Genomic DNA, 288,358 nt, shown 5'->3' on the forward strand with positions numbered 1-288,358 from the left:
AAAAAGAAAAAGAAAAACACATACCCACAAGAGGAAGATGCCCAGTAATTATAACTCATCAATTACAATACATTTCCTGTGTTGAAGCACCATCTTTAACAAGCATTGGAAATGCAATAGGTCTCGCATTAGGAAAGTTTGAGCGATTGGTATTGTAAATGACACTTTTTTATTTATGTGTTGGTTTTGAAAATAGCAAAATTAATAGCTTTGTCAGTTACAATGTCAATAGTTTTAACTTTCGCAAATGTGACACCTATAGCATTTGTAATGCAATGTGTGTTGTATTTACGTGACTTAGATGTATTGATATTCCAAATAACAATGGCTTTTAATTTTGTAAATAATTAATACTTAAATAAAAGTTATTGTAATTTATAATGTTAATACCTTAAACGTTTGTGAATAACTTTTGTGAAGATTATGTTCACTGTATTTTATTGTGACGAAAATCCAAGAACATTGCATTTGCACCTACACACACACAGAGCCACACACACACACATATAGATGTGGTGGTGGTGGATCTGGGGGATATGGTGGTGGTGGTGGATGTGGTGGTGGATGCGGTGGTGGATGTGCTGGTGGTCATGGATGTGGTGTTGGTGGATGCAGTGGTGGTGGATGCGGTGGTGGATGTGGTGGTGGTGGATGCGGTGGTGGATGTGGTGGTGGTGGACGCGGTGGTGGTGGAAGTGTTGGTGGATGTGTTGGTGAATGTGTGGTGGATGTGGTGGTGGTGGGTGTGGTGAAAGTGGTGGTGGATGTGGTGGTGGATGTGGTGGTGTATGTGGTGGTGGTGGATGCCGTGGTGGATGTGGTGGTGGTGGTGGATGTGGTGTTGGTGGATGTGGTGGTGGTGGTGAATGGGGTGGTGGTGGATGCGGTGGTGGATGTGGTGGTGGTGGTGGATGCGGTGGTGGTGGAGGTGGTGCTGGATGTGTTAGATGTGGAGGTGGATGTGGTGGTGGATGTGGTGGTGGTGGGTGTGGTGGTGGATGTGGTGGTGGATGTGGTGGTGGTGGATGTGGTGGTAGTGGATGCGGTGGATGTGGATGTGGTGGTGGTGCATGCAGTGGATGTGGATGTGGTGGATGTGGTGGTGGATGTCATGGTGGATGTGGAGGTGATAGTGGATGTGGTGGTGGATGTGGTGGTGGATGTGGTGGTGGATGTGGTGGTGATGGTGGATGTGGTGGTGGATGAGGTGGATGTGGTGGTGGTGGAGGCCTCTGGTGGTGGTGGATGCAGTGGTGGTGGTGGATGGGGTGGTGGTGGTGGTGGATGGGGTGGTGGATGTAGTGGTGGTGGGTGTGGTGGATGTGGCGGTGGATGTGGATATGGCGGTGGATGTGGCAGTGGATGTGATGGTGGATGTGGTGGTGCATGTGGAGGTGGATTTGGGGTTGATGGTGGATGTGGTGGTGGATGTGGTGGTGGATGTGGTGATGGTGGATGCGGTGGTGGTGGTGGATGTGGTGGTGGTGGATGGGGTGGTGGTGGATGAGGTGGTGGATGTAGTGGTGGTGGGTGTGGTGGATGTGGTGGTGGTGGGTGTGGTGGATGTGGTGGTGGATGTGGCTGTGGATGTGGCGGTGCATGTGGCGGTGGATGTGGCGGTGGATATGGATGTGATGGTGGATGTGGTGGTGGATGTGGTGGTGGATGTGGTGTTGGATGTGGTGGTGGAGGTGGATTTGGAGGTGATGGTGGATGGATGCACACATGGATGGATGCAAATGTGAATGGGTGGGTGAATGGATGCATGGATACGTTTATAGTTGAAGACTAAGCCAAGGCTGTGTCACTGAAAACTATCGAAGCCGAATTGTGACGAGCCCATCAGAAGCTATCAGATCATTTTCATCAACACCCGCCGCTCCCCACCTCCAACTGGGCAATGAGGGCGTGTTTGGTGATGCAAGCAGGAGGAAAAGGTTCAGCTACCTGCGGAACTGTAAACAACACCCATTTGAACAACAGACTAGACAGAGCCGAACACGAATCAAATACAGCCCACGAAGTCCATATATTACAGTAAAAACACAGTTGAAGGCAAGCAGACATGGGCTGCAGTCTCCAAGGTTGCTTACCCGTAGAATAAACACAGCTCTACACGGGGTAAAATTAGACATTCGGAATAATAAAAAGAAACAAGACGGAGGGCATTGCTGTGGGGAGGGGGAGGAGAAATGCGTCTCGGCTGCAGCAGGGGGCGGAGCAGGGAGAGCGGCCTTTGAAGTGCACTTTACACGGCCGGCCTCCAACTGGGCAATGAGGGCGTGTTTGGTGATGCAAGCAGGAGGAAAAGGTTCAGCTACCTGTGGAACCGTAAACAACACCCATTTGAACAACAGACTGTCATTATGGAGCACCACGCCACACTTCTTTTGAAATTAAAATGTTATCCGTTTGCGCTAGCAATACCTTTTTAGTAGAAATTTAAAAATGACGCAGAGAGTGGTAGATATTTGGAAAGTGCAGAAATGTGGCTGCAGAATAGCATAATTCCAGTCAAGCTTAACATTGCGTACCATAGCCTATACGCTATTGTCAATTCGCACTTGCAGCATAGCACTATTACTCTTTTCAAGTGTCTCATCTTTCTATAATATCCGACCCACTGAACATGAATATTAAAGAGACCCCGTCTCCCATTCACAAGGCATGCACTAGACATCTGCACCAGAATGAGAAGTACAGAGGCTAAGGACCATGTATTAAATGAAGAGCGGAAGGTGCATATCTGAAAGGGTGCAGTGGCACAACAGAGGAGAACAACATGCTGCTCTGTGTTTTCTTTCGGCGCTCAGCAGCACCCAACAGTGATCAGACTGGTCAATTTAAACGCAGATGGGGACATAGAGACCAATTATTTTCTAAATAGTACTAAATAAATAAATAAACCTGTGCAAACTGGACAATGTATCCAAGGACAGTAGCGGTTGGTGGTGGCAGTAGCTGCCGGGCGGTGACGTGCGGAGGGGAAGGGTGGGGGGTAGTAATTATGGATTACGGAGGATTACAGGTAAGTAAACATATCAATAAATACAACGAATTTCTTTGCGTGCACTGCATCGCATTTGGGGATGCAGTGTGCGCAACGAAATTCGTTTTATTTATGTATATGTTTACTTACATGTAAACCTCCATAATCCATAGATTTCTACCCCCCACCCTGCCCCTCCCCACATCACCGCCCGGTAGCTACTCCCACCACCGACCGCCACTGACCGAGGATAAGAGATGAAGATTTTGGTATGCTCTGGGCTGGGACTGCAGAATTGAAAATACTGCAAGTCAGTATATTGCATTGCCAGTGAACATGGCCAGTGTTGAAAACTATCAATGACTCATTTTCACGATAGGTGGGATTCACATGAACACAAAGCGGTACAATAAGTATGTAAAATGTATCAGCTGGTTTGACAAGAACGTTGTTACTTATGAAAAATCAATTTAGGACATGATTTCCCAACACTTGCAGCTCAAATCCAGAATGATAAAGGGAAAGGAGACAAATTTTTCCAATCATGCAGAAAAAAAAATAACATAGAAACTGAAGTTCTTTATTATCTGAAATAAGGCACAGCAACATCGAACAGAAAAACTCGGACGCATGTCTTATTTCCCAAGGTGCCCTATTAGAAGTATATTTTTCAGAGAGCGTGAGTCTATGCTGTCAGGAACACAATAATGTATCTGCCCAGCATGTGGAGGCTCAAAACTAATCAATGTGCGGGTCTTAAACCTGTTCAAAGATTGCACACAGGCTTTGTGAAAAAACGAGCAAAGTGAAAAACGAATAATAATAAATAATCAATGAGTGGAAAAAAAATCATTTGGCTATTTCTTAGGGAATTTACTGGACTTTCTCAATATGTGGATGAAATGCATTTTTCAGTTGATACTATCATAATTTGCAGGCAAAACAGAGTTATGTGGTAATAAAATCTGAGATAAGAATGGGTGCTCTAGATTTTTCGAACAAATGCCCACTATTTTCTGTAAATACACGGAGTATGGAGAGAAAAATTGGTTAGCTTCAGAGGTCAAAATAGGTGAGCTCTGTGTGAAAAGATGTTTCACATGCTTTGTTAATTTTATAAAAACAGCCCCCAAGAAATTTGTTTAAAAAAAAAGCCTCCTATAATAGTTAAAGCCGACCTTCAGGTGCGTCTGCCTTAAAGCAACAAGGTGGGGGGTCTTTGTGCTGTGAAGCCAAGCAAGGGTCAGAGTATTAAAAATGAAAAACAAGCAGTATAAAAATTGCAACAACAAACAAGGAAGAGGGAAAGAAAGGATGGAGGCTGATGGGCCAAAAGAAGGAAAGGAAAGAACGAAGGAAGAAAGGGAGCAGGGTGAACAGAGCACGCTGAAGGGCGAGGGAGGCGAGGGAGGGAGGAGAAATGCGAGAAACGTGTGAAGAAGGGGGCGGGGGTAGCGGATACCTTTGAAGTGAAGCTAAGCTTCACTTCAAAGGCTTGTTGGCACAGCGCACGCTGGGGGATGACTGTGGGAGGGGGGCTGGTGTCTGTGCACGCGCTTTTTATGGCAATGCGCATGCGCATTGAGCGAGCTTTCACGGGCACTGCAAGAAATCGCCTGGGAATCACCTGATCTCGGTAAGCTCTGTTTAAGCCACTTTATATCGAGCTCCCGCTCAATGCGCATGCGCATTGAGATAGGTCGCTCGACCTGAAAAGATTGCAAATCTCCCTGCGTGTGCTCATTTTCCAATAGCCAAGTGAAATAAAGGCTGATTGACATTGCCTCAACCCTAGGTTTTTTAAAAATTTAATTATCCACACTTTCCTTAGCTCATGATAAAATTTACAAAACAGGACTAAATGAATAGTAGATTTTTCAGAGCTTTTGTCACAAGGACAAGGTGGTAACACACGGGACCAGTCATTCAATTTTGGTAGTGAAACTAATCTGTGGACATTGCCCAATCTAATTCTAGTTAGGAGCAACCTATCAAAACCACCAGGTACAAAAAATGTATAAGGCACCATCCCTGAAGTAGTATGTAGTAACTGATGTTGCCTCACACTTATTTTTTAAATTTCCCTTGCCATTCAAATAGAATCTAGTAGTTGGAGGCCTTTTTATTTAAAATCTTTCTGGGAATCACCAGCATTGAACTTGAATTTAGAAAATATTCCAGGTGACCCAGATCGTTCATAAAGTCACGTACAAATCTAATCCAGTGAATCTTTAAAGCCCGTTCCAGCCTTAAACTGTCTTGCATGATCTTCCTATTTAGCTTAGTTTGCTCTTTGCACCAAATCCTTTGCCGCAGAAGTATTGGCTCTAATGTAATAGGATCAGCAATATAGGGGAGGCCCAGCTCCTCATGTCAAACGTAAGAGGAGGTGCTAGGTGGTGCAGATAGAATATACCTCAAAAAAGAATTTTCTACAATTTGTAGTGGGAGGGTATTTACAAAGCCCCACATCCCTGCCCCATATATCGCTATGGTGATACACTTGGCCATATATATTTGCAGGAGCTCTGTGGGTGGTTTCCTACCTAGCTTTTTAGCAAAAGTTACTAGGGCTGTGGTTGACCTGATGAATGTCAATTTCTTGGCAGAGATAGTTTGAGCCCATGAATCCTGCTGATTAAATTAAATGCCTAAGTAGGAAAAAAACATGTTGAGGCTAACTTCTTCTCATCAACAAACATTTTGCGTGTCCTCTGTGCCCCTTGACCACATCTCATGACAAAGGTCTTGGAGATGTTTATGTTGAGGCCCAAATCCTTCATAAAACTACATAAACTCTCCAGGACCCTCTGAAGACCATGTTGCGTGTGTCCGCTTATAAAAGTGCTGGTATAGGACGACCACCAGCTTGCGGAAAATCTTTACCCTTTAGAAGTAACGCTTCTCCCAGTCCATTAATGTAGAGATTAAAAAATAAGGGGGCCAGCACGCAGCCTTGCCTGACCCTTCTCCTAATGGGAAAAGCCTTAGTGCACTCCCCCCCAAACCATACTGCATGCTTGCAGTAGCACCACTATACAAACGTCGTAAAAAGGCAATAATATGGGGATCAATCCCAACTGCCTCAAGGACTGTCCACAGCCTATCGTGCCTTATGGAGTCAAAGGCCGCGGTGAGGTCCACTAATGCCAGCAACAAACTGCCTTTATTTACTCTTATATATTTGCATACAAGAATGGCTAAATTTAGGCGTTGTTCTATTGTGCCTAATCTAGCACGGAAACCATGCTGTAAGTCTGACAATACCAGAGTATCCTCTGCCCAATCTTGTAGGCATTCCAGGATTACCCGTCCGATCACTTTAACCAAGGAATCAAGCATGAAAATTGGTCTATAGCACCCCGGGTCATGGCGATCCCCCTTTTTAAAAATAGGAATGATGATTGATTCCACCCAAGTCTTAGGCAAAATTGACTTAACTCTAGTGTCAATGACTTGGGTTAATATGGGCCCCCATAAAAGGACGTTAGATTTGTACAAGTCAACTGGAACTCTATCAGGTCCAGGAGCCTTTGCGCCCAGACTAAGTGTTAAGGCTCTGTTCACCTCTTCCAAAGTGATTTGTAAATCATCCAAATCATTATTATTTAGTGAGGTATCAGCCAATTGCAACCCGGGGTTTCCTTGATCTTTGTACACCTTAGAAAAATGTTGGTCCATATTTCTTCTGAGATAGCTACCTCGATAGAGGGGCGCTCCACTAGATGATAAAAAAGGGGCCTTCAATGACTTCCAGAATGCAGTGCTATCTTTCAGCTGGACCGCACTGTGGAGAGAATCCCATGCTTCGTTTCTCAATATGCACTTCCTCTCGTTAATCGCCCGTCTATATGCCAATCTAGCCTGTCTAACTTTATTAGGGGATCTGGGCTGTTTATGCAATTCATTTTTCAAATTGGAGTAAGCCTCTGTGCATTTCTTATCAAACCACCCCAAATCTTTAATTTTGTTGCTGTGTTGAACCGTTAACAAATTCTTGACCTCCCTTGACATCTCGAGGAAGGAGTGCACAATACCAACATCAGATGCAGAATCCCTCAAGCAAATATCAAAAGCAGATTTACAGTTCTTAATCACCTATTTGGTCAATGCGTCGGGGTCCACATTAGCCCACCGTAAGGTGTAACCAGTAGTTTTATTCAAAGTAATATTCCCCAATACCTGGTTAGTTGAGTTGATCTGAGGTTCCGTGACAATCATAGTGGTGTTTTTGACTCGTTCGAATATGGACGAGTTTGGTATCTATGAACCGCAAATGACGAGTTTAGTGGGTGTACGCGTTCTCGCTACGCTGGCCTGAACCGTTCATCTTATTCGTGAGTTTCTTCGTCTGAACCCACGGGTTCCATTTTAGATACGGCATCCATTTTGTCTCTTGCCTTCAAGTAGCCAGCGAACGACAACTGTCCGCTTCGTGACCCTGGGATTCCCAAGCTCCTGCGGAAGACACGTGTTTCTTTGAGGGTGTCTTTATGACGAGGGGGATGACACTGCGAAGGCAGATGGCCCCGCTCGAGGCTCATCTTGCCGTGCTGGTCTATTGTTTCAGCCGTGCATGCATTAGGCACGAATCCTTTGATCCTGCAATCGTGTTTCCGATATTGCCCCTCTACACTCTTTCCGAATCTGTTGTCTTCCTTGCACCTGTTTCTGTCTCTTCCTTAAACTCGTTTACAACCGAAATGGAATGTACTTAATGGTGGGATAACATACTTTTATAGTTGGGAACTGGCGATGCTACTGTAATTATGTTCCGGGCTCATGAATGCATGAAAGCAACCCTTTTGAAGTTTACTGTGGGAACTGAGTTGTAACCTTTTGTTTGCCATGTTGTGCTATGACTAAAAATGGTATAAAAGGAGCGATCCACTGTTGCAATTTGAAGCAGTCTCCTAGAACCTACACATGCTGTACTTCTTGCAACTTCTGTATTCCCTGCAGTAAATAAAACTCGATCTTTGACGCCGAAGGAAGTGTCCTGTGTCTCTGTGATTTGTATACCGGAACAGGTAACCCACGAAGGTTTCAGGTGTTGTCCCCTGGCACCGCTGGGCCTTAGAATAACCCAGTCCTTCAGTTGGCGCCCAACGTGGGGCGACATCAGCGGTATCGGTCCAAAGCCCGACGATCGTGAGGAACTTCGTGTGAAATCTCTGAGGGAAGGTGCACCCCGCTTCATCGATCCTGTTGTCGAAATAAGTGGTCAGAAGACTTTTCCCGCGAAGATTCCCGCCTCCTGACGGCTGCGACGGACTGATGCCCTGACTGTCGACCTGTTTTGGCGCCTGGCGTAGTCCTTTGTACAGCGAGACGATAGACGGGCCTTCCTGGTGACGCCATTGCTCTTTCAGTTAAGTATTTGTGGGTCGCTCCGAGAGTCCTTGGTTGTTGTTGAAACTTGGTTGTTTGCATGGTTCCATTGCATTTGTGGTTCTTAGTTATTGGTTCTTAGTTGTTGGGTTTTATTTGACGATTGCAATTGCCAAAAACCGAGGGTCTTGCATTTTTGCGAGGACATCGTTATTCGATAACCCTTGAAGTTTGTAAACTCGGTTAGTGTGCACGATGCCTGGCCGTAGTACCTTGTTTAGTTGCTTTAAATGTTGCGGTGCGGATTCCCGATTGGAGGACTCATGTCCGATACCTCCAGTTGGAACTCCGATCTATGAGCTCTATAGTCGCCATGGAGTGGGTCCTATCGTGTATAATGATTATTGGATCCGCTACACTAAAGATGATGGCGTCCTTAGTTGGCCACCTCATGGTAGTTTTGAAACTGCAATTTTGGATAATCTCGAAGCTAAATTGTTCAAAAAGAAATCTAGGCCGTCCATGTTTGATTCCTTTCGGCTATAGCGAAAAGAGGCCAGGCAGAAAGAAATTAAACAGCTTAAGAAAAATAAGAGGGAAGGTATTGTTACGGTGATGAGAAATGCAGAGCAGTTCCAGCGAGATAAAGAAGAGAAGGAAAAAGAAGTTTTTGCTAGACTGCAACATATGGCGGTGGATAAGTGTTATCCCGTTTTACCGTCGAGTACTGATAAGAAGGGAGAGGAAGCGGTAGAGGACCCTTTGTTGTCCTATCTACTGAAGTCACCACCTCCATACGCACAGGATACTACAGCCCCTGTGGTTCCTCCTGTTCCTCAACCTGTTCCGGCAGCTGCTGGTCAGCCTGTCGCTGGTCCCGTTCTTCCGAATCCTCTTGTTCCTCAAGTCGTCCCTGTTCCCTTACCTGTCCTTCTTCCTACTGCTCCACTGCCTATACCTTCTCAGTCTGTTGTTCCCGCTACTTCTGCTCTTTTGGCTACTCCTACTGCTCCTACTGCTCCTGTGTTTAGTCCCCATGTTGTTGCCCCGGTACTTCTCTCCTCTTCTCCGTCTGTCCGTAGTCGCATACCTAATGCTGTTGCTAATCTTTACTCTCCATTTGGACCGATCATTGGGTCCGATGTTTCTGATGTCCCTCAAAGACGAAGTCAAATTCCTGGTGGTAGGGAGAGTGATACGTTAATAAAAATGGCGCGTAATTGGATTAGGTGTCCCATTAAATACACCCCGCGTATGGTTTTTGAGACGTTCTCTCAATTTAATGAGCCCACGCAGAGATTTGTGTTTGAGGAAATGTGTAAATCCTTGCGAGAGGTATGGGATACTGATGAGGTAGACAATGTGCCGTCTGAAATGACTGAACTCCAGAATCAGTTTTCGAACGGTATGATTGTGGGTAGTAATGTTCGACGTGCTGTAGAGCGTCTTTTATCTTTTCGATCTACCGTATTACCTCGAGCATTGTTTAAGGACGAAACTGAGGAGTGGATGGCAACACCTGGTCAGTATCTCATGCGAGAAGTTCCTCCAGTTTGGATGCCAGGTGATGCTACTGCCGTTCCTATTATTCCGCCACACTTCCAGAGAGTTTGGATACACCTCCAATGGAAATGATCGGAAATTTTGCAGGTGAAACAAACTTTGCCTGACCCCCGCAAAAATCCGGCAGGTTATTATAAGGAATTATCCCAATTAGTGGATGCTACTATTATGAATCTTGCCGATATCGATATGTTGTTCGGTAACGTAGTACCGCAACCAATTTGGGCAAAAAACCGTCAAGAAGATCACGTAGCCGAGTTAGGCGGTGATTGGGCAGCCCTTGCGGCGGCCGACGGACGACAAGTTGGTGGGGCTAAGCCTGAACAGATTATTGAGAATTTGCCTCAGAGGATAATTACACTTATGAAGACACTTATGCCAGCAATGAGAGTTAATTGGGATAAACTGTCTGCGTGCAAGCAAAAGAAGGACGAGAGTGTCTCTGATTTCTTTACGAGATTCGAGGAGGCATTCATCGATCACAGTGGTCAGGATATGAGCACTGAGGGAGGTCAGCGATTATTTGTAGATAAATTTGTATTGAATTTGTTGCCTGAACTCAGCAACAAATTGAAAAATTCCGAAAGTTCGTGGGCTGTTTCTACCTCTGCTCAGATATTAGCCACAGCTCAATATTACGAAAATAGAGAGAAGGAGGAAAATGATCGTGCGGATAAGAAAACAAAGGATCTCAAGACCAAAGTTCTGTTACAGCAAGCGTATCCTCCGCGCTCGAATCAAAATGACTCTCAACAGCAAAATAGATCGCAATCACAGTCTTCTAGGTCGCAGTCACGTAATGACTCTCCCACACCGAGATCTATGCTTGGCTATAATCAATGCGCATACTGTAGGGGCGAGGGCCATTTGAAGTTTAATTGTCCGGTTTTATGTGACCGAAACAATGGTGGTTCGGCTCGAGGAGGTCGTAGTGGTCCTCAACAGGCCTCACGAGGTAGAGGTCGTGGTGTTACTCAGAATCAGAATGAGCGTTCTAACACTTCAGCAGATTCGAACAATTGCTTTGATCAGCGTGGTTCATCGTCGGGTAGATCTGCACAGTATCATGTGAATGACTGTTACGTCGAGCATGATATTGATGATGGTAATTACTAGGACAGCTACAGACAAGGAGAGGGAGTAGTATCAGTTCCGGTTGATCAGAGAGGGCCTTACATCGCAGTTGCCACATCGGGCGTAGTTGAGCCTTTTCTGTTGGACACTGGTGCAGCGAAAAGTTCCATCATGCATTCGAAATTCCCTGGCGCACCTTTGTCTGGCTTAACAAATGTTTCCGTTGGATTCGCTGGAGCCCCCGTTAGCAATCCGGTTTCTAGCCCTTTGCCCCTCACAATTGGGCCTCGTGAGCTGGAAGCTCCTTTGATTCTGACTACTGGTTGTGGTGAGAATCTTTTGGGTCTGAATTTGCTGAAACGGTTGTATGCGACCCTGTACTGTTCTCCTGCGGGAGTGGAGCTTACATTGGGTCAGAGAGTGATCTCTCCTATGTATTTGTCAACTGATAAGCTCCCGCCGGAATTGAGTTCTCTTCCTAAGTCTTTGTGGGCAACAGGTCCCAATGATGTGGGCCTGCTGGATATCTCACCTTATGTTGTTCAATTGAAATCAAATGTGCGATTACCACGTATTCCCCAGTATTGTATCTCTCTTGATGGTGAACGAGCGCTGTTAGCAATCATCTATGACTTGATCAAGAAGGATGTTATCGAGGAAACTCGGGGAAATGTGTGTAATAGTCCTGTGTTACCTATTTTGAAACGAACTGATCCATCCAAGCCTCCTGTATACTGTTTTGTTATTGATTTACGGGAGGTGAATAAAATTGTGATTCCACAATTTCCTGTGGTGCCTGACATTACGGCTTTACTGACTCTGATTCCAGCCTCTGCCTCTTGGTTCTCAGTGATCGATTTGAAGAATGCTTTCTTTAGCATTCCGATTGCTGAGGAAAGCAGAGATCTATTCGGCTTCTCATTAGGTGGTCGCAGCTTTAGGTTTAAACGCGCTCCTCAGGGCTACTGTGAGAGTCCATCGATCTACAGCCAAGCCCTGAAGAGTCAACTTGATGCGTTTGTGTTACCGGCTGGTGCGGCCTTGATTCAGTATGTTGATGACTTGTTAGTGGCTGCTGACACTAAAGAGATCTGCAGAACTGCTACAGTATCGCTGTTACAGCATCTCTGTGACTTAGATCACAAGGTGTCACCTTCTAAGCTGCAATATTGTTGTCAAGAAGTAACCTATTCAGGTCACTTATTGTCAAAGGAGGGAAGAAGGTTGACCCCAGAGAGAATTGCAGCGATCGCTCGAATGACTGTGCCAACAACTCAGAGAGATGTGCGTGCCTTTCTAGGTATTACGTCATACTGCAGGCAATGGATTCCGAATTTTTCATTGCTAGCAAAGCCATTGGTAGCCCTCTTGTGCGAGGATGTTCCGACTCCTTTGCCATGGACTGAAGAGTGTCAGAAAAGTTTTTCTGAATTGCGTGATGCGTTGTGTTCGGCTCCTGTGTTAGGTACTCCTGATTACAGTAAGCCGTTTTCACTATACGTTCACGAGAGAGAGGGTTGTGCGTTGAGTGTCTTGACGCAACAATTTGGCGGTAAGCAGCGTCCATGTGCATATTTTTCCTCGACCTTGGACCCAGTAGCTAGAGCATTGCCGAGTTGTCTAAGAGCGACAGCGGCAGCTGCGGTGTCCATTCGACAGTCCGCAGGCCTGGTCATGGATAATATGCTTACGGTGATGGTTCCGCATGCAGTTGACACTCTCTTGAATCGTACAAAAACTCAACACTTGACGAGCGCAAGGTTGTCCGGTTATGAGTTGACGCTTTTGGCAAGTCATATACAAATAAAGCGCTGTAATGTACTGAACCCGGCGACATTGTTGCCGACTAATATGGAATCAGATGATGTACCACCACATGATTGCTATTTGCGAACTGAGGAAGAAACGAAGGGACGTGTTGACCTAAAAACCCCTCCATTGGCAGATCCCGATGGTACCTTGTATGTTGATGGTTCGTGTTTCAAGTTGCCGAATGGTGATGTGACGACCGCGTATGCTGTGGTGACGTTGAGTACGGTTGTGGAAACTGCGAGATTGAGTCAGAATTCTGCGCAGGCGGCAGAGTTGATTGCGTTGATGAGAGCGTGTGTTTTGTCTAAGGGAAAGCGAGTGAATGTGTTTACCAACAGTCAAAATGCATTTGGCGTTGCACGTAGTTTTGGTCATCTGTGGAGAGAAAGAGGATTTATGACATCGCATGGCACGAAGATCCAACACGGACAGCTCGTGAACGATCTTTTAGACGCACTTACATTGCCTAAGCAGGTGGCAATTATTAAATGCAGCGCGCACCGAAAAGTTACGGATGATGTTGGTCGTGTTAACGTGTTTGCGGATGAGATTGCTAAAGAGACAGCTAAGAATCTTGCAACCTGAATGTACGTTACGAGTTCAGTAAGGTGGCCGGCAGAGACTGGTATGTGTGAGGACACTGTTGAGAGCGTGAAAGCGATTCAGAATGAGGCCACCGAAACTGAAAAGACTAAGTGGAAAGAAAGCAAGGGAAAGTTAGATGCGCATGGATGTTGGATTGATTTGTCGGAATGTCAGAGGTGGATGTTACCGGATGCATATGTGCTAGCCGTTGTGACTATGGCTTGTCACATATTAGCGCGAAAGGTATATGCAAGTTGCTGTCCCCTGTATGGAAGAATGATGGTATCGCTAAGTGTGCTGAGAGGGTGGTTAAGAATTGTATGGTATGTATGATGTACAATCCCGGCAAAGGCACCCCCACTCCACCTGGCCATTTTGCTCCTCCTACCTGTCCCTTTGAGGTTATCCAACTGGACTTCATCCATATGGAGAGATGTAATAATCTGAAGTACGTGTTAGTTGTGGTTTGCGCGTTCTCCAGATGGATTGAGGCCTACCCTCTCAAAGATAATACTGCCCTGTCCACAGCGAAAGTCCTACTGAAGGAATACTTTCCTCGGTATGGAATGCCACGGATTGTATGGTCAGATAACGGAAGTGAGTTTGTGGGGAGTGTGATGAAGAGTGTGTGTAAGGGCCTTGGAATTCGACAAAAATTCCATAGTGCCAATCATCCCCCGTCAGCGGGTTTAGTTGAAGGGTATAATGGTACTCTGAAATTGAAACTTGCTAAGATTCAAGCTACGACTGGTCTGTCATGGCCTGATGCCTTGCCTCTGGCTCTCTTGTTGACCAGGGCGATTGTACACTCTCGAGTAGGGCTTAGCCCATATGAGATTGTGTTCGGCCGTCCTGCGAACGTTTGGGGAGTCCCTAGGCCTAAGGCCTTTGATAGTCTTGAGTACCCAATGTTAATTGATTATCTTCATGATCTGACTGCTAAACTGAGGTTAATTCATCAACAGGTCCTTGAAGCTCTACCGGCACAGACAGAGGGTCCTGGACATCGGCTCCAACCGGGTGACTGGGTAGTCACCCGCAACTTCGGCAGAAAGCGCAATTTGGAGCTGAGATTTGTGGGCCCGTTCCAAGTCCTCCTAGCTACAAGGACTGCAGTTCGTTTGGAGGGCAGAAAGAATTGGGTGCATGCCACCCACACCAAAAAGGTTCCTATTCCTTTGCCAGCAGACTCCTGGGTGAGGACCGGGATTGTCGCAACGGAAACGGAGACCCCAACAAAATTTGTGCCGTTTAGTGATGCTCAACCTGTAGGAGATACTTCATTGTAGTCAGATACATTTGTTGAACCATCAGCATTGGAGAACTCGAGGCTTGAACTGTCATCTGATCGATTGGACGCTGTTTCACAATCTGAACAATTATCTGAAGAACAGACTCGTCCTGGAAGAAACAGATATTTTCTTCGTTATCATAACAAAGACTAATATATGAAAACACTTTTTGTTTTTTTCCCCTTTTCCAATTCATATTACCCCTTTATTGTTGCCATGAACATTATGAACAATTGCATCCTCTATTAATTCTTGAGTTCTTTTCTACGTATGTTTTTTTCCACAGCTAAGAGATTTGCATTAAAATTGAATGTTTGATTAAAGAAAACCTTACATCCGGGTTGACCGTAGGGCTGTGCGGGTACTTCCTTCTGTTTAGCAGGTTTCTGACACTAGGTCGGTTACTTTTGTCGATTCCTGGGAACTCCTGGGAATTGATAATCGCTACTCAGAACGAAGTGCGTCAAGAACGTTGCGGACGGTTTTTAGAGGATGGAATTCTCTAAGTTGTCGGAAGTGGAGAGGATCTCAGCTCAAAGATCGACATTGTATAGGGTTGTACGAACAAAATGCTTTCTGTTTCAGGTATTCCTGCTGTTTCTGACTGTTTCCATGTTATTGGTGGGTGGAGTGTATTTTGGAATACAGTCATTATTGCCTTCTGTTTCACATACTTTTTCTTCTGAACCGAAATCTATTCCCACTATTTCTCCACATTCCTTTCATCCTCTGCCCCAACACGAACAGGTTAGACGTGCGGAATTCATGAATAATTACTTTGTCCAGCTTCTTCATCAACATCAGTTGGTGATGAATACTACTAACTGTTGAGTGTGCGGGTTAATCCCACATACCATGGATAGGGGTACTCCGTATCTGGTTCTTCCTTACAGCTCCCAGGGGTCAGCTCGAGCATTCCAAACTATGTTTCGTAGCGCACTCGATTCCTACCCCCATCGAGAACCACGCACTGCAGACCATGGTCCCGGCCCGTACCACAAGCCTTTGGCGAGAGCAATTGCTGACTTAGATAGAGATATTTTTGATGCATCGCTTATCCCAGAGGAAGAGGTGCGAGCATACAAGGATCTGAGTGAGGCTGAATATAGCATGTCAGTGGGTGATAGATAGCTTAAAAGCTCGTCTCTAATCTGGATCGTACCCCATCTCGGAAATTTCTGCTTGAAAGGCCTTGGCTGAAGCCCGCGAGCTCAGCTTGGGAGGAGTGCTTGCACTGAAACGTATGTTTTACCAACACTCTCTTCCCCTGTTCTTTTGACTGCCAAGGGTACATACTTTGTATGTTACGACCGCGCATATACATGGTTGCCTCGTGACTTCTCGGGCACCTGTTATATTGCGAATCTGTTGCCACCGACCTTCACAGTTGCCTCGGACTATCACAAGACTAGAGTTGTGAGAGGCGTTATTAGCGAAGAGGACACTGCCGGTCAAGAAGCAGGAGACTTCTTTAAGGGTTTCCTGCCGTTTTGGGGACCTATGATCAATAGTAGGAACCTGAGACAGTTGACTCGTGTGGTGGAATCGACTGCTAATATAACTGCAAGTGCTCTTGGTAATCTGACAGCAGAGCTTCAGGCGGATAGGCTTATGACGTTGCAAAACTGTATGGTTTTAGACGTTGTTCTTGCAGATAGAGGTGGTGTATGTAAGGTGATCCATTCGAGTTGCTGCATTTTCATCCCTGATAACGCTCAAACTGTCTATCAAGCCATCTCGAAATTGCATATGATCTCCGAGTCCATACACGTGGACGTAGGTGATTGGACGCTACTAGGATGGTTTTGGGGCCTGATGTCGACGTGGGGTTGGAAGATTCTGATGATCATTGGGGTTGCTGTAGCATTTCTGTTCACGTGTTGTCTTTGTGTGCAGTGTGGTCCTGCCTTATGTGGCCTCTGTGCTACAACGTGTATAAGACGGCCGTCTGTTACTAAGGAAGCATTGATGGATAGAATGATGTTGCAGCAACATCTGAATGATCTGATGAATATCGACATCGATTCTGATATCGACTAGTGCTTTCCTACATGAGGGCAAAAGGAGTGTCTGAGGTTCCGTGACAATCATAGTGGTGTTTTTGACTCATTCGAATATGGACGAGTTTGGTATCTATGAACCGCAAATGACGAGTTTAGTGGATGTACGCGTTTTCGCTATGCTGGCCTGAACCGTTCATCTTATTCGTGGGTTTCTTCGTCTGAACCCACGGGTTCCATTTTAGATACGGCATCCATTTTGTCTCTTGCCCTCAAGTAGCCAGCGAACGGACACTGTCCGCTTCGTGACCCTGGGATTCCCAAGCTCCTGCGGAAGACACGTGTTTCTTTGAGGGTGTCTTTATGACGAGGGGGATGACACTGCGAAGGCAGATGGCCCCGCTCGAGGCTCATCTTGCCGTGCCGGTCTATTGTTTCAGCCGTGCATGCATTAGGCACGAATCCTTTGATCCTGCAATCCTGTTTCCGATATTGCCCCTCTACACTCTTTCCGAATCTGTTGTCTTCCTTGCACCTGTTTCTGTCTCTTCCTTAAACTCGTTTACAGCCGAAATGGAATGTACTTAATGGTGGGATAACGTACTTTTACAGTTGGGAACTGGCGATGCTACTGTAATTATGTTCCGGGCTCCTGAATACATGAAAGCAACCCTTTTGAAGTTTACTGTGGGAACTGAGTTGTAACCTTTTGTTTGCCATGTTGTGCTATGACTAAAAATCGTATAAAAGGAGCGATCCACTGTTGCAATTTGAAGCAGTCTCCTAGAACCTACACATGCTGTACTTCTTGCGACTTCTGTATTCCCTGCAGTAAATAAAACTCGATCTTTGACGCCCAAGGAAGTGTCCCGTGTCTCTGTGATTTGTACGCCGGAACAGGTAACCCACGAAGGTTTCAGGTGTTGTCCCCTGGCACCGCTGGGCCTTAGAATAGCCCAGTCCTTCAGATCTTTTTGAATCTATGCGAAGGCAAATTAATCAATAGGCATAATGGAAAATAATCGCACAGCCGTAAAGGAACTATGTGCATACATGCGTGAAGCTAATATAAAGTCTATAGTAGATGCTAACCCTCTCCCATTAAAAGTATGGGGCATAAGTACTGGGGTGGCCAACATATTGTTCACAAAACCAAGTTCACTACCAAATGTCACGTCTGTAAGAGCACCTGTAACTACGTTTTAGAATCTTGTTAATTTGTATTTCTCGCCGCTTTTTAAAACACTTTGCTAGCCATTTACCTGCTTTCACTGCTAGCGCTCCTGCACTTCCGCCACACCCCGGTCCACCGCAGGTTTTACCTGATGTTGTGGAGGGTGTTGGCGCTCTCCTTACTTCCAGTTGGGGGCGGAGATAGGAGATCAGCGTGATAGGTGGGCAGTACTTAGGCAGCACACCAGGCCCACAGTACAGAGAATGCGCGCAGCAGAAGTCACGTCTGTAAGCGCACCTGTAACTACATTTTAGAATCTAGTTAATTTGTATTTCCCGCCGCTTTTTAAAATACTTTGCTAGCCATTTACCTGCTTTCACTGGTAGCGCTCCTGCACTTCCGCCGCACCCTGGTCCACCACAGGTTTTACCTGATTGTTGTGGAGGGTGTTAGCACTCTCCTTACTTCCAGTTGAGGGCGGAGACAGGAGATCAGCGTGATAGGTGGGCAGTACTTAGGCAGCATGCCAGTCGCTACGCGCAGCGGACGTGCGCAGTGGGCATGCCGCGGGCGCACCGAAGGTGCACCAAAGGCAAGCCCTTCTGCGCCTGTCCGCGCCCGACCGGGACCAGGGGCCAGGAACCCAGGCGGTTTGTCGAATGGTATTCTTACTTACAGTGCCCAGACATTGCGCGGCATGATAGGAGTTACCGGCATCAATTGCCGACATTCACTAGATCTGGCCAATAGCCCCTCTGGATTCACCCATTGTTATTTCAAGTTTCATCAAGACGGCAGCCATCCTTTAAAATTTTACTTACTGAACTGTCGCTCTCTCCCTAAACACTCAGTTGAACTTGTTCTCTTAATAGAAGACCTTAAACCTGATGTTTTATTTCTCACTGAGAAATGGCTCCAGGATGAAGCAGACCCAGCTGTCATTCAAACTATGCCACCTGGTTACCTGATACAAAGAGCGGATCGCAAAAATGGCAGAGGGGGAGGGCTAGCGATAATTTTCAGAGATCATTTCTGCTGCCGGACTTCTATCGAAGGATTGCCAGACTGAAAATATGAACTTTTCTTTAGAATTTTCACCTACTAGTACCTTCTCTGGCTTACTGCTTTATCGCTCCCCAGGACCCATAGGACAATATCTCAGTGCACTCCCGAGTCTTGTCGCTAACCTAGCTCTTTCCCCTGCCAATTACACGATTCTGGGGGATCTTAATATCCATCTGGATGACCCCTCGGACAACATGACTAAAGAACTTCTATCCTGCCTATCAGCTCTTCAAATTACTCAGAAAGGCTTCACACCCACACATATAAAAGGTCATCTTCTGGATCCTGTGCTTAGCAACTCTCCGAATCTTCTGGTTGATTCTCCTATTCCCCTCCCCTGGACCGACCATTCATTGATTCCTTAAAGCTGGGAAACTCCTGTTACCTTCCCTTCTGAGAGCGCCACTAGGATACAAGAAAGGAAATGGTCAAATCTTTCTGCTAGTCAATGGTCCAGTCTCCTGGAGAATACCACACCGCCCACTAGACCCGACCCAGAGAGGGCAAATAACAACTTTAACTTCTGGATTCAAAGCTCTTTGGACATGTTAGCTCCCAAAAGATTTCTAAATAAAAAATCCATTCCAAAAACAGCACCCTGGTTCTCCCTAAACTAAGGGAGCTCAAACAATCTTCTAGGAAATTAGAAAGGAGCTGGAGAGAGAACCCAATAGAAGAGAGGAAAACAGCCTATAGAAAGGCAATTAGGAACTACAAGTCAGAAATAAAAATGGCCCAGTCCTCCTTCTATGAGGAGAAGATCAGTGCAGCCGCAGACTCTCCAAAAGAGATTTTCTGTATCGCCAAATCCCTGGTCACTATACCTCAAAAAATCCCCAAACCAGAGGATGCTCCGGCTCGTTGCAACACCCTAGCAGAATATTTCTACCAAAAAATCCACCTGATTGGACAGTCCTTTTCTCCCTCTGAGACCGATGCTATCGAATTTAACATCACAAAGCTCTTCCCCTTCCCCTCTATGCTCTCTAGTAGAGTTCCCTTTGCTAGATGAGGTTTCCCTAAAAACACTTATTCCAAAAGTGATCTTGGGCTCTCCTTTAGACCCGGCCCCCGCAACACCTCTCCTTAGTTGCTGATGCTATATGCCCAGTAATCTTGGATATTTTAAATGCCTCCATCGCCTCGAACACGGTTCACCTTGCCTGGAAATGCGCACAGGTAAGGTCCCTCCTGAAAAAACCTAGTCTGGACCCTTCTAACCTGGCCAATTATCGTCCCATCTCTCTCCTCCCCTGGTTAAGCAAGCTGATAGAGAGACACATAAATTCCATACTAGGACAATATCTGGAATCTAACAACCTGCTACATGTCTCTCAAACAGGCTTTCGCCCTCGATTAGGGACAGAGACGGCCCTTCTGGCTGTAACCGAAGAGGCACGGAAGCTTTTAGATCGGGGCGGTTCGGCTGCTAATATTCTTTTAGCTCTCAGTACCGCTTTTGACACTGTTGATCATAACATCCTACTGAAACGACTAAAAAATCTTGGAGTGACCCATTCGGCACTCTCCTGGCTACAGTCCTTCCTCAAAGACCGTTTTTTCCAGGTCTTCGAGGGTACCGCCTCGTCCAACTGTTGGCCACTCAGCTGTAGGGTTCCTCATGGCTCTTCCCTGAGCCCCACACTCTTTAACACCTATATGGCGCCTTTAGCAGAGGTGGTCCTTCCATTCGGTATACAGATTATAACCTATGCAGATGACACCCAACTGGTGGTGTCTCTGAACCATCCAGAGGGTTCATCCAGCTCTCTAGGCAGTTGTCTGGAAGCAGTAGCCGAGTGGATGAATCTATCTTATCTTAAACTAAACGGCGACAAGACTGAGCTGATGTTTCTGGGAAAACCGCCATGTGCCCTACCGGCTCATCTATGGCCAACCTGCCTCAGCCCTATGCCTGCTCCAAAGCAGAAGATTAAGAGCCTCGGCATGTGGCTGGACAGCTCTCTCTGTTTTGGCTTTCAAACCGTCAAGCTCGCCGCCGCCTGCTTTGGTTTGCTGAGGATGTTAAGAAAGGTTCTTCCCCTGCTTCCCTTCAAGGCGAGAAGGATTATGGTGCAAGCTCTCATACTCTCCCGCCTTGATTACGGGAATGCGCTGTACCTGGGTGCCCCGCAGGCAACCATGCAAAAACTTAAAGTAATCCAGAACTGCGCGGCCCATCTACTGCTCCAAATACCCCGCAGACAATCTGCAAAATCTGCTCTGAGAACTCTGTACTGGCTCCCTATCCGGGCCAGGTTCCAATTCAAGGCCATGTGCCTGGCTCATAGAGCCATGTGGAAATCAGATTCGGTCATCTTACATTCCCTGGTTACCCCTTACCATCCCTCCAGAAATCTTCGTTCCAGCTCAGCCTTCCTCGCCATGTCCAGGAAAGTCCGTCGCTCCAAGTGGGGTGGACGCTCTTTCTCCCTGAATGCCTCAAACCTCTGGAACTCTCTCCCCTCCACTCTGCGCGGTGAACCTAACATACTGGCCTTTCGCAAGCTTCTGAAAACTCACCTGTTCAGTAATGTGCCCTAAACTGATGTGCTTTCTCTGTGCGGTCCATAAGCGCTACAAGGCCTCAGGGTAGCTACGCGCTATATAAATATAATTTCATTCATTCAATGTGAACTCATTAAACAAATCACAGGCAACCCCAGACAAGTTCAGACCAACTTAATTCTTGTCATTGAGGTCCTATGCATTATTTAGCTTAATTTGGCAGTAATGTCCCCTCAACAAACTACTAGACTTCTGCAAACCCCTTGTATTGGGCCCACTGTGGATTCATATCCAACTGCAAAGCCTGCATATGCCACCTGGCAAACTGGACAAGCAGGATGCATGAGGCCAACAGGTCAAGAAGCCTCAGAGCTGCTCTCAACAAGATTCAGGACTAGATGTGTCTTTCCAGTGCCAATGGCATTTGTCCCTTTAGGACCACTTGGGGGAAAACATGGACTCCACTGCCCCCCAGATGCCCTGCAAAACAGCTAGCAGGCCATTGGATCTTTGGAGGGAAAAGCATAGGATCAATTAGCTCATCGCAACGTGGGCCCCTTTAAGATCAGGCAGCTGACTGAAAATGCTGCAGGCAGCCAGCTCTCACGACCAGTAGTAAAACGAGCCTGAGATTGTGCATATCGACCGGAGATATTAATCTTAAAATATGTTGAATGTTTTGAGAAAATGAGTATGTGTACCTCCCCCCCACCGTATTTTTAAGATTTACTTCCAGGATGGGCCAGTGCTCTGGGGTTGATGCAAGTAACAATTTTCAGGAAGGGGGCGTACGTGATGCCCTCTCTTCAGACTCTCCTTCGGCCTCAGGGACTCCGATCCAGGGGCCCAGCACAATTAATGGATTTCCGCACCCCCTCTCCGAGTCAAAGGATGGACAAGGGTAGGGCTGGCACTGTAAAAGGGTGGTCTGAGACTCCATTTCCATGTATGTTGGGGAAAGGCGGATGCAGTCAGCTGTACCCTGCATTATTCTCCAAACAACATGGACTGCAGGCCGGAGAGAGAATGCTAGGTACTGCGCCGCGCAGGGTGCCAGGAGGACAGCACAGCAGTGGGCTCCCTGCACTGCCCCAACATCATAGGCAGCTGGGGTGCCACCCAATACACAACCAGGAAAACAAATGAAACTCTAAGAAGAAAGGGCACAAAGGCCACTAACAAATAATAAGGAGCTGTTCATAAAATATTTACTGCTCTATGATGGAAGCGCCCATAATGCCCTGCAAGGGCTTTATTTTGGCCCTATTCCTTCCTTGTGGTAGCACCACACTAGGCAGGGGCACCAAAAGTGGACATAAAAGTGTTTGCGACAGGGGGAGGGGTGCTGGCTGCAGGAGTTGCAGCAGCCTTTCCTAAAGGTGAATTACAAAAGTGTCCTAAGTTTAAGGGGTCCGGAAATTATGACACTCAGACAAAACAACTACGATTTAAAACACTCCTGAAGCAGGAGCTTTTGTTCTTCAACTCTGGAGTGCAGGAACACCTAGGGTCTGAATAAAATTCTGGTGGTCTGAGGACCACCAGACTCGTGGTGGCGCAGCGATCTAGCCACCCCGCACTGCAAGTCTGACTGCCCCATTAAGAGTTGGGCGGTTGGACAGCCCTGGGACTGCCAACGTCACCAGAGAACCGCAGTACCCTGAAGGTGGCGTGGCGGTCAGAGGCAGCAATATGCTTGGCGGGATCACCAAGCATATTAGGAGTTTCCTCTAATCCAGGGTTTACATGGCGGTTCCTCATCCATGTAAACCTTGGAGGAGAGGAAACCAAGTGGGCCCTACCAGACCCCCTGTTCTTCCGCCATGTGTGCAGGCACACAAGGGGGAATAACATGTGTACCTCTGTGTGCATGCCCAAAAGATCCTGCATGACATGGACTTTCAAGTCCATGCCGTGCAGGAACCTTGTGAGACCTTCCCATGCGGCACCGCCATGGGAACGCCACACGGCCCACCTGCTAGACTAAAAATTAGTTGTAATCTGGCAGGCAGGCAGGCAGAAGCGAGTCTAGGTCTTGCAAGGCCGTGGCAGTGGAGTACTGCCTGCCCCTGCTCCCCCGAAACTCTTAATCGGGTCCCTAGTGGTTACATTTTATGTGGCCTGAAGACGCAAAGGAGAGATAAATTGCTGACCATGATTTTTGGTGAACATGGCAATGGTTTTAATAATAAACACGGTTACTCATTCCATTGAGATGATTTTTAATATGAAATTATTATGTCCTATAATATGGTGATCGTTTGACAAATCCAAGAGGTTTGCATTATATTTTAATGGGGTGACCTCTCAACAAAGCCAAAAGGCGTGCCATGATATTTTAATAGCTTAACTCCTTGACAAAGCCAATAGGCTCTCTTTATATAATATTATGGAGACGTTTGACAAAGCCAATATGCTTACCTTGCATATTAAGGTGTTGACCCCTTGACAAAGCCAATAGACCTGATTTAGTTAAAATGACAACCTCCTATATAGTAATTTATATTAATGCATAGTATTTAGTAGTGTGTATGTCAAAGTCAAGTAAAAAAAAAACTTTATTCGATTGTTCATAGTAACAACCATAAAAGCACATTTCAGTAAACATACATTAACACATAAAATCCAGATATTGTTAAAAACGACATAGAATAGAGGACCTACAGCAGAATATACAATAAAAAAATTTTAGATATAAATAGTTATGTTAGTTAAAATATTTCTCTCAGCAACACAGTTACCCCTCCATGCTTTTCCTAAATTTAATTGTGAGTTTTAAAAAACTACATACAAATAAAGTGCAATCACAGCTTAAAAGTTGGAGGTAATAAAGTGCTGGTCTGATTTGTGCAAAATTCATTTGTTTGAGGCATGGTTTTAAATATAGCTTCTGTGGTACAAGATAGAAGGGACAGATGAATAGGAAGTGTGCCAGATCTTGCAGAGACTTTTCGTCGCAGCCGCAAGCTGGCAACACTTGGCCTCGATGGGCCCCCCTCGGTACGGCCAATAATAGATGGAATAAATCTAAGCGAAACCTTGTGAGCAGAAAGCGATCATAACCTGACAGGGGCCATGACAGGTACGGTTCCATGCGCAAAGAGGTTTTTAATAGCACATGTTTCCGAACACTGTCTTTCTTTAGTTCGACCTCCTCCCGAGCTAAATACCTAGATGCAATGAAGGTCTTCTTCACAAAAATAACATCAGATTTAGTGATAAACTCTGGGGTTGCAAAAAGATCGGGACGCCCTAGTTCAGAAAAACATTTACTGATATATTTAATCCAGGGGACTTTGAACCCGTTTTCCCATGTTAGTGCTTCTTTCAGGATTTGTTGGGTAAGGGGTATGTCAGTATTTATCCAACAGTTTAGCCAACAAAGTAAGGGATTTACGGCTATCCTATCGCATAAATAGGGCATGCCCAACTCTTCATGGGCAGAAAAGTTTGCTGTTCCCCTCGGGACCCTCAAAACCAGTTTTAAAAAACTATTTTCTGCAACCTCCAGGCCTCTAGAGGAGGTGTACCCCCATAGCTCACTTCCATAGCATGCAATAGCAGTGCTCTTAGCTTGATAAAGTTGGAGCAATGCGGCTACCGGACTATTACCCATTTTTCTTGCGAAGTCAAGTATTGCTGCGTTGGCTCTGGTTACCTCTCCCATTTTCCTCTGTACTGCGGGTCCCTAATTTAGCTGATGGTCAAAGAGGACACAGAGGTAGGAGAATGTTTTAGCAACAGGAATTTTTTCCCCGTTAACATTAAATGAGTTTGGCTTTTTTTTCTCTAGGCCTACCTTCATGACATAAGATTTTGAGTTGTTGATACTCAGGTCCCGGGACTTCATAAAAACATGGAAAGAATTTAGTAGGGCTTGTAGGCCAGTTGCAGTCCTGGATATCAGGACTGCGTCGTCCGCATAGAGCAGAACCGGCAGGCCTTTCCGGCCGACATAGGGGTAATCCACTCCTGTACTTAAAAGATGCTCTTTAGGTCATTGATGTATAGGTTGAAGAGGAATGGGGCTAGAATACACCCTTGGCGGACGCCCCGACGTATTCCAAAATCCCTCGTTACTTTTAAGTCTTGTGTATATCTGACATTTACTCTTCTGTCGGAGTGCATGTCGGCTAGTAAGTTAATCAGGTTCTGCTCTACACCCAATTTTGCCATGGCATCCCATAGCCTACCTCGGTCTACACAGTCGAAAGCCGACGATAGGTCCATGAATGCCATGTGAATTGTACCTTGTCGGGCCATGGTGTATTTTCCTATGATCATGTACAGGTTCAAACACTGGGTTACCGTTGAGTGTCCAGGCCTGAAGCCGTATTGAATTGGAGAAATTACATTATTTTCATCTGCCCATGCTACTAACCTGTTTAAAATCACACCCCCACTACTTTTACTACAGAGTTAATTAGAGATATTGGTCTGTAACAGAGTGGGCTACTGAGGTCTCCTTTATTAAATACGGGTACTATGGTGGAGAGCCCCCACAACTTTGGGCAACCAGAAGCTGCTGCTGCATTAACTACAGCGGTAAGAACAGGGGCCCATAGTGATGGACAAGATTTAAAAAGATCTGGGGGAAGGCCGTCAGGCCCTGGGGCCTTATTACAGGTTAGGCCTTGAATTCCTTTTTCAACCTCATTAATTGAAAAATGCAGAAGATTCTCCATAGGAGTGATAGAGTTATACTCAGCTTGTGACTTATTACTTTTAAAAATAGTACTGAAATGGGTGACCCACTCTTCCTCTGGGATATTTGTGCCAAGAACAGTGTTACTTGGATGATCAAACAGAGGTTTATTGATAATTTCCCAGAACTTGGCATGTTACCCAAAATTTTAGGATCTAAAAGGGACTCCCAGGTGCTTGCTTTTACCTCTTTTTTCCGTGTCGCAAGGGATTTATTATAGTTGGCGCGCATAACCTTGATACGTGCCGAATATCTGGGTCTAGCTTTTAGCGCCATCTTAAGGTCTCGGCTGGCTTTGGAGCAGGAATGATCAAACCATTTTGGGTTATTGCCAGCATGCCCATTTGCTGGCACCATCAACAAGGACCCTACTGTTGCTACGACCCCCTCAAATGCAGACAAAGTTTGTCCAGGAGATGATGTAGATGACACACAGATTGTAAGTTCGGAGCTACATAGATTAATGATTGAGGTATACAAATTATCACAATTCACCATTGTCCATTTAAGGCGGCGCTTTCCGTTTGTGCACTTTACGGTTCCCCGGCCTTCACAGCGTTTTCGCAGTTCAAAGATGCCTCCACCCAGTTTGATGGAGATGGGGTTATGATCGCTATGGATGTTCATTTGGATGCGAAAATCTGAGGCAAAGTTGGCAAGGTCGGTAGATAATAGGATATGGTCTATGTATGATCTGTTTGAATTACTTTTATATGTGGGAACATGGAAAAGTGTGTGCTCCGCCGTCTCAGACATAGCTGCAACTAAGTTGTTTTTATTCATCAAAATGTTAAGTTGAGTTCCACGCCGAGAGTGATCAAAGTGAAAGCCTTTCATGCTATTGCACCCTAGATATCCCATGGGCGTCACTCCTGTATTCCCACAGGGATGGGTATTAAAATCACCAGCAATCAGCAATTGGCTTGACAAGTTCCCCACATTGTCTCTCAGAAAGTCACACAGCTGCAGTAAATTGCATTCTCCATATTGGTTTACTGCATTATAAAAATTGATCAGGGTCAAGGTATGTTTACCCCTCTTTAGCTCTAACACTTGGATATTCCTATTGCCTGAATAACGGATGTTTTTATGACAGATAAGAGCCAAATTTATGTAAATTGCCAGACCCCCCTTTGCTCTTCCACTACTCGATGGTTTGGCTGGGGTGAGGAAGCTTTGATATCCCTCGATCTGAAAAAAAAATTCTGCCAGCCATGTTTCTTGGAGGCATATCACTGCGTATTGTTTGACAAAAGACAGCCAAGTAGGATTGCAAGCTTTATCGGCTAGGTCTGCCGTGTTCCAGGAGACCAGGCTTGTGCTGCATGATGGTGTTGTGTCTGCATCTGTCACTATATCTATGTTTACATTATTATATATATTTGGGTCAATAAACTCTGTTTGTGTAACTACCTGTTCTTCCATAGTATTATGGTTGTGTTCTGTATTAGTTAGGTCGTGGCTAAAGGCCTCTAAATAGTCTATGGAAGATCTTGACCGATTTTGTAGAAGCGAACTCTCTGATGAGGTTCTTGTTTCTGGGCCTGTCTGGTCAATTAATATTAATTTCTCAGGAATGGTAAGTTCATTCAGGCCCTTTGTATCAGCGTCTTTGTCAGGTGTTATATCATGGTTTACGTAATCATTTTGTACAGGGGGGATTTGCGTTATGGGTAGTCAGTCGACCCCCTCCAGGCCACACTGTTCATAAAAGGCATTAAACCTGTTTTAAATAGGAACATTGTACTGGTTATTCAAATAGGTTGAATAGGGATATTCGTGTTGGAGTACTTGGTATGATCCTTCCCTCCTCTCTGGGTACATTACAAGGTGATTTGTGGTTCTGTGATCCCTGGGTATGGCCCGACCTGAATAAAATAGGTTGTCTGGGGTGTAATGGCCATAATTACCTATAGTATCCCAGTTTTGGTGTTGGTTAGTGAGGGTATAAGGTCTCCCCTGTTCTGGTAGAAGATGTATGTGCTTGTTATTAGACCAGGGATCGTTTAAGGGATAGAAGTAGCTAAGGTCCATAGTGCGAATCAAACTATTTGTGGGGCCACCCAATCTACCCTCCTGACATGGGATATTTGCCCATTGAAATATGAGGGAAGCGGCCTATGTGTAGTTAGCCAATGGCTCACTTTGTTTTTTAGTTCCCCATATGTTTCTGTTTTCCCCTCACCCAGTTTCAGGACACCCATCATTACTATTGTGTAGGGGAGAGACTCAGGGGGAAGGTTGATGTGGATTGGCTTTTTAGGTGGTATCCGGTTTAAGGGTTTCACAGGGTGATCATTTGTGGGCCTATTTTGGGTTACTGTGGGCCTCAGAGGTCTGGGCTGGTCATTTTGTTTATCAGTACATAGACCCTCTGCCGCCCATTCGCTCTCATCATTTTCAGTTGGAGGGGGCTCAGAAGCTATATTGGGGTCTAGAACTACTACTGGTGCAGTATTTTTGCGACGTTTGGGGCTAATGCTGCAGATAGAGGGGTTAGTGTCTGTTTGATGTTACCGTTGTGAGGTGGATTCTTCGATCGTACGGTCTTATTATTAGTCGGTTTTGATGGACATTTAACCGACGTGGGGTTCTCTTTTGATGGCGGTGATCTGAGTATTTTTAACATTGTTGCAGTGTTTTTGTTTTGTGTAACTTCAAATTTCTCAACGGCTTAATAATTCTTTCTCGTATAGGCAACAGGAGGGACCTTATTAAATGTTCCAGTTGGGTCAAAAGTGTGTTATCACTTAAAGTTAATAAATCAGTCTGGCATGACTGGTCTATACTAACTATTATATTTTCTACCTGTGGCTCTTTTGGCTGTTGGGATGCCATCAGACTAGGTGGTAGTGGGGTCTGGTGGTTAGGTATATTACTTGTCAGTTTGGCCAATCTAAAATTGGACCAAAGGTCCTTCACTAAGAGCTTGTGTTTACAAAGGGGTTGGGAGATTATCCTCACATTTGATTTTAATTTTTTCCTATTCCGCCTTTTGGGCTTAGTTGTCGGGCTGCCTTTATCGCGGGCAGAGTTATTTATAGATGGTGGTTTCCCCGAGTATTCCTCATGTGGTGAATCTAAAGACATAGCTCTAGAAGGAGGAGGGCCTGAGTTGTCATGTGGGCTACAAGTCGGCAGCGGACTGCTTTCCACGCTGTTACAAATTAATGGTGTACTTGTGTCTGGTAATGAGGTATCTCTGACTTGGGTGTTAGGCAACCCTGTAAAGGATTGCATTAAAAGTGATTCCTGAGAATTTATAGTGATGTCAGAGGTATTAATGGTGGTGGTGTTATGTAGTGAAAGATTAGGGAAACACAAATTAGGAGTTAGCGAAAGACGCCTCTCTGTATTTTGGAAAGCGTCTGCCACAACGCCTATAGTTTTCTGCAGCATTATGTCAATAGCAGTGAGGGTAGGAAGAGGTGTAGTAGGGGCCACTTTATTCCTAGTGGAGGATCTTGTGGCGATGGGTGTTTTTTTGACTTTTATCATGTTATTGGTGATTGACGTTAATTATTAGAATCTGTCTGCTTTAATAGAGTTGCATCTACTTAGATTCATAAAAATAATCAAAATTAAAATACCACTATTCATTCAACCAAAAAGAGAGATATTTGTTTTTAGTGTACAGTCACCTTATGCCGTAGTTCACGTAGCTGGCTGAAAGGGGGGTGGCCCGTCCCCTCCTCCTTGGGCCACAGAGAGCCCGCCCTTTGCCCGGGCTTAGCCCCAGGTGCTCCCGCGACGTGGGAGTGACGCGGCCTTTATGCGCCACCTGGCACGATCTTCGATGCGTCTCCCGCCGCTAGGCAGGGCGGGAAACGTAGTCCAGAGCCCCCCTCCGCTTGGCGGCCACTGTGGATGTCGGTTGCGGCAGCAGGAGGGGGACAGAGGCAGGCACCAGGCTCTGCAAGCGACCAGGGTTTCAGGCAGTTGTAAATAACAGGTCCTGGGAGTAAAAGCAAAGGGAAAACGGCGTCACCCACTCCACCGGGGTGACGTGCCCTTTATGCGCCGCCTTCAGAAAAGGGGGGTGGTGATGAACAGAGTGTCTGAATTTGCATGTAGCCAGGTTCTGAGCTGGGATGGTACAGTGAGCTAAAAAACGGTGATGGATCAAGCCCTGATCTGTTGACTGGGTACGAGTGTTCTGTTTAATTTAGATACTCTGTCCATCACCACCCCCTTTTTTGAATCGTTTTGTCCACCATAAGCGTGGAAGGGTATACTCAGATGTGAGTCCCTTGCTCATTGCACCATCAGGATTCAAGCAAGCCGGGCCGAAGAAGAGCTGAAATGCCAGAAACCGGTCCCCGGAAGCTTGTTTCCTTCCCGGTATAAGAATTGGCTTGGTAGTTTGGTCTGCCCTGTTCCCATGATGCACTGGGCCAGGGACAGACCAATTTGCATATAGCCAGGTTCTGAGCTGGGATGGTGCAGTGAGCTAAAAAACGGTGATGGATCAAGCCCTGATCTGTTGACTGGGTATGAGTGTTCTGTTTAATTCAGATACTCTGTCCATCACCACCCTCTTTTCTGAATCGTTTTGTCCACCATAAGCGTGGAAGGGTATAATCAGATGTGAGTCCCTTGCTCATTGCACCATCAGGATTCAAGCAAGCCGGGCCGAAGACGGCTGAAATGCCAGAAACCGGTCCCCGGAAGCTTGTTTCCTTCCCGGTATAAGAATTGGCTTGGTAGTTTGGTCTGCCCTGTTCCCATGATGCACTGGGCCAGGGACAGACCAATTTGCATGTAGCCAGGTTCTGAGCTGGGATGGTGCAGTGAGCTAAAAAACGGTGATGGATCAAGCCCTGATCTGTTGACTGGGTACGAGTGTTCTGTTTAATTCAGATACTCGGTCCATCACCACCCCCTTTTCTGAATCGTTTTGTCCACCATAAGCTTGGAGGGGTATACTCAGATGTGATCCTTTGCTCATTGCACCATCTGGATTCAAGCAAGCCGGGCCGAAGACGGCTGAAATGCCAGAAACCGGTCCCCGGAAGCTTGTTTCCTTCCCGGTATAAGAATTGGCTTGGTAGTTTGGTCTGCCCTGTTCCCATGATGCACTGGGCCAGGGACAGACCAATTTGCATGTAGCCAGGTTCTGAGCTGGGATGGTGCAGTGAGCTAAAAAAAACGGTGATGGATCAAGCCCTGATCTGTTGACTGGGTACGAGTGTTGTGTTTAATTCAGATACTCTGTCCATCACCACCCCCTTTTCTGAATCGTTTTGTCTACCATAAGCGTGGAAGGGTATACTCAGATGTGAGTCCCTTGCTCATTGCACCATCAGGATTCAAGCAAGCCGGGCAGAAGACGGCTGAAATGCCAGAAACCGGTCCCCGGAAGCTTGTTTCCTTCCCGGTATAAGAATTGGCTTGGTAGTTTGGTCTGCCCTGTTCCCATGATGCACTGGGCCAGGGACAGACCAATTTGCATGTAGCCAGGTTCTGAGCTGGGATGGTGCAGTGAGCTAAAAAACGGTGATGGATCAAGCCCAGATCTGTTGACTGGGTACGAGTGTTCTGTTTAATTCAGATACTCTGTCCATCACCACCCCCTTTTCTGAATCGTTTTGTCCACCATAAGCGTGGAAGGGTATACTCAGATGTGAGTCCCTTGCTCATTGCACCATCAGGATTCAAGCAAGCCGGGCCGAAGACGGCTGAAATGCCAGAAACCGGTCCCCGGAAGCTTGTTTCCTTCCCGGTATAAGAATTGGCTTGGTAGTTTGGTCTGCCCTGTTCCCATGATGCACTGGGCCAGGGACAGACCAATTTCCATGTAGCCAGGTTCTGAGCTGGGATGGTGCAGTGAGCTAAAAAACGGTGATGGATCAAGCCCTGATCTTTTGACTGGGTATGAGTGTTCTGTTTAATTCAGATACTCTGTCCATCACCACCCCCTTTTCTGAATCATTTATGCGCCGCCTGGCGCGATCTTCGTTGCGTCTCCCGCCGCTAGGCAGGGCGGGAATCGTAGTCCAGAGCCCCCCTCTGTTCGGCGGCCGCTGTTATTGTCGGTTGCGGCGGCGGGAGGGGGACAGAGGCAGGCACCAGGTTCCGCAGGCGACCAGGGTTTCAGGCAGTTGTAAATAACAGGTCCTGGGAGTAACAGCAAAGAGAAAACAGTGTGTATGTAATTAATGTACTTTCCTCTTTTAAAAAGAAAAGGCACAGAGGAGGCAATAATTCATTGAGTATCGTTATTGCTAGCCAGCAAATGAGGATTACTAGCACTCACCACCTCCCCTGAGTAGACCTTGTACTGCTCTGCTTTGCTGCACTGAGAAGTTAAGTCAATGATGTGCTGGTTCCCAGTAAGGAGACAATTGTGGACATACTACTTATGCAGGCCTCTCATCCTGCACAAATAATACCTCAATTTCTTAAAGCATACTTGTCAGAATCCATGCAAACTTTATAAGCTCCTATCCACCTGTCAGCGTCAAGGTTGTGTGGGACACTAGAACTAAGTCCTCATCAAAAATGTGTAAAGGTCTATGTGACTCTGGTGACCATGCTCCAGCAGTTTTGTTCTTTTTACTACAGGAGGAACAGATCTACAATTGCTCATTAGCAAATTCCCTTCCATATTTTTCTGCAAAATGGCCATATGCTTTCTGGGATCCAAGCAAAGATTCCAGCAAGGGCCAGTCTTTGTTAGTGTATTTTTTCACCATTTATTTCTTTATCCTTGAAAACAGCCAAATCCATTGCTTCTATGAAACACGTCTCCAATAACTGACGTCACATCAATTTCTTCTTCCTGACTTATAGAATTATTGTAATCAACAACCAGGCGAAATATGCAATTGTTCTTCCCAGGAACGAAGTTTATTTTGAAAATGTACTGCTAAACTTTGAAACTCAACTAAGCACTTCTAGCAGTGCAACGTCTCCCACCTCCTGGAGAAAAGATGTCTAACAAAGGACTTGTGATGTGTGCAACTCATAAAAATGCTGTCCAAAATAAAGGGTCTAAAGTTGTTAATAGCCAATACACAACAAATGTTACCTTTCAATGACCATATATTTGTGTATTCAGCTGTATTGCTAATACAAGAGGCAAAAAGCAACATTGCATTATTGAACATGGTCAGACTGTGAAAGTACATCTCCCAGGTCAAATGAATTGGTGTCCACAGTGATAATGCAAGTCTTTCCTTGGTAGAATGGATTCAATCTAGGTGCAATGCACTTCTGATAGAGAAAATGTTTGTTTTTTATAGTTCCCCACAACATTACTTGAACTTTCTCTAAAGGTTCCAATTTCTTAACAAAATTGTGAAAGAAATGTGTTCCCTAATATTCACATGACCTAGCAATGGCAACAGTTTATCCTTTGTTTCTGGAGAAGAAACCTTATTTATAGCTTCAACTAAATTGAGTTTTGGAACAATGCCTCCAATAATCTGTTTTCAAAACAACGCACATTTGCCTGCACTTACAACTAACACTCTTAGCCATGTCAGTACATACTTCATTTGTGAGTTCCAGATAATCCTTTTCATTTTGTGAGAAAATGTATATCATCTTGGAAGACCTGGACACGAGTCCATGCCCCTAAATATATGATACATTGGCAACTGGTATACAGATGAGACAGACACTAGTTCGAAAGACATTATTTTAAAACAAAACAAAACAAATGGAGTGTAGATAGTAACAAGAATTCAGGAATCAGGCACAAGTTCGACCTAATAATCGGATTTTAATTACAATGTGTAAAACAAAAATGCCCCCTGCAATCATTTCACCTATGATGGGTATCACCTACTAAATTGTTATTCAACACCTTGAGATCTACACATAAACGAACACCAATGTCATCATTTTTGGTCAAAAGTATGGGAGAAACCCATTCAGCAGCTACCCTCTCTTTAATAGTTCTTATGTTCACCTTGTCTTCCAACATGATCTTTAATTCTTACCCTACTAACGTGAATTATTCTGGGCTTCTCTCAGACAAGGACAGTATTGTCGCTGAGACTCATTTTCTGTTGGAAAGCCAACAATTTGCCTATATATTTAGTAAATACCATAGGAAAATATGGAGTTAATGTGTTCAGAAGAGCAAGGGTGTCATGTTGTACAATTTCTGAATAGAGTCCTCCATCCAGGACACCAACTCCAATTTTTCCTTCACATATATTTAAGTCACATTATACACAAAGTATCCTACAAATATTATCTCATTAGACTTAAATGAAACTGATCTGATGTCAGGGTCTTGCAATTAGGAACAATATTCTACAAAACATTGTAAAAATACCCTTTGGATATATTGTTATATGGTAATCCAGAGGCTGCCATTAACCGAAGAGTTTTGCCTAATGCGTGAATGGATCAATCTAATGAAGTAGGGGGACAGGGAGCTAAAAAGAGGTCCAGTACCCTTGCTTCCATGAACAGATATGACACTACTATAGGGTAACTGTTCCTATTGTGATAAATCACAGGTTGGAGAAGTGGTAAGGTGGTTGAATGAGTACTTCCTCATTAAGAGGTGGTGCCCCCACACACCTGTGAGCGTGTCATGCTTCCTCATCAGGCTCTGCTCCTCCTGGGGTCGACGCTGCAATATCCCACGGGCCCAGTGAGAGGGCTCTTTGACTCAGATCTTTTTAGAGAAAGGTGTGATGGTGAATGCAGATGTGTGGCAAAAAGGGAGTGTGGTTCTGGTAGTGAATAAAATCTACCTGAGAGTTACCTCAATATTAAATTGTAATCCCATGTTCCTGTGGTATGGTTAAAAAGTGTATAGAGATTGTGAGCTTCTCATCATGGAAAAAGGCAATCTATCAGCGTGTGTGGATCTGGGTAGACATGTTTCACGCCTCAGTGGTCCAGGAGGGATCTGTGGCATTTCATCAGGACCAAAACAGGGGGAGAAACAATCACTGCCCTTAATTTGAGTAATGTGTGGGTATTCCGTGTATCGTATGGTATTCACTGACACCACCAAACAATTGTTAGTGGGTCACATGAGTACCTAGAGGTCAAATGACCAAATGGAATCTGGATTTCCAACCTGTAAGAAAAACACATAGCTCAAAACAGTGCTCAATTGTAGTTAATATTGCGTCCCCAGGTCACAGTCCTTGCGAGATACATCATCATAATGTTATTTTAAAATCATAATGGGCAAGGAGCAAACATAGTGAGGCTACTACATTACCATGTGTCACACATCCTGTATCAATTCAGGTGACTATCACAGACCATGATGTAAACAATAACCTAAACTGGCACACATATGTATCTAGAGATAGAGAGGATGGCACCAACTTAGGAGTAGGGATCTTCTCTTACCCTTCAATTTAGAAATAAAATGCACCTTGGTTCAAGGCAGAGAACCTAGACTGTGTTGCGGTTGAGATGCTGCTGGAGAGATAACATTTGCAAGAGAAACAGTTAGGGACTATTCGGTAGTTCTGGTGCAAACTGACGGAGGAAATCTAGAGCGATTTGTACTCGTGTGGAGTGTTGCGGTGTATGGCTCATAGACCTACCCATTATTCTGCCTGTCCAGAGGTAAATTTCAGCCAAGCACGACATCATTAAGTATCCCATGGCGGAAGCAGCGGCGCGCAATCGTCCCTGCGTGATCACGTACTGCAGAGTGCTGACGTGCCCATCAGCCTTTGTTGCTGTCACACGTGCATGTCTCAGGTCACCCGTTGTATCAACCGATACCCGGGCGGCCATGTTGGAATGTCGTATTGGGACCGGTATCCTCTCATGAGGATATTGCTAAAAGTACTTAGATGTATGTAAAATAGTGTTGAAGGTGGCAAGAACAATGTTTTCTTGATGAGATATAACAAATTTAATAAAAAAATATATTTGATGAGAATAGCTCAAAAAGAATTTCAGGAGGATTACGCTGTTCCATTCCTGTTGATGGCAGGAGTGTTTCAGAAAAGAGTTTCTTTTCGCAGGCCCATGAGGTGTGGTGGGGGTACAGTGGTGGTGGGCAAGATACGGGTCCCTGAAGAGTACCTAAAACAAGTCAAAAATAGTTTGTATATGTCCCAGCCCTCTCACTAAGCGTGCTATGTAGTCGCTAAAATCAGTATGCACTGGTGCAGCAATCCAGGAGGTGGTTCTGGTGAAAACAGACCCAGCCGATCTAGCGTGGTTTGTACTCATGTGGAGTGCTGCAGTGTGTTGCACGTAAACCAACTCTTCTGTGTGCCTGCCTGGAGGTAAATACTGGCCGAGCAGGCATGATTAAGTATTCCATGGCGGAAGCAGCAGGGAACAAACGTCTCCGATTGATCACTTACTGCTGAGCGTGAGGTGCCAGTCAGCCTCGGTTGCTGTCACATGCGCATGTCTCAGGTCACCCGTAGTATCAACAGATACCTTGGCAGCCATATTGGAATGTTGTACAGGGAGTGATATCCTCTCATGATGATAATCACAAAAAATACTTGAATGTATGTAAAATCGTGTTGGAGGTGGCAGGACCGATGCTTTTTTGATGAGATATAATAAATGTAATAAAAATGTATTTGTTGAGAATGAGAATAGCTCGAAAAGGTTGTCAGGAGGATTACTTTGTTCCATTCCTATTGATGACAAGAGTGTTTCAGAGAAGAGTCTCTATTTGCAGGCCCATGAGATGTGGTGGGTACAGTGGTGGTGGGCATGATATGGGTCCCTGCAGGATCCCCAAAACAATAGGAAAATAGTTTGTATATGCTGCAGCCTTCTAACCAAGCATGTTATGTAGCATCAGATGTAGTCTAAAATCAGTATACATTGGTGCAGTGATTTTGGAGATGGAAGTCTAGCAATAAACTCAGTACGTCATGGTGTGCCCCTACATAAGTGAATAAGTGGGGGGACCACAGACCCTCCACCTTGAAGTACTGGTGCCCAAGAGGTACTCAAGGTATCTCAGATGTATCAGTTCGACATCTGCTGCTAAATATAAATTGCATTTAAAATTAAACATATAATGGCTGACAGCTGTGATGTATAAATAATAATTGTGGGTTAATGTAAAGGAGTAGTTTTTCCTCTATTTGAGAGATTACATAGATATTGGGATTGTTGCTTATGTTTGAAAAAACGTATTTGATGTTGTTCATCAAGGAATGTGAGCATATCACAAACGTAACATATTATAATGATGATAAAACTGTGCATGAGGAAAAGGTGTTCTGTATAATTATGCAATGTTCTTATTACATGCACATTGAAGAATAGCATACAATCTGAAGATGGCTACTCAATTATGGTTTCTTATTACTGCCTGCACATCATATCCAAACGGCCAATAGATAGTGTTAAGTATGGGAGAACTAGCTGAAGAAAATGGATCCAGGCAAAAATGAGGCTTGACGCGTCGTGACGAACAAGTTACTTACCTTTGGTAACGATATATCTGTAAGAGACATATATTAGTTATGGATTCCACACCTTAGAATCACCCCCAGGCATCAGACTGGACGCAGAGAATTTTTCTTCATTAGTACCCCTGCGAATCGGTAGGTGGCATCTATCGACTCTGCGTTCGTCGTTGGCGTCGTGATCGCCGGGAATTACATTGTGGTATGTACTTAGACTCCGCCCCTTGTGCACTGACATCAGTTCTTTACACAACATTCCACGTCAGAAGCGCAGAGCCATGCAAGACACTGACCACCGGTGGACAAAACGAATGCCCTGAAAGTAAGTCCCTTACCCTAGATGGCAGTTCGCAGAACGGGGAGGATGGGTGGGGTAGTGAGGAATCCATACCTAATATATGTCTCTTACAGATATATCAGATACACAGCGTCTTTTTTTATAGTCCAGAATTTATTATTATTAAACAGTGAAATTATTCTCCAGACACCTCATATTTTAGCACAGCTTCTAAAAGGAGTTCATCTGGTACTTCTTCCAGATCATACTACTGATTTGCAATCTCAGAGTTTATAGCTTCCAGTAACTCTACGTCATCCAGTGCTTCCAAAAAATCAGCATCATTGCTTTCATTTTCAAATTCACAGGTGACATCTGCAGTACTGATGTCCTCTGAATCAGTCTTGCTGCCTGTTATAGATTCATTTTGTAGTTCAATTAAACTGTTGCTCATTTTTAATGTATCTTCTGTAATATTCCCCTCTTTATCCATAACAAATCTGTTATGTTCTAGGTCCTAGCACAAAAACAAACATCACTTCAACAGTTTTCTTAGTACATAATACAAAAGTAGGTTTATCAACTATTTTGGCCCAAAAAAAAGAATATGTAAATACAGTTGTCTAATAACATTCCAACTGTAGAATTTTAGTTGTTCATAAGGTTATATAAATATACTTGCTTATAAAGATATCCTCTTCTTAAGTTTTCGTAGAATTCGAAACCAGTCACTCCTTATGACTATGGAAAATGACTCAGGCTCTTGTACTAAAATGCAGAACTAAAAAATGTAGAATATGTCTATTCACCTTACCCTTTCCAAACTAGTAAATGTGTTTTAGTAAAACGCAAGGGATACTGTTGCTAGAATAATAGTGTGAATCTGTGTGTATTTAGATACCATTCTGATACTAGTTTTTGAATACTTCATGTGTTTTCACACACATCAATCTTCAAAGACCTATCCAGTACTCAACTTTTAACAAAATTAGAAACTAGTCATTGCTTATATATGTCCAAAATACTCACAGCAACAACTATAGAACGCCCCTTCAACACAAAGTATTGTGTATGATAAAGACATATTTACATAGAGAAGAAAAGCTACACACAGTCATTTATCCTGCCCTTGTAAATAGGAAAGAGTATTTGAAAACACACTCTGTGACGTATTTTATGTTGAGCAATTTGGTCTCTTTTAAACCTGAAAGTCCCTGGTCTCTACTAGCCAACCATGTCTTTCTATTGAATACCATACAGGTGCGTTGCAGAGAGCTGTTCTGAAGCCATATCCCATTTTATACATTTCTGTAATAAAACTCTGGCACTTTTTGAATATATCTTCTGATATCGTGGGTCCCCAGGCACACTCAGTATGCATATTAACTTTATCATATATCTTTAAAAGATACAAACCATCTTTGCACACATATGTACTCCATCTCTTGTTTCTTCAGCTGTATAGAAGCACAGCCCATTGACCATTTTTTATAGCTACTTATACTTACCTTAAGAGTAATAAATAATAAAAGAACTATATATTATAAAATTAGCATCTGTTTCTGGAGTGAAGCGGTCTTTATCTTTCTCTAGTTTTTTTAACTTACTCTGTTTAAGTGTTGCTTCGAAATCCGACATTTCTTGGTTCAATTCCTCAAGTCTTTTCTTTAGTTCAGTAGGTTTATGCAGGTTTTTAATTGAATCTCTATCTTTTGGATATCTATTTTTAGTTCCTGTGTGATTCGTTTTGCTGTCTTTATGATTAGGACTAACCAATCCCGTGTACAGTGCCACAAGATTAGTGACCACTCCTTTTTAAAGACTATGTCTGTCTGAAAAATGAAAGGTTTGTTCTTAACTAGAAGCCCCTGTGGCGCAATTTTGTTTCTCAGATATTCCGTCATTAGGAGACCATAAAGGGCTGCTCTTATCTGGGTTTTTCTGAGATCCATCATCTCGTCCCAGTCTGCCACACTTGGTCCTGGATCTGTATTGCTGAGGCCTTCAAAGGCGTTAGCTGCCGCCAGAATTTCATCAATTTCGTCCTCGCCAAATGTAAGTCCATGTTCCAACTCCATCGTGCTGTAAGTGTGTGTATACTTACGACCAATGTGTGTGTTAATAATGTAGTGTTGTCAGTGCTACTAGTGGGAAAAGGGGAACTCCCGCAGCTGCGCGCTGCCTAGGTATAATTAACAATCAGAGGGGGGAGAGAGAGAAATCAGAATGGATTAATTCTCCCTGGGCATATTTAAATAAACAGTTAGAATCCACTCCTTGAGATTAAGGGTGTCTCCTCCACAGTGGGGAACACCTTTATGTTTTTAGGTCCCCTCACACACCAACAGGCCCACATGAGCATCTACCAGACGAACCATAATATGCCCGGGGGTCTGCATCTTTCATTCATCCTTAGAATATATATCCACTCATCCTAGTAATATGTATTCTCTGCCCCTTGGCAAAAGAAAACAAGCAAACAATGAAACACAGTATTATGAACAAAGTGGGCGTTTTTTCCAACAAAACGCCATGCACATTGTGTCCGTTAGGAGGAAAAACATCATTCGTATTGCCATAACTAACCGATATGAGACAAGCACAGGATAGCGCATGTGCATAACAGGTAACAAAGACACCTATAACAGCGCATGCGCAGCTGGACAAAACACACCGCATGGACGCATGCGCGAAGGAAAGACGCGAGAAAACAATGACCGCGAGCAAGGAACCGACAATGACCATATATGGCCATAAGGAAACCACAATCATGCAATTAACTAACTAAAACCGACAATGACCATATATGGCCATAAGGAAACCACAATCATGCAATTAACTGAATAAAACCGACAATGACCATATATGGCCATAAGGAAACCTTAGTCATGCAATTAACTAATTAACTCCAACCCGGGAAAAGGTATAAAACCCCGGTTTCAAAATTCCTTCTGGCATTATCACCGGAGCCACGTAGGGATCAATCGGGAGGTATTTCCTCGTAGAAATCGTGAGTAGAAAGGTCTGATGATTGTGAGCACTGCCACCACTACATGAATGTAAGTTAAACCAAGACCTGAATATGCCTTTCTTTCTCAAACAGGTGCTGGTTAGCACACCAGATCCTGACGTTTTGGCTCATGAGGTTTATCTACAACTCCAAAACAGTATGTTGTAAATATGTAATGGCATGAAATTGACATTTTTCCTCCTCACTTTACAGGGATATAACACAAACTTTGTCCTTTCCCTCTTTACCAACAATAGTGTTACGACCAGGAAATGATTTGAAAACATCTGATCAAAAATTTCCTTATTAAGTGTGTGTGATCTATGTTGTGTGTCAGTGAGTCTAGTGTGTTTTTTGTAAAATATTTGTATACCACTATAAGCACTGGAATACAGCTATAGTATGTCACCTGTAACCACTGGACATTTTACCTATGGATATGGAGAGAGAGACCACCAGAAAAACATTTTTTGTCTTCTTTCCTTTACAGGTTGATCAATAGACAACGTCTTTTTTTGCTAGGTACATTACTTTTACCTGCACTGCAATTTTTCCTCAATTTTATTATTAAATTCTGGTATTAGTTAGAGAAACGTGAGTAAGATGGGGATTTTACGCACCCCGTCCTGAAGAAGGTGCTTCTGACACCGAAACATGTCAACACACACAAAAAGGAGGTAACGCACATTGTCAGCGTAGTGACCTCCCACCCTCATTTTTAACAGCACCAGCCCGGGGGCTTATTAAATAATTTTTAGTCACCCCACGAGCCAGGTTCTTTTTAACTATCACTATTTCCCAAACCCCACAATACACTCACATTTATTCAAAATACCCCCTCACCAACACCACACATAGTCTAACAAGAGCTCCCACGTCTCCGTAGGTCGCAGCACGCCGTACCCCGTAGAGGGGTACGATGACCCCGATGATGAAGCATGACACCAAGGGCCCTGTTGGTGTGTGAGGGGACCTAAAAACATAAAGGTGTTCCCCACTGTGGAGGAGACACACTTAATCTCAAGGAGTGGATTCTAACTGTTTATTTAAATATGCCCAGGGAGAATGAATCCATTCTGATTTCTCTCTCTCCCCCCTCCGATTGTTAATTATACATTTAAATTTTCCATGACGACGGTACCAGTACTCATTAGTACCAAGCTGATGATATTAATCAGCTGAGATTTCAAAACATTATCTTTCAATCAATCAATCAATCAGTGACACTTATAGAGCGCGCTACATACCCGTAGGGTCTCAAGGCGCTGGGGGGGGAGGGGGGGTGCCGCTACTGCTCGAACAGCCAGGTCTTCAGCTTTTTCCTGAAGGAGAGGTGGTCTTGGGTCAGGCGCAGGTCGGTCGGGAGGGAGTTCCAGGTCTTGGCGGCCAGGTAGGAGAAGGACCTTCCTCCTGTAGTCGCTCTTCGGATGCGGGGGACAGCGGCGCGGGCGTGGTTGGCTGATCGGAGGTGGCGTTTGGGAGCGTAGAAGTTGATCCGGCTGTTGAGGTAGCTCGGGCCTTGGTCGTGTAGGGCTTTGTGTGCATGGGTGAGGAGGCGGAAGGTGATTCTTTTGTTGACGGGGAGCCAGTGAAGGTCTCTCAGATGTCCGGTGATGTGGCTGGTTCGTGGGATGTCGAGGATGAGTCTGGCTGAGGCGTTCTGGATCCGCTGGAGTCTCTTCTGGAGCTTGGCGGTGGTACCGGCGTAGAGGGCGTTGCCGTAGTCCAGTCGGCTGGTGACGAGGGCCTGGGTGACGGTCTTCCTGGTCTCGGTGGGGATCCACCGGAAGATCTTCCGTAGCATGCGTAGGATGTTGAAGCACGCCGAGGAGACGTTGTTGACTTGCCTGGTCATGGAGAGGGAGGAGTCCAGGATGAAGCCCAGGTTGCGTGCATGGTCTGTCGGTTTGGGTGCGGTGCCCAGTGCGGGAGGCCACCAGGAGTCGTCCCAGGCGGAGGGGGAAGAGCCCAGGATGAGGACCTCCGTCTTGTCAGAGTTCAGTTTCAGGCGGCTGGTCGTCATCCACTCGGCTACCTCTTTCATCCCTTCGTGCAGGTTGGCTCTGGCGGAGGCGGGGTCGTTGGTCAGGGAGAGGATCAGCTGGGTGTCGTTGGCGTAAGAGATTATGCTGAGGTTGTGTTTGCGTACGATGGCCGCGAGGGGGCTCATGTAGACGTTGAAGAGGGTGGGGCTCAGAGATGATCCTTGAGGGACGCCGCAGATGACTTCGGGGGCCTCTGACTTGTACGGTGGTAGGCGGACTCTCTGTGTTCTTCCGTCGAGGAAGGAGATGATCCATTCCAGCGCCTTGTCCTGGATTCCGATGTTGCTGAGGCGCTGTACTAGGGTGCGGTGGCAGACCGTGTCGAATGCCGCGGAGAGGTCTAGGAGGATGAGGGCCGCTGTTTCTCCCTTGTCCATCAGGGCTCGGATGTCATCGGTGGCGGCGATGAGGGCGGGCTCGGTGCTGTGATTGGCTCGGAAGCCGGACTGTGAGGGGTCGAGGGATCCGTTTGTCTCGAGGAAGGCGGCCATCTGCTTGTTGACGGTCTTCTCGATGACTTTGGCTGGAAACGGGAGGAGCGAGATGGGGTGGTAGTTCTTGAGTTCGGTGGGGTCCGCTGTTGGTTTCTTGAGTAGAGCGCTGAGTTCGGCGTGTTTCCAGCTCTCAGGGAAGGTGGCGGTGTCGAAGGATGTCTTGATGATGTCTCGCAGGTGGGGTGCGATGACAGCGTCGGCCTAGTTGAAGACGTGGTGAGGGCAGGGGTCGGTCGGTGATCCGGAGTGGATGGAGTTCATCGTGCGGATGGTGTCTTCGGTGCTGATCGGGGTCCAGGCGTGGAGGGTGGTGGTGGGGGGTGATTGTTCGGTCTCAGGTGTACTTTATCCATGAATACCTTTGCCGAAACATTTTGCAGATGTACACCTACATAAGAAAGTCCAGACAAGCCACTTTCAAAGAAAAGATTAAACCTATACAAAATACATTGTTGAAAACTTGGACCTTCTGCATACAATCTTGATGTCCGGTATGCAGATGCAGGAATCTGCGCAAGTCGTTTATCATATCGTCCTCCTTTTCCTGTTGGAAAACAACTGAGGGAAACAATGAGCTTCCAAGCTTTCTTCCCATACACTCATGGTACTTCCCTATGCTTCCTTCATTTGGAATAAAACAATAGCATTTCCCCATCACTTCTTTGGAATGAAGCGGATAAACACTGTAATGTTCATAGATTTCTTCAGTTCTGGAGATATCCACTTTTTCAATTTGTCCAGTTAGCGAGTCAGTCTCTTCTTCTAAAGTTATTTTTTCTTCCCCCACATACACATATTATAGTACTGATTATTTTTTACCAGATACAATGTTGCCTTTTTCACTTTCCTAACATCCACTAATCCTTGCCAGATTTTCTTACTCTTAGTAGGAACGCCATTAACTAGAATAACTAGAGGATCATCTTCTACATTTTCTACACCAATTGTTTCAATATTTTTCTTTAAATCTAGAGGCAAATATACAACTCTTCCCTTTAATCCTCTCTGTAAATCTGAAGGAGGCAATTTCCCTGTCTTAGGATCCATACAAACAATAGCCTGAAATGGATGCACTCATTGAATAAGAATAAACTCATAGGTATTTAAATGATCAGTTCAGAAGGAATATTTACCAACTCAAGATTATTATGCACAGCTCAGCAGGCATTTTGTTTTCGTCTAATTTGTTATCACAATATTTACAAATACGTTGATCCGAACCCAAAATAATTCTCTACCAACAAATAAGTTGCAAATTCCTTCCACTCATTATTATTTTCCCCTTTCACTTTTTAAATACAGATCAATAGTCCTAATCTGATTTTTATAATGAGTTCGTCAACAACAAATACAAGAATAATTTGGCCTTTCACCTGAAATCACCATAAACTTCATAATTTGTTGCTCCAAATTTTTTGTACTAGAACGTTGTACATTTTCTTCAACATTTCCTTCTATTAATGTATCAGTTTCTGCACTGTCTTGCTCAGGACCAAAGTAACTAAACTCAATTTCTTCACAAACGTTCATTACATCTGATACTGATCCACGCAAAAGAGCATTGTTCAACTTTTTTAACATTAGTGCTGGATTTTTTGCATAATACAATGTTCTGACTAATTTCCTAATGATGTACTGCTAACATCCTGAAATGGTGAAAAACACTTTGACATACTTTTCTAGAAAGACAAGCCAGAGAATGACCTTGCAAATCAGTATTTTCTCTCACTCTGCAAGGGTCTAGTCCTATCAACATCTTAATCTTTTGTTTAACACTTTTCTTAGTATAGTTACATAAGAATTTGCAAAAAATCCAACAGATTCCTGCCGTATACTACAAATACTACTGCAATTTCAAGTGTACACTGGAGCTTTAGGAGTCTCCCTAAAACTTTCTCAGCTAACACCTCTTCTGCATTTCTGGGAACAATTTTCTCTTTCTCAATCGGACAACCATTTCTAACCTCATAAGCTCGACCACTAGTGTCAACTGCATGCAACAAATCATTACTCTGAAGATAACTCTCTTCATTAAAAAAGGCTCAGAACTTAAACTGTGTTTCCATACACCCAAAAAAAATCAGAAAAAAAAGTTCTGTTACTTAGTCTTCTCCACTTACTTTTCGCCTTCATTACATGGATTGGTTTATCTAGTGATCGAATTCTATTGATTATTAAAATAAATAATTTCTTTTTTAATTCAAAAGCCTTCTCAACAATACTTTCAATAGGTTTCTTCTTATAAAATGCTGATTTTCTTTTACATTTCTTCATATCCTTTAATAAGTTTAAGACAACTCTATAGTAAAACATTCTTTTTTTAAGTTCCTGAAATTTATTCTTCCTCCTTTTACTAGTGTTTCTTTAGAACATGATTTCTCATCATTTATATTTTTTCTCGTTTTTCTTTTTTGTTGCAGATACATTCTTTTTATTTTTCACATTCTCCACACTATTCCTGGTGTCTGATAGTTTTTTTTAGAAAATCCTTTGTTCTCTTACCAGGAGTTTTTTTCTTTTTCACCACACATTGTTGTTCAGGTAAATCTTGTGGATGACTTCTCTTGAAATGATAAGCTTTTTTATGTTCTCTCCTCTTTTCACTTTTTGAAGGCATGATGAATTTATTTTAGTGTTGATAAATGGAATCTGTTATAAATATATATATATAATGTTACAAAAATAAATCTATAAAATATACTTTTCTATCACTAAACAATTACAATCTACAATGACTAAGTATAAAAAACAAGTTTGTAACTAATAACAGAAGTGCATACATACTGCATAGGAGTTTCAAGAACTACATCTGCAAGAAGAGTACCTGAATGAATTTATAAGTGGTTGGATTTTGGAGCAGTGAATGGATTAGTACATGGTGCTGAATGCATCACTAGAGCAGTACAAGGAGAGACACAGAGTATTTGCTGCAACATCATGGATACTAACTGGGGAATTGAAGGTGTGAAAGCCAAGCGTGCATGTGGATAGAAGACTGCATGCATACAGCACAGTGATTTGAGAAAGTCCTTGTCCTAAGGCCTACTTCGCTACAAGAGTACTTGGGTACTGAGTGAATGATTACAGTACTGTAAGGAGAGTGTCTGAGTGAATCTATAAGTGCTTGAGTTTTAGCGCACTGAATGATTAGTACATACCGCTGAATGGGTCACTACAACAGTGCAAGGGCAATGACAGAGTGTTTGCTGGAAGTGTAAGGATACAGCCTGGGGATTTGAAGATGTGAAAGTGTGCAGGTGGATAGAAGACTGCATGCATAGTGTATAAGTGTTTGAAGCAGTCCATACCCTAAAGCCTGGCTCACTGCATGAGTACATGCATACTGACTTAATGATTACAGTACTATAAGGATAGACACTGGGTGAATTCATAATTGGTTGAGTTTTACTTTAGCGAATGGATTAGTACATGGTACTGAAAGAGTCACTATTGGATTGCAAGAGCAGTCACAGGGTGTTTGCTGGAGTGTATGGATACCGACTGGGGAATTATAGGCCTGAAACACAAGTGTGAAGATGGTTAGACCACTACATGCATAGGAGTTTGAAGCAGTCCATGCCCTAAAGTCTGTCTCACTGCATGAGTACATGCATACTGACTTAATGATTACAGTGCTATAAGGAGAGACACTGGGTGAATTCATAATTGGATGAGTTGTACTTTAGTGAATGGATTAGTACATGGTACAGAAAGATTCACTATTGGATTGCAAGAGCAGTCACAGAGTGTTTGCTGGAGTGTATGGATACTGATTGGGGAATTGTAGGCCTGAAACACAAGTGTGAAGGTGGTTAGACCACTACATACATAGTGCATAGGAGTTTGAAGCACTCTGTGCCCTAAAGCCTGGCTCACTTCATGAGTTCATGCATACAGACTGAATGAATATAGTACTATAATGAAAGACACTGGGTGAATTCATAATTGATTGAGTTTTACTTTAGTGAAAGCATTAGTATATGGTACTGAAAGAGTCACTGTGGGATTGCAAGAGCAGTCACAGGGTGTTTGCTGGAGTGTATGGATACTAAGTGGGGAATTGTAGGCCTGAAACACAAGTGTGAAGGTGCTTAAGACCACTACATGCATAGTGCATAGGAGTTTGAAGCACTCTGTGCCCTAAAGCCTGGCTCACTCCTTGAGTACATGCATACAGACTGAATGAATGATTACAGTACTATAAGGAGAGACAGTGGGTGAAGTCATAATTGGTTGAATTGTACTTTAGTGAATGGATTAGAACATGGAGCTGAAAGGGTCACTATAGGATTGCAAGAGGAGCCACATGGTGTTTGCTGGAGTATATGGATGCTGACTGGGAATTGAAGATTTGAAACACAGGTCTGATTCTAGACATGCAACACTATTAATTACTGTGGAAGGGCTAAAATGACTGCACACATTCCAGAAATGTAAATACTGCATTTTAGTGTACAACCACAACTCATTTTCCAAATACAAAAGCAATAACTGGCTTCTAATTCTACCAAAACCTGAAAAAAGGATAGGTTTTAAAAGCAGTTATGTGTCTACAAACACAAAATGTATAAAAATGCTTCTTTCAGAATGATTCCTAAATGCACACAGACTCGCAGTGTGATTCTAGACAAAAAATATTAGACCTTGCATTTTACAAAAACACATTTACTAGTCTAGAAACGGTAAAGTGACTGCACACATTCCATGTATATAACAACTACATTTCAGTGCACAACCCTGACACATTTTAAAAATACATAAGCAATTTGCTGCATTATTTGCGCCAACATTGCGTCAAAAAAGTGACGCAATTGCAGCACAAAGAGGCGCAAGGGGCTTGTAAATCTGCCCCAGAGAGTTTGCAGTAGTGTATGTATACTGACTAGAGAATTGTAGATTTGAAACACAAGTCTAATTCTAAACAAGCAACACTATTAACTACTCTAGAACTGTAAAAGTGACTGCACACATTTTTCATGTTTTAGTACTGCACTTTACTGTACAAAGCTGCCTCACCAAACACATCAACTTACCAAATGCTTTTATCACAATGATTATCCAAATGCAGACAAACTCAGAATGTGATTCTACACAAGTAAACTACTCCTTGCACTTTAGCAGGATAAACAAATTACTCTTATTAAAAACAAAATGCACCACATATATCCCCTTACAAGTTAACAACTCACCTTTCAAATTGATTTGTAGATTAAGAAGGTCAGTCACACACCATATTTTCTTATACAGAATCTCTGTACTTCACTGTTCTTAGCAAAACCAAAAAATGCCAACCTTTCCGGCTCAATCTACATATATATACATGTAAATACCAAATCAAACTGCTTCCCACAATAATTCAAAAGCAAACACACATTTCTATTGGTTGAACTTTGACCCCTACCCCAATTTGCTTTCTGCTGTTACCATAGTAACAGATCATGCAAAACTCAACTGACCACAGAGGTCAAAAGTTTCGCACACTGTAAAACACTCCTCCTCACCAACTTTAGACTCTGCATAGGTACTTACTTATAGGTACCAATAAACACAAAGGCTCTTTTTAGAACCAACCAACATCTAAACACATAAGCTTGATAGACATCTGAAAAATATATTTATACATTTTTTTCTTGCTTGGATACGCGTACACGATGCCTTAGAAATCGCGCAGCATACGTGGTAGGATACGTCTACACACCAGAGGTCGCGCTGAGCGCCGCGCTGGGTAGGCACATCCTAATTTTACTGTAAAAAAAAAAAGTCCCAGGTAGGTGGTGATCACTGGGGCTGGGGGGTCTGTCACAGACCCCCCTATTTAAAAATGTAGTGCCCCGGGGAGGTGGCAGTCTCCGGGGCGTGTGGGGGGGGGGCTCAAAACCCCCCACACAGGTTTTTTATTTTATATAAAAAAAGAAGCCTCTGCCCCCCCTCTACAATAAACACTTTGCCCCCGGGACTTGGACCCCCGATACATTTACATTTGCTGTGGGGGGCCGTAAGCCCCCTGCACATATTCAACCAAAGCCCGGAGGTGGCAGTTCCCAGGGCTGCGGGGGGGGCCCGTGAGGCTCCCCACATATATTTTTTAAAAAGCCCCAGGGGGTGGCGGTCCCTGGGGCTGGGGGGGCCCCTCTGCGTCCCCCATTATAATAAAGCACATTGCCCCCGGGACTTGCCCCCCCAGGGCTAATTAGCATTAAAGCGGGCTTAGAGTTTTTTTTATTCACGGGATATGCGTATCCTACGCGCATCCCGCGATTTCATATTTTAAAGAAAATGTTTTTTTGGGCCTTGGGGGTCCTTGTAGGACCCCCTGAGCAGGCGTAGGGGTCAGGAGGTCCTATGGCAAATAGCAAACTTTCCCTCTCAATCTACACACTCAATCTACACACATATACATGTAAATAACACATCACTTTTCTCCCCACATTAATTCAAAAGCAAACACACATTTCTATTGCTTGAATATTTGAACCCTTTCCAACTGACATAACTTTGAACCCTACCCCCAATTTGCTTTCTGCTGTTACCATAGTAACAGGCCATGCAACAGTCAACTGAAACACAGGTCAAAAGTTCACCACAGAATGTTACTAAACAAAACAGCAAGTGTGCTTGACATCTCAAAATACCACCTTATCCTATGGAATGTTCCTTTCAAACTGTTCTTCTTAACCAATAAGAAACATATTTTAAAAAAATAGAAACATGCACTCTACTTTTTAGTCTATAATGTTCTCAAACAACCAATCATTTCTCTCTTTTTTTTCAAAACTGCATCACACCCACCATCTTAGAAAAACCTTACTTCTCAAACTGCCATTTCATATACAGACACCTTCTGAGTGCACCCAGACCTTCCTTCAAGATGCTTAGTGTGTGGATTGTGGGACACAGCTATATTTTCTGGAGCCAAAGGTATGCAGAACAGAAAGGACTTCACAAAGACCTAGGTTTATCAAACGTAGACATTAAATATATTGGACAGAGAGAGTTAAAGTGGCACCAATTGATGCCATTGGTGAAATCCTTTTTACATCTCCAACACCCTGACCTCATAATTGTGCACTGTGGTGGCAATGACCTAGGCACTTTGACTGGGGTAGGTCTGGAAATGCTCCAAAAGTGTCCTTCATAAGAATTGATGTCACTATTACCCCAAACTGCCTTGGTTTATTCTAACATATGCCAAAGGCAGAAATGGAACTGGTCCAATCAATTTTGTCCACACATTGAGAAAGCTAGGAAACATGTGAATAAATCTGTTCCTGCGTTGCTCCGAGACTATAGAATGGGGTCCATATACCACAACAATCTGCGTTTCAATATGCAAGGCATCTATAGGAGAGATGGTGTACATTTTACAGATGAAGGAAACAGTCTTCCTCTTGAACTTTAGACATTGCATCGGTATTTACTTCTAGGTAGTAACATCTCTCAAACACAAGGGCTCTTTTTAGAGCCACCTTTCAACTTAACACATAAGTTTGATGTATATTTGAAATGTATTTTTCTTTTTCTGGCTTGGATACGCGCAGCATAAGTGGTAGGATACGCGTACCCAACGCATGCAAACCAGAGGTCGCGCTGAGCGCTGCATTGGGTACGCATATCCTAAGTTTACTGTCAAAAAAAATAAAATAATAATCTGCCCTTAATTTAAATATGTAGTGCCCCGGGGAGGTGGCGGACACCGGGGCTTGGGGGGGGGCTTTTAGCCGCCCCCACACATTTACATTTGCTGCAGGGGTCCGTGAGCCCCCGTACATATTCAACCAAAGCCCCGGGGGTGGCGGTCCCCAGGGCTGCGGGGGTGGCCGTGAGCCCCCCCACACATCTTTAAAAAATAAGCCCCAAGGGTGGCGGTCCCCGGGGGCCCCTCTGGGCCCCCCATTATAATAATGCATATTGCCCCCGGGACTTGGCCCCGTCATGGGGGTCATTTGCACTAAAGCGGTCTTCGGGTTTTTTTTATTCACGGGATACGCATATCCTGAGATTTCTTGAAAAAAAAAGAAGTTGGGCCTTGGTGGTCCTTGTAGGACCCCCTGAGCAGGCCTAGGGCGTCAGGGTGTTTCTACCCTACCCCATTTTTGTATTTTGCTCCTTTCTTTTTTTTTTCTTGTGCCATGGTTCTACCGAAACACAAGATGGCTGCCAACACTTCCTGGTTTGGAGTGTTGACACAGTTGACAGCCATTTAGCATGCAGCTCGTGCTCGTAAAGCTACGCGCATGCTCCGCGGAGGATACGCATACCCTACTTCGTCCAAAGATATATCTACGATTTTCTCAGGAACTACTGCACGGATTTACACCAATTATCAAAAAGCGTGATCTGTCAACCAAACTCTACCTTTTTGCCAAATTTGGTGTAATTCCGTTCAGCAGTTCGGGCTGTAGCCGCGGCTAAAGGTCCCTATGGAAAATTGCATGGGGAAAACACGTTTTGGGACTCCCTTTTTTCTCGGCCCCCGCTTGATAAATCACCTCAAATCTTTCAGGATAGGAGCGGGGCGGAGCGCCCCATCTTCTTGGAAAATTTCGCGAAGATTCGTCGACCAGCGCCAAAGTTATTCCAAATAGAATGATGCAGATTTCCTATGGAAACTAGGTCCTGACTAGAACTAACTACGGTGAGCGCCAGTAGGTAATAAGTGTTATATTATATATATATATATATATATATATATATATATATATATATATATATATATATGCAAAAAATAAGCAGAGAGCTCTGGGTAGTTCTCAGGTTTAGGTGGAAAGCAGCTCCAGTATAGAGCACTCAACACAAGCGACACTCTAGATCTGCTCACCTCAAATGTCTGTTTTTTAGGTCTTGCTGAGCCAGCGCATGTACTGCTCGGAGAGACATTTAGTAGGTGAGTTTCCAAAGTGCTACAGGCTGGCCTTGCGCTTGCGTTCACGCGTGCAGCCGCCATCTGTCTCCTCAGTCACGGGTCGTTAAGTTGCTCGTTTCTTTCTTTCATGGCTCATTAAGCCTCACAGCATGCTCCTCCACCCCCTTGCTCTCTGCCCTCACTACCCCCTTCCATGCAGCCCTCCTCTTCTGTAGCAACCCCCTTCCCTGCCTAGCCTTTCCTCACGACCAATGCATAAACACAAATACAACCACACACCCACAAACCACACACACAGAACCACAAACCACAACCACACACGTACAACCACCCAAATACACAACCCCACAACCACACCCACAAACCCACATACACAACCACACACATACACCCCACCACAACACACACAATCACAACCACAACCACAAACCCACACCCCCCACACCCACACATCCACAACCACACATGCAACCAACCACACCCACCCACACAACCAACCACACACACCAACACACACACACCCACACACAACACACACACACACCCACACACAACACACACACACAAACTACACACGCACACCCACACACCCACAACCACACAACCACACCCAACCACACACACAACCACACACACAACCACACACACAACCACACACACACAACCACAATCACACACACACACACCACCACACACACCCAACACCCATGACACCAACCCACAACCACACACCCGCAACCACACCCACACAACTACAACCACACACACACACACAATCACACATACACACCACACCCAAACACATACAACCACCGACACACAACCACCCACACCCAACCACACACACCCAACCACAACCATACACACCCAACCACAACTACACATACCCAACCACAGCTGCACATACCCAACCACAACTGCACATACCCAACCACAACTGCACATACCCAACCACAACTGCACATACCCAACCACAACTACACCCACCCACATATACACACCCACCCACATACACAACCACCCACATACACAACCACCCACATACAGTGCAGAGCAGACGAGAGTAGGTGAGCTCTCGAGTGAGTCGCTTCCTCCCGCACCGCGCCTGTCGGCACCCACCGAGCTCTGCTGGGAGCAGAGAGTGAGAAGCAAGCAGCGGCAGAGAGAGCGACCGGTGTACTGCGATTACCGGGAGCACTCGGATTACCGGGAGTAGCGTGCCCCAGTGAACCGCAGCAAGCTGCCACTACTGACGAGCCGCCATTACCGGGAGCTGATCCCAGCTGTATACTGTGCTGTCGGTGGCGTTGTCGGAATCTGCGACTGGTCCTTGAGAGGGGGGCCATTGCCTCCGCTCTGTTGGGACCCTGGGCACCGGCCTTTGTTTGTCTCCCTTGCTTGCTTTATCATTGACGAGAGCCAGGAGCCATGAGAAGCCCCACACATAGTGAGCGGACGTGAAAGCGGAGGTGGAAGCTCCATGCAGTGAAATCCGCGTTGTTGCATGGTGAGCCCTCCTCCAACACCCCACCCCCCGCTGCTGCTGCGCTTGTGTTGCGGGTCACTGCGGACTGCGTGGCAGGGTGAGACGTGGAAGGAAGAGTGGGTATGGGAGAGGGAAAGCGGTGTGAGGACTAAAGTGCACAAAGCAGAGTTTTGACCACTGCTTCCTCCCACCACTGCGTTTTAACTATCAATGACATTGTCTCAATAAAGGAGCAGTTTACCAGTCACTTTTCCTGGTGATTTTAGCAAATCTTTTCAACTTTCAGAACTGCAGTCATTTCATCTGGAGGAAGCACGCAGTCACACCAGGGTGGATACTGGTTTACGCGGATTCCAGTTCTGGGTTGGACCAGTTTTGACCTCGGACCAGCTCATAAATTGCTACCCCTCAATTCCTGTGGTCCTGCTCGTACCACCAGACATACTGGGATCATAGTTGGAAAACGGAGCCAACAGGTCTCAATAAGGCTGTTGCTTATTCCGCTTTGCTCGCCAGCCTCTAATATTGCTTTTCAGAGGGCCTGAAGGGTGCAAAATGAGGTCAGGACGGGTTTGAGGAGGTCCAACGAGCAAAGGAGGATTAAAAAAACGCAAACGAACGCCAAAGGCGCTTGACAAAACTAAAGAGGTCCGCTAGCTAAACTCAGGTCCACAACACAGAGCTCCCTAATCGACATATCATCTGACAAATCAGATTTAGATAGCTCAAAAAATGAGCATACGACAAAAACAGAAAGAAGCAAAAAAATAAAAACCTGCCAAACATTGCTTCAACCAAAAATTTACACGAAGTTCTGCTTCCTAAAAAAATGCGGGGGATACCCTACTTTCAAATATCAAAGAGGTCTACAATCACCTCTCGAACCATCTCATCTCTCACAGCCTTACCAGTTTAGCGGCATACAAGCCACACAGGCCAATGATAACAGCAATGGAAGTCCCAGTTCAACATCTAAAATCTTACCACAAATAACATCAACTCCCCAGAGTAAAAATCGCTGGGCAGGGCAAGCTACCACATCTGTGGGAAAAAAAGCCAGAAGGAATATTGCTATAGATGCCAACCTAATTCAAGTACATTGGCGAAATGATGCAAAAGATATGTCAGCAGGAATACTAGATACCAGCAACACAAACATCTGTGACAAGGCTGAGAGCAGCAGTTCACTCGGCGTGGAGCACACAATCAGCACGCAAGTTGAATTGCACACCGGAATCAACACTTTAACTTCCGGCAAAGAAAGAAACACAGGGCCCACAAATCACATTAAAGTAATCAAAAACAAGAAGGGGACCACAATCGACAGCGATGAAGAGAAGGATCTACCCCTGGCAGTCCTAGGCACACCTCACAACGTACAAAAGACCGGCGATAAATGGACCGGGAGGACACGAAACAAAGCAGATAGACAAGCGAGCCCAATGTCAGAGGCGATAGAAATATCCTCTTACTTGGGGAAGGAGGAGTGGGAAGACCTTATCGCTGCATATTCCTAAGATAAGAGCAGAAGCAGGACGGGCACAAACATACGGATCACGATAATCGACGGCCTCCAGGAACAACCAGCGGAGGCAGCGGGAACGCTGAAGGGGGAACAAAACGGTAATGGACCACCAGAAAGCCAAGAAAAAAACTCCAAAACACACTAGGCATGATAGTGCTTGGCCCAGCCTCCTAAACACAGTACAACTCCTGGTGGAAGCCCTTCACTACCAACTGGAGAAAATGGACACACAACTAACGTTATTAGACACATTAGCCGTGTTTGTGGTTGCCATAGATGGGAAGTTAGGCACGCTATTCACGATTCTCCAAAACAAACTTGACGATCTTCAAGACCCAAACAGGAACCTCAGAGGTGAGTGCGGATGCGGTCCAGTTATTGATAAACTCTCCACTCTTCCAACAATACGGACCAATCTGTGCACACAGCTCAAAAGGCCTGCTCAATGCCAACAAACCTGCACGTCGGGCATTGACTCACAAGGACATCCAAAAACAAAAGACAGCAAAATTGACTCTTCCAAACGCACAGAGGCTCTTGAAAAGGGAACATTTGGAGAAGAATCAGTAACCTTAAGGAAGATAGAACTACCGGGTATTGCAACACAAGGAAATGCCAAAACAAAAGATACACCCAAAAGAAAAGAGGCCAACAAAACTGAAACGACAGGCCCTTCACACCCTGAAATCCTGGATGAAGACCACACTGATTTAAAAACGAACGCCAAACAAAGGCGAGCAAAAAAATGAAAAGGCAGGAAACACAAAACCCACGAAAGGGGGCGAACGACTGTTCACGTGGAAAAACCGGTGTAGCGCAGTGGAGAAGCGCCGGGACACTCCTTTGGAGTAGCCGTGCCCTATAGAAGACCCATAATAACATAACATAACAAGCAGACCAGGACACCCGAGGTAGTTTTTCTTATAGGGATTTATTAAACAGTCAAAAAGGCAAAAGGAGTTGGGGTTGGTAGGCACGTAGTCCAAAAAGAAATGGGGAATCCTGCGAGATTTAGTGTAAATCCAAAATAAGACAGGGGTTTGGGAACACAGCCTTGTCCCACTTCGTTGTCCTTCTTGTGTTTTAAATAGAACGGTCTTTCCACCTGGCTCGTAGACTTGGCAGGCGTGCAGGTATCATGAAAGAAAACAGAACAAAAATAGCCGTCAGGTAGGGGACTCGGACACAGAAATGGCGCAGGAAGCAAGGGGAGTGAGGGGAAGCTATCACCGAACCTTCACCAGTGCACATGCGGCTTGTTTCTGAAGCGCCCGTAACTGTACTACTAAGCCACAACCTACTGAGTTCCGCCCGCTTCCCCGCTTCCCTTTTCGTCCTCCGGGCCCCGACCCCAAGGAAGTTGAAATCTATTTCGTACCTTGTGCAGCCACGACCCTCGGTGGCCGTGGCTGGCGTGCTCGTGTTGCCAGGTAGGGTCTGGCTGCCAGTCTGTTCCGGTCCTCGGCTCCTCACCGGCGTTGAAGGCTTCTTCTGGTGACGTCGTCTTCCGGTCCTTAGGCTCCGCCACTATGTTCTCCCACGGTGGTATGAAGAAGGTCCTCACCGGCGTCTCCTCCCGGCTCGCGATGTGTGGTCCCAGTGAACGACGTAACTCCCTCGCGTCTCCCTTGAAGTAGCAGTCTTCTGGGGCATGTGACTCATCCACCTGGAATGCACTCTCTGATTCCTTAAAGGGCCAGTCCACTCCGCGCCCGGGCTGTGAATACAGAAGGGAGATGGAGATCGAAAGGGGGGAAACTGTCCCGAGACATCGTCCAAGGAGTGCACATCCTCACACACCCCTACCCCAGATTGTTCACGATCGGGGAACAAAGGAAGACGGGACAGAAAATCAGCGTTTCCATTGTCCTCCCATTTCCGATGATGTATTGTGAATGAGTAGGGCTGAAGAGAAAGGAACCAGCGAAGGACTCGGGGATTGTTCCCCTTGTTACGACTCATCCAGAGGAGGGGTGCATGATCAGTGAAAAGCAGGAAATGAGCACCTTCCAAATAATACTTCAGTTTTTCCACTGCCCATTTGATCACAAGGCACTCTTTCTCAATGGTAGGGTAACGTTGCTCTCTAGGGAACAGCTTGCGGTATGAATAGTATGGGATGTTCTATTCCCTCTGATGATGTCTGCGACAATACAGCACCCAACCCATGTTCTGATGCGTCTGTATGTAGCAAGAAGGATTCGGAAAAATCAGGAGATTGGAGAACAGGCGCTGAGGTGATTGCCGTTTTGAGGTCTACAAAAGCCTGTTTCGCTCTAGGGCCACGTTGTTGAAGGTCCTTGGCCCTCACTGTTTTCTGTACTAAGTCTGGTAGTGGTGTAGCTAACTCGGAATATTGGGGAATGAACCGCTTATAATATCTAAGAAGCCCCAAGAACGCTCTTACTTCTTTTTCTGTAGATGGAAAGGGGGCTTCTGTTATAGCTTTTACTTTCTCGGACTGTGGCTCGATGAACCCATTTCCTAACAGGTAACCTAGGTATTTTACTTTTCTAAAGCCTGCTCTGGATTTTTTTGCATGGATATGCAGACCTGCTTGGTGAAGTGCTGTTAACACCTGAGTGACATGGCGTAGATGGGTTTCCGAGTCTGGGCTAAATATAACAATATCATCCAAGTAAGCTGATGAATATGACTGGTGCTCTCGTAATACCCGATTCATCAACCTCTGGAATGTGGCCTGGGCCCCGTGTAGGCCGAAAGTTAAGACGGTGAACTCGTATAGACCACTGGGTGTAACAAAGGCTGTTTTTTCCTGATCTTCCTTCTTAAGGGGCACCTGCCAATAGCCCTTTGTAAGGTCGATGGTAGTGATGTACTGGGCTTCCCCTAGTTTCTCTATGAGTTCATCCACTCTCGGTATGGGGTATGCATCGCATTTTGAGATGGTGTTTCCAGCCCGAAAGTCAATGCAAAAACGGACGACCCGTCCGGTTTTGGCACGAGAACTATAGGGGAGGACCATTCACTGGTGGAAGGTTGTATGACCCCTAACTGTAACATGCTTTCTACTTCTTGTTCAATGGCCTGCCTTCCTGCGGCTGGGATCCTGTAGGGCTTTTGTTTTACTATTTTTCCTGGCTCTGTATGTATAGCATGCTCTGCCATCTTGGTCTTTCCGGGCAAATCAGAAAAGATGTGTTCAAAAGGAGTCAGTGTATCATGAAGGTCCCTATTCTGTTCGGGGGTCAAGTTGGGGTTGACAACCAACGGTTGGACAGTGGATCCATTTTGTGGGGGTCGGTCTATTGTCTGGGCTTCCCGGGGAGGGGGGCCCAGCCATTTCTTTAGAAGGTTAATGTGATACAACTGAACCCTTTTTGGGGCTACTCTTATCTTATAGGAAGTAAGACCGACTTTTTCTACAATCTGGTATGGACCCTACTACCCTGACTTTGCTTTTCCTATGGCAGATGGTAGTAGGACTAATACCCAGTCATTAACACAGAATTGTCGCCACTTCTTTCCTTTGTTGTACACCATTTGTTGTTTCACCTGTGCCTTTTCTAGGTTAGAATCAGCAAACTCTGAGTTTGTGTAGTCTGGAGCGAAGACTTTTGGTATATACTAGAAAGGACTTGGTCTCCTCTCCCTTCTCTTGTTCCCAGACTTCCCTAGTGATCTCTAAAAGACTCCGGGGTTCTCTCCCATACAGCAGCTGAAATGGAGAGCAACCTAAACTGGTCTGTACCTGACTCCGTACTACATATAAAGCCAGTGGAAGCAACATGTCCCATTCCTTGCCTTCCACAGTCAGGAGTTTCTTTAATGTTAACTTTAGAGAAGCGTTGTATCTCTCACACAATCAGTCTATCTGTGGGTGGTATACAGAGGTCTTGATGTAAGACGTCTAGGGTTTTGCAAATTTGTTTCACCAATTTCGAAACAAAGTGGTGGTCCCTTGGTCCGTTAAGATTTCACGGGGGAAACCTACTCTGGAAAACAGTTCTAACAATTTCTCAGATATGTTTTGGGTTGTAGGAGTCCGTAACGGAAAGGCCTTGGGATACCTCATGGCGTAGTCTACCACAACCAGTGCATAGACGTGACCTCTTTTAGTGCGTGGGAGATGCCCTATGAGGTCCATCCCAACCCTTTCGAAAGGGTTACTACAATGGGGAGAGGTTGCAATGGTACTGCAGGCGGTCGGTAAGGATTCTTTCGCTGACAAACTTCACATTCCTTACAAAAAAGGGTGACGTGGGCAAATATACCAGGCCAATAGAAGTGCTGTAAGAGCATTTGTATAGTCTTTTGCGCACCTCTATGCCCCGCCAGTAAGTGCGAGTGGGCAAAGAAAAGGACTTGTTCTCGGATTGCTTGGGGTACAACAAGCTGTGCCGATTCCCCTTGTTTCCCTACTCTGTACAGTAGTTCATTTTGTAGCGAAAAACAAGGGTATGAGGTCAGCCCTGTTTGTGGATTTTGTTGGGCTTGTTCCCAAACGAATGTCAGTGTTGGATCGTTTTTTTGAGCGTACCTGAAGCTTTTGTCGATCAACCAAGGGGCTTGAGTCAAATAGGAGGAGTGGGGAAGAGCGGGGGGACTAGCTCCCTTTAGTTTTTCCTCCAGTAGGTGCAAAAAGGAAGGGTTGTCTTGACCAATGATCATTTGTTCTGGTAAAGTGGGAATAACCCCAACGCTTATCTCCAAGGTTTGGCCTGTGTGAAGTGTAACATGGAGTTTAATTAAGGGGTATACCTTAATGTCCACGTGAACACATCTTATGGGTACTGTCTCTCTGGTTTTGCTTTTATACGGACTAACTATTGATTGGAGAACTACGGACTGTTTACAGCCTGAATCAAGTAAGGCTTTTACAGGTACCCCCCTTACCCTGACACTTACTAGAAAGCTAGGTCCTAATTCTGCAGAGTACAGGATGGAAGGCGGAATGCAACCAATGTCCATGGGTTCCTCCTGGGTTTTTTTTTTAGGACAATTTCTGGCAATGTGGCCCCACTCTCCACACTCGAAGCATTGTGGGTTGCGTAAGGGAGGAGGTTCCAGTCGAAATGGACGGGGCTTTATGGGTTTTACCGGTGGTTTCACTGGTTTTTTCTCTGTTTTCCCTGGCACGGTCACTGGTTTTGTGCTCTTCTCATTGTCCCAGGGTAGGGCTCTGGGTTGGGCCCGGTAGAAAGTGGTGGCCATCTCTACTGCTTGTTCTGGACTGAGGAGTTTATGTTGTTTGAGCCCCCTCGGGATGGGATAGGGAAGGGCTTCTAAGAACTGTTCCAGGTAAATCATAGCCATGATGTCTCCCTTTGAATTTGCTTGAGGCTTTAACCACTTGTCAGCAGCAGCTTTCAGTTTGAAATACAGGGTTTTGAGGTTGTCTGTGGGAGTACCTCGTTCCTTTCTGAATTTCATCCTATAGGCTTCCGCATCCATACCCATGTGATCCAATATTAGTTCTTTTATCTCTGCATATGCGGTATTACCATTGGGGTTGGCAACTTGATACGCAGCCTGTGCTTCTCCTGTGAGAAGAGGGGCTAAGAAGAAAGGCCACTTTGCTTCTGGCCACCGTGATGCCCTTGCGGCTCTCTCAAAGTTGAGAAGAAACGCATCTGGGTATTCTCCAGTGACATATTTCTGTTCGGAAACATTTGGACCTGTTCCCGCCCGTATTTGTAGTTGGGTGGTCACTTCTCTACGGTCATCTGCTACCTTTAACATTTGTTCAGCGTGGTTAGCAAGACCATCATTCATAAGTTCCCGGTCAGCCTGGGCAGAAGTCATTTGCTTTTCTACTGCCCATTCGAGCTTCTCCTGGCCTCGTATTAATTGTTGAATGAGATTTTCCATGGTGTGGCGACGAAGATCCCACTTCTGACACCACGTGTAGCGCAGTGGAGAAGCAGACCAGGACACCTGAGGTCGTTTTTCTTATAGGGATTTATTAAACAGTCAAAAAGGCAAAAGGAGTTGGGGTTGGCAGGCACGTAGTCCAAAAAGAAACGGGGAATCCTGGGAGATGTAGTGTAAGTCCAAAATAAGACATGGGGTTTGGGAACACAGCCTTGTCCCACTTCGTTGTCATTCTTGTGTTTCAAATAGAACGGTCTTTCCGCCTGGCTCGTAGACTTGGCAGGCGTGCAGGTATCATGAAAGAAAACATAACAAAAATAGCCGTCAGGTAGGGGACTCAGACACAGAAATGGTGCAGGAAACAAGGGGAGTGAGGGGAAGCTATCACCGAACCTTCACCAGTGCACATGCGGCTTGTTTCTGAAGCGCCCGTAACTGCACTACTAAGCCACAACCTACTGAGTTCCGCCCGCTTCCCCGCCTCCCTTTTCATCCTCCGGGCCCCGACCCCAAGGAAGTTGAAATCTATTTCGTACCTTGTGCAGCCACGACCCCCGGTGGCCGTGGCTGGCATGCTCGTGTTGCCGGGTAGGGCCGGCTGCCCGTCTGTTCCGGTCCTCTGCTCCTCACCGGCGTTGAAGGCTTCTTCTGGTGACGTCGTCTTCCGGTCGTTAGGCTCCGCCACTCCGTTCTCCCACGGTGGTATGAAGAAGGTCCTCACCGGCGTCTCCTCCAGGCTCAAGATGTGTGGTCCCAGTGAACGCCGTAACTCCCTTGCGTCTGCCTTGAAGTAGCAGTCTTCCGGGGCACGTGACTCATCCACCTGGAATGCACTCTCTGATTCCTTAAAGGGCCAGTTCACTCCGCGCCCGGGCTGTGAATACAGAAGGGTAGATGGAGATAGAAAGTGGGGAAACTGTCCCAGAGACATCGTCCAAGGAGTGCACATCCTGACAACCGGGCAATACTAAACTCGAAGAACAAGATGCCCCATCCCACCATAGACAAAAATTACACTCCCAATCACCTGGGAACAGCAAAGCACCTATTGATTTTGACATGACACTGGCACCAAAAAATAATACGACAACCAGTCCCAATCCCACACAAAATATTAATCAAGAAAACACTTTGGGAAAAAGGGCTGGGAATAACCCGGGGCCCTCCAAGCAAGGAAAAGGCAAAGGGTTGAAGGATAGCCAACTGCATGCCATTACCCAAGTAACCGTGCCGACATACATACGAGTCGACCAAACAGTAGCAGAATCAGCATTCGCCGTCTCCCGTGGGACGGGGAGAAACACCAAAAGGCCAAACCTCGTGCAACTGATCAGTGCGCTCACAATCAAGCTCCTGGTTGGATAAATAATATTGATTCCTATCAGGCAAATCTAACACCAACACAAGGTGTGGACCTGAAATCATCAGCCAACACCCACAAAGGAAGTTGGGCCACAAATGAACAAGGGAAAGTACCAGATGTCATTTGGTTTAATCCAGAATTTACCTCCAAGGGAAGACATGACATACTCAACAGAGGCAACATACTACGGCTGCTATCCCATATTCCCTCTCTGACAGACGTGGTAAGCTCAGATCTGGTTACGATCGAATTCCTAGATGCAGACGGCACCTGCAGGGAAAAAACAAAAAGCAACCTGGGCCTCCAGAGCAATATCGCAGAAAATCCTATCCGAATCAGAGATATTCAAAAATTGGGGTATCACGATAATCCCATACATAAAGCCAGGATACCCGGACATATTAAATCCAGCAGCAAAGCTGGAGCTCAGGGACAAGGTAAGCAGCCTCAGAACCTCTGTTCTTAGAGGAGCAGTAGGGCCTTGCGGAACAGGCAATGACGACCATATTGAAATTACTCGATGGAACGGACCTGACAGGGTAGCCACAATTGAGCTGCCAGATCTAAGATGGATTGTGAGAACAATAAAAGCAACAATTGACAAACTGGCCTAGATCCACGTGTGAGCAAGCATGATCCACTGCGTATATGCTCGTGGAATATCAATGGCCTAGCCACTAAAATTTTAGACTCAGAATTCATAGATTACATAAGAGCATTTGACATAGTGGCTCTACAGGAGACATGGCTTGCTGAACCTCCACATCTCCAGGGGTACCTACGCTTTCACTCAGGTGCAAAAAGGACAGCCAAATATGGACACTTGCAAGGTGGCCTAGCAATATACGTAGCAACTATAAGTTTTGTTACGGTAAAAGAAATTGGGCCTTCTTCTGCAGCAACATGGGCAGTCAAGTTATCTTTAGCACAGCCAGAATCAGGCAAAGCCGATACTGACTGCATCCTGATTAATGCTTATGTTCACCCCAAAAGGAAAAAAAATGCAGCCAAGGAACTACGCAACTTCTTGGTAGAGTGTATTATGGGAAGTTCAACAACAAACCTTGTGCTCACTAGGGATTTTAACCTCAACCTCATGGGCACCTCACAAGAAGACGTAACCATAGCTCAAAATTCAACCTGGGATATACCACCCCAAGGGAAGCTGCAAACATCTAAACAAACAAAATTAGGATCCCAGTTACTAGAACTGGAACATTTCAATATCAGAGCTCTAAATGGCAGATTAGCTGGAGACAGCCTGCCGGCTCCAACTTTTCACTCAACAAGAGCAAGTAGTATACTAGACTACACCTTTATCACACTACCTCTCTTTCAATACTCAGCTTTGTTTCGGATAGTCAAGAAAACAGACAGCGACCACTGTCCTCAAGAAATTTCTCTGGATATCCCGAAAACCATATTGGAGCGATCAAACGCACCAAAAGAGACAGTCCATACGCTCAATTACAAAAAAATTAAATACTCTGCAGTTATTGGCGAAACTCTAACAGAAAGGGCATAACAGCACTTTGTGGCACGCATCGGATCTAGTGAAGTTGCGAAATGGGAAAATTTTATAAAAAACTTGTCTATTTATGCTTCGAGCCCCAAAGTACATGCAAAGCCCGGCAACACGGATAATCTCTCTCTCTCTCGAGAGAGAGAACAAGGAAAAAAATCAGGGAAAAAAAACATCGATTTATCGTCTGATGAGAGAGCTGCAGCAGGAACCCAGGGATATTGCCAAGCATAATGACATACGCACACTGAGAACATCATTAAAAAAGCTAAAATGGGAAGCTTGTGGGCAAGACTTAACTCAGATATCAAACAGAATGACGGGGCAAGGTTTTGGAAAACCATAAACTCCCTTATCAGGCCAACAGATACTGGGGTTTCATCTAACATCACAGAGGAAACATGGGCAAATTATCTTGGAAATCACTTTAATCAAGCAATTCCCAATAACCAGGATCTAACAATGATGACAATGTACAATTAATGGAACTACACAAAAATACTAAGGACAGTCATGAATCAATTGAAATTCCAAAACTGCAACACAACATCAAACGCCAAATCAAAAAAGGCAGAAGGGAAGGAGCCCCGGGCCCAAATGGTATCCCGCCAATTCTCTATAAACAAGATGTAAATGGCTGGGCAACAGCCCTTGAACCTCTTTTTTTGGAGATCAGAAATTTCAATATCTTGCCAGCCTCTTGGCGGGGCTCTATCATCTCCCCAATATATAAGGCAAGCGACAGGGCGCTCCCACAAAATTACCGACTAGTGGCTTTAATTGACAATGAGGCAAAGTACTTCGCAGGCATACTTGCTGGAGGAACTACTGGCATGGGCCACAAAGAAATCCCTAATACCGGTCAACCAGACAGGCTTTGTCAAATCAGTCGGAACAATGACTAACATCTTAACTATGGGCATGCTAATAGACAAGGCAGAATTTAAAAAAATGCCCATTCATCTCTGCTTCATAGACTACAAAGCGGCTTTTGATCACATTAATCGGAACATCTTATGGTCGAAACTGAATGGTTGGGGGATTTCAAGACCACTATTGGACTTGTTGATAAACCTGCATACGGAGACCTGGGTTCAGATAAAGGTGGTGGACGCTCACAGCTGTCCAGGCGCATACAGACCAACAAGGGTCTCAAGCAGGGCTGTGTCTTGGCCCCCACTCTGTTCAACCTGTTCTTAGGTGATCTGGTACCAATCTTGAACATGTGTAACTCATGCTCCCAAACTAGGAGGGCTTCAACTACAGTGTCTCTTACATGCAAATGATATAGTCCTAATAAGCCACATTAAGGTAGGGCTTCAACATCTTGTAAACACAACACAGAGCTACTCGAAGTCAAACGACCTAACAATAAACCTTGATAAATCCCAGACGATGAGGATCAGCAAAAGCAAAAGGAAATCTTTTTGGTGGTTTTGGAATAACTCTTGCATAGAAGATACATCGACATACAAATATCTAGGCGTAAAGATTGACAACGGTGGGCAATTCAGTGTGCAAAGATCAAGTATCAGAGGAAAAGGACTCGCAGTGGCAATCTCTTTAAAAACATTGAACAACAAACTTTCTGGTCCTTCTCTTGCACCCTTGGTACAAGTAATCCGTGCCAAACTTCTGCCAACAATTACCTACAGGAGTGAGGTGCAGCGAGGCAGAGACGCACAAATTCTTGACACTACGATCATAGCTGCATATAGAACTATCTTTAGTCTTCCCAAGCGAACCTCTCCATCACAGATCAGGCTAGAGTTTGGCATTCAACAACAGCTCCTGGCAAGACAGGGGGCCTGTGGGATAAAGTAAGGAAATCCACACAAGAAACACTGAATGACTATCTATGGAGGGAACTAGAGCAGCATCAAACCTCACCAGAAGCCAAGTATCTGGCAAATAGTCTGGCAAACACTGGTTCAGAGCAGCTATGGGACTCCTCCATAAGCCATACAACACTCAAAAATGTGGTTAAGAAATCAATTAAACAACTATCATGGGTTCAAGATAAAGCAGCCCTCTCAAAAAGAACGCACGGCTGGATGACCCTGAATTCATATTCGGCAAAATCTCCTCAGAGCTATTTTGGCCTGGGCTATGCCAAGACCACCAAAATGCACTTTCTAAGATACAGGTTAGGACTGCTACCATGCACTCAGCACCTTCCATATTGGTTAAAAGAGAAAGCAGATCCGCTCTGTCGGCTTTGCGGTGCTACGCAAGAGGACATGCTGCACTTGTTATGCTCCTGTGAGAAACTGCTCGACGAGTGGAAACACCTGCTGAAGCACCACTTTATCCGCTGCGGGATACGCACACGAAGGCATGCAATTCTCACCTGTTTTTCATCTCAGGACCCCCAGCTGAGCTGAAGCTTTGTGAAATTCATGAAGGCAGTGGAGAAAAAAATGCCTAAAACTAATGACTAAACTGTCTCCGAAACAAAACTGTGTCTACTGTCAATGCACTTTTAGAGTGAAAAATGAAAGGACAATACGTCTTATTGTATTACCGTAGCAACTTTAATCCTAAAATTTAACATGATGCAATTTTTAGTTTAGGATGAACTGAAAAGTGATGTCTATGCTATTGCTGGTTTTGATATATGCCATTTTAAATATTTCTTTTACCTTGCTTTTTCATTGCATTGGTTTTAATTAACAATGCTAATAAATATTACTTACACATACACAACCCCACACCCACAACCACACACATACACCCCACCACACCAACACACACACACACCCACAAATGCACAACCGCAAACCCACATGCACAACCCCCCCACACCCACAGGCATAACCACACACACACAACCACCCACCCACCCCAAACACCCACCCACAACCACATACACCCACCCGCAACCACACCACTACACAACCACACACACCCAACCACACACAGACACAACCACCCACCCAACCACACACCCACACAACCACACCCACCCACAACCACCCACACAACCAACCATAAACACCCACACAACCAACCACACACACACCCCACACAGACAGACAACCACACGAGCACAACCACACACACCCGAGCACAACCACACACACCCAACCACAACCACACCCACACAAACCACACCCACACACACCACACCCCCACAACACAACCACCCACCCACAACCACACCCCCACCACCACACCCACCTACAACCACAACCACATACACCCAATCTCACCCCCCCTACAACCACACACACACACCCCAACCACACACACCTCACCCCAACCACACACACCCACACCCACCCAACAACCACACACACCCACCCAACAACCACACACACCCACACCCCCACACCCACAACCACACCCACCCACCCACACCCACCCACCACCACACACCCATACCCCCACACACCCACAACCACACAACCACCCACACACACTCACATTCCCAACCACACCCACACACAAAACCACACCCACACAACCACCCACAACCACACCCACCCACAACCACACCCACACTAAACCACACCCATACAACACCACACCCATACAACACCACACCCACACAAAAGCACCCACAACCACACCCCCACACATCCACACACCCACCCACAACCACACCCACCCACAACCACACAACCACACCCAACCACACCACCACACAACCACGCAACCACACACACAGCCACACCACCAGACATACAACCACACACATAACCACACGACAACCACACATATAACCACACCCACCACCAACCACACACCCACAAACACAACCACAAACAGACCACCACACACAACCACACAAACACCCACACCCAAAACACACCCAACCCTAACCACAAACACCATCACTTCCAACCAAACACACCCAACCAGCCACACATACAACCATACACACACAACCACAACCATCCACACAACCAACCACACACAAAACCACACCCACACAAAACCACACCCAACCACACACCCACAAAAAACCACCCACAACCAAACCCACACAAAACCACAACCACCCACATCCACACCCAACAAAACCACACAACTACACACACAATCAACCCCACACACACACCTACACCCAACCACACCCACACCCACAACCATACCCACCCACCACACACAACCACACACAACCACACCAACAACCACACACCCACAAACACCTTCACTCAACCAGACACACACAGCCACACCCAATCACACACACACAACCACCCACACAACTACAAATATACACACACACAACCACACATGACAACCACACACCTACAACTACACACACACCACTACACAGACACAGAACCACACACAAAATCACACACGACCACACAAACAGCCACACACAACCACAATCACACAACCACACACACAATCACACCAATAACCATACCCATAACCACACCCACACACAAACCCACGCCCACACAACCACAGACCTACCCACAACCATAACCACACCCTCACTAAACCATACCCACACAAAAGCAACCACAACCACACAAAAGCACCCATAACCACACAACCACCCACACATCCACACACCCACCCACAACCACAATCACACCCAACCACACACACACAACCACAAACACAACCACGCAACCACACAACACACACACAGCCACACCACCAGACATACAACCACACACGACAACCACACATATAACCACACCCACCACGCACTCACCAACAACCACAACCACACACAAACACAACCACCACTACACACACACCACCACACAAACACCACCACACACACAAACACACCCAACCCTAACAACAACCCCTATCACACCCACAACACACAACCACACACAACCAAACACACCCAACTAGCCACACATACAACCACACACACACAACACCACAACCAACCACACACACAACCAACCACACACACACCCACCCACTCACTGCCTATCAGCCTCCTCTCAGCCAGGTAGCACAATCGCGATCATTTTCACTTTCACGTAATCAGTTTCAGTTTCACTTTCACGACCGCACTCGCTGTGAAAGTGTTTGCGTTTCTAGTTTATTCAGCATGCACTAGTTTCTTAGTGCTTGACAATCCAATCTCTACAATATTTAAGCAGCCTGCACATCTCCTGTCAACCATACCAGTCCATGCATTTTCTCCGATCCACATAGATATCAGTGGTACAGACAAAGGCAACCAGGTTTCTTATCCTTCCTTCAAGCAATAACCAGAATGCTAAACTGCATTTGTGCCCCACTTAGTTTTAAACAGCAAACAGTTATTCTAATCGGTTTGTTTTGCAGAGGTTGTGTCTTAGGAGAAGAGCAGTGTCACTTGCATGTCACTTCACGCTAGTGTGTCCAAAAGAGTTGTTTAAAAAAAAAAAAGTTTTATGAAAAATTGACTTAAAAATTCTGATTCCATCAGAATACCAGTCCTCCACAACACCCTGTTTTTTTAGCTGACAGTTGTGAAAAAGAGACCAATATTGCCCCCATTGTTATTATTTTGTATCCTCGGTTCAATACCGTGGTGCTCTTTTAACTTGTCTCTAGTTCATTGCAAATCTTACCGTTACTAATTCAAATTGTGTTAGCTTTGGCTTATTTGCAATGCAAACTTTATTTCAATAAGTTGCTGTAACAAGCTGCAAGTCCGCTACGGAAGCCCATTCATTTGCTATTAATTTTCCACATAAGGTTGCTAGACCATAAAGTGGAGTTTTCAGGATTTTGAATAGTTTCTTCTTTGAAGATGTTACTCTCTCCTGCGTACCCCACTCCTGTACTAAGGTTACCAGTGACCCGGCAGCCGCCTTTCAGAGGTTCTTGCATCCACCCAAGTCTGGCCTGGCACTGGTGCGTCCCAGCTTGGCACACACCGGGTGATAATCTCCACACCTCCTTCTAGACCCCAGCTCACTACTGTGTGCAGTCTGTCACTCACCCCTCACCTCCTTTGCACTCACCCTTCACACCTCAGCCCTAGCAGTCACTCCTCGCACCTGGCACTCACCCTTCTCCCTCTCTGTCACTCAGCATTGACTCTCTGTGACACTCAACTGTCACCTCCCCGACACCCTTGACCCTTCTGGTACTAATACTTCCCCACCCTGGCACATATCCTTCACCTCCCTGACACTCACCCGTGCACCTCCATTTACCTCCTGGCATTCACTACTCACCCCCTTGGCACTAACCCTTCACCTCCATGGCACTAGCACTTCATCCCCCTGGCCTGGCAGCTACCCTTCACCCCTTGCACTCACCCTTGACCTTCCTGACTCTTATGTCTCACCTCCATGGCACTCACCCTTCATCCCCCTGACCTGGCACTTAACCTTCACCTCTGTGGCACTAGCCCTTCACCTCCCTGGCCTGGCAGCTACTCCTCACCCCTGGCACTCATACTTCCCCTTCTAGGCACTCACCCTTCCCCTCCCTGGCACACACCCTTGACCCTCCTGACTCTTGCGTCTCATCTCCCTGTTACCCACTCATCTCCTTTCTGGCGCTCACCCTTCACCCCCATGTCCTGACAGTCACCCTTGTCTCTCCTGGCATTCACTCCTCACCTCCCTGTCTCTCACCCTTAACCCTCCTGCCACTAGCCCGGTTACCCTCAAGAACAAAAAATAACAAGCCAATAGGTCTCGCCTTTGGGACCTTATAAGTGTTTAACCACACAACAGTTGATGTTGTTGCACCAAGGATATTGTGCTGCAGAACTAAATACTTAGAAGGTCCCAAAAGCAAGACCTATTGGCTATGCCAATGCTGGTCTATCAAAGTATTTAAGCATAGGATTAGCAAAGTGCCATCCACGTCGAGATAGAAATGGACAAAGTCTTTTGCTATTTCTACAGCAAAGTCTTTAAGCATAGGACTAGCACAGTGCTGTCCTTGCTGAGTTGTAAAATCACAAAAACCATTTACCACTAAAAGGCACAGTATTACAGCTTTGAATTGGTAAAATACCAACCAAGCCAACCTGAAATGAGCAAAAGCAACCCCTGAAACAGTGTTTCGCTCTAATTAGAGCTCTTCAGATAGGTATAGCTTTGTCCAGACACAAGGGAGCACCCAGTATAAGTCAAAAAATACCCTTTCAGACAGAGTGACAAATAAATTATGCAAAAAAGAAGCAGAGAACTCTGGGTATTTCTCAAGTTTAGATTGAAAGCATCTCCTGTATAGAAAACTCTCAACACCAGCGACACTTTAGATCTGCTCACCTCAAATGTCTGTTTTTCTACCGAAGTATTGAAGCATAGGATTAGCACAGTGCCATCCACACCGAGATAGAAGTCTTTTGCCATTTCTACAGCAAAGTGCAAAGTCTTTAAGCATAGGACTAGCACAGTGCTGTCCTGGCCGAGCAGTAAAATGAAAAAAAAGGGGGTGAGGCCAAGATGGCGGCGGAGTAGGACGTGACCCTCTGTCCCTCCCGCGCCGCCTCGCAAATAAGCTTTGTTATCGCCCTACCTGGTGCCCATCTGCGCTGCCACGGGGGCGGCTGGCGGTTCCCACATCGCACTGGTGCTGATATTTTGGAGCTGGCCGGTGGAGATCTGCCTTGTTTGCTGCTGCTGCGGCGGCCTCGGCCTCCCCTGGGCCGGACCCGCCGTGTGGTGTGCTGAGCGGCGGCCTGTGGACGGCGGAGCGGTGTGCCTCGAGCTAGCGGAAGCCGGCGCTGGCCTGCATGACCCGATTGCTGGGTCTGAGACGACGTGAAGCCCAGGCACCCCCAGTGGGAGCAAAGAAGGGGGGCCCCAACAAGGCCCACTCAGTCCGGCACTCTCCTTTTCCACCGAATCCCGGGCCGAAACGCCGTGCTCAGAGCCTGCCACCTCCTAGCACCGGGTCCAGCCACCCACAGTCAAGCCCAGCAGGGGGGGGGGGGGTCACCGCCATCGCCCACCTCGCGGGCCGTTCCTGCCGGCTTCCGCCGGGGCGCCCTACGAGCAGCCGGGGGGCCTTGAGCAGCGGTCGGCCCCGGTGTCCCTGGTGCGGGCTGGGTGCCCTGGCAGAGTGTGAGCCGGCCGGGCAGAGCTGGAGGCGACGGACGCTGCCAGAGGTTAGGAGCTGAGGGGTGGCTCCTTGGCAGTTGGTCCACAACTCGGCGGACGTGGGAGCACCGCATTAGAACCTGGCAGTGGGGGCAGCGGAGAGCAGTGGGAAGGGCCTGAGAAGAGGGCCTGAGAAGTGCTCCTTGAGGCGAGGCAGAGTGGAGCGGAGGCGTTACCGCCCGGTGCCTTGGGGGTCAGTCCGCGGCTCGGCGGATGTGGTGGGGCCCAGCGCAGGGTTCCTTGGTGCAGGCTCCGTGAGTGCTGTCAGGTGAGGGCAACCCCTTACGACGACCATCTGAGCGGGGAGATCAACGGCCTTTGAGGCGTGGTATCCAGCGGTGCAGGCCGGCGGGCAGTTTACTGAGGCCCTGGTGGGATCCGGCCTACTTCCACACTGCTGCGGCGATGGCCTGGGAGTGGGCCTGGGTCCTGGTGGCAACGTAGGGCCCCCCGGCGGAAGCCGGCAGGAACGGCCCGCGAGGTGGGCGATGGCGGTGACCCCCCCTGCTGGGCTTGACTGTGGGTGGCTGGACCCGGTGCTAGGAGGTGGCAGGCTCTGAGCACGGCGTTTCGGCCCGGGGTTCGGTGGAAAAGGAGAGTGCCGGACTGAGTGGGCCTTGTTGGGGCCCCCCTTCTTTGCTCCCACTGGGGATGCCTGGACAGTAGCACCGCAGAGTTGCTGGGAGGCCTCATCTCGACCCGCATTGTGGCGGGCAGCGCTCTGGGGTCTGGGTGCTGGTGTGCCCCCCTGGTGGTTGTTCCACGGCCGGAGGAGGTATCATGACCTGCTTGGGACTTGCCTGCCTGGCTATCGAAGTGTGGTGGAGCGGCGGCGCGTGTCCTGCTGAGCGGCGGAGTAAGGCGAGAGTCCAGAGGCAGGTGGCGGTGACCGGACCTCCAGCTGTCGACGGGGGCCTTTCCTTATGCAACTTGTGAGTGGGCTGTGGGCCCATAGTGACGCTACTATGGCTACCAACAGGGGCAAGAAAGACAAGGCACCTAAAGACCCATTGTTGAAGCTGGGGAGTCGGTCTCCTCGCACTCTGACGCCCCGACCGCACACACGGAGGATGTGGAGGCACCGGCAACCAAAACCTTTATGCTGGAGCTTTTCGCTGCCATAAAGGAGGACATCCTGGAGGTTTGCTCTCAACTCTCTCCTCTGACATGCGCGAAATGAGGCGGAACGTCGATACTATTGGGGACAGGGTGGCGACCCTAGAGGAGCATGATGTGGGTACAGCCGACGAGCCCCACCAGCTCCAGCAGGATGTTATTCGGCTGACGGAACAGAATTTGGACCTGCAGGCGCACACTGAGGATCTGGAAAACCGCTCACGGAGGAATACCATCAGGATCCGAGCGGTCCCTTGGAAGGGAGAGGGGGAAAAGCCTCTGGGAATACGTGATGGCGTTGTTCCGACAGATCCTGGACAAAGGGGATGACATCGAGCTCCAGCTGGACAGGGTGCACCAAGTGGGATTGCCGAGAAATGCCAAGGCCCGCCGCCAGACATCCTAGTCTGTGTTCATGACTTTCAGATTAAGGAACAGATCCTACGCAAGGTACGGGCCCTTTCATCAGTCCAGTTTCGTGGGCATCAGCCTGTCCTTTTTCAGGATCTGGTGGCCTCTACACTTATCAAGCGCCGCAGTTTTGAGCCAATCACCAAGAATCTGAGGGAGCAATGCATCCCCTACTCCTGGGGTCATCCATTTCGCATTATATTGAAGTTCAAGGGGAAACATCTGCAGCTTCACACCCTGAAGGCAGCATTTGCGGCACTGGGCTTGGAGAAACCGGACTCTGCAGCCGGTACAGCTAGGTCTCCTACTCGACGACGCAGGCGCTCCGTTGAATGGCAGACAGTGGGGAGATCGCCCCTGGTGGGGAAGCCCGACCCTTCTGCAAGCCTTATGGAAAGAAAGGCCGCCTTCTCTTCGGCGGCGTTGGTGTCTGACGGTGATGGGGTTCCATGATTGTAGTTTGCTTGGCCAGGGATGAGTTGCAGGGTGGAGCCGGGAGGGGATTCCTGGAGTAGAGACTGTGATAGCCCATCTTCCTTGTGCCCAGTGGCTGATGGTGCCCTGTATCAGGGTTGGGTAAGGTGCTGAATAGCGCTGCGTTCCCCTTCAAGGATGATTTGCTTGACGAACATTTGTCATGTTCCAGTTTGTTTCTCACCTCCTTTGAGATTGTGTTCAGTTGTACATGGGTTTGGGGGGGGTTTGTTTTGGGGGCTCTGCATCAGTGCTCGGGGGGGTAGGTGTAGGGGGGGTGGTAGGGTGCTTCTGAGATGTCCCTCAGTGGTCCAGTTACGGGTGTCCGGTCTAATGCCTTTCTCCCTCGCTGGAGAGTATGGGTAAAGGTTTGAAGATTGTCAGTTTGAATGTTCGGGGTCTCAATAACCATGTTAAGCGTGCAGCCATACTATCGCTGTTGGAGAGTGCGGAAGGGTATGTGTCTGCTGCAAGAGACTCACCTCCTCTCCAAAGATACTAAGAGAATGAGGGACAGACGTTTTCCAGTGCAGTTGTGGTCCTCAAGTCCAGCGAAAAAGCAGGGGGTGGCTATCCTGTTCAGCGCTAAGGCCCACTGCAAGGTCCTATCCCAATTCGTACATATTAAAGGGCGCTTTCTGGCGGTTAGGGTCCAGTGGGGGACCACACACTTCACAGTAGGCTCCCTATATGCCCCAAATGAACGCCAAGAGCCCTTCTTGAAGACTGCGCTTGCTGAGGTGCTAGCATCCCCGAATGTGTATGTGCTGGTGGGGGGAGACCTGAATGTTGTAATGGATCCTGTGCTGGATAGATCTGCTGCGCGCTCACATCAGACGGGGGCAGTGTCCCAGGGAGGGAAGCAGCGGTTGTGAGATGGGGGGCTGCATGACGTGTGGCGCTCTCAGCATCCCCTAGAGCACGACTTCACGTATTACTTTGCAACCCATAAAACATATGCGCATTTGGATCACTTTCTCTCTACGACGCCTCTCATGCCCCACTTGTCTGCAGCAGATATTTCCCTGCGCTCATGTCTGACCATGCCCTTATTTCTGTGCAGGTTGCATGTAGTGGACAGAGGCCACCTTCGTCCGGTTGGCGTCTTCGGGACTCCCTCCTCAACTCAGAGTCCGTAGTCACTCGCATGCGGGACACGATTACTCAATACCTCGTGGATAATGATAGGGATGGTAGGTCGCTGGGGTCCGTATGGGAAGCCCTCAAGATGGTGGCCCGGGGGGACTTTATTGCGGTGTCTGCGTCCCTTGCCCGGATTCGTAGGGAGAAGCGCGAGGAGTTGGAAAGGGAGGTGGGGTACATGAGAAAACAGGGGCGCCACGCATATGGAGGGAGTTGGAAACGAAACTGCGCATGCTCAAGCATCTCGATTTGGACCGAGCGGAGTACACCCTCTTGCGCCACAAGTTTTATCTCAGCGGGGACGAGGGGGGCCGGATGTTGGCACACAGGTTGAGGGCTCGAGGGCAGCAGTCCTCCGTTCGGGCAATTAGAGATGCAGGTGCGGTAGAGCAAACCAGCGATTCCATTATTGCGGATTCTTTCAGACCGTTTTATCACATGCTGTATTGCAGGGAACCCACGGATCCTGCACGTGCGGAGGCGTATTTGGTGTCCTGCGGTGCAACGCCCCTCTCTCAGTACTCGGCATCGGCGCTCGAAGCTGATATACGCATCAAGGAAGTCATCTCCGCGATTGCGCGATTAAAGCTGGCCAAATCCCTGGGGCCAGACGGCTTCACAGACATCTTTTAGAAGAAGTTTTGTGTTGAGTTTGCGCCCTTTTTAACTCACCTTTTTAATTCCTTTCTGGAGACCGGAGAGGTGACCCCTTCCATGTCAGAGGCCTCTATTACAGTTATCCCCAAGCATGGGAAAGACCCTATGGAATGCGATCGTACCGCCCGATCTCCCTCCTCAACCTCAATGCCAAGCTTTTCACTAGCATACTGGCTGCACGCCTTAGCTAGTTGATGTACGGCATCGTATAGCCTGACCAGGTGGGCTTTATACCGATGCGGCAGGGAGGGGAAAACACAAAGGCTTCTGCACCTCATGGACTCTGTACATCGCTCGCGCACGCAGGCCCTCTTTTTATCAATAGATGCGGAGAAGGCCTTCGACCGCGTCGATTGGACATATCTGTTCGCGGTTTTGAAAGCTTTCGGCCTGGGGGCTAACTTTCTCCGGTGGGTGCGCTGCTTGTATGCGGCACCGAAAGCGGTAGTCCGAGTGAACGGCTGCAGGTCGGCGCCTTTTTCCATCTCTCGCGGGACAAGACAGGGGTGTCACTGTTGCTCCTTGCGCTCTATATGGAGCCCTTTGCTCAGAGAGTGCGGTCCAATGGCAATATCGAGGGGGTGCGGTTTGGCGCTTACACACACAAAATCTGCCTTTACACGGACGACGTGATTCTTTCGCTTACGCACCCTCATACCTCCTTGCGACACCTCTCCGCTGAATTGTGAGAATTTGGTGACGTTGCAGGTTGTAAAGTTAACTTTTCCAAGTCGCAGATCCCTAATGTATCGGTCACCACTGCTGAGGTGCAGGACCTCCAAAAGGATTTTGCCTTCCAGTGGGTGCACTCTGATATCCCGTACCTAGGGATTCGCCTTGCCCCCTCTGTTGCGCTCACTCACGGCTTTGAAGCGAGGATGCAGCACCACGCAGAGTAAACGCTGAAATCAGAACCTGACAGAGTTAACGAACCACGTGGGTAGCGTGATTCCCATTCCGCAACAACGTTGGTCCGGGTGTGACCATTGAAAGAACAGGATTTTTGATATGGAAAGCTCCCCATCCCAATGAATACAGGACTACAACTTGAATGAAAGGAACCCACGACGGTCCTACTACAGTGGCCACCCGAGGGCCTTATATGAAGCGCTCCTGTCTTTCCTTGTCCTGAAGAAGACCCCAGCCTGAGGATTTAATTTACCCTTTATCCAGGAGGTCGAAACGTAGACCAGACCATATCTATTCTCTGCACATAGGAATAACTAACGGAGTAAAACGGATCCTATGTTAAAGAGTTTATTGGAACTACAGATCGAAATATAGACTGTAAAGGATGTATTTTATAGCACTGTGATTGTTTTAAGGTCACAACTACCTTTACCCAGTCCTTACTTCTTTCCCATCACACCTATCCCATCTGAACTTTTCCCTTTTCCACCACTTTGAGCGCATTGAAATGTTCATGATTTGATATCATTTGTGCTGTTGTCTCCATATAAGTTCTACACATATAAGTTCTATATGAGAGCTGTGCCCCAAGGCAATTGTGTGATTCAATGAAGTAATTGAATAACATATCCTCTATGTCTGAATAGAATGATATTTGATAAACCCTGGGACCCTTTGATTGAAACTGGGTACTCAAACTACAATGTGCTAAAATAATGAATAAAAATAGAAGCACACTTTGGTTGTAGCAATCTTTTGGCTCCATATATGACTAAATGCATGTATTACATTTGATGTTACAGTGAATCTATAGACTCTGACCATTGTTATTGTATCTATCCCTCTGTTGCGCGGACGGTCTCCCTCAGCTATAAGCTCTTAATTGACCAAACAACCAAATCCCTGTCAGACTGGTCCCGTCTCCAGCTTGCTTGGTTCGGAAGGCTGGCTGCCGTCAAAATGACGGTTCTTCCTCGCATACTATACCTTTTCCAGCTGCTACCTCTGAGACCCCCACGGGGCGCCATACGGACACTGCAGGGACTGATTACCAAATTCTTATGGAATCACAAGCGTCCACGGCTTGCATCCTCGTTGCTTACGGCCCCTAAGGCCGACGGTGGGCTGGGCTTTGCTTCATTGCAGGCGTATTATCAGGTGGCCTGCTTGCGATTTATCCTCGAATGGAACAGGCCATATTCCAGTAAGCACTGGAATTTCATGGACCAGGCAGTGGCGGGCTGCAACATTTGGCACAAAATATGGCTTCCACGAAAACATAGAGCACGGGGCTTATACTCGTCCCCAGTGATGTCACCAACCATGCAGGCGTGAGACCAATTGGCGCAGCATAAGGGCTGGACTACCTTCCCGTCGCTCATGATGCCTATTGTGGATAACCCAGACTTCCCCCCCTGGTTGCTCGTCCCCGATCTTTAAGCGCTGGCGTGAGAAAGGTTGCAAGAGAGTGGGTCACCTCTTTGACCTTGATGAACTAATCTCGTTCTCCTCGCTCCGCCAGGACCACTTTTCCCTCTCTGAATCTGATGCCTTCCCTTATTCGCAGATGGCGCACTGGGTCACCCAGCCGTCTAATATTGCTGATATGTCCCGCCCACTGACAGACCTAGAACGTTGGGCGATCTGCAAAAAAGAGGATCGCAAACTTATATCTGATTTATACGTCATGATCATCACGAGACATAAGGCTCTACGTACTTAAGCACAGGTTCGCTGGGAGACGGAGTTGGGGCGCCCGCTATCGCGCAAAGAGTGGGAGAGTGTGTTTTATTGCACGCATCACACCGCCGCCAACGTTGCAGGCGGAGAGTTGGCCTATAAGGTGTTGACATACTGGTACTATACCCCTGCGCATATTAAATCCTGGGATCTGAAAAACTCGGGCCTGTGCTGGCGGGGATGTGGTGCTTCGGGCACATTGACGCACCTGCTCTGGCACTGCCCGAAGTTGGAGCGCTACTGGAAGGTGGTCCTCGATGATATAGATGACGCTTTTCACATCACTTTCCCCAGGGCTCCTGAGCATGTGCTGTTAGGGCTCCCGCATGCAAAAGCGTTTCCCCTGCGCTCTGAGGGGTAAGAAAATCGCTCTGGCCTGGTTAGCAGCGCGCTTAGTTATCGTTGCGCAATGGCGATCCACTGTCCCTCCCGACCCCAGGAACTGGATTCGGCGACTGTGGCATCTATGGGCGATGGAACGGCTCTCTTTATGTATTGATAGAAGGGGTCGGAATATGCGGAGCTGTGGGAACCATTCATCCATCTATCTCGGGATATGCGCGAGGTGACTTGCCCAAAGTTCCTGCAGGTTTTGTAGCTTATTCTGGTGGCACCGCAGGGTGCAGTCCAATAGATTCAGAGACTTTGGGACAGGGGGGGGGGGACTTCGCGAGTATAGGGGGGTAGCTGAGGCTGATGTGGAGGAGGGTGGTGGAAGGGGGACTGGTGTGGTGGGGAGGGGGAGCTTTTGGTTTGTTTTGCTTGCTTTTATTTCTAATTGCAGTAAAATGCTCTGTGCTAGCTGTTCCTCCTTGCATTGCATGCACCCTCGCCAGGTCGCCCTCCGGGATGTAAGCCCACCGGCTGTGTTTCACACTACCAGAACTTGCTCTGCCGGCCAGTGGATGTAGGCAGCTGAGCTGTGTTATATGCCGTTATACTGCTCAATAAAAACGATTGATTCTAAAATGAAAAAAAGCCATTTATCACTCCAGGCACAATATTACAGTTTTGAATTGGTAAAATACCAACCAAGCCAAACTGAAATGAGCAAAATGGAGGAAAATTACCAATGACATGAACAATATTCAGAGGTATTTCAAATGGTCCGTATCAAACTTCTTGTGCGATAACACCGCTCGTTTTGTCACATGCAACTATATAATTAAGAGGCAAATTATAATCCTCATTTAATTCTGCATCTCTACATCCTTTATTTGCTCATCAGGAAGATATTTTCACAACTCACAAATTGTTCATACAAGCTCTGTGACAATATTTTAACTTACATGTTTACAAGGATCTCCTTTTCAGAGAAAGGTAATGTACTTAATAGGAAAACACTCTGTAACCAACAGTTGTGGTTAACCTTTCCCCAAATCAATACAGTCCCCTTAATCAGACCATTGCTGCGAAATACCTAACCATTAAAATACTGATTGTTGAATGGCAATGAAAAATAAATACTTTAAAGTGTTAACGTTTTAGAACATGAAAGAATGTTGGTAAACAATGTACTGCACTTACCAGTAGCTTTAGTGTGAGATAACATGAGCAGGCAGCAAAGATAACTAGTTTCAGCCTAGTGGCTTTTCACTTACTATTGGCATTCTGGTTTTCCTTTTTTAAACATTGAAGGGGGCTGCAAAACACATCCATGGGAATTGATGAGAGATTTGTATTGGATGTTTGGCGTGTTTTCCACTAGTAAAAGGGTAGAAAGTGTTCCTAAGTATTAGACATAGGCCTTTGCCAGATCAGGAGTCCTGAAACTGAAAAAATACTTTCTTGCTCCAACTGCAATTTTTGATAACTGAAGTAAGACAACAGAGTTCCTGCTCATGCTGCTTAGCTGGATATGCTGCTTCATCTAACTTTACAAAGTAATAGAAATAAAAGTGTTGTCATGATCCCTATACTACTATTTTAGAATGATCAAAAAGGAGAAACCAGTGTTCAGTAATGTGTACAGAACAATTACAATGAGGAAAGCAAAACTAAAAAAACAGAGCTGTTTCAATTATAAAAATACTCAACAGATTCTGTTCATATTGTGTGCAATATTTATAACTGTATTAGCATCCAAACCTCGAAAATGATCTATGAATGGACACTGGAAACTGACATTCAGATCAGTCTGTGGACAAAATGTTTTGTATAAACAGTATAAAACGTGGCTACATTTCAAAAGAAGTACTAACACGAGCTATTAAGATGTACTTGTTCTAGTACAGAAAGGCCTTCAAATGGTTACCTGGAAACCCCTTTCAGTCATTTCTCTTCAAATGTACTCATTAACATTATTCATCATCACATTTGCTGTAAAATATTACCCTGACAGTAGAGACCGCTTTTATCGGACAGACAGGTCCTAGCCTAAATTCTCGATGTGGCCTTCACCTGATTTACTTGGACACAAATATTACTTGTTCATTATTACAAGCCTGTCACCCCAATCAGCAAATCTACAATACATAATAAAAAAATTAAATAGGGAGAGGAATGCAAATCCTTCCATAAATAAACATTGTGCTGTGCAATACGCTAGTCATTTACTACTTGAATTTGATTTTTCTGACTGCAGAAAATGCAAAGGCGTGGACATATGCCCCTTGTATTAATCTACTTGGTGTCCACTCAGCATGAGTCAGATATTCAACACTCAACTGATCACTTCAAAACCCTCAACAATTAGATCAAATTACATGGTGAATGTGCATTTGCTTTTTTTGAATCAAGATGGATGCCTTATATTCAACGATTTTCTTTAAAAAAAAAACCCTGATCTAATGATAAACCTGTTTACGGTCATTAAATAGGAATTCTGCTAGATTCTACTTTTCTTTAGCTATAATCATACCTGAATAGTGTTAGAAGTCCTAATACATTATTGTAATTGGTGTACTCTTCACAAATCGACAGAGACAATGCCACAGCAGAGTACAACGTAGAGTGCTTCTAAATTCTAGGAACTTTGGTAAAATACAATTGTACTTGATAAGCGACAAAGCTACAGAACTCACAAATCTTAGGACTACCATATTTCACTTGATCAGCTCTATAGATTCAATACACTTAATTTGTGCCCAATAGAAATCTAAATGAAAAATCTGTTTGCACGTGCATTCTGTGAATATTAATACTGTTTCGATTTGAACCCTCCAGCGAAGTACTTTTCGATTCTGCAGTTGATTTATATGTAAACCTGCAGCAAGGTGTGGGCTTCATTCACAGACATAAAAACAGTTCAGGTCGTGTTGCCTTAGGAGTGTTCCTCAATAGGTCACAGCTGAACAACAGAAACAAAGGCCAAGACAACTGAAAATAATGGACAAGAATAATGCACAGAACAAGTGTTGCGTAAAAAGAGTCAACAGTTCTAGAACGTTTTTATATTGAAGATAGCGCTGCTCTATAGAATGAGGTGCTTAATTGGAGGCATTTCGTTTTTTGGGGTCCAGTCCATCTTCAATGTCATTGCAGTGCTTTAACGAGGTATAGTTTTTCGCCTTGCTCACTGGTGAAGATGGGAGCCTTTTTGTAGTGTTCCACCAATTCATCCATGCTGTTAAATCGCCGCTGACCAATGCAATAGACACTGTCCATAAACTGCACCTTGAAATGCTTGTTCTTCCCCATCGCTTTTAAAGATACAGAGAAGTCACTGGGCTGTGAAATGGGAAAATGGAACAGCACAGTAAATAGTCTGTATAAGTGATTTGTTAAATACATTTCATTGTGTCATACTTTGATGATTACATACAACAACGATCTGAAAATTAAACATTGCAATGTTACTTGATGTTATAGGAAACCACCAAGAGAAATTGCGGTTACGTAAGCTCAGAAATTAAAATTTGAAACTGCTACACAAGGTGAACAACTGACATATAATGATTACGTCACAAAAGGCATTTACTCTAGGGGTATTAACTTTAGTATAGGATGTATTATTTATCAGCTAAAAATATTTGTTTATATCTGCTTACTCGAAAAACACTCTACAACCCACATTGATATGATGCCAAACTTTCCATAGTTTTATTTGGTTTAAGGCTTTTATATATGACAACATATCGCCCCAGGCCACTTTGAATAGATGCTTAATATAAATATAATGCAGCTGAACCTTAAAATAAATAATATAAATATAATGCAGCTGAACCTCAAAAGAAAAAAAAAACATTCACAAAAACTCTAGATATTGTTTTTTTAAACAAGCATTGCCAAAGTCAATAGCTCTGCCTTGTTAAATTAAAATGCAAGTCAGGCTGCTGGCTTCGGTACTTTTCGTCATTACTAGACGTTACTGGAGTCAAACAAACCTTTTGCTAGCAAGCTGCAGTAGTTTAGTTCATTACTAAGCGGTCCCTGAAGTCAGACATACAACCTTGCTGTAATCGAGCTGCGGTGCTTTTGATTGTTAAAATGGAATCAGGCCTACAACTTTCCTGTATTCAAATGGTAGTACCATTGGGAATTAACAAATGTCTCACGGGTGTCCAGCACCGCATCTTCAATTTGAAAGGCCAAGAACTATGAATAGTGTTGATGCCCTTGAACGTCTTTTGTTGAAAGCTAAAAGCGGACTGTGCTTCTGTTTTCAGCAGCCAAGATAACAGCAGTTGTGTGGCTTCAATATACATTTAGATATTCAATATTGCTAGTCTATTGATTTTTGCTGTTCTATTAGTTTCTACATTAATATCTAATTCTGTGTGGTTATCTTAAAAAGATTATCATGACTTTAAATGGTCTAAGAAGTCACTCTACAATACCTAGTTAAAACTAGACATGTACAGTTTACTGTATTTGAAAGAGCAAAATTGTGATGCTGTTTTGTTGTGTAAATTGGTTTCAAGTCAATAGTTTGACAGAAAAAAACACGTTTGTCATAAAAATGGGCAAACAAAAGCTAATGATCTCGCAAATAGTCACTCATGTTATCAGTGGAAGTATACAGCCCATCTAATAATTACACTGAGATACCAAAATGCTCTTGAGAGAGACAACACAAGAAAAGGCAGGAAAGCAATCACATCATGAGCAAAGGGGCTGGCTCAAAGTCCAGTGTAAGTATATGAAAGTATTTGAAACAATAGGAGGCAACAGACCGCTACTGTAGAAAGACCTAAAAATGACAAGTTTCAGTGGCTTGTGACATGCATAAATAGCACTGTCAATTTCTAAACAAACATTAGCAATGCCATATAAAGCTAAGCACGACTGACTGATATTGCCAATGCTTTTTAAAAAGTAGCATTCTTCCCTTTGCGCTCTATAAGGGGCAGGCAGATAGCGCTAGCCTTGTTAGCGGCGTGCTTAGTTATCCTCTCACAATGGCGATCCGCTGCTTCCCCTGACCCGAGTGACTGGAATCGGCGGCTGTGGCATTTGTTGGCCATGGAGAAACTGTCTCTGTGTGTGGATGGCAAAGGTGAGGTGTATGCTGAGCTGTGGGAACCATTTATACACCGTGTATCTCGTGATCTGCGCGAGGTAACCTGTCCCAAGTACTTGCAAATATTACACCTTATCCCGCTGGTCCCCCAGAGTGCAGCCAAGTAGGATCGGAAGGCCAGGAGTGTACTGTGAGAAGGGAGGGACTTCGTGTGAGTGAAGGGAATAGTAGGGAGCGGAGGAGGGAGGCGGGAGGGGGGCGGTGGTGGTGGTAGTCGCGGGTGAAGGGTGGTGGGGGGTGTTCTTTTGTTTAACTGCTTTGTGCTTCTTCAGAAAAGGCAGTGTAAGCTAATAGTCATGGCTATTCCTCCTGGCATTGCATATGTCCTCGCCGGTTCGCCCCCAGGGGTGTAGGCCCTAAGGCCGTGTTTAGTATTGTGGGATTGTGCTCGGACGGCCAGTGGATGTAGGCAGCCGAGCTGTGTTATGTGTTGGTATACTGCTCAATAAAAATTATTGATTCTAAAAGTAGCATTCAATATCTGTCTAAACCAAGGTTGTTTTAGTCTTCGATGCCGGTCAATATCGATGTTATTCTATCTCTCAAATTTCGGCAGCAGTTTGCTAGAGTCGAAACCAAAAGGCATCAAGCTGGTGTTTAATTGTAGTTGTGTTGCAATGCTATGTTTAGAGCAGGGCAAATGATGAATCTGCCAAAGGCAAGATTAAAAAGGTCTTGCGGGCAAGGTAAGCACAAAAAAGATGGAAGGCTGTATAAGAAAACAGGGCTTTTTGAATATGTCCTCCTACTTGTTGCCCTATTTGGTCTACTAGACGCTGATTTTCGACTGACAGTGCTCTGAAGTCTGCTAACCAGGCTCCAGTGCCAGTGCTCTTTCCCCATCACTTATGTGTGAATTGGCAAGGCCTACTCACTGAAACTTTATCCCTTTGTAACTCCCTAGCATATGGTTCCAGGGGCTAAAGTGATAAAGGGGTCCCAAGGGATGGAGCACGAATGTGTGTCACCCTGGGTGACCCAATCAAACTACTGACAACAGGCCTGCTACTGCAGGAGCAGTGCAAACTGCTCAAAATCGACTGTGCCCTCACCATTCATGGCACAATCAAATTCACAGCTTTAAGTATATGTCAATCACCCCTGGAGAAGGGCTACTGTGCCCAGGAGGCAGGGTGTGGTATATTAAGAGTGTAGACCTGTTAAGAGCAAGCGTATATGCCTTTATAGTCTCTTTACAATTAACATAAACTAGGAGTCATTGGCAGTCCATAATACGAGGTGCACCCGGGCAGACCAGGGCCACCTAAATGTGTAATGTTTGGTATCAAACAATGTGCCTTCTCACCCCGACACGATTCCTGTGCCCTGGGTGACATGGAATACATCTAGGTGGCACCTTAGAGATTGCCCACCTGGTTGCCTCAGCTTCACTGTGCCCCTGCTGCCACCAAGAGAGGATTCTGACCTCCTGCCAGGCAGTGTGATTGCTCCCAGGAGTCAGGAACAAAAGCTGGGCAGGAAGGAGGTCACACCTCCCTCCTCTCGTGAGGCTCGTTAAGTGACACAACATAACAGTGAGCTTAAAATGCTGCAATGCTTCCGATATGCATCTGGGCTGTCCCTTGGAGGAGACACCCTTCCCCCTGTCCCAGGAGGGCTAGCACCCGAACAAGGCAGGAAATGAGATATGCAGGAGGCGTACACCACCAGGAAGAATGGCCACACCTATAGGGTGAGCAGAATTATCTGTACACCTAAAGTAGAATTCTGCCATATTTAGAAGGGCAGACATAGTGGTATCTGGGTATAAAAGGTGAACTACACACCCGTATGAGGTCACCTCGGGGGCAGATTAGCTGCACGGACAAGCTGCCCATTAGCTCCCGCATCCCTACCTCCCTTAAATCTAGGATTTAAAGTACAAAAAAACGGACAACAGAACCTCAGATCTGAACAACTTACTTCTAGGTTGGGCCTAGAGGAGACCTGTGTCACAGAGTACAGGACTTTGCCCACCAAAGCAAATGAGGGATACTTAGCCCCAGAGGCAACAGGCTTGGAACTGAGAGAACAACTCTTGTCCTTGGCTAAATCTCTGCACTCCTGAAGAGAGGGACCCTTGTAGAAGCCAGAAACACCTTTAGTCTCCCCAGTACTAGTGGCACTAGTCTGCCTGCAAACTGCAGGTAAAAACAGTCACCGAATGAAAAGAATCACTTGTCCTCAGGCCCTCCGTGGGATAGCCCAAATCCAGGTTGTCGAGCGCATTGTGGGAGTTGTAGTCCCGCCTGTCCCAAAGTATCAGGCAGCTACCTCTCTCTCGCCGGACCCAATGAAGATCCAGAAACTTTTGCTGTGCTTACTGCTGCCAAGGCTTGTTGGTCATCAATTCAGAAAAGCCCCCTCAACCCCCCACTCTCACCCCACACACACACACTTGACGATGCATCAACAGGGAACACAGTGCAAAAATTGACGTCAGGAGCGGTGTATTTGTTTGGTTTTTGCATTGTTTCGCCCAGCACCATGTAAGCAGCAATATAAGCACCAAGGACAGCCAGAACAACTCAGCACCCAGACTCCACGGGCTATGTAAAATTGGTCTGACTGCTGTGGCCTGGTCCGGGGGCCCACATGACCTTAATAAGGGTTCCATGTAACTCAACCTGCAAATGACCGATTGCTACTACTGGGTTTTGTCTTTGACCACAACATTATTTTGTCTGTTTTTTTGTGCGCTGATTAGATATTGCTTTAAAATCTATAACTCTGGTTATATTTATGTTATTCTGTTAGTTTAGGTGTCTAAATTTAGATAAAAATACACTATATTTTAAGCATCGGTGTCTGATTTCTCTTGAGTCTAGTCAATTACTTATCGTCCATGTTGATGCCCTGAAATACTTAACAAATGTTCCTCTGGTAAAGACTGACTGCACTTTGCCACTCTACCAGTAATAAGCTTAGGATTTCTTAGTATGAATCCAAAGACCATCTTTAAAGTATTGTGATAATATTACATGGTAAGGCCACTCAGCCACACCACATAATATTCCACTTTCCTACATTCAACAAATAGGAGCTAGGCAAATAATATCAAAACAAAACCCATTCAATCTTGAGCAAGTGTTGGCTCTGCAGAATATGGTATAAAATGCTGTTTTTCCTGGACTGAGAGCTGGAGTGGTCTGTAATGGGACCACAAAATTGTAATACGGGCAACAAACATAACTTCTGTGACGATCATGTAAACTGTCATTATGAAAAAGCAGACCATAAAGGTATACAAGCTACTTTGCTTCATTCTAAAATGTTTTTTGGGGAAAAAATAAACTCTTTTATGAACCCTACTCATAAATAAAGAGCAACACCTCAAAACATGAATAAGTAATAAATACACATGTAAGCAGATCTAACCTCGCAACTAGAAACTATAGAAGTTTTCTTTTGTGATAGGCCACTGGATGGCTCTTTGCTCACCCTTTCTGAACTATCCTAGCACGTCTCTCTCCATAACTTCACATTTGTCCTCTCCCTGAGGGTTGCCCTCAGTAACATCTCCTAGGACCATCTGTATATACTATAACCGTCTATGAGCCAAGAATACTTCATAACTTTTAAAAAACCAGATTCCAATTCAAATGAGAAAGTTTATTGTTCCCTTAATAAAACAAAATACCACACAAGAAGAACATATTAAAAACAGTGTTAGATGTTTCCCACCATGGACCCCAGATTTTTCTTTTGATTGGTATACCGGTGCCTCAAACAGTGAGCAGTTATCCATTTAGTGCGGTCACTCTTCTATTGGTTGAGCTTTGAGCTAAAGGTTTGTCCAAGCCACCATTTGCAAGCAAGAAAATTTGATAAATTAGCTTTTTGGTACATCTTTCCGGAGAGCTTGATACTCCTTAGCACACGTTTTGTATACACTATTGCAAATATATACATGTGTTTCCACCATACATTTCGCACACATAAATAATTTTCATTCCTTGTATTCAGGGTTGGTTGATGTTTATTTCTGGAGACGTCACATCCGACACGTGTTTCGTCGTTTTAGGGAATGTAACCCCTGACTTTTTCAAGGCTATTCTCCGAAATGTTGTTCGTTATCTTTTGAGGCGATAATTCCAACCCTCAAAGGGGTTCTTGTGGGGATGTCGTACGTATATGGAAATCTTCATCCATGTAATCACCAGAATATTGGTTGAATATGTGACAGCTTATCGCTGTTGTCTTCTCAGGAGAAATATTCGCCCCTTCTGCTTCTTCTATCTCGCAGCTTGTTGGTCATCAATTCAGAAAAGCCCCCTCAACCCCCCACTCTCACCCCACACACACACACTTGACGATGCATCAACAGGGAACACAGTGCAAAAATTGACGTCAGGAGCTGTGTATTTGTTTGGTTTTTGCATTGTTTCGCGCAGCACCATGTAAGCAGCAATATAAGCACCAAGGACAGCCAGAACAACTCAGCACCCAGACTCCACGGGCTATGTAAAATTGGTCTGACTGTTGTGGCCTGGTCCGGGGGCCCACATGACCTTAATAAGGGTTCCATGTAACTCAACCTGCAAATGACCGATTGCCACTACTGGGTTTTGTCTTTGACCACAACATTATTTTGTCTGTTTTTTTGTGCGCTGATTAGATATTGCTTTACAATCTATAACTCTGGTTATATTTATGTTATTCTGTTAGTTTAGGTGTCTAAATTTAGATAAAAATACACTATATTTTAAGCATCGGTGTCTGATTTCTCTCGAGTCTAGTCAATTACTTATCGTCCATGTTGATGCCCTGAAATACTTAACAAATGTTCCTCTGGTAAAGACTGACTGCACTTTGCCACTCTACCAGTAATAAGCTTAGGATTTCTTAGTATGAATCCAAAGACCATCTTTAAAGTATTGTGATAATATTACATGGTAAGGCCACTCAGCCGCACCACATAATATTCCACTTTCCTACATTCAACAAATAGGAGCTAGGCAAATAATATCAAAACAAAACCCATTCAATCTTGAGCAAGTGTTGGCTCTGCAGAATATGGTATAAAATGCTGTTTTTCCTGGACTGAGAGCTGGAGTGGTCTGTAATGGGACCGCAAAATTGTAATACGGGCAACAAACATAACTTCTGTGACGATCATGTAAACTGTCATTATGAAAAAGCAGACCATAAAGGTATACAAGCTACTTTGCTTCATTCTAAAATGTTTTTGGGGGAAAAAATAAACTCTTTTATGAACCCTACTCATAAATAAAGAGCAACACCTCAAAACATGAATAAGTAATAAATACACATGTAAGCAGATCTAACCTCACAACTAGAAACTATAGAAGTTTTCTTTTGTGATAGGCCACTGGATGGCTCTTTGCTCACCCTTTCTGAACTATTCTAGCACGTCTCTCTCCATAACTTCACATTTGTCCTCTCCCTGAGGGTTGCCCTCAGTAACATCTCCTAGGACCATCTGTATATACTATAACCGTCTATGAGCCAAGAATACTTCATAACTTTTAAAACGCCAGATTCCAATTCAAATGAGAAAGTTTATTGTTCCCTTAATAAAACAAAATACTACACAAGAAGAACATATTAAAAACAGTATTAGATGTTTCCCACCATGGACCCCAGATTTTTCTTTTGATTAGTATACCGGTGCCTCAAACAGTGAGCAGTTATCCATTTAGTGCGGTCACTCTTCTATTGGTTGAGCTTTGAGCTAAAGTTTTGTCCAAGCCACCATTTGCAAGCAAGAAAATTTGATAAATTAGCTTTTTGGTACATCTTTCCGGAGAGCGAGGTCTTCAACCAGTCCCAAGAAAGCTGCTTTTGGATGGGATCTAGGGCTATCTAGAAAAAAACACTTAACAGAATACTTGGAACGCCCAACCATTAAGTTTGTACTACTGGGCATGCTCATATAATATGCAGGAAGTCTGCTGAATGGGTGTATGTCAAGCAATTTGACAGGGTTTTTTTGTGCATAAGCCACTGGTGTGATGTGCAATATACCATATGAAGGTAGTTGAAATTGAATAAGTGGATTTTCGCTGAGACTGCAACTTCCCAGGGTATTTTTGGTCTCTGTTCACTTTTCTACCAAGGACCACAACATCATGTTCCTATTTTGTTTTCAGTGGTACAGAGTCCTAGGGTCTTCTGCACACTCGAAATATTCTCTTAGGCTTAAGAGAGTGAGATGGTCTTCAAATGGACTTAAGCCAGGAATGTTGCCAGCGCTGGAAAGATGTACCTTTAGATGGAGCTCAAATTTGGTCAAGAGGTCTGCAAATTATCCCCATGTGGTAATTTTCCAAAATATCACCTACCTTTGAGATTCCATAATAGAAATTCAGCATTGCTATTACTTTCACTTGCCCAACCACATGAATGTTTCTCTAGTTATCCTCCTTGCCCAATCCATGTTGTCCGGTACCCCCTGCCACCTAACCAGTGGTACTTTTGTAGTGGAGGTTAAGTGTTCAGTGTTTATTAACAGCATGCTCAGGAGAGTTTCTTTTTTTTTTTAACAGATAATGTTCTTGCGGAAAGTATAAGTCATCTCTATCTCTAAACCTCCAATCATTCAGTAAGATAAATAAGATTAGAGGAGGAACCCAATAATACACACATATATCTGCCATCCCAAGCCCACATTTCTAAAGAATCTCTTGGAGGTCTCTCCATACCCGTAGGAGGTTTTCTAAAAAAAGAAATTCGGTTTTCTCCCCAAGCAACACTCAGTCTTGTGTAATTAACTGTACCAGATGTTCAAAGTGTACAGTCTTGCAGCACGTTAGTTGGCCAATCAGTCACCAGTGTCCCACATTTTATTGGTAAAAGAAAACACTTGTCCCAGTTGACCTTCAGACAACAGTACCTTCCAAATATATAGAGTATGTGCATCAGCCTCCTACCAAACTACTTCAGGTATTGAAAATGTAAAAGATCATCTGTAAACAGGTACACTGTGTCCATATCCTTGGAATAATGAATCTGATCTGATCCACTCTTGTAGGGACGCAACAGCCCTGTCTGGTTCCCTTTTTATTCAAGAATGAAGATGAGAATGCACCATTGACCTTAACTTTTGTTGTTGGTTCCTCCAACGAGTTTTAACTGCACAGATTATGCCTGGTTACACTACTCAGTATAAATCTATGCTGATCTGGTTGGACAAGTGACCCGATGACCCTTCACAACAAGTTCACTAGGGCCAAATGAGAACTTTGGTCTCTGCATTGATGACGGAGACGGGCCTTTCTGATGCACATCTGTCTGGGTATTGGTATTACTGCAAGTGTAACATATTCCTGAGATGAGTGGCAGTCACTATCGCCATTTTATAAACATTTTATCAGCTAACCGAATTGGACGAGGCATCTTCTCCGATTGTGTACCCTCTAGAGCATCCGGGTTATTTTCCATAGTGCTCAGATTTTAATGACCCTCTGTCAGAGTTGCTAAATTCAAAAATTGTGAAGCCCTAACGAACGCCACTGCATGCTCCTTATGCTAAATTTGTGGTGGAGTGGATAATTTAAAGTAGTAGTTTGGAAAAGCTCAAGCCATCGGAGGAGCTTCATGGACTAGGTGGTAGTCCTGAAACCAGCTGCTCTGCTAGGTCTCTCAAAAATAGCCATTAGATCAGTGGTTCCCAAACTTTTTCGATCCCCAGCTCCCTTGACCTATTGGCCGAGGCTCCCCATTTGTTACTTTTTTTTGGCGGTGGGGTGGATGTTAACCTGGCATCTGGAGTACTTCTATTTTTCTCCGTGAAAATAATTGGGATGAAGCAGATGAAGAAATTATCATCATGGAATCTGTGAAAGTGTGTGAATGGTAGGCTACGATGTGTGTGAAAGGTCATGTTAAGACCGCTTAAGCAGTACTTTCACTCACAAATGAGTTTTGAAGGTTTATTGTTTTTACACCAAACTTTGCATATGGGTGTATGTGTGCTGGTGCTCTGTCACTAACATTTGTTGCGCTATTCAACAAACTGCATTGTTTGCATAGATGGGGGAAATGTGGTATCCTGGCCGAATAGTATGCTGGTCGTATGATGAGGCATTTGAAATTCTGGAAGCATGGAATGGAGTGGTGGCCATCACAAAAGGGATTGTAGTGGATGTGTCATCCAAGTCCTGTAAATCAATAGGAAAGTCCGGAATCTACGAGTGCATCTTTATTGGGTACTAGTAAGACTCCCAGCAGGAGCACTGAGACTTGAAACACAGCTAGGAATTACCATATTGCCTGTAAACTATAAACAGCCTTGCCGCCGACTTCTCACACTTTGAGGCCATTGGACGAGCTACCCACAATTATAGAAGTCACTTCTGCTACTTTCAGAGTAGCATGTGAAAACAGACCGTAGGAGTAGCACGTAGAAACAGACCGCAGAAACAAACATTACAAAAGCAGATTTCAAAACAGACTAGCGAAATCTTCATATTTAATTAACGTCTCCCACTAAATTGTCTCCTTGCACCTAAAATGCATCTTAGTTTCAAAGAAACCGGTTTGCATACCGCCCAGATTTTGGCAGAACTTATTTCTAAGACCACGCAAAAAATATTAAAACAGTTTGCCTTTTCACATGGGACCAACACTAGGCTTTGCATTCGTGCCTTACTATGGCAAGGTTGGTGGCCCAAAAATAGGTATCTGGAACATTCAGCATTCTGGGTGGAAATGGCGGCCCAACTAAACATCAGCTTATAGAGGAATGCGTACATATGCATACATAAGAGCATGTGACATCTGAAACAAAGGCAGGAATGCGCAAGAAGTATCAGCGTTCTTTAAAGGCTTGTGCTTATGTTATTTAATCTCCTAAACTTCGTAGAATTTTTAAATCACAAACACAGGTCAAGAGTGCGCTGCTGTACACTTAAGACTTCTTCAAAGGCACCAATGGTACCCAAGCTGTGGGCTTGGTGCGTGGCCCCCTGGCTAGTTTTTATGGTGCACTGGGCCGCTGCGGCGCACAGATTGGGACCCACTGTTGTGCAGGGAAGGAGTACAGTGTACAACACTCAAGAGATTGTTTCACATCATAGATGGAATCCCTACTGATTGCAAGCACAAAGAGGTGGTTTCCATCGACGAGGAAAAATGAGATGGAAATGGCACACACCGAACCTGACAGAAGAGATATTTAAGATACTATGAACATTAAAAGGAGGGTGGGAGGGGTCAGTACATGGTCACAAATTTCTGCAAGGCTATTCGAATGAAGCAAAAAGATCTCCAGCACCACAAAGCCACCTGGAGGAAAATCTAAGTAAGCTCACAGAACTGGATGGTGGTCCTAAGGTACGTCCAAATGATGTCCAGAAATGCTCAGTTCAAGTTACTCCAATTAAATGCCATACCAAACCTATCTGACACCTGCTAGATTACATACTATGTTCTTGGCGGTGGAGGATGAATGCCCTAAATGTGCTAAGGAGGGTGCAAGATTCATTCATATAAAAGGCCCTATTAAATGTTGCTGGATTTTTGGGGTAAGGTAGTGCAATTGTTAATGGAATGGAAGGGCAGAGCAGTCCCGCAAACACCACGTACAAGCCTATTAGGCCTAATACCCAGGCTTAAGACAGAGATGCCTGTTGGATTTATCGACCTGGCACTAGCAATGCCCCAGGGCGCCATCGTAACCCATAGGAAATCAAGTGGCACTACAGAGATTACCAAGTGGCTCTGCAAACTGTGATTTTGAGCTGAGGTGAAGGAATAAGTGAGGCGCAGCCTGACCTACAAATCGTGATGAGTGGCAATGCCATACCACAAATTTTAACCTTGAAGTCCAAATGCAAACCTTTGTGAAAGGTTCACTGACCAATAGGAGGGCTGAACAGATATGTGGTCCTAACCGATGTGTTCACTGATATTAAATCCAGTAGCTGGCTAGAAAGTTGTCTTGATTTTATAAAAGTGCCGGCAGACAGAAAACTGTATACTCAGTTCAGATACGGCTGCCTACCTATCAATGCTTTTACTAACACTTGGCTGACAAATACACTACAGCCCAAGCGCTGTTCCTCTTGTCCATGCCCTAATGAAATAATAGGCCATGTATTATTTGCCTGGGCTACCTATGCCAGACCTAGAAGGAACTGGCTAACTCTGGTATGCAGATAACTTGGGACACCTAGCCATAAAGACGCCCGACGTATTTTAAAGTCATATGTGTGACCACTCTATGCTTGTGCAACAGCAACATTTCTGTGCCCATTTTGGGCCATTAGAAGGAGGGCTCTATCTACTTCCCCGACTGGCATGAATAAAACAAACTGAAATCTAAATGATTATACCAGTCAGACGCGTACTCTGCACTAGCACTTTGGTTTGTAAATAACTGGGTTTTATGCTACTATTGTAAACTTTTATCCTTTTACTGGTCATTTGGGGCACGGGTTTTAAAATGGATGTTGTTGCGCAACCGGGCTGCATATTTGCTAATTTGAGATAAAAACAAAATGTATATAGGCACTAGCACTTCAGCTCCGTTTTGATAGGACAAATCATTCAAATGTTGAAATTCATTTATCTTTGTACCTTTTATGTACTTGTATTTTTGTGTCAAATTTTTTGCCAATTTTTATTCTTCTTTCTTACATTTTCAAGAGTCTGTATAGGGAGCATTTTATAGTACCTTTAACTCTGTTCCTTGCCATACAAGATTCATGTGCTTAATTCTTTTATGGTACTGTAAAACCGAAATAAATGATGTGTTTTTTTCATGATCAATAGAAATGTGCAGCCCAATCTTTTGTATTCTGGATTATGGCTTTTGGTTGTACAGGTGAAGGGACCCTTGTACAAGTCAGTGACACGTAGCGTCCATCAAATATGCTTAGTGTAATGTGTTTCACTCACTTGTTAAAGATTATTTTCTTGTTTTTTCTTCACTGATGAAAGCATTAAAAAGATTCTAAAAAAATAATTAAAAAGGAGCATGGCGGGTTCAGAACAGTTTTGTATGCGAGGGAGTTATGAAGAGACTCGTTTTTAATACTTTATACAAATGTCTGCATTTTTTAACTTAGCAAATATTAAAAATAATCTTTGAAGTATGTGACAACTGGAAAAGTTTTGATGTATTCAAAGCAAATTATCATTACATTCATGTATACCAGTTAAAAGTAAGTTTAGCTTATCCTGTGAATGCAGAGCGTTTCAAGACACATTGAAAAGTCATTTTAGGTTGTGTTTATGTTCTGCTTCCATCAGTAGAACTACAATATTAAGGAAAGAAACTTACCATTTTTTTTTTATTTGGGAACACGTGACAATTGCCAATTATGATGCCAGATGCCTGTAACAAGCTAGAGCATAAAAGTAGATAGTTTATGCTCACAGCGTTATTTTTCTTTAACATGCTGTTTCATTGAAGAAAATCTATTGGTGCCGTGTGAAAAGGTGCGTTTTGTTAAGGGAAAACATTTAAGTGATCATGACTAATCATACTTAATTTATTTTAGCATAGCAAGTTATAGTAATTATGTGTTTCTTCTTTGTCCTTTGTCTTACCTCAAGAATGAAACAGACATTGAGCAGTTACAAATTAGATCATTAGAAGGGTGTGCAAGATATTAGTTAACATAAGGTTGAAGATGTTTACATATAGAATGTAAAGGGTGAGTTTACATTATATTTAGAATTCTATTCAGGGGACTGTATAGTTGATTTGGATATTTACACTCGTATTCTCCAAGTCGCATGTAAAAAAATTGTGAAAACGATGAATCTAATTACAATGAGTTTGTGAAACTGATCGTAATTCCCAGTGGGACTGTAATGAGGTAAGTTCCACTGCATTATAATAAAGATGATCTGTGAAAGAGAGAGTTCCAGCACTGAACGATTCAGTTTAATTCTGCTGAATTTATAGGAGAAAGGAGTTGAATTAGTTAATCTGGGAGTATGGTTTGATTATATTTTAGAACACCTTGACACAACATGAATAACAGAAAGTTTATTCTGCGGAGCTTTGCTAAATTTGACAAAACAAGTCTGATCATAAAATGAACCATCCAAAAATGTATGGAATAAGTTAACCTTTCTTTGGACATTGGGGATAGATTCTTTTGCTCTATATACATTTCTTTTGATAACAATGTGGATTCTACTGTCACTTCTGTTTAGAATGTGTACAACAGAAGTGGGGCCTTTGTTATGTATATAATACCAGTAAAGAATGCAAATACCAAATGGCCCAAAATATTTTAAGAAATGTTTAAAAATATGTTTGCCAGAATGCTAGCATGAAATGTATGTAAAAAAGTCAATAATATGGATCAGTAACAATAGCATGGTCTTCTTTCAATTAAATGTAAATAATTATAATTGATTTGAGTATATTGTAGGCAAATGAATGTATTGTTAAGTTTGTCTTTGCTTGGCGTTTTTGTTATTATTGTACAGCCCTGAAGAAGAGATGGACTCCACTGTAAAACACATATTGGCAGCTTTCAAACAATTCTCTCACATTTTGTGGATACTGATTTAGTGAAAAATTTAATTATTTGTTTTTTTAACAAAAATATTTTTTTTAAATTGAATTTTGTACATTCATATGGCTGTACTCTGACAATCTTGAGATATTGTGAATGTTGATTTGAACCAAAATGAACTTGTTCGACTTTGTATAATAAAAATATTTTTATAAACTGGTATGCAATACATACAAAACAATGTTTTAATGGGTGCATTTTGATGATTAAAATTATGTTATACCTTTATAATAAACATTACAACTTTGCAAGAACACAATCTATTCCCTGAAAATAATGTAGCATACTTGTGATGTAATTTAGTAAACAAAGTGTTGCTGCACCCACATATTTAGCTTGCATCCGGTTACAAATAGAACCGAGGTATGGAATGCACTGTCAATATTTCCCAATACATCAGACTAACAGTATTACATTTATAGCTTGTATTCCCTGCACAGGGCACATACCAATCTAAGGTATTACTCACCATTGCACCAAACGACCCTTTTGATTGATACTGAAAGAATACATCCGCTTCACACATAGCACCAACTTCTGCAGTACCAAACACTTACAAAACAGATCACTTAATGTCAATGGCCTAAAATATTACTTTAAAAGAAAGGAGGTCTTGTACAACCCCCACACCGAAACATCAATGTAGCCCTTATTCAACAACACCCACCAGTCTGGTTTAGAATCAAGCAGACCTGGGCAGGACTTGGTGGCAAGTGTTATAAGGAGTAACATAATGGCCACGGGTCAATGACCAATCCATAGACCCATGTTCTGCCAGCCATTCTATGAAGTGTGGTGCAGGCATTCGGACTAAAACATCATAGCCTCATATGGTGCTAAAAACATGGCTGAACACAGTGGAGATATACATTCACAAAGCTACACATACATGATAAATCATTGATCACTGACGCAGTATATGCACCAATAATAACACTTCATATTCCCCCACTCCAATGTATGTGTTATAATTGGCTCCACTCGGTAATTGTTGGAGGCAACTGGAACCTAGTGCCCGATGCTATCCTAGAGGGGTGGGGGAATGGACAAAAAGAGGAGTATGGCTTACGTTTCCTCTCTGGGATGGCAAGGCTGCTGGACTTGTGGGTCCAGTTGGTGTTGCAGGTGCCCATTCGTGCAGGTTTGGTAGGTCTCCAAGGCACCTAAGCGTGCCAAGTCATTCAGGTATGATGATGGGCTCATCACCGAGCGACGCCAGTAGCCTCTGTGATGGCGCCAGATGGAAAGGAATGGAAGAAGGCACCCGTAGTGGCGTCAGTCAGGATCTGGGGCAGAGCCAGACGGTGTTGATGGTAACCCAGACAGGACATCGCCTGGCTCTGTGGAGCTTGAAAACATGTCAGAGGGAGTCCGTGGCCTAAAGATGGCAAGCCTGGCGTCAAACTACTTCAAGTAAGCAGGAATCACCTTGACTCCAGGAAACTCCTGGAAAAGAGGAGCAGGTCCGTACGCTGAATCCATAGGTGGAGTGTGGGTCCTTTAACTAAAAGGTCAGGACGGGGAAGCGGAAGAATGCTGAGACTACTTTTTTTGCTTCTTCGACTTACCTGACTTCGAAGAGGGTGTCTTGAGCAGGGAGACGAGCGTCCGTAGGACCGGCCAAAGATCTCCCTCGGGAACGGTATTGGCACAGGCCCTTCTTTAGCTACGCCACCAGAAGCTTCATCGACCGCTTGCAGATCGCCTTGGGGTTTATGAACATGCACTAGTCACAGACATTGAGGTCGACTACAGGCATCAGAGGCAAAGTGATGATCCAACAATGAAATTTGCCTGCGGTAGTCCCCATGAGATTTATAACCTGTAGGTTTTGAAGGTAGGAGCAAATGCTCGAACATAGGTTGACAAAACTTCAAACGAACGGTCAAAAGGTAAACGAAGTAGCAGTCCAGATTCACACTGTTGGCTCAGAAAGAAATTAACTAATGTAATCGCACCAGGATTTGCTCTTCTAAGGGCACGTTGACATGACTTCTGACGTGAAGGATGAATGCTCGAAGCTTATCGATGCTAAATTCCAGAGCGTAGACTTACTGCTCAAGATTTTCGGGGTCCAGTCTGATGCCTAGGGAATATTCTTAGGTGAGGAATCTGCAGTTAGAAGTCTATCAGAATACGTCAACATTTATATGAATACAGGACTTGAGAAGATGCTCAACGATAATGTATTACCTCTCATAACTAGTACTACAAACTATTTAATATGATAGGCACAGCTCAATCTTTTCGTGTGCGGTAGGTGAAAGACTGGTCATGATGGCCATACTGTGGTACAACTATGTTTTTGGAATGCAAATGATTTACAAATGGAAACCTTTCTCACCGCACCTATCACTAAAAGGGATATAGTGTTAACAAGTGGTGCTCTGATCTGGAGGGCTAGCCTCCTAATCCCCCATATGAAAATTCCCTTGTTACTTTAGCAAAATGATCAGCACCCACTACCTGTTCACTTGCAAAAATTATTGCACAATCCAGGGAACATAAATCAAATAATGCACACTCAAATTTGTTTAGAAGAAATCTTTCTTCTTAGTCCTTTATTCATACTGATCTTTTGTCATATGTTATCCATCGAATGTAGCCAATGCGTTTCGTATCTTCCTAGAGACTTTTTCAGGACTTGTTTCTGATATTATCACCCCCCCACCACCGACCCCCCCCCCAAACGCCCCCCCCCCCCCCCCCCCCCCCTCCAACAACCCCCCCCCCCCCCCATTACCCTGGGTTTATAGATCATTATTTTTTGTACCGGGGATGGACTGGTTTAGTACAGTTCTATTCTTAGTATGCGTCCTTGGCGTTTCAATTGCTGTTCAATAACATCTGTCTTCCATATGTGCTTTTCGTGCCCATGTTGGCAATCACATCTCAGTCACTGTTCCTTGTCTTTTGAGTGGTAGATCCAGGATCAGTTTTAAAGCCTGGATTGTACAATCATTTTTGTAAGAGAACAGGCAGTGGGTGCTGATCATTTTGCTAAAATGTTTTTGGAATGCTCCTGATATTAATACAAAGGTCATGCCTCTCCCAGAGCAATACTGATCTTAAATTAAATATATGGGTTGGAAAAACTGTGAGACCGAAATCATCGAAACTCTTCTGACTTCATAGTGGTCAAGTTCATCATTTGCCCCAAACTGCATATTTTTTTACCCCAACAATTTCACTGTTCGGTCTGGGTGGCAATGGAACAACAGTTACTTCAGGGGCCGACTAATACTTAACCAGCATTTACAAGAAAACGGTCCCTGTTCATTGAACACAATTGTAGAAAATTAGTTGTTCATCTTGCAATCTTACTGCCATAACCTTAAGAAACATCCACTCTTGCATTGCAATGCCCCACTCTAGTTCAATGCAGCACTTGGTGGTGACCCAGCTCAGTGGATTGCATTGTCAAACACAGAGATAACACGCATAGGGCAACTAGTTCCAGAGAACAACCACAAACCTTTCCAGCACTCGAAGCTAGGTTTGGTTTGAGCAATGGAGGTCTTTGATAGTACAACCAATTGCTACGCGGTTACATTGTGCATACAGACTACCCTACTCTTTTAATAATACTCTATAAATTGCTAGCTTTAATTCAGGAGGCTTTTATTATTTTATAATTATTTTCTACTGTAAATACATTGAGGTTTCTATGTGAGCTTAACCTGCAGAAAACCTACAATTTTGAGAACTAATCAGTGCTGTTAACTTTATATGTTAAATTTGTCAGTGAAACCAAGGATATGTTTTTCTACTTTAGGATCCTAACTAATTAGCACTTGTAACCAAAGCGATCACATAGTGTTCGACCCCTTAATCATTTGAATTGCCGGAAATGCACCCAGCACAGATGTTGCTTGATCTGTATCTTATGGGACTTAACTACCATGCAGTCCTACAGGAAGGCCCAATCGACTAGGCAGATCAGAACCAGTAAAACAGACATATCTCCAACTAAGTAGAAAGCGCCTACAAGTGGTTTTATTTCAGGAAGATTCAATGAGTGACTGTTCTTAAATGTTTATAAAGGTGAGTCTCATAAGAACATCCACCCTTGGGTGGACGTCCTTATAAATTTCGCCTTTTAAAAAAATTGATAACAGTCACTCATTGAATCTTCCTGTAATAAAACTCCTTGTACGCGCTTTCTACTTATTATAGTTTAACTGCCTGAGCCTCCAAGGGTATATTGGGTATCCTACTTTTTATTTTATACCTCCAACTAAACACCTGGTTTTACTACATAACTTTTGACATCATCCCAGAAGCTATCAAGATTGGTCAGATCTTTTCACTCCTAAAAAAAACCTACACTAAATTCTGATGACCTCACAAACTACAGGTCTATCACTCACTACCATTCATCAGCAAGATCACTAAAAAAAGCAGTCTATGTTTAATTCCAAGGTCACATATTGCTAACCATCTGCATGACTACCAGTCTGGCTCCAAATCATGCTGCTGCATGGCGAAGACCACCTTACACAACGCACACTATACCCTCATGAGCACAGAGGAAGAGGACCCAGGCCTCCAGATACTGCTGGACCTCAACTGCTTTTGACCTAGTTGACAATCCCACCCTCACATTCACTGAGTCACAAATGGGATTTAGCAGCAATGTCTATGACTGGTTCTCCTACCTTTCCAAATGACAGCAGTTTATTCACATGGACACCTTCAGGTCACAAATTATTCCTGCCACATGTGGAGTTCCCCAGGGTTCCATATTTTCTCTTGTCATCTTCAACCTTTGCATGTAGCCGCTTGGTGTTCTACTTACAGAAAACAGCATCAAGATTCTACAATTGCCAATGATTCAGTACTCCACTTGAAAGTCTCCTCTCCTGACATTCAACACATGAAACACTACTTGCACATCATCTAGATATGGATGTCCAGCAGCTAACTGAACCTTAACCCAACCAAGACAGAATTACTAATACTTGCCACGAACAAACAAGATACAGTACAAACTTAGCTCAACGATTTGAGCCATGGCAGATTCTAACCACAATTCTTACCTAATGCCAATCACAAGGATTCATCCTGGACACCAACTTCTCTCTAGGCTAATATATTACAAAAAAAACCAAGCAATGGCAAAGCCAATAGGTCTTGCCTATGCAAGAGCTATTGACTTTGCCAATGTGTTTTAGCCACATTGTAACCAGAATGCCTTCTGTTCAGCACAGCTACATGTTTGTGGCATTGAGGAGAGTGGTGTGGAGTAGCACAGAGTGGAGTGTCTAAGCATTGTAGAATGCAGTGGTGTGTATTAGAGTGGTGCAGAGTAGACTAGGGTGTCGTATTGTGCATTGGCGTAGAGTAGAGTGCAGTGATGTAGCGAGAAGTGCAGTGATGTAGCGTGAAGTGCAGTGATGTAGCATAGAGTGCAGCAGCATAGAGTAGAGCAGAGAAGAGTGGAGTGCAGTAGTGTGGAGCGGTGCAGAGCAGAGTGCAGTGGGGCAGTGTGGAATGACACGGAGTGGAATAGAGTGCTGGAGAGTAGTGTAGAATGTATTGACGCACAGTAGAGTGGTGTAGAGTGCAGTGGCATAGAGTGAAGTGTTTCAGAGTAGTGTGGTAGAGTGCAAGGGTGTAGAGTGGCGCAGAGTGCAGGGGTCCAGAATACAATAGAGTGGCGTAGAGTGCAGTGAAGTAAAGTTCAATGGTGTAGAGTGGCGTAAAGTGTGGTGGCGTAGAGTGTTGTAGAGTATAGTGGGAGAGTAGGATGGTGTACAGTGTAGTAGCATTAAGTGCCTTGGTTTTGAGTAGTGGTGTAGAAAGCCTTAGAGTAGGGTGCAGTGGTTTAGAGTGGCATAGAGTAGAGTGGTGCAGATTAGAGTAGTGCAGTCGACTGTATATAGTATTACAGTGGAGTGGTAGAGAGTAGAGTGCAGTGGCAGAGTGTAGTGCTGCAGAGAAGAGTGGAATGGTGTGAATGTATGACATTGTTCTGCATTCTGGCCATCAACTGTGGTTTTTGCACTTGTCACCCCAAGTGGGATGGGTATGCTCAGACGTGAGTCCCATGCACTCCACACCACTGGATTCAAGCAAGCCCGGCTGAAGACGGCAGGAATGCCAGAAACCGGTCCTCGGAAGCTTTATTCCAGTCCAGGGAAGGCATGGATTGGCAGTTCGGGCTGGACTGTTCCCATGAGGCACAGGGTCAGACTGATTTGCATATGGCCATGTCTGAACTGGGGTGGTGTGGAGTGCAAAAAAAACGATGGATTTAGGCCCAGATCTCTGTACTGGGGTGAATGTATGACATTGTTTTGCATTCTGTCCATCAACTGTGGTTTTTGCATTTGTTGGTGTACAGTGTAGTAGCATTGAGTGCCTTGGTTTTGAGTAGTGGTGTAGAAAGCCTTAGAGTAGGGTGCAGTAGTTTAGAGTGGCATAGAGTAGAGTGGTGCAGATTAGAGTAGAGTGGTGCAGTCGACTGAATATAGTATTACAGTGGAGTGGTAGAGAGTAGAGTGCAGTGGCAGAGTGTAGTGCTGCAGAGAAGTGTGGAATGGTGCTAAGTAGGGTGATTGAGAGTACAGCAGAGTGGCCTTGACTAGAGTGGTGTACAGTACAGTGGCAAAGAGTGAAGTGGTGCAGAGTGGCGTATAATGCATTGACAGAGAAGAGTGGAGTGGTATGGAGTGTTGTGGAATAAAGTGGGGTGTGAATTTTGTGGTAGCTCACCGTTATTACAGCGAACACATTTTTAACTGAAATGATTACTGCATTTGCACAGACATACAGTTTTACTAATAAAAGCATACAGCACACAAACGATGTGTGGAATTGTCCTCACCAAAAATATTTGTTTTGACCACACATCGCAATTACAAACAAGCATTTGCAATGCAATAGGGCTCGCATTTGCGAGAGTTTGAGGTATTGGCATTGTAAATGACGATGCCTTTTATTTGTGTGTTTTGATAACCTGCAAGCTGGGCCTAAACACGCACTTTGTACTTAGAGTCCTTGCTTACGAGAAGCAAGGCTGGCAGTAACTGCTCATCTTTTACTGCCAGCCTGGTTTCTCATAAGCAAGACCTCTAAGTACACCAACCAGAACATAGCAACAGCTTCCTATCAATGCCAACACCAATAGAAGCAAAGATATCTTTCCCATTGTGACGGATTTTACCTCACCAGAGGCCACCTCCATTTCGATAAACTCCTCACAGAACCTTAGCAACAACCGCTCTCAATTCTTCAGCAAAAAAATCAGAGACATTTACAGCAATTTCAACCAGTAACCAATGCTACACATGACTCGTCATCAGCCCAGAAGAAATCATCACCAACATGAATCCCATCCAATCAGAGGCCCTATCGGACCCCTGCCCCCATCACACCTATTCCAGAAGACTGCAACCCACCAACACCATATTCACACCCATTTTGAACGTCTCCACCTCTTCTGCATCTTTTGCCGATACTTGGAAGCACCCAACTGTCCTCCCATTGCTGAAGAAACCCTCCATGGATCCTTCAACACTCGCCAACTACAGGCTGATGCCCCACTACCATTTCCACCCTCGAAATAATCATCCACAGTCACCTCACTGTATACCTCAACGAGTACCAACTACTCAATCTGGTTTCTGACGCAACCACATCATGGAAACTGCCCTCATTACCGTCATAGATGACACCTGCATGACTCTGGCCAGAGAAGATATGGCAGCCATCATCCTCCTGGACCTCTCTGCAGCATTTGACAAGGTCTTCCACCCCATCCTTATCCAACGCATGCATGACATTGGGATCAGAGTACACGCACTCCGAATGGGACAGGAAAAACCTAGCCAGGCAGCCTGGCACCACAAGGATCCTCCTTGAACAAGACCCTCTCCATTGCATACATGATACCTCTAGTCAGCATGATCTGCTTTCACTGCATCAACGACCTCTCCTATGCCGACACACAAAACTCATTCTCTCCCCCATGCACAATACATACGGTACCCGTATCAAATACATTGCATGCATGACTGAAATCTCCCACTGAATGAAGACCAAGTGACTAAAGCTGACCACCAACAAAGCCGAAATCATGATCTCCAGGAACAAAATTTCACAGTGGGATTTCACCTTTTGGCGAACAGAACAAGGATCGACACCCACCGCCCATGCCAAGAACCTCATGGTCGTGATCAACAGCAAGCTCAACATGTTCGGCCAAGTCCTCCAGTCACTGCCTCGTGCTTCTATATCATGAAGACGCAGAGGAAGACTTTCAAATTGCTCCCAATCAGTACCTAGAAAACTGCTAAACACGCCCTGTTCATAAGCAGGTTGGACTATAGGAACACTATGATCAACAAAATAAACTCACCAAAAGGCTGCAGACCATTCAGAACTCGGCAGCCAGAATCATTTTCAACCACTGAACTCCCATCACTCCGCACCTCAAGGAAATACACTGTCACCTCCTACATAAACAAGTACAACTCAAACTCTTCAATTACACTTTCAAGGCACTACATAACACTGGACCAGCATACCTCAACAATCACATATGCTTTCATAAACCTTCTGTACACCTCGAGTCACTCAGACTGCTACTTAAACACATTCCAAGCATACGGAAAATCAGATACGGCGATCGAGCCTTCTCCTGCATGTCTCCTAAAGAGTGGAACAACCTACCACTACATATAAGAGTCTCCTCTTCACTTCTATAATTCCACAAGAAACTGAAGACCTGGCTTATCGAGTAGTCCCACTAAGTCCTCGGATTGGCTCAGCGCCAGGATACCGTTCTGGGTGATAGTGTGTTCTATACATCTGCATAACATAACATTTTGTATTTTTGAAAGAAAACCAACAAACGTGCTTTTATACTTCGGCATGTATTTGCATATAATCTGGGAGCATTCTGGAAACCCGTTCAGTAATGCAAGCAGTTAAGCTTACAGCTCTGTGCATTTCCTTCGAGTCCTCATCCTTTTAAGAAATACTTTGCATTCACGAATGATATATGCAAGTTTGAACTTCTAAATATGGATACAAAACTTACCTTAGTGCCACAAAATACTTTTGCTCTGATGGAATTATGGTACTGTAAACTGGCAACTAAAGTTTTTGTCCTGGAGGTTCTGCAACTTCCAGGGTTGGCATAATAACGCTACTTAATATACACAAAACTCCACAAACACTGTCAAGACAACTAAGTTGCTTATATGCTGCTGGTTTTCAATAAGTTGGGTCACTGAAATGGTCACCAGGCGGAATTCCTTCAGGATGCTTTTAATCCCTTTTTGTAAGTTTATAAATGTTATGTTATGTTATGTTATGTTATTTATATTTTTATAGCGCGCAGCTGCCCCAGCAAAGGGGCGTCCTGGCGCTTTGACAGACACTATAACATAACACACATAAAGAAAAAGGTAATTAATCAGACACTGGAAACAGGAAAGTTTTAATCGCCTGCCTGAAGGCGAGCAAGTCTTCAAGAGCTCGGATGTGTACAGGAAGCGAGTTCCATAGACCTGCCGCAAGCACCCTAAAGCACCCTATGATGAGGCTAGCACTCTAGAACATGCCAAGAAACACACCCACTTTGTTGCACCACTAGCAAATTGGATAGCACCATGCCAACCACCAAGCACAGATATAACTATACACCATTGTGTTTAAAGCTGTACCTAGCCAAACAACTCCATCATGTTAACACTCTGCCAACTTCCGCCTTCTTATGGTTCCCATTTCATCCCATGATCCTTATAAGTTCAGGTCATTAGAGCTCCCATGCCTCTTCTTTGGAACGCCCTCCTACTCCAGCTCCAAGCTCTCAAAGCTGTTATCTGATGTAAACAATAATTCAAATTGCATCTGCAGGATCTTTCATGGCCGAAAACACTGGGAGCATGAAAAGCTCCCTCCTCCTTTATTTCCATATCTCCTACAGCGCCGACAGAAGGTCTCCGTGAGATGAAACCACAAGAGTAGAAATATGCAGGGGTTGTAAGCAAGTTCAAAATCAAGGTAAATACATCCTTCGGCGTTCCAGAGGTCAGTAGTCAAATGCAATTACATTGTGTAATAGTAACTTCCGATATTTGCAGCACTTACAAATGCCAAAAGAGTATGGAATAATGAGCTACATAAAAACAAGTTATAATTACATTTTCTGTTACTCAACCAATGTGTTACCTTTTATAATGTATCTGAGGTATATTTACAGCATTTCTCTAATAAGGGCTACCTAATCCAGAAAGTAGAGACAAAAGATCTCTCTGCGAAGACTTCTGCTATAGGAATAGGTACTTAAAAAATATGAAACATCATGTTTCGTATGAATGCATTCCGGGTATACTTCAGATTAGTCTCTTTGGGAAGATCCTAAATCAGAGCAACTGCCACAATAAAGGAGGATAACTAGAACTATATTCCTGGTGCAGACTTCTTTTCTTACATAATTCACAACACTCATGTGTTGCACTATCTTGTGACACGTTTCCTGCGGAGCCTAGGACAACCAATAGTACTTTAAAATATGCTTCAGTGGAGGCTACTGACGTGTATAACCTCTTCACTCAGCATGTTAACAAATGAATCATAATAAATATAGGCAGTGGCTGCTTGATGCATTTAAGTGGTGGGGGAGCGGGAGGAGGGGAGGTGGTACGGGGAAAAATAATTTAAAATAATGCTTACCTGGCCTCTGCTCCTCGACCCCGGCATGACACAGGGTCTCCTACACCAACCCAGATGCTGCTCTCATGCTGTTATTACTCATAATGAAAGCAGCACCGGGATTGGTGTGAGTGCCATGGTTAGGCGCTCGCTAAGGCCCTACGACCCTCTACGTGCTCTCCACCCGGCTGTAAAGCACAGCTCAAGTCGAGAAAACTAAATGCACAGGCCGGTTTGGCCAGCCTTAGATGGCTAGTCAAACCATCATGCACACTCGAAGCAGTGTCACCAATCCTCCTTCCTGCGACTGTTTCAGATGTGTGAGAATGGACAGCTCCGCCCTCGGCTCAGCTGCAGGAAGTAGGCGAGGAAAAATAAAATGATAATAACCTTTCTTATTATCCTATTATTTTTCTTTTTCCATTGGTCAAAAGCAGTGGGGCAACGCCCTTCCGCCTTAGCACAGGAAGTTCCTATTGTTACTATTAAGCAGCATGGTTACCCATATAATTCCATTTGATGTGTGGCTGTTCTTAGCAATACACAATCCATTTTCATAAGATTGCAATTTTAAATACCCTCATTGTCAACATGTGCTATTTGCAGGGGAAAAAACAATTATAAAGATCAAATGAAACATGAACCCATATTCATTTGCCAGAGTCACTCACATATAACAGTTTAAATTGCAACGTCTCCATTTCACTATGCAATTTAGAATACGAATATTACTTACCGAAGACTCACTATCTCTTATGAGGAAGTCCCCCTCCATTCCCCGCTCATTTAGTGCACATTCTGCTTGATGCCTTGTGACATCACCATAATACCATGGTTTTCCTGCAAATCGTCCTGCAGTAGATGGGCCAGTGTAACTTATCTGAGGTACGTAAGTAGTTGTATTTGTGGGACCATCACTTAAAACAACAACATAGTTTTTGGGAACAAGGCCTATTTGTCCTCGAGAAGTTTTACACTTCCACCACTCAGGATCATTTTCTGGTTTTTCAATTACTTCCATGGTTTCACCTTTTTCAAAGTTAAGTTCTTCTTCTGTGACAGAACTGAATGGATACAATGTCTGCACAATATGAAGGACTTTAGTGCTCTGGCCATTACTCATCGATGTCCCTTTGCGTAGACTATGGAAACTTGGTGAATCTGCAGTTGCTTCATCTGTTTCTTCCATCACATAGTTGGAAGGAAACCAACCAACCTGCCCATTGTAACTACCTCGCCACCAGCCGTCACTGCATTTTTCCATAACTATCACACGCGACCCTTTGACAAGGGATAGTTCATCCTCCCTTTCAGCTACGTAAGCAAACTTCACAAAAGCTGGAATGTTAAGGTCATAAATTCTGTCTGCGCTGCTGCCATTAGATGGATACTCTGCATCTGTACTTGGGGTTGGAGAAGAATCTCGAGCACTGGTCTTCCTTCTTGTTTTACCTAAACCTATCAGGAAAAAAACAAAACACAAATGTTCAGCTGTGCACCTCCATGTCAATTAATGCACATTAGGTACTTTCATTAGAACACAACCGCAAAGAAATCCTGCTCCACCAACTAACAATTTTCAGTAAGAACATGGTTTGATCAACTAACACCTTCTCTTTGTAAAAGATAGTAATTTGTTATTCAAATACCACACACTTAATTTGTGACGAGAGGTGTGTAATCATCTTTAGGACCATAGTTTGCCTAAAGTAAAATTAAATGTCTAAGTCAAGGAGGACAATTTTTTGAGGAGGCTAGGTCGACTTGGTGTACCTCAAATACACTTTTTTTACAATTTATTTCCCTAACTAATAACAAATAGAACATGCTTAGCATCTCAATCTGTAACCAACGATGCACTTTATTTAGTTATGTAAGGAATGTCACTGGAGTTTGGATCCTGGATTGCTGGGGTTTTCTTTCCTTTGGAATTTCTGGGGTTTGGCATGTGAATCAGTTGCTCGACTTCAGCAGATGTTTATTTATTTCGACAATATGAAGCAATTCTGTATAATTTTAATGAGCTCTATGACGTTATACTGCAGGAGTTTTTTTCTTCGTGTCCTGGTGGTTAGAGGGAGTGTCTAAGGTCAGCCAAGAACAAAGTAGCAAACCCCCCGAGGAAACATTCAGAGGAAGAGGAGTCTGATCTGACTAACGAGGCTTATGTTACACTTTCAAACGCCCAATTTAATAAACTACTGGCTCTGATGGATACCAAAATTAAAGGTGTGGTTAAACCTCTGGTCAGTAAAATAGATAAGTTAACCTCTGAGGTCAACCGACTAGAAGGTCTACTAGAAAAAACCTTGGGTGAGATAGGTAAACTCCCAGAAAATGTTTCCGCTAGGATTGAGGCTACTCTGAGCAAATTAGTCACTGTAGCTAACAGTGGATTTATCCCTACCCCTGTTTCCAACCCTCAAATGGCACCCAAGAGTATTTTCCCTGGTGATGCTCCTAATGCCTCCATTCCAGTTCCTGTTGCTGATGACCCAATCACTGAAAAAGGGACTTTTGAGCTCGTAGTTGAAGCTTCCCCATTGGTACTTGTTCTTGCTAATGTTCCTCCCTTGGCCCAAGGTGAGCGGGAAACAACATCTTCCTTAATAAATAAATCTCTATCATGGTTGACCAACAATATGGTAATTTCTCCGTGGGGAAAGCAGCAACTCTCTGAAGAGCTCGTAAATGCAAGAAGGGTTCAGTGGATTGGGGACAGGGTGAAAAAGTTTAAGGGGGAGTGTGCTGTCCTCCACTTTTCTGACCCAGGGGTTTTGCCTAACATTCTACCCAACATCTTACCACCACAACGGAGATCAACCTCAATTGTTCCATTGACCCTGGACTTCTTCTATCCAAGAAAGGGAAGTGGTCCAAATTCAAGTATCTTGAGAACCAAATGGAACATTGTGACCAAGAGGGGGAGGAAGGATGTTGCTTCAGTGGACTGGGGCTTGGGGCTGGAAAATCGTTTCTCTGCATTATCTAACTTGAATGCTTGTGATTGACAACCACCTATTTGTAACTCTATGCCTTTGATTGTCTGTGACGAAAGAATTATTGGTGTGGTCAGCAATTCAACTAAAGATTGTACTCAGGGGTATCCCTTTGATGATTTAGCAGGCCCATCCAATGAAAATATTACTCAGGTCACTGGGGGTAGGATGATACATGAGACTATTACAAACCCTTGTTCTCTTATGAAATCTAACTCAGGGAATCTCTTGTCTTGGAATGTGGCTGGTCTATGTTCCAAGTTGGATTGTGCTGACTGGTTTGGATTTATTAATAAGTACGATCTTTGCATCTTTCAAGAGACTTGGGCGTGTGACCCTATCCTTGGGGTATATAAATTTTCATGTTCCTGCTACTAAGGGCCCTAATGGGCGGCCGATGGGGGGGTCTTACTATATGGATCAGGCAGTCTTTAAAAACTGTTGTAAAATGTGTGGAGCTTGACCAAAAAGATATTCAGCTCATCAGATTGACCAGCGATCTATCCATCTCCATAGATATTTACAATATCTATGTTAGAGGTGGAAACAAAGGTAAATCAGAGGTTCTTTTGAGTCTTTTTAATCTTCTTGAGACACATTCTGCAGGGAAAAACATTCTAATTGCAGGCGATTTAAATCACACTTTTGAACCTCTCATCACTGGCGACTCTCCTCTCGGAGCAGAGGAAGATAAGCTTTGGACATCCCCACATTAGATACTCCACCTATAACTCGCTGGACGGCGGACATTCTAGGCTTAAATGCAATGTGTCTGGAGCACGGGCTACGAGCCCTGAACGGTCGCACTAAATCAGATCGTGTCCCTGCCATGACTTTTAATAATGGGCGAAACAAAAGTCGCATTGACTATGTCATTTGTAGCATATCTATATGGTCATCTCTCAGTGACATGGTAGTAACAGCTAGGCCAGAAAGCGACCACGACCCTCTTTGTGTCTCACATAACTGGTGGACATTTAATGAAATAGCACCAACCCCTTGTGACCAACCTGTGCTCCCGACAATCATTCCATCTAATAATATGCGTAGGTTAAGGTGGTCGGGTGTCAAGACAGATCAGCAGGTCCTCGAAAAAATAGGAGAAGCGACAGACAAGGCCATTACGGCACTGGAGAGTGTAGTTGGGTCTACACAGGGATACGAAGATATCACTAAAGTACACACGACTCTTTTTAACGAAGTCAAAAGTTTTTTCTTAAAACCTGTACATAATAAGAGGGCGTGCCCACATAAAGCAGCAAAGTGGTACAATCAAGATTGTAGGGCAGCAAGATTCAACCTAGGAGCTGCGATTAAAAACAACAACTTGGGTGAGATTCGATCTGCCAGGAAGCACTATAAAAACTGCATTGCTAGGGCAAAAAGAGAATGGGACGAAGACCACTGGCAGAAGCTGAAATGTGCAAGTGATCGCAAACACTCTAGACTATTTTGGCATATTGTCAAATGGGGTCACGATCGTTCTCCAGAAACTCCTAATAATAATGTCTCTCATGATGCATGGGTTAAATTTTTTAGCGAGCAGTACTCTTCCAGGGACCAGTTTGTTAACAGCTCCTGTCCTACTTACCTGTTTGCAGACGATGACATCTTTGTTCTGGGTGAAGTACTTTCTGCCCTGAAATCTGTTCATAGTGGCCGAGCCCCGGGTATTGACGGAGTCCCTGCGGATGTCTTTTTAAATGACACCGACAGGTGGAGTAAATACATCTGCCTTTTACTAAACCACATTGCTAGGGGCGCTGAAATTCCGGCATCCTGGCGGGGTGCTGTTATCATCCCAGTATATAAAAAGGGAGACCGTGCCCAACCTTGTAATTACCGCCCAATCAGCTTAATTGACACGGTTCAAAAGGTTGTAGGGCGTGTAATTATTAACAACTTGCTTGATTGGGCAGAGGAGCAGAATGTTTCATCTCCTTTTCAGGCCGGGTTTCGCAGAGCAACCAGCACTGTGGACCAGGTCTTCCGTTTCCAATTGATACAGTGGAGGACCGTGGTACTGGGTGGATGCAGTCTTTACGCAGCATTTGTTGACCTACGGGCTGCATTCGACCTGGTGCCGAGGGCAAAATTGTGGGAGGTGCTGGCAGCTCTGGGGGTCCCATTGACCATTCTGACCTTGATCATGAGACTCCATGAGGGCACTTATGCTAAAATTCAATGGGGTGGCTACGGCAACGACACTGTTGATTTCCCTGTTGAGCGTGGGGTTCGACAGGGCTGTTCAATGGCACCAACATTGTTTACACTTTTTATTAACGGAATTGTCTCCCGCATGCAATCCCAGCCTCTGGATGCTCCCTCCCTTGCAGGTGAAAAAGTCCCTATTTTAATGTTCGCAGACGACACCTTAATTTTATCGAAATCCCCTAGCGGTCTGCAAAAGGCACTGGTAATTTTTGACAAGTTTTGTAGTGACCTCGGCTTGGAGGTAAACGCAGCTAAAACAAAACTCATGGTTTTTAATCCCTGTAGAAATTTTAAATCTAAAATATCCATGAGTGGGCGTTACCTCGAAGTAGTAAATTCTTTTACGTACCTGGGGATTCACATTTCTAATGATAACAGATGGAACCAACACTTAAATATTGCAGTGTTAAGACACAAACAATTGGCTGGTACCATCATTAAGGAGCATAGTAAATCATTGACCAAACCAATCAAACCTCCCTTAATCATATATGAGGCAAAGGCAATAGGGTCAGCACTGTATGGGGCAGAGATGTGGGGGCAAGAAAACCTTCAGGAGTTACAGACATCAGAGAATAACTTCTTTCGGAAACTAACAGGCACCCCACAGAGCAGCCCCCTTTTGCCTCTCAGATATGACCTTGGTAGGAAAGAAATCTCGGCAATGTGCAAACTTCGTCCGATATTATATTGGCGTAGAATCTGGACCACCCCTGAGTTGTCACATTATGCAGCGGGGTTTGCTGATGTCATCAAAGCAGACCGATTTCATAAAATCAGATGGTTCAGATCATTAAAATCAGCATTATGTGAACTAGGGTTAAACGAACTGTGGTCCGATCCAACTGGGTCATCCTTTCCATCTAAGTTATTTATAAAAAATCTTTTCTGGGAACAGGTTGAAAACAGGAGTCTGCTTAGCAAGAATAATGGGTCTATGACGACTGCTTTCCTTGAAGCTAAGCTGTTTCCTACGTACGAAATGTATTGGGATTTCATAACGAAACCCATGGATAGGAAGCTGCTTTTCCAAATGAGGGCTGGCTCTCTACCTCTACGTAACTTAAAAGCAAAATGGAGAGATGGAGGTCCAGCTACCTGCCCAGTATGTGGGGAAGGAAAGGAAACGTTGGGTCACTTTTTGTTTTCTTGTTATGCATATTCCGCTCCTAGACGTATTTGGTTGGCTCCTATGTGTAGAAACCTGGGTACTAAAAGTAGTATGGTAGCTCTACGCATTGTAAAATCTACCTCCTTAAACTGGATTATAATAGCGACTGCAAAGTATTTGGGGTGGGCGTGGGTAATTAGGCAGAGACTGCTAGTAGGGTAACTACTCTCTGCTTAGTTGAACAGAGACTGCTAGATTATCTATTCTCTGTTCCCGTGCAAGGTGTCTTATCTGATGAATAAATTTTAAAAATCATATTGATTTGTAATAATGATATTGGATTGCTTTTTTAATCTGTTTTTTATGAACTTTGCACCTTGGATTGTATAAAATAGGATGAAATGTATTTCTAATTGTCTTTTTAATGTGTAATGTGCTTAAGTCATATTCGATCTTGTCATTTAATTGTATTTTATTATGTGTTTGTTTGTCTGCTTTTATGAGTAATACTCGAATAAAGCACTTTTGAATTGAATTGAATTGGTTAGTATAAATGTGTCTAAACTGCATCTCTTTCTTATGTTGTGAATATAAATATATACATGTTTGTTTAATCTATTATATCATTCTTGATATTCTATCTGTTGAAACACAGCTATTTCTTTACGTATATTTATCATTTTAAAGCAAAGGACATAACATTCATACCCTCCACCATACCTCTGTAGTGTGGAGAACATGAACATCACATCTCTGTGATGTGGGCAAGAAATCCCTATGATGCTGGAGCAGAGGGGGTTCCCTGTTGTAGTCCCCACCTAGGGTTGCTGGGGAAGAGCTACCACAGCGACTTTTCATTTTTCTTCCATGATTTAACATGGATCACTGTTACTGTAGAAAGAGAAAGTAAGGTGAGGCATTCAAAAAGTAAAAGAAACCATTCAAATTCTCCCCAAGTATACCTGTAATAAGTGGATCCCCGCACAAGAATCACTGCAAGAGAGACAACCCCAAGCAGGGATAGCTTCTAAAAGGCAATGGACAGGGCGTGGCGCATACTAGCATGGCCAATTGCCCCCCCCCACCCTCAGCAATGTGCAGTATTGTCTTTCTGCTACCCACCAGGAGGGCAGTGAGAGCGGTTCACCCACAACCTGTCCACCTGGAGGGGAAATGAGCCCACTAGGCACCATGGAATCCCATTTTAAAATGAAAGAATGGGGTGGGGTCTGGATCATATTGAAATTGGGGTGGATCCAAGGCCCTTACTTACAGTGTTTCTGCTCCCCTGGAGGCTCTTGTTTTACCTATGGCCTGGCCTAAGTCACATGACTCGATATAATAGTTGGTCAGACTTTATGTATTCCTCCCGGACAGTCTCACAATTGAGGGATTAGGTGGGCCTGAGTGGGCCATCTGCTCTGCCGGAGGAATGAGGTGAAGCCGAGCACAGCTTCACTTACAACTGACTAGCCTGTGCTCTGCCTTAATACTGAGGGCCTAACGACCCCACACTGTTACAGCAGCTAGCTTGGAGCCAGGGGAGTAAGGAAATTACATGCACTTCAAAGCCACTGTCTAGAAGCTTCTTCCACCTTTCAGAACTAGGGAACTAGGGAATAACAAGCATTTGCAATGCGATAGGTCTCGCATTAGGATAGTTTGAGCTATTGGTATTGTAAATGACAATTTTTTTTATGTATGTGTTGGTTTTGAAAATAGCGAAATAAATAGCTTGGTCATTGACAATGCCAATACTTTTATCTTTTGCAAATGTGACACCTATAGCATTTGTAATGCAACATGTTTTGTATTTACGTGACTTAGATGTATTGATATTACAAATAACAACGGCTTTTAATTTTTTAAAATAATTACTACTTAATTAAAAGTTATTGCAATTTATAATGGCAATAGCTTAAACGTTTGTAAATAACTTTTGTTGTGACGAAAATCCAAGAACATAAGTGACATATTAACATCTTTTTGTGAAATTTGTAATAAAGCTTGAAACATGGAGATAAATGATTTGAACCAGTTGTTGTTGACTGGTTGCACAGATTGATGCTGTGGTAGAGCATAGTGAATTTGTGGTGCCCCCTGAGCGATGCTGTGGTGGTGCCGAGTGATGCTGTGGTGGCGCCGAGTGATGCTGTGGTGGCGCCGAGTGATGCTGCGGTGGCGCCGAGTGATGCTGCGGTGGCGCCGAGTGATGCTGCGGTGGCGCCGAGTGATGCTGCGGTGGCGCCGAGTGATGCTGCGGTGGCGCAGAGTGATGCTGCGGTGGCGCAGAGTGATGCTGCGGTGGCGCCGAGTGATGCTGCGGTGGCGCCGAGTGATGCTGCGGTGGCGCCGAGTGATGCTGCGGTGGCGCCGAGTGATGCTGCGGTGGCGCCGAGTGATGCTGTGGTGGTGCGATAGATAGATAGAGTGAGGGTGATAGATAGATAGAAAGATAGAGAGTGAGGGTGATAGATAGAAAGATAGAGAGTGAGGGTGATAGATAGATAGAAAGATCTAGAGTGAGGGCGATAGATAGAAAGATAGAGAGTGAGGGCGATAGATAGATAGAAAGATAGAGAGTGAGGGCGATAGATAGATAGAGAGTGAGGGCGATAGATAGATAGAAAGATAGAGAGTGAGGGCGATAGATAGATAGAAAGATAGAGAGTGAGGGCGATAGATAGATAGAGAGTGAGGGCGATAGAGTGAGGGTGATAGATAGATAGAAAGATAGAGAGTGAGGGTGATAGATAGATAGAAAGATAGAGAGTGAGGGTGATAGATAGATAGAAAGATAGAGAGTGAGGGTGATAGATAGATAGAAAGATAGAGAGTGAGGGTGATAGATAGATAGAAAGATAGAGAGTGAGGGCGATAGATAGATAGCTAGATAGAGTGAGGGGGATAGATAGATAGATAGATAGATAGATAGATAGATAGAGTGAGGGGGATAGATAGATAGATAGATAGATAGATAGATAGATAGATAGATAGATAGATAGATAGATAGATAGATAGAGTGAGGGGGATAGATAGATAGATAGATAGCTAGATAGAGTGAGGGGGATAGATAGATAGATAGATAGATAGAGAGTGAGGGGCGATCGATAGAGTGAGGGCGATCGATAGAGTGAGGGCGATCGATAGAGGGCGATAAGATTGGGTGAGTGAGGGCGATAAGATTGGGTGAGTGAGGGCGATAAGATTGGGTGAGTGAGGGCGATAAGATTGGGTGAGTGAGGGCGATAAGATTGGGTGAGTGAGGGCGATAAGATTGGGTGAGTGAGGGCGATAAGATTGGGTGAGTGAGGGCGATAAGATTGGGTGAGTGAGGGCGATAAGATTGGGTGAGTGAGGGCGATAAGATTGGGTGAGTGAGGGCGATAAGATTGGGTGAGTGAGGGCGATAAGATTGGGTGAGTGAGGGCGATAAGATTGAGTGAGTGAGGGCGATAAGATTGAGTGAGTGAGGGCGATAAGATTGAGTGAGTGAGGGCAATAAGATTGGGTGAGTGAGGGCGATAAGATTGGGTGAGTGAGGGCGATAAGATTGGGTGAGTGAGGGCGATAAGATTGGGTGAGTGAGGGCGATAAGATTGGGTGAGTGAGGGCGATAAGATAGGGTGAGTGAGGGCGATAAGATAGGGTGAGTGAGGGCGATAAGATTGGGTGAGTGAGGGCGATAAGATTGGGTGAGTGAGGGCGATAAGATTGGTGTGTGTGTGGTTGGGTGTGTGTGTGTGGTTGGGTGTGTGTGTGTGTGGTTGGGTGTGTGGGTGTGTGGTTGGGTGTGTGGTTGGGTGTGTGGTTGGGTGTGTGGTTGGTTGGGTGTGTGGTTGGGTGTGTGGTTGGTTGGGTGTGTGGTTGGGTGTGGTTGTATGTGTGGTTGTGTGTGTGGTTGTGTGTGTGGTTGTGTGTGGTGTATGTGGTTGTGTATGTGTGTTTGTGTGGTTGTGTGTGGATGTGTGGATGTGTGTGCGTGGTTGTATGTATGTGTGTGTGAGTGGTTAGAGAAGGATGTATGTGGAAGAGAGCAGCAGATCAGCTCAGCAGAAGAGAACAGGGAGTTAAAGAAGGAGGCAGGGTGGATGAGAGCAGCAGAGCAGCACAGGAGAAGAGAAGAGAACAGGGAGTTATAGAAGGGGGTGGGTGGAAGAGAACAGCACAGGAGAAGAGAAGAGAACAGGGAGCTAGAGAAGGAGGCGGTGGAAGAGAGCAGCAGATCAGTACGGGAGAAGAGAACAGGGAGTTAAAGAAGGAGGCAGGTGTAAGAGAGCAGCAGATCAGCACAGGAGAAGAGAACAGGGAGTTAAAGAAAGAGGTGGGGTGGAAGAGAGCAGCAGATCAGCACAGGGGAAGAGAATAGAACAGGGAGTTAGAGAAGGAGGTGAGGTGAAAGAGCAGCAGATCAGCAGAAGAGAACAGGTAGTTAAAGGAGGTGGTGGGGTGGAAAAGAACAGCAGATCGGCACAGGAGAAGAGAACAGGTAGTTAAAGAAGGAGGCGGGGTGATAGAGAACAGCAGATCAGCACCGGAGAAAAGAAAATGGAGTTAGAGAAGGAGGCGGATGGAAGAGAAGAGCAAATCAGCACAGGAGAAGAGAAGAGAACAGGGATTTAAAGAAGGAGGTGGGGTGGAAGAGAGCAGCAGATCAACACAGGTGAAGAGAACATGTAGTTAAAGAAGGAGGTAGGGTGGAGGAGAGCAGCAGATCAGCACAGGAGAAGAGAAGAGGGAGTTAAGGAAGGAGGTGGGTGGAAGAGAGCAACAGATCAGCACAGGAGAAGAGAACAGGGAGTTAGAGAAGGAGGCGGGTGAAAGAACAGCAGATCAGCATGGGAGAAGAGAACAGTGAGTTAGAGAAGGAGGCGGTGAAAAAGGAACTGCAGATCAGCACAGAAGAGGGCAGGGAGTTAGATCAGCAGGCTGGGAGGGAGAGGTCTGCAGATAAGCAATTGTTGCCAATTTAGCTCTGTCACTTAAAAGATTGGTTTGCACTTCTGCCATGATGCGCAGCCAATAGTTTGTTTTCCTGCCAGGCTGTGTCTTCCATCCTTCCGAGGTTGGTATTTGAAGTATGATTAAAAGCTGGTAATAGCAGAAATGGCTATTTACAGCGCTTACAATCTGCAAACAAGATGGTTTAGGGTAAAAACTAACACAGAAGGTTCTGTGGGTCCATTTTACTCCCGGTCAGTACCACATATGTAGACCTGTAAATACTCAAGACAACAGTTTATGACGTAAAAGCAAAAAACAACTTCACTGGTCATGTTTTACAATATTATATTCTCATTGACATGTTAAAAACGGTCTTGTGAGTGAAGACGGCGCAGTGCTCAAAAGTGCAAGTGTGGAACAAAGGGATACTAAAATGTATACACAATCATGGATCCATGCTAATTCTTTGAGAGTTAAATACTAAGTAATTAAGCCTCAATGACATTTCAAACCTTTCCTAAGATTTTGAGGCTTCATCACGTCCCAAATTGGGCCATCTATCTCATGTACCTAAGGGAGTACAGAAAGTCCTGTTGGGCACTCGTCAGTGCTTAATAGCCAAATCTATGTGTATGACCTACCTCCAACTCTGTAATAGATACACTTCAGAAAGGAGGTGCCTTCAATGAATGCACTACACAGTAAAGAAAGCACATTGTCTATTTTCCATCTGGTATTAATCACAACATATTGAACTAAGGGACCCGTATTCCCGCCATTTTCAAAATCATGCAACCGAGCCTCATGATAACCACTAAGGCCAAATTGCAACTGAGTGCACGCAGCCTGTGTATGATATGTACCACAGCAAGTCCAACCTATACTACTCTTGGTAACCAGGGCCATCCATGATTATGGAAGCAGCCAACCAGTTACACATGCCACTTCAGTAATTCCGGACAAAAGCACAACTCAGCTACAAAATAACTTGAATTACAATTATGCACTCCAATATTATAGTGTTGCCATCAAAATATCCAAAGCTGGTTTAACAGATCTGGATCTTAGTGCAATGAAATAAAACAACCATTTGCTTACACTTAAGCTATTGGCATTGTAAATGTCAATGCCTTTTTATTTATCTGTTTTGAAAACCAATATATAAAGTTTGAGCCAATGTCATTTATAATGCCATTGGCTCAAACTTTTACAAATGCGAGACCTCACTCCAAGCACACTGAAAGGGAGGGGGTGGAGGAGGGGAATGCTGCGGGGGTGGGCCTATGTGTTTAAGGGAGGTGCTCAGCTGTGCAAGCAGCGCCTACAAAGTGAATACGATGAGCTGCGACTAAAGGGAGGGGCACGGATGCCATTGAAGTGCAAGAACGGCATGTGGTGATTTCACAAAAAAAGCATTTGTTTAAAGAGCAGTTATGGAGACAGCCACAAAGTGCGCTATACACATGCATGAGAAACTGAAAGCTCAGCGACAGACGTGGAAAAAATGTACATAGACTGGTGGAACAGAAAGAAAGTACTGCTTGTTGACTGGATGGAAAGTTGGAGTGCAGGCAGAAAATAAACAAGCGTGAAAACCCACTTATCACTTGCAAGAACGAGAAGGATCGGAAAGAAATGTGAACGGATGAACACCAGAGCATGCGATTTACTCATGAATATGAGGGTGAGAATGTTGTGGCAGTGGTGTTTGTCCACATCTGCTCGGGTCACAATCGAAGTTATCTAAAAAAAACAAGCTCTCGGCATTGGGTGGCGTGGCGTGGGGCGGGGAAGCGGTTCATTTGAAGTCTGATGCCGAGGCTCAGACAAATGGTGTGGATGTGCGATGTGAGATTGGAGTTGTGGCTGGGTCTGTGCACGCGCCTGGCTCACATGAACTGTGCCTAATCCGTCTGGGTAGACTTTTGAAAGCCCATTACTATAATCTCACCAACAGGCATTGCTAAAGCAATGCTTTCAGCAAGACCTAAAAAGGGGACCTCAGACACCAAAACTGCATCGACCGCTTGCAGGTACCATCAACATGAAGCTCCAACAATGCTCGCTGAACCTGCTTTTTGCACTAGAACGGCAACCTCCTGTGACTCTCTCCCTGCTCCTCAAGGCCCCTCCAACATGAAAGTGACTTTCGGCATTGACTTTTGAGAAGGTGAACTTCAGCAGGTCTAACCTGCTTACTACAACCGATCTACACTCCATCCCTATTGACCTGAAAGTGTGACTTTGACCCGGTAAAGTGTGACCATATATCTCAATTGGGCGCTTTGTGCTTTTGGTGCTATTTTCACTAAAAACTTAAAAAATTCATAACTCCAGTTCTAGCGATTAGATTTCTGTCGGTTTGGTGTCAAATAATGGATTCCAATTTACTTTACTATTCTGAATTGGTTTGGGATTTTTCCTGTGTTATGTTTTCACCTTATTTTTTATGTTTATGCGCTGCATAAATAGATTGCCTCTAAGTTAAGCCAGGCTGCTTTTTGTGCCAAGCTAACCAGGGTTAAGCACAGGTTAATTTAGTGACGTTTTGAGTTTCACCCTTCAAGGAATTGTGGCTGTTGCTTGACCAGGGCTCACACCACAGTCGACCTACTGTCCAATTTCTTACAGGGCTAAATATATTTTTTTAAAGAATGGGGAGTAGGGCTGGTCTGTCCTGGTACTGGGACACAATCCCCAACTCCTGGATCTTGAATAGACAATCTTTATCTGTGCCCACCACTCCAACCCTCCTCATCCCTACCCCAGGGTCTAGTGCCCAAATTCTACTGGCTATAGCCATTGCAAGTGAGAGACAATTTTGATCCTATGGCAATAGTTTAGATATATGGCCTGGCACTGAGTGCATAAACCTTTCCATCTCCCCTGGGTGGCAGAAACACTATCTGGTGCACAGGCGTGTGATCCACTGCCAAGACGAGCTGATGTCTCAAAGCAATCTTTTAGACACCAAACCCTGGTATCTACTGGGCTTTCTGCCCTAGGTGCAGAAATATTGAAGTAGAACTTTCCAAACTGCCCACTAACGGGAATAAGCAGAGTGTGGTGTGTGGGTGAGGGGGGGGTGGGGGGGGGCGGGGGGGAGAGACACAGCCCAGTACCAGGAGAGCCAAGCCTTGCACCCAATTCTGTTTCACAATGGTATGTGGGATTTCTACCTGCCGACAGCTGCCAAATAGAAGGTAAATGTTCAATCTGCTTACTCAGCAGAGTAAGCAGAGAAAGCAGAGAGAGACCACCACGACTAAATAAAACAAGCATTGACAATGCAACGGTCTCGCCTTCGCAAAGGTTAGAGCTATTGGCATTGTAAATGACACATTTTTTATTTATGTGTTGGTTTTGAAAACAGATAAATAGATGGCATTGTCATTGTTAGAACTGGGGGTCTCTAGTTGTCAGAGGTAGGTACCACTGTCCAAATAGGGACGCTTGCTTCTAGTCAGGGCAAGGAGGAAACCCTCTGAGATAACCCCTGCTCACCCTCTAGGTAGCTTGGCACGAGCAGTCAAGGCTAATCAGAAGGCAATGTGTAAAGTATTTGTACCAACACTCAAAGTAACACAGTGAAAACACCACAAACTGACTCCACAACAGTTTAGAAAAATAAAGGTATTTAATCTAAACTACACAAGACCAAAATAACAAAAATCCAACATACACAGTTCAAGAATATGGTTTCAAAGGAGTTCTTAAGGTTGCAATAAAATAATCCAGAGTTGTGTGAAAAGTTCACAGTTGCATCACGTTTCAGACACAGTACCTTTAGTTGCGACAAACTTCCAAAAGCAGAAGCGGGTGCGGTGGAAAACAAGTGATGCGTTGCTCCTGAGATCCTGGGGAGGCGTTTGCGACAGCCCCGCTGCAGCAGCGGGCGTGTTGCGACGAATCCGGCATGTATGGGGAGGAGGCCACTAGTATGGATTCTGGTGAGTAGGTTCCGTAGGAAGTTTGTTCTCGCAAAGGCACGATGCGTCGATCTCGTAGGGGCTGCGGCGATCTCCGGGGCGACCATGCGCGAACCAGCGGTGATCCTCTCGCTCGCAGCTCCTCGATGCGATGGTTTCGGCGATCTCACCCAGAGACGGCAGGCTCTGCGACGACACTCGCAGCGATGTTAGACTTCCTGCACCGATCGGGTGCGTCCCGCAAACGAAGGATGCAACGGCTCGGACAGCGGCAACAGGCGCTGCGAAAATCTCGACCTTCGTAGCGGCGGGAATCTTCTTGCACTGTCGGGGATGCGCTCCGCAGCAAGCAATGCAATAACTTTTCTGTAGCAAAGTCTCTGAAATCTTGGTTTCTACCTTCCCAGCACAGGTACAACTTCCAGAGGCACCACACATGGGCCAAGCACTCCAGGAAGGACAGAACTCTCAGTAGAGCTCAGGGGAAGCTGGGGTGAAGTCCTTTTGTTCCTGGGACTTCAGAACAGGGAGCCAGCTCTTCTCAGGCCCTTTGAGATTCCTTCAAGCAAGGGGACACAGCACAGAAAAGTCCTTCTCCTCTCCTTGGCAGCAAAGCAACAGCAGGGCAATCCAGAAGAACAACAGCTGGACAATCTTCCTTCTTCAGTTTCAGCCTTCTCCTTGGCAGAGGTTCCTTCTTGATTCCAGGATGATCTCATTTTCTGTTGTCAGGGGTCCTGTACTTATACCCCTAAAAGTCTTTGTTCTCTTTGTGCAAGTGGGCCCTGAGCCCGGTCAGAACCAGTTCTGGGTGTTTCTTGAGCACTTTGTTTTCCTGGCTTCTCCTTTCCTTTCAGAGTGAGGGGCAGGGTCGTCAGCCACCCAGCAGGAGGTGGAGCCAGCATTGTGGAAGGCAGGCACAGCCCTATTCATGCCCAGGTGCTATCTCCTCCCACCACTCAAGTTGCAAATGCAGTCATTCAGCCTAGGGCTGACTTAGCCAGCCTCCTGGGGAATCCCCAGCCCCTGTCACTCTCAAACCAGACAGTCAATACACAAACAGGCCAAGGCACACAGAAGGGTCAGACAAGAGAACAGCAACCTTCTAAAAGGGCTGTTCTCAAACACAGGATTTAAAAACAACCTTTTCTAAAAGATGTGTTATTAAATTCTGAGTTCAGGGATACTAGACTCTTATGTCCTATCTTGTTCCTATGAGAAGAAATGCTGGTAGCCACTGTAGCCAGCATCCCCCATGTTAATCTGTGGAGCAAGATAGCCTTACAATAGTAAAAAACTAAGATGGCTGTGATTCACTACCAGAGCATGTCACCTGCACCAGTACATGCTCTACCTTTCACATACACTGCACCCTGCCCAGGGGGGACCTTGGGCCTTCCATAGGGGTGACCAATGTGCACAGAAAAGGGAAGGGTTAGGCCTGGTCAGCGGGGACACTGACCAGGAGGACATGACAGTTCACAGACTGCACACAGGCACTGCAGTGGCAGGCCTGAGACACCATATTGGGGCTACTCATGTGGGTGGCACAATCAGTGCTGCAGGCCCACTAGTAGCGTTTGTCATCACCAGCCCTGGCACACCCAGTGCACTTTACTAGGGACTTCTTGATGATACAAATATGCCAATCATGTATATCCAATCATCATAACAATTTACACAGGGAGCACTTACACTCTGGCACTGATCAGCAGTGGCAGAATGTCCAAAGCATCTAAACCAGCAAAACCGAAATCCAGCACAACATCAAAAATACAGGAGGTAGAGGCCAAAAAGACAGGGGAAACCACGCCAAAGATGCCAGGTCTAACAGTCATTTACAATGCTAATATCTTAATCTCTCGCAAATAACACACAAAAACACACAGACCCACACACAAAGAGAGCCACACACAAAGAGAGCCACACACAAAGAGAGCCACACACAAAGAGAGCCACACACAAAGAGAGCCACACACACAGAGAGCCACACACACAGAGAGCCACACACACACACAGAGCCACACACACACACAGAGCCACACACACACACACAGAGCCACACACACACACACACAGAGCAACACATACACAGAGAAACACACACACAGAGCCACACACACACACACACACACAGCCATTCGTATTAAAAACATAAATAAAAGGCATTTATCATTTACAATGCCATTAGCTTAAACTCGTTAACTGCGAGACCTATTGCATTGCAAATGCTTGGTATATGCGCTATTTGCCCAACAGCATTTTGCCGCAGACTGTTACCATTAATGATGGACTCGGGCTGGAGAATTTCTACCGGTCTTGCATGTTATTTGTAGCTGTTGTATCCCCATTTGTTCGTTAACATCCAGTGAGAAAAAACTGAGAAGAATTTCCTTTTCTAACTAAAACTTTGTCTGATTTACGTGAGCTTGTATTAAACACTCTGCATAACGTTCATAAATCAAAAAGGAAAAGCAGACTAGAGTGGCGCTCATGTAAGGAAATGGAGGCATTTGCATTTCAAAGCTCACAAAAAGTTATTAACTAGATAAATATAGGGTGCAGGTTACTATGACCTCACGTATAAACAATCTGGGCTTCTGTGGGCTGTAAAGACTATGAATCAATCCCTGTTGACTCAGATGATCATGTCCAGCACCGCCTCAGACAGGGATGTGATGCTTGACAGGGTCACCTGGAGTGACAGCACCTCGAATATAATTCGCCTGACCTAGAAACCGGATGGATATTTCCATGTTTATGCCATCAGGTGAGCAAGGCTCTGGGCTTATAGACACGATTTGAAAATGTATTGATCGCTTCCGGGTTGCTTACAGTAGGAACTAAACAAAGTCTGCATCGGACGACTTCGTCCATTAGCAGCTCGTGTTTTTCACTTAAAGTAAGAATGGGCCCTACTGCATATACACAGCTGACGCCGCCTAGCATTTCTTTACTCCGATAGATAGCTTAAAGCAGGGGCCACGCTGTTAGATGTTTTCTTCAAAGGTGACAGCTTCCGTTCAACGCAGGGGGCTCTAGGGCCTCAGGTGGTGGCCATGAGCTGGGAGAGAGCCGAGGTGTTCGCCACACCTCATTAAACCGGTGAGACAGGGCTGTGATCTAGGAATGCCTTGTGTGGACCTGGTATGTGCCAGCAGGCTGCCTAGAGTGTTGATAGGGAGCACAGGATGGATGCATTCCTCGCTATAATCGGCCGCACTGCTCCCTGCAGCAGTGTCCGAAGGCATTCCCACGCAGGAGCTGAGGGGTGAAACATTCACAGAGAGCAGGAACATGTGCTTCGAATAAAACTAGGCTAAAGCAGAAGAACTGGCACTTTAAACCAGACTTGACCATCGAGCAGCAAAACCCTTGTGTGGCGCGAATTAAACTAACTGAGCTCAGCCACCGTGAAGCGCAGGGTGTCTCTGTGGGCTGCGGCGGCGACAGAGTCTCTCTCCAGGCCTGGGCTGACCACAGGCCGGGAACAGACGGTGCGCGGAGCCGGGTATTTTGAAAGTGTACTGATGCTTGCCAAGAACTCAGTGTCAAAGTCCAACAAAATTTAAGTAAATAAATCACACGTACTCTGAGACCTGAACGTACGCCTCGTGTCCCGAAAGATAAGCGCCTTAAAAATGCAAATAAACACCTACAGCAACTTAAATAAATTCCTTTGTAGTCGTATCACCGTCAGCATTCCGCCATCACCGTTATATTCGCAGAAGTGCGTAATTTTTATTTAAAAAAAGAAAAAACAGCTAAATACAATCAAGGGCACCTGTGTTCATGGCGACGGCATCCATGCAAAAGCACACACCTTCATATTATTAACAAGGGAAGGGGCTGCAGGAGGAACGGAGGAAGCCTTGCGGGAAAAACATACAAGTATTCGCCATGACGTTCTGTTTTCGTTGTAAGCCCCCTCCTTTTCAGAATGGGGGCGTGTTTTTTTGATTGACTGAAGACGTCACAAAGCGAAAGGACCAAAAAAACACGCCCCCAATCCGAAAAAGACGGGGCTTAAATTGACAGACAAACCTCTTCTCCAATGGTTGGCCGCCTTTTAGGAAGCCAGCCAATGGAGAAGAGGGGCGGGTTTAAGCCCCACTACTAGAAACAAAGTCTCACGCGAGACTGCGCAAGCGCAGCCTACGCTAGCCGAGACATAAAAACGGGCAGTCCCATACCGGTATCGGAAACCCTATCCACCAGCAATTCCTTAGGTACCAGATAGTTTTTATTCACCTTGCACAGGGTAAATTGGGGCATTACCTATGAATTTTCCCATACACCAAGGGAAAAAAGTGAGAAACGTAATAAGTGGTGCAACAGACCACCTAGACTTTGGGCCACGCCCCCAACAAAAAACTTCAGCCCCAGTGGGTGGCAGGGTGATCTTATCACTGCAAACCCATATGTTAAAACTAAACCTAAAGAAAGCCTAATTTCCATTACTTGGAATCCTGCCAGCAATGGCATTTCTGAAAGCTCAAGACCCACAGGATACCACAAAGGTGTGGCTTGTATGGATCCCAGCACATTAGTTTCCCAGAGAGCACTGCGAACATCAACGTATGGGTAAAAAATATATATATATCTTCTATATTTATGTGACAGAAATCTCAGGCACTTCAAGCCAATGGCCAAAGTCTGATCACACGGAGGTTCTCCCAATGAAAATGCTGCATCACTTGTGAGGGTGGAATAAATGCACATCATAGGAATGGACCATAACCATAACTATATGAAGGCCACACTGACACTACATTAACTTCACACAGTCCAAGATTTAACTGGTTCCTTTCGCCTGATAGGCCGGCCCACCCACACAAGTCGAGTACTGTTTTTATTAAAAAAAATTGTGGGAATGCTGGATTGTAGGACTCTTTCTCAGAAACGTGAGAAACAATTTGCGATTGAATCCTATGTTTGATATCTGCAAGGCTTTCTGGGTATGAAAAAAGTAGTGGGGTTCATGCAAGTCATACAACCTGGGCTTCCTGGGTGTCCGGTTTTTTATAAATGTCTGAGGTAGATAGGTTTGCCTGGGTGTGGGCAAAAGACTGCAGCAACCCACATTGTGAGGAATACTGAATTTAATGCAAAAATGCTAGAGTCTTCACATTGCATTTTGGATTCATTCGTGTGGCCAGTGATAGGCCCACACTTGCAGGTGGGGAACACCTATTTTCTTAGCAGAAGAGAAGGAATGTCATGAGGTAGAACTTGTGTCGATCTTGACAAATTCTTGATATTTACCTAAAGGAAACATGAGAAATTTCTGTCATTTTATCCTTAGTTTTACATTTGCATGGCATTCTGGTGTTGAACACAAGACAACAGTCAAAAAAGAATGAGTCAGTTGAGGAATCTTGTGAATGTGCTATTCCTTAGGAATTGCGTTTGATATGAAACAAAACCAACAAGGGTAGGTAAAGTAAAGCTTGGTTTTTCCGTAGGTTAATGGTACAGGAAACATTTGTAGCTGCAATCTTGATGTAAAGATAGACAAGTTCTGAGACGATGTGCCATAGTCAAGAATGTGTCACTTTCCCTAATGAGAAGAGCAGCCATATTCAAAATGATTACCTGTTCTAAATTTCTATATATCCTACAGAAGGCCTTATATGAGATACCGGAACCCTTTTTCAAATAAACTAGAGGCAACAATCCTATTGTGGGAAGGAGGTAACTCCTGCACGGTTCTGCCCTCTCTATACAGATTGGCCTACAATGGGAGTACTGAACTTCGGAAGATCATTAGATAATAGGTATCTCAGCTACTATTGTTAAATGAATATGCGCAAAGAACCCATCAACTAGCCAAGAAAGACTGGGGGATAAAACATTCACTACATATCTGGGGAAAGGGAGATTTGCCCCTACCTGCAACCAAAAGGGAAGTGACAAAGCCACAAATGAATTTCTGTGCTTCGATTCCTTAAGATAGTCCTCTTGAACACATGGTTAAGAAGGACTGCAGACAAAAAGGGCTATGTGTGCCAATTATCAGATCCTGTTGAGTAACACACTAGAGTGTGTACTCCGACTTCGTGGTAGATGGTTAAGAGATCTGGGAATATTACAGGATATTTACTGGGCTGTGATGTTAGTATGCACTAGAGAAATTGCAAACCGGGTAGCCCTACACCTTTCAATTAGCAATACTGCATAGAGAACATTATCACAAAACCAAGTAATATATATATAAATATATATATATATTTATAAGATGGGACTGGTCGAGTTGAGCGAGTGCCTGAAAAGTGGAACAGAGGAGTACATTTTTCTAAAACAATATGGTACTGCAGTGTTATTCCAATGAGCCGGAGCTGTCGTTTCCATTGAGCAGCTTGTGTGAAACTGGTAACTCTCCCATTACCTTAAGTAGCTCTCCTGCATGAAGTCCAGCATATTAAAACAGAAGCTTTAGCTTAGTTACATTAATATATGAAAATCGACACTTGGTGTATATACAAGACAAAAATGTGTTTATTTTCAGAACTCAAAAGCTTATATTTGGAGAAAAATGGTTGAATGTCGAAAAATGTCGAAAAATATATTTAAAGTGGATAGCGGAGGGATAAATCCTGTGTCATTGGCAAAACTTACTTACATAGTGCCAGGAACACTGCTGTTGAGCTGTATATTTTACCAATGTAGATACATTCCAAATTGGCAACCTTGCCCTTTCAGATGCACGGAGAGGAGCACTGCTGATAATATTGCATGGGGTGGCCAATAATGTAGTCTGGTTTGCTGTGGTCACAATTACATTAATATTAACTCAGGATGATTTTAGCGAATATAAGTAGATCTTATTACCAAAAGGTTTGGAGACCCTTGTCCTGGAGTAAAGTGTGCTCTTTCGACACCACAATTTACGGTTCTAAACATCCCAAATGATACACATATGGTGAAAGTAAGTCAACAGCCTGATGATAGCAAAACAGGATATAAATGCACAATGTCCAAGCTGGAAGAGATGGTGTGTTGGTGTGGACCAATGTATAGGGGCAGAAAAGGTGGCTTATGAGAGTAGAGGATGCCCCACAAGTTTGAGGATTTGGGGGACCTAGTGAAAGGGCATTGGACTGTGCGACGGTCCAGCGGAATTACTGGGGGAGAAATAAATGGGCAAAAGACTCTGAAACATACAATGATGAATGGAGCACTATAACCCAGACTCTACAGCATACCTATTGGTGCCAACAGTATAAGATACTTTTAGTCTACTGGTTGAGAATAAATGTTACTTTAATGTTCTTTTCACCAACTATGATTCTTTAGCACTCGATGGTTAAAAAAAACAAAAGAACAACATTAGAACAGACTATACTGTTTTAGATTCCGAGTCAAAATTATGCTTATTCTCAAATTGTAATTACAGAATAGGAGGCCGGAACGCATAGGACCTTAACACTTGAAAGACTTCTGCATGGAGTCATGACAGAGAAATACAGAAATGAGAAAATCAGTACCTCCTATATATCACTACATTGTTTACTACACAATTTGTATTTGCTGAGCTATCCTTGTGAGTTTCATTTGGGCTATAGAAAACTACTAATAAATGAATAAATAAAATAAGTAAATGATTGTTAAATCTTGAAGCAATTGGAAATATGTTACGCCAGGGAAGATCCTTCCTGAGCAGTCTGGTTCTTATCAGAAATGATATGGCGCAGTTTATCATTTTTGACTCTTCTGTCCCATTTCTCAAAGTACTGTGCTGAGAAACTATCAACACCGGAATTAAGACAATGGAACAAAGTTCTAAAACCTATTAAATAAATGTAAAACCGTAGAAAAGTAAAGACTAACATAATAAAACAAGCTGTTTTAAAACCTAAAAAAAATTATTAGCTGCAGTCATTGACAAAACAACAAAAGAAACAAACAACACTTTTTTCTTTTAAACACAATATACATCAAGGTCCTTCAGTTTTAGGGGAAAAAGGTAAAGTATTTGGGCCACTGATGACATCACATGGTTTCGACCTCAACAGCTTTCACAGTCAGAAAACCTGCTCTAATGAAATGGGTTAAGAATTTGTATGAGCCTGTGATGGAGTAACCAGAGTGACACTAATACTGGTCAAAATAAGAGAAACATGCTTGAAAAGGAAAATGTAACTATTTCAAGAAAAAACGTAAACTGAAGCCAGTATTTGTTTAAAAAAACTTAAGTTCAGCTCGTAAACAACTATCACTCTTCCTTTACACGTAAAAGCCTTTAAAAAATAAATAAATCAAAGAACGTTTTGAAATCCACAATTGTGTGACCGGATATTTCATCTTGTGATCAAATGCCAGAGGATACTCAAACACACCCTTGACACAAAGAGAGAGGAACTACTGATGTAAAATAAATAATTGGAAAAAGACTCCTTATGCAACACATTTAGTATTTTAAATTCATGATTTGTTTTATATATCTCGCTAAATCATAAAACCATTTCCTCACAAAAAGTCCTGTTTTGAAATAGATTTGTACTCACAAAGACAACTAATATACAACACTTACCTAGTGTGTCTTTCAGATTTTTAACAAGAGATCCCTTCTTCAGGCTGTTCTTTCGTTCCACATAATTTGATGGTACATATCCAGTTTTGTTGGCTGTATTTCTTACCCTCCACCAGGTTTTTGAATCATCAAGAAGCCACAAACGCTCATTCTTCCTAATGTCAAGTTCTTGGTCCTGTTGCGCTGTGTAGTCCCACTTGGCTATAACAATAACCTCTTCTGTCATCTTTCATATAGTGCTCCTGCAGAAGAAGTTGAAATTATTATTTTGGACACCACATAAAACTCTGCACCTCCAAAATGTTTACAGACGTCCTCTTTTGTTCAATCAACTGGTCTACAATGATTTACTTCAGTGATGCTTAACCTGTTGTCTATGGACCACTGGGGGTCTGAGATGCATACTCGGGGGGTCATCTACTGCTTAGAAAACTATATTAACAGATCAATAAAGTGCATATAAATTAAGAATCACAATGTAAAATTGAAAATTAAGAAATGTTTGTTAAGTGTGAAGAAATTTTAAATTCGAGGCTAAATATTAAGTTGGGTATTTATGGCAGCAGTGCAAGTACTTTAAACAGAATTTAGTATGGGACAAGGAGTGACCTCGATTGAATTTAGAAAGGCCCCATCCTTCACATTAAAATTAAGCGGTCGATTTTTTAGATCACGCCTATTCTATCCCGCAGGGATAATTAGGCGAGATTAAAGTAAGCGGAAAAGAAAAGTCTACCTAGCTGCGGATCGCATACAGTTCATGTGAGCTATGCGCGTGCACATCATCTGTAAAAAAGCATTTGCAATGCAATAGGTCTCGCATTAGGAAAGTTTGAGCTATTGGTCTTGTAAATGACAACATTTTTATTAATGTGTTGGTTTTGAAAATAGCGAAATTAATAGCTTTGCCATTTACAATGCCAATACTTTTATATTTTGCAAATGTGACACCTATAGCATTTGTAATGCAACATGTTTTGTATTTACGTGACTTAGATTTATTGATATTACAAATAACAAAGGCTTTTAATTTTTTTAAATAATTAATACTTAAATAAAAGTTTTTGTAATTTATAATGGCAATAGCTTAAACTTTTGTAAATAACTTTTGTGAAGATTATGTTCAGTGTATTTTATTGTGATGAAAATCCAAGAACAGAAGTGAAATATTAACATCTTTTTATGACATTTGTAATAAAGCTTGAAACATTGAGAGAAAATATTTGAACCAGTTATTGTTGAATGGTTGCACAGATTGATACTGTGGTGGCACTGAGTGATGTTGTGGTGGCGACGAGTGATGCTGTGGCATTCAGTGATGCTGTGGTAGCGCATAGTGATGTTGTGGTGCTCCTGAGTGATGCTGTGGTACTCCTGAGTGATGCTGTGGTGGTGCGATAGATAGAGTGAGGGTGATAGATAGCTAGAGGGAGGGCGAAAGATAGCTAGAGGGAGGGCGATAGATGTAATGTAATGTAAAAATCACTTATATAGCGCAAAAACTGTCATCCTACGGGTATCCTGGTGCTTTTAGAAATGGCGATGGTCCGCACATTACCAGCCCGTAATAGGCAGTGAAAGAACTAGTTTTCCATCTTAGGAAACAACCAGGTTTTCAGATTCTTTCTGAAACAGGTCCATGAACTGGCCTGTCTGATGGTCTGGGGCAGCTAGAGTGAGGGCGAAAGATAGATAGAGTGAGGGCGAAAGATAGATAGAGTGAGGGCGAAAGTTCGATAGATAGAGTGAGGGCGAAAGTTAGATAGATAGCGTGAGGGCGTTAGATAGATAGCGTGAGGGCGATAGATAGATAGCGCGAGGGCGATAGATAGATAGCGCGAGGGCGATAGATAGATAGCGCGAGGGCGATAGATAGATAGCGCGAGGGCGATAGATAGATAGCGCGAGGGCGATAGATAGATGGCGCGAGGGCGATAGATAGATAGCGCGAGGGCGATAGATAGATAGCGCGAGGGCGATAGATAGCGTGAGGGCGATAGATAGCGTGAGGGCGATAGATAGATGTGTGTGTGTGTGTGGTTGTGTGTGTGTGTGTGTGTGTGTGTGTGTGGTTGTGTGTGTGTGTGGTTGTGTGTGTGTGTGGTTGTGTGTGTGTGTGGTTGTGTGTGTGTGTGGTTGTGTGGTTGTGTGTGTGTGTGGTTGTGTGTGTGGTTGTGTGTGTGTGTGGTTGTGTGTGTGTGTGTGTGGTTGTGTGTGTGTGTGTGTGGTTGTGTGTGTGTGTGTGGTTGTGTGTGTGTGGTTGTGTGTGTGTGTGGTTGTCGTTGTGTGTGTGTGGTTGTGTGTGTGTGTGTGGTTGTGTGTGTGTGGTTGTGTGTGTGTGGTTGTGTGTGTGCTGAGCGTGTGGCTGAGCGCGTGGCTGAGCGTGTGGCTGAGCGTGTGGCTGAGCGTGTGGCTGAGCGTGTGGCTGAGCGTGTGGCTGAGCGTGTGGCTGAGCGTGTGGCTGAGCGTGTGGCTGAGCGTGTGGCTGAGCGTGTGTGGGGTGATGTTTGTGTGTGGGGTGATGTTTGTGTGTGGGGTGATGTTTGTGTGTGGGGTGATGTTTGTGTGTGGGGTGATGTTTGTGTGTGGGGTGATGTTTGTGTGTGGGGTGATGTTTGTGTGTGGGGTGATGTTTGTGTGTGGGGTGATGTTTGTGTGTGGGGTGATGTTTGTGTGTGGGGTGATGTTTGTGTGTGGGGTGATGTTTGTGTGTGGGGTGATGTTTGTGTGTGTGGTTGTGTGGGTGTGTGGTTACAGAAGGATGTATGTGGAAGAGAGCTGCAGATCAGCACAGCAGAAGAGAACGGGGAGTTAAAGAAGGAGGTGGGGTGGAAGAGCGCAGCAGATCAGCACAGGAGAAGAGAACAGGGAGTTAAAGAAGGAGGCGGGTGGAAGAGAGCAGCAGATCAGCACAGGAGAAAAGAACAGAGTTAAAGAAGGAGGCGGGGTGGAAGAGAGCAGCAGATCTGCACAGGAGAAGAGAACAGGGAGTTAAAGAAGGAGGTGGGGTGGAAGAGCGCAGCAGATCTACTCAAGAAACCAACAGCGGACCCCACCGACCTCAAGAATTACCGCCCCATCTCGCTTCTCCCGTTTCCAGCCAAAGTCATCGAGAAGACCGTCAACAAGCAGATGGCCGCCTTCCTCGAGACGAACGGATCCCTCGACCCCTCACAGTCCGGCTTCCGAGCCAAACACAGCACCGAGACCGCCCTCATCGCCGCCACCGATGACATCCGAGCCCTGATGGACAATGGAGAAACAGCGGCCCTCATCCTCCTAGACCTCTCCGCGGCATTCGACACGGTCTGCCACCGCACCCTAATACAGCGCCTCAGCAACATCGGCATCCAGGACAAGGCGCTGGAATGGATCATCTCCTTCCTCGACGGAAGAACACAGCGAGTCCGCCTACCACCGTACAAGTCAGAGGCCTCCGAAGTCATCTGCGGCGTCCCCCAAGGATCATCCCTGAGCCCCACCCTCTTCAACGTCTACATGACCCCCCTCGCGGCCATCGTACGCAAACACCACCTCAGCATCATCTCCTACGCCGACGACACCCAGCTGATCCTCTCCCTGACCAACAACCCCGCCGCCGCCAGGGCCAACCTACATGAAGGGATGAAAGAGGTAGCCGAGTGGATGACGACCAGCCGCCTGAAACTGAACTCGGACAAGACGGAGGTCCTCATCCTGGGCTCCTCTCCCTCCGCCTGGGACGACTCCTGGTGGCCTCCCGCCCTGGGCACCGCACCCAAACCGACAGACCATGCACGTAACCTGGGCTTCATCCTGGACTCCTCCCTCTCCATGACCAGGCAAGTCAACAGCGTCTCCTCGGCGTGCTTCAACATCCTACGCATGCTACGGAAGATCTTCTGGTGGATCCCCACAGAGACCAGGAAGACCGTCACCCAGGCCCTCGTCACCAGCCGACTGGACTACGGCAACGCCCTCTACGCCGGGACCACCGCCAAGCTCCAGAAGAGACTCCAGCGGATCCAAAACGCCTCAGCCAGACTCATCCTCGACATCCCACGATCCAGCCACATCTCCGGACATCTGAGAGACCTTCACTGGCTCCCCATCAACAAGAGAATCACCTTCCGCCTCCTCACCCACGCACACAAAGCCCTACACGACCAAGGCCCGAGCTACCTCAACAGCCGAGTCAACTTCTACGCTCCCAAACGCCACCTCCGATCAGCCAACCACGCCCTCGCCGCCGTCCCCCGCATCCGAAGAGCAACCACAGGAGGAAGGTCCTTCTCCTACCTGGCCGCCAAGACCTGGAACTCCCTCCCGTCCGATCTGCGCCTGACCCAAGACCACCTCTCCTTCAGGAAGAAGCTGAAGACCTGGCTGTTCGAGCAGTAGCAGCACCCCCCCCCCCCCCAGCGCCTTGAGACCCTACGGGTATGTAGCGCGCTTTATAAGTGTCACTGATTGATTGATTGATTGAGCAGATCAGCACAGGAGAAGTGAACAGGGAGTTAAAGAAGGAGGCGGGTGGAAGAGAGCAGCAGATCAGCACAGGAGAAAAGAACAGAGTTAAAGAAGGAGGCGGGGTGGAAGAGAGCAGCAGATCAGCACAGGTGAAGAGAACATGGATATAAAGAGGTACGTGGGGCGATAGAGTGAGGGCGATAGATAAGATAGAGGTAGGGCGGTAGAGTGGGTGAGGGCGGTAGAGTGGGTGAGGGCGGTAGAGTGGGTGAGGGCGGTAGAGTGAGTGAGGGCGGTAGAGTGAGTGAGGGCGGTAGAGTGAGTGAGGGCGGTAGAGTGAGTGAGGGCGGTAGAGTGAGTGAGGGCGGTAGAGTGAGTGAGGGCGGTAGAGTGAGTGAGGGCGGTAGAGTGAGTGAGGGCGGTAGAGTGAGGGCGGTAGAGTGGTGATGGTGTGTGAGAGGGTGTGTGGGGTTGTGTGAGGGTGAGGGTGTGAGTGAGGGTGAGTGAGGGGTGTGTGGGGGTGCGGGTGTGTGAGTGAGGGCATGTAAGGGTGAGGGGGTGTGAGGGAGAGGGAGGATGAGGGCGAAGGTGTGTGCGGGAGAGGAGGGTGTGTGTGTGAGGGTGAGAGGGTGTGTGAGGGTGAGTGAGAGCGTGTGTGAGGGGGTGTGAGGGTCAGGGGTGGTGAGAGGGTGGGTGAGAGGATGAGGGGTGTGTGAGGATGAGGGGGTGTGTGAGGGTGAAGGGGTGTGTGAGGGTGAAGGGGTGGGTGAGAAGGTGTGGGAGGGTGGGTGAGGGTGAGAGGGTGGGTGAGCGCGGGTGAGAGGGTGAGTGAGGGTGAGGGTGTGCGTGAGGGTGAGGGGGTATGAGGGTGAGATGGGGTCTGAGGATGAGGTGGTGTGAGGGTGAGGTGGTGTGAGGGTGAGGGGGTGTAGGGTGTGAGGGTGAGTGAGGGTTGTGAGCGTGAGGGGGTGAGTGAGCGTGAGGGGGTGAGTGAGGGTGAGGGAGTGTGAGGGAGTGTCGGGGGGTGTGTGAGGGTGAGGGGTGTGAGAGTGAGGGGGTGTGAGGGAGGGTGAGGGGGAGTGAGGGTGAGGGGGTATGAGGGTGAGGGGGTATGAGGGGGAGGATGAGGGGTGAGAGGGTGTGTGAGGGTGAGAGGGGGTGAGAGGGTGAGAGGGGGTGAGAGGGTGAGTGGGGGTGAGAGGGTGTGTGGGGGTGAGAGGGGGTGTGAGGTTGAGGGTGTGTGAGGGTGAGAGGGTAAGTGAGGGTGTGTGTGAGGGTCAGAGGGGGTGAGAGGGGGTGTGAGGGTGAGAGGGGGTGTGAGGGTGAGAGGGGGTCTGATGGTGAGAGGGGGTGTGAGGGTGAGAGGGGGTGTGAGGGTGAGAGGGGGTGTGAGGGTGAGAGGGGGTGAGGGTGGGGTTGTGTGTGAGAGTGTGAGTGAGGGAGGGTGAGGGTGAGGGGGTGTGAGGGTGAGGGTATGCGAGGGTGAGGGTATGTGAGGGTGAGGGTATGCGAGGGTGAGGGGGTGTGAGGGTGGGTGAGGGTGAGGGAGGGTGAGGGTGAGGGAGGGTGAGAGATGTGTGAGGGTGTGTGAGGGTGAGAGGGTGAGAGGGTGTGTGAGGGTGGGTGAGGGTGTGTGTGAGGGTGAGGGGCTGTGAGGGTGAGGGGGTAAACCGAATGAAAGAGGAACACAAATAAAAGGAAACGCTTGAAGCTAGAAGTCAATGGAAGATCAAAGAGAGAAAACAGGCACATACGGAACCGAACGGGAATACAAATAAAATGAAACACCTGAAGCAGGTGGGCCACGGAATATCAAAAAGAGAGAGCAGGCACATATAAAATGAAGCAGGAATAAAAATAAAAGTAAACACCTGAAGCACGTGGCCATGAAAGATCAGAGAGCGAGCATGCACATACCGAATAAATCAGGAATACAAATAAGAGGAAACACTTGAAGCCAGGAGGCCATAGAAGAACAAAGAGAGAAAACAGGCACATAGGGAATGCAACAGGAATACAAATAAGAGGAAACAGCTGAACCAGGTGGGCCACGGAAGATGAAAGAGAAGGAGCAGGCACATATAAAAAGAAACACGAATACAAATAAAAGGAAACACCTGAAGCAGGTGAGCCACGGCCAATCAAAGAGAAAACAGGCACATATCGAATAAAACAGGAATACAGAAAAAAAGAAACACCTTATGCAGATGTCCCACGGAAAATGAGAGAGAGAGAGAGAGAGAGCAGGCCCATACTGAATGAAATTGGAATACAAATAAAAGGAAACACCTGAAGCAGGTGGGTCACGGAAGAACAAAGAGAGAGCAGGCACATAGTAATGAAACGGGATTACAAAAAAATCCTTTTACCAGTAACCCTTGCAGGCAAATATATGGTGAACTGCATGTGCTGAAAGATAAGACGTTTTGGCGAACTCAGTCGCCTTGCTCACTCAACGTCAGTGCTTTGGAACTCAACCATATTTTAAAACATCACTAAACCAGTCATGTGCTAAGGTGTCACCTGACAGGTAGAGAACATGGTGAAAAGACTTTCTAAATACCAAAACCATTCTACCTTCGGCACTGGCGTCTTGCAGATTATATCACAGTAAATCATATTATGATTTTTTTTAAATATATATATATATATATGCACATTTATACAATTTACACTTGCTTAGCGCATAATATACCTTTGGTATGGCATCGCTACATCTTTTGCTCGTGATGTGTGTGTGGATCAGAGAATACTGGGGGGCTATGGGGATTAAACTCCTGGTAGTGCTGATGGTATGTGGTAGGACCATAGAGGTCTGGCAGCAGGCGGAGGCTCTGAGGACAAGGAATAGCTGATAGAAAGGCTGCAAGACTTCACGGATTCACTTTTTAGCTTGTCATCATGGCGTGTCTATTCTAATTACTAGGGGCATTGATGGAGAATGGAGGGCCTTATAGTAGATAAGCTACCGGAGTAATAGCAGGAAAAGGAGTCCAGTTGTGTGAAGTGCTCATTAGCAATCGGCTGGAATTATCTCCATAACAATGTTTGCTTTGACTGCAAGACTTCCAGTTAACTGCAATTATCGCGGATTGGCTATAAAGGGAAGACAGCATGTGCTCGGGTTCTCTGGTCATGTGATGGCTTCTTTGCAGAAGTACTTCAGGCATGATTACTTGAGTGTGTGCGTGCAGGTGTGCTAATGGAGACCCCCCCCCATATGCTCTCTCCGCTGGGCCTCCCGTCTCCGCAGGAGACACTATGCACTGTCTTCTTCTTTGTGAATCTCCAGCTCCATTACTCTGTGTTTCTGCAACGTCACAAGGCCGGGCTACTATCCAGATACTTAGGTTCGCACGCTGTTTCGCAGCTACCTATCATGACGTGACAGGTTTATGATCTCATAATAAAACTCACTCACGTTTGCAAATATGTTTAAAGGAAATAAATCACGTCTAAGCTCTGTAGACTAATATATCCACTGTAGGGAATATGTGTTTGACCCAGGGGTTCGATTCCAGCCAATACCATTCAGCCTTTCATACTTCTGAGGTCGATAAAATGACTACCATTATGTGGGGGGTACATTTAGGAAGTGATATTCCATCCCAAGATGTCATTCGGAGTGAATGTGGGCTTTATTTTACACACACACGTCACTCACTGTACGTTAAGGTTTCGAAATCGGGTTTACCTATCTGTTTCCGATGTCTGCATTTGTTGAATGGATTTTTGTTGGATGGTGTATATCTTTTTTTAGCGATCCGTAACGGTGTGATTAACAGATACAAATTGCTCTACAGTAGGACCCTGCAAGCAAGTGTAATAAAGAGTGCAAAGGGCGAAGTGCACGAGCCATATTCATAAGGGTCAGAGTGTCGTGCCTCGGTGACTGGACCGCTGGCCGAGGTGGATTGAGCGAGTAATTGTCACTGTGAGAGGAGCGATGACGTTGATGGTGGTGGGAGGGCCGGAGTTAGACTGTCTGTGAGTGGGGCATCAGGGATGGTCAGTACTGTCAGTAGCAGCGGCTACTTTGCTGGCTGAGGGGGCTGCGGGTACACAGAAATATCACGATGTTTCCCAGGTCCACAAGTGATTTGCTAATCCAGTACACGTGTTTGATTTGCGCTCTGCTATTTATCCGGTTTACCTCATAAAAACGGGAATTCAAGTTCTAAATTGTACATTAAACACATTGGCCTAGAGAATACATGTGTATGCAGACTCAAGAGCCTGAACGGACATGCCCGGGGCTCACAGTCACACACACACTAATGGATGTGTAAATCTATTTACATATATAAGTGGGTGAACATGAATTAGACGGGAACAGGCAAAGAAAGGTCCAGGCAGACACGGAAGTGCATGGAGTGCAAACAAAAATCTCGCAATTTTCTCACATTAGATCTACGTCACTGTTGCCGCAGGATGCCGCAGACTAATTAAAAACACAACCGGAAAACTAATCTGTTGCTTTTGTGTGTAATGATCAGCTGTGTAATTGAACTCTTCTCATAATTCGGCGAGACAGCCTCTGTGCCCCTTGGCGCGCGCTGCAGTGCGCACCGCGCGCTACAAACCATTAAACTGGTGCAGTGGGAGGCAGTGGCAGACGGGGACAAAGCCTCGGAGGGAACCCTGTCGGAGCTGCACTGGAACGTGCCGACTTTAAGTAAAAGCAGCGTTTGCCTCGGTTCTTCAGAGGTTTCACTTGAGCATTAAATACCCAAATAAGAAACCAGATCTTGAGCGCGAACCCCGATCCAAGTCAGGAGGTCGGAGAAGAGGCCCCCCGCCTCTCAAGGCCCCCTTCTGCAAACAACCCCCTTATATCAGGAAAAATCTCTTTACCGTAAATGGCTTTTTTCCCTGGATGACGACAACGGTAATAAGCAGTGACGAGCAAGGCCGTACATTAGAACAAGCATCGCGGCACCTGTGCTCCACATCCGGGCCGGGGAGGAAACAGGGGGGGGGGGGATAGGAGCATGAGGGCTGCTTGCGCTGTTGCTGGATCTGCGGCTCGTGCACAGTGGCGGCGATGCAAACTTGAGGGGGCTCCTGTGATCCAGACGGAGTATGCCGATGAAGACAAGAGACCAGCGCAAAGTCACCACAATTGCTGGTAAGTGGGATATATCTACATTTAAAGACTTGCATGTTGAATGCTGTGTTGTTTACGTGTACGCGAAAGTGAAACTGCATGCTTTTGCCTCGGGACAGGAGATGTGCACGTTGCTGGACGTGCGCGTTCACAAGCCACAATCTGCTCGTGGCCCGGTCTGTGGTCGCTTGGCAGCCATCACGATGACAATAGTTCTCGCTTGCGAGACCTAAAAAGCATTTACAATGCAATAGGTCTTGCACTGACATTATTTTAAGATACTGACATTATAAATGACATGGTTTTTTTCTTTATTTTCTTTTGTAAAATATAAATAAAATGCATTGTAATTTAATATGGCAATTGCTAAAAAAAGTTTAAATGCAAACCCTATTGCATTTACACTAGTGTACTCACAGTGCTTTGTCTGCCATAACCACGGTGCATCTCTTTTCTTGGGAGGTGAACTAGATCAAATGTCAGTCTAAGCTTCTGACAAACTATTCTTTTGACATGGAGACTGATGTTTGCTTTTTTTCTGTTACTGGAAAGTGAGGTGCTTTAAATGGGCATTTACTGTCCGCGACTAAATGCTTGCACTTCTTTAATTTAAAAGTACCTGCACTTCTCAGCACTGCTGCAATGTATTTATTAGGAGAATACCAGCAATTCGTACTAGCAAATAGATATTTTAAACAGTTTGCTTCTGGACTTCTATATTTCCATCTAAAACCATGACAAATTGTGAAGATTTTGTCAAGTGAATTATGTGGCAATCTTGCTGGTTGGGAAGACGTATAAATACACGCATAATAACAGCCAATGCATGAGTATTTGAAACCTAGAAAAGAACCATAGCCTATGTACAGGCACCTCAAGCTCTCAAAATAAACTTAGAATGAACAGTCACTTTAACCTATGCATGGGTACTTCAAACTGACAAGTACCACTGACTACCCATTTGGGCACTTTAGGCACACAGAAGAACCACGATGTACATGCATAGGCATTTCAAACCCAGCAAAGAAGCATCATCTGTGCACAGACACCTCAAGATCTCAAAAGAACCATAACTTACGCACTGGTGTTTCAAACCCACATAAGAAGCGCAACCTGCGCAGAGGCACTTTGAACCACAGTCTATGCACGGGCAATTCAAGCTCACAAGAGAACTATAGCCTTGTCACAGGCACTTCAACCCCACAAAATAAGCACAAACTATGCATGTGAATTTGAAGCCCATAAAAGAGTCATAAACAATTTACGGACACCTCCAACTATCAAACAAACCTATGCACAGGGGGACTTCAAACCCACAACAAAACCGCAGCATATGTTTGGACAAACCAAGCTCTAAAAAAAAAAAAAAAAAAAAGAACCAAAATGTTTGCACAGGCACTTCAAACCCACATGTGAGCCAATGGCCCAGTGCACACTTTAAATCCACAGGGGAACCACAACCTATGTACAGGCACTTTAAGCCCACAAGAAAACTGCACTAACTTAAGGTCATGTTAAGTGCTCCAATACCTTCGGGTCTAGTTCGTACTAAATAAAACTGCAAAAAACTAAAAAAAAAACATTTTTTAAAACACAGGGACTTCACCACTATAACAACCCAGCTCGATTCATGGTGTGGTACGTATAAAAGTGACAGACACTACAGGCCACCAAGAATTTAACAGCAAAGAGATTGTCATTTCAAGCAATAACACAGCAAGAGAGGCATTGCAAAACAGAAAAAAATTATTATACTTACCTTCAAGTGGTTTATGGGTCATAGCACCGCGAAGCCCGATCCAGCACAACAGGACAGTCACCACCATCATGGCGCTGCCCCAATGAAAGCTTGATGCCGCGTCAAGGCGTTTTATGCCAAGGTGTGTGTGTCGGTATATTTCAGTCCACAAAGATATGTGCGCGGTTCCGTATCTGCTATTTTATGAGTGTATCATTTTATAAAAGAGCGTTTGCGCATTCTGACTGCGTTCTCGTGCCACACTGTATATATAAGTTGATGCATGCTGTAGCTTAGCAGGAAAGTGTGACACCGGAGGCCAGGTAGAATTTAAATGTAAGGACCTAGAAAGGATGAGCTGAAAGCATTGCCCTGTGGCGTTTTTCTTCAGTAAGATTGTGGCTCTAATCTGCCGATGTACCCGGATGGCTTTTTGGGCGTGTCCGTGCAGTCGCTGTAGGTGCCAGTCTTTGCAAGTGCCAGTGGCGTGCACACTGGGGTTGCATTCAGTTTGTGGCGTGTGTCTGTGTCGTGGCTATGACCCCTAAAAAGTAGACTGCTTTATTTTTAAAATAGAATATGTTTATAGTAACCAGTGTTAAATATTCGCGCACAAAATCCTTTTAGGTTTTATTTTTCCTTTTCAGACTTCTGTCGGAACTGGTCACTTTTTTTCCAAGTATGTATCCTTTTCCAGATAGGCAAAGGATTTGCCAAGTATAAGGCCGAACTAGGCACAAAAGTAGTTTTTCATTGAATAGGAATCTCTGTTGAGGACGGAGTGTGTTATCCATGTTTGGCAACAATCACTAACTGGCCCATATCCGCAACATTTATACCTCACACATTACCCATCAGAAACAAATAAAGCTACTAATGTAAACAGTGTACATCAGCTTTTACAACACACAAGAAGATAACTGTGACTGACCCAGGTTACGGTAGGTATTGAGGGGGGAATATAGGTTTTCTTGCATTTTGTATGTGTTTTGCTGTTGCTCTACAGAAGTGAAAGAAGCAAAGTCATGTGTATGTGTGCTGGTGCAGTTAATAGAAAATAACGACTTTCCATCAAGTGCCTCTGGAAAATCCTCATAACTGAAAGCAGAGACTTTGGGGGAGAGAAAGGGTTGAATCATAGTACAATAGTGAGAACTGGTGGGATGGACAATGCCAACTATGTTTCTTTAAATAACAAGAGTTTTACTCTAGCTGCATTTATTTAGTACGCCTTACCTTTGACAAGGTGCAGAAACGCTTTGCAGATATACGGTCCGCTACACCATGAGAGTTCTACTAATGGAATGTGTGAATGCACAATATATTTTAGAGGGTGACAGGATACTTGAGTATCCGAGAAACTCATGCAAGCACACAGCAACCAGTGCAATATCAGACGCTGCATCACAAGACATTACATTGGAAGTCCTTGTTAAGGTATCTTCTTTACATCTGGAGTTCCTTTACTTCACAGGTAAGGTGATAAGTATTAATGTTAAACTCATTCACCCACATTTCTACATAGATATGGACATTTTTTTATAAATATATGTATTCGTATTTTCTTCAATTCTAAACATTTTTTACATTTAATATTTTTTTATATTACAATAATAATTTAATTTTAACTCTAAATAAGTATTACTTTTTAAATTAATGTTTTTACTTAATATATTCTAATTTTAATTTTCCCAACCCTGAACCCAGAATACTCCTTACTAACCTTTCCTTAACCAGTACCATAAGGCAAAATCATGCCCCCCCCCCCCACCTCCAATGGAACATGTGAGGAGGGACCCATTAGGCTCCAATATCTCACAGACATGCATTGATTTTTGGCTGAATGGGGTCCTCCTGAAGGGCCACCGAAGGGTTGCTCCTTACGCACCGAAGGGGGTCAATGAGCCTATGTTACATCCCTGCCCTAAACACTAAAACTTCCATATTACGCCTAAATACAACCCCTCACTGATCCATGAAACACTTACAATTCCTTAACACAACCCTTCCTTGAACCCTAAAAACCCTTACTACCACTGAACGCCCTTCCCTGACTATAAACCCATTACCATCCTTAAAAACTTAAACCTTACATGAAACAAAGAAAAAAAGGAGAAATAAAAGAAAACCATACCTAGATTTTAAGTTACATATTTTAACCTAATATGAAGTCATACGTAGTTCTTAATTTTGCCATGTTCCATTACATTTTAATCTATGTATTAAATAACTTTAAATTATGTTAATAAGTGAATTTAAACGTATATATTAACTATGTCAATTTACACAAATATATTTTAAATAAAGCTTAAGGTTATCTTAGCATTTAAAATGTGTATATATCATTAAATATAAATGTGTACGTGTATATGCATATACACGACTGTTTATACAGAGGGCTTTAAACTTTAAAAAAATAAGTTACCTCCTTTGTAAAGTACTGAAAGCATACTTATGATGTTAAGACTCTCCATGTACTTAAATGACAACCTATGCCAAACCTGCAAGGTGAAGGCAGCATTCATAATCGCAAGGTGAAGGCAGCATTCATAATCGCTGATCTTGCATTCCATGAATTGTGGTATCAGAGGTGTTCAGCAGAGGAAGGTGACATGCACACTTTATCCACATGTATCTCACCACTGAATCGGCTCACTACACATGCATCGTTTGGAGCGCCAACCGATAGATAAGTTATGAGGTCAGACTGGGTGAGCTCTTGACGTAAACACCCCGAGCAGACACTGTCACTACGATTTTACTAAAAAGTATTAGCAAGGGCTAGTGCAGGGATTGGTCTGATCTTGATACTTCATGCCAGGAATTATTTGTTTCCTTCGTTGCTTGGAACAAGTTTGGCTTGGATCATGCAGAGGTATTTTTTTTGCTTTGTTTTCTCGCGAGCACAATTACATGCTCAGAGGAGAAAGTTGAACTTGCCAGCCCTTGTGTCGTCTTTCGATGAGCTAAGTAGCTAGATCAGAGACACAAACAAATGGAAACGGCCTAAATAAAGAGGCTGGGCCACATGAAATCTAAAAACAAGTGTGTGTCTGCCTTGTATAGCGCACGGTGGGAGCGCGTAAAGCAGAGAGGAGACGCCATGCCCATGCACATCCGATGTCCGTGTGCGCACATGGTTGGTCTCCCTTCGCTAGCAAAAGCCACAACAATAGAGGCTCAGGAAGGCGAAGCAGCGCATGCACTGCATTCGCTAGGCAAGACCTAAAAAAAGAGGGCTTGAATCATGGCTTTCTTGAAACCACCTCTTCGGACTCAAGCAACACTAGCCAATTACTTAACAGTCTCATGTATTCTTTGTGTGGCTACTGTACAAGTCACTTTTAAAACTCAACAAACATGTGGAACACTATGAACCATTATATGGCAGACAAACAGTTTTAAGAACAGGTGATGGCAATAAATCAGCCCATCGTGATGCGAGGAAGACACTGACATATTACAAATGATGAAGATCAGCCGCACTAGTCCTCTTATTTTTCTTCAACATCAACGACCATGTATTCAGTATTACTAACTGTTCAGGAAATAAAATAGGTCAAGATGAAGTAGGGTGTCCAGCTCAACCCATTTGAGAGTTTGGCTGGTCCCTTTTCTGTTCCAACAATAGTCAAATCTACCCTTTGGCACGTTTTGTTGGTGTAATGTGTTTCTATGCTTTCCCTTCTACTAATTGTTTGGTAAAATTCGTTCAGTTCACTGCAGAATATGATGTGGCTAGCACATTTACGTGGACATTTTTTGAAGCAGGTCAATGCAAAGCTGCAGGAGTATTTGAAACGTAAAGCAATCTCCAACTTTGAAGACCGTTTTCTCCTTCACCAAGCAATAATGGATGCTAGAGAACTAATTAGGGTTGATAAATTGAGAAGGACTACAGCCCGAATTTTATTAGCTCTATCAGTGACACTGCTGACCACTAAAGTGTTCTTAGAACAAGGTCAGGGAAATGAGAATCGAAGGACTTGCACTACGATAGATTATTTCTTCTGTTGGGTACTCGATGGATGCCCAGCACATCTTTCACCTGGACAGATTTTATTTCTATGTATACAGTTAATAAACAATCTACTGAATTATATGCCATGATTTGCAGAGTTACACGAATTTCATGAACTTTTTTATCAAATGCAAGGCAAAGTATCACTCCGATTTCCTTGATAACAGTCATTTTGTCTGAAGGGGATGACTATGTATTTAAATAATGGATACATAAAACCACTCCACCACAAGCTTAATCGTCTGTGCAGAACACCTAATGAAAAGGAAAAAAGAGACTACACAACGGACCGCATCGTTCTGTATTCACACTCACTAATAAGCATGCGCACAAACAAAGGGTGGTGGAAGCAATACTGGGATACAAGTGGTGAAGCAAAAGGAGGGCACAGGTGTAGGAAAGCAGCATGGAGGGTATGGGTAGGGGAAACATGTAGGGTGCAGGGGGAATCATAGAGCAGTGTGGAGGTAGGGAAGGAAAGGAAATGAATGAAGAGAGCACAACGTAGTGTTAAAGCCCATGGGAGAGCAGCTCAAATGATAATGCTGTATAAACGTGAAGGGTACGTTAAGAGCAGCGCGAAGGACGATGCTGTGGAAAATGATATTTTTATGTGAACAAAAGCAATATGATGGAAGTTGTGGGAAAACAGAGAAAGGAGGATGCGGGTGAACTCCCAAGGAGTGCGTTTAGAAAAAGCAACAAAAAAAGTTCCTGAAACGTAGACAATTGTGGAAAGGTGAAAGGAGTCCATGAGAGAGATGGGAAACAAGCTATGATCCAAGGGAGAGGCAACGACTAGATGGACAGGCTAAAACAAAACCACTAAACAGAAAGCAAGAAAATAAAGTTTGACTGACAAACAATAAGTCGATGGAAAGCAATGGGCGTGGTTCTTTCCAGGGCAGCTATAAACAATTCACTATTAAGTCTGTTCTAACTGGACAACTGTGCAGTCTTCTATCAGGTTTTGACCTAAAAAGGACGCCTACTCCTGAACTGTGCAAAGGCAAGTCAACCCTCCTCTTCTTGCTGATGCTACCGCAGGCAAACATTCCCACAAAGTCTGTATAAAACCTGGATGTGAATTCCACAGTGGGTTCTTCTTTGAAACTCCAATATAGTTTACGAATTATGTGGACAATACCACCTTTAATCTTGAAGACTTGCCTTTATTTGGAGAAAGACCAGCAAACTAATTTACGGAAGGTTCTTTCCAGACCAGCGGACTGCAACTTATATTAATTTTTTAAACGATCCTTCAAACATAACAGTGCAAACTAAATCCAACAGTTTTGGACTGAAAATATTTGGCAAAGTTACCACTATTGTTAGCGATCGGAGTACATTCGGCCACAGAAAGGAGTCTGATGCTGAAGATGATCAAATGCCAGTCTCCTCAAAGTAGTATTTGATATTTGTGCTCTACAACTCTACTGAAGCACCATAACACAGATGAAAATGTCAACGTTCAAGTGGTCGGGCACCAAATCTCTGATGGTTGACGGTGCATCACTAAGGAACGAATGACTTTCCACAAACTGTCAAAACCTTTTCTTCATGTAGGTCTTTAGAAGACGTGAACAACTACAAATTATACATGTATGGCCATTCTCCTTTTACAAGGGCCATTATATAGGGGCAGCAAAGCAGTTCCAAAGTTGCTCTTTGCAATTTTACCTTTAATATTCAAGCAGAGCCGTACCTTTGGATACCTGTAACAGCTGGTTGTTTGTGGGTCTTATTACTTATTAATCATGGTTTATTAACATGCTGCAGTCTTATGTTTTCTACTGAGATTCATATAAAAAAGTATAACTACGTTTATCATCTGGGGCTAATGAGCAATTTTGCTTCATGAAATGCATATAAGACAAAAGGTAGGGTGTAATTTCTGCTACGCCTAAAATTTTAATCACATGATGACACTACTTCTTAGGAGCAGGACTAGCGACAATGGCCTCAGTTTTTTTAAAAAAAAATGTGGATCTGGACCCAAGAGGAGCACAGAGAAATCCGAATATTTCATTAGCATGGTAAGCGACAACGAGAAGGAGCCTGAATGGAAAATTAAATGTCGGACAACACAGGATCAAAACACAACTAAAACCATAGCTTCGGTCAGCTCTCTGCATACCAGACACTAAACAAGTAGAAAACAGCTCCTTTTTGGTAGTTTCTCACAATGCAATAATTTTAATTAGTAAAAAGGTAAATATTTATAACTGCATCTAAAATGTACAGTTTTAATAATTTCGTTTACCGGTTTGTAAAAAAGTAAGAGAAAAAGTGACACTGTTTGCTTGCAGTTTCCCAGTGTTTCCCAGAAATGTTCTGTTTCACTAAAAAGAACATTCAGTCTCCAAATGCAACAAAGTAAATGACACAGACTCCATGCTTGTTCATATGTTAGACAATCCCAAGGCTGCCACTGAATTTGTTAACAACTCTTTGTGTAATACTTTCGATTCTGGTAAGTGTCCTGAGTGGGCAAGCCATTCGTTTACCCAGATTCCGATAACAGTGCGTAAAAACCAAAAACAAAAAAAAAAACGTTATTTAGAACAGCATATCAACAGACTGGGAAAGCCGAACCAATGGCTATCACAAAAGCGACGACTAAAACTGCCGTTTTCAAGCAGAGATCGTTTGTTTTTTATCAGTAACTTAAAGACATGACAGTTGCACGCTTAAACTACACGGAATGGGGTAAAAGACAATACGCAGACAGATCAAGTGCAAATAAAATGTAGTATCTGGATCAGTGCATGGGCTAAACGTAACAACTCGTGCATTTCAGGTTTTCTCCTATACATCTGGGGAACATTTGAAGAGAAATACGGTGGACAATATTCTGCTCTAAGGCAGTATTAAATTAATTAAAGCAGGTGAATTAAAGTCACCTGCACGGATGGTTTTTTTCTTCGTCAATCTTTGCATAGGACACAAAAGGTAAAATTGTGAGAAAGACATTCTGCAACAGTATGATTGCAGAAAGAGGGGTCGTAAAAAATGGACTCCAAGTGGGAGATCTTTTTCACGAGACACGTTTTCAGAAAAATTAGAACAACCTTCACAAAGTGCAGAGTTTTTGAACTAATCTGAAATATAAAGAAATGTCTAGGACCTAATGACAAATTCCCAGTAGAATTATTTCTAGCCACACAAGATGGGAACGTTTTCTTCAGATGATCCCAAACACACATAGGTTCATTTTCAGGTCCCGGGCTCTTAGGGTCAGCCATGGTAGGGCTGGGGTAATGGATCAGGCCAACTCTCTTTAGTAGAAGATAAAGTACTTGAGGGAACAAGAGACATGTGTAATTAAAAAGGAGAGAAGGAGTCTGTGACCATTCTTGCCAAGCCAAAATAAGATAATCCAGGTCTTTAAAAATGGATTGCCTCGCCCTACGATTCCAAACGAGTTCCCGCAGACTCCCTTTCGATGGCGCATGTTCCCCTGGCACCTCCGATGCCCAGAGTATCAGGATATGCTCCACACAGCTATCACAGAGTATTTAGATTCTAACATCCCCAGGGCTCGAAAAATTAAAACAAGCATTTGCAATGCAATAGCTCTCGCATTTACGAGAGTTTGAGCTATTGGCATTGTAAATGACAATGCCTTAAATGTATGTTTTGGTTTTTAAAACATAAATAAAAGGCATTGTCATTTACAATGTCAATAGATTTAACTCTCGCAAATGTGAGAGCTATTGCATTACAAATGCTTCTTCCATTTAACATCACATACCTTTCCAATGGTGTGAGTGAGTGTGAACTTTGCAGACCCTCGTGTCAACACTCGGAGTTCACTGCCTCAGGACCCGTGATGCTGGCGCTTATGCACGATCCCTCTCAATATTATACTCGAAAGAAGATATGCCCAAAATATATAACGGACAGAAGTCATAAATGTGCACATTAGCTGTACAAAAATACAATTAGAAAATCAATATTTTAATAATCAAATATTGCCTTATTATCCAGGAGACATAAAATAATCAGCAGTTAATTAAAATCATTTGAACCATTTGCAAGTACCTGTGAGCGCATTCCATTTCGTCATTTGTATTTCCTTTGGTGATATTGCAGCCAAACCCAACATAAGTGTTCTCAACAGCCACACTCCAAGTGACATCATTGTGAAATTTCGGCTAAAACATTGTGACATTACCTACAATTGCGTGAAATGCAAATCCATCCTTTTGTGCTATATTTTTGGTGCAAGGGTAGTTTTCTCACTAAAAAATGCAAAAAAGCAAAATGACAGCAAACAACAACTGCTCCTATTCTATTGTTTCTATGTTTGTGATAAATGTTTACCGCTGGAGTAATTAACAGGGCCTGCATGGTCTTCGCGGTAACAATTAAAATACATGTCACCTAAAATACACATCAGTGGAGTTTCAAAGGAAGGAACCCGCAGGCACGCGCAGGTTGTAACCTAGATCGGGGTCTCATCTAGCATCGAACTCCATAGATTCAGTGGCCCGAGTAATCATTTGAGATCCCAGCTGCTTGCGCACATACTGTAATCTTGGACACAGAGCTTCTGCTGCGGGCAAGCGTGCAGTAAAGCATACATGGTGACAGAAATCTATGACTGAAAGGTTTCAGACAAGTCATTAGCTCCATGTGACATACATTAACCCCTACAACTGCCACTTGTGTCAGTGTAGGACATGTCCTCGCGGGGGTTGAGCTTTCCGACGCCCTGCCTGTGTGTCTCCTGAATGAAGGAAGACAGGGGAAAAAAAACCCAGCAAAATTCACATCCTAAACGTTTCAGGATGGAGTTAATTCTACGTTCTAGCTCAGGTCCCTGTCTTTTCAGGAGGTCCCACTTCGTGTGACGTCCACTGACTGGAAACATAAGGGGCGTGAGACTGGTTGCAACTAGCAAATAATGATACACACTAGCGGTATATAGATTACAAATGAAAACACGCCTTTCAGGATCGGAAAGGTGTGGAGGCCACTAGTGACGCAATGTAAAACTGATAATAATAATATGGGGTGGCGATGAAGAATCAGGCAACGGGCTCAATCGCTAGGGATAAAGACTAAACTGCGATGAAAAATGTTAGTGTTGAAGACTCCGGTGATCGTCATAAGGTGAGCTGCTGAAACATGGACTGTTTGGACACAGGGTAGCTACAGCAACTAGATACACAAGCTTCGACGCTTATCAGCGCCGCGCGACTCTCTGCAGACTCCCCCTGCATTCCAGAGAGGCGCGCGACGCGTTCCGGTCTATGCTGTGGAGAGAAGACCTGGCCGCGCGCACAACGTTATCCAATGGGGAAAAACTGCGCGCGGCCAGGTCTTGTCTCCCTTCGTCGTTCTCAGACTGCTGAGACGCCGACAATAGTTCTCGCTGCGAGAACGCGCTTTCAGCACATTCGTCGTAGGCGAGACCTAAAAATGGTACTAGTCCTGCATGACTAGTACCTTGAAAAATCTCCGCAACGAAACTCCAACCTACTTGACCTCTGTCTCTGAAAGCGGAGCAAATGTGACAAGATAACAAGATTTAAAGGCATCTTTATTGCTCATTACCTTTGTGAGCAATAAAAATGCCTTTAAATCTTGTTATCTTGTCACATTTGCTCCGTTTTCACAGACAGGGGACAGAAGTTAGTTTTTTAGGTCTCGTCTATTCTATTTCGCAAGGAATAAATAGACGAGAGTATAGTGGGCCATCCAAGCTCTGAAACCATCGCAGATTTTGGACATTGCCTGTGGATTACTCAAGCGGAAAGCGTCCACATAAAAGCCATCAGCCTCCCTCCCACAGGCATCTGTTGCTTCCTCAGCGTGCGCAGTGCGCGCTTGGCCTCACTTCTCCTCCCCCCTAATTAACATCGCTGCTTCATTTAGAAGGGGCCACCATTTTTTTTTTACTGTCTGTGCTGTCCTTTGATCCCCTGCCCCCCCCCCCTCCCCCACCACGCAATGACAAGAGCTTGTTGCTCTTCTGTCTTCTCTTTCCCTCCCACCCTCCATCTGCTCTACGCTCCCTCTCTTGGCTTCCACAGTGTGCACACTAGTCCTCGCCCCAGTGCAAGATGACGGGTCTATAGCGCTTATAGCGCAAGAGCAGTTTGATGTGTATAGCTGGCGCTATAATGCAGATGTCCTGTGGCAATGCTGTGGTTTCAATAATTTGTTTTGTGTAGCTTGGCTGTTGGAGTCATCACTTCATGCAACGAGTTTATCTCTTCGTACTACTGTGCCTGTGTGGTGTGTATCGACCCAACTACATAGTACTCAGATTTTCAGCCTCAGAAGGATGAAGTGTTGAGACAGCCCTGCCTTGCTTTCCACGTCTGACGTGTATGGTGCACACAGATATCGGCAATGCCTTCTAGGGTTACTAAACCACCGTTGGAACCGTTCAGTGCAGCAGCTCTTCGTCTGCTCTTTAGTAATGCCATGTGTCTTGCAATCTCTAGTTCACTATCCCCTTCCTAATGTCTTACTCGTGGTACACCATTAAGGATTGGCAGGACTATGGTGGAGATTTTCAGCCCTGGTACTTGTAACATTTCTGGGGCAGTTTGAGATCAGCCTGTGTGATGAGTTCTGTGGCTGCGGGGTCCTAAACGAGTGACCACAGGGGACCCCACAGGGGACCCTTCACACCTTCACCCCCTCACCATCACAACCCTCTCACCCTCACTCTATCTAGCGCCCTCACTCTACCTAGCGCCCTCACTCTACCTAGCGCAACACCACTGCATCACTCAGCAATACCACAGCATCACTCGTCGCCACCACAACATCAGTCAGCGCCACCACAGCATCAATCTGTGCAACCATTCAACAACAACTGGTTCAAATATGTTCTCTCAATGTTTCAAGCTTTATTACAAATGTCACAAAAAGATTTTAATATTTCACTTCTGTTCTTGGATTTTCATCACAATAAAATACACTGAACATAATCTTCATAAGTTATTTACAAAATGTAAGCTATTGCCGTTATAAATTACAATAACTTTTATTCAAGTATTAATTATAAAAAAAAACAAGCACTGGCGTTGCCAATAGGTCTCGCAGTAGGAAAGTTGGAGCTAATGGTTTTGTAAATGACATTTTATATTTATATATTGTTATTGACAATGCCAATAACGATATATAAATATAAAATGTCATTTACAAAACCAATAGCTCCAACTTTCCTACTGAGAGACCTATTGGCAACGCCAGTGCTTGTTTTTCTGAATGCAGGTTAGATGAACCAAAATACCGTTCAGCCACTGTGGGAATCACAGAAATGCAGTTTATGTGTTTAAGCCACACCCTCGATTACATAGCCCATATCCCTTATAGAAACCCCTCCACTTTTTGCAGCCCAACTACAGCACCTGAACAGTATGACCCACGATTACGGAGGGAGGAACTAAAGGGGCCCTAGAGAGCAAAGTGCAGTTGTTCTATTTACCTATTTTCACTTTGAGGTGCAGAGAGGGAGACATACCCATATTTTTGGTCAAGTACTGAAGCTTTGATAGAGCCCACGTCACAGGTTCCAAAGCCGGCATCTAATTCACTTCCGTTCCTGTCTATAATAGACAGTATTAAAATGCACATATGGCATTCAGTTTCTCTGATGATGTATGCATGCAGGGACACTGTGGGTAGGCACATTCCATCATGTCACTACCAAACCAGGCTGCATTTATTGTCTAGTTAGCATGCATGTCAGCAATGCAGCCTTTTATTTCTTATATCTGATACCAATGGGGCAAACCCTACAAAAAAACAGCAAATGATTAATTCAGCCAGAGCCGACGTGCACCCTTCCTTTTCAAATAGAAGGCAGAGTCATGTAAAGCTTTGCATTCAACTCACCATCCTAGCTGAATGGCTTAAAAACTTCAAAGACTTTCTGCAAGAAAGGAGTCAGTGGCCCCAGCCCCTCAGTTCCCTTCACCAGGGCGCACTTTGATCCATATTCAAGGCTCCATTCCATAAGGTGGCTGTTTTTTGCTTTTTATTCTGTTTTCTCAAACTTCTAGAGCTTTTTACCATCACCTCCCTGCCATTTTTGCCAACAATGGCCCCAATTTACTACTAAAAATAAAACGGAATATTTAATTGAATTGAATTGATGACCCCTTGCCCTTTCCACATTAGAATCGTTGAATTGTCCCTGACAGGTCCCGTAGCTGACCTTTGACAGTGTCAAATGACTTGCAGAAACAGGGCTTTCCTTGCTGTTTGAAGTGTGGGTGTTCTGTTGCTGGGCAGAATGTCAGTCGGACTGAGTGGTTCTGTTTGACACAATCCAGCTAAGGCTGGGATTTGTGTGTGCATAGAAAGAAAGCCGAAGAGTTGTGCAATAAGCAGATCTGTGTGTCTAACTGTAAATCCATGAACATTGGCAGTGGTCTACCAAAAAGCCAGCAAATTGTGCACTGCGACTATTTTCGTTTGTATGCCTTTATCTTGTGTGTTTAAACGCGCACCCACAGATACATATTTGTGCGTTTTTACATATTGGTGGAAGCACTGAAACTTGTGTTATGCTTGTTGATATTTCCATAATGTGTCATCTGTATTTGTATGTATGTGTCTGCGCGTGCGTATGTATGTGTCTGCGCGTGCGCATGCATGCATGCTATGTGTGATTGATGGTATTTGTTTTTACTTATCATTAGTGGAAGCACTGGAAGTTAAGTTGTGTTACATTATGGTTTTGTGGGCGGTTTTCTGCATGTCGTGTAATTGTCATTACAGAAACAGAGCTTCAGTGCTGCCCTGTTATTTGAGTGTGGGCTGTACTTAGATGGGCCGAATGTCATTGGGGCCGGCCTCTCTCTGCCACAAGTCGTGGGAAATTTAAGCTAAAACTGTCAGATGAACATAAAGCCATAACATTGGGCGTCATGCTTACTCTTCTGCATTTGGTGTGTGTTGCTTGTCTGCACATATCTGCGTTTCACACATACTCTGGGAGAGGAGTCGGCCAAATGGTTTGGGCAGTCGACCTCGAATCTTGGGAACTTGGTTCGAGTCTCGGCAACGACGCTGAGCATTCTGTGATTCCGGGCAAATCACTTAATCTCCCCATGCCTAACAATCATGTAACGCAACTGGTGCTATGTAAAGCGCGGATACCCGATCCCTTCGGGTCATGTTCGAGCTATATAAAACTCCTCTAAATAAATATAACCTTCAGGGTATCTCTTCCTATGCGAACTCGCTCTATTATTGGCCAGAGCCCCACTGATCTGAAATTCTGTTTCATCAGAATCCTGTGCGGCCATGTTTGTTGGGTTTAAATTGACAGTGTTATGGTTGTGTGTTGCCTGCACTTGTAGATAATGCGCAGTATGCCTGCTGGAGAGTGGCACATTGACTTCTGAATGGCCTTTGATGCTTTACTGATTGTGAGAATAGCATGGTGTTGGTGCATCAGAGTTGTACTGTTATGTATGTTGCCTAGTTGAATGTTACCAGATACCGCACAGCAAGCCCAGCATGGGTGGCAGCGGTGCAGTGATTCCCACACTTGCCAGCCAATGGTCATGCAGCAAGCTCCAGAGGGGTCACTGGGAGCGGGTGGGAGGGCACTCACTCAGAATATTTAACACATTCCTTCTCTGGCGTGTCTGCTGAGATGGCGAAAGAGACCAATTAGTGCCAGCTGCAGTGGTGGTCTCTGGCAACGCGGGTTCTGTCTCGCTGGGAGCTTGAGGGAGACTGTCCAGTGGTTTTATACAGTTTGAAACCCCAAGCGCCATACTATATTTGCATTAACTTTCTTAACCTCACAAAATATAACTAAAGAGATCAAGAAGTCAGCGTGAGATGGATCCAAAAAAAAAGCAAGCGGCAGAGAAAGCGTTCGCTTTTACTTCCGCTTAATAAAACAAGCGTTAAGAGCGGCCGGCCGGGAAACTGAAAGTACGGCCGGCCAGCCATGATTAAATTAGGGGAGGAGGTGGTGGTGCCAGGTGGGGAGGGAGGGGTGGGTGGAGTAGAGACTAGAGAGAAAGACAAGAGGGGAGGGAAGAGGTAGACACAGAGATTGTAGATAGAATCAAAGACAGCTAGAGATTAGAGAAGTGTTGGACTTGGCCCTTAAGGCAGGTTCACCCCTAATCTTTTTGCATTAGATCTGTGATCTATGTGGATGATTTTCTGGTCCGTGCGCACTTTTTCCCTGTGTCCCAGAGTAAAGTGCGTGCATGTAGTTAGGCTGGCCTGCTCTCCCATAGGAATGCATGGGGAATGTCTGTGTCCCTGGTAGTTCCTGATGCGTGGGGAGTGCAGACTCGAATTTGGTATGTGCGAGCTCGGGAGAATGAATGCTTCGCAATGGTGTATGTGGCATGTGTGTGTCATGTGTAGAAATGCCACTTCTAGGACTTGGCATATTAATGTAAAATATGCCTGCCGTGTGATTGGCTGGAGCTGGCTGGTGAGCCTGGCTCCAGGAAGGCTGAATGGGTCTGCCCGGTGGTGAGTGTGAGATTAGCATGTTGATGGCTTGGGAGGAGTGCACCTGGTCCCTGATGGGCCTGGACTTTCCCCACACAATGCTGGCTCCACCCCCTGTAGTGCGACTGATGTCCCTAGCCCTGCCAGTGAATGAAATGGGTGGTTGAGCTATCAGGGGTACTTCAAAACCAGCTGCGACTGGTTCTCCCCCACCCTGCACCATGAGACAAAGGGTTTTACAGTATAAGAAGGGGCTGTGTCCCCATACAATTTGGTTCTTCTTTTGGATCCTTGCCAGAGGGGGCTGCTGCTGCTGGGGCCAAGAGGACCGCCACTTGGCTTGTCTCCCTGCCTGGAGACCCAGTGAGCTGGCTCTGGCCCTGCCTTGCCCCTCTGCCTGCCTCCAGACCCTGCTGGAGCTTTGCTTTGGACCCCTAGCGCTGTGGGAGCTGGATTCTGTCCTCTAGCGCTGGGGAGCTCTTAGCGCTTGAGAGCGCTTTATTTTGTGCCCCTAGCGCTTGGGAGCGCTTTTTGTGCAGCCGGTGCCCACCTGGCATCTGCCCGTTTTATTTTGCCGATTTTCGGCATAGCGAGTGCCTACATCGCTTTATATTTAATTTGGAAGCCGGTGCCCACCCGGCATTGCCCCGTGATCACGGCCGCAGCCCAGGAGCCTTGAGAACTGTTGCCGGGCCGCTGCCTAGTGCGACCCGGAAGTCCCGCCTCCTGACCCCCAGGGCCGCGCTGCCATTGGCGGCCCCAGCGGAAGTCAGGCGGAGTGCAGCGAGACAAGGCCAGGCGGGAGACGGAGGAAGCAGCCGGCCGTGTCCTCGAGGCTCCCCAAGTGAAGAGGAGCCCCGCGCTGCCCAGCAGAGGAGCCGTCCCCCCAACGAGACAGCCGGTGAGTGGGGCCCAGTGTGCAGGATCGGGGAGGAGGGCGTTGGGGCACATTGCCGGTGCCCGCCCCTCCGGTTGTGTTAGAGCCCCGAGAGGCTCGCAGGGCATTGGCCATTCCTCTTTTGTTCTTCGAGCTGCCCCAATTGGCAGAGGGCCGCTCCAACGTGTGCAGTAGTCCCTTGTGGGAGCAGAGAGGCTCCGTGGAGCATCATTTGAGTCGGAGTCCCCCGTGAGGGACTCCAACGACGCGCACCTTGATTTCTACAAGCCTGCGAGGCTCGAGTTCCAGTTATTGATTTAGAGCCCTGGGAGGCTCTGAGGGCATTTTATCATTTGAGAGCGCAGAAGCTCTTGGGTGCTACATTTGTTTTGCGAGCCAGAGAGGCTCTTAGGGGACACACCCAGTGGGTTGGTCAGAGCCCCGTGGCTCCCACGGTGTTCCCTCACCATTGTTCTTGATCCCACGTGGCTCCAACGTTTGCCCAGCTGTGATTCACAACTGTCCAGCACTTAGTGGACAGTTGCTACGTTTAGGTTTGTGGTTTGTGCTGCCTGCGCAGACCCCCTGACATTGAGTCTCAGGGCATTCAGCCCCTTGCGAGGCCAGTTGGCCTGAGGGACAAGTTCTAGTGTTGTGCTACATGCACCCTGCGCATTGTAAGTTACTTGCTGATGTGATTCTTGCGTAAATGTTCTAACCTGCACCTCTGAATGTGTTTAATGCCTCATGTGCAATTGTTTATGTTTATCCCCTTTGCTAAAAGTGACCTGCTTAGAGGATTGTTGATGTCCCATTACCTTTGCTACAAGTGACCTGCTTAGGTATTTTATGTTTATCTCCTTTGCTAAATGTGACCTGCTTAGGTGATGGTATTCCTTCCTTAGGTCCTGATGATTAGATCCTAGTTCCCTGCGTGATTTTCCTACAGTGTTTAGGGTTGCGTAGGAGGTATTTACTCTTTACCAGTGATTACTGGTTGTGTGCTACATGTACTATTTTGGTGCTAATCATTATATGTTTATGTGCTAAGTGTATACCTACAAGTATTATTTCTAACAAGTGCCTACCCCTGACAGTGGTCCATGTGGCCCTGTCCTGTACATAATCCCTTGTAAATTCTGCCCGTGCCTGTTGGCACATTGTAAAGTTTGTGTGTTATCTAATGTGTTTTTACTATAATACAAAGGCTATTTTTTATATAACCTTGTGTGGAGTTTCCTTTGTGGTGGGCCTTGGGTGTTGTTGCTGGGGTGCGTGCGCAAATACTTAACTCATACCGCCTCCAAGTTTAGCCTTGCTGCTCGCGCCACGTTACCTAGAGGGTGAGCAGGGGTTATCTTGGCGTATAACTCCTTGCCCTGACTTAGGAGTGGTGGTCTCTAACTGACTTTGGTGTGAGCCCTGGCCAGCCGGGGACCCCGTTTCTAACAAGAAGGTTAGACAGAAGATATATACGATGTTGCAAAGAAAGAGAGAAATTAGAGAAGGTTAGAACGAAAAAGCACGCACGGAGACAAAGTGAAAAAAACAACACGTACCTGATAATGCCGGCAAACGGAAAGTACGGCTAACCTGCAGCCGGCCATGAATAATTAGGGGAGGAGAAGCCCTTTGATGTGCTGTGCGGCCGGGAATGCGCGTGCTTGTTTGGTCACGTGATTCACGTGAACTCAAACAAAACCGCAGGAATGAAACCCTTGGTATCACGAGCATTTTGACCACTTGAATTCTCGCTCCGCTCAATGCGCTTGCGCGCATTGATAGGTCGCGAGACCTAAAAATATTGTTGTTTGTTATATCAATACATGTAAGTCAAGTAAATACAACACATATTGCATTACAAATGCTATAGGTCACATTTGCAAAATTTATAACTATTAGCATTGTATATGACAAAGCTATTAATTTCACTATTTTTAAAACCAACACCTAAATAAAAAATTTGTCATTTACAATACCAATAGCTCAAGCTTTCCTAATGCGAGACCTATTTCATTGCAAATGCTGGTCTTCCTACTCGCCATAAAGGGCGAGTAGGACCTAAAAGCAGCTTGACCTCGTTAGATTTATCTTGCATACGACAGTGATCGAGTCGATTTATCGAGCCCTGATCCATCCGCTCCCTCTAGATGCATATTATGGGAGGCCCTAAAGCCTACCGTCCGAGGTGCTGAGATAGTTTACAGCACCAAGAAAAAACGTTTACGGGGGAGCAATTGGCGACCCTAGAATCAGGTCAGATGATCCTAGCGGCGCAGCTCAATAGGGATCCTAGTCCTGCAATCCAGCGCAATCTACAGCTGACACAGCAGGAATTGCAGCAATATCGAATGAGCGAGGCTAAAGAAATTTGGGAGGCGTTGCAACACCGGGTATACCAATGGGGAGATATAGAGTAAAATGCTCCACATAATCTGTCAAACAGATAAATCTCTGGTGACGGTCCCCACTATCCGCGGCACTGATGGGTCCCTCTAGACATCGCCAAAGGGTGTAGCTGTAGAATTCATGTGGCACTTTATGACTTTATACGCTCGACAGGAGCAGATCTCGCCCGCACTCCTCGTGGAATTTCTGTGCGACATCCCGCCACAGAAACTTCCAGACTCCATACGAGAACGTCTTGAGGCCCCCATTACGTTAGACGAGCTGTCGGGGGCCCTCAATGCGCTCCACCCGGGGCGAGCCCCTTGCCCCAATGGATTCCAGATTGAATTCCTCTGCCAAATATACATCTACTGGGCCCTCCCCTCTTAGCCATAATTCAAGAGGCCGTGGATGCCTCCATATTACCTCAAGATTGGAGGCATGCCCAAAAAGTCCTCTTTCTCAAGCCAGGGCGCCCTCCTGAGGTCCCCTCCTTCTATCGTCCCATCTCCCTTATTAATTTTGAACCTAAGTTGTTGGGAAAGGTCCTTGCCGATAGCCTCCGATCCTGTGTCTTAGATCTAATTCATCCCAACCAGTCGGGATTTATGCCCCAGAGAGCGACACGTACTAATATACGCAGGGTTCATATCGCCATAGCAGCCGCTCCAGCACTGGGCCGACTGGCTGCATTGCTTCTGGCCGATATAAATAAGGCCTCCCTTAGTTGGGTATACCTTTTTCAATTACTAGAAGCCATCAACTTCGGTCTGCGATTCTTCGCCTATTCATGCTCATTTCACACTTAACAGCGTCAGTGCGGATAGCCCAGCACTGCTCCTCCTCATTTCCTATCCAAAGGGGCTCCAGGCAGGGCTGCCCCAGTCTCCCTTATTATTTGCCATTGCGATTGAACCTCTGGCGGCATGGGTTAGGAACGACCCGGTCCTTCGAGGCTTCAAATGGTCGCAGTCACACTCGGACCGCATTGCGCTATACGCACACAATGTACTTTTCTTTTTTACAGACCCCTGGTACTCAGGGCCGCGCATTCTAGAGATCCTGAGAGTATTCGGAAGCACTACAGGCCTACACACGAACCCAGCCAAATCCATCCTTTATCCAGTGTGCGGCCACCAATGCCAAGACACATGGGTTCTGCAACTCTCCCGTGCCACAGACGGATTTAAATACCTCTGTATCTTTGTGCTTGTGTCCCAAAATCTCCTTGGCCCCTACTATCACTCCACTGCTGGCTAGCCTCAACAGCGACACTGCGATATGGACCTCCCTTCCCCTGTCTCTATTAGGGAGCTCAGCCATCTTCAAGATGATATCACTACCTAGGACCCTATACAGTCTTTAAAATATCCCTTATTCTATCCCGCGCTCATGGTTTGCACAGGATAACACCATGCAAAATACATTTCTCTGGAATGGTGGGGCAATTAGGGCTGCTCTGCGCACTTGTGTACAATCAACATACTGCTGAGGTATCGCAAGCGGCGGACATCTACTCATATTACGCAGCATCACACCTGCTCGTGGTCAATGAATGGTGGTACAACTCCCCTACTGACCCGGTGTATGCGATTGAGCACACAGCTATGGCACAGGCCCTAGGAGGGTTCCGGGGCTGGGATCTGGTGGGGATATCGATCCTCGGGGATGTGATGAAGGGTACCTCCCTTAAAACCTACAGGCAACCGCAATTCTACAAATATCTCCATCTTCGCCATGCACTCACCACCCTGATACGCTCCCTCGAGACCCTTCCGGAGTTTCATCCACTGGGAGGCCGCTTGCTAATGAGAGATCTAGGCCTGCATTAGATTCGGCAGATCTATCAGACCTTAACGACCCATGCACAGAAAACGCTCGACAAGACGCGACAGGTGTGACAGGCCGATATCCCTGACCTAACCGACAACGACTGGGCTAAAGCGATTGCTAGTCCACGAGGGGCAGCGGTCTCCACTTGGTACCGTCTGATACAGTTTAAATACTTACACAGGGTTTACTATACGCGGACTAGACTGTGGCAGATAGGACTGATCCCCTCCCCTGTATGCTTGCAATGTGAGCGAGATGAAGAGACTTTTTTGCATACAGTCTGAAGCTGTACAGCGTTGCAGCCCTTCTGGCGCAGAATTAGGTCCTGCCTCCAGGAGGTGCTCGCATGGGAACTTCCACTGGCCCCAAGACTGTTCCTCTTACATAGCACTGAAGATATAGGGGGAAAAGTTTGTAAGCAATATTTATTATTTTTTGCCCTCGCAATAGCCAAATGAGACATCGCACAAATGTGGAAAGGGACTTCTCTCCCAATATTGGGTAAATGGAAGACCGAATTTGATAGATGTACGGGGGCCGAAGTGGCAGTGTTCCTTGCTCAGGGTTGCCCTGCTAAACATAGGAAACTCTGAACCCGCTTTGCATCCTATCGAGGAATCTTCATTCATTCATTCAAAATGCTGCTATTTTTCCTTCTTACGGAAGCTTGTATTTGAGCCCTTATTTTCCACTCTTAAGAATCTAGAAGCTTCATTTTGTGTTTTTTAAACCTTTTTACTCCTTGTGGAATCTGGGGTTGCATTTGTGGTCATGCATACAAGCCACAAATATTGCCTTCATTGAGAGGTTCCTGAAGCATTTAGCAACTTGTACTTGTACTATTAATTTGCTCATATCAGTACTGAGGATTTATGGCCCCATCCACTGATTTGGTCTCGCCTCGTCCTCACTAACTACCATCCTAAAACAAATCTACGGGGCGTGGCCAAGATGGCGGGGTGAGCGGACGCTTCTTCCCGCAGCTCCTCTGGCCCGACTAGGCCCGAGCCCTTTTTCGGCAGCTTCTCTCCCCCCGCTGGAGCTCAGCGGCCGTGGGAAGGGTGGCAGGGACCCTGGGGCACACATTGGTGCAACTTTGGTCCCGAACGCTCCGGCGGAGGCACGCTCAGAGACCGATAAGCTAACTGCGGAGCGCCACGGAGGCGGAGTGGAGCGGAGCGCTGGCCGGGAGGCCTGAGTGGACCCGGATGCTGGTGTCTGGTGGCCTGGCACGGAGTCCGCTTGTATTCTCGCATCAGATTGTGCCCGGAATGGCACGCCGGATGGGTAGCTACCACGAGATGTCGAGAAGGGGGATGCCTAGTGTCTGATCGTGGAGGCACTTGGATCTGCAGCGGTGGCTTGATACACTGCGTGAGCCCCGACCTCGTCACCAGTTTGGGTCAGCGCTCAGGATTAGGGGCCAGGTCATTTGACTCTTTTTCGACTCGGCGAGCCTGGAGAGGGCTCCTTTCAGGGGCACTGACTCTTGACATAGCCTTGGCGGCACCATCGGGCTCGGAAGGTCTACCCGGCTACGCCCAGCCGCCATCTTGTCTTCACTGCGACGGTGACGAGGCCCTCCTACAGTGCCACCGGGGACAGCTCCTACACCGTTGGCCCTGTATAGCTCTTTCGTCCTGGGAGACGCTGCGGTCTGGGTTCCCCCTGTAGTGGCCAGCGCCTGAACTTTGGTTGGAGTGCGAGCCGGCCTCTGCGACAGAGCTGGCCCGCCATTTTGTCCTCGGTGGCGCAGGACCCGTGGTGTCCCTACTGCAACGGACGTTCCCCCCGGCGGTGCTCTCCCAGCCGTTGGAGATTCATTGATGCCGATACCTGCTGCCGGCGGCCTGAGATCGCATATCTGACTGTGTGGAGTGCGGCAGTCTACAGAGCACGAATGTCGGGGAACCGAGGATCGAGGAAGGGGGACCGCACCCTGCCGGACATGCTCAGCAGAGCCCAGCAACAACGAGACAGGGCGCAGCCGTCCCCAAGCTCTTCTAGAACTGCAGCGGACCCGGCCGGGGGTGAGCCTGCCGTCACAAGGTCCTTCATGGAAGACCTGCTTAGCTCGCTTAAGGCTGACTTTCAGACGCTGAAGCAGGAGGTGGCCAGCGAAGTGCGCGAGGTCCGTAGGGAGGTGGAAGGCCTAGGTGAGCGGATGGAGACGGTGGAGGCCGCGGCCCAACGGAGGGACGAGGAGATTGTCCATTTGCAGCAAGACGTTCTCCGTCTCAGGGAGCAGCATGTCGAACTCCAGGCACATAATGAAGACCTGGAGAACAGGTCGAGAAGAAACAACATTCGAGTCCGAGGTGTACCGTCCACAGATGAAGGGACAGATTTGATGGGCTACCTGAAGGATTTGTTCAGGGAGATTCTGGGAGAGCCCGCTGACTTCCCGATTCGAATCGACAGGGCCCACAGGGTCGGTCGACAGCGACAGTCAACGGCACCTCCACCGGACATTTTGGCCTACCTCCCGGATTTCCCAGTGAATGTAAATGTAAATGTATTGGCATTTATATAGCGCACTACTTACCCGTAGGGTCCCAAGGCGCTTCGACCGCTGCGAAACCCTTCCTGGCTTCCCTGAGAGATGGTCCCTTAATGGGTATCTCCAGGGTGAGACCAGGCATCCCCGGCGGTCTGGTGGGGCCGTTAGTGAAGATGAGGCAAGCTAATGCCCAGAGTTGCCGAGTGTGATCGCTGATCAGAGTGGGCACCGAGGCGAGAGAATTATCGAGTCCGCTGACCCTGGTCCAGAAACCTGCCGCGCCGGGAATCGAACCCTGGTCCCGGGCCGTCCTCTGCTCTCGGGTCTGCCGCCTCTAACCAGTGAGCCACACTACTTCAAGGAACGCATAATGGCTGAGGCCCGCAAGAAACAGCCGTTGACCTTTCGCGAGCGGCCTGTGGCGTGGTTTCAGGACCTGTCTGCCATCACGCTACAGAAGCGCAGGTCCTTCAAAATCGCGACGGATTTCCTGAGAGAGAATGAGATGCTGTACTCTTGGGGGCATCCCTTTCGCCTAATATTCAGCTGGAATGGCGTGCTGCACCAGCTGCGTCCCTTGCAAGATGTCTGTGGTGTCCTGGGTCTCACGGCCACTGAAGAGAGTGAAGCGACACCGGGCTGGAGGCGTTCTGATCGGAGAGGGCGACGGCGATCAGCGAGGAGGAGATCGACGGTGAGTGCTGGACGGCCGGACTCACCCACCATCAGGGCAGAAATGGCCAACGCCCTGAGAGAAGCGGCCAGGGACTCGGCCGCCACGAACGGAGTCGCCATGACGGCGTAGATTCACTCCGGGGGGAGATGGACATAGCTTCTGCAATGCCAGGTTTGGGGGTTGGAGGGAGGGTCGGGGAAAAGGCGGGAAGAACGAGTGGCCGGACGTCCACTTTTTGTACTTTCCACGGACTTGTCCGTTTTGGGACATGACTGGGACAATGGGTTGTTTGAGCATGGGTGGGGAGTTGGCTAGTTGCCATGGGTCTGTTTTGGAGGGGGTTGGGAGTTGTTTAGGGGTAGAAGGGGTACCGTCCAATATCTCAAATGTTATTGCTTGGTTTTACTTTGCTTGTCCTGCACTGCTGTCCCGTGCCCCCCCCGCTCAATGACTGCCCGCGGCTTGGTACTTACGGTCACTTGGGGATATGTCGACACTGAAAGTAGTGACCCTTAATGTTAAGGGTCTGAACAACCCAGTGAAGCGAAGGGCAATCTTATCTCTGCTGGAGGGGACACAGGCAGATATATGCCTCCTGCAGGAGACTCATTTACTACCACGGGATTGTCATAGGATGCGCTCTAATAAGTTTCCTACTCAGTTTTTCTCCTCTGCTGCATCTAAGACCGCGGGGTGGCCATTTTGCTAGCGAGTTCCTTCAGGGGGGAGGTGTTGTACAAATTTGCAGAACAGAAGGGGAGACTATTGGCATACCGCCTCCGGCTGGGGGACACAACGTTCACTATTGGTTCCTTATATAGCCCAAATGACCACCAAGAGCGCTTTCTAGACTCGGTGCTGGTGGACGTGACTGCCTCCCCTGATCGACATCTCATTCTAGGGGGTGATTTGAATATAGTTTTTGACTCTACACTCGATAGATCGGCGCAGCGATACCCGCAGACTGGGGAACTTTCACAGGCTGGGAAGGCTCGAATCACTGATATGGACCTGCATGATCTTTGGCGCACCCTCCACCCCACGGATAGGGACTATTCTTATTATTCACATGCGCACCGGACCTACGCACGGCTAGACTACTTATTGGTTAGCGGACCGATGTGTGCCGCTGCTACGGCGGCAGACATTGGGGTCCTGTCGTTGTCTGATCATGCGCCAGTCGTGGGCACATTTGCGCTTCCGACGGCCTCCCCCTCTCGGGGGGTGTGGCGTCTTAGGGACACCCTCCTGCATAAAAAAGCGGTTGTGAAGCATATTGAGGAAGCGATCCGGGAATACCAGGCACACAATGATAACTCGGACACCTCGCCAGCGACACAGTGGGCGGCGTTGAAGGCGGTTCTCAGGGGGGAGTTCATTTCCATCTCCTCAGCAGAAAATAGGGAGAGGCAGCGTAAGAGGGAGGAGCTGACTTCCCGGGTCCGGGACCACCGCCGTACCGGAGCTCCTAGGGTGTGGAGGCAGTTGAAGGCTGCCAGGAAGCTCCTGTCTGCGCTGGACATGGATAGGGCGGAATACGCGGCGTCTTAAACATGCGTTTTACACGGGTGGGGATAGGTGTGGCAAACTTTTGGCAAATAGGCTCCGAATCGCGCACCAGCGTAACGTGGTGAAGGAACTGCTTGGTGCTGATGGGATGGCGGTCTCTGATGACGCCGCGGTGGCAGAAACGTTCTGTAGTTTCTATGAAGCGCTTTACGCGGGGGAACCCCCCTCATCGCAGGGTGCCACGGATTACTTGGAGTCAGTAGCCTTTCCAGCGCTGGACTCAGCACAGGCGGAACACCTCGAGCGCAGCATTCATGTGGAGGAGGTGATCTCCGCAATAGCCAGGCTCAAACACGGAAAAGCTCCGGGCCCGGACGGGTACACGTCCTTGTTTTATAAAAACCTTTTGCCCGATTGTAGCCCCTATTCTCACCCGCCTGTTTAACTCCTTTTCCGAGCCAGGAGCCATCCCACCGGACCTGTTAAGAGCAACGGTCTCAGTGATCCCGAAACCTGGGAAAGACCGGGCCCTCTGCGGCTCATACAGGCCTATCTCACTCCTGAATGTCGACCTTAAATTATACACAGGGATTCTAGCATCTAGATTGGCCCTGCATCTGCCGGGCCTGGTTGAGGCTGACCAAGCTGGCTTTGTGCCTGGCAGACAAACCGTCGATAACACTAAGAGAGTAGCACACATTCTGGAGAAAGCCTCGCGGATCCCGGGTGAAAGGATGTTGCTAGCGGTAGATGCCGAGAAGGCATTCGATCGCGTTCACTGGCCTTATCTCGAGCAGGTGCTCCGGAAACTGGGTATTGGAGACAAATTCTGTTTGATGGTCTTCAATTGCTACAAACCCCCTTCGGCGACAGTGAGAGTTAACGGGTGCAGCTACCGTAGCTTTGCGATCGAAAGGGGTACTAGGCAGGGATGCCCGCTCTCCCCACTCCTCTTTGCTCTCTATATGGAGCCGTTTGCCCAGAGAATTCGCCAAAACCCGGACGCGATTGGGATTAAGATGGGGCAGTATGTCCACACGATTAGTCTTTATGCGGATGATGTCCTGTTGACCTTGGACGATCCTAGACGGGCCCTCCCCGCGTGTATTCAGGAACTAGACTCTTTTTCGAAAGTGTCTGGTTTTAAGATGAACATGGGCAAGTCGGTGGCTCTGGATGTGTCCCTGGCCGCGGATACCAGACAAGATCTGCAGCGGCTTTTTCCTATGCAGTGGTCGTCATCCCTGGTGCCGTATCTGGGGATTCTGCTAGCACCAACGTTGCCAGCGATGGTTACGGCCAACTATGCCTCTTAGCAGGAAAATCAAGGAGGAGCTGGGCCGCTGGAGTAAAAACCTGCTGTCCTGGCTCGGCAGGATTGCGGCGGTCAAGATGACGGTCCTGCCCCAAATCTTGTACCTCTTTCGAGCCTTGCCGCTTCAGCCACCTGTGGGCTGGATTAGACAGACACAAGCCGACATTGCACGCTTCGTCTGGCAAGGCCGCAAGCCGAGGATGAAGAGGGTTCTTTCTACGCTGGCCCCGGAGGCGGGGGGCCTTGGTATCCCGGACCTCCGGAAATACTTCCGGGCGGCGCAGCTACGCTACCAAGTGGAGTGGAGCAGGTGGGAATCCGACAAGCACTGGCTCTTTCAAGACCAGGCGGTGGCGGGGCGCCCCCTCCAGGAAGTTCCATTCTTGCGCCGGATTCATCGCCCCCCCCAACCTCTATGCTTCCTTCGTCATGCGAGTCCCCTTGAGGGTGTGGGATACAGTCAATGAAGTTCGTGAACTCACCACGTTCCCTTCGCCCTTCACGCCGATAGCGGATAACCCTGATTTCTCCCCAGGGATGGAACCAGGTGCTTTCTCCCACTGGAGGGCAGCGGGCTGCCGAGCGCTCTTCCAGATATATGGACCGGAGGGAGTGGTCCCTTTTCAGCAATTGAAACAGGAGTTCCAACTGCCTGAGTCGGATAGATTACGATATATGCAGGTTCGGCACTGGGCACTTCAATCTCAGGTGCGGGGCACTGCTAATCGCCAGATAACGCCATACGAGCGGTGGTTAGTGACCCGCGCCTCTGATGCTAAGCTCATTACCGACCTTTACAAATTCCTGCAGCCCCCTCCGTTTCATTTCTATAACCCGGGTAGGGAACGCTGGAATAGGGAACTGGGAAGGACGCTTAGTCATAAAGGATGGGATCAAATTGCGCACCGGGCGAGACACTCTGCATATCATACAGGTCTCACGGAAACACTCACCAAGGTGTCCACGTATTGGTATTATACCCCGGAGAGGCTACACGACATGAATAGGCATATTGAGAAGGAGTGCTGGAGGGGTTGTGGTCGAGTGGGGACCCTTACACATATACTTTGGGACTGTCCCTTGTTGGAGGCTTACTGGAGGGAGGTCCTCGACGAGATTGATGTACATTTTGAGACTGAATTGCTACGCTTCCCAGCGTATGTATTGCTGGGCCTCCCGAATGGCCTGATGTACCCGCTGAAGTCCCGCAGGGGCAGGCAAATTGCGATAGCGCTGGGTTCAGCGATTCAGAACATCTTGATTCACTGGCGTACCACCACGGTGCCCTCCATCACAGGCTGGCTACACAGGCTTTGGCATGTGCTGGGTATGGAGAAACTATCGCTTATGGTGGCGGGGGACGTGGACCAATTTGATGAGCTATGGCAACCCTTTCATGCGCTTCTAACTACAGAATTTAGAGAACTCACCTGTCCGAGGTACCTCAGACTTCTGAGACTAACGCCACCGGTGATCTCAACTGACTAAGGGGACACAAGATCTGGGCTCACGGGGTGGGGGGCGAGGAGGGAGGGCAGGGTGCGTTATAGCCGAGTACTGGACGGGGGGGGGGGAGGTGGGAGGGTGTAGGGGTGAGTTGGGGAAGTTTGGAGGGAGGGGTTCTGGGGGGTGGTGGGTTGGTTTCTCACATTTATTGCCTTTCATTTTCTGATCTGCTCGATGGTGTCGACTGTATTCAGCCCTTATCATTTTACCATTTGATTTTTCTTTTTGCAGTAGCCTTGTTTACCATCGCACTCCTAGATTTATACTCCGCTCCTTTCACCTGAATGTATGTAACCCTACCCCTCATGTTCCCTTACCTCCTATGTTCTTTTTTTGCCTTAATAAAATGCTTTAAACCTAAAACAAATCTACCGGGATTATAAAGATAGCAGATGCCATCTATAGGAGATGCCACCTACCACAAGACAGTTTAACACGAATGTCATCCTTCTTCCTGCAGATTACAGACTATTTGCCTGGTTTCAGACCACGCTGTAGCAATGAGGCAACAACCATACAGATTGTGGATGATACCATACTCCTGTCACACAAAGGTTTCCTCATTTGATCTTGCTGGATATCTCTACTACAGCACGTTCTGTTGACTACTAACCTCTGATCAACAGCCTGCCATCATGAATGGGATTTTATTATACTGTACTAATCAGTTTGCTCTTGTATCTCCAATACCGAAATTAACTAGTCCAGACAAGCCTTTTTAGGTTTCGCTGGGGGACGGAGCTGTAAGCTCCGCCTCCAGAGAAATCTGTAGTTTCTAGTATGGGTGCTTTGAACACGCCCCTCTGTCTCATTGGCTAGCTCCATAAATGGAGGCTAGCCATTGGAACAGAGAGGCGTCCGTCATGGCCGGACCAGATTCGGGGGCGTTCCCGAGAATCTTTGGCTTTTGGCTACGTCATGATACGTCAGCCAAAAGCCGGGAACGCCCCCGAATCTGGTCCGGCCGGGCCGTGCTTGCTGCTGTCCTGCCTTACTCTGTGTCCCTCCTCCCGCCTTCCCCCCTCCCCCCTCCTCGCTGTCCTGTGCAAGTTTCCCGCCTCCCCCCTCCGTGTGCCCGTCTCCCCTCCCGCTTCGATTATTGGGACTCTGCAAAAATAATTTTTAGATTTTATTTTGTTTCTCATTGAGTTGGAAGACGCTCTTTAAAAAGTCGCTTTACCTCACTGTTTATTTTAATCTCGAGGGTGCCACCCCTCTGAAATGCCCCCGAGATTCACCGCCGCGGCCCGAGCGCCGCAAAACAGGAAGTCAGGCACGACGGTGCCTGATGCGGGGCGGGACTTCCGGTTTGTCGGAGGAAGTCCCGCCCGCCGCCGCGCTGTGATTGGCCAGCACTGCCACCGGGGAAAATAGAGGAAGAATGCCGGCCGAATCCCTGCGGCCCGGGGCTCCCAGGAGTGAGGGAGAGCGCCGGGGCCGCCCCGGAAAGCAAAGAGGGAAGCGGCAGGCAGGGCTCCGTGGCCGAGGAGAGCCCCGCAGCCCGAGAAGAGGAGCAGCGCGAAACCCGCCAGGAGCCCCCGCCAGAGTAGCCCGGTAAGTGAGAAGGGCTAGGGGAGGCTCCGTGTGGCAGGGTGTCACTGTCTTGAGCCCTGAGAGGCTCACGAGGGCATTCCTGAAGGGGTAGAGTGGCCCCAGAAGGCAGTGGGTCGCTCCCCCAGCGGACATTGTTTCCAAGTCCCCGGGCATTTCAGCAGAGCCGTGAGGGGCTCCAACGATGGCTTTGGGAGATGATAGGGAGAGCAGTCAGGTTAAAAAGGCAGCTAGAGGGTAGCAAGAGGGGGGTGACAAGTGGAGAGAGAATAAAAAGTAGAAAAAGAGGGAGGAGAGGTCGGTAGAGGAGAAAGAGGGGCATGGCAATATAGAGTTAAAAGAGAATGTTGATGTAGGAACATAGAGAGATAGCGACAGTATAGATAAAAGAGAAGAGACGGGCGAGGGGAGAAGCAAGTATAAGGAAGAGAAAAAGGAAGGATAAGAGAAAAAACAGAGTCCTAAAGAGATAGGGAAGAGACAGAAAGAGGGGCAGCAAAGTTGCAGTGGATGGGGGGGGGGAGGGGTAAAGAGAAGGAAAGAGAGAAAGTGAGAGAGGAGGAGGGACAGAAGGGAGAGGTGGCTTAGCAGCGAGCACCAGACAGGAATGAGGAGTTGGGGGAAGGGAGATGGCTCGTGGACTAGATTTCCCTGTTAAAACTTTAGACAGACTCGCCCTGCGGACTGCTCGGGCTCCGGCCTCTACCTACTCTTGCACTATTTTTATCCTTCGCCTTTGACCGTCTCCTGCCATCTGACTCGGCGCCCAGGCTCTTGACTCACCTCTTCTGGGCGCTGGACTGCATGAAGATGGCGTCGCCTGCAGGGGGCAGCACCTCGGACCCTGGACCGGCCGGCAGGGGGGCCCTACTGCTGCTGCTACTAGGTGAGCGACCCCACACCTCGCGTCTGCACGTGTGCCGGGGACGGGGCAGGCTGTCAGTCACGGGGCAGGCCCGCGCCAAGTCAATCACTCCGGGCTGTAGGGCTGTCTCTGAGAAAACGCTGCCAGTGCCTGACTACCTCAGCTGTCTAGAAACTCAGTGGTTAATTTGTAAAATAAAAAGTGCCGGGGCTCTCATCAGGAGACAGCGCTAACCGTAGAAATGTGCAGGTGTAATCTGCCTCCCGACTAGAGCCCCAGCACTCGTTATTCTGGAGAGGACTTGGCCAAATGGCTAGAAGCTGCCTATTTCGGAGCTGGAGAACCGGGCTCGAGTCTCGGCGTGCCTCAATGTCCAGGGGAAATCATGCGACATAATCGCCGGTGCTGAGCACCTGCTCAAATTAAACACTTGGCAGAATGGACTGCCTCATCCTGGAAGAAGTCTAACATGCAATCGACTGTTCCATCCCTACCGGCTTCGCTTTTCAGGCAGTGACATGACTTTACTCCAGCCCTGCCCCCGACAGCTCCTCTGGCCCCTTCTGGCACGAGACTGACCCTGTGCCAACCCTACTGCGCAACAGAGGCAGTCTGACGTGGTTCGCCGCGCTTTTACAACACTGTCTTGCTGTGTGTGGACTGTTGCAGGTCAGCATGTGCTATGTGTGTCAATGTTCCCTCGCACTATATTGCCGGGTGGGATTCGAACCTGCGGTCAGCTGGCGATGTGTGTGCAGGCGCAGATACGCCGAGCTTGGCACTTCATGGAAGCTTGCCTGGCAGTTTAAGAAGTTTGGTGATATTTCTTGGGGTGAGTGGGCTGCGCACCACACCCCCCGCTCATGCTTATCGTGTGATAGGGTAAGGCGCTTGCAGGATGTGGGTGAAGTGCAGGCAGGCCGGTTAGTGTCAGCCACACTCGCTGAGAGGGACGGCGGCCCCTCCACAGCTCAGAGGCTGTCACTGGTAAGAGGTGTCAGTCACAGCACACGTGCCCTAAAAGGACACACTCTGCCAGCCGCGGATGGGCACGCCGTGTAGGGGGAGCCAGGGTACTGCAGCTCCACGGGGGTGTGTTTATCCATACATAGGGGATTGTGCATGAGCGTTAGAGAAAAGCCATGTCTGAAGAGAGCATTGCATGTATGCTGGAAGAAGTGTATGTACATGCTAGTGTGTGTGTACCCGTTTAGGTATATAACAATGTGTGCGTGCTTCCGTTTATTTGAGAATTGTGTGACATGCGAGCGTGTGTGTGTGTTTAAAACACTGTGCGTTGTTATGATCAGCTAAATGGGAGATTATTAGGGTTACTGAATTTCTATTAAGGTAGGCAGATTGTGTTATTTCAAAAGGTTTTCCTAAGTATTGGGACATACTGAAATTCTTTGTTTTCTCTTCCTTTGCATTGAAACTTTGGGCAATTGAATCAGCATCTGTATGATGATCACAGAAATCGACTTTGCGTGTAGGGAACAACTTACTGATTCAGTTACTTTCAGGCCATGGATAAAGGTAAAGCAGAATCATGTTTTCTTTTCAGAAATATGGGTTCTCACAAATGCATTTTGGGTGCCCTAAATAGCACTGTGTGGATGTACAAAGCATCAAGGAAGAATTGTCCAAGTTGATGTTTCGGAATACCACTAAAATAGTGTATTTTATTTTTGTTTTAGTTTGGTCCACAGAGAGGCATAATTCATAAGTGCGTTTTCTTTTTTGATTTAATTGTTGTTCACATTGTACAGAATTCGAGTGAATGTAAATCATATTTGACCTTTTGGTGGTCTTCTTATCCTGTTTCTTATTTCAAATATGTCTGGTTAACAATAGTCCTAGTGTGTAAATAAGTATTACTAGCAGGACATATGGAGACTTCCCATGCTTTAGTCATTTTTAGGTTTCGCCTGGCGTTTACTGCGCAAGCAGTATCGCGCAGGCGAAAACTTTTGTAAACAAGTATGGAGCTTTCTCCCGCCTCTGTCTTCCATTGGATAGCTCCATAAATGGAGGCTAGCCATTGGAAGACAGATCTGCCCGTCATTGCCGGAGCTCCTGGGTGTGTGTGTGTGTGTGACTGTTCCAGGGTGTGTGTGTGTGTGTGTGTGTGTGTGTATGTGACTGTTCCAGGGTGTGTGTGTGTGTGTATGTGACTGCTCCAGAGTGTGTGTGTGTGTGTGTATGTATGTGACTGCTCCAGTGTGTGTGTGACTGCTCCAGTGTGTGTGTGTGTGTGTGTGTGTGACTACTCCAGTGGGTGTGTGTATGTGACGGCTCTGGGTGTGTGTGTGTGGGGCTCTGGGTGTGTGTGTGTGGCTCTGGGTGTGGCTGGCACTGGGTGTGTGTGGCTGGCTCTGGGTGTGTGGGGCTGGCTATGGGTGTGTGGGGTGTGTTACTGCTACAACGCATCTTTTACAACGTAATGCTGTTACAACGCAGCTATTACATCGCAAATACCATTACAATGCATGCCATTACAACGCATGGCATTACATAGCAGATGCTATTACAACGCATACCATTACATCGTAAGTATTGGTAAGTATTTAATTTTTTTTTTATTTTATTTAATATTTTATAATTGATTTAATTATTATTAATTATAAAAAAATATTTATTTCGTTTTTAAATATTATAAATTAAATATATTAATTTAAGTATTTTTTAAAATAAGTATGAGTATAGGAGTATATGTTTTGGGGTACTGATGTATATGTTTTGGGGTGTTTGGGTATTTTTAGGTTTTAGGGCAGTGTTTGGGTTTTGGGGTACAGGGGTGTTTTTAGGTTTTAGGGCAGGGTTTGGGTTTTGGGGTACAGGGGTGTTTTTAGGTTTTAGGGCAGGGTTTGGGTTTTGGGGTACAGGGGTGTTTTTAGGTTTTAGGGCAGGGTTTGGGTTTTGGGGTACAGGGGTGTTTTTAGGTTTTAGGGCAGGGTTTGGGTTTTGGGGTACAGGGGTGTTTTTAGGTTTTAGGGCAGGGTTTGGGTTTTGGGGTACAGGGGTGTTTTTAGGTTTTAGGGCAGGGTTTGGGTTTTGGGGTACAGGGGTGTTTTTAGGTTTTAGGGCAGGGTTTGGGTTTTGGGGTACAGGGGTGTTTTTAGGTTTTAGGGCAGGGTTTGGGTTTTGGGGTACAGGGGTGTTTTTAGGTTTTAGGGCAGGGTTTGGGTTTTGGGGTACAGGGGTGTTTTTAGGTTTTAGGGCAGGGTTTGGGTTTTGGGGTACAGGGGTGTTTTTAGGTTTTAGGGCAGGGTTTGGGTTTTGGGGTACAGGAGTGTTTTTAGGTTTTAGGGCTGGGTTTGTTTTTGGGGGTACAGGGGTATTACGACTTTATATAAATTAAATTAATTAAATTAATTTTATTTAATTTAATTACATTAATAACTATATTTACAATTATTAATTTAATTGTATTAATAAACGATTATAATTAAATTATATTATTTAAAAATGTTAAATTAATTAAATTCTTTTAATTATATTAAATATAATGATATTATGTATTATTTATAATTTAATTAAATTATAATTATCTTTATTGTAATTAATTACATTATATTATTTACTATTTAAATTTTTTTTATATTTCATTAATTATATTATTTTAAATATATTAAATTAATATCAATTTTAATATTAATTAAATTACTATAATTAAATTAATTACTGTTTTAAAAATGTTATATTATTTTTTTTATTTTAAATTTATTTAATTAACTTTATTACATTTTTTAAAAAAAAGATATACTTACCTATACTTACGATGTAATGCCATGCGTTGTAAAAGTATCTGCTATGTAATGCCATGCGTTGTAATGGCATGCATTGTAATGGTTTTTGCGTTGTAAAAATCGCGTTGTAACGGAACGCGTTGTAATACATCGCGTTGTACTGACACCAATCCGTGTGTGGGGCTGGCTATGGGTGTGTGTGTGTGGCTCTGGGTGTGTGTGTGTGTGTGTGTGTGGTAGTAATTGCTGTCTGCTGAGCTCGTCCGTAGGGTACAATAGTTCTCACATTTGCGAGATATTAAGCTATTGGCAATGTAAATGACAATGCCATTTATGTATCTGTTTTCAAAACCAACACATAAGTACACATTTTGTCATTTACAATGCCAATAGCTCTAACTTCTCCAAAGGCGAAACCGTTGCATTGTAAATGCTTGTTACATTTCAGTAGTCTCGCAGAACCCACACTGGCAATAAAACCCACCTAGTACCAGCACTCGCTACTAAACACAACAAATCAATAACTTAAAGAATCAAAGTTAAGAACTACTGTCCATGCTGCGTCCCTTTTCCAGCTGGATAGCGGCAGACTCTACTATGGTATACCCAACTCTTACCAAGGTACACTAATTAGCAAGTACTCAGCATGCTGTTGGTCTCGTCAAGAGGCAAAAGCAAAGACTAAATCAGTTACAACCTGTTGGACCTGTTCTGGCTGTCTCAGCTGAACCACATGATCTTTAGTATTTTTCATCACCCACAAGGAAGGGAAAACCTCCAACCCTTGCTGTCTGGCACAAACACAAACTAAGGCAGAAGACCAACGTGCAAAACTATGGCATTGACTCAAATGAAAAAAGTGAAACAAAAAGAACATTATGAAAACAAGCCACCTCAATCTGAGCTCTAGGATCTGAAATGCTCCTCCATAAAGCAGCATGTTTATTCATTCCTCCAAATTCGTTCTGTCATGGAACTAAAACAAACAGAGAACCTCTGATCAAATTTCAGACCCAGCCCACTTTTGTAGAAATACCCTGAGTACACCTCTTGACGGCTAACTGCCCTGGGTCGGAAGACCGTCGCTACTGCGCGTCTGGCAGTCCGTGGACCACTAAACTCTTAATAAGGCCCTTAAATTTCATGGCAGAAATCAGGATGCCTGTTAACCTCATCTCCCATTAGGTTTACTTTGAGAGCTATGAAAGAGGTGGTGTGCACACCGCTTTTTTCACGTTTATCCTGCGTTTAAACGTTCATCGATAGGGGTGCGTGCGTGAAATGGGCAGTGCCTTGCCCTATTTGGCACTAGCAATTCAATGTATAAGTGGGGAACATAAATTATGCTCCACTCCCAGTCGCACAGCGTGTAGGGATGAACCATCTTGTTTCAAATTTCCACGTATACATTAATCCATTTTAAATCAAAGTTCATCCATATATTTGTAAAAATTTTTAAGATTTTATGAGAAAACCCTTTCTTCTTAACATCCACAGTGGATGTTAAGTGGAAAGCGTTTTCTCGGCAGTTACCCCTGACGAAGGGCTATTCTTAGCCTGAAATGCATTGGGTGTTAAAAAAGAAATGCTGTCTTGGATGAATCTTGTGTTCTGATCGTATTTTTGAAGAGGTCCGGATGGGCACATTTGAATATGGGAAACATTCAAAACGCAGGATTAATCAGGCTTGTGGATCAGAAAAAGAAAAATCTTAAAAATTGTGACAAATATGTGGATGAACTTTGATTAAAAATTGATTAATGTATACGTGGAAATTTGAAACAGGATGTTTCAACCCTACACACTGTGCGACTGGGAATGGAGCATAATTTATGTTCCCCACTTTTACATTACTTTGAGAGCTACCAGGATGGGTTCTTTTTTAGGAAAAAAAAAAACCAACAGACAGCCAACGCGATTCGCGCTTTTAGGCAAGAACTTTTTCAGGGCAATTATACTCCTATTCGTTGTTTTAAACTGAAGACGCAATCAACAGGATGGCTCAGCTAAGAACTCTCCCTGCAACGTCACCTTAAATTCATAATCACAAGTGGAATATAATGGCTGTTGTGCCTATCATACTGAAATGCCGGGTGTATTTTCAGACCGGACGGCGATACCCTAATAAGTGGCTGTTGTGCCGGCGACGTGACGTATCTAGCAGCAGGATATGTATCGAATCATCCAAAAAAAAAAAAGGATGCAACATGCAAAGATTTAGGCCAGCACTTTAAATGGGTAGGTACCATCAGTCACTCAGTACCTGTACTTCCTTAATTTGGAAGGGATTGTAAGGACACTTTTCAGTACTGCTCTAATGCTTTTTATAGGAGAGTACCAGCAATTCCCAGCAGCAAGCCGGTACTTTTTTTAAAAGGAGTACCTGCACCTCTATATTTCCACTTCAAGCACAGATTTAAACTTTTACCTTTTTTGACTCTTAACCCTAGTGCCACTTGTCTTGGTTGTGGGCCTGACTGTAATCTCTGTAAATGTCACTGGTTTGTTATCAAGGCATAAGTAGAAATTGGTGAGGAGTGGATTAGAAAGGTGGAAGGTGTATACTCTTGTAAGAAGGTAGGATCTGACTGCATGGTTACCCCTACTTTTTGCCTGGTGTTTTGCTGATTTTTTACTAGTCTGACTGGGATCCTGCTAATTAAGACCCCAGTATATCTGCTTTCTCCCTTAAATGTCATTACACATACTTAGTTACACTCCGAAATTGGATACTGGGGTCCCTAGTATATGGCATACAAGTACCCAGGGCCTAGGTACCCCAGAGGCCTCCCATGGGCTGAATCATGTATTATGCCACCCATAAGAGGCCAGGCAAAATAGAACTACAGGCCTGCCATTGCAGGCTGTGTAAGCTGGTGCATGCACCACTTACTTTAGATATAGTAAACCTATATCTTTAGGTCACTACACTTAAAACCTGTGTCACCCCTATAGCAGGTGCCGACAATCCTGAAGGCCGGGTGCTGGGTTTTATGTGAGAGGGTGCCCCTGCATGAGCTAAGCACCCCTGCAGCCTTCGGAGACCATTCTCTCAGGTTGTCGGTGACACCGCCAGACATATCGGTAGAGGTGCATTATATGCTCGCGTAAAATGCGATCTCGAAAACGGCTGCAACAAACCATGTCGTGTTTGGTATCAAACACCTTGGAATCATACCTCCACACCGGTAACCGGTGTGAGGGGTATGATTCCACCCTTCTGAATCAAGCGTTGTGGGTCCCTGGCCTTCCCGGTACCAGCCTTTGCTACCCGGAAAGCACAAAACGGTTGCTGCCGACCAGAGATATATTTCTGCCCTCCTGCCGCTGAGCCAAGCTTGAGTAGAGGAAGGCAGCACAATAGGTATCCTGTCACAGTAAGGTGTGACCACCTCCCGGACAGGATATAGTGTATTGGAGCTGGGTTGGTGCACTTCCCAAGTGCCCGAAAGTCTGCAAAATGGGCTCATTTGGTGTCCCTGAGCATAGTCCAGGTCAAATCAGTCCTGGGAGCCGTTGGCACCTGCTCAGACGTGAAACTGGACAAAGGGCATGGGAGTAACCTCCCCCCCTGTCCGGACCCTCCCCTGTGAGGGTACCCTGAATCTGTCCAACCCTCTCCTGTGGGCACAAAAAGGCTTACCTGGCTGTAGGACCCTAGATTCAACATGGACAAAATTCTGAACAAGAAATCACCGACCTTTGAACGCCTGGACACTCTGGACTTCGACTGAGTCGAGAGCATAGTCTGTGGCTGTGCACCATTCAGGCTCTGTGCAGGATCTTTGAAGCATCAAGGACAACTGAAGTATCTCCCTGCGTTCACAGGCACCATAACGCGACTGACCGGTCTGGTGATCCTGAGCTCCTACGGACACCGAAGTTTCCAGCAACACAGGAGGTGGGTTCCTACGTTCCTCGAGGTCGAGCTGCCGTCTCACCAAGTTTGAGGCCAGTATCCCTCGTGGGAACCACATAACCCGAACCTCTGTGGACAGTGTACTTTTGCAAGTGCATATGCTTGTTGGTGTTCCCCAACTTCATGCATTGGGCTGTCGATTGCCCCAACCTCTACGCATATTTCATACAACAGACGTTGGCCTCCTCACACTGTGCCCTGCAAGCTGTTACTTTGTGAAACTGCTAGAGGTCCCCTCGCAACTCTTGTGCCTTCGGCCTGTGGGTCCATTTGAGGGACAACACAGTTTTTCTTGGGCTCCCCTGGTTGCTTCAGGCCTGCCAGGACTCCCCTTGCTGTGGTGAGTCCACTGGTCCTTGCTGGGCCAGACCGTAACCTTTCTTGACCTTCTTCGTGGGTTGCCGCTGCCAAGGCTTGTTCGTGCTCCCGCTCCTGGTCGTCCTCTACGTCTCCTGGTCCCTGCAGCTGTAGTGTCAAGGTCTCCTTCACACCTGAAGCACCCAACATCGGTGGGCATTCGTATACTGAGCCCTTGGTCACTCCTGAGTGACCCAGACTCTGTCCCCTCTGCTTTCAGGCTCCTTCCATCAAGAATCCATCTCTGGGTTCCATCAGACACTTTTCTTCTTTCCACCAGTGGCTCCCATTAAGAACAATGGCGGTTTCCGACGCCACATTAACCCTATGCACCCGGCTTCCCTGGGATAGGCAACTCTGGTACTTCAGTATCCACTGGTAGAGTGGCTCTCCAACCTTGTATGTTCCAAAGGGTTTCCTAGTAATCCACTGGGAAGGGTTGTTAAACTGTAAAACTGCAACTGCAACTCTCCCATTGAATTGCACGTAGCATGCGGTCCTGTTCTCACACTGCACCCATCCTCTGTGGGGCCCCTATTTACTCACCTTGGGTAGTTCCTCTAGACACCGTCTCGACTCGAGCCGTGGTTCTTATACCATTATTTTAGTATATGGTTTGGTCTCCCCCGCGAGCCCACTGTGTATTAGTGCTACTTACGATTGTTTCTGTGCTTCAGTATTGGTTGCTTTGTGTTTATCTGCATGTGGCTGATACTGTGAGGTATTTAAGGTGTTCTAATAATAAACATATATTCTTATAACTACTGTGTGGTTCTCCTTTCATGTAACTAATACAATAAGGTTGCATCCTGGTAAAACAAGCTGCTTAACATTCCTTCAAGACTAAGCCTGAAGGCTGCTCTCCACATCTACCACTTGGAAACTTGGATAGCTTTCTAAGGTTATCTTTGACCTCTTAAGTCACCATAAGGGTTATTTGAACTGGTGCAAGGTGCCCACTTTAATTAGTGGACATCATATACCAGGCCAACTTCTCACAACTATTTTCCTACAAAAGACATTCAGTCAACATACTTAATACAATTGCATTCAAGAGGTACCCAATTCTTCGGCTAGTACACCAGCTAGATCAGCAGCCATTACACCGCAGAAAATGGAAATTTAAAAGTTAGGTCTAATATAATGAGCTACGGGTGAAGAAAAAAAATCCCAAAATGGCTCTGCTAAGGAGAAAACTGGTTGAAAATGTCTTGGAACTGGAAGTGTTTTTTTTTTTAGGATGAAGAGAAAGGCTGCCTTGTTAACCTTGAAATATCACTTTGAGAACTATATATCCCATAGAGCTGTGGGAGTATGTTACTTAAACAATTTGGGCTTTGAGGGTTAAATTCCAGAAATGACTGGGGGCAAGCTGGATTCCTGTACAAAGGCAGTGAGGTTGTGAATACTCCACACAGATACTGGTATGAATTTTTGTTTTAGCTTTTTGTTTAAAGGTATGATGCATCATATTTTGATATTATGATTTGCATGGATTTCTCTATGTAGGAGCCTTCAAATTATGTTAATTCCGAAAAAATATTTTGTTTAGTCATAGACCATGAATTTTCTACGGCTCAAGGGCATATACTGGAAACTACAAGAACAATTACTTTAATTGTAAAATAAAATCAATATTACTAATTCCTAAGAAACTATACAACAGAAAAGGAAATTAATTTTCTTTCTACACGTGAGATCCAAAAATCCGAGAAAAAGCAGCCCACAGATTATGGGCTTACAAACTAAGATATCAGAGGGTGTGTGGTCCAGGCTCACAAAAACAGGTTCTTATAAGTACTTCTTTAGAAAATATAGGAAATTTGAGCACCAATGTGGACCATTTGAAACAAATATGGCCAGTGAGGAAGAGGTTTCAACATAATTCAATCTTGAAGAAAGGCATAAAAGCAAACAAAGTAGATTGACTATTTAGCTTGACAGGTGAGATGTAGGCAGATTATAAACTAAATTACTGCACTTGAGAATCCTGAAACGTGCAGGGTAGTCTAAAGTGGGAGAGAAAGAGGTAACTCAGTACTACACCAAGCTGCATCATGAGATCTTCAACACAATCAAGCAGGAATTTAATTATACCATAAAAGTGAAGTGATCATGTGAGAAATAACACATCAAGCGATTTGTAAACTAATCTAGTCTTCGGCAAATGGAATGGTAGCAGGACTTGATGGACTCCAAAATAAGCTGTAAAGGTTAATGAACATCTCTATTCACCAACATCAACTGGAGCAATTATACCTCTTTATTTAAAATCTGTAATACAGTGGTGTTCCACAAGCTTGGTAGAGAGATCACCAAGTATGCATTCTACTGACCAATTGCTCAGCGGAATTTGGACTATAAAATTCTGATAAAAGTTTGTACAAACCAGATGGAAGATTTAGGTCCTTCAATAATCCTGGCAGATTAAACAGGGGTATCTCCTGGGATGGCCAGTGCCACCCAACACTCACTACTTGGGACAGTAAACTGACAACGCTGAGACAATAAACTCTTTAGTAATTCTTTAATTGGTGCAGAAAAGACATTCGACCTGAGGAACTGGGACTTTATGATATAGTTACTTTGGTTGTATGACGTTACAACTCATTCGGTTGCAACGCATGCCTTTACCACGCATGCGTTACAATGCAAATGACATTACCACGCATAACCTTTACCACGAAAACACCTTTACCATGCATACCTTTACAACGATTTTCGTTGTAAAAAACATGCATGATAATGGCATATTCATGGTGAAGGTCATCTCCGATCCCTGCCCCAATTCAGCTGTGGGATTCAGCTGTATTACAAGAATCTATTGTCTCCACTAGATGGCACATGCTGCATTTATATGCAGTTTACTTTCAAGAATGATCTGTTTAAATTCACGCAGAGCAAGTAGCGCATGCGCGCTCCAGTTCTAGGTCTGCAAGACCTAAAAAGCACTCACAGACATAGTGGTCTGCTGACCCCAGCACACCACCATCCCTGTGATGGCTGCAATTCTTAATGGGTCACAACTGCGACCTACTGCCTTAATAGTCATGAGGTAGGTCTTCTGTGACCCCTATAACAAATTGCTATTTTCAACTTCTCCATTTTTTAACATTAGGACTTGCGATTTCCTAATTGTGATTCGCAAAGAATCATATTTAGGAAATAGCAATCCCTAGATTCTTTACACATGGCCCCATATTTATTAAAAATTGATATTTGAAACAAACTCAGAAACGCTCCTGGCCCTGCCCTGATGCCAATAATATTAGCAAACAAAGAGGCAAGTCAGGGATCATGTGTACCCTATCTGTGGGCTGTATTCTTAATATACATGGAGAAAATATTAGTCTATTTAATCAGACAAAAGTTTTATGTACAGCAGAAATGCTGAACTCGCGTATTTGAAGGTGCTCTCAGATGTGATAATGAAGAAAAAGGCAGATCTGTAAAATAAACCACTTGCCTAGGATCATACAATTTGAGACCAGTTTATGGGTCTAGTACATTACAGTTAGGTTGAGTAGATTATTCAAGTTACTAGACCTGTAGGTCTAGTAACATTTGTCGACCCCTGGATTATTGAGCACCAAGAAAAATTGTTTATTATTATTATTATTATTATTATTATTATTATTAAAGGCTTTTATAGCGCGCTCTGTTACTAAAAAATAGTATCCTGGCGCGGTAAAGGCGGAGCAGACTGGGAGAGGACAAATATTAAGGAACATAACAAGAAAAATTAGACTTTAATATTAAAAAGGTGAGTTTTTAGTCCTTTCTTAAAAGTACTGAGAGACGATGCAGTTTTTAAGTGGAGGGGAAGGGCATTCCACGACTTTGCTGCTTTTACTGAGATTGATTGGCCGCCAAGTCTGCAATATTTAAATTTGGGGACGGACATCTGGCACATGTTGGCCGATCGCAGAGGGCGATTTGGGACATACAAACAGAACCTTTTTCTCAGATAGACAGGGCCAGTTTGATAAATGGCTCGGTAGGCCAACACTAGAATTTTAAACAAAATCCTGTGGGCGACCGGAAGCCAGTGGAGAGCACAAAGCAGGGGACGGGCACTGGAGCGCCTAGGTGCGTTAAACAAGAGTCTGGCGGCGGCGTTCTGAATGACCTGAAGGCGGTGAATCAGGTATGCCGGCAATCCACAGAACAGTCCGTTCGAGTAGTCTAACCTAGAGAGAACTAAGGCACGAATGACTGTCTCTTTTGCTTCTTTTGGTAGAAAAGGAAAAAACCTACGTAAAGTTTTTAGGGTGGCAAAACAAACCCCCGTAAGTTTCTTTATATGGTCCTCGAACTTAAGGTTCTTACCAAACCAGACTCCTAAGTTTTTCACTGGGCCAGATGTGGCTTTTGGAGGGGGAGGTCAGCAGGCCAGAGACGCTCACTAAAATCCTCAGGAAAAGAGCCGTACAGCAGAACCTCGGATTTACTTTCATTGCACTTTAATTGTGCGTGTGCTAGCCATTGAAAAACAGAGGACAAACAAAGCTGGGCATCCGACTTATCTAAATTATCTTTAGGCCAAGTAAACAAAAGCTGCGTGTCGTCGGAGTACGCCATAATTTTTGCCCCTAGTTGTTCAGCGAGGTAAATCAACGGGGTGAGATAGATATTAAAAAGTAAGGGGCTTAAAATGGACCCCTGGGGAACACCTGTGGAAAGTTGTTTAGGGGTGGAGGCAAATGGAGGCAGCCAAATCTGTTGAGTACGGTTATTTAAAAAAGAGGTCAGCCAGTCAAATGCAGGGCCAGTGACACCAATATCGGCTAATCTGGCGAGTAATAGGGAGTGAGGCACCGTATCGAAGGCAGCAGAGAGGTCTAATAAAATCAGAGCCGCTCTGCCACCTCCGTCAAGACACTCCCGAATAGCTTCTGAGATTTCGACCAAGGCCGTCTCGGTACTATAGGAGGCCCGGAATCCGGATTGAGCTGGGTGTAGGGCCTCTGTTGACTCAACAAATTTATCCAGCTGCTTAAAGACAGTCTTTTCACAAATCTTTGCGAGAGCTGGGAGCAGAGATATAGGCCGGTAATTAGACGGCGTGGCCGGATCTAATCCATTTTTTTTTAGCAATGGGAGCAATTTGGCTTGCTTCCAGCAAGCGGGGACAGTAGCTGTAAGGAGCGAAAGGTTGATCAGCTGAGTAACCTCATTTCCCAAGGTTTCCGCTAAGCCCGCAAATACTCTAGCCGGGCAGGGGTCAGAGGGAGATCCTGATTTTAGAGCAGCCACAATAGAAGTGATGTCAGATTTTTGTTGGGGAGTAAATGTAGCCAGTTGCTCAGTACGTGGAGGCATTGAAAGAAGCAAAGTGGTTAGAGACGATGTGGGGCCATTACAAACATTTTGCAGGTCCTCCTGAATTTTAGCAATTTTTTCAATAAAAAACTCAGATAGTTCTTCGCATCATTCCTTCGAAGCAGGTAACAAAGGTTGTGATGCACAGGGGGACACAAAACTTTTTACAATCGTAAAGATTTCCTTACTATTGTTGTTTGCTTTATTAATGCGTCCTGCATAGTAGTTGCGTTTGGCCGATCTGATGGCTGCATAATACTTTTTTTGTGCAGCCCGCAGATCCTTTTTTGCCTCGGGAAGATAGGCTTGTCTCCACAGCCTCTCCAGCTTTTTACAGTCTGATTTGAGGTCGCGGAGGGCATGGGAAAACCAGGGTTTGGAGGGAGTAGAACGGAGTCTGCAGACCCGGCTACTGTTGATTGATGCAGCGGTTGCGCATTCCACCCATGAGTTAAATGCGTTGGCTGCAGCCTCGATATCAGAAGGTAGCGAAGGACGAGAAGCAGCAAGACCCTCAGAGAGGGTGTTAAGATTAATCTTCTGTGTATGAGCAGTTTGAGGGTGGATCACAGCAGCAGTTAGCAGGGGCCAAGAGAATCTGATAAGCTTATGGTCCGACCAGGTTACTGGCTCAGGGTGAGTCATAGTGATATCAAAATTAGAGCATACCAGATCAAGAATATGACCTCCTAGATGGGTTGGAGCAGCTACCCATTGCCTTAGCTGGGCCATAGAGAGAGCTTCTGCAAGGCGAGCTGCCTCTGGTAGGTCCGGGCTATCAACATGGATATTAAAGTCCCCTAGGAGAAGATACCGGGAATGGCATAAAATCCGAGGGACTATTAATTCTTCTAAGACCTGCACAAAGTTACCAACGTGGCCTGGAGGGCGGTAGACCAGCGTGCCGCCTATGGAAGAATGGGCGTTGAAGATTAGGGAAAAGTGGAGCATCTCGGCTTCAGGCAATTGTTGTTGGGAGTCGTAAGAAAAGGTCCACTGTTCTCTAAAGACAACTGCTATCCCACCACCTCTACCTAGAGGGCGATCAGATCTAACAATTTTAAAACCGCGTGGAATGGCCAGTTCAACAGAGGGGGCGCAGGTATCATTGAGCCAGGTTTCCGTTATGAAAAGGAGATCCAGCTGATTATCACTCAGCAGCTCAAAAATGTCTGCTGCATGTTTGACCAATGACCTAGCATTAATCAAACCGGCGTGGACCAGTGAAGAGGCCACGGGGCGGGGAGGCAAAGGGTTAAGCGTAGGCTGAAAATGGAAATTACACACCTGGCAGACCCGGGAAGCACTGTTTGCCACCTCCCATGTGGCATTGCACAGACAGGAGCTGGCTTTCAGCGTCATGAGGAGTCCACGAGAGTACCGAATGGGTGTGTTATCAGGGCGCCGAGGAGTGTTGGTAAGGGGGTTGGCCCTGGGCCCGTCCGAGGCACGGACGGGCACAGACGGGCCCTCCTTTGGCGCTCCTTCGGCGCGCAGACGGCGCGCCCGCTGCGCGTGGCCGCTGCGCGTCTTAAAGTGCATGTTTATTTATAGTCACAGCCCCTCCCTCCGCTGGACCGCTAACTCGGGTCCAGCCGGGTCCGAGCCTGACTCAAGATGGCGCCCGTCTAGCCCTCCACAACAATCGGCACCAGCCGCGGTGGAACGGGGCACAGGGGGACCAAATGTCAAGCGCTACAACAGATAACAGTGTTTAAGAGTTTTAAAAAGTCACAGGGATTATAACACACAATTTTAAAAATCGAATGCAGGTAATCATAAAATACTCGGTTTATTAAAAAAAAAGAAGAAAAACACCACCAAAAAAGGCTGTTTTGATGCGAGGCACATGCACGGACATGAGCAGAAGGCAAAGGGAAATATGGCTCAGTAGTGTTCATTTCAACTACAAAGAACAGAGTTATCTGTACGAATGCAATAGCTAACACTAATCTTTTGGAAATATGTATTCAGATCACCTCTGGAAAAACTGACTGTGCACCCTTGTTTTTAGGGCAAGTTTATGTTCTTCCCAGTAGAAGTATAACATTTAACTTAGCTCAAAATTTAATTGACTCCTTACACAATTGTAATTTGAAATTTGGGAGCTAGGTTTGTGCTGACAGGTGAGTTTAAGAGAACTTAGTTTGCTCTTAATTTCCCTGGTGGCTTATTTGACGATTTAGCTTGTGGGACTGGGAAAGCTGTTTCTTAAACTCAGTGCCAAAGCTGCTATAGGCATACATTGTTAAATGTCCCCCAGAATGTGATGCTTTTCACTTTGAACGTACAGTTACCTAGTGATTTACCAGCTCAAATGCCAATGTATTTGCAAATGGAACAAATTTGATCCTAGATTATACGCCAATTGATTGCTGTCATGCTGGATTAATCAAGAGACTTTTCCGCTGATCTGAGAACACTCATAAGAGATACCCATTATGTTGCTTTTTATTTGATTGTTCAATGAAGTAACTGTGCAAGAAGGAATAGGCTCTGTATAATAATTCAGGAAAGGAATTATACCAAGTCTTCTTGCAATAATAACACTTTACAATAATATGTGGGTCAAGTTGGTAACTGGTCGGGATTGATCGATCATGTGTAGATTTAAAACTGGGAATTGCCTAAAGCAAGGCTTTATGGCTAGATTCAGTTTCAACTTTGTAGATCTGCTTCACTATTTCAAAATAGCCAGTATTTCTCAACAGTTGGGTACATAAAGACAATTAAAATGCATGCAGTAGAGCCTGTTATTCTAGATCATACAACTACTGGCTTACAGCGTCTACTGACTAGGCTTCATTAATATATCTCAGCAAACGGCCTAAATATCACCATCAGTAAAACGCTCTCGAAGTTTGCAAAGGGCTGCTGTTATGTTAGGCGGCATGTCGTTGGCACAAAAAAATAGAGGAGATAATCACTGCAATTTCACTTTTAATTAATAGTCATTGCCCTGGACACTGCAGCTGGAGAGCTTGATTAGCAAAATGTATAGGATTATGCCGGGATTAAAATTATATTAACATCAAATATGGGAGACTATTTGCTGACCCCTTTGTTAACAGAGCTAATGTACTCTTCTTGAATCTTTTAAGAGGAATACTGTGGCTGCATGCCTCTGTGATTTGGGTTATGTGTGAATAAAGCTGGGAAGAACAACCTGATATTTGGTGTTGATACTAAGCTATTATAAACGTGTACTTATTTGGTTACATTATTCCATTTCTATACAAGGGAAGAAGTTATTGATAATCACTCATTAAAAAGGTTCACTTGAAGGGGACATTCCTGCACTTAAGATAAATAGCTGTAATGAATTATGGCTGTCCTAAACTACATTTGTGGTTCAAAGATGCCTTGTTGAACCTATGACGCCTGGTGTCTATTGAAGATACTTGCTTTATCACCTGAGGCAGCTGGATATAATGAGTATTACCTCGTTCTCAAGGACAGCAGATAAACAAGTTAATGAGCTGTGTTCTCTCCAATTAAGAAGTTGAAGCATTGTCCATTATCAGGGATGTAGAAATTAATAAAATATCTACTTGTCCATGGGGCAAGTTGCTTCATAAATCTACTTGTCCTGTAACAAAATCCACTTGCCTCTTTGGTGCAATGTAGTGCAACTGCAAATTATGGCAGCAATCTCATTATAAAAGAGCTCTGATATAGCCTCTCTGATTAGGTCAGAGCTCATACCATAGTAGTGTTTGATTATTTGCAATTCCCTTATGTTGCCACGTTTCCACAGATCTACATACTGGGGATGAAGTTAGTGATAAGAAATAGTTCCAGGGTTAAAATGCAGTTTTGAGTCTGTGCAAACCTACTAACTTGCATGTTTTAAGGGTTTTCAACAACCCTTCTCTAATCTTTCCCCATACTGAGAAATGTTGGAGATTTACTCCCGACAACGGTAGACGTAAACCTTCTTCCAGAGTTGGGGTAGAAAGTGGTTGGAGGTTAAGTGAACTTTCAAACACTCAGATTTTCGCATGAGCAAATCTACACATGCATATTTTCTCATGATAAAATGAAGTTCACAAATATTTTCTAGGAGTACTATTTCTTATCCTACTTCTGTAAATACTTGGGAATTCAAGAAAGCTGTATAGCAGCACAGAAAGAAAGGACATACACCATGGGTGCACTTTTGAAACTTTCTTTAATAATTGGGCCTCTTATTTGGTCTGGCGTTGACCGTTACGTTTTGTGTTTATTCAAATTTTGTCTCTCTCTGTATCAGCACACAAAGTAATTTTGATCAGTGCTAGTAACTACTGTGGCAGGTTGTGCTTTTTGAGACCAAAAAACAATTTTTCATTTTGCCTATGTTGGTTATAATGGCTAGGGCCCGGCAGCTCCTACACCAATATGGTTTAACAAAAACCATGCCAAAACAAGTCACACATTGACAAAACTAAAAAGCTGACCACCAACTTCAGACCTTCTGGCTTTGCCAATTCATATTTATTTTTATTTCCCACAATCTTATTAAAAGTGGTTAAACTGATTTTCCATTTTAAATATTTTTGGGAAATACTAGCATGCATCAACACGTTGCTATATGATGCTGCAAAGAAATGGTACCTGAAATTTTACAGTACTTTAGCAAAATTATTTCTTCCCTGCTGGTCTGTTCCCATGAGGCACAGGGTCAAGGCTGATTTGCATATGGCCATGTCTGAACTGGGGTGGTGTGGAGTGCAAAGAAACGATGGATTTAGGCCCAGATATCTGTACTGGGGTGAATGTATGACATTGTTCTGCATTCTGTCCATCAACTGTTTTTGCATTTGTCACCCCGAGTGGAATGGGTATGCTCAGAAGTGAGTCCCATGCTCTCCACACCACTGGAGTCAAGCTATCCTGGCTGATGACGGCTGATAGCCAGAAACCGGTCCTAGAATGCTTGTTTCCGGTCCAGGGAAGACATGGCTTGGCAGTTTGGGCTGGACTGTTCCCATGAGGCACAGGGTCAAGGCTGATTTGCATATGGCCATGTCTGAACTGGGATGGTGTGGAGTGCAAAAAAACAATGGATTTAGGCCAAGATCTCTGTACTGGGGTGAATGTATGACTTTGTTCTGCATTCTGTCCATCAACTGTTGTTTTTGCATTCATTTTTTTATGAAGATTTTATTTTAAAAACAAAGAATCTTCAATCTTGCTTTCAAGCTTCTACAAATATTTGCATAAAATCTGAGAGCATTCTGGGAGCATTATACATAGCCTCATATTGCTAAACTTTGAAAACGGGTGTACACATTTTTATACTGGAACCACTGTCAGTAGTGCAGTCGGAGGTTACATTTACTTAGAGCGCTCACCCTAATAATAAAGGCTTTCAATTAATGAACAACAAATGCAAGTTTGAACAGCATTAACATATGGGCAAACATATTACCTTAACTGCAGACAATACCCTCCCCTGATCCATAATGTGGTACTGCAAACTGGCAGTCAAAGGGTTTGTGCTGCAGGAGGTTGGGCCTACTTGTCCCAAGGACAAAATACACATGAAATCTTGTTTCCCTTGACCCCAAACAATATGTTCTGGGCATTGGGTACTTGACAGAGTATGTGCTGCCTCTTGCAAGAAATGAAAAGGAGGGGGGTTATTAATTCTCACAGGTATTTACAGCAGCGCTAAACCAAATAGCGTGAAAAGTACTTGTTTGGGAAAGAATAAACGCTACAGGTTGGGGAAAAACACCCTTAAACCCCCAAAACAAGGACCGGGTGGTCCGAAACGATAAATGTCAACAAATCCTATGCACACGCAATAGAGTACAAACAAATAGTACAACACTGCTCTTGAAGTTCACAAATGAAGAAGACGTAGTCCTTAACCGGTGTGGTTAATTTTTTTATTGCATTGTTTCTGCGCAAAATCGCCAACATGTGTTTCGACAGTGGGTTGTAAGACCCTTGACTTCCTTAGGGCTTCTGCAAGTATAATAGGTGCTTAAACCTCGGGACCGGTGATAATTCCGACCCGGTTGGTCATACAACAATCGTTAATTTGGTGTGACTCTAATGGTTCCAAATCTCAGATCCAGAGAAATGTCTGGTCCAAGCCTCTAAAAATGTTTTCGCCAGGTGCGGCGCTTCAAATAGAAGTTCCAACAAGGTAAAACGGATGGCAAAGTAAGCCGTATGCTTTGTCCAATTTCAGAACCGTGGCGAGTGCACCCATCGTTCCACGTATTATTGGTATCTCTGTCAACCGGATAAATCATACGCCTTACTTTGCAGTCCGTTTTACCTCGTCAGAACTTATATTGGAAGCGCCACGCCTGGCGAAAACATTTTTAGAGGCTCTTGCAAGAAATACTGTGGCCTTACCAAGAACATACAGGTCCTTGGAGCCCGCCCACTGCTTACCATTGGTTTGCCTTACTAATCCTACTAATTTCCTGCTTATTAGTCGATGGCTTTTCCATCAATCTTGTGTTTCTCCCTCCAATGGAGCATTACAGCTTTACGATAAATGAGAGTCTAGATCTCATGTCTGCTTTCAGGGAACTACTTAATTTCTATTTGTGTAAGCACTCCATAAGAGTGCATGTGTTTTCCATTTCTCTCCCTCATGTGATACCCCTTACCTAAATTGCACTTGTTGTAAAGCTTTTATTTGACATATTTGTCATAAAGCCAAAACATACATTCATATACATAATTGTTTTAAAACAAATACATTTTTACAAAAAAAGTGCAATAGGTGCATAGTTTGAGTCCCAAAACAGTATCACGGGGTGTTTGCAATTTATATGGGGATACATTACTTTTTCATTGTTTATAGTTTAACATACAAAGTATAATATTCTTACAGTTTGGGATTAATTACAAGACCGAGTATAAAAAGAAGCTATATACATTATATAGATAGATAAAATGCCAGAGGTTAAAAAGGCTTATTATTCTATGTTTTCAGCCCAAGTTTCTTTCTAATCAAGCAGACACTATGGAGGTACCTACTGACTCCAAAGGTTACCAACTGAGAGGTCGAGGATCAAAGTATCCTTTCAGCCTCTTTGAAGGATCTTATGCCCAAGTTTTTGCACAGAGGTTTAATCCATTTCATACGTTGAAGTTTATATAACGGGCAAAAGAAAAGGATATGAGCCTCGTCTTCTTTTTGGTTAAGTTCGCACAATTTACAATATGAATCATTCCCCTTGGAGTTTCCCCACCGACTGGTGTTTGCGTTTATTTGTAAAACCCCATATCTGTATTGTAAATATACAGTTTTGGCCAAGGGTGGTTCAACTTCGTCCATGAATTGTTCGAACATAGGGGAATCCTTAAATTGCAAAAACTTCTGGGCTAATGAGCCAGTGCCACGTTCATATGAATATGCATTATTAATCACATAACACCAAAAAGCAGCTTTTACCTGTTCTTTACAATTAGTTTGCAAGGCAACTGGATTCGTCCAGAAGTGCGAGAGACCTATTTTTGTGAACCAAGTGGATATATGTCTCAACCACTTAATTGAGTTGAATGTGTCCAGTTCCCTAATTTCCACAAAACCAGTTCTATAGTCAGTGAGTTCCGGGGTAGACCATAGTCTTACCCAATAGAGAAGTGGTCTCAACCAGCATAAGAAGTCTGTACGTTTTATATTAATATCTAGATAGACAGGCACTAAAGGCGTTCTTAATGGTAATCTTAATAAGCGCCTAAAGAACGCGTTCTCGTCAATATCAAATGTCTTGTTTGAGTAAGGCCCCCAAATCTCGCCCCGTATAGTGCTGCAGATTGTGCTTTAGCTTTGAACACTTCTATCGCAGGAGTTATAGCTTTTGAAGTGCTCCCTCCATGAATTTTTAAAATAGGGAGTGAGTTATGTTTGAGTGTCAGCCTACTTTTTTCTAGTGGTTTGTTCCAGGACATTTTGCTATCTAGCCTGATACCCAGATAATCAAAAAATTCCACGTACTCTAGTCTGGTATTATTTAAGGCCAAATTCTTCTTGAAGGTTTTTGGTGGATTAATGGCCATGTACTTAGTTTTTGATGAATTGATTTCTAGCCCCTTTAACTCACAATAATTGTTGAATTGGTTTATTAAATTTTGTAAGCCTTTAGGTGTTTGTGATATTAAAATGGTGTCATCCGCAAATAACAGTGCTGTGATTGCCTCGTTGCATAGTTTTGGGGAATCGTGGTTGCATTGTGCCAGATAAGGGGGGATATCATTTACAAATAAGGAAAAAAGGGTGGGGGCCAACACGCACCCTTGTCGTACCCCCCTTTTTACTGGTATAGCTTGGGTAAGTTCGCCATTTCTTCCCCACCTTACTTTTGCAAAGTTATCAGTGTGAAGCTTTATAAGGTTAATCAGCAATTCATCCGGGACACCCATATTCCTTAAGGTATCCCATAGTAAGGAACGTGGGACAAGATCAAACGCTGAGCGTAGGTCCATAAATGCTACGTATAGGCTACTCTTCTTTAATTGGACGTATTTCCAGCAAATACACATGAACCTATACACCTGGTCCACAGTGCTCGTCTTAATTCTAAACCCTGCTTGATATTTTGAGAGGATTTTGGATTCCTCTATCCAGTCTAAAAGTCGGTTTAAAATATGCCTGGCAAAGATTTTTTGTAAAATGTCGATTAAACTAATCGGTCTGTAATTACCTGGGTTATAGCGGTCCCCTTTTTTGTAGATGGTAACTATTTCCGCCCCCTTCCACGTTTCAGGAATCGGGGTCCCTGACAGAATAGAGTTACATAAAAAAATTTATGTAGGGGCACCATACTTCAATGTTATGAGTAAATAAATCCCCAGGTAGTTTGTCCGGACCTGGTGCCTTGCACGCCTTAATTGCCTTGATTGCACATAGAGTCTCTTCAGTACTAAATTTGGGTGAGGTGGTACACGGAGGTAGAGATCCTAAGTTATTTTGGTCTGAGAACACATCTGCCGCATCGTATAATTTTACAAAATAATCATACCAAATTTTTTCATCCAGAAAAAAGTCCCTGTTGGAGCTACCCGTTTTGTTATTTTTTGATATCAGGCTCCAAAAGGTGCTTTGGTCGTGCTTCCTAGCAGCATTTAGAAGATCTTCCCAGATCGAATTATCCCATTCCTTTTTTGCACTAGAGAGAAGTCTTTTGTATACGTATCTACACTCTCTTACCCTCATCTGGTCTTTAGATTTCACGGCATTGATTAGGTTGCTTTTAGCTAGACGACACCGTTTGTTATACCACAGTGTCTCTAGTTCCAGTTGCCTTCTTGTATTACCTTTATCGGTGCAACATGTTTTACTCAGGAGGGGAATTAATGATTCTACTAAATGGTAGTGCATTTTAAGGACTTCCTGGGAGCCCAGACTCAAGTTATCATATAAGGGGATGATGTCTGAAAAGGTGTTGTAAATACCCACAAGTGTATCTTTTTTTGCTAGTATGTGTGGCCATTTTATAGCTCTTCTATTATTTGAGACCTCAACCTCTCCCACCTCCCTAATAGATTCTGTTTCACCATCTAATGTGAAAAAAGGATGAGAGAGTAACCCCAGTTGTAGAGGGAAGTGGTCGCTTCCTGGTCTATTCACGACAAGTTGGTTGTGATCAACATGAAATCAATCAATGATTTAGAAGTCCCCTTGTTATATGTGTAATTTGCTGGTTTGTCTGGATCAAGACGACCGTTACATGCCCTTAGATCATTGGATACAGTCAGTTCAAAAATCTGCATGGCTGCCACTGAGCTTTTGATTGATTTTACACTGTCTAGGGAAGGAATGTCATGAACCCTATCTTTGTTTTCTAATAGGTTTTCAAGCCCCGACACGGGCTCGAATTGGCAGTTAAAGTCCCCACCTATAATTACTTTGGAGTTTAGATCCAGATTACCTAAATACGAGCTTAGTTGTTCTACAGCCAATGATTCCTTGTTTTGGGAGTTTGGTCTGTTGTAAATATTTATCCGGTAGACATCCCCCATATCCTTCGTGGTCATCTTTACCCCAAGCAAGTCATTGGAAACAATGTTCAAAGGTGAAACAACAACATTCAGGGATATTCTTATCCAAATTATTAAACCCCCTGAAGGTCTACCTCTTGCAGATGCAATTGCCCCGCAGTAAAATGCTTTGTAGCCGAGTCTATGAACCATATTGATTGCCCAGGTTTCTTGCAAGAGTATGATATCATGCACTTCCAAGAAAGAACTCCAGTTCCTGTCACAAAGGTTTCTTGACAACCCTGCAATATTCCAAGACAGAATTTTTATATCTCGTATTGGTTTACATTGTACTGAGTTACTGGGATATTCGTTGCTTACATTTAGTATTTCCCTCTCAATAGGACCATCCAGAAGCTCAGTACCGGATACCATTTCTTGGAGTTCAGTACATGCCATTAGTGACGTGTTTTGGTCCTGTGCAGTACAAATATCCACTGATGCTCTCACTTGTTGGTCTCTGAGGATGCTAGCAGTCAATGTTCCGGCCCGTATAGTTGTGGCTGGTTCGGTTGCAGAGGGCATTACACAGGTACTTGGGCTTTGTCTTACACACGAATCCTTCAAGTGGTCACTAAGTATAGGGGGAAGATTTCCCCAACATTCACACTCCCCTACTTGTCAATGACCCAACCATGACCAGTTTTTATCCACATCCGTATTCTGTAGATTCTGTGGATACATTCTACCACCAGGTGTTGGGGGATCAAAGAACGAGTACCTGTTATTCATCAAGCCTAACCAAGATGGATCTCTATTGCCTGGTATTAGTTGCTTTGGATAAAAGTAACTAAGGTCGCAGGTTCCAATTCCTAAATGACCTCTCCGTTGGTTTTGGCCGTACACAAGGTGAGCTACTGAAGGATCTTTAAAGTTCACCAAGATGCAATCCCCTATTATGTCTTTAGGCCTGGTGCCCAACCAGCTAACTCTTCGGACATGGATGACCTGGCAGTTGACAGTATATGGCAATGGTCTGTTTTCTCTTAACCAGTATAAGGTCTTGTTTTTGAGTTCATCGTAGGTCTCCCTTCTATTAGGTTTCAAAGGAGGGACGCCAGTGAGCACTACCACGTAGGGTTGGCACCCGGGTGGGAGATCAGCATTTGGGGTTTGTTTAGGCACTGGTTTGCCTGAGTTGCAATCAGCTACTGGGTCATTATTGTTAAGGCCACTATTGGTTGTACAAGCAGGGGTTCCCATCCCATCGATAGGCCTTGATGGCGCTAAAGTTTGAGAAGTGGTAGTGTAGTAGTAGCAACCTGTTTTACTTTACGTGGCGCAGGTTTTGGGGGGATAACCGTTTGTATTCCTCCATTGTTTGGCTGCACCTTGGAGAGATCTGCTTGCGCTCCCCCCAGTACAACATTGTCCTTATTCCGGTCTGTCACCTTATCCTTTGTTGGTGGTCGAGTTTGTTGCAATGGTTTGGGGATTGTTAGGCTTGGTTCTCCTCTTGGAGTGTCGGCTCCAATCTTAGAGTGTAGTTTTACCAGTGATTTTAATGCGAAAAAGTTATCCAGTGTTGTTTGTTCAAATTTGTCCAAACGCTCCGAGAGCCCTTTCAGTCTTTCAGTCACTGGTAATATCAACGTTGTCATAAGCTGTTGGATCTGTTCCATCAGAGAATTAGCTGCTATTGGGTCTTTTGTGCAATTGTCCAGTTCGTTGTCCTGTGCAGGACAGGCAGAAGCATTTGCAGAGTCACCCTCTTGCTGCTCGCCTACTTTTGCCCCTGTGTGCATGGTCTCGGACTCTATAGAATTACTATAGACACCCCTTGTCATTTGGTTCCTTCGTATTCTCTTAAGGGCCTTCAGTCTATAGGCCTTTCGCGGAGTAACTAGTCTCTTCCTTTTTAGTGTAACGCGACTTGCTTTTATCGGGGGGGGATAGTAGGTCTTGTCCTGCGGGGGCTTCATGTAACAGTATTACGGGCAGAGCCAGTGGGTCAACTACTGTTGTGACTGGACGATTTATTGTGGCAGCATTACCTGGAGTTTTGCTTATTGTCACTGGATCAGGGATGATTTCAAGAAGACCATTATCTGCTCTCGGATCGACAGCACAAGACTGCATACGACTAGGTGTTACGGAAGTTAAGGGTTCTGCTGGGATAGTATTCGTTGGGGATGTAGCCTGTACCAATGTTCCCAGTGAAGAGCGCTTATGTGCAAGATATTCCCGTGATAGTCTACGTTCTGTTAGGATAATTTCCTTCTCTACAACAGATACGGCGCGAGCTATGAAATTGTCCATAGTGCCTATCGTAGAGTTTCCCCCTCGCCTTGAGCATCTGCCTGAACGTGTAGCCATTGGGGAGTAGGCGGACATATGGAAAGTACTGCAACGTAGTCAAATGCTGTGTAGCCAAACTTAAGCACAATGTTACCTGAGGTCTTGATATACCAGTGACTGAAAGACTGAAAGGGCTCTCGGAGCGTTTGGACAAATTTGCACTTGCCCAGTTAGCTTTTCTCCCCACCACGTGCTGCATCTCTCCTCACACAACCTCCTCTCTCATCCATTACTTCTCCTCTCCAGCCTGTACTCACCCCTTTCCCTTTTGCCCATGTGTTTGTCCCCGCCAGTTCTACATTGTTCTCTGGCCAGTTGCTTCTTCTCCTCATCTCATCTCATCCATCCCTGATGCATCCCCCCCACTTGTTTACAAATATAACATGCATAAGCATTGGGGAGGATGCAATGCAATTGCAGTGGAACTTTAATTAAAACTTATCAAAAGAAAACCATTTAAAACAAACGTATTAGGGCCATCAACCTGTAGAACAATCCCCTAAATTATCTTGCTGCAGTTCGCAAGGAAAACAGTATCATGAATTCATAATTGGTAGAGGGCTATAGCTTTAAAAAAAAAAGCACGTTTTTAATTTCCTTATTTTGGGAATGTTTGAACATCAGACTGCACATGCAAAAAGAAAACCATATCATTCATTTGCAGTAAATTATTACCCGCAAATAATTAAGTGTGGGCAGTTGCTCTCTTTCCGTCTGAGCTGCATTGGCGTCACAGGGAGCACAGCCACCGTAGCTGTATTGGCGTGAATATAGTTAGAGACGGTTAGCATAGCCACCGTAGCTCATTGAAGAGACAGTATGTGAGGCAAAGCATGAAGGCTGGTATGTGTAGTCATGTCTTATCGAAATTTTCTTCACAGAGAAAACTGCGCGCATCAGTGCCAGCCAGACCCACCTCACACTGCACTTCCCATCTCTTCATTGGGTTGCCGGCTAATGTTGCGCACCCTTTACTCCAACTGCTGGGGCAAAGCGAGGAGTCGGAGAGGAGCAACATCAGTTGTAGTTGATGTTTGATTTAAAATGTTCACTAGCGGGATTGCTCAGTGAGCTGAATACTATGTTAAACATACTGTAAGCCAGAGGTCATGAGTTGAGATAAAACGACGCTGGCTCAGCCTTTCATCCTTCTGTTATCAGTAAATCAAGAGCTTTAAATTGGGTAATAGTAGAACCTGCTTTTAAGTGCCGTGAACCTGCAGAAGTGTTATATGAAGTACTGTATAAAAAACAAATTACTACTACTAGCCCACAAGCATTAACCAGAACTGAGGAGACATCAGGGCTCTGAACCAAATGGTCGAAGAGTTGGGGCAGTGTGACCGGAGCGTAACACTTATAAAGTCATCTCCATGAAGGTTTAGGTGTGTGAGGAAGCGCAGTCCTAGGAGGCCCCGATAGAACACTTTCCCCCTTATTTTTCTCCTTCTTCCCTTCTATGTTTTCAGCCCACCGCCGAGGACTACTATCCCTTTAAGTCCCTCGGCTTTCCAGATCATGTGACAGCGTCACGTGACCTCGAGCACTTCAAGACAGAGGACAAGAAAGGAGGAAGTCGTTCATTCGGACCCAGCGAGACCAAGAAGCAAGAGGAGACACTCGTCGAAACCTTCGTTGTGAAGCCCTGGAAGGAATCTGGTAACCGGCAGGACCACGAGAAATGGCACAGGACGCGCTGAAGAACGCCCGATTCTGGACGCAACCGAGGGAAGAACAGACGGGCAGCCAGACCCTACCTAGCAACGCGGAGACTCCCGCCACGGCCCCGGAGGGTCATGGCTTTACAAGGTACGGGGGCGTCTTGGTTTTAACTGGGGGCGCGTAGCGGAGGATCCGAAGGGAGGGGGTGTAAAGGAAGGAAATCCCTGACGCCGTAACTGGGCTCCCTTGCAGAAAGACTTCTCCTGCACAAAAGTCACTGGTGACTGTAGTGGTGAAAAGCCTCCCTGCACCCCTTGCTCCCCGCGACGTTTGTAGAAGGCAAAACACCCTCCTTACGGTTTTCCCTTTCTTTTCTTATTTTTTCTCTTACGCCCCTGTCTATTCACGAGCTGCGGAAGCCAAGCCACCCCTTGTACTGGATTACAACCAAGACCCTGACTCCACCAGTAAAGGAAACTAAGGACAGGACTACAAATCCCAGAATTCTTTGCGTCACATTTACTGTTAAAATAAACCCAAGTAACTGATCCTAACCACTTGTCCTGGTCTGCTTCTCCACCGCGCCACATGGTTCCATGGTCTTCCTTGTCCTGATGAGACTGTTAATGAGTATGACCGAAACGCCATCTACCCTAGAAACTGAAGAGTCCACAAAAACACAATATGACGGCTGGAATGCCAGAAACCTGTCCTAGGAAGCTTGTTTCCGGTCCAGGGAAGGCATGGCTTGGCAGTTCGGGCTGGACTGTTTCCATGAGGCACAGGGTCAGACTGATTTGCATATGGCCATGTCTGAACTGGGGTGGCAGAGTGGGCTAAAGAACGGTGATGGATTAAACCCAGATCTTTTGAATGGGTGTGAGTATTTGATTGGCTCAGTTGCTCCGTCCATCACCACCCTCTTTTGTACCGTTTTTTTATTTGTTGGGCAGTCTATTTGATGAACGAAAACAGCACGCCGATAAGTAGTAACTTGGCTCACCAGACAATAGTCATTTAATGTACAAACCACCAGTTTTATAAAGCAGTGCACCATAATTCCCTTTTTGTTGACAATCCAAATATGTTTAATTGTATGCAGAGGGGGTTGCCAAATTAGGTGTCTGATTGCTGCCCAACCTATCCACCACACTCTGTCGACATGTCACTCCGTAAGACTCTGCAGAGATGCTTATGCCACACTTTTTCCAGAGACAATCAATGCAACAGAGATTAAAAAAAATACAAACTGTGCACTAAATGCAAGGGCAGCACAGCCCATCAGCCTAGGAAAGCTTTATGGGTTAAAATTAGAGATCACAATGTTCTATCCCAGAGGGGTTTGGTCCGACAAGCAGTCCCACGCTTCCACGCACAGTGTTGTGCATCAGTGCGCCAAAGCCAAACGCAGGCCATGAGTCACACTACTGACGGTGCAATGTAGAATCAGGTCACGCACAATTACAGTGTAGATGACGCAAGGTCAGTCATTTCTTGGGAAATCCAACTTGGATAGCAGCCCAGTACTCCTGCAGCAGAGGCAGATGTGTGAGGCAGCAACAGCAGATGTCAGGACATTAATAACCGCAGAAGGAAAGTATTAAAAAAATATATATCCTGAACGATATGCGAGAGTGTAGGCTTGTGAATTTGAGGGGAATTGCTCTGGTTACTGTGGTCACATAGTGGACATTCATGACAACACGGTGACCACCCCTTTGGACAGCCATGACAGGATGGTGCTCACCCCAACCTGATAATGGCCGAAGCATATTGGGGTGAATCTAAAACTATTGCGGACATCGATAGCAAGATGATTCCCTCATCTAGCACAACAACCTTGCATTAGTAATTGTAAATATTGGCATAATATTGACATCCATGGCATGATGGTGTACACTTCTGATTTACAGTTGGCCAGGGAAGAACAGTGGTCATTTGCTGCATACTGGGCGAATACATGGCACGATGGTGCCCACTCCTGGTATAGCAAGGACCCTGGTACAATGGTGGAAAATCAGGCTATTGTGGACATTCATAGCATGTTGGTACCCGCTCTTGGTAGAATGATGGCCCTGGCAAGTACCATAATTCTAGTGATACTGTTGTCATCCATGGCAAAATATGGTGCTAGAGAGGCACGCAGAATATATCCATACATGGCAATATTACACAATAGCACTGGATGAAAGTGATATTACTGATGGTATTTGCTCACCAAGCCTGCATTTACTGAAAATAAAAAGCTCATATGCACGTGCATTTTTAAAAATAAAACAATACGTTTTTAATGTTGATGGTTTCGTTTCATTTCTCTCGAATGAAAAGACTACATCCGGTAGCAAAAACAGCGCATGTCATCAACTAGCTAATTAATGTTTGTAGACAGAATGACTGTTTCAGATATATATTTAAAAAGGTGACGTTTGACTGGTAATTACTACTGTTATCCGAGTATACTTTGTAAAACTGGAGTTACCAGTCTAGTAGGCGAAACTAAGGTCTCTAAAACAAGAGTAACAGCACCGCCGAATGAGCCTCTAAAAATGGTCTAACTTAGCTGTGCCCTGGTAAGGGTTACAATATTTATGTTTTTCCCCCCATTCCGAGCTTCTAAGAAGATTTCCATCCGTGCCATGTAGTTAAGAGCATTCTTGGAAGGGACAGGGTGGAAAAATTAAAGAAGCGAAGTATATAATGCATAGATAAAAGCTATGAAAAATAATATGTTGCGTGAAAGTGTGTTTTCTGAACAATCTTTACCACCTACAGCTTTTTAGAAATTTTTTGAAAAAAATTTGGCCACGGTTTTCTCAAGCAGTTCTTTGGACAGAAGAGCCTTAAACACTCATAGAAAGGGTAAACTCGTCATCAAAACACTATACTTTTACGAGTGCCCCTTCTTAATCTAGGGTTTTTTTGAACGCTCACAAGCCACGCGGACTGTATTGACAGTTCACACTTCACGTGGGGGCCTCAGTACAACAAGTGACTTTATGATGCTATGTCCCAGATTTTATATGGGGTGCCACGAGTGCACAGAGCACTCCAGATGTGGGATGAATTCATAAGGAACTTTAAAGATACACTTAAATACAAAGAACTACAGAACCATATACATGCGATTATGATTGTGAGATTGTAAATGTTTAATTTAAAGAGCTAATTTAAGGGAGGATGAGGAGGAATCCCACCATCCTCGAGGGAATCCCTTCTTAACGAACTGCAGTGGTGTTGGAGAGATACTTTTGCCTCTCACTCAAACCTATCAGGCTGAAGCCAGCATACTAGTGCTTTACAGGTAGAATCTAAAATGTGCTCTTGCAGCAGAATGCTCAAGAACCATCAAGTCTGCAGTGAGCTATGGCACACACAAACATACACACTACATTTCAAAGAGCAACAAGCATTGGTAAAGCCGACAGGTCCAACTTTTGAAATACAAAGAACTACAGAACCATATACATGCGATTATGATTGTGAGATTGTAAATGTTTAATTTAACGAGCTAATTTAAGGGAGGATGAGGGGGAATCCCACCATCCTCGAGGAAATCCCTTCTTAACGAACTGCAGTGGTGTTGGAGAGATACTTTTGCCTCTCACTCAAACCTATCAGGCTGAAGCCAGCATACTAGTGCTTTACAGGTAGAATCTAAAATGTGCTCTTGCAGCAGAATGCTCAAGAACCATCAAGTCTGCAGTGAGCAATGGCACACACAAACATACACACTACATTTCAAAGAGCAACAAGCATTGGTAAAGCCGACAGGTCCAACTTTTGGGACCTATGCCAATGGCTATAGCCAGGTTGCACAACATCCCTGATGTTGTGCAGCCTGGCTAAAAAAACAAGAAAAAAAATAATCATATGCGGCTGTCCAAGTCATACTGTAGGAACAAGCACACATGCGCCTATAGATTGATGCAAGTGCCTTTTTTCGTTTTTATTTACTAACCTAAGTTGGATTGGTAATCAAAAAGATAAGCAAAGTGTGGATTGGGAAGGAAGCAACAGGAAGGGCATAATCACAGAGGGGTAGAGCAACAAGAGGGCACAGGTGGCGGAAGCAACATGGAGGCTGGGGAGAGCAAACAGACAAGACAAAGTGGAACTGGGTGGGAGCACATAGACGATAAAGCAACGCAGGAGTGGGGACAAGCACTAGGGAGAGAAAAATGAGAGCAGTGGAAGGGAAAAAAAGTAAACAAGAAAAATAGCTGGAAAACGCAAACAATCTTGTAATGTGCTTAAACTAAAAGAAAAAAGTATCATCTGAAAATGAAGCAATGGACAGACGAGTAATTGTCACATGCTTCAGGGGAGGGACAAACAAGAAGGACAGCCTAAACATGCCAACGAATATGAAGCAAGCAAATGGTAATGACAATGAAGCCAACCAATGGTAAGCAATGGAAAGATTTTAAGCTCACAGTAAGTTGACAGTATATCTTGCATCAGATAGTACATATGCTGTCCAGTAGGCACAACATAAATATAGCTAGCAGCCACAAAACAGAAAGCTCAGCAGCTGTCCAACAGCAGGGAGAAGGTGAGAATCTTGTATACTATGATCCCACCCAAAGGCAAAGTTCATTGGAGAAAGATGTATTTCCATATACTGCAAGTATATACTAGGCACACTAAATGCGTTAAATGGGTTTTATATTTCATTAACAAAACAAATGCTAATGAATAACTTGTTTTCTAAACATTTTGTGTTACTCGTGCTTGTACTGTACTTCATACATTTAATTAAAAAAAAAAAGCTTTCTATCGACCTCAAAAGGATAAAACGCTGAATCAACTATTAATACTGCGAGCTGTAAGCTGAACAAAAACTGTTATATAAAGCACAATACCCCACGAAACCGTGCACTTCATACTGCAGAGACTGAACATCTAATAATCTTATGCTATATGGGTCTATATATTTTATAAAGGGAAAAGTTAACTTGTTTAATTCAAAAGTATACACAAACACAAGATACAACTAACGTTATTCATCACAACTGGGGACATGTAAGAAGCTGGATAGTAAAACAACTAGCACTAAAAAAGCAGACTGGTTTGCATCTGAAGTGCAGAATAGGCTCATCATGGAGAACACTCTCTTAGCCCCGCATCGGAGTGCAGCATCTCAGCCAGACAAAAATAGCTGCATGCCAAGCTGATCTTAGGCTGTGAGGTTGCTGCTTTAAGGGAATTGAAGCAGAAGGGGCAGGTAACAGACAGCAACGCAGGGGCAAAGACGTGCATGAGAAATGCAGAGCATTGGCAAATGAACTCTCTTTGAGTCCTCAATAGAGAGAGGATGTGGCGTCACATACAAAGCTGCCGACTTAGGAACTGGAGAACAGGGTTCAAGTCGCGGAGTCTGCTTCCGCTGTGTCTACTATAAAAAATAAAAATAAAAATAAAAAGGTGCACAATGGCGATTTGAAACTAAACACAGAATTCAACAAAAGTACAAATACCTAAATGCCGATCCAGAAATGGTTGAACTCCCTGAGAATGAAATTTACACAATCGGGTGAACATACCCTCGAGTGAAAGCTACAGGTAGAAAAGCCCACATAAAAAAACAAGCTTGAAAAAGGAAGAGGCCGCAAACTTTTCATCAGGTTGGCACAAAGTAAAAGAACACAAACACTTAACATGATCAGAGGCAAGCCAAAAAAGAAGAGTGCTCTCAAAGTATCCTAAATAACATGAAGAGTAGGAGCACATGTAATGGGCAGTCCTCATGCGAGGTTACAAAAGTCCAGAAGGAGGGATTAATAAGCATAATCACCAAACAAAAGCCGGCATTTACAAAGGACAGTAAGAGGAACGAGCAGAAAAGACGGGCAGTGCTTGAAGCCCATATTGTAGATACAGCATGTCTCGGAGAGCATGCGCTGCCTCAGACGGGACCTGAAAATGGGGTGGGAAAAAAGAGCCAATGCTTCTGAACTTTCCTTACTTGTGTGTATGTTCACCTGTTCATAGGGCCAGCTACCCCCTCCCCCGCCCTGGTCAAGCTATCAGTGAGGGATATAAATGTATCTGGTATTGCTTACAGTCCACTTAACTAGGGTTCACAGTAACAAACAAAAACATTGATAAGTTACATTTAAAACCAAGCGGACAGGTAGAATTATCCTTTAGGTTTAGTCACATGGTGTGGGAGAGAACAGTCAATATTTGCTAATGTTACCAATGTTAATATGTTGCTAGTGATAGGTAATGTTTAGCGATCGGTAGCTTATGTTTTTGTAAAACCATATAACCTCCCAAGGACAAAAACTTTTTTGGAACAGCTGGAGAAAAAAATATGATTTTCAATTATACCTTTAAGACTACAGGAATCAATGTGTGCTAGGATCCCCGAGCAATTATACACTTGTGTGCCGAACGCGAATTTAGGATTGTTTCCACATTATGAGTCTATGCCAAGGTGGGAAAATAGATTATGTCTATATCTGTTTTTACTTGCACAAAGGGAAATCTTCAAAAAATGGGTCAAGGATATTTCCTTAACTCTATTGGATTGGGTGATCTCTATTAAGTACACAATGAAGTTGGACGGAGTTAGATTAGAAAAAAAGACAAAAACAGTAGAAAAGATTTCTGAGGCCCATGTGAGAAATGGCTGAGCAGCATGGATCAATGATCAATAAAATGAAATCAGTCCAATGATTAAGCCTTAACACTAACTTACTTAATCCCTCTGGCTTCAGTGAGGCGATACAGAACAAATCTGTAGAGAGGCTCTGTCTGTAGAGAGGCTCTATGTAAAGCATATCCATCTAGATACAGAGCTCTCCAGTTGGTGCCATTTGACAGGGGGACCATAGGAGTAAATCAAATAAGCTCTGAATTTATATTTGATGGCGAATAAGGACCAAAAAAATAAAAAGCTGAGTTTTGCAGCTTGAAACCAGGTCAAGCAAGTGAGAATACCAAAATTGTGTGTTATGCCTCTTTCTGACATGATGATCTAGAAATTAAAAAGTAAAAGCACCCAAGGAAAAATGCAAATTGAGGTGTTTCTTTTTTCACGGAGTAAGTTTACACACTTGTGTGCCAAACGCGAATTGGGGTTTATTTGGACGGTGGGCTTATCTGACAACAAATTGTGCTTGCTGCTGTTGATTAAACAAAACAAGCAAAAAAAAAAAAACTCCCGATTACAAGAAGGAGTTTTTTAGGTCTCGCATAGGGCAGCGCATGCGCTGCTTCTATGAGGCATCATGTAATCAACATTAGTAGTTGCATTTCTCTTTGCTTCCTCACTTACTATTGGTGAAATCTATTGTTGCTCTTGTTAACGTGCTCTTTGTTGGCTGGTGGTCCGTCACGTTGTTTCCGTTTTCTTCAGTTTCTGGCGGAAGCAGCATCGATCAACTTCTGTAAACTTGCGCTACAGGGCGGCATCTTTTAATGTAGGCACTACTTTGGGGTTTTTTCCATGGCGCCTGCTTCGCGCCCCTCACTCCTTGAGGTTCTCTGTAGGCTGATGTCTTCCAGCCTGTACAGGGATCTGCGTTAGCTCTGCTGCTCCAGCCCCCTACTCTTGTTGTTATAGACAGTCGCCATGACCCCTCCCACTCGTTAAGCAAGAAGGTGGATATGGGAGGCAGCGTGCCTTTCATATTTTCTGCACAAATGTGCTTGATTACTTTGCTCTGCGTCTGTGCTGGATTACTTTGCGCCGCGTCCACACAGGAGGTAAACTGCTGACACATCAGAGCAGACAACTGGGGCTGGCATGTGCTGGGGCTGCCGGCAGAAGCACAGGGCTTTGTTTAGTGTTTGGTGAGGGGAGAGCCTGTGTTGCTGGACTGGAGGGGAAGCGGTGAGAAGGGCGAGCAGCTTCAGCATTGCTAGAACGCGACATGACCCAATGCCACCTACGGTCTGGTCCTGCTGCCGTCTTGGAATGGGATAGTCACTTTCATTTGGTAACAAATAAAAACCCCTTTCTATGTCCATGTATCCGTTTTCTGTACGGCTGCTTCAGACACATGGGACAGAGTTGAACAAGGGCTTTGCGGCCGCCAGTTCAGGTCAGTATTTGACTCGTCTTTCAGTCTCTGATCCATCCCACCAAGTGTGTACTTTCTCTCGAAGAGCAGCAGTGAAGCTCTGAGTCCAAGCAGTTTTGGAGTTCTTCTAAGCGAATCCGCGGCAGGCCTGGGGCTCTACTAACCCCGGTAACACCAGGGTCCGATCTACCTGCCCCTTTACAACCTCAGTGCCCCTCTAACCTCTGCCCCGCCTTCCCTTCATGGCAGCTTGCCACTACTGCGCCCTCCTCTCCATGCACCCAGCTAGCCTTTGAAACCCCTTTCCCGCCTCAGTCCTCCGCTCACCCTTCTACTGCCCTGTGGTCTGCTGAGCCAGTTCCAAACCTAGGGTCCCCCTTGCCTTCAGGGATAACCTAGAGGTGTGAAGTACGTTACACTGTTACACAGCACTTCGTTGCCATCTCTCCTGTCAATCTTAACTAACAGGGTTCTCGTGCTCTCTTACTTTTGACCCGTTTCTGGTTGCTGCCTTCTAAAATATCAATATCAGAGGGAGCCTCAGAGCTGCCAAGAGGTTTCATAGCCTACATGAAACCTTCAATTACTTTTCAGGTTTAAATAATCAACAGTACGTTTAATTCCAGCGTTCATACACCTGCAACGACTCCCCTTTATAGGTTTTGTTTAGGCCTACAAATCCCGGCATACAGTGCTATGTTGGATAAAGAGCTGGTATAGACTGAAGCTGTCCTGTATGATATTGGTCACAGTAGGTATGTAGGAACTGAACGAGTGCACAGGTTTTTGGTGCATTTCGCACAAGGTGTGCCGAATTGGAAGACTAAGCAACCTCGGAAATGGCACACTCAAGGCATTGTGTGGATTGGAAATGGAAATGTGCTTAACACAGAAGCTGGAGAGCATGGCTTGGTTTTTAATTTAGAAATGTTTTACGGAGTTCTGGACAGTAACGGGCACGGTTCTTTGGCAACTGTTCATGTCAAAGTAAGAAGATCCGGGGCTAGGCACTTGAATAGTGGGTGTTACAGGGGCCATACGGTGTAGGGAAAAAGCAGATCTCTCTACCCAGTCTTACATTTATAAAAGTCACCAACCATAAGCATTCTAAAATTTTGCTTTGTTTGGTGATGTCAGCTGGGGTTTTGAATGATGTTGTGACGTCATTCACTCAGTGCTTCATTTGAGCTTGTGGTTTCATAGCACATAACACAAACTCGACCCAGAGATATTGGAGCGCTTTGCACGAGAAACAGTTGAGGACACATTCATTTTTTTGGAGGCACAGGGAGAGTAAGTGATTTTCTCGGAATCACAGGACGTTGAGCCTAAGCCAAGACTCAAACCTGGTTCCCCAGCTCTAAATTCGGCAGGTCTGGCCGTTACACTACATCCTCACCTCACTTACAGGGTTTCATGGTTAATAGTTCTATTATAGGTGGCTCTAATAGGAGCAATTGGCTTGTGCAAACTGCCTCCTGACGAGAGCCCTGGCAAATACTGTTTCTACACATTAACCACTGCATTCACTGGATGGCCACTTAGTGTTCGTTTTACTGCCTACTAGAATGATGAAACATTGATCCATGCTACCACAATTTGTAGTTGAAGGTGCACAGAAATACCTGCAACCAGCTTGGCCTGTCAAGTTATTTAAGCAGTTACATTTCTGCTTTAGCTCTGGTACTGCTGCCTTATTATATTAATCGTGTTTATGTTTTACCTTTGTTACTCCGCGGTTCTGTTCCAGTACTGATTCAGGTACTGTTAGATCAAATGGTACCCCTACCACTCTTCTGGTGCTGTTGGGTGCTGTTGGGTACTGCTTTGATACTGCCACTGTTAGCATCTATGACAGTGTTAGATCATGGTCCTGAGCTTATCAGGTTCTGGCACAGGTCCATTGCTACCTATGGCTACTGTTCGATTTCTTCGCAGTTTGCTACTCTCCAGTTGTGTTTCTGTTCTATGGTTTCCTGGTTCTTTTGCCTTCCTCACAGTCTTTGGCCCTGTTCCAGTTCAGCTTTCCGTTCTGTCCATGCATCCTAGTAAAGAAGAGCTATAGAAATTCTGTTGCGTGCAATACTTTTTATGCGCTTCTATTTTAGCAGGGGTATTTTAATAAATCACCCAAACAGCCAGAATGGGATAGTATACGGTTGTACCTTCTATCCTAGACTATTTGGGAAAACGGTGTTTTTTGTTAATGTGATTACACACTATGTCTGTTGTGTTCGTCAGTACAAGAATTAAGGTGAGGGAAAGCCGTAAAGAGGTTTGAGCTAAAGTTACTCATCTCCAGTGTCCTGAAGCAGTATCCACAGCATTAGACATAGCAGCAACCCCCACAGTAGTGTGTGATTTCTGGGTATATGCTGGGCAGTTTGTAGCGAGTACGCCATTGGTCACGTTTTCCCACTCGACATTGCACCTGGCTCCAAAAGTCTCACTTTTTTGATTCCTTCTGTCCAATCAGGGTGAAGCTAAAGCCAGCAGAGCAGGATGTTCCCACACTTTTTCCCACAGTCGGTAGCTCATCACGGCAAACACAGTTAGTCTAAGCATGTATATTTCACAACCTGCATTTCTTTTCTTGGCCAGTATTTTTCCCAATACAAAAGATTTTGTGCCTGTGCACCCCTTTTTAGGTCTTGCCTAACAGTGAGCCCATGCACTATTGCTGCGGGGGGGGGGGGGTATTGTATAAAGTAAAGGGCTTAAACCCACCCATTACTTACAATGTGATGGCTTTTTTTTTTTTAACACCCAAAGACACAGATCTGGAGCTTAGCTCCTATTTATTTGGGGTTTTTTTTACACCAAAAAACTGAGCTATTCACACGGTTCAACGCTACACAATTCAACTCCACACCTTTCCAATCCACACTACACAATTCGACACCAAACCACATAACTCAACAACCCAATTATACAACACACCACATACATCAAAAACACAGAACATAATTCCACATCATGCAACTAAATTCAACAGCACACAACATAATTAAACTACATATCCCTCTACAAAAAAAGATATCATTCCACACAATCCAACTCCATAACACACATTCCCCATCCAAATAATTCCAGTACACTCAATACCACATAGTTACTATCCACATAATTCCATTGCACACCATGGAAAGAGTATGTAGCCTTGCGGTTAGAGCAGTCGACCTTGAAGCTGGGGAACCAGGTTCGAGTCTCGCAAACGACGCTCAACTTCCTGTGATTCTGAGCAAATCACTTAATCTCGCTGTGCCTAACAAAAAAAATGAATGTGTCCGTCTAACGATCCTGGTGCTCATGTAAAGCGCTCTAATACCAGATGTCTCGGGTCTAGTACGCACAATATAAAAAAAACTCTATTAAACCACTGCACACCATGCCACATAATTCCACTATACAAATCCACACCACACCATTCAATGCAACACAAATCCACAACTAACAATTCCGGTCCAACCCCCATAATTCCACTACACACCACATACGTACACTCCATAACACATGGATAAAAGACACTGTCATTTACAACGTCAATGGTTCTAACAAGCAAATGCGAGACCTATTGCATTTCCAATGCTTGTTTTTTTTCTTTTTACGTTTTCAACGTACTAACAGCCCAAAGGCCTCTTCAAATGATGCTGAATATGGTAATTCTCCAATTGCCATATGTGACCTAGACAGTGAACGAACAGAAGGCCTAATTTAGAGGTGGGTGGCAAAGGAAAATCATCTGAACTGCAAAGGAAGTACAAACGTCAGATGAGAAATGTGCAGCACAATTTCCTCAATCAGAATATGTATGGGGTGAAGAATTCTGCTTGTGAATTATCCTCCAGAAATAGAAGATTTTCTGTTAACATCCAACATTAAACCAGGCCCAGTCTTCTGAGCACACAAGATCTGAAGAAGGCCAAAATCCTGTTACTACAGGAGTCGTTTCAGTTCTTTGCTCAATTACTGAAGGCATGCTTCAGAGTTCCACAGAATCTCGGATTAATAAACTTGCATTGGAACACTTTGTTAATTCGGTTGAAGGTGTTTCTATAACGGAGGAGTAACTGCCAAAAGCAATTTACAAAAAGGTAAATTTAGATTTTCTTTCCAGCAGTGAGGTTGTTAGCACCAGTGCAGATGTTTATATACAGAATGGTGTTTACCATGTGTCTACTAAAAGAGACGCTTCTACCACCTTTAGAAATGCCTAGTTTTGGAGCTGGTTTTGGATGGTGAGCATAGATCTTTTAAACAAGGTTTACTACTAATAGGTGTTAACTATGGAAAGGACTATGAGAATTAATCATCTAATGGCAACATTACAAAAAGATCCACCAGTAGCTTTTACTACTTTCATCTGACACCATACGGTCTTCTCTTCAACTGAACTATTCCCCTTTAAGACCCCACTTCAATTGCTCACAACAGAAGTGTGCCTCTTCTCTAAAATACTTTGTCGCTGCCACAAAACAATGTGTAATATTGAACATGTCTATCTAGCAAATCAATTTCCAGTTCTTCATAGTAAAACGTTTTTCACTATAAAATCAACTGTAACTACTGTAAACACCAGAAACTGCTACAAAACTTCAGGAAAACAGCTTTAATCTTCCTACGCCCCATGCAACTGTTAATGGAAGCTTACTTTTATGCATCAAACTCAAATCACCCCTTTCAGAAGTCCAGTAATAATAACCAGTAACTTGTCGGATTATCTCATAAATTGTTCCCCACTCTCCATTTTGTCCCAGAGAGGCCCTCTAATCTCTTATCTCGCCAACTGAACAGTGTGTTTCCTATTGCACAAACAACTCTGTATGTTACATTTTGCTGATAATGTACCTAGGTCGTGGCTCTTTATTGCCAAAGAACAAACTGAGCGTATTTTCAAAGAACTATTCATGAGAATGAATGGGAAGACTGGAAGGCATCCTTCTGTCGTAAACACAAAGGGACCCAACCATGTGGTCAATTTGTACGAGGTGTGGATGTGTGTATGGTGCAATTGTGCATAACAGATACATAATGCTCCGCAAATGAAGAGATGGATGTTGCTTAGGAGCCATGGGATAAATGGTGAGAAGTAGGAGGATTATTATTTTTAATGGGCATTTAAATGGCGAAACATATCAATTTAAACTTGGTCCATCTTGATGAGCATAGGGATAAAATGCATGTGTTGTTTTACCGAAATGAAACGCAATAAAGGATCTGTTATTTTTCCAATGCAGGTACAGCCCTGCATCCTTTGCTGATTAACACAATCATCTTCCAGCTTCAGCTCTTCTGACCACCAACTGCTTGTAGGTTACAGCTCTTACGACCAATTTGCTATTGTGTTGTACGTTAGTTTTTATATGTTAATCTGTGCTCTGTTATGATTGTTCGTATTCTTGACGAGGCTGACCTTGTACTTCAAGTTCGTAAGTAACCGTCTTATATATCTTCATCACCTATGTATTGATTTTGTGTATTATAGTCCGCTACAATTTGCCAATGTTAAACTGTAAATCTTTTTTTTTATCGAGTTAATGACTAGGTAACATCCGATTGTGATCTCCCACATCTTTAAGTACAGCGAGAGGAAACCTCGACTACTTTTATCACCTCAATACAACAGCAGTTTTCCCGACAAATACAGACTGAAGTAGATCCGGAATGGTATGGAGTTATCAGCATGACGTTTATTATAAATTTGAGCTTTGTGGTGTTGACATTTTGATATCGACCAACACTGGGTGAGTTCTGGGTTTGCTGCTGCTTCAAAGAGGTGAGGTGGGCCAAAATAAACATCTGTAAGCATAGAGAGACCTTTCTTTGCATTCAATCATCAACCTACCTAGGAAACAACGATTCGTGACAGGCACCGAATGTATCAACAGGCACCTCGGCGACTTCACAGAAGGCCCTCTAATCATACCATTGATAGAAGCAGCTGTCAAATTTAAGACAAACTCGGTCTACTGCAAACTTGGCCAGACCATGCAAATCCCCCAAACCCGTCTTCTGAACAAATCCGTGCACATCAGAACAAAGGTTCCTTCACATCTTCCGAACAATCCTCCCGGCACCGTAGTCAAACAATGCCCAGTGCACAGCATCCAACAATGCTCATCGCGCAGCCCCTGCTCTGCGACTCCTTTGTGTGCCATCAGCACCACACAGCCAGAGGAGCCAACAGAGGGAGCGAGTTTACGGGTGATAGAAACATGGCACCCCTACAAGCATGGCTAGGCAGACTGCTAGTTGGCCGTTTCGGGTGCCTCCGTCTCAGCATAAGGGTGGGATGGTCCCTGTCGTTGGAGGTTGACTTTCTTTAATGTATAAGGATACACAGAGCCCCACCTTCTCCCAGTAACGGTCCCTGTTGGGGGATGCTCTGGGCAGAAGCGATGCTAAAGGGTTTGCTCTGGGTATGTTGAACCTCGGAGAGGCAGGATCTCTAGGCCTGCAAATCCTAGAAAGCAATTGCGGTCACTCAACGCCCGGGGCACAGAGCCCGGGGGAGCAGATCTCGGCTTGACATTTACAAAAAGAAAACTGCCCTGTAAACGCAACTGGACTACGGAACAATCCATTACCTCTCCCGGCGGCTGCCAGCGCGGCGCGGGGTGCCCGGGCACCGTCTCCCCTCTCCAGGTTCAGGTCCCTCCGCCGCCTATCCCGGCCGGATACGGAGCTACGTCCAAGCCTTCCCTTGGCACCGCCTACCGCCCGCGTCACGCCCCCTGCGCTCCGGAAACGTACCCCCTCCCCGCTGCGCGCGACTGCGTGAACTCCCCCCACCCCCTGCATTTCCTCCATCAGCGGGGGCATTAGCCTGCCTGGCCAGAAAGTGTCGTGACGAGGCTGCGTGACGTTATTCTTTAAATCCCCGCGGGAGATTCGCCACATCCACAGCCCTAGACTTCATTCACTGGTCTTCAACGTAGCTCCGTCTGTTTTCAGTCTAAACCACTAGACTGTTCGCCTGCGAGGCCAGCCCAGGCATGCGCACTGACTAACATGATGCTCCCAGGTTCTACCGTCTTCTGAAAAGAGAACATTTCCAGTTGACAACTGTCGTCTTTTCCCGAACTGTTTGTCCACACTTTACATCGTTTTTTTGTATCTTTTCTTTGACAGCAGCCTTAACCAATCTGCAGTTTTATTTTACATGCTTTAAGTTAACACGCAATTTAATGTGGGTTTGGTTATATATGGTTTATCAGCTAACCTGTCTTAGATCAAATGGACTATATCTGATCCTGAGGTGCAGACCTATAAGCCCAAAGCAGTTTCTTCACGTTGATATAGGGGAAAATTGGAGCCCACTTGGGGTACCAGTTGGAAGTGCAATGTAATCGCATATAGAAAACACACATTATTCAATGTTATGAGAGAAATTAGATGCTAGAAAAACAAGCATTGGAAATGCAATAGGTCTCGCATTAGAAAAGTTGGAGCTATTGGTCTTGTAAATTACAAATATTTTATTTCTTGGTTTTTAAAATAGCTAAATTGATAGCTTTGTCATTTACAATGTCAATAGTTATAACTTTCGCGAATGTGACACCTATAGCATTTGGAATGCAACATGTTTTGTATTTACGTGACTTAGATGGCAGCTCTGGTCGTTAGGCCACATCTCTAGAGAGCAGGGTTGGATTTTTTTTAAAAGTGTCCATTTGCTGCAAACAGTGGCGATGAAGTGATACCTTTGCTCGGAGTGCGCGTCCCCTTTCAGCAGGTGTTGGCAGATGCCATCTTCAGTCATTGGTGCGTTTGGCCTCCGCTCCTATGGTGGAGGACCCGTGTGCCTTCAGTGGTACCACTGAAGGCACAGATGATTGCTGAGCAACAGTCATGTTTGATGCATGAACTCAAAAAATTATGTTTTCAAGAAACAAGCTCCCAAAGTATGAGTTTGTTTCTTGAAATTAAAAAAAAAAAACAATGCATTCAGTCCTCACTTGAATACTCTGCCCTGGACGGCCATTCCTTCAATGTACAACAAGACATGGAAATGTAGAGCTGGTAGGAAGTAGGGAGAGGTGACCACAGTGGCATGGCGGCTCAGTGGCTGATAGGCCACCAGGTATGATGTTTATGCAGGCAGAGCCAGCAGAGGCTCCAACAATGCAAGCCTGGTGTTTCCTTCACTCCTAACGAGGTTCCAGCTCGGTTAAATCTAAATGATGCCTATAGTTTCAGTAACAATATTTTTCAAGCGGTAAGAATAATTACAGGGTCGCCGAGTGTTGTACTATTCCGCCTTTGCAGGTTGCAACCCCAAAATCACCTCACACAATGGACGACTAATGGCTTTCAGTTTCTCCCATAGCCCCAGATAAAAGTACCAGATAAAATACACACTGCATTAGGCACAGCAAATTGCACAAAATCAACTCCGGTCAACACAATATGCAAAAGCATTGGAGAAATGGACAGTCAAGACAGACCACAAATTCAGATGCATGCTACTATATAAATATAGGCGAGATAACATTATTGAACAGATAAATCGTCGTCTATGCTACACACAGGCATGATACACACACAAAACAAAAGATACATTAAAATGAAAAACATCCAACTCCGTCTTTGAATGCAGATAACACCACCACAAAAAGATCATCATCATACACAAAAACACATACAGATGGATTCTTGAATGCATACACCAACATCGGTTAACACACATGTACACATTACATAGAATATACACACACGACGATCTTTGAATGCATACACACCAGACACAAACACACTTCCAATGCACACATGCAGGGATGGGTTTTCAACACTATTCAGATATACTCGCATACAACGACGTCGTCACATACAAACACGTCCTCGCATGCCAGTGTACACTGAGATAAACTGTTTCAGACACGCACGCACACGCACTGCAGAGACACGCGTGATGGGGGTAATAGCAAGGTGGTGAAAATGGGGGCAAAAGGTAGGAACAATGTCAATGGAATGAGTGAGGGGGGGGGTGGTTAGAGTGGTGGGAGGTAGAAAAGGAAAAAAGTCATCGGCGGGATTGGAAAAGAGGAATAAAGGGATTGAAAGATGTCAGTAGCAAGGGAAGTAGTAGGCGTGGGAAAGAGGAATTCCACCCAGTTTGAAATTGTGTCCCTTGCAATCAGTGCCAGTGAGGAGAGGTAATATTGCGGGCAAAGGAAGGCATCGGGATTATAAGGGAAGGGTGAGCGGTGGAGAAAAGACACGCTTAAATAGGAATAAGCAGAGGGCAGTAACAGAAGAGGGTTGGGGGAGATGGGAAAAATGTAGGTAAACAATGATTATGGAGTAGTTCGGAATTGAGGTTTGGGAAACAGTGGGTGAGTCTGGGAAAGCGGACAGGATCGGGAAACAAAGGTGAGGGGAGGGACTGTTAGTGAGAAGTAAAAGTCCCAATGGGGAGCATTAGCAAATGTATAGCGAGTGATTGGTGAAGAATGAGGGGGTTCATAATAAGGAGGGGGAGCGACTAACAGACAAGTAAAGTGGGGGATGAAGAGATGGACTAATTGAGATGGTAGGACAATGATGTCGAGTCACTAAAAAATAGCTTGGTGTTTGTTTTCCTGATGCATTAAATTTTAATCCTTTTAGTTCTAACGCACTGGTTGTAATTATGATTTTTGTACCGCGCTGACTCTGTTTGAGGGGTGAGTGCTCAAGATAAGTGGAAACGGCAGTGTTGGGGGGCGCCGCGGCTTATGCTTTATGAATCCGCGCGTCTTTGTTTGGGCCTCGGCTAGCTCCTGTAATCAGGGCTAGGCGCTAATTAGCGGCGCGTGAATTATCTGCGCTCATGCTTTAAATCCAGGCCCTGTTCATTAGGCCTGCAGTTAATGAGAGCGCGTGGCTGCTGGTTTGGGGGGGGGGGAGATGGGGGAGGGGGAGAGTTGGGGGGGGGATGAGGGGCTTGTTGGCGAACTGTTTACCATTCGTCGCAGAAACTGTTTTTTTTTTTGTTATTCCGTCTCCGTCGCACGTCCGTAGAATATATAGTAGCTTACAATAAAACAAAATTTAAACAATATATTTAACCACTGCACAGCTTTGCCAGTGCTTGCTCAGTGCTATCTGCTTTGATATATAAGAAATGCGAGGCAGTAGGAGATAAAGCAATTTGGTTACAATTTTTTCTACAAAGGACCTCGGTTATATGAATTTAGCTGCCAAGCTTTCAATACTAGCAGTTGAACTATTTAAATGCTCACTCTGTAATGGTCTGTAAGAGGAAAGTCTTCAAATATGGGGCATAATTGACACAAAGCCTGCCACCAATTGCAACATCTATATAGCGCTTACTGTCCCTAAGTGGGGCGCTGACGCACTTGCCAAAGCTGGTGGCACACTGCACCGTGCATGGTGTTTGGAATGGTTGGAGGCCCGCGCCCATCTGAGCTTGACTGAGCTTGGATCCCGCTCCGGCTAGGGTCCGTGTGTGTCACGAGTTTGCTGCATACAGGAAGAAATAAACAGTGTATGGTAGGGAGAGAGATATGACGGGTACAGGCCACAAGCTCAGGTAGCACTCACACATGAGGGAGATCGTCAATGGAGAGGAAAGGGGGAAGCGAGAGGGTGAAAGATGGGACGACAGGTTTAGAGGCAGGGTCTACAGCAGAGCATCAAAGGGCTGGGCGAGAAGGGAGGGGGGAATGCGAGGAGATAAGGACCCAGAAGGGGGAGGAGGGAAATGCGAGCAAGTTAAAAGGAGACTAAACCGAAAGTACGGCCGGCAGGCCGTGAATAATTAGGGGGTGACAAATGCGCTGGGAGGGCTGCCTTTGATGTGGGAATGCGAGGCAGGCAGGCAGGCGGCTGGTGGCATTGTGCACGCGCTTCATGCACTGCAAGGAATCGCCAGCCAGTGGTGGTGTGGTTAAAGACTGGATAAGCCCCTATAGAGCTTGCCAGCTGTGCTGCGCACAACAGGCGAGCCCTAAAAAAACAAGCAAAGGCTTCATGGGTCACTCCCGTTTTACGACCGCACCACTATTTTATACGCACTGCTGCAGACCCAATAAGTAGATGAAAGATGTCAGTAGCAAGGGAAGTAGTAGGCGTGGGAAAGAGGAATTCCACCCAGTTTGAAATTGTGTCCCTTGCAATCAGTGCCAGTGAGGAGAGGTAATATTGCGGGCAAAGGAAGGCATCGGGATTATAAGGGAAGGGTGAGCGGTGGAGAAAAGACACGCTTAAATAGGAATAAGCAGAGGGCAGTAACAGAAGAGGGTTGGGGGAGATGGGAAAAATGTAGGTAAACAATGATTATGGAGTAGTGCGGAATTGAGGTTTGGGAAACAGTGGGTGAGTCTGGGAAAGCGGACAGGATCGGAAAACAAAGGTGAGGGGAGGGACTGTTAGTGAGGCGTAAAAGCCCCAATGGGGAGCATTAGCAAATGTATAGCGAGTGATTGGTGAAGAATGAGGGGGTTCATAATAAGGAGGGGGAGCGACTAACAGACAAGTAAAGTGGGGGATGAAGAGATGGACTAATTGAGATGGTAGGACAATGATGTCAAGTCACTAAAAAATAGCTTGGTGTTTGTTTTCCTGATGCATTAAATTTTAATCCTTTTAGTTCCAACGCACTGGTTGTAATTATGATTTTTGTACCGCGCTGACTCTGTTTGAGGGGTGAGTGCTCAAGATAAGTGGAAACGGCAGTGTTGGGGGGCGCCGCGGCTTATGCTTTATGAATCCGCGCGTCTTTGTTTGGGCCTCGGCTAGCTCCTGTAATCAGGGCTAGGCGCTAATTAGCGGCGCGTGAATTATCTGTGCTCATGCTTTAAATCCAGGCCCTGTTCATTAGGCCTGCAGTTAATGAGAGCGCGTGGCTGCTGGTTTGGGGGGGGGGAGATGGGGGAGGGGAGAGTTGGGGGGGGATGAGGGGCTTGTTGGCGAACTGTTTACCATTCGTCGCAGAAACTGTTTTTTTTTTTGTTATTCCGTCTCCGTCGCGCGTCCGTAGAATATATAGTAGCTTACAATAAAACAAAATTTAAACAATATATTTAACCACTGCACAGCTTTGCCAGTGCTTGCTCAGTGCTATCTGCTTTGGTATATAAGAAATGCGAGGCAGTAGGAGATAAAGCAACTTGGTTACAATTTTTTTTACAAAGGACCTCGGTTATATGAATTTAGCTGCCAAGCTTTCAATACTAGCAGTTGAACTATTTAAATGCTCACTCTGTAATGGTCTGTAAGAGGAAAGTCTTCAAATATGGGGCATAATTGACACAAAGCCTGCCACCAATTGCAACATCTATATAGCGCTTACTGTCCCTAAGTGGGGCGCTGACGCACTTGCCAAAGCTGGTGGCACACTGCACCGTGCATGGTGTTTGGAATGGTTGGAGGCCCGCGCCCATCTGAGCTTGACTGAGCTTGGATCCCGCTCCGGCTAGGGTCCGTGTGTGTCACGAGTTTGCTGCATACAGGAAGAAATAAACAGTGTATGGTAGGGAGAGAGATATGACGGGTACAGGCCACAAGCTCAGGTAGCACTCACACATGAGGGAGATCGTCAATGGAGAGGAAAGGGGGAAGCGAGAGGGTGAAAGATGGGACGACAGGTTTAGAGGCAGGGTCTACAGCAGAGCATCAAAGGGCTGGGCGAGAAGGAAGGGGGGAATGCGAGGAGATAAGGACCCAGAAGGGGGAGGAGGGAAATGCGAGCAAGTTAAAAGGAGACTAAACTGAAAGTACGGCCAGCAGGCCGTGAATAATTAGGGGGTGACAAATGCGCTGGGAGGGCTGCCTTTGATGTGGGAATGCGAGGCAGGCAGGCAGGCGGCTGGTGGCATTGTGCACGCGCTTCATGCACTGCAAGGAATCGCCAGCCAGTGGTGGTGTGGTTAAAGACTGGATAAGCCCCTATAGAGCTTGCCAGCTGTGCTGCGCACAACAGGCGAGCCCTAAAAACGTCACTCTAGTATTCTTATGAATTTAGTACGTTCTAATGTAGAGGTTGATAATTAACATATATAACTTGTGTGTTGTAATCTTGTTTGTCTCTTTTATTCACGGCAAGAGAACCAATGTCATTTTTCTTATTTTTCCACGTCACAATTCAAGTCAAGTCAAGTCATAAGCTTTTATTCGATTTGAGAAATACAAATCATACAAGCAAAACAACTAAAAACAATTCATTGCATATGTAATAATATCTAAAAATGACTTAGATACTCGGGAGTAGAGAAGGGAACATATACTGACATACACTGGACAACAATATATAATTAATTAAAATTATAGAACATAGTTAAAAAGCTATAAAAAGTCATATATGTACAGACAGGAATAAATATATTTAACACACCAAGTGCTATTCCTGGCAGCTGTACATTTTAAGTCAAGAAATCGGATGAACAAATGATCAAATATGGCTCGGAAGACACGGGAAGGTTAGTTTGATATATGAAAAAAGGACCATACATTTACATACTGTGGGCATAAAGCGGGATTAAAATTCTATATACAACATAAACAAAGACATTTATGTACAGACAGGAATATATGAAATTATAGCAGCATTATGCTCTTCCTGGCAGCTGTACATTTCAGAATAAATGTAGCAACAAAGAAGCAAATATCCACGTTCTCTAAGGAGGATAGTAGCATCAAAGCGCTCTTTGAAGATCGAATATTGTATTTTAAAAAGATGGGTTTTAGATACTTTACCTTTAAAAAGTGATAACATTTGCAAAAAAGTAGAAAATGATAGCAGCTCTGTCGTGAAGTGTTGTCGCACGGACAGGGAATGTCAGATCTTATTTTCTGTTTTGGGAATGCAACAAGGTGGTGTACAATACCCAATCTGACTCTGGTTAACACAAATTGATGGGAGGGACGGGACACATTCGCAAGATAGGTTTGAGGCCCCGGAATTAAATTCAATTCCTTGTAAAACTTCACGGTGGCTAGCTTACCATGCACCTTATCTCTCTCCTTCTTTTTAAAGTTTAAAAATGTTTGTTTAATTTCTTTTTTGGGGATTGCGACTGCCAGTTCGGGGTCAAGAAGAACATCAATTTCAAATAAGGTTTTATACCAGAAATGAATGTATTTCATCCACTGAATGCGTGATGAGTGATCCAATCCTATACAATCAAGAATAATCTCTTGAGTGAATCGAGTCTCTGGTTTAGCCCAAATAGAACGCCACAATAAGAGTGGCAGAACGGCTGCAAAGTCAGAGATAAACTCGATCCCTACCTCATCATGGATTAGTTGTACAGAGGCAGAAGGAGGGACACATAACAGTCTCTTTAAAAACTTGTTTTCATCTTTTTGGAGCGAGGGGCCTTCAATATGGCCCCACACACCCGCCCCATACAATGCAGAAGAAACACAACGGATGTTATATATATTGATCATATCTGGAATACTTCTCGATCCAAGCTTGGATGCAAATCGGAATATACTACTAGTGGTCCGCAACATTTTCAGTCTGATGTTGTCGAACTCAGATGTCCATGACCCGTCATTAGTAAAAGTAATTCCCAAATAACAAAATGATTTAACGTGTGTCATCCTATCACTATCCAAGAAAAAGCTATGTTTCAGTTTATTTGCAGCCTGCCCGCACAACATCACATAAGTCTTGGATTTGTTCACACAGAGCCTCCTGTTTTGAATAAACAGCATAAAACTATCAATTAATCGCTGTAACCCAATCTAAGTGCGGGATAAAAGAACAGCGTCATCCGCATATAGTAAAATTTGGACAGGTTTACCTCCAATCTGGGGAGCATCTGCTGGGATAGCGACCAGGTTACGATCAATACAATTGATAAAAAGGGAAAATAAAATAGGGGCCAGTACGCAGCCCTGGCGAATTCCCCTTGAAACTTTGAAGAACGGCGTACATTCGCCTAGGGTACCATAACGAACCTTACAGGAGAGTTTCATGTAAAGCCTGGCCAGAAAATGAATAAATTCCTTCGGTGCCCCCGACTCTAACAAAACCTCCCAAAGGATAGCGTGATCAACTAAATCAAACGCGCTGCTCAGGTCAGCAAAACATAAGAAAAGATTGCCCTTTTTAGCTACAGTATATTTGTTAAAAATGAGGTCTAAATTAACACATTGCTCCAGGGTACCCATGCCTTTCCTGAAGCCATATTGCACTTTTGTTAAAGTATTCGAATCTGTTGCCCAGGATTCTAGCCTTTTGAGCAGGATTCTGCTCATGACCTTCACTGAGGCATCCAATAAAGAAATGGGACTATAATTAGAAGCCTCCGATTTACTACCTTTTTTGAATAGGGGGATAATAACTGATTGGCCCCAGGAGGGAGGGATGTTGCCTTCTGCCGCACAGTTAAACGTCCTCACCAAAATAGGAACCCACAAATTCGGTTCTGCTTTTAAAAGATCAATGGGGACCCCATCTGGGCCCGGGGCCTTCCCCCCCTTACTTTTAGAGAGCCCTTCATGGTTATTCCCAGGGGTAGAGGTATCCAGGATGATGCCTCGGTTGCTGATACAGCTAGTGGTGTCCCTTCTGGATTAAAAATATTAGTAAAATGAGTAATCCATTCGTTGCATGCAACATATGAAGTTATTTCCGGGATACCATCAGTATTTAGAAAGGGGCTATTAATTGTTTCTCAATAGAGTTTACTATTTTTGGTCTCCGCTGCTTCCTTTAACTTGTCCCAAGCTTCATTTTGTAGAACCTTTTTCCTATTAGAAATTGCCATTTTATAGTTGACCCTTGATTGTTTTATCTCATTACTGTCTCGGGGCTTGCTACCTAGAACCTTCTTCAGTTCCTGTAGGGCAATTGCACAGGGTTTATCAAACCATCCCCGCTTTGTAGCTCTATTGGAAGGGGATATCTTGGTAAAAATACCTTCAATAATGATGTTAATATTGATAAATTGTGTCAATAAGAAGTCAGGGTTGATAACATTTTTTAAACAGTAGCTGATTTCTGTTTTACAATTAATTATAACCTCTCTCTGTTTGGCCAAAGAGTTTGTTCCAGACCATCTGATCCTCAGACCATTTGGTCTGATGGGTACTAATTCAGTGGAACATGTTTCTCCAGTCATTGATGTTGCACCTCGTCCCGGAAGGGTAACGCAGATGCTATTGTGATCACTTAGACTTTCCTCTCTGATACACAGATTTAGGAAGTCACCTGTACTGGAGAACAGAATATGGTCTATGAATGTCCCAGCATCCCTCCCTGTAAAGGTAGGACAAGTAACATTCAAACTGTTTTTATTAAAGCTTAGCAGATGTAGGTCTAATTTGGTTAATAGTTTATTTAAGATTGAGCCATAATGGCAATGTGGGAAGTGAAGGAAATCCTCACTCTCATCCGCACTCCCCCAGTAAGTAACCGTTTCGGTTCCAAAGTCGCAGGGATTCCCTTTTGAGAGATGGCATGGCTGCAGATTAAAATCCCCTGCCCATAGAACATCTGCCCTTCTGTTGGAGATGCCCAGAACCCTTACAATTTCCTTTTCCAGGGGGAATAAGATGTTTCCTCTGGAAGCATCAAAGATGTTATTGTAAAAGTTTACAAGGACCAAGTCATTTCCCTTGCTACATTCAACCCTCACTACCTGGCTGTGGGTTCCCACAATCGAGCTACTTCTGACTACACAATTACTCAGTTTATTAGACAGAAGTAACAAAAGGCCCCCCTTGGCCCTGCCTGAACTAGATTTAGTAGTGTTAAGACAGTGAGATGAGTAACCTTCTATATTTATTTGTTCTTGGCACCAGGTTTCTTGGAGGAGGATTATATCAAATCCTTCCCCCATGAACTTGGACCAGAAGGGTGTGTCTAGTTTCCCTGCAATACCGGCAATATTCCAGGAAATAAGGGTAAGGCCGATAGACTCAGTGGGACCGTATACAGCTTGCCCCAACTGGGAGGCGCGGGGTGTAGTCAGGTTAGCCTCCGTGATACTCTCACCTACGACTATTCTGGGGGCATCAGAAGACACACGCGCTTCAATACTAGTACATGAAACACCTTTCCGTGGATGCCCGACTGTAGGCCCCCAGCTAGGGAGTTGGGTATCACTTGGGTTAATTTTAGGTGGGAGAAATTCTGCGGGGCTTCCTTCCTGTACAAAATCCTCCCGTATGACCACATGTCCACTAGGCGGAACATAATCCGGAGGGTATACTGCCAAAACACTATCGTGGACAAGTTGCACAGGTACGTCAGACACTATCTGACTAATGGCAGACTGGCTTGAGGATGGTGAGGCATAAAGTCAATCAACCATCTCAAGACAGTCGAATCTGTTGTTAGTGTGAATACCTTGCCACCCTTCACCCAAATAGTGGCCTAACTGTCTTTGGCCAAACAGAGACGAGGTACCCATTCCCTGCTCCTACTCTTTTGGGTCAGCCAAGGACCTCCATAGTTCCATACTTGTTCTGGAGGTAGAACCCAATTTGGTGGTGGTATTGGGGGATGATAGTTATATACCGAGGGTAGAAAAAAGAGAGTCGGTGGGTATCAATTCCCCCTTTCTTCTCCAAATCTGGCCACGAGCAAATATGATTCACGGTGGATGCGTCTTCACAAGTAACAATGACGCAATCCCCCTGAATACTCTTGGTACTCGCCCCCACCCATGATACTCTACGAACAGATGAAATTCTACTGGTATTTGGGGGCTGTAATGGCCTATTGATACTGAGCCATTGAATAATTTTATTCAGGAGGGACCAGGATGGTTCATCTGTTCCTGCTGCTAGTTCGGGTACTCCCGTTAGGATTACCGTGAATGGGGAGACCTCGGGTGGCAGATGAACAGGGCGTTTAGATCTAGGCCCCCTCTTGCCCTCTGGAGGATTTGATTTTTGGGGCGCCGAGGGTTTAATTTGAGATGGCTGTGAAGACACCTTAGCTGCGGTGGGGTTAGCAGCTGTTGGTGGAACTACAGAGGGAGGAAGAGGAGGGTTTTGCTGACTAGATAAAGGTGACTGAGATATGGATTTGGTTTTTAACTTGGAATTTACACAATTATTTGAAGCTGGTAATAGGGGGGGTTAAAGGTTCTTTTGTTTTTGCCTGAGCCTTGGACATAACGGGCGGTCTAACTGGATTGGCTGTTATAATCCCAGAATTGTCCGCTACCTGGGCCCGCCCGGGATTAACCGTTCCCGCCCTAGTCTGATTGGATAATTTGGTAGTGAGTATAGCAAGTTGCTTTTCAATTGCCATCATACTCCGTTCCAGGGGTTGGAGATGATGTTTTAGTAGATCCCTAAATCTGGCGAAAAGTTGTGAGGTATCGCAATCAATCAGGCCGGAGCCACCCTCTTGAGCGTTGTCCAATATGGGACATTCCAGATTAGGTAAAACAGATGGTGCACAGTTATTAATAGACGGGGCTTTCTTAGATGGTAAAACGGTAGACCCTTTCTTTTTATTGGTGTTGTGATGGTGTCTGGTGTTGTTCCCCTTTTTTTGTGCTTCTGGCTGTTTAGGAACAGCACCTTCTCTAACTCCCCTAAGCTGGGTTAACTTCACAATTCATTTTATTCACAATTCATTTTATTATGATTTGGAATTCCAAGGAATTCCACATAACATTACTATAAAATATGATTCATAAAAAACAGTATTAAAAAGCACGAAGAGTTACACCCCTAAAATCTTATCTATGGGAGATAAATATTAAAGAAAGCAGCGGCAGGATTTTTATAAAGTGCTGTATAAAGTGCACATGCCATCTACAATATGCAGACGTAAAGAAACCATAATCCTAATCCAGGCCTAATACCTGAATCAACCCTTTTAGCTTAGCACAAGATTACTAAAATCATATACATTTGTGCAATTATTATCCAATATACAGGCAGTAGTTAACAAAAGCAATTAAAATATTTCTTATGTCGCGGACAGAGAACAGTGTTAACAGCAGATGATTTATGCAAGATGATACTAAAAGTGCAAATATATCAAGATAAAGTGCTAGTGCATCGACACCCTAATCCAGGACAGAACTCAGGATGATTATCTAGCAACAATTTAGCCGAATTAACTCGGAACAAAGAAACCGAAAAATTTAAGTAGCAAACAAAATTGTTAAAACACACTACTAAACAATGATACTTATCCGAAAAAGTGCTTGAAAAGTGCTAAGACAAGGGAAGTTATACAAGGTACTACATGAACCACTGTTCCCCCTACTTCTAGACTTTCTAATATACATTTAAAAATTCTTTAAAAAAACAGAAAATCTTAAAACATATCTGTTCTGACGGAGGATGCAGAAGAAAGTTGCGTGCCTGATCTGCTGTTGAAATATTATAATGTAAGAAACCAGGCCTTAGAAATTTGCGTCGCATTGAACTAAGTGCTGGGCACACAATCAAAACATGATTAAAATCTTAGATACCTCCATTGCATAAATCACAAATTCTTTCATTTTTGGGGATACCCTCCCAAGCTCCTGTTACTATCCTCAGCGGCAACAAATTCATTCTTAGGAGTAAAATCACTCTGCGTACACCATGTTTCAAGTTCCAAAGAACATACGGCTGAGGATTTTTTACAATTGAACTCTCCGCTAAGCAATCCAGTTTTCCATTCCCTCGGCATATTTCCAGATCTCTTTCTCGTGAGATCACATATTTGGTTTTTTTAATTAAGTGCTTTAATTCTAATTTGTTTAATCCTGCTCCCCCTGTTATGTCTAAACCAAAGGTACTTAAAGCTTTTAAATAGTTTCTAAAAATTACACTTTTACACAATAAGTTATCAAAAATTTCCTTGTGCAGAGCTAGCCTTAATAGATTTTCTTGACCATTTATCAAAGCATTACACCACCTTAAAGACCCTGCCAATGACAAAACATATGTTGAGAGGAGGCCAAATTCGAGCCTAAGAGCCGCAATTAATGCGGCGTGACTCAGGTTACATATTTGGCGCCAGATTTTGCCTTCCACTTTGTTGAACTTAGCCCACTCACATTCGTCAATTGTTTCACTAGCATAATTTAAGGTCGTCAGAATCTTTATTTTGTACACTGCAATAGTATGTGAGAAGTGTCTTTTCCCGCATTGCTTATACAAGCGGTTAATTGCCGAAGCTTGTGAAATAGCTTTACTTTTGCAGTGATCTAAATGTCTGATAGCAGAGCACCTATTAGTAAAAAAAAATCCTAAATAAGGATAAAATGTTACTATTTCCATATTTTCATCTCCCAAATACCATTTCAGATTTGGTCTAACCTTACAGCCTTTCTGACTAAAAATCATCACCTTACTCTTAGAAGTGTTTATTTTAAAAAAATATTCTTTAGTGTACCTAACCAGCTCCGTCAAACGTCTTTGCAACCCAATTGGAGTTAGGTCCATGATGATTGCATCGTCAGCATACAGTAAACAACTTAATTTTAGATCACCCACTTGTGGAGGGTTGCCTTTACTCTCCCCTACCCGGCTAGGGAGGTCATTATGTAGATTGAGAAGAGTAAAGGGGCCATGAGGCACCCCTGCTTCAGCCCATTGTGGGTAGTGATTTTCTTTGATAGGCCTTGAGTCCCCCTCAACTGAACTTGAGTCCACGTAGAGGAGTGGAGAGCAATTATTACTCTTAACAAATTCCCTGGGATCCCCATTCTTATCAATTTCCTCCACAGCGTCCCCCGATCTACCCTATCAAACGCTGTGGAGAAGTCAATGAATGCTGTCTACAGTGGCATCCTCCGCCCGCAGGGTATTTATCAATTAAGGTTTGCAAGACAGAGATGTTGTCTAGGGTGCCACTATTCTTCCGAAAACCAGACTGTTCAAGGGGAATCAAGTTACTACCGAATACGCACTCTTGCAAGTGGACAAGGATGCTTTTTGCAAACAGTTTTCCCGTTGCGTCCAAAAGGGAGATTTGCCTATAGCTTGCAGGTGAGTTTTTAGGGCCTTTTTTATATAGAGGTACTATTATACTGCCCTTCCAGGAATTAGGGATATCCCCGAGCTTATAACAATGGACGAACAGGGGATGTAACACCTTTGCCCAATCGCCGCAGTCTTTTTTTATTATCGCTACAGGGACATCATCTGGCCCCATTGCCCCGGAGTATCTCGCCTCCTTAATGTATCCCTCAAGTTCGCTCATTACAGGTGCTTCTACCTCTTCTACGGATGATGCAATCCCATTAAACCCCTCAACCCCAACATCTGTAGGATTGGGGGCGTACAATAGGGATATATAAGTAGACCATTCAGATTCAGAGATCAACAAGGGCTGGGTTTTTACTCTACTGTCACAGTATTTGGCAATCAGTGCCCAGTACTTTCTAGTGTCCCCCGAGGCTGCCACTTCCCGAAGGTTAACCCATTTTTCGTCTTCAGAGGCCCTGCAAACTGCAGCTATTTTCCTTTTCCGGGCCTGTTTTAATCTGTATATCTCTTTTTGTCTTGATGGCCATGGGTCTATAAATTGCGATCTAATCAACCCATTTATCTTATTATTAAGAGTTTTAATTTCATTAGGAGGAGTTACTCTAGGGGCGGCACTCTCATCTTTCATCTTTCTTCCCAGCTTTCTGACAGCAGTCATGATTCTTTCATACCTCACAATCGGGTTCTCCCAGATTAAACTGAACGCAATGTTCTTAAATACCCAATGTAGATTCGGAAGGTTCTTGTGTGACCAACAAGTGCGAGAGTATGTTACTATCTCTTTCCTCTGGTTCCATAGTTCGTGTTTCTCGAAGTTTAAAGAAATATTAACAGCCAATATATTGTGGTCACTCAAATTAGTAGGGAGAACCTTAAACTGGGAGCATACCCCAAACAGTTGAAATGACACTGCCATATAATCGAGAAGGGAATTTCCATGTGACCCGTGAAAGGTGAAGGCTGCAGGAGAGTCATCTGGGAATCTGCCATTTAATACTATAAAGTCAAGATTTCTTAAGTTTTGCAACAGTAAAAGGCCACGTTTATCAGATCTTAAATTGGGAGGGAATACTGCCTCTGGAATAAACCAAACTTCCTCCTGGTCCAGATTGGAAAAGGATGCGATTGAACTATTATTGATTTTGGCATTAAAATCTCCTACCATCAGGATACGAACTCTTTCATCATTGCTACATAACTTTTGCACAAAAGTGCAAATTGAATCGACGAATGGGGTGGACGCCTTCCCTGGAGGAATATATACATTTACCACATACAGAAACGATGCTGATTCCAAGTTGCCTTGTTCTACTTTTAACTTTGCACAGATACAACAATTTGATGGATGAATGAATATCTCAGGGTCCCATACTAACTCGCATCTTAACAGAATGGCTAATCCTCCACTTGCATGCCCCTTTGTAGATTTTTTAGCTGCACTACAATACACGTAGTAATTCTTTAACTGGAACTCTTCAGTTGCCCACGTCTCTTGGAGGCAGATTATCTTGGGGTCTAGGTGTGCTAGGGAAGTAAGCTTAATATTTCCTTTTCCTAGCCCCGCCAAATTCCAGGACACGATTGTTCCTAGTAGGCTACCTCCGCTCTATGGGGATGGTAGTAGAAGATTTAGCCCCATTCAAGGTGCCTGCGATCCAGCTCCATTTTGACACCTCATCTCCACTATCAATGCCAAGGACCTCATGACCCTCGGGTGCTACTACCTTTATTTTTCTAGTACCTAATCCCCTCCCAACTGTAATTTCCAAACCCTCAAATTTAGTGGTCATATTCACACCCTCATGATCATTTACTTCTCCCTCTTGCCTAGCATAAGAAGTTTCGAGACGCTTCAACGAAGCACCCTGGGTAGTGGGGCAAACAATAACATCTATTCCTCTTTTCCTAAAGCCATCCACATTTGCTAACACGATGGAAGACACCACCCCTGAAGTAAAAATTGCTTTGGTGACCTGAGGTTTGTGCCTCCAATCTAAGAGGACCAGTTCTATATCTTTAGAAGAAATCAACTTTAGATCATTTATTTCCGATAGAATTCCAAGAAGGGCCCTTCTATTCAAAGTCATAGGCTCAGCATCAAAAAGAGGGATAAAAAATAAGGCATTATTCCCATGCCCAGTGCCTAACTCTGGGAGCGTTAATACATCCGTGTCATAAGATCTCCTCGAAAAATCGGTGGAGTTACCCCCTTTGATGTTATTAACTGATAAAGTCATATTTCGACTAACTCCCCCACCATTGCTTACTTCAGGCTTCATGCAAATAAGGGGTGGACCTACTGATTCACATGCGGTCCTACTTAGTTCTATCCTCGGGGCTGGTACAAAGGTTTTTATAGTATTCTCCGTCACTCCTATGCTACTCTCCAGCTTGAAATCCCTTATTTTCCAGGCCTCACCCAACCCATTTTCATTCTGGGAAGTACTCGACCTATTAATCAGACTAATCGGCTGGGGGACATCATCTTGCTCCTCAATTGCACTCGAATTCATCCTCTGTTTAGCCACTGTTGATGTATTATTTTCATCGTTAGGAGCGATATTAGAATGATCTGATTGTACTACACTTTGGAACCGCAGTTTTCTCAGTTTACGTTTTGGAAATCGGCGATATTTCCCCTTCCTTTTCCTCCTACAATGGGTTTTAACACTTCCCTCTCTTACTAATAAGTGTTCCCCCACCCCAGAGACTTCTAAAATATTAATTATTTCAGTTGAATCATGAGGTTTGGGTTTTTTAGACTTGCTCCTATTAAAGATTGGGAAGACACGCACTGTATCTAACACTGGAGATACCTTTACATTTACACTTCTCTCCTCAGCGGTGTCCTTTGCAGAGTTATTAACAACAATTTGGGAAGGGCTTGGAGTTTGATTTCTTACAGACGACAAACATCCAACGTTCACCAACGGATTATTTGGTTCCCCTAACTCTGAGCCATTAGCAGTATTATGTAGTCTGTCATTAATTTGAGAACGATTATTACGTATAGGGGCGGCACACTTCGCACATACTTGGCTATGATGTTTAAGATCTAAAACCCCTCCCAGAATGGCCTTTAGGACTTTGAGGATATGGTCCGAGTTAGAGGCGCTCTTCTCCATCAGGGACAAAATTGCAGCTAAAACTTTTTCCAATTTAATAAATGTATACATTAGCCCCCCCAGTATCTTCAATCTCATTTTTAGACAATGAAAACGCAGAATTCCCTGCCCGATTATTCTGATGTCAAAGAGGATTTAGTAGGTGTACTGCTATACATAATTGGCATGTGCAAGTGAACTCCTGCTTGAGGGGACAGTATTTCCTCATTCGGATGAGGATCTATAGCCAAAAATTGAGCACCCAATTTTCTAACTGCTTCACTCGTTCAGCGTTCTTTTCCAATTGAATGGCAATATCCGGAAGAGTGAGGTCTTCTGTTTTTGCCTTCCCATTAAGTTCACTATGGGCATTCTGATGTTCACTTTTAGGAGAAGGTTCACTTCTTTTTATTGAAAAGCAGTCCGGTGAACTCCTTTGAGATACACTTACATTGTCGTGTACTTTTTCAAGGAGAGTTATCAAATCTGCTAGTGGGGAGGAAGGAGTGACATCCTCACTTACACCACCCTTACTCTGCGTGGAAACTGGCGCCTCATTCCTAGATAGAACCAATTCCATCTCTGAGCCCGAAATTTTCTCCACACCTTCATAAGATGACACAACAGCTTGACTCACAATAGACGGAGGCACTGCATTGCCTACTTCCCCATTAGATTTTTGTATTATTATTACAGGAAAGAGTGCTTCTGGTCTTGATATATGGCTACCCAAACCATTCTCAGCTGATATTTCGGAGTCCATTTTCACCTCCACCTCCATTGAGTTCTCCTCATTTCCCACAGCTCCAAGTTCTTCACTGTTTTGCCCTATTCCGCTCTTATAACTTCTTCCCTTTTTTAAGAACATTGATGATATTGATGGGTAAGATTTTAAAAGAGTTAGGTGAGCACCAACTCTCTGTCTACGTATTAACTTTTGTGGATTTGGGGGACTCCACACATTTTTACCACTCTTATCACTCTTGACGCTATGGTCAATGGTTTCTAGAGGGTTTACAGATTTTACTTTGGACTGAGAGTGCAATCGCCTAACAGACATTACCATGACAAAAAGAGATTATACCTCTTAAACTTAAAGATCCTCCAGCTAGAAATGAGACAAGACTTGCAGTAGAGAACAATTCGTTTCAAGAGAAAGAATAAGTGAATGATAACGAAAGCACCGCCTTAGGACAGCCTGCAGGTGGCGTTATATCTGCCACAGAGTGATCCAGATAATTCCGCAGAGCCCCACAGGTTTTCACATGACACCTTACCCGAGGCCTGGGCGATTCAGCAGTAGCCCAATCAGAGCCTACACGCCGACCCCCGTCTGGCAACTGGGGTTATGGTGACTATGGTGACCGTGGTCGACTTCATAGGATTGAGGAAGCATCTGGAGATATGAATATAACCAGCGTACACCAGTGCACACCCCCCCTAAATACTGTACAAGGCTTATATCTGGACTTTAGCTGCGATTAATCCCGGAATCCAGAATCCAGAGTCCAGAGTCCAACAGGCAAATCATGTAACTCGTAGAAAACCCTGAGTCACCTAGGCCCAAGGTGCAGGGTCCCCAAGTCCACAGTTCATGGACCACAGAGCAACGGTAGAAAGTAGGTATAGAACTTGTTTTTCTCGCACTCTCAGACTCTTAGTCTCTCTTAGTCTCTCTCACGCACAGCGCCTTCACACAGGGGGAGCAGACTGGAGCGCGGCGGCAACCCACACAACGCCGCCGGAACCCCCTCCAACCCCCCGCCGGGCCCCCAGACCTCTGTTCCTATTTCCGCCGGTACTCACTGTTCTGCTCTGCTCCCCGGTTTTCGACACCTCGTGCCACTCCTCGCACTGTGCTGCACTGTGCTGCTGTGTGTAATGGACTGGCAGCGACTGGCGACGGGGGCGGCAGACAGAGTCACAGGCTCAGGGGGCAGCTGGCAGCAGGACTCGGACGGTTTCAGTAGTACTATATTCAGTAGTACTGTACTGTACGGGGGGTTTTCTCGGGGACTTCTTGGCTTCCTTCTTCCCACAACTCAGCCAAACTCCACTGCGCCGCCACAGCAGCTGCTGCTGCTCAACTCTCAGCTCTCTCTAGACTCTTGACTCGGCTCCCGTGTATCGGGGAGGGCTGAGAGGAAGCAGGAGGCTGCAGGCTAAATGCTGAATGCTGGAGGCAGAGGCTGAGGCAGTGTGCTCCAATGCACTAGTTCAATGTGCCTCGCACGCCCTGCCTCACTGCCATACCCCCGCTGCTGTTATTTGTTGTTTCTTTACGACTTAACCGGGCCTCTGGCACTGTTGGCACCGTGGAGATATCGGCACAGCGTCCTGCTTGGCATCCTCGCTCGCTCGCCCGTTTCTGCAAACTGCTCTCCGTTCGCTCGTAGCTCACTGCTGCTCACTGCTGCTCTCTGCTGGCTAATGCGGTAAAAAACAACAGTCGTCTTTGTTCCACTGTTTCTGTGGGTACCGGAAAGCTGGACGTTCTACTCCTGGCAGTTGGCCTTTAGCTGGCGATGAGAGAGGTCACTCTCGACTACGAGGCTTAATACAGCTATTTACTTCAAAAGTCAATGAGCCCTGGTGCTTTATATTCACAACTTATTTTGGCGACACATTGCTGGCTCAGGGACGAGGTCGCAGTGTGAAGTTCATGGTTCAGAGAAAGTGTTCAGGACAACAAACCGAAGAAGGAAAGTGGTGAGAGACGGTTGGCATCCACTACAAAGGAGAGACCATTGAGATCTTGGGGTACATGGTCTCTGTAATCACTTTTGGAGGAAGAATCATCACTGGTAAGGTGTATGTGGCGGAATCTGGCCCACCTATACTAGGGTGGGTACATCAATATGATCTTCATAAAGTGATTAACCCACATACACCCAATCAGGTCATGGTAGTGGAACAATAACAAAGATGACACCGGTTCTCTTGCCGTGATTAAAAGAGACAAAGAGCAAGATTACAACATTGTGCTGGGAAATATAATCAATGCAATTTGTTATAGGCCTCGTTAGTGAATGTGACTGTTGTAAAGAATCCAGGTTCTTAGTATAAAGTTCCAGAAGTAGATTTATTTCCAATTAAAGATAAGACAGCTTAACAACCACAAGGACTGGCTACAGGCGCAGTCAGGCTTCAACTGACTCCCCACAGAACCTCCAACATAGAACTGTAATAACATTCTAAGTTCTACAACTCCTTTCTACATCTTACATACATAAATGGAATACCACACACCTCCCTCCTTTGAAAAAAAAAAAAAACCCACAAAGAATAAAAAAAAACTTAAGTACAAACATAATCTCCCATTTTTACAGGTGGATGCGAAACACGTGAACTTTTTCTTACAACATTTTCTACAACCCTTTGTTAAGAATTCCCCCTTCCACCATGATCATTATTAACAACACAAGAATCACTTATGTCTTCAGTATTGACTCTTGTATTAATCATATCATTTTGAGAATCTTGCAAAGCATCAATTACTTCTTCAGTATTAACTCTTGTGTTAATCACAATATTTTGAGTGTCTTGCAAAGCATTAACGTTATCCATAACATTTTGAACATCCTCCTCATCATACCCATGAAAAACCAATTTTTTAGAATTAAATAATGACTTGTCAGATCTAACAATGGATACTCGTCTAAAATTCCAAATTTTCCCTCCTTCAACTCGCACAGCTTTGCTAAAAACTTCTGTTACTCTAACAGGATCAGACCACTTTGCCCATCTTTTAGAAGAAGAACCTCCAAATTTAACACAAACCAAATCGCCGATTCTAACTTTGTGATCATTTAACTTCTTGTTGGAACTTTTACACATTTTCTCTTGGTACCTCTTAACACGTTCCTTCACTTTGTTAATAACCAAACTAGACATACTGGATTCATCAGATTATAACCACCAAGGCAATAACTTAGAACCAGCTTTCCTTCCTCTTAACTCAAATGGAGAACAACCAGTCACAGAATTAGGTGAAATGCGATAAGTGAGCAAAGTAGCACGTTATGCTTTCTTCCAATCCAAATTACTCTTAATAGCTAATTGAATCTATTCTTTGACAACTCTATTGAAGAGCTCAAACTGACCGTTGGCCTGTGGATTATAATTAGAAACTCTCTCATGAATAATTCCTTGTTCTTTGAAGAACAATTCAATTTCATTACTTATAATGAAAGGCGCGCCAAAGGCAAGCCCGTCTGCGCCCGTCCGGGACCGGGCCCAGGGCCACAACCCCTGTGCAATTTCTACAAATTCGGTGGAAGTATAGGTACTCTAGTCATGAACTTCGCTCAATGAGACCTAGAGTCAGCTGTCCCCTTATTGAGCTACACCAGGAACCCAAAAACTGTGCTTGTTGTTTGCAGACCTTTGCCTTTTCACATATCGAGGGGTTGAACGTGCTTCACATTCAGTCTAGTAAATCTGATTGGAAACTTACTATTATCAAGGCAAGTCTGATAAACGCAAGGTCACTGGTAAAACATAACACTCACACGGCAGAACTAATTGATAGCCAAAACCTGGATCTACTGTTTATTACTGAGACCTGGGCTGATGTAGCCTCTGACTCTGATCTGGCCCTGCCTGTCCCAGAGGGTTTCTCTATATACAGAGCGGGCAGAGAGGGGAAACGCGGGGGTTGTCTAGCAATTATAGCCAGAGACAGGTTTAGGGTTAAGAGTTCGGATAAAGGCAGCAATTCAAACTGTGAAACGTTAATGTTTCAAATTAAGACCACTAATAACTTCACTTTTAATGGCCTATTAATTTATAGGGCCCCTAGTGCCAAGATACCATTAATTGATTTACTCAGTCCTTTCCTAGAATCAAGTCTGATGGGTCCCGATTACACTATTTTGGGAGACTTTAATCTACATCTGGAGAAAAAGGCTGACCCTAAGGTAGCCTCCTCTAAGGACGCTTTGGCTGGTTTCTCTTTAGAACAAAAGGTTTTTCTAGACACGCATTCCGCTGGCCACTCCTTGGACGGTATTTTCACCTCTTGTCAGGGCTTAAATAAAGTTGCCACCCTCCAGGTCCCATGGTCTGACCATAAGGTGATTACTTTTTCATTAGAAATTAAGGAAAATACCGGAAGACCCCTTGAAATGCTGAGGAATGCCACCTATCCTGACTGGTCAAAGATTAACTCTCAGATTCTCATACATAATCTTCATGTATCTTACCCAGATCTTGCCTCAGACAGCAATAGAGCCTGTGAACAACTTAACGAGTGGATAAACGCTGCAGTTCAGGTGGCTGTCCCATTAAGGAAAGTCACTTTTAAAAGGAAAACCCCCTCACAGCCATGATTTTCGGAAGCACTTAAGGCTCAAAAACAGAGCTGCAGAAGAGCCGAGAAAAAATGGAGATCAAACTATTACGCTAGGCTTAAAGAAAAGTATAAAATGGCATTAGGTACCTACAAAAAATTAGTTATTATGGAAAAAAGCAATTATTTCATGCAAAAAATCAGTGACTCAAAGGGATCTAGCAAGGAACTGTTCTCCACCGTTAAGAAACTAGCAAACATTGATAATAATAGTTCAGAGACAATGACATCAGAATTCTGTAACACATTGGGTGAGTTCTTTGTTAACAAAGTATCCTCAGTTTTTAATTCCTCTAAGAGTCACCATTCAGGTAACTTAGATCAGGCTTCGGACCCAATAAAAGCAGCTGAATGGTCGACGCAGATCCCACTGTTCCAATTCACTCCACCCACAATAGAACAGATTGTGCATCTGCGGCATTCCTCAAGGCTCCTCGCTCAGCCCAACCCTCTTCAACGTCTACATGAGCCCCCTCGTAGCCATCGCACGCCAACACAACCTCAACATCATCTCCTACGCCGACGACACCCAGCTGATCCTCTACCTCACCAACGACCCCGCCACCGCCAGAGCCAACCTACACGAAGGGATGACAGACGTAGCCAAGTGGATGATGAACAGCCGCCTGAAACTGAACTCGGGCAAGACGGAAGTCCTCATCCTGGGATCTTCACCCTCCGCCTGGGACGACTCCTGGTGGCCCCCCGCCCTGGGCAGTGCACCCAAACCAACAGACCACGCACGCAACCTGGGCTTCATCCTGGACTCCTCCCTCTCCATGACCAGACAAGTCAACGCCGTCTCCTCGTCGTGCTTGAACATCCTGCGCATGCTACGTAAGATCTTCCGGTGGATCCCCACCGAGACCAGGAAGACAGTCACCAGGCCCTCGTCACCAGCTGTCTGGACTACGGCAACTCCCTCTACGCCGGTACCACTGCCAAACTCCAGAAGAGACTCCAGCGGATTCAGAACGACTCATCCTGGACATCCCCCGTCGCAGCCACATCTCCGGACACCTGAGAGATCTGCACTGGCTCCCGGTCAGCAAGAGAATCACCTTCCGCCTCCTCACACACGCACACAAAGCCCTACACAACCAAGGCCCAGGATACCTCAACAGCTGCCTCAACTTCTACGCTCCACCACGCCAGCTTCGATCGACCGGCCACGCCCTCGCCGCCGTCCCCCGCATCCGAAGAGCCACAACAGGAGGAAGGTCCTTCTCCTACCTAGCCGCCAAGACTTGGAACTCCCTCCCGACCCACCTCCGCCTGACCCAGGACCACCTTGCCTTCAGGAAGCAGCTCAAGACCTGGCTGTTCGAGCAGTAGCGGACCCCCCTCCCCTAGCGCATTGAGACCCTCCGGGTGAGTAGTGCGCTATATAAATGCTTTGATTGATTGATTGATTGCAGGAAGTGAACAGCATCCACTCAGGTAGTCCAATGGACCCCTGTCCACCCAAAGTAATGCAGCTCTTCCCTGAGTTGTTGAGCTCACTGTTGGAGAAACTTTTTTCACAAATACTAAAATCTGGGATCTTTCCAGATGTCTGGAAAATTATATTGGTAAGACCGCTCCTAAAAAACCCGAATTTCGATAGCGAGGAACCTGGCAGCTATAGACCTATAGCCAGGATTCCATTTGCAGCAAAAATCCTTGAGAAACTATTAAACAAACAGTTGTCCAGATATCTGGTGGAAGGTAACTGGTTAGATCATTCTCAATTTGGATTCCGGGAGGGTCATGGGACGGAAACAGCTTTACTGACCGTGGTGGAAGAACTCAGGATGATGGAGGGAAGGCCGCCTTGGTTCTATTAGACCTATCGGCGGCCTTCGATACGGTCAGTCATGAGACACTCCTGATCCGTCTGACAGAAGCAAGGGTCCATGACTCGGCTTCAGCCCTCCTTGCCTCCTATCTGTATAATAGAGCTTTTTCGGTTGAGCTGGGAGAGGCAAAGTTCAATTCATTTAGCTCACCTTGTGGGGTACCTCAGGTGTCCTCCTTGAGCCCTACCCTTTTTAATTTATATGTGGCTCCTTTAGCTGAAATTATAAGGGAATGTGGTTTCACTCCAGTGTCGTATGCCGACGACACCCAGATAGTGGTGTCCATCAGTAAGGAGGTGAACGAGACGGCAGAAAAATTCAAATACTGTATGTCACAGGTCAGCCAGTGGATGCTGGATAATTGCTTGAAGCTGAATGGGGATAAGAGCGAAGTGCTACTGCCGGGAGGCAATTCTAACATCTGGTCCCCAGCCTGGTGGCCCGACAGCTTGGGCAGTTGTCCAGATCCAGCAGAAAAAGTGAAAAATTGGGGTATGATCCTTGATACCAAACTCTCATTTGACGCCCAAGCTAGTAAACTGGCATCCTCAGTCTGGTTTATCCTGAAGATGGTTAAAAAATTACTACCTTACATACCAGATGATACTCGAAAGACAGTAGTGACGACATTAGCATTATCTAGATTAGATTATGGGAATGCTTTATATGCCGGGGCAAGAGTACAGATTTTCTCTAAGCTACAACGCCTGCAAAATGCAGCTGCAAGGTTGGTACTTGCTATTCCCAAATATGAGCCAATTGCACATAAATTAAAAATCTTACACTGGCTTCCAATTGCAAAAAGGGTGCAATTTAAATCACTGTGTTTGGCATACAAGGCTGTTCAGGGATCAGGCTCAAAGTTCTTGAGAACCAATCTGAAATTGTATGAACCCTCCAGATTGCTCAGATCGAGCCAATTGAAACTAATTAGAGTCCCGAAAATCAGACGGGCCAATTGAGGTGGAAGGAGCTTTTTTTGTAGATACAGCACGGGCTTGGAACCTGCTGCCACTCATTATAAAAAATAGCCCATCTCTAGGCTCCTTTAGAAAAGCAGTGAAAACTTGGCTTTTTACTGCGGCCTGTTAGGTGGCCCGTTCAGAGAGGCCTGCTGTCTGTCATAAGCGCCAATTCGCCTTCGGGCATTCGCACGCTTTATAAGTTGATAAATCAATTCAAATCATAAATTGTGTACCATTGTCAGAAATTATTTCCGAAGGTAAACCCTCACGACTGAACACATTATTAAGAAAATCTATAGCTTGATTAGAAGTGACCCTTTCCACAATTTTAATCTCAGGCCATTTAGAGAAATAGTCGATTAAAACAAACCATAAACTTCCTTACTAACAGAAATGTTTAAAGGCCCAATTATGTCGATACCTAATCTTCTCCATGGACCCTGTGAACATTCAATAGGAGAAACCTGTACAGACAATGGTTTCACAGTTTTATCACTATTTGAACATGGAACACAATTCCTCACCCATCTGTCAACAATAGCATCCATTGAAGGCCACCAATAATATTCCCGTAAACGCCTCTTAGTAGTTGACATTCCCATATGACCTTTATGAGCAATCTTAATTAGATCTTCCCTGGCAGAGAATGGAGGAACAATTTTGTCACCTTTAGTAATAATGTTATGGGAACTCATAAGTTCATCCTTGACTTTAAAAAATGAACTTATATCACCTGACAATTTCCTTTCTTCTGACCAGCCATTTTTTAAATAGTTTTCAAGTGAACATAGAATATTATCTTCTGACATAGCTTTAATCCACACATCTTCTGAAACTACTACAACATCATTCCCATTTATATCTTGCATGGTATAAGCTACATCACATTCCTCAAAGTGCTCATTATCCTGGTGAGGTGAAGCTAACCTTGACATACAATCCGCATGAACATTAAGTCTACCAGGAATATACTCCACAGTGCATTGATACTCCTGTAATTTAGCCGCCAATCTAGCCAATCGAGCTGTTAAAACTCTGCCACCACCAGCACCTAACATATTCACTAGAGGTTTATATTCAGTTCTAAGCGGAAACTTGGTACCCCACAAAAACCGACGAAAATGCTGAGCAGCCCAGGTACATGCCAATAATTCTTTTTCTATTGTTGAATAATTATATTCAGCACCTTTCAAAGTCCTTGATGCATAAGACACAATGGGCCAGATGTAGGAGCCGAAATACCGGTCAGTAACGGCCAAATTCGGCCGTTACCGACCGGTATTTAGCAATTGGCATGTAGGGGCCCTATTTTACCGATTCGGTAAATTTACCGAATTGGTAAAATACCGATTCGGTAACTTCCTGATGTAGGTGGGACTCTTCTGAGTCCCAAAGGCCTTACAAATTCGGTATTTTACCACCCAATCCAATTGGGTGGTAAAATACCGAATCCAGGTGTGCATGCACATGTGTGCATGCACACCTATGCCATGTGACAGACAGACATGCCCTTAGGGCATGTCTGTGTGCCACATGGCACACATGCCAGTATTTGGGGTGCTAGAGGGTGTCAAAGTGACATCCCCTGCACCCTTGCTGGAATCGGTATTTACCGAATCGGTAAATACCGATTCGGTAATGCCCATTGATTCCTATGGGCTTCAATGCCCATAGGAATCAATGGGCATTACCGAATCGGTATTTACTGATTCGGTAAATACCGATTTTTACAGAATCGGTAATTCAATTACCGATTTTACCTACATCTCCCCCCTTCTATTTTACCGATTCATAAATACAGAATCGGTAAAATTCAGTATTTATGAATCGGTAAAATAGAATTACCTACATCTGGCCCATAGTTCTATTCACCAGCACCTTTTCGTAAGAGAATAGCTCCTAGATCAGTGTTACTGGCATCTACAGCCACAATACATTCTTTACCAATAGTGAAGGGTTTTAAAAATGGAGCAGAACAAATTTCTTTTTTTAACTCGTTAAATTGCACTTGTTGCTCATTACTCCACAACAATTTAGCATTTTTCTTAAGTAACAATCGTAAAGAAGACACTTTAGATGCATAGTTTTTAACAAATTTGTTGAAATACTCTGTTAGACCTAAAAAAGAAAACAATTGTTCCTTATTAATCGGGGCTCGTGCTTTAGAGATGCTGGAGATGTGATCAAATTTAGGCTTAATACCTTCCTTTGATATCTCGTGCCCCAAATATTCGACTTTCTCTTGTCTGAATTTACACTTTGAAAACTTAAGTGTTAAACCTTTTGATTGTATGCTGTTCAACACCGCTTTCAAATTATCATCATGTTGTATGACATCATTCCCGTAGACTAAAATGTCATCTTGAAATGCAATAGCCCCTCTGCAGCCTTCAAGCATTTCTTTCGTAAGCCGTTGAAAAACAGATGCAGCACTAGCAAGTCCAAATGGCATACGCAAATAGCAATACATTCCCTCAGGTGTAACAAAAGCTGTTAAATTCTTAGATTTGTCTTGTAATACTACTTGGTGATATGCACTTGCGAGATCTAAAGTAGAAAAAACACAAGCCCCTGAAAGAGTAGAAATGAGTTCATTGATTTTAGGTAATGGATGCTTGTCTGTCCAAATTTCTTTATTCAAACTGCGAAGATCCACACATAAGCTGAGTTCACCGTTGCTTTTAAGGGAAAGAACAATTGGAGAAACCCAAGGAGACGATTCAATGGGTTCATTGATATTAGATTTTATTAGGTCATTAAGAATATCTTTTAATTTGTCACGATAAGCTAGAGGCAATTTTATGTTTAAACTGAGCATATTCTCCCAACTTTTCTTCAAAAACTTTTGGAAACATATTTTTTATGTCAGAAACAAAATCTCTATTATGTGAAGATACAATGTATACTCGTGGTGAAGCATTAGGGTCTAATTTAATTCCCATTTTTTTTGGTGAGGCCATCCCAAAATAGACTCCCCTTTCGAGCTATATATATCTTCACTTTTGTAGACCTATCTTTGAAACTGACCTCAGCCCAAAAAAATCCTTCTAAAACAATTTTATGCCCAGAATAACTACCTAGTTTGATGTCAGGGCTTAAAAATTCTCTATTAGGCCACAATTCTTCAAAAATGTCTTTGCCAATTATAGAATACCAGGCACAAGAATCTTCCAACATGGAAACGTCTTTACCATCAATGTTTTAAATACCTGAAGGAAAACCTTTACAGTTGTTTGAAGAGATACATGAAATACAATTGAATTCACTAAATTCTTCAATTGTCCCCTCATCATCTAAAGCAATGCAATTTACCTTCTGAGGAGAACGACACATTTTACCAAAATGTCCACTTTTCTTACATTTTACACAAATTTTATTTAATGCAGGACAATTCTTAAAATTTCCTACATGGTCAAAACTTCCACATCTGTAGCATATTATGAATGTACGTCTGTTACCCAGTTTATTCTCCTTCATAACACCATCTTTTTTGTTAGGATAAAAGGTTTTCTTTTGAACTGCTTGACTTTTAACAATTGAAACCTCAGGCACAGACTCTTGTATTTTAACTGACAGGTTTTGATTTTGACCTCTTATTTCATTCACAAACATTTCAGATTGTTCAATTCCTTTTGCTATATTAACTACAGCTTTAAGAGAAGTTTCAGTTCCTAACCACAACCTTTCTTGAATTTTCGTACTTTTAGTTTTCATCATTATTTGGTCCCTTAACACTTGTTCATAGTTAATAGTATCAAATGCACAGGATCCAGCTAGAGCACGCAAAGCTGATATATAATTTTCAATAGATTCATTTTCCTTTTGTGCTCTTGGATAAAATTTAAATCGTTCCATCACTGTGTTTATTTTCTTCCCAAATCTGATGCTCAGCTGTTTTGTGGCAATCTCAAAAACATCAGATTCATCAGAATCTTCTAATGGAGGTAATTCTGATAATTCTTTGGTGCCTTGGCCCCCTAAAGACAGACGTAATAAATCAAGCTTCCTTTTTAAAGAACAACCATCTTCTTCTAATACCTCAACATATGCCAAAAACATGGGATACCACATATCCCATTCCATCTTTGGTTCTCCTGCTGTAGGTAAGAAATGAGGTGGAACCATTATATTAGACATGGTGAAGACCTTCTTAAGTTTTAAATTTTGCCTTAAAAAAATGCTTCAGAATAGTATGTAAAGATTCCTTTAAATTATGTAGTACTGACTTAAAATAAACACTAACAAAGTTGTTAAATTAATTAAAATGCACAGAAATAATGCTACTCAATATTCTCAGGATGCACAAAATAGTGTGCACATCACTGTTATTATCCACCGATGGGCTTATTCATCATAAAGCACTAACTAGCGTGTACATCGCTGTTGAATCTAATGTTTTCATTATTACATCCGACATAGCGTGTACATCGCTGTGGTTTCGATCGTTGAAATAATGAAATTTCCCAATCCAAAATGGCCGAAAACGTAAAACAACGTGACGACGTCACTCCCAGAATGCACCGTGCTCCCATAATTCTTTCTAGATGACGTAGAGTGAAGAATGGAGTCACGCAACCAGGCAACAAGCTGAGAAGGTGCTCGCGAGGCTGTCCGCGCTCCGTGAATAGCCGTTAGACTGTATTTAAACGCTTAACAAGAGCGTGAACATTTAACCAAGGATTTCATTAAAATGTTAGAAAAACGAGTGTTAAACAGATTTGAACTGCCGCAGGTGTTATCAGATGCATGATTTTAAACAGCCGCAGTAGCAATCAAGGCTATACAAAAAAAATACTCCAACAAACACCTTATATCTTTTTAAATAAAAAAAATCATGATATAATAATGTTCCACAGCCGCTGGTGCAATCAAGGCACTGTAAATAACACAGCTGCTGGTGCTTACAAGCACAAAATTCAGGTAAAGTTAAATACCTTACTTTCCACAAAGTGAACGCTGTCTTTAGATTTTCAGGAACAACTCCCACTGTCGCCAATATGTTGTAAAGAATCCAGGTTCTCAGTATAAAGTTCCAGAACTAGATTTATTTCCAATTAAATATAAGACAGCTTAACAACCACAAGGACTGGCTACAAGCGCAGTCAGGCTTCAACTGACTCCCCACAGACCCTCCAACATAGAACTGTAATAACATTCTAAGTTCTACAACTCCTTTCTACATCTTACATATATAAATGAAATACCACAGTGACCTAATGATATATAGTGTTAGATGCTAATGATGTAGGGTACAAGATACTTGTTAATGTACCTTAAGACATTTTTTGTAATGAATGTTAATGGTTTATGTAATTTCTAACATATACAGAATGATGAATTCATTATTTTAACCTAAGTCATAGGTCCAAATTGTGTGCCAGCACATTTGAAATGTCCTCGTTTCTGAAACAAATGTTTAAATTCTTATATGAGTTTCGTAGAATGCTTTCAGTCTCACGTTTGCATTTTGGTTGGACAATGACTGCTAGTGAGGAGTAGGGGTATTGTTCTGTTAGACAAGGTTGTGGAATAAAGAAGTTACAGTTAGCCTGGGCTGAGAAAGATAAGGTGTAGGGAGGTGCTTTTACACAGGAGAAGGAGAAAAGACCAAGGACGAACTGTCACAGAGGGGTGTACCAGGAGACAGCTGTGAAGAAAGTCGACATCATGGAAAAGTTTATGGCTGAGCCCATTGTAGAGTACACTAGAGAAAAATATTATGGGATATTTGCAGACTATGATTTTGAATATGCGATGCATAGTAGAGAGCGACAGACACCCCATTCCTGCCTACCATCTTGACGAGAGCACCTGAGTGCTATCTCGCTTTCCTTCCCTTGTTTGTGGCTTCATGTCTCAGACCCATCTCATAGTGGAGTGACTTCTTAGGAAGGCTCTACCCACTGATACATTTTCTCTTGAAAATCCTTTGCTTAATTGCTAATTTAGGGATGCCACTTCTAGAGTTAGAGTAGGGATAGTTAGAACTAAATGCTGTAAATCAGAAGTGTCGATGCAGGGGGACTTGGACTTTTGCTCTCTCATCTCATGCGTAGTCGTCATAGAACTTATTGTTCTTATCATGCTCCACTGAGTGAACTTTTTTACAAGGTTTGTTTTTCTCCCATTTCCCTAGTATTTTTATTCTCTCATGCTAAGATTTGTGTATGTCCAACTATTTTTGAACTTGTAATAAGCTTTACTAACCTTCGATTGGTTGTCAATTTGGGTTCTTGTGTAGCTGTTTGGGTTGCACTGTATTTCAATAGATTTATGACCTTTTACTCTCCTCTATGCTTCTATGCTACTAAAAAGAACCATCGGAAGACCAACACTTGATTGCAACTGAACAGACAGGTCCAGGCTCTTTCAGTTGGTAGCAGAGTCGGATGGTTAGCACATGCAGTGAGTGGGAAATCTAGAACCCAAATCTAATGGTCTAGAGCCCTGACCCAAAAAGTCCCCAGGCACAGCCCTAATGATCGTGAACCGGAGACGACGGAGTCTGGCGATGCGTGGCAAGAACAGCATCGAAAGGAAGGGTCAGTATCAATAGGACATGTGTGAAGTGTGTTAGATTGCGGTGATGATTTCATTGTATGATGTCTTGCGGATTTGTCACAAGAACTGAGTTAATGTAGTTGTCGGGTTCAACATGATCCAATGTGCTGATTTATGGTCATCAGGCCCGAAGTAGCCTAAGATCCTGTGATATGTAAGGTGTAGAAGACACAGATTTGTGATTGTCTGCTGAAGAGCTGAGGGGTCATCATGAGACGTTGTTGATGGTCCCACCGAAGAAAGGGAACTTAGAGTGAATGGGATGATTGTGAATCCCTGCTGGTCAAGGCTTCGCTGTAAGTGTGTATTCTTGTATGAGCGTGTCTCTATTTTCTTTTAGAAAGACATACAATTACAGCTTATAAGATTACTATGTGAGTGAATGTGTACACAGAAATTGTGAAGGAGGGTGAGCTTCTGTAAGGAGTGATGGTGACTTCAGTTTGCACCGCGCTGGGATAGGTTGGTTGGTGTAACACCGCACTGGGATTAGTTGACGATTGTTGATTACATCTGAGGTGTTTGAGATTGCATCGTCACATTAACTGATTTAAATTGTGCTTGGATTGTAGAGTATCAAAAACAGGACCTAAAACATGCAATGTTTTAGGGTTATGTAAGACATGTTTCGAGGGAATGAGGGCATTATCACAAGGGTGGGTGAAGAAGCACCACCGGAAGACACACAAGCTCATTATATGGCATCAAATTAAGGACTCAATACTATCATTTGGTTTCAAAATTTACACAAGATCACTGAGAAAGAGGGGGCATTGGCACTTCCATGGTATGCCACTTTCAAGTTAGAAATACTTAACCAGTTGAGGAGAGTGATGCGTCCAATGAAACATTTACCTAGGCCTTCACAGTTTCAGGTGCTTGATGCATGGATTTGTGCGGCTCATGCTAGACAGAAAGAAAACTATCACGGAAGGATGAAGAAAACAATGTGAGCTTACCAAGGGGCACATTGGGATGCTAAGTTAAAGAGATAGAAGGTAGACATGGTAGAGTCAGAGAGATTATATCCTGCATTGCTGAGACAGAAGGATACAAGAGATAAGGGGAAAAAGGTCGGAGATAGGTGGAAACAATGACAATGACACTCATGATAGCCTGTTGGATTGATTTCTTACATAATGTCTACTCCCCTTATCGTCCACTGCAGGATGAGAGCGGGAGAACCCCTGAGGAGATTGTCAGCACTGGGAGCGCATCAGCACTGTTAGCTTGAAGCCATGGTGTTGTGGGAAGCATATCGACAGGAGCGGGGTTTTCAGAGGGGAGAGATGAGGTAGGAAGAGGGGCAACAGGGAGCTCAAATCTGAGTAACCCTAACAATACTGCTTTGAGGTTACTGCAAGCTCTTACAGTACCGGTCACATTTGGGACTATTTTCCCCATATGCAATCCGAGCTCAGCAGGGAAGGAAAGTCATCAAAAACATGTGGGCATTGAAGGAACATCACGTGACATGTCAGCGGAAGGTGGATGGGTTTAACCATTTGGCTCCTGTAAACCTGGGCATTCCTTAAGGAGCATCAGCAGACCCTTTAGTAGATCAAAACAATTATCATGTTTTGAGGCCCCTACCTGTGAGAAACACAAATTTGGACCTGACAATGTGGAGAACACTTCCTAGAGTACAAAGTAGCATGCCACAGGAAGAAGGGGCACAACAGGGAACCTCCAGCAGTAAGCACATCTTTGATGTCTCAGATTTGGAATCATGACTTAGAGATCACAGTAACACCAAGGAGAGTCCGAATACATAATTCAGTCAGGGTTTTATGAGGTCTGCAGTGAAGGTGAAATTGGTGGATGTGGTAAGGATCTGAGCTGAATTGGATGAGATAATTGGAATCTGGCACTTGATTGAGTAGAGACATATGAACCTGACAAATTACTGTTTATGGCGAAGTATATCACTAGGAGGGCAAGACAGGCACATGAGAATTTGAATGTACTGGCTAAGAAGTATGATGTAGATTTTACCCGAACTAAGATGTTGCAAGGGAATCATAGACTTATCTACACTGACCAGGAGATAGAGGAAGAGTGTGCTTGGCTTAAGAACACACATTCAGGAATTTGTAATAGGAATGAGAGCATGGATTATGTTAGACAAATGGGAAGAGAGGTGGCTGAAAAAAATAAATGCATAGAAGGTGTCAGGGAAGTCGCCTCCTCAGGGGCAGGGGGGAGCAGGATTAGAGGCATGCCCATTACAGGAAGTGCCTAGTGGGGATTGTGTGCATGTTCCTTGGAGTTACGGTGATTTTGCTGCCTTCACCAATGAATTTCTGAAGTTGAGGAAAAAATCTGCTGACTGGTATAAACATGTTGATCGTTTGTGAAAATTTCAAATGTGTTGTGGATTGATTTGAAAATGTTGTTTGAAATTGTGATCCCTAGTGATTTGTGGTCTGCATGTAGGATAACCATAGAGTGGCCTGAAAATGAACCAGATAGAGACCCAGTAAATCGTGCTCAGTCACCGATGGTAATGAAGAAATATGGTCAGGTGATCACGTGGTTACAATCCAAAATAGCCCCACAGCATATCGATTGGGTAAAAATTGATCGAACGACTCAAGAGCCCAAAGAAACTCCATGAATACTATAAAATACTGTTACAAGCTTTCAAACAGTACAGTGGATTAGATACAATTGACCCCAAGGACATTGGATAATTTGTGTCCAAGTTCCTACAGGTTTGAGACCCGAGATTAGCCTCATGTTACAACAACACTTGATCTGTGCCAAATAAGACCGTGGATTAAATTCTATGCTATGCAAGGTATTGTAGTGACAAGGTTGACTCCAAGCTTAGGAATCCGAAGTAAAAGCTGATGTTAGTACAGATGTGGAATGCTCTAAATGGAAGGATTGTATGTCTTTACAACATGCTCCCCAACCAAGACTTCCTTAACAACGAAGTCGCAACCACAACCTCGTCTAAACCACGATTTTTTTTACAACGCATTTCTTTACCACAATTTTTCGTGGTAAAGGAATGCATGTTAATTACAATGCTTTCTAACTATTACCCCCGATCCCCCCACCCCTTAAAAATGAATTTCCCACACCCTAAAATCAAACACGATCACCCACACACCCTATAAACTAACCCCAGCCCCTACAAACGAATCCCAAACCCTCCAAACTCCCTGCCCTCTAAAAACTAATTACCCCACTCTAAAAATAAACATATTACCTGTTCCTCTGTGACGTTCCTCCTAACTGACTGCTTTTATTGTCCACGGAAGATAACAGGATGTTCATGATGTTTCCCGTTTAATTGAGCAGAGCTGCGCCGCACCAGAAACAACACTCGTGTTCTTTAAATGCAAACTGCTGAGAACAGGTTTTTTTCCGGTAGTACTTTTTATTATAAATTATGAAAGGCTAATTATGTAATTTTTTTATCTCAAAATCGCTTTTACTTTCAAGGTTACATAAACCACAAATGCTGGTTTACATTCCCCCTGCTGCAGATCGGCTATCGACGAATAACTTCCGAAGATATTACTAGGAGTGCCTTGCTCTCGGAATACTCCTTTCTTGCGCTTGAATGCCAGGACTAAAGCAGGAGCTGAGTAAAAAAAAAAATCATATTTGAATGTGATATGTCCGGTGCTGGTATGAATCCAACAACCGTACTAAGACATATGGCCAACGATTTGGATTGGAGATTCCGATAGTCCTCGGACGAGGGTGACACAGGGACGGAAATGATGACAGCACAGTGGGGTTCAAATGCGTGCAAAGCATGACGCTGCACATCACGTACATCACGCAAGCAGAACTCCGCCCTGCCCGAACACTAGACCGAACCAGCCTTAACCACGCACATGCGTGGTTAAGGCTGAGTCGTTGTTCGGGCAAGTCGTTGTTCCGCTTTCGTGACTCTGGAACTCGTTGTTCCGGAGTCGTTGTTCAGGATGTTTCCCAAATGGAAGACAGGCACCTGCTGGAAAAGTTCCTTGTGTGCAGGGAGCTTACCCCACGGGAGTTCAGATGCAGATAAATGGAGGGTTGTTAGGACAAGGAAGAGGTAGAGAGGACCCCATACATCCAAGGACAGGAACAGTAGTGGTGATGTCGAAAACGTCCACAATGTGTCATTTTTGTAATAAGGTGGGGAATTTGAAGCTGGAATGTCACCTCAACATTGCAAACCAAGAGCAGTGGCAGAATGTTGTGGCACAAATGCAGACCGTGACTAGGCCGATATCTCAAAAAATGAGGGGGTCCCACAGTCATGTAATGCCAGTACTTCAACCACCAATGATATAATAGGCAAATCGAATGTAACATCAGACACCTCTAATAGAATCCGTTGATGACTTTGGTTTGGACTCGTCCTTATGACGGTGCCTGAGGGAGGAGGAAGGCTGTACACTTGGCACAGTCTTAATGGTAGACCAGAGAGAGCTTTACATTTATGCTGTTGTTGATGGGCATCCGATAACATTCCTAATCGATACTGGTGCTACCCGCTCTACTGTGAGGCCAACAGAGGCCCCAATCCAACCCCTCTCAGGAAAATCAATCCAAGTTGTAGGTGTTGCGAATAAGACAATCTCTAACCCTCTAACTGAAGATATACCTGTGAAGCTTGGGTCCTTCGAGGACCTACACCAGTTTGTGGTGTTTGACTCGAGTCCTTTATGTTTATTGGGTCGTAACTTGTGTAAATCGAATTGTACCATATACTGCATCCCAAGGGAATAGAATTGCAAACAAATGGTGAGGATATTGCTTTCAAGTTGGCAAATCAGAATTTGTATGTCACCATGTTTCTTCTGCTGACGGTGGAGGATATGCCAATAGATCTTTGAGACACTGTCTCAAAGGTGGTGTGGGACTTCACAGGTGAAGAGATAGGTCTCATCAAAGGAATCAAACCAGTTTGCATACAGTTTAAGCCAACTGATGACTTTCAGAGAACCCTAGGGTATAATTTGACCCCTGAAACTGCAGTTGGTATGACACCTGTGATCAAGTCAATGATTGAACATGGCATCCTGAAAGAGATCCTGGGGAGTCCTTGTAGTTCTCCTATTTTGGGCTTGCAGAAGCTCAGGGGCAAGTACCGCATTGTTCAGGATAACCAAAGGATTAATTACATTATGGTTCCTTGTTTTCCTGTGGTACCAAATCCATCCATGATACTGCTTCAAATCCCATGTGAATCTGAGTGGTTCACGTTTAACGATCTCTGCCAAGCTTTCTTCTCGATCCCACTGCATGAGGAGAGGCAATTTTTATACGCTTTACGGCTGGGAAACTGTGTCTTAACATGGTGTTATATCCCACAAGGGTATACTGAAAGTCCATCCATCTTTAATCAGATTTTGAAGAAGAAAAGAAGAATCTTAAGTCACTAGTCTTACCCCACAACTCGATTCTGGTCCAATACATCAATGATCGTTTGATTGCATCTAACACAAGACATGCTTGCAGAGATGATACCATTGCGTTATTTAATTACCTGGCTGACAATGAACATAAAGTGTCACCGAGCAAACATCAGTATTGTCTGCATGAGGTACGGTACTTGGGACATCAAATTCAGACAGGCAAGAGGAAGGTGTCACCAGAATGGGTATCGGCGATCATGCAAATGAACCCGCTGCACACTCAGAAAGCGGTCAGGATGTTTTTGGGAATGGTGGGCTACTGTCGACAGTGGATCGCAAATTTTTCTCTGATGGCCAAGCCCTTGCTGACATTGACACACAAGGACGTGTCAGTTCCGGTGCCATGGGATAACAACCTATTGCTTGCTTTCTTGGAGCTGAGCGAGTGGTTGTGTGGTGCTCCTGCATTAGGAATGCCTGATTACATCAAAGTGTTTTCACTATTCAGTCATGAACTGGAGGGTTGCGCATTCTCTGTCCTTACCCATTTGCTTCTTAGTGTCCATAGACCAGTGGCCTATTTATCTGCTACACTGGATCCTGTAGTGCCAGCGTCGCCCGAATGTCTCAGATCCTTTGCTGCAACTGGTATCCATATTGAAAGGTGCAAGAGCAGCTTAACTGTATATGTTCCTCACTTAGTGGAAATTCTGTTAACTAGGATAAAGATGCAGAATTTGACAAACAATCAGTGTGCAAAAATGAGCAGATAATTTTGGCAGCTGACAGTGTTACGTTGAAACACTGTTCTGCGTTAAACCCTGCTACCTTGTTACCTGTTCCAAATCCAGAGGGGGAGGAAAGTGAAGACCAGGACTGTCTCAATATCACTGAACTGTGCACCAAACCACGTCCCAACATTGCTGATGAGCAACTGCCCAGTTCGGATTATGTCCTGTTTGTCGATGGCTCATGCTTAAGAGACAATGAAGGAAATCTGAGGGCAGCTATTGCTGTCTGTACTATTTCTGGAGTGGTTGAAGTTGCTTGGTTACACAGAGTATACTCTGCGCAAGTGCTGAACTTGTTGCCCTGACCGTATGTATGTTGTGTTTCTGAGAACCTCCGAGTGGCAATATATTCTAACAGCCAATACAGGTTCGGAGTGTTTTATGACTTCGGACAGTTGTGAAGTAAAAAGGGGTTTCATGACCTCATCTTGGTCTCCAATCAGAAACAGGGAAATTGTGCGAAAATTGTTGAAAGCATTACAGTTGCTGAAGGAAGTTTCAGTTGTAAAGTGCTCTGCGCACTGCAAGGAAACGGACCATGTTACTTCCGGAAACAATTACACAAATGAAATTACGCTTTATTATGCTATGAATGCTTGTCTTTTCAATAGGTAATACAGAAAGAGGAAACAGATGTGACAGATTTCAGCATGATGTTGGCTGTTGCCGATACTTGGGTTGAGGTGAAGTGTTTACAGTAGGAGGTTTCTGAAGAGGAACAGTCAGGGTGGGTCAGAGCAGGTTGTGTAAAGAGAGAGGATGATATCTGGGTATCGACTGATAAGAGAGCAGTTTTGCACCCGATAGCAAGACAGATTCGTGGTGCAGCACACTTGGGAAGAGATGCAATATTGAGGATGTTTAGGCATACATAGTTTAATCCAAGGTTTCGAGTGGATGCAGAGGCATTGTGTCATCGGTGTGTAACTTGTCCGAAAATGAATGCAGGAAAAAGGACTGGCATTATTTTGAGCCACAAAGGGAGGGCAGAAGGAGCTTTCAACAGGAAGCAGCTGGATTTTGTCGAGATGCCTGTGTGCAATCAATTGAGATAGATTGTGGTCGTAATGTGTCTATTCAACCAGGAGATGTGGCAGTCTCATGGTAGCTAAGCTGTTGAGGGAATTAATTCCGAGGTTCGGATTTCCAGCTACATGGGGAGTCAGGCGGAGGGACTCATTTTAATAGTAAGGTCCTGAAGTGCAGCATTGCTTTGCGGTTATAAAACAGAGACTACATTGAAGTTACAGGCCATAGCCTCAGGAATAGTTGAGCAGGTCAATGGTACCCTGAAATCAAGATTGGCAAAGGTGTGTGATTTAGCTTCTCCGAATGGCCTGATGCTGTGCCCCTTGTGCTGATGAGTCTGTGCAGTATTCCTGATAGAAGAACTGGCTTGTCCCCTCATGAGGTTCTGATGGGGAGAGCGATAAGATTACCTGCCAACGTGCTTGTGAATATATCAGATGATTTGGTTCTGGACTACTCTAAAGGATTGGCTGATGTGGTTCGTCCTGTGTCTCATTAGGTTGAAGCAGCGTCTGCATCAACAACCAAGATCTCTGTCACAATTTGACTCCCAGTGACTGAGTACTCATAAAAAGACATGTAAGAAAGAATTGCCTCAAACCGCGCTGCCATGGTCCATACCAAGTGATACTAGTGATTACGATTGCTCTTATGCCGTTAAGTACTGCAGAGTCCTGAATTGGGTTCATGCCTCTCACACATGCAGAGTACCGAACCCCTCTGAAGAAACATTTCCTCTTTCAGGAGAATTGACAGACGTGATGAGAGGATCATCACTGAGGGTAAGCCTTGCTGTAGAGGGATCGCCAGAGGCTGAACAAGACTTAGAGCAATTCAAGGAGATATATTTGAATAAAAAGATACGCCACTTCTGAAGGGGAGAAAACAGTGGTGTCTGAGCGAGAGTCCGACCCTGACAAAGAAGCTAGTGAATGGAAGAGGCAAGTGCAGTCAAAATGAAGGACAGACCTGAATGAGACCTGGCCAAAACGGAACGGAGAAGACATCTGAGACTTGCATTTGAGAAAGAGCTTGCACCAATTGCTGAAATGTACGAATCCGAACAAAGTGAGACCCAGGGTGATCGACGAAGTTCGAGGAGGTCAAAGAGAGTTAGGGTGCCTTGTCAGAGGTACTTTTCTCCTGAGTGAACTTACCTGGCTGCTAATGCCAATGAGGGCGAATTCTAGGGCATCAGTGCTGATAATCGAAAGCCTGTTGAAGATTCCAGGAACTGATTTGCATGCTGTACTTTCATGGGCCGTTTGCTACCCACCGAATTCGAGAGGCCTACGAACCCTGATCCTGAATGATGTCACCTTCCCTCCTATGGGTCCAGCGTCAGCAGAAGAAGCAGAATTGAGAGCTGATGTGTTGCAATTGGTTGGAGAACAACTAGGTTCAGAGCTTATTATAGATGTTGAATGAACTTTGATGAACTTTGCTAAAACTGCTTAGGAAGAAGATTACCTAGATCCGAGTAGACAAAGAATATAATTAGGGGGTTACACCTAGAAGAAGATGGAGTAGTGTTAGGACAGTCTTACAAAGTTGTGCACATAGAAAAAATTAAAGAAAAAGAAAAAGGTGAGAGAGAGAAGTATTGGAAACCAGCTTAAGAGACTTTTGTGTTTCTGCTTTGTTTGAGTGAAACCTAACAGAGAAAAGAGACTGCGGCTGCTTTGTTATCACTCAAATTTGGGTCTGAATCTGGTTTAGAATGGAGTCTGGAAATCCGAACCATTGGCACAAATGTTTCATAGTAGAGTCAGCTTCTAGGTCTTCGGAGGAGATGCATAGAGTTGGTGTCCCTGAGGTGGTTACCTCTAAGTCAGGGGTTTCAGAAAGAGGTACTCTGGGATCAGACAAAGATTTAGCTGCTCAAGGAGAACAACACCTCCATGTAGATTTGTCTAAGGGCGATTACATCCTTAACTCTTGCTCTAGGCTTTTGTATGAGTATGTAGACACTATGGAAGCTAGAGATTGTTATGTGTGCATGCAGTTACCCGCATCAATAGAGGAAGGTATTACTTATCACCACTTGCCTGTGACTTATGGCATTAGTTTTAGTTTGCTCCTTAGCATGTTTTATAAGAAGGGTCAATATGAATTATTTTTCTAACTCTGGTGCAGTACTGTTCGAAGTGCAAGTTTATAAACACAATTATGATACAAAGAAGATGATTGAAATGATAGGGAATTACTTTGTGCCCACTGCTATGTTAGAAACTGCTTATGCCCATAGATATAGCTTTACATGTATATTAACTGATGTAGAGAAGAAGTTCATAGATGAAGTAGAAGATAGCTATAGAGTTGTAGTTAGAGAAGGAAATAAACCTTACAAATCTCCTCACTGGAGGATGGCAACCACATCTATTTAGATCGGTCCTTCTGATCAATCACTATCCTAAATGATCATTGATAGGCTTATCTAATGAGATAGGATGATTTGTAATCACTTAATGTCATCAGAGGGGGGGCTGATAGAGTGTAAAATTTGTATCCTACATGGTGTACTCTTTAGGAGTGCAATGTAATCGCTTGTAGAATGCACTCACATATTATTCAATGTTATGAGAGAAATTAGATGGTAGAAGAAACATCAATCAAGTAGCATGTTCTTATGAATTTAGTATGTTCTAATGTAGAGGCTGATAATTAACACATGTAACTTGTGCTGGGTAATGTAACCAGTGCAATTTGTTATACTCCTCATTAGTGAATGTGACTCAATGATCTATTAATTGTAGATGCTCTTGTAGGCTAAAGATGTACAGTTCAAGACACATCTTAATGTAACTTAAGAAATTTTTCGTAATGAATGCTAATGGTTTATGTAATTATTAACATATACAGCATGGTGAATTCATTGATTTAGCCTAAGTCATAGGCCCGAATTTGATTGCTACACATTTGAAATGTCCTCATTTCTGAAACTAAATTCTTATGTGAGTTTTGTAGAATGCTTTCTGTCTCATGTTTGCATTTCAGGTGGACAACGTTTGCTAGTGAAGAGTAGAGGTATTGTTCTATTAGACAAGGTTGCGGAATGAAGGAGTTACAGTTAGCCCGGTCTGAGAAAGATAAGGTGGAGGGAGGTGTTTTCACATGGGAGGAGGAGAAAAGACGAAGGACAAACTGCCACAGTCGTGCTTTCATGGAGAAGGCTATGGAGAAGGCCATGAAGGGAGTTGACGTCATGGAAAAGTTTGTGGCTGAGCCCATTGTAGAGTTTTTGAGAGAAGAGCATTATGGGATATTTGCAGACTGCAATTTTGAATATATGATCAATTGTAGAGATGGACAGACACCCCATTCCTGCCTGCCATCTCGACAGAAAGCACCTGAGTGCTATCTCGCTTCCCTTCCCTTGTTTGTAGTTTCATGCCTAGAACCCATCTCATGGTGGAGTGACTTCTTAGGAAGGCTTTACCCGCTGACACCTTTTTTCTTGAAAATCCTTTGCTTATATGCTAATGTAGAGATTCCACTGCTAGAATTAGAGTAGGGATAGTTAGAACTAAATGCGGTACACAGAAGAAGTGCAGATGCAGAGAGACTTGAACTTTTGCTTTTTCATCTCAGGCATAATCGTCATAGAACTTATTGTTCTTTTAACGCCCCACTGAGTGCACCTTTTTAGAAGTTTTGGTTTTCTTTTGTTTCCCCTGTATTTTATACTCATGCTAATATTTGTGTATGTCCAACTATTTTTGAACTTGTAATAAACTTTACTAACCTTCAATTGGTTGTCAATTTGTGTTCTTGTGTAGCCGTTTGGGTTGCACTGTATTTCAATTGATTCATGACCTTGTACTCCCTTCTACGCTTCTATGCTGCTAAAAAGAACCATTGGAAGACCGACACTGGATTGCAACTAAACAGAAGTGTCCAGGCTCTTTCAACTTCTACTTCCAATTCTTACAATTCATCACAGCTAATTGGATAGTACCTTTGACAACTCTTTTGAATCTCTCCACAGTCTTGTTACCAGCTGGATGATACAGATAAGTATGATGACGTATATTACCATTCTTTTTTAAGAATTCGCACACTGATAGATCTTAATTTTGTACCATTGACACTTATAATGTTTTAGCAATCCTTCCCTCATAAAAACACATTCCAAAAACTTTACAACAGCACTAGCATCAACTCTTTCAATTATATTTCAATTTTTTCCAATTCCACCCTTTTTAAAAATGGTGATCCATAACAACGACATATTGACACAACTTCTTCATATTGAATGAGTCCCATGACTAATAACCAGGAGGAGGAAGTGGTGGCTTTTCGAAAAGCCATGTCCGACATTGTTAAATGGATGAATGTGAATTCAAATTGAATTTATATGCTGCTTGGCAAGCAGAATCCCGATGACTCTTCCCCATAACTTTTGTCCCCTCTCATCTGTTTTGCTCTTCTTCGCAGTCCCATGTATGAATCCCATGACTATTAACCAGTAGGAGGAAGTGGTGGCTTTTCAGAATGGGATGTCGGACATTGTTAAATAGGCGAATATAAATTAATTCAATTTAAATGGGGGCAAAACTGAATTTATATGCTGCATGGCAAGCAGAATCCTGGTGAGACTCCCACATAACTTTTGTCCCCTCTCATCTGTTTTGCTCTTCTTGCAGTCTAGACACAAACCAAATCTCTTGTAGTGCGTAGCGTTACCCTCAGTTGATTAGACTACTGCAATGCCTTGCTACTTTTGAGCCCTGAATATCTGGTTAAGAGACTGTGTCAAGTACAAGTGGCAGAGGCAAATATGGCGCTGAACAGATCTCACAGCTTCTCTGCATCCAATGCCTTAAATGAGTTGCACTGGATTCCCTTGAAGCAGAGGATTATCTTTAAAGCCATGTGTATTGTGTTAAAGGCACTACAAGGAAAATGCCTGGCCCTTTACAACGCAGACTGAAAAGGTATACTCCTGGAAGGCATCTTCGTTCCAGCTGGGCAAACTTTGTTTGCATAAACACCTTTTACGAAAGTCAAGACAAGGAGGTCGGGCTTTTATAGTCAAAGCAGCGCAGTTGTGGAGTGATCTACCCCCACCCGCTTTGTTCAGCCTTCAATAGAATTGTTGCAATTTCGGAAGACCTTGAAGATCTGGCTATTTCCTAAGTAACCAGTTGGTCCACAATGTGTACCTGTGCAGTCTGTGGGTGGTAGATTACCTATATGTAAGCTTAGCGTCAGGATACTAGTTTAGTGACAGTTGAGCTCTACAAATGTAATAAATAAATGAGGTAAATTCTAATAGTCGCCTATTCGATCTTTCGGCATTCCAAAGTGTGAGAAGTTGGCCTGGTATATGGTGTCCACTAATTAAAGTGGGCACATTGCACCAGTCCAAACGACTCTTATGATGTATGAGGTCAAAGATAACCTTTAGAAAGCTATCCTAGTGGTAGCTGTGGAGAGCAGCCTTTAGGCTTAATCTTGAAGGAACGTAAAGCAGCTTGTTTTACCAGAATATCGCCTCCTGAATGACTAAATGAAGGCGAACCAGACAGTAGTTATATAAAAATATGTATTTATTAATATAACACTCTCTACTATCCTCTACACAAGGATAGAACACAAAGCACACAATACGAGATCAATAGAACAGTTGTAAGTAGCACAATACACAGTGGGCAATCAAACCACATACCAAAATAGTGGTATAACAATCACGACTTGACTAGAGACAGTTCCTAGTGCCCATAGTATCTCTGGGACCCCAAGGAACCACCCAAGGTGATGACACAGGGAGCCCACGGAGGATGGGTGCAGTTAGGAAACACAACCATGTGCACCGTACAACTCTATGGGAGTCGCAGTTAGAAAGTTAAAATTTAAGGACCCTTCTAGGGGGACTTCGAGCAAACCCTTTGGAACTTAGGAGGTTGGAGAGTCACCCCACCCGTGGATACCATAGTACCCGAGTTACCTATCCCAGTGGAGCTGTGTGCATAGGTCTGAAGTGGTGCCAGAAACTGCAGTTGTTCTCTATAGAAGGATATGAAGAAGTACTGCTGCCGTGATTGTGAAATGGGCCTGGTGGAATCCAAGCCTGGATTCTGAAAGGAAGGAACCTGAAAGCAGAGGAGACAGAGTCTGGGTCACTTCAGAGTGACCAGGGGCTCGGTAGATGAATGCTCACTGATGTCGGGTGCTTCAGGTGTGAAGAAGGGCTGCTTGACTCTGCAGGCCACGAGGACCAGGAGACGTCGAGGACAACCAGGAGCCAGATGCGAGCTGTCCCATGAAGTATGTCGAGAGGTGAGGGGTCGGTGTCCGGTTGGAGCACCAACAAGCCTTGGCAAAAGCAACCCACGCAGAAAGGTTACGGTGTGGACCAGCAAGGTCCAGAGGACTCACCAAGCAATGGGGAGTCAGGGCACGTCTGGAGCAAGCAGGAAAGCCAAATAGAAATCAAGATGACCCTCAGGAGGGCCCACAGGCCGAATGACCAGGAGTTGCGACGGGGACCTCGAGCAAGATTGCAAAGCACCAGCCCATGGAGCACTTGGTGCGAGGAGGCCAAAGTTCTTTGGTGCAAATACTGCTCAGGGTAAGGACTACACGGATTCCAATGCACAAGCTCGGGAATTGCCAACAAGCATATGCAACTGCAAATGGACACAGTGCACAGGGGTTCGGGTTACAGTTGTAAGTAGCACAATACACAGTGGGCGATCAAACCACATACCAAAATAGTGGTATAACAATCACGACGGATACCGGCCTCAAACTCAGTGAGAGGGCAGATCAACCTCAGGGACTTTCAGAAACCTACCTCCTGTGTTACTGAAATCTTCAGAGTTTGCAGGAGCTCAGGAGCAGCAGACCAATCAGTTGCGGTTAGGTGCCTGCGAATGCAGGGGAGTGACTCCTTCACTCCAAGGGAGATTTTTCAATTGTCTTAAGTGCACCACCGGTCCTGCACGGAGCCTGTATGGAGCAAAGGCACAAACTAAGCTTCGGACGGAAAGGGGGAAGAAGTCGAGCCCAGTCGAGGTCCAGCAAAATGCAGAGAGTCCAGACAGTCGAAGGTCAGTGGCTTCTGCTTGTAGAATCGTGTCCACGTGAAATCTAAAGTTTTACAGCCAGGTAAGCTCTTTTGTACCCATGGGAGAGGGTTGAACAGATTCAAGGGACCCTCTTAGGGGAGGGGCAGGACAGAGAGGAGGCAACACCCATGGCCTTTGTCCAGTTTCGCTCCAGAGCAGGAACCAATGGCTCCCAGAACTGGTTTGAGCTGGACTTTGCACAGGTACACCAGATGTGCCCCAAGTGCAGACTTTCAGGCAATCTCAGAGTGCACCCACCCAGCCCCAATACACTAAACCCTGTCTGGGAGTTGGTCACACCTCCCTATGACAGGATGTCTATTGTGCTGCCTTCCTCTGCTTGAGCTTGGCTCAGCAGCAGGAGGGCAGAAATGTGTCTCTGGTCGGTGGCATCCACTGTGTGCTGTCCGGGGTGAGAAGGCTGGCACTGGATAGACCAGTGACCCCACGAATCTCGCTTCTGAAGGGTGTAATCATACTTACCACACCAATTACTGGTGTGAAGGTATGATTCCAAGGTGTTTGATATCAAACAGGATATGTTTCTATGTAGCCGTTTTAGGAGATAGCATTTACCGCGAGGTTATAATGCACCTCTACCTATATGTCCGGCTGAGTCACAGACAACCCAGGAGAATGGTCTCCGAAGGCCGCAGAGGGACTCTGCTTATGCAGGGGCACCCTCTTACATAAAACCCAGCACCCTGCCTTGAGGGACCTTCTGTATTTACAGGCCCTCTTCCAAGCAGTTATCCATTTGTGGATGTCATCCCCACCATGGTAGAGAGGGACTATCTTGCTCAGGTTCCTATGATCAAAAGTATACTCCTTAATCCTAGGGAGACTGTTGCTGCCACCATGGAACTCTAGTCAGACCACCCAGGATATTGCTGCGTGGATTAGCAAATTTAGTGGCACAAATATAGAAATTTAGCGGCACAAATATGGAAATGTAGCAGCATTTTTGCAGGACTTTGTTTTACTCATAATCATTCATTTTCAGCATGAAATCAATGGAAACTATTTTAGCAGAGTATTCCACTTTGGAATAGGTATGTTTAAAGTGTGTGCACCTCTATGGAAGCACATCTCCAGTCCTAACCTCGTAGGAGGGAGCTGTATTTCTCCCTGGGATGTTCACACTTGGCCAGGCAGACAGCAACTGTGATTTAGCCATTCACTAACACACCAAGCCCCCCGCCCCCGAGAAAAATCTAAGTCCAATATGTACCCAGGGCACTACATCGGGATCCGCCACGCCATCCTCCTCTACAGATCCAGCCTGCTTCCCCTTTGTCGTCTCTTGCTCGTTGCATAGCCCCCAAATCATCTCCCTGGGACACACCCCAATGTCTGCCACTGTCAGTGCCCATCCTCAGCAGTCTTCCAAGGCTGCCATTTTTTTTCAACTTTTCAAGGACTGCCTGGGCTTTGTACACCATCTCATCGGCCTTCATTCACCAATCCAGATTAAATCTCTTACTCTTGCAGTGTGGGTGTAGTGGGACTCCCCCATTTCCGAACAACTTCCTGCCTGCTACAGCCACGGACACATTGCAGAAGAGAAGCATATACCTTTCTAGCGTCTGCTCCCCCTACATACCCATGGTAATCAGTTGAGGTGTAAGTTGTATCTGGACCTCCGTTACTTCCGACAGATGAAACTTCTCCCAGAATATTCTCACCAGTGGGCAGTTCCACAATGTATACAGCAAGGTCCCCCACTGACCGCAACCCCTCAAGCATAAGGCAGATTTTCCATGCCCCAATTTGTACAGCCTCTCCCTCATATAGTACAGTCTATGCAGCAAATTCAGCTGCACCAAGCGTAAACCCGCTCGTATTGCCACCCCATGCGCGTTCCTCCAGCCTGCCCAGGTCCCGGTCCCACCTGTCCCTTACTGTATCCAGTGGGGGCAAACTATGGGTCAACGATGTTGTGTAGCTCTGGGAGATAACATGTGCATGTAAGGGGAAACCAGTATCTGGAACTCCAGAGGGGACTCCTCCTGTAGAACAGCAAAAATAAGCCTAGTACTTTCCAGTGATGTGCTGCATCTGCACATATCGTAGATATAGAGCCACTGAGAGATCATACTCCACCTGAAGCCCTGTCTTTCCAGACATCCCTCACCGCCAAGATTCCCAGTAAATCCAAGCATGTGTGACCCTCAATCTCTCTCAGTTGCCTGACTGTCTTGGACTCCCACAAAGGCGTAGCCAGAGTAAGACTCCCCTCGCAACTAATAAGCCCTATAGCCTTCTGCCATGTATCCACCATGAGTCCAGTCGGTGAGGGGCGCAAACGTATTCTCCCCTGATTGTACAGATGACTCAGGCAAATTCCCTTTGGTCTGTGAAGACCCGGTCATTCACTACCACCAAGTGAGCTTCCCAGTAATACAGTTTCAAGCCGTTTTCAAGATAGCATTTACCGCGTGGTTATAATACACCTCTACCTATATGTCCGGCTGAGTCACAGACAACCCGGGAGAATGGTCTCTGAAGGCTGCAGAGGGGCTCTGCTCATGGAGGGGCACCCTCTTACATAAAACCCAGCACCCTGCCTTCAAGATTGTTAAGGCCTGCTATAGGGGTGACTAATAAGTTTTAAGTGTAGTTACCAATAGATATAGAGAACCTATATCTAAAGTAAGTGGTGCACGCACCATCTTACACAGGCTGCAGTAGCAGACCTAGAGTTCCATTTTGCATGACCTCTCATGGGTGGCATATTACAAGCTTCAGCCCATGGGAGGCCTCTGGGCTACCTATGCCCTGGGTACATGGATACCATATACTAGGGACAGAGAAGGGTACCCCAATATCCAATCTGGAGTTTATCAAAGTACATATATGTGAATTTAAGGGAGAAAGCAGATAGACTGGGCTCCTGATTAGCACGATCCCTGTCAGACTGGTCAAAAACCAGAAAAACACCAGGCAAAAAGTGGGGGTAACCATGCAGTCAAATACTACCTTACTACACAAAGGACTCAATGTAGGACGTAGTGTACTTAACGTTTTATACACTGAGAACAGTGTCTTACAAATCTTTCCATATCAGCCTTAACTCTCAGCCACCAATATCTTCCCTTAACCCATGTCTTCATCTTAACTATATAAATATGGGGGAGCTATAGAGGTAAAAACATCAAGAGCGCACCCCACTCAGAAAAAGTAATCATAACAAAACCCTTGGTTCATATCACACCCTGATTTAGATTTCGGCGGACAGGTTACTCTGTCACAACGGTGATGGTGATACCACCTGCAGAAATGTAAATACCATCAGATATTATGGAATTCATATTTCAGCAGCCGGGATATCTGTCACCATTGTGACGGAGTAAGCCATTAGCCAAAATCTAAATCAGGTCCTTAATACTTAATACAGGGGATCCCCCTCTACCATTTAGGAAGCGAACAGGTCTAGTTCCTATCTGGAAACACCCTTGTGTGTGCTCTACATGTAAAAAGACAGGTCCAGTGGTTAGGGATAAACAATAGATATCTTTGAAGAAATTATATAGAAAAATATGGGAAGTGCCTCACATAAGCAATCAACCCAGAGCTAATTGGCAGGTTCTCACTAATTTGCTCACTTTGTCATTATCAGTAACTTTCCTATATATACGGAGGAACCAACACCTAAACAAGTTCAGAAGAATGGGGGTAGGGGGGGTTTGTGTGTGTGTGTGTGGGTAAGTGTGTAAATCCTTCCTCGCAAGAAAAGGCATTAAAAATGAGTTGTGTGTGGTATATAGGATCCGTATTTAATTTGACACTCATGATTAAAAACAGGATGCCATGTTTAGACCATTTTCGGAAGAACGGCTGACGTGTACCAAGGGATTTTTTATGATTAATTCATCTTAACTATGCCAAGATACCCATTGTGACACAACTGAAGAATCTTCTTCCTTAATTCTATAGGTAGTACTGTTTTGGTTTCCTCTCCATACAAAGTCACACTCAATTTATCACTCCCTAGAATTTTTATAACATGAGACTCAACTCATTTTTGTGAGGCCATCCTTCCTTCAAATAATGCTTATTCTCAATTAGTACACCGTCACATTCATAGGCGGATTTCCACACTTCATTGTTGGTACCTACTTTTTAATTAGCGTTAACACTTGCCATCTGAAAACTTTCACAATTACAGGAACTTCTTTTAGAGGTAGCAGTTAACTGCTAAAGCAATCAGCAACTCTATTCTTGGCACTAGGAAAATACAATACTCTGAAATCGAACCCTTGTAGCCTAAGAGAAGAAAGTTTTGCAATGCGCTATGACACTCTCAGTAACCAACTAGCTGTGAGGACCTTAGTAAGCTTGTATGTTATCAGTTCTAATAACCAACTCCTTACTCCACAATAAGAGCATAAAATGTTCCAGGTCCCATATGCACACCAAGGTCTTCCATTCAATTACCAAATATCTTTCCTTAGTGGGTGAGAGACTGTGGGGAGCAAAAGCTATCACCACCTCCTTCCCATTATCTTCTAATTTTGCCAATACTGATTCTCGCCCTTTACTGCTTGCATCAGTTGCAATCACACTTTGAAGAATCAATTCATGTCCTTTTAAGGGGGGCGCTGTACTGATATCGCCCTTAATATTTTCAAAGGCATTTTAACAATCAATTGTCCAAACAAAATCAGATTTGTTTTTCTAAAGTTGCCTTAAGCACATAGCTTTCACTGTAAAACTATATACATATTTCAAGCAGTATTTGGTTAACCCTAAGAAAGAATGTTTTTTTCCTCATTAACTAGACTGAGGGTGTCTTTACTGTCTCAACTAACTCTTTTTTTGATACTCAAGAAAGGAATGGCGGTAGTGTTCCCCTAACAAAAGGGATAAACGTCCGCACATAGAATAATATCTTCCACAAAAGTAGTATTAAACGTGTAGTACACAGATTAGCAATTGTAATGTATAACAAAATGGGTGCTGTTGTGGCCTGATGCACACCCACCACCAGGAGTGTCAAAAGGCACAAAGTGCCTAAAATACAAGAGAAAATGAGAGCAGGTCACACAGCACTCCACCAACTGTTGAATTAGTATATGTATTCTAGGAAATCCTAGATATGTATTTAGATTCTGTCAAAAACCAATGAGTATATCATACGTATGTCCACAAAAATAAGTATGCAGTGTCCATAGATTCTCCAAATAGCACAAAGTTCATTAGTCTATATTGTCCATTAAGTTTCCCCACTACTCCAAGTTCAAAGATCCAAGCCAAATCGTATTCTTCCAACTCTTTTTATTATAAATCCATATTCATATAACAACTTCACAGCTCACACCTGCCGATACATGTTTCGTCTCACAGAGATTTTTTCAAGGCTGGAAGCAATTTAAGCAAAACACACAATAAATATAATATATAAAACCTAATAAATTCATCATTTCATATATACACTACTTTTAAAAATGAAATTCAACACATTATATATACATTTTAGAGGAACAACCACACACCAAAGCAACAATTAATCATAATAAACACCTAGGTATCTGTAAAAAAGAAGACACACAGTATTAGAGGGTTCATAATCCTATACATGCCCTTAATGTTGAAGCTGTTCCCAATAGAACACACCCATAGCAACTCTTATACCACTAACGCCTGAGTCATGTCTATACATAATGCATACAAAACATAGTAAAGTTAGAAAAACTGCTGCTGGGAGAAGTACCATCCTATTGTGTATAGGCATGACAGTGCTTATTCACACTCAGAGATAAGATGCCAAGAAGTACGGGGGAAAAGTAAAAAAAAGAGAGAGGGGGTATAGGGCTATATATATATAGATGAGACCTACCAAGGAATAAAAGTATGTAAGAAGAAATGCTGTCCCCGGTCCGGATATAGTGATCCACAAATATGTACACCCTTGTGAGGTCCTCAATGGTGATATAGGCAATTGATAAGCGTTATTCCGTCCTATATGGAAATAGCAAAAAATATATCACAACCAAGTTGCCTTAACATATTGTGTTAGAGGATGAAGTTGGTCAAAATAGATACCTATTAATAGTACATAACACGTCGAACTTGAAAACCTGGCAGCTATGATACAACATGGTCCTCTGACATGAGTCCTGCGTTATTAGTGTTTTACATAACTCACCCATTAAATAACAATGTCCTGCAGATTGTTATTGATAGACCTGTGATCCTTGGTGTGGTCTTCACCCAAACATTTTGCCGTCTCCCCTCCTGTTTTCTGAAATTAGTTTTTGGTGACATTAGAACTATGTGATTCATAAGAAAATATAAACGTAAGAAGACTCCAGTATATTAATTCAATCCTTTTTAAGTATAAAAGATTGTTTAAAAATATCATCATCTTAAAAGGCGCAAAAATGTGTGTAGGTTACTGGTACTTGTGACATTAGAACATTACCCCCCTTTCTAATGTTCAAGTTGTTGGTGTGTGTGCTCCTTTATACCTTGTGGACCTTTTTGTGCCTTTTAAGATGGTGGGTTTTATCAGTTCTTTGTGTTATTTCCTGGGGGTACACTCATATACCACATTTTTTAACCACAGTACATGTGATGTCTGGTTGATGTTATTGATAAGAAGGCAAAGCCTTTCATTTTTGTGCCACTTTTTGCTCAGTTTTTACAATCCACTTGTATTTATTTAATTTATTTTACTTTTATTTATAATAATCTCCTTAATTTTTGATTTGGTAATTTTTTCCTTTTTCCAAATTTAAATCTTACTCCACATCAGTTGTGATACAGTGGACATGGACCTTAACATTGATCATCTCTGCAAGGCTGCAGAGGCTTTTAGAGAAGAGGGGGCCGAATGTTGCAAGGAAGGCCACCAAGGTAGACATCTAGGTAGTCCTCAGAGCCTTTGAGGAAGTCAAGAGGATTCAGGTCACCCCAGATGAGCAGGAGATGGATGTCCTGGAGATGGAAGTGGACTTAGAGGAGGAGTTTGGCCTGGCCACTGGTCCTGAGCAGCTGCGCCCTGAGGAGGAGCTGGACAACTTGCCCACAGGAGTGAAGAGTGTGATATTCTCAGTGCGTGCTCCCAAACATTATGGAATGGTGAGCTCATGCAGAGAATACAGGGGGTGTTAGACAGTTGCTGGAGGGAAGACAGATGAGATGGAGACAGCTTCGATGAGGCTCCTGTTTGAAGCCATACTGAAATAAACATGTTTATTTAGAGCTCCTTATCTTATCCAGCTTCATTTGTGTATCCAGTGAACCATTCAAGCACTGGTGACGAGGATTATTGTGTCTAATATTTGTCCTCAATTAATTAGCAAACTAATTGAACAGTTTGTTTTTTACATGTGGTATACAGCATAAAAGAATATCAATGTTTCACCCAGAAACTAATGTACAAGTGAAAAGATTTAATAGAGTAATCAAATAATCCAATTAGCCATTAAAGGGGGACTAAATTGGAGGAAAGCTTTACAAGCCATGTCCCTCACATATATAACCACCCCAATCCTGTATCATTAGTGTCTCTATTTGAATTACTGAGGGGACGAAAGCTGATTTCAAGTTAGTGCCATGGTGAGTTAAAAAATAAAAGCAACAATGATACTGAGGTGGATTTCAGGGGGTTTGGGAAAGCTGTGGAACTGTACAAGTGGTGAATGAAAACAATGATCGATGGGAAACAAGTAGCACCCAGTAAACGGTCAATGGAAGTTGGCGACTGGCCAAGGGTCAAACAAGACGTTGATGTAGAAAAAGGAACATCAAAATCGTCTGATCCTGTGAAATTAGTTGAATGTTTCCAAAATGGTGAAAGAGTACAGGAGGTGATTGGATGGAATTTATCTAGGGTATTTGTATGTGGTAAATGGACCCAGCAAGAAGAAGTGATGGACAATGAGTCTTGCCATGAGGAAAAAGGAGATGACAGCAATGTATTCTTGGATGCTTCAAGAAATATAACATCTACTAATGAGCTTGATTCAGATTCAGAAGTAGTCATTGAATCAAATCATATTGCTAATCATCATGGAATGAGAAGTTCTTGTTCTTAATGTATGCCTGTAAAGTTCAAAGACTATATGTTACGATAATTGATTTAACATCTATGAATCTACTTAATATTATTATACATTTATATTTACCTAATACATACATGAAATGTTATGATATTAATAGTATTTTGCTTTTGCAGAGAATACAGGAGTTAACCGGTTTGAGGAAAGCAGATGGATGGAGTGGAGACATCTTGGATGGGCCTCCTGTTTGAAGCTGTACTGAAATAAACTCATATTTATTTGGAGCTCCTTACCGTGTATGGCTTCATTTGGGTAACCTGTGAACCAATCAAACACTCCCCTGCCGGGATAGGGAACAGTGTGTCCTCTCACAACCTATCCCCTGGGGAACTGGAGAACAGGAAAGATGAGAGGGAGCTCAAGCTGTTGCTGATCAGATTTACACTTGCTGCAGAAGAGAAGAAAGCAGAAGCATAGGAAAAGAGGGTGGCCTTAGCGGAGAAAAGGCCAGTCCTGGAGGAGCCGCTAGCAGAGTAGAGGAAGGCTAACAGAGCCTTGGAGGAAATAAAGATCTTGATTGCTCATGAAGTAAGTCTTAAGGAGCTAGACCTTAAAGCCAAGCAATACACAGGGTCCTGCAGCAATGGTGGCAGCGGTATCCCAGTGCCCATAGGAGATAGGAGGGTCCATATCCCCAAGGACCTAGTGCCTAACTTTGTTGTGGGGGATGATATTGACAGATGGTATGAGGCCTATGAGGTTGTCTTAGAGATACACAGGGGCCCTGAGGAGGATTAGGGAGCCAGTCTCTGGAAGAACATTCCAAGTCAAGCGATGGATACACTATTATCCCTTCGGAAGGGAGAACAGGATGAGTTGTCCCCTCATTAAGGACACCCTTATCAGGAACCATGGTCTCAGCCCTGAAAAGCATAGACAAAGGTTTTGGGACAGTCAGATATTGTGCCAACTGTCCTGGGTGAATTTTGTGTATTACGTTTGAAAGGCAGTGGGTGGTTGGGCAATGGGCAGTGATGTAAGTGATTTAAGGGGCTGTACAATTTGATTACCAGAAAGCATATGTTCAGCAATGGTTTTACAGAGCTATGCCAACACCTAGTGGCTAGTAAACTCACTGACCCCAGGGAGCTTGCTAAGGAGTCGAGCTGCTGGCTCAGCAATAGAGTCTAGAAGGAGGTATTTTGGGGGGTTCACCAAAAGGGTGGACAAGGTCCTTAACAGGAGAAAGGAGCCATAAGCAAAAATGAAAAAACAAGGAGTTCTCTAAAGGCCTCCAAAACATCAGCCAGGAGAAGAATTCCCAGTCTCAACCTGATCATAGGAAGAGTGGATTTCCTGGAAAGAAGTCAGGAAAGTTCAACTCCAATTGTTTTGAGTGCTACAAGAATGGGCACATGAAGGGAGACACCAAAGGCTACAAGAGGGCTCAGCTCTCCAGTGGTGGGCAGACATCTCAGTTGGGTAGAATAGTGCTTGAGGATGAGGTTGTCCCAGTTAACATGGGTGGTAGAGCGGAGGTTACCCTGGTGTCCCTGGGTGACAAAGAGATAGTGTCAATAGCCAACATGCCTTCCAACTCTTCCAAGTGCAGGCAGTTGGTTACCATCACTGGGCAGTGGGTGGAGGCTTTAAGGGACACAGGAGCCAACATGACTACTGTCAGGTGTCATTGGGTGTCCTCAGAACAGGTAATCTCCAATACACCACCTGGTTGAGGTATCAGACAACCAGGGGAGTCACTACCCTGTGACTCTGGTACCTTTGAGTGAAGGGGTGGCAGGGTTGTCTTAGTTTCTGTGAAGGTAGCTGTGAGTCCTGCCATGCCTATAGATTGTCTATTTGGGAACGACTTGGAGCACACCACCAGGAAGGAGGTAAAGCTCCAGTCTCACCTGGAGATGCTAGGTGTGCCGAGTTAGGTGTGCCTGACCACAGGGTCCATGGCAGCCAGAGAGTGTGGTCAAGGAGGCCTGGAAAAATGAGACAGGTAGCTGCCAAAAGGAAAATGGGATAGCCCCTGAAACTCTCCGGGAGGAGGCTGACCCGGTAAGCCATACCCCGGATCCTTCTGGGGAGGACATTGCTGCCCTAGGGGACTTACCTTAGGTAGCTGGTTGGCAAGTTGGGAGAGGGCCCACCATGGAGCAATTCTGTAAGGCTCAAAAGGAGAACCCTACCCTCAGGCAACAGGCCGTGGACCAGGCAGCTGGTGAAACCTCTGGAGATCACCTTATCTAATCGAAGAATGATCTGCTGCATTGCGAGCCTAGGTTCCTGAACCTGGGACAGACCACATGTTGGTGGCCCCCCAGTGCTACAGAGCCCTAATGGGTCTGGCTCATTACATACTCCTGGAAGGACGTCTGTCAGGTTTGTCATCTACTTTTATTGGCCCTGGATGAAAGTAACCTTAGATGCTTTCTACAGGTCATGTCCTACTTGCCAGGTCAGTGGAAAGTCAAGAAGAAAGCTAAAGCCTCCCTTGGTTTCCTTACCTGTCATTAGCACCTCCTTTAAAAGAGTGGACATCAACATTGTTGAGCCCATGAACCCCAAGACTGCCCTAGGTAACAGGTTCATGTTTGACCATGCCAATAGATATCCAGAGGCCATACCTCTAAGGACTTGGACTGAGCCTGCAGTGTCCATGGCCCTGATGGGATTTTTACCCAGTTGGAGTTCCCTAAAGCGACAGTTTCTGACAGGGTTACAAACTTCATGTCAGCCTACATGAAGTCAATGTGGGATGAGTGTGGAGTAACTTGTAAGTTCTCCACACCCTATCACCCCTAGACCAATGGACTTGTTTAAAGGTTTAACAAGAACCTTAAAGGCACAATATTGGGCCTGTCCAAGCCCATGAGGGAGAAATGAGATATCCTTTTACCATGAGCAACCAGGCCACAACATGACTACCCTGTCGCTATTAACTGAAGTTGGAATATCTCACAATTGCCTGGGACAAAGGTTACTACTTTGACCAAGCTAAGGTGTAAAGATAATACTCATATACAAAATTAAGTGTATTTTTTTTTCAATACGTACATTCAGATTTCTTGAGACAATGGTTTCAATAAATATAGAGAAAACAAACCTTACATTCAATAGGAAACTCACAATTGTAATCTTCATTCTCCTGACGAAATACATTCAGAGTCCTCATCCATACCTGCTCACAGCCACAATGCCTTGCCTTTTCTTTGCCAAAAAGGGGGTGCCACATAAAGGAGTTGGGTTCAGTCCCTTTGAGCCTCTGTATGTGCTCCCTGTTAGGGGGTCCTTCAGTCTTGTGAATAAGCTTCCCCTATGATGTAGTTAGTTACATGTTGGCTCTCAAACTCAGATACAGCACTACTGAAAGAAGGCATCCGAGAACTTGGAAGCCAGTCAGGAGTCAATGAAGCTCTGGCAGGACCAGAAGAGTACTCTTGTTGAATTTCAGCCTGTCCCAAATGTGTTGTTGATGGAGGCCATATAGCCCAGGGCCCTATAAGACTGTTGGGCTGGGCCTTATGAGGTGAAGGAGAGAATGGGGGAGGGCACCTTACTAGTAGTCATCCAGACCTTCAAGAACACCCTAAACGTCTTCCATGCCAGTTGCCTCAAGCCCCACTACAAGATGTCGTAGGTCACTATGCTTCTGGTGACAGATGATGGCGTGGAAGAGGAGAGTGAACCTCTACCTGACCTCCTATCTTCTGAAGAGCAGGATGGCTCAGTGGAGGATGTTAACCTCTTCCCCCACCCTGACCCTGGAACAGCTGAGGGACTGTCCCCACTTGCTGAAGCAGTTTGTCTCTTTATTCTTACTGACCCCTGTGCTCACACCTTTGTGTACCCATGATATTGAAACTGGGGAGAGCATGATTGTAAAGAACAACATTTACAGCCTGTCTGATAAGGTGAGAACCAGTATCAAGGAGGAAGTGTCCAAGATGCTGGAGTTAGGGGTGATACAGCACTCTAATACGCTTTGGTCTAGCCCAGTGGTGCTGTTACCCAGAGCTGGCCAACTGGGTCCTGCTCCAGATCTCAGATTCTGTGTGGACTATACGAGGCTCAACTCAGTTACAAAAAATGATGCCCACCTCATCCCTCTAGCTGAGGAGCTCATAGGCAGGTTGGGAGCTACCATGTTCCTGAGTACCTTTTATTTAACATCACAGTACTGGCAGAGTGCCATAACCAAAGGGACTAAGGAGAAACTTGCTTTCTCCAACTTAGATGCCCACTTCCAATTTAAGGTAATGCCCTTTGTGTCAAAGAACGCCTGTGACACCTTCCAGATGTTGGCCAAGAGGGTCTTGGCTTGGATGGAGACTTTTAATGCTGCCTACCTGAATGAAATTGCAGGTTATAGTTCCTGCTGGGAGGATCACCCACTCCACCTTCAGGAGTTGCTTTAGGCCCTGCAGAAGGCAGGCCTGACTATCAAGGCCAGCAAGTGTCAGATTGGGCAGCGATCTGTGGTTTATCTGGGACACTTAGTCGGCAGGCGAGCTGCAGCCCTTTCAAGCCAAGATTGAGGCTTTTCTGGATTGGGAACCCCCAAAAACTCAGACTGAAGTGATCACCTTCCTAGGCCTAACTGGATATTAGAGGAGGTTTGTTAAGGACTACTGCACCGTTGTTACCCTATGATTGAGCTGATTTCTAAGAAGCAGCCCAAACAGTGATCTGGACAGAGGTCTGCCAGATAGCCTTTGATACTCTGAAGTAGGCCATGTGTACAGCACCAGTACTTAAGGCTACTGAATTCTCCAAGGAGTTTACAGTCTAGAAAGATGCTTCAGAGCACAGCACAGAGGCTGTACTTACACAGCTAAATGGAGAGGTCCTAGACAAACCTGCAGTCTTCATCAATTGGAGGTTACTGCCCCAAGGAACACAGGTGGAATGCTATTGAGAGAGAAGCTATGATCCGGGCACTGAAGGTGAGATCATACTTGTGTGGGACTCATTTCTGGGACAGACCACAGGCCCTCTGATGGCTAATGCAGATGAGTGATGAGAATCCCTAACTGTTGAGGAAGTCCATCTCACTACAGGGAATGGACTTTATGGTGGAACACCTTCCTGGGACTGATCATTCCAATGCTGATAGTCTTTTCAGATTCTTCCACCTTACTGATGAGAACTCCCATGAGGTTGAGTAGTTCTTTCTTCTTTCAGTTAAGGGGGAGATAAGTTAGAGCTGTCAACCTTGGTGGGGTCTTCCCCCCAAATGTTTTGCCGTCATCCCTCCTGTTTTCTGAATTTCGTTTGTGTTCTCATTTGGACTCTAAGCACTTTACCACTGCTAACCAGTGCTAAAATGCCTTTGCTCTCCCTCTTAAATATGATCCAATTGGCTTACACCTGATTGGCATATTTAATTTACTTATAAGTCTCCAGTATATGATACTTTGGGGCAGACTTACAAGTCCCTTGCACCACTGGTGCGTCACTTTTTGTGACGCATCAGTGTTTTTTTTTTTACTCCAAATGTACATGGTGGCGCATCTATGGAGATGCGTCTTGAAAGACAGAGATGCGACGGAATGGAACTGCGTGAGAATCTGCTGCATCATGTAAGGATTGAAATATGCAAGGTAGGAGTTCCAACGTTAAATCCAATACATTACTTATGCAGAGATATTTTCAACAATGCCCCATGGTGACACATCTTTTGGCTGCGTCACGCATCTTTGAAATTGCGCTTGCAAGTCTATGCCTCATAAACCCACGCACAGGAAATGACCAAAGTACCATATAAATAGAAGACGAGACCAGAATAGCAGTCTTGCAGCTGATCTGACAGCATGGACCTCCTAATCCTGCAGCTGGAAGTCAGACCAAGAAGACGACAACAATGACCAGACCAAATACCACAACCACACCCTCCACCATCACCACAAAGGCAGCGCAGGAGAAGGGAGCGCATCTACCGGCAAAGGACCACCCTCATTGGGCTCTGGGATGAACAAGTCATCAAAATGTATTGCCTCAAGAGGCGTCCATTGTGACCCTGCTGCGTCAGATCTCACCACAACAACAGCAACCAAATGAAAGGGTCTGCAACATTCCACTGCAGACAAAGCTCCTTGGGGTCTTACACATGTTGGTCTAAGGATCTTTCCAAGCAATAGCAGCAGGATGCTCAAAGGCATCTTTCTCTGCCTTCTTCTCTTCTGTCTAGGATGCTATCATTCAGCTCACACCGCAGCACATCCATTTCCCCAACACACAACAGCAGCAAATGGACATTAAACAAGGCTTCTATTCCATTGCTGGCTTTCCACATGTACTTTGTGCAATGGACTGCACCCATGTCCAGCTGGTACCACCTGCAGCAACTTCACACCTATACCGCAACAGGAAGCACACACACTCCGTCAATGTCCAGGCCATTGTGGACCATCCAGGACTATTCACCAATATCCTGGCCAAATATCCTGGGAGTGTGCATGATTCATACACCTGCAGAAACAGCATAATCTATGAAAATTTCCAAAATGGACAATGTGGCAATGGGGTACTTGTAGGTAAGCAGCAATCAATTAACACATACCATACTCTGTAATAATATATTTCCATCTGGCACATTACATGCCCTTGTGTAAAGTGGCGCAATAAGTGATTGTGAAAAGGCTAACCCACATATACACTCTAATCACATCACATACAGTCAAAATCTGCATACATCCATAGCAGCATAACAGAAAGTGCAAAAGGTTACAAGGTGAAAATGCAACAGAATTTCATGCAAAAACATGTTAAGTCTAATAAGTCACTGTTGATATATGGACACATCTCATCTAATTCAATTTACCTATTACGATGTGCAATGCATTGTAAAGCTTGTATGTAAATAGGAATTCAGCGAAATGGAATGTGTCCATGTGTTAAGGTGTCCCTTTGTGTTAAAAAATAATGTATACATAATGCAGGCATTAGTGCACCATGGTACAAGGGTGCTTGTGCAGGGCCATGTCATTTGAATGTATGGCAACTCAAGGTCAAACACATTGAATAAAGCAATCAATAGAAATATGTTGAATCACTATGCACTGAAACTGACTGTCTTCTGCACAGACAAATCATTTGCCGCACTTCCATAGTGAAATGGGCCTAGATGTGTCATGCCCAACCGGGGAAAGTGTGCATCAGACATAATAAGTACACAGGTATCACTTACACATTGCAAGACCTCACACCTTTCAGTCAACAAATCATGCCTTGCAAAGCACCATCCCCTATCATGCCCATCAATGGATAGACAACAAGTGAAGTGACACATGTCACAAACAATGGGAAACCCAATGTTAAACACAACATCTAATCATCCCAAACAGTAATCACACTTAAAATGTTAGCAAACATGATGTACAACACAAGCCATGTGTACTCAATTGTCACTAAAGTTAACACATTTATCTTACTTTCCACTTACAGCTGACCAAGGATATGGCCTACGGAAGTGGTTGATGACACCATTTGTCAATCCCCAGACTGGTCCAGAAAAGGCATACAACCATGCACTTTGCCGAACAAGAAACATCATAGAAAGAAGCTTTGGCATTCTCAAGTTCAGGTTTCGGTGCCTGGATTTATCAGGTGGATGGCTACTGTATTCACCAGAAATTGTCTGCAAGATGATCATTGCATGTGCTATATTACATAACAAATGTGTCAAAACAAATATCCCCTTGGATGAAGAGGAACATCCCCTGAACAAATGGATAATGATGATGAGGAAGCAGAAGGAGGAGCCATACTCAACACTGCTGCAGGGATAAGACATTTGCACTCACATTTTCACTCAATTCTTCACATGATGTCGCTATTCAGCATTTGTACCAATATGAACTAATGTCAAAAACTCAAAATTACACATCAAAGATTTTCCTTTGTGTCCAGTTTGTATCCAGGTCATAAAATATAACTGCATAAAATGTGAATTGCTCTTATGATGTAACATCTCTTGTCATGAATAATCAAAATGATCTGTGTACGTAACACGTGTGTACACATGGATTTCACTCACACATAGAACACCATGAAAATGAAGGTGTTGAATCCGCTTGTGTGTGCACCCCATTGTTACAGATAGGACATGTGCATTCATAAGGCTATCAACATCTACAGATGTGGAACACAGATTGGCATATGTGCACCACCACATGCAACTGGCAAACTACGTCAGTCTTCACTAGCATGTCCACCTGCCTCAAGCAGTGACTGTCAACATTGTTCAGGAGAGGTATTCTCATTAATATTACACATTTAGTCACACATCATGCCTATAGGCAATGTCCTTATATCCGCAAAAGTGCATAGTATGCAACAATGTGATGTGTCACATCACAAACATGAACATCTCCCATGTGAAGTGTCAATACTGTGCACAACTGTTCCTGTGAACGATAAAGAAACACAGCATGTTTGTGCAAGGACATTTGCAGAGGCAAGCTGAGTCATCAATTAGGCACAGACATGCAACATAATCGCTAACACATGTTCTTCTCTGTGTTATACTCTGTGCATGCACACAAACTGCTGGCATTTGTCAGCAGATGCACACTTGCACCATGTGCAAGGATGGCTGGGTGGTGTGGATGACATGCATTGCTGCAGAAAGGGGCACCTGCATGTCGGAAATAAATACATTCAGGGAGATCATCTCTTAAAATGTGTGATGTATGCAGCAGCACATATTTAAAGAGTGAAAATGTATGTGTTCAAAAAACAAATGTCACCTCTTTGTGGCTTGTGACATCAAGGCAGGTGTTGTGTACCCGTTGAATGCAGATATGCACGTATGATTTCACATAAATAAGGAAATGCAAAGCGGACATGTGTGTTGAATGGAAAAGCCACAGCAACACCCATGTCCCTCCCAACATGCAGGGTGCCTGGCTGTTACATGGTGAGATTTGTCCTGCAGGTAGTGCTGATGATGCGTGATGCGACATTTTCCACCTGCTGTGTAAGTAAAAGTACCACAAACGTCCCAACAATTCAATTTAGAAAAAGAGCATGGAAACATATCTCATGATGTACGTGGAGGTCTGAAACAAAGATGACCACCACACAGCAAAAACATGCATTATGTTGAAAAGAAACCCTACATGGGCATTATGTGACGTATCACTTGCACAATATCACGCATCTCCACTTCTTCATACCTAAATTCGGGTTGAGTCACTCCGACACACAAAACGTGTTGCATCTTTACGAAAAATTGCACACATTAAAAAACGGGTCGCATCTTGGCGAATATTGATGCAAAATTAAAAACGCTGCGCATCTCCTGTACAGATGCCTGTTTCCGGATGAAGCCTAACGCAACAAAGTGGAAACCCACGCAACACAGAGAAACGTCACGCATGCAGATATGAACCGTAAAAACATGTCCTATCCATACAGGAAATGATGCAAAAACTCAGCCATGCGGAAAATAAGTTACATTCTCTTTCACATACTAGTCCTAGGAGTGTGCTTGGTGGGGGAGGCTGTTGTGGATTGCTGTGTTTGTTTTTTGACCTTTTACTGTATTTTATCTGTTTTTTGTGCGCTTCAAACATTTGTTTGTCTGTAAATTGTCAAATTAAAGTCTTTGTGTTGTCTAAATTGTTGTTTGTGGTGTGAGTGTTCATTTGGGCTAGATAGGTGTAAGTTAGTTATAAGGGTGGGATTTTATTTTCTTAGGGTAAGTTTCATTTTTGTAACTGTAAGTTTAATTTATTTTACTATAAGTTTCATTTAACATGTCTGCCAGGTCTATGAACCTGTCTCACAGACAGTTTGGGAGCCTTGTGTGGCTCATTTTTCATTTCCTGCCCCGTATGATCAGCACAGGGGGCAGGGTGAGCATGGGCTACTCCCTATCCGAACCGGCAGCAGAGGTGGTCCAGGATCCAGCACCACATGGCCCGGATATTTGACGTGGAACGCACAGTCCACCAATTTAAACACTACTGGCAGGATCTCGTCAGCATAGACGGAGACTTGCTGGACAATCTTGGACTGGAAGTCAGTGGCCCAATTGGTAAGTCAATCTCAAAGAACATATATGTTGTTTATTTAAAGGTCTACAGCAATGCCATATATTGCTCCCTCCATAATTAAATGAGAAGCACTAGTGGCGCGATGATCTCTGAGAAAATACAGCATGATTTAAGATGTTATTTTTGCATGATGGAAGGTCATATTTCCATATGTCTGACACACAACAGTAAATACATTTTAATGTGTATCTTTGCACATTCACAAGCAGGCAGTGCCCAGGGTGGAACACTTCGTGTGACGCAACAAAGAGAGCATCTTGTGTCACCATATCACTAGTGATGTGTGAAGATAACATGTGTGGCATTCACTGCCCATGCAAATATGGCACATATTTATCTGACATTTTTACATCACAGCCCTGTTCCATAGGTGTTGCTGTATTTATTCCCAGTCAACACCCATGGACCATCAAACATTTCCTATAGTTTTTGTAATGCAACATAATGAAAAAGCATTGCACTGCATGCCTCCCCCGGGTGACATATGTAGGCACTATTGGGTCAAATGTACTTTTTTCTCATTTGTCGTAATGACTTATGATGCGTGATGCATCCTACTGCAAACATGTAGGTAGTCAAACAACTATGGTGACTTATCATGTGCAAGAAGGTGCCCATTTGTGCACATACACAATTATCTTTGTGACGCAGATATCCTTGCATCATTGTGCAAGTGTGCCTGCATCAGGGCATGTCTGATGATTCTGGCCCAGCAGAGGCAAGATCACATGGATGCAACACATCATTGTTTAACTCTCAGAAGATGGAGCTGTGGAAGTGTCACAGATTTGACACAGTCACAGGGCCAGTGGCCCCATTTTTCAGGACTTTATTGAAAATGAGTTACATGATCTGTGAATTACCTCCTTGTGTTATGACAATGTTTTGTGCCCAATGCATACACTGTATATATGTCTGCCATTCACAGCTCATTGTACATCTGTTCATGTTGCCTAGGTGAACCCCAGCCATATACGCAAGGGGAGGTTGATTCGTTTGAGGACTCCAATGCTACCAGTGGGTATCATTCCTCAACGATTTTGATGATGATGATGGCCGAGGTGGGAAAATTGTAGATGTCGGTACCTACCTAAAAATAGTTCACAAGATCCAGCTACTGTGTCCACTTGGCTTACGCTATTCAAGTTCAACTAAAATGAGGCACAGCATTGTGCATGGTGTACTGCTTAAAGACATACCTGACGCTATGAAATCCCATGATAGTGTCAGACATGCCTTGACGCAGTCCTCAATGCACAATGCAGTCCCTATTGTCAATTTGGCTGAAGTAGCAGAAGCCAAGTGGCGACAGCAGCATTAGCAGGATAATGTTTTGAGAGGAAGGTAGTCTAACAACATTCATAACTACGTGGGAGTGGTGGTGGGGTGTCCAGTTGTTTTACGGGAGGGTGGGCGGGGGTTGCAGTGGGGATGCAATGTCTGAGTCAGTTGGCCCAGGGAAGCCCATGGAATTTAACGCAGTTTTGCAGTAAGTACATGTAATTACCCAGAAAATACGACGCAAAATCTGCCCATGCCCATGGCCATGTCTGAACTGGGTTGGTGTGGAGTGCAAAAAAATGATGGATTTAGGCACAGATCTCTGTACTGGGGTGAATGTATGACATTGTTCTGCATTCTGTCCATCAACTGTGGTTTTTGCATTTGTCACCCTGAGTGGGATGGGTATGCTCAGACGTGAGTCCCATGCTCTTCACACCACTGGATTCAAGCAAGCCAGGCTGAAGATGGCTGGAATGCCAGAAATCGGCCCTCTGAAGCTTGTTTCCGGTCCAGGGAAGGCATGGCTTGGCAGTTCGGCTGGACTGTTCCCATGAGGCACAGGGTCAGACTGATTTGCATATGGCCGTGTCTGAACTGGGTTGGTGTGGAGTGCAAAAAAACGATGGATTTAGGCCCAGATCTCTGTAGTGGGGTGAATGTATGACATTGTTCTGCATTCTGTCCATCAACTGTGGTTTTTGCATTTGCCACCCCGAGTGGGATGGGTATGCTCAGACGTGAGTCCCATGCTCTCCACACCACTGGATTCAAGCAAGCCGGGCTGAAGACGGCTGGAATGCCAGAAACCAGTCCTCGGAAGCTTGTTTCCGGTCCAGGGAAGGCATGGCTTGGCAGTTCGGGCTGGACTGTTCCCATGAGGCACAGGGTCAGACTGATTTGCATATGGCCATGTCTGAACTGGGTTGGTGTGGAGTGCAAAAAAACGATGGATTTAGGCCCAGATCTCTGTACTGGGGTGAATGCATGACATTGTTCTGCATTCTGTCCATCAACTGTGGTTTTTAGGTCTCGCGACCTAACGATGTACGCAAGCGCATCGAGCGGAGCGAGAATTCATGTGGCGAAAACAGCTTCAAACCAAAGGGCTTTCAGCCCCGCGGTTTTCATGCAGTGCCCGTGAACCACGTGATAACATGCACGCGCATTCAGGACCAGCCAGCCCAGCACATCAAAGGGCTTCTCCTCCCCTAATTATTCATGGCCGGCCGCAGGCCGGCCGCACTTTCAGTTTCCCCGGAACGGCTAATTAGGGGAGGAGAAGCCCTTTGATGTGCTTCACACCAATGCGCCTCAGTCATTCCTCTTCTTTGTATTTGCTTCCAGACTCCGATCTGCTCATGTGCACAAGACGCTTTACACATTACACTCATCTGCCTGAAGTGGGAGTTTTAAACAAGCAAAGCTGGTCCTTCTGTACTTGCAGTTTCACTTCTAATGTGTGTTGTTATTTATCATGATTTTTAGCTGAGGTGTATCACGCTTGTTCATGAGTTTGATCTCTTCATACTGTGAAATGTTTTCTAAGTTGTTTTTGATTGTCTTACCACTGGAGGTCTCCCTGTGCTACGCCACGCAACTACGCAACGCCGCTCAACTACGCAACGCCGCGCAACTACGCAACGCCGCAATGCCACGCAACTACGCAACGCCACGCAACAACGCAACGCCACTCACACATGCAACACCACTCACACATGCAAAGCCACTCACGCATCGCCACTCAACTACGCAACGCCACTCAACTACGCAACGCCACGCAACTACGCAACGCCACGCAACTACGCAACGCCACGCAACTACGCCACGCAACTACGCAACGCCACGCAACTACACAACGCCACGCAACTACGCAACGCCACGCAACTACGCAACGCCACGCAACTACGCAACGCCACGCAACTACGCAACGCCGCTCAACTACGCAACGCCGCGCAACTACGCAACGCCGCGCAACTACGCAACGCCGCAACGCCACGCAACAACGCAACGCCACGCAACAACGCAACGCCACGCAACAACGCAACGCCACTCACACATGCAACGCCACTCACACATGCAACGCCACTCAACTACGCAACGCCACTCAACTACGCAACGCCACTCAACTACGCAACGCCACGCAACTACGCAACGCCACGCAACTACGCAACTACGCAACGCCACGCATTCAACGCAACGCCACGCAACTACGCAACGCCACGCAACTACGCAACGCCACGCAACTACGCAACGCCACGCAACTACGCAACGCCGCTCAACTACGCAACGCCGCGCAACTACGCAACGCCGCTCAACTACGCAACGCCGCGCAACTACGCAACGCCACAATGCCACGCAACTACGCAACGCCACGCAACAACGCAACGCCACTCACACATGCAACACCACTCACACATGCAACGCCACGCAACTACGCAACGCCACGCAACTACGCAACGCCACGCAACTACACGCAACGCCGCTCAACTACGCAACGCCGTGCAACTACGCAACGCCGCAATGCCACGCAACTACGCAACGCCACGCAACAACGCAACGCCACTCACACACGCAACGCCACGCAACTACGCAACACCACGCAACTACGCAACGCCACACAACGCCACACAACTACACGCAACGCCGCTCAACTACGCAACGCCGCGCAACTACGCAACGCCGCAATGCCACGCAACGCCGCAATGCCACGCAACAATGCAACGCCACTCACACATGCAACGCCACTCACACATGCAACGCCACTCAACTATGCAACGCCACTCAACTATGCAACGCCACGCAACTATGCAATGCCACGCAACTACGCAACGCCACGCAACGCCACGCAACTACACACAACGCCGCTCAACTACGCAACGCCGCGCAACTACGCAACGCCGCAATGCCACGCAACTACGCAACGCCACGAAACAACGCAACGCCACTCACACATGCAACGCCACTCAACTACGCAACGCCACGCAACTACGCAACGCCACGCAACTACGCAACGCCACTCCACTACGCAACGCCACTCCACTACGCAACGCCACGCAACTACGCAACGCCACGCAACTACGCAACGCCACTCACCTACGCAACGCCACTCACCTACGCAACGCCGCGCAACTACGCAACGCCACTCAACTACGCAACGCCACTCAACTACGCAACGCCACTCAACTACGCAACGCCACTCACCTACGCAATGCCACTCACCTACGCAACGCCACTCACCTACGCAACGCCACTCACCTAAGCAACGCCACTCACCTACGCAACGCCACTCACCTACGCAACGCCACTCACCTACGCAACGCCACTGACCTACGCAACGCCACTCACCTACGCAACGCCACTCACACATGCAATGCCACTCACACATGCAACGCCACTCACACATGCAACGCCACGCACACATGCAACGCCACGCACACATGCAACGCCACGCACACATGCAACGCCACTCAACCACGCACACATGCAACGCCACGCACACATGCAACGCCACGCACACATGCAACGCCACTCAACCACGCACACATGCAACGCCACTCAACCACGCACACATGCAACGCCACTCACACATGCAACGCCACTCACACATGCAACGCCACTCACACATGCAACGCCACTCACACATGCAACGCCACTCACACATGCAACGCCACTCACACATGCAACGCCACTCACACATGCAACGCCACTCAACCACGCAACGCCACTCAACCACGCAACGCCACTCAACCACGCAACGCCACTCACCCACGCAACGCCACTCACCCACGCAACGCCACTCACACATGCAACGCCACTCAACCACGCAACGCCACTCAACTACGCAACGCCACTCAACTACGCACACATGCAACGCCACTCACACATGCAACGCCACTCACACATGCAACGCCACTCACACATGCAACGCCACTCACACATGCAACGCCACTCACACATGCAACACCACTCACACACGCAACACCACTTACACACGCAACGCCACTCACACACGCAACGCCACTCACACACGCAACGCCACTCACACACGCAACGCCACTCACACACGCAACGCCACTCACACACGCAACGCCACTCACACACGCAACGCCACTCACACACACAACGCCACTCACGTTGCCAATAGGTCTCGCAGTACGACAGTTGGAGCCATTACAATTGCAAATAACAATGCCTTTCACTTTGGTTATCATTTTAAATACATAAAGGGCTTTGTCATTTACAAAACCAATAGCTACAACTTTCCTACTGCGAGACCTATTGGCAACGCCAGTGCTTGTTGCATTTGTCACCCCGAGTGGGATGTGTATGCTCAGACGTGAGTCCCATGCTCTCCACACCACTGGATTCAAGCAAGCTGGGCTGAAGACGGCTGGAATGCTAGAAACCAGTCCTCGGAAGCTTGTTTCCGGTCCAGGGAAGGCATGGCTTGGCAGTTCGGGCTGGACTGTTCCCATGAGGTACAGGGTCAGACTGATTTGGATATGGCCATGAACTGGGTTGGTGTGGAGTGCAAAAAAACGATGGATTTAGGCCCAGATCTCTGTACTGGGGTGAATGTATGACATTGTTCTGCATTCTGTCCATCAATTGTGGTTTTTGCATGCTCAGTGTGCATCATTGAGATCTTGTTAAAATAATTTTGAAACATAACATGTGAGCAACTTTACAAATCAAACTGTAAGATGTGGTGTATCCATCAAATTTCAGGTGTTTTGATAATGAACCATTGGATCAATCAACCACTTTCAATATGCATAAAGAGACTGGTCCAATTAGTATGCAACAGTTGTCTAGGATTGTCATTCTGCCTTGTGGCATGGCATGATGTGATCATTGTGCAGTGTTAAGGACGAGATTTGATTGTGTGTTGACCCCATTGATGTACATCTTGTAGTCAGGAAATGCTTTCTGAGTACTGCCAGTGTGAGCCTGAATTTGTTTATCACAAATGTTTCCTTAGGGCAGCAGCATGAGGCCTAAGTAGCTGTCAAAAAAAAGTGTTTCCTCTGCACTGGTCAGGATTGTTGCACAAATTTGATTTGTTGTTGAGTGAACAATGTACCCAATACCCAAGGATATTAGTTTCCAGGTAGGGACATGTATCCCTACATCATCAGTCTATGGGTAGTTCAGCCTGCTAGTACTACATGGCATGCTTCATGGCAGTTAACACAAGTAGTGGCATTCACAAAATGGTGTATCATTGTTGAACTACAGAGCACATCTCTGCTTCTTACAAAGGCACTTGCAACGCCAGTGCATAACTCTGTAAAGGTGGGAAATGGATGTACATACGGGGCAAGTGGCTTGCAAATAGCAACTTTGCAATCAACACTCTGTGTCACTGTCTGATCACCGCAGTATTTTCAGGTCAGGAAGTCCGTTAAGAGCAGGAAGGCCAACCGTCCCCCACCTGATTTTAAATTAACAACCAGTGAAGCAAAGACAAAGACCAGATTAGTACATCACCAATGTGAAAACGTCGATGGTAGTTTTTACAATTCTGCAAATTGCTTGCGGTGGCACATCTGCTGGTTTGAATGGCCTGACAGAGCTGAACTTTTAATTCCCCCACCTCTTCTTTATCGGTGGCTTCAACGGACAAAGAGAAGGCACTTACTATCAAGTGTGAAAGCCTTCTGTTTTTGGATGAGGTTATACCCTCCACAGATTATGGAATTTGAACATGATCCAATTTATCATAAGATTTGATGAAAACCTTTAGTCCTGAGGGAGGTGAAAACATCACCAAAATGCTGCATTGACTGTTTTTTAAAGTTTTTAATTAATTTGTGAAACATTTGGATTGTAACCTCCGTTTGGAGGAGCATCACTGTATTAACGCAAACAATAGGTGATAACATTTGTACGTTTATTACCTACTGGCGATAGCCAGTAGGTATATATAGTTAGGATTTTTTCTCTATGGAACTTTTGAAAATTCTATGTCTAATAACTTTGGCGTTTGTGGACGGAATCGGCTGCAATTTTCAGGAAAATGGCACATTTTGTTTCTGAGCAGCCCCTGAAAATTTGGGGGGGTTCCGTCAAGGGGGGCCGAGAAAAAAGGGGGGTCCCAAAATGCATTTTTCCCATTCATTTTTCCTTAGGGCCTTTGGCCTCACTTTTAGCTTGAACGGCTGAATGGATTTGCACGAAACTTGGCAAAATTGTAGGGACTGTTAGCCCGAAGTGCCTTTGCTGGGTCTCAATATATGTGCTCCAGTGGATTTCGAGAAATTAACGTTTAAAAAAACAGATATATCTGTGACAGCGTCCCGGGTAGCGCTCCAGATCGCGTACTTTTCGCGTAACGGAGCTTTGCAAAGCGAAGCTGATTGGCTCTCCGGTGTCTGTCAACATTCTAAACAGTCCGGTGCGGCCGCCATCTTGTCTCTCGGTAGGATCGAGAGACAAGAGGAGGAGAAAAACGAAGGGGGAATTTAATGAAAGGGGGCAAGGTAGACCCCTTTTGACCCCCTAGGAATGATGTTGGGGTATTAAAGGGTCCCGTGGGGCAAATAAAAAAATTTTGATTTTTCGCGGTAGAAGCGCTTCTCGGTTCGCGAACCGGGTCACAAACTGGTAGCGAAACGTGAATTCGCCATTTTGTGTTTCGATTTAATTAAATTACTAGATGGAGGAAAAGCAATGTGAGTATTGGGTATAAGGGGGTATGGGAGACGTATCCTGACCCCCTATGTTTTCTGAGGGTGGTTGAGGAGGCTCATATATGTTGATACTTGTCTTCCAGCGGTTGCGCGTGAGCGTTTTTTTTTTTTTTGCCGCTTGACTTCTGTTAACGTTCGATTCGAAGGAAATTAGGAAGTGTTGATCGCCATTTTGACACTGCGAGTAAATATATTGTTAAAAATAATTGTTATAAATTAATCCGTATTGATAAACATTGTCTGCGCCATCTTGCTTTTTTTCCAATGCCACACTTTTGTCGTGCACGGCAGCCATTTTAGATGCCTTGACCAGACCCTCTCTCTGCACGCCGCCGATCCTCAGCATGGCTCCCCACCCTCGCAAGCATCTCCCCCACGCACTGGTCACCCCTGCTCTCTCTCTCATGCATGGGTCATAAACTTCCCCCCATCTGCGCTGCTCTTCCCTGAGTATATTTACAACAAGCGGTGGTGAGGGACAGGGTCTCTGAATTAAGCAGAAAGCTCTCACCCAGTCAAGAGATCAGGGCTAGATCCAACACCGTTTTTTAGCTCACTACACCATCCCAGTTTCAGAACCTGGCTGTATGCAAATTAGTCTGTTCCTGTCCCAGTGCATGATGGGAACAGGGCAAACCAAACTACAAAAGCCAATTCTTACACTGGGAAGGAAACAAGCTCCCGGGGACCGGTTTCTGGCATTACAGCCGTCTTCGGCCCGGTTTGCTTGAATCCTGATGGTGCAATGAGCAAGGGTCTCACATCTGAGAATACCCTTCCACGCTTAGGGTGGACAAAAATATTTACAACAAGGGGTGGTGAGGGACAGAGTCTCTGAATTAAGCAGAAAGCTCTCACCCAGTCAAGAGATCAGGGCTAGATCCAACACCGTTTTTTAGCTCACTACACCATCCCAGTTTCAGAACCTGGCTGTATGCAAATTAGTCTGTTCCTGTCCCAGTGCATGATGGGAACAGGGCAAACCAAACTACAAAAGCCAATTCTTACACTGGGAAGGAAACAAGCTCCCGGGGACCGGTTTCTGGCATTACAGCCGTCTTCGGCCCGGTTTGCTTGAATCCTGATGGTGCAATGAGCAAGGGTCTCACATCTGAGAATACCCTTCCACGCTTAGGGTGGACAAAAATATTTACAACAAGGGGTGGTGAGGGACAGAGTCTCTGAATTAAGCAGAAAGCTCTCACCCAGTCAAGAGATCAGGGCTAGATCCAACACCGTTTTTTAGCTCACTACACCATCCCAGTTTCAGAACCTGGCTGTATGCAAATTAGTCTGTTCCTGTCCCAGTGCATGATGGGAACAGGGCAAACCAAACTACAAAAGCCAATTCTTACACTGGGAAGGAAACAAGCTCCCGGGGACCGGTTTCTGGCATTACAGCCGTCTTCGGCCCGGTTTGCTTGAATCCTGATGGTGCAATGAGCAAGGGTCTCACATCTGAGAATACCCTTCCACGCTTAGGGTGGACAAAAATATTTACAACAAGGGGTGGTGAGGGACAGAGTCTCTGAATTAAGCAGAAAGCTCTCACCCAGTCAAGAGATCAGGGCTAGATCCAACATCGTTTTTTAGCTCACTACACCATCCCAGTTTCAGAACCTGGCTGTATGCAAATTAGTCTGTTCCTGTCCCAGTGCATGATGGGAACAGGGCAAACCAAACTACAAAAGCCAATTCTTACACTGGGAAGGAAACAAGCTCCCGGGGACCGGTTTCTGGCATTACAGCCGTCTTCGGCCCGGTTTGCTTGAATCCTGATGGTGCAATGAGCAAGGGTCTCACATCTGAGAATACCCTTCCACGCTTAGGGTGGACAAAAATATTTACAACAAGGGGTGGTGAGGGACAGAGTCTCTGAATTAAGCAGAAAGCTCTCACCCAGTCAAGAGATCAGGGCTAGATCCAACACCGTTTTTTAGCTCACTACACCATCCCAGTTTCAGAACCTGGCTGTATGCAAATTAGTCTGTTCCTGTCCCAGTGCATGATGGGAACAGGGCAAACCAAACTACAAAAGCCAATTCTTACACTGGGAAGGAAACAAGCTCCCGGGGACCGGTTTCTGGCATTACAGCCGTCTTCGGCCCGGTTTGCTTGAATCCTGATGGTGCAATGAGCAAGGGTCTCACATCTGAGAATACCCTTCCACGCTTAGGGTGGACAAAAATATTTACAACAAGGGGTGGTGAGGGACAGAGTCTCTGAATTAAGCAGAAAGCTCTCACCCCCTTTTGTAAATCGATTTTGGCCACTATAGGTGTGGCAGGGTATACTCAGACATGAGTCCCTTTCTCACTGCTCCATCAGGATTCAAGCAAGCCGGGCCGAAGAGGCTGAAATGCCAGAAACCGGTCCCCGGTAGCTTGTCTCCTTTCTGGTAAAGAATTGGCTTGGTAGTTTAGTCTGCCCTGTTCCCATGATGCACTGGGCCAGGGACAGACTGATTTGC

The 288,358-nt window shown here is 44.8% G+C and overlaps 1 protein-coding gene across 1 annotated transcript; it reads right to left on the reverse strand.

Moving 5' to 3' along the window:
• Nucleotides 1-79,568: 79,568 nt before the first annotated feature.
• Nucleotides 79,569-213,579, reverse strand: NCK2 (NCK adaptor protein 2). The gene is made up of 4 exons (XM_086934668.1): nucleotides 213,443-213,579; nucleotides 130,736-130,977; nucleotides 107,742-108,463; nucleotides 79,569-82,048 (listed from the first exon to the last, which is right to left on the reverse strand). The coding sequence occupies exons 2-4, from the start codon at nucleotides 130,959-130,961 to the stop codon at nucleotides 81,854-81,856; spliced, it is 1,143 nt and encodes a 380-aa protein (XP_086790794.1). The 5' UTR covers nucleotides 130,962-130,977; nucleotides 213,443-213,579; the 3' UTR covers nucleotides 79,569-81,853.
• Nucleotides 213,580-288,358: the final 74,779 nt, after the last annotated feature.

This window comes from Lissotriton vulgaris, chromosome 8 (genome assembly GCF_964263255.1).
Source record: "Lissotriton vulgaris chromosome 8, aLisVul1.2, whole genome shotgun sequence".
Classification (NCBI taxonomy): Eukaryota; Metazoa; Chordata; class Amphibia; order Caudata; family Salamandridae; genus Lissotriton; species Lissotriton vulgaris.

Excerpts from the sequence above, each read along its gene's own strand:
- NCK2 (XM_086934668.1), bottom strand. The coding sequence starts at position 130,961 with ATGACAGAAGAGGTTATTGTTATAGCCAAGTGGGACTACACAGCGCAA. Across the intron at positions 108,464-130,735 it reads AAATCTGAAAGACACACTAG|GTTTAGGTAAAACAAGAAGG; the intron begins GTAAGTGTTGTA and ends TTTTCCTGATAG. Across the intron at positions 82,049-107,741 it reads TAAGAGATAGTGAGTCTTCG|CCCAGTGACTTCTCTGTATC; the intron begins GTAAGTAATATT and ends CCCATTTCACAG.